General features: G+C 43.8%; 9 protein-coding genes across 26 annotated transcripts; 5 read left to right on the top strand and 4 right to left on the bottom strand.

The window, feature by feature from the left end:
* Positions 1-13,579: 13,579 nt before the first annotated feature.
* On the top strand, positions 13,580-15,872 carry LOC110528817 (transmembrane protease serine 3-like). The gene is made up of 4 exons (XM_036983042.1): positions 13,580-13,740; positions 14,854-14,949; positions 15,066-15,208; positions 15,514-15,872. The coding sequence occupies exons 1-4, from the start codon at positions 13,584-13,586 to the stop codon at positions 15,742-15,744; spliced, it is 627 nt and encodes a 208-aa protein (XP_036838937.1). The 5' UTR covers positions 13,580-13,583; the 3' UTR covers positions 15,745-15,872.
* An 890-nt stretch (positions 15,873-16,762) lies between these two features.
* On the bottom strand, positions 16,763-25,692 carry LOC110527557 (homeobox protein PKNOX1). 4 transcript variants are annotated; one of them, XM_021608923.2, is made up of 11 exons: positions 25,615-25,692; positions 24,559-24,678; positions 22,595-22,737; positions 22,205-22,376; positions 21,513-21,686; positions 21,176-21,323; positions 20,780-20,877; positions 20,519-20,653; positions 17,858-17,934; positions 17,571-17,743; positions 16,763-17,265 (listed from the first exon to the last, which is right to left on the bottom strand). In XM_021608923.2, the coding sequence occupies exons 2-11, from the start codon at positions 24,607-24,609 to the stop codon at positions 17,090-17,092; spliced, it is 1,347 nt and encodes a 448-aa protein (XP_021464598.2). In that variant the 5' UTR covers positions 24,610-24,678; positions 25,615-25,692; the 3' UTR covers positions 16,763-17,089. The 4 variants fall into 4 exon arrangements, with proteins under 4 accessions (XP_021464598.2, XP_021464599.2, XP_021464597.2 ...); XM_021608924.2 differs by having other exon boundaries at positions 16,881-17,265; positions 21,206-21,323; XM_021608922.2 differs by lacking the exon at positions 25,615-25,692 and adding an exon at positions 25,400-25,581 and having other exon boundaries at positions 16,881-17,265.
* A 10,930-nt stretch (positions 25,693-36,622) lies between these two features.
* On the bottom strand, positions 36,623-98,870 carry itsn1 (intersectin 1 (SH3 domain protein)). Of its 7 annotated transcripts, none has more exons than XM_021608908.2 (41): positions 98,703-98,870; positions 82,165-82,360; positions 78,432-78,499; positions 77,763-77,858; positions 76,994-77,057; positions 76,522-76,688; positions 73,732-73,893; positions 73,471-73,546; positions 70,395-70,507; positions 70,235-70,298; positions 69,739-69,876; positions 69,277-69,389; positions 68,590-68,852; positions 68,080-68,229; positions 67,827-67,967; positions 64,984-65,071; positions 64,208-64,347; positions 62,409-62,495; positions 59,449-59,570; positions 59,096-59,298; positions 58,561-58,682; positions 56,862-56,876; positions 55,517-55,845; positions 55,186-55,360; positions 54,562-54,767; positions 49,081-49,163; positions 48,402-48,568; positions 47,895-48,062; positions 47,447-47,570; positions 46,430-46,624; positions 42,683-42,804; positions 42,348-42,454; positions 41,895-42,078; positions 41,384-41,482; positions 40,676-40,843; positions 40,219-40,431; positions 39,644-39,765; positions 39,463-39,545; positions 38,814-38,897; positions 37,124-37,297; positions 36,623-36,965 (listed from the first exon to the last, which is right to left on the bottom strand). In XM_021608908.2, the coding sequence occupies exons 3-41, from the start codon at positions 78,457-78,459 to the stop codon at positions 36,817-36,819; spliced, it is 5,304 nt and encodes a 1,767-aa protein (XP_021464583.2). In that variant the 5' UTR covers positions 78,460-78,499; positions 82,165-82,360; positions 98,703-98,870; the 3' UTR covers positions 36,623-36,816. The 7 variants fall into 7 exon arrangements, with proteins under 7 accessions (XP_021464583.2, XP_021464577.2, XP_021464582.2 ...); XM_021608902.2 differs by having other exon boundaries at positions 47,372-47,570; positions 98,703-98,869; XM_021608907.2 differs by lacking the exon at positions 62,409-62,495 and adding an exon at positions 60,832-60,894 and having other exon boundaries at positions 47,372-47,570; positions 98,703-98,868.
* Positions 98,871-99,070: 200 nt separating this feature from the next.
* cryzl1 (crystallin, zeta (quinone reductase)-like 1) lies at positions 99,071-104,070 on the top strand. 2 transcript variants are annotated; one of them, XM_021608914.2, is made up of 13 exons: positions 99,071-99,294; positions 99,383-99,441; positions 99,568-99,645; positions 99,921-99,993; positions 100,109-100,153; positions 100,349-100,417; positions 100,573-100,706; positions 100,878-100,989; positions 101,475-101,573; positions 101,819-101,931; positions 102,285-102,390; positions 102,575-102,620; positions 103,232-104,070. In XM_021608914.2, the coding sequence occupies exons 1-13, from the start codon at positions 99,207-99,209 to the stop codon at positions 103,329-103,331; spliced, it is 1,122 nt and encodes a 373-aa protein (XP_021464589.2). In that variant the 5' UTR covers positions 99,071-99,206; the 3' UTR covers positions 103,332-104,070. The 2 variants fall into 2 exon arrangements, with proteins under 2 accessions (XP_021464589.2, XP_021464591.2); XM_021608916.2 differs by having other exon boundaries at positions 99,071-99,441.
* A 98-nt stretch (positions 104,071-104,168) lies between these two features.
* On the bottom strand, positions 104,169-113,441 carry setd4 (SET domain containing 4). The gene is made up of 10 exons (XM_021608912.2): positions 112,751-113,441; positions 112,569-112,664; positions 112,415-112,452; positions 112,246-112,334; positions 111,446-111,875; positions 108,628-108,802; positions 108,268-108,352; positions 108,088-108,168; positions 106,700-106,823; positions 104,169-106,006 (listed from the first exon to the last, which is right to left on the bottom strand). Exons 1-10 carry the CDS (start codon positions 112,914-112,916, stop codon positions 105,824-105,826), a joined length of 1,467 nt encoding a protein of 488 aa, XP_021464587.2. The 5' UTR covers positions 112,917-113,441; the 3' UTR covers positions 104,169-105,823.
* A 2-nt stretch (positions 113,442-113,443) lies between these two features.
* Positions 113,444-115,598, top strand: cbr1 (carbonyl reductase 1). Its single transcript, XM_021608917.2, has 4 exons — positions 113,444-113,587; positions 113,955-114,236; positions 114,344-114,451; positions 114,761-115,598. The coding sequence occupies exons 2-4, from the start codon at positions 113,957-113,959 to the stop codon at positions 115,195-115,197; spliced, it is 825 nt and encodes a 274-aa protein (XP_021464592.2). The 5' UTR covers positions 113,444-113,587; positions 113,955-113,956; the 3' UTR covers positions 115,198-115,598.
* A 10,308-nt stretch (positions 115,599-125,906) lies between these two features.
* Positions 125,907-127,846, top strand: LOC110527556. Its single transcript, XM_021608919.2, has 3 exons — positions 125,907-126,235; positions 126,592-126,678; positions 127,150-127,846. Exons 1-3 carry the CDS (start codon positions 126,038-126,040, stop codon positions 127,234-127,236), a joined length of 372 nt encoding a protein of 123 aa, XP_021464594.1. The 5' UTR covers positions 125,907-126,037; the 3' UTR covers positions 127,237-127,846.
* Positions 127,847-145,458: 17,612 nt separating this feature from the next.
* LOC110527549 (B-cell CLL/lymphoma 9 protein) lies at positions 145,459-251,617 on the top strand. Of its 6 annotated transcripts, none has more exons than XM_036983035.1 (11): positions 145,460-145,735; positions 210,225-210,430; positions 225,608-225,683; positions 237,010-237,380; positions 239,224-239,537; positions 241,818-241,928; positions 242,619-242,781; positions 245,485-245,584; positions 245,928-248,199; positions 248,485-248,733; positions 249,776-251,616. In XM_036983035.1, exons 4-11 carry the CDS (start codon positions 237,082-237,084, stop codon positions 250,906-250,908), a joined length of 4,641 nt encoding a protein of 1,546 aa, XP_036838930.1. In that variant the 5' UTR covers positions 145,460-145,735; positions 210,225-210,430; positions 225,608-225,683; positions 237,010-237,081; the 3' UTR covers positions 250,909-251,616. The 6 variants fall into 6 exon arrangements, with proteins under 6 accessions (XP_036838935.1, XP_036838930.1, XP_036838929.1 ...); XM_036983034.1 differs by having other exon boundaries at positions 225,605-225,683; XM_036983037.1 differs by lacking the exon at positions 145,460-145,735 and adding an exon at positions 205,964-206,344.
* A 1,835-nt stretch (positions 251,618-253,452) lies between these two features.
* On the bottom strand, positions 253,453-263,661 carry gja5b (gap junction protein, alpha 5b). 3 transcript variants are annotated; one of them, XM_021608899.2, is made up of 3 exons: positions 258,708-258,976; positions 257,756-257,837; positions 253,453-257,280 (listed from the first exon to the last, which is right to left on the bottom strand). In XM_021608899.2, the coding sequence occupies exon 3, from the start codon at positions 257,247-257,249 to the stop codon at positions 256,035-256,037; it is 1,215 nt and encodes a 404-aa protein (XP_021464574.2). In that variant the 5' UTR covers positions 257,250-257,280; positions 257,756-257,837; positions 258,708-258,976; the 3' UTR covers positions 253,453-256,034. The 3 variants fall into 3 exon arrangements, with proteins under 3 accessions (XP_021464574.2, XP_021464572.2, XP_021464573.2); XM_021608897.2 differs by lacking the exons at positions 257,756-257,837; positions 258,708-258,976 and adding an exon at positions 262,857-263,661; XM_021608898.2 differs by lacking the exon at positions 257,756-257,837 and having other exon boundaries at positions 258,708-258,973.
* Between the last annotated feature and the right edge of the window lie 4,495 nt (positions 263,662-268,156).

Here is a 268,156-nt window from a genome sequence, read left to right as displayed (position 1 = left end):
TATGTTACACATTATGGTCAGTGCTATCTGGGATGCTTGGGACGTTCCTACACCATAGCCGCGAGAAGAAGTTGTGCTGAGGGTGCTGCTGCACCCCCTGAAACATCGGAATTCAAAAGAATCATATGAATATGAATACAAATATTTTATAATGTAGTGCACTGGGCCTTTACTAGTCCTGTAAAGTTATACGCAAAGACCCAAAACATGCCCACATCAAATTAAAATATTTTTCTTGATCAAATAAGATGGAAAACAACCACTTTTTGTGCAGTATTAATTTACCATACTTACAAACCACTTAATGTAAATCTACATTACTGTATTGTACATAGGCTGGTCATCTAGATTTGTACCTGTAGACTTTGAATCGCCATAAAGAAAAGCAATGCACAATACAGTAACTGAGTACATTGAAATATCAAGTGGTTTATGACCTGGCTCATTTGGTAGAGCATGGTGCTTACAATGCTAGGGTTGTGGATTCGATTCCCAAGGGGGACCAGAAAGAAAATGCATGCACTCACTGCTGTAAGTTTGTCTGGATAAAAGCATCTCGTAAAAGAAATGAATAGACCATTTCAGTTTTCACATAGAAATAAGTGTCACGGTCGTGATTAAAGACTTGCCCAAGGCGCAGCGTGCATAGAGTTCCACATGTTTATGAACCATGAAACTTCAACAACACGAAACGAACAGTGAAAGTCATGGTGCACAATAACACTCACACAACCCAGGTGGGAACAATGGAGAACTTAAGTATGATCCCCAATTAGAGACAACGATAATCCGCTGCCTCTAATTGGGAACCATACCAAGCACACCAACATAGAAATAGGAAAACTAGAACACCCCCCCTAGTCACACCCTGACCTACAACACCATAGAGAACCAAGGGTGACACTAAGTTGAATTTGCAAGAAACTGGAAAATGTACATCAAGCAAGTATTATCAGATGAACTGTTTTGTACAGATAATTATGAGACTCAAGTTACAAATTCTGGTAAACACTCAGATACAAATACATTTAGTAAAATAAAAATCAAAAAAGTAGTGCACGGGGTCTTTACTAGTCCTGTGTTAGCTGACAGATATAGACTTCTGTAGTGCGGGCCAATTGTTTTTGCAGCACGCCCACCTCCAAACTACTTACTGCAGCTATGCCCTACCCTAAACCCTAATCCTAACCTTAACCAGAACCAGAACCCTTACCATAACCATTGTCCATTTAAACTTCAATGGGCGAGGGACGTCCCAAGAATTCTGCATAGTACAGATCTATACTTGATTGGCCAATTACATGGAAAGGCTTTTTGTGATGTCAGCCTACAAATACACAACACAATATATTACACGCAGCATGGAAAACTGGAAAGTTAGTACACAAGTGACACATTTAGGCTACATTTTCACATGTTCAAAGTCTCTGCGGCCTACTGTTTGACCGTGTACTGGGCCTGCATCATCCTATGTCCCACTGTTCAGCAGCCCGATGGCTGATGGAATGAAACTTGCCACCTTCCTGTTCTTGCTGAACAGTGGGACCCTCTTGGAGGGCAGCAGCTCAAAACATTGGGATTGTGCGTGGGGTCCTCTATGATGTGTGCTTGGCCTTGTCCCTTGTCGGTTTATCATAGAGGCCCTGACACCCCCTCCACTGCAGCCAGCAGAGCTTGGACCCCAGGTTATCTTTGTCGCGTTGTGAACATCCTCTATCAGAAATAGTAGGGGAGATGGGGAATGGTGCTAATGAATGGGCTCTCTGAATGGTCACGCCTACATAATGATGTGAACATAGACTAGAGGGATTCAATGGAAGATGTATGGATATGAATGTACAGTAGGATATTGAGAATGTGATACTGACTGGGAACAGGACAGTATAACCCCATCACTGGGAGGTAATGGGACCTGTAGCAGCCTTCAGATAATTACCCATACATACACACACGTAATAGAGGCCACTGAATCAAGCCAAGCCAGACTCGACTGATGCACTCTTTTCACAGTGTGATAGGATTTCATGTAGGCTAGTCTAGAGACTGTCTGGCTAGAAAGTGATGATACTAAAAAAGAACAAATATTTCACAGTATTTCTTCTCAACTAGACTAGAAATAGTGGATCATTATCGAGCAGCAAATTATTCAGAGCACTAACCCAATGTACAGAGAGGAAGGTCAATAAGTTGACCAAGTCAAGGCGAGGGTTCTTTCTAAATTTGTCACTCGCCATTCCTCGGATCTAACTCCTCGCCGCCTCCTCGACCATATTGGAGGACAAGGTCCAAGGTCTCGCGAACATTTTCCAATTTGTTTTGAGAAGGAGCCAAGGTGAGAAGATGTGAACAGGTGTCACGCTGCTTGCTTAGCCGTACCTCTTTTTAAATTTCAAGCTAAGGAGCGAGCTTCACAAATCCCCATCTGCTACACACTCACCCCCCCAAACGGACACCACAGCGACCCCAACTATTGCGCTAACCAATCACCATTATAACAGACGTCATTATAATGGATGCATCTAAGCCGGATGGATGTGGTTATTTGAGGTATTAATTCTGACTGTGCGTGCTGTTCGGTTCTGACTGCTGAGTCATACAGTCTTTATCTGCACAGTCGTGACTGAGAGCTGAGAGCTGAGAGGAGGAGGAAGAGGAGGGGATTAAAAGGGGAGCCTAACTTTGGCTTCGTGATATTACTGTACCCAAAGCTGTGAAATTGAATCAACGCTACCAAACTACCCAACACTTCAGCTACGATTTAGCTTTTACCTAGCTTTTAGTCAGCTGTCTTCATGGGCGATTGGGTTACTCTGTATGAGCATGGTTCCCATAGTTTAACTGTAGCCTGGCTGTGTCACAGGCTATGTGGACAATTCTACGTCCAGGTCTCTTTCTCAATCCATCTTTCCTCGATTCCTCGCAGCCTCTCTCCTCATCTCCTTCTTCAAAATTCATTGGAGGAAGGGATCGTGGACCTTCTCCATCAATGCAGTTGAGAAGGAAGCTTGGAGATAGGATGCGAATAATCACATTGGAAAGACACATTTAGATACTGTATATCCCATCGAGAACCCCTTTAGCTGTAGGGTTAAACAAAGAACAAAGTTCTGACATCTGCTGGTAAGATATTTCCACAACATCCTAGTCCTCATTTATGAATGCCCTCTCCTTATTCCTACACATGTTTGGGTGAGTCGTTGAAAGAGGAAGACCGTTCACATACACATGGCCAGAGGCGACCCATCATTCAGGGCAGATGGGGCAGAATAGGTTATTTTGGCATTAAAACGTGTCACATATCAGTTTGAAAACAACATTTTAAAACATGTATTGAGTTGATAAAGCCGTACACAAACATGGTCTCTTTTTTGCTTGTTTGAGTTAGGCAGCTCCAAAATGCATTTGTTTCAGCCTAGCTCAGTGCTTTCTGTGATTAATTGGCTCATTCATCTCCCTCCTCTCCCCTGTAACTATTCCCCAAGTCGTTGCTGTAAATGAGAATGTGTTCTCAGTCAACTTACCTGGTAAAATAAGGGTAAAATAAATAAATAAAATAAAATAAAATGGAGAGGTAGCCAGTGGAAAATACAGAGCGTACGGGTTGGTAATGTTCTCTAGTTGCACTGTGATTGGCTCAGTGTTCTGACACTCATGGGGACACTACGTCACCGCAAAATCTACAGCGAGAGCAAGAAAGTTCAAGCCCCCTTGGGTGCTGCCATAGATTTACATTTGAAGTGCCCATCCAAGAAGGCTTAAGGTCATTGGCCACAGATAAAAATGATTTCAAATCACGTTATATCTACCGTAGCTTTGATTGGACTGACCATGTCAACATCATACTTTCAAAATCTTAGTTAGCAAGCTAGACATGCAGTCATCATCAGGAATTACATCGACAATCGACTGGCAAATCCTTTTCAATCCTTGTCATATGAAGAGAAATTATACTGTAGATAAAATGACCATTGGATATAAATGTTACACAACAAGTTGGAAATCGCAAATTCAACAATGAGTGGTTTGGAAGGAATCAGTGACTAACTGCGAGCGTTGCAAAGCAATCACTATTTTGCTTCCCCTGCTATTCAGTGGAGAGGGTATGTGGTCCAAGTCTGGGTTTAAGGGCTTAAAACATCTGTCTGAAAGGGTCTGTTTTCCAAGCTGAAAATGATAAACATTCATGTAACACCATGGGCCAGAGAAGGTTGAATACATTGGCCATGTTGTCAATCCAGCATGCCTCATTCAAAACAATTAGAAACTCGGAACTGGGAAATCTCAGACTTCAGTGAGTTCAAGACATCTGGGAACTCTGAACAAAAAAAAACAAGCTCCGACTGGGAAAATAGGTTTTGAACGGTCATCCAACTCGTGAACTCGGGCCTCTTTCTAGAGCTCCGACCTGAAGATCACTGATGCCATGATTCGACCAGTTGTCTTGAAAGCACCATAAATCCAGAGAATGACAGACTTTGATGACAAAGTTTCATGGCAAAATTTGCACACAAGAAGGACTGCCGTGCCTTCCTGTTTCAGTGAGCACAGCACAATGGTGAGTCCAAAAATGTATTGTATGCTGCTTCATAAATTATGTAATATGCCAGGAGATACAGTGCATTCGGAAAGAATTGAGACCCCTTGACTTATTCCACATCCCCACAGCATGATGCTGCCACCACCGTGCTTCACCGTAGGGATGGTGCCAGGTTTCCTCCAGAAGTGACGCTTGGCAAATCAGGCTAAAATAATTCAATCTTGGTTTCATCAGACAAAATAATCTTGTTTCTCATGGTCTGAGAGTCCTTTAAGTGCCTTTCGGCAAACTCCAAGCGGGCTTGTCATGTGCCTTTTACTGAGGAGTCGCGGCAGAGGTGGTTGTCCTTCTGGAAGGTTCTCCCATCTCCACAGAAGAACTCTGGAGTTCTGTCATAGTGACCATCGGGTTCTTGGTCACCTCCCTAAAATGTCCAAAAACCCGTTTTCACTTTGTCATTATGGGATATTGTGTGTAGATGAATGATAATATACAGTAGGGCAAAAAAAGTATTTAGTCAGCCACCAATTGTGCAAGTTCTCCCACTTAAAAAGATGAGAGAGGCCTGAAATTTTCATCATAGGTACACTTCAACTATGACAGACTAAATGAGAAGAAAAAAAATCCAGAAAATCACATTGTAGGATTTTTAATGAATTCATTTGCAAATTATGGTGGAAAATAAGTATTTGGTCACCTACAAACAAGCAAGATTTCTGGCTCTCACAGACCTGTAACTTCTTCTTTAAGTGGCTCCTCTGTCCTCCACTCGTTACCTGAATTAATGGCACCTGTTTGAACTTGTTATCAGTATAAAAGACACCTGCCCACAACCTCAAACAGTCACACTCCAAACTCCACTATGGCCAAGACCAAAGAGCTGTCAAAGGACACCAGAAACAAAATTGTAGACCTGCACTAGGCTGGGAAGACTGAATCTGCAATAGGTAAGCAGCTTGGTTTGAAGAAATCAACTGTGGAAGCAATTTTTAGGAAATGGAAGACATACAAGACCACTGATAATCTCCCTCGATCTGGGGCTCCACGCAAGATCTCACCCCGTGGGGTCAAAATGATCACAAGAACGGTGAGCAAAAATCCCAGAACCACACCTAGTGAACCTAGTGGACCTAGTGAATGACCTGCAGAGAGCTGGGATCAAAGTAACAAAGTAACACACTACGCCGCCAGGGACTCAAATCCTGCAGTGCCAGACGTGTCCCCCTGCTTAAGCCAGTACATGTCCAGGCCCATCTGAAGTTTGTTAGAGAGCATTTGGATGATCCAGAAGAAGATTGGGAGAATGTCATATGGTCAGATGAAACCAAAACAGAACTTTTTGGTAAAAACTCAACTCGTCGTGTTTGGAAGACAAAGAATGCTGAGTTGCATCCAAAGAACACCATACCTACTGTGAAGCATGGGGGTGGAAACATCATGCTTTGGGGCTGTTTTTCTGCAAAGGGAGCAGGACGACTGATCCGTGTAAAGGACAGAATGAATGGGGCCATGTATCGTGAGATTTTGAGTGAAAACCTCCTTCCATCAGCAAGGGCATTGAAGATGAAACGTGGCTGGGTCTTTCAGTATGACAATGATCCCAAACACACTGCCCGGGGAACGAAGGAGTGGCTTCGTAAGAACATTTCAAGGTCCTGGAGTGGCCTAGCCAGTCTCCAGATCTTAACCCCATAGACAATCTTTGGAGGGAGTTGAAAGTCCGTGTTGCCCAGCAACAGACCCAAAACATCACTGCTCTAGAGGAGATCTGCATGGAGGAATGGGCCAAAATACCAGCAACAGTGTGTGAAAACCTTGTGAAGACTTACAGAAAACGTTTGACCTCTGTCATTGCCAATAAAGGGTATATAAAAAGGAATTGAGATAAACTTTTGTTATTGACCAAATAATTATTTTCCACCATAATTTGCAAATAAATTCATTAAAAATCCTACAGTGTGATTTTCTGGATTTCTTTTCTCATTTTGTCTGTCATAGTTGAAGTGTACCTATGATGAAAATTACAGGCCTCTCTCATATTTTTAAGTGGGAGAACTTGCACAATTGGTGGCTGACTAAATACTTTTTTTGCCCCACTGTATATATATTTTTAATCCATTTTAGAATAAGGCTGTAATGTAACAAAATGTGAAAAAAGTAAAGGGGTCTGAATACTTTCTGAATGCACTGTATGCATACTGTATCTAAGAAAGTAATAATAAGTGTATGTTGTTTAGTATGCTGTTAGTAGCCCATGTGCCTCACCCTAATAATTTGGGACTTCCCCCTCATAACTTAACCTACTGTTCTGACTTGGTGGTGCACATGTAGCCTATAGCCTGTTTTATAGAAATGTCCTCATCAAATATTGTAAGAGCTTTCATTGTCTGCTTAAATGCCCCCTTTATTTATCATACGATTCTGACTTGGTGTACAGGGAGAATACTGTAAGAACGGCCCACTCCATGGTGCTGAAAAGAAAGCTCTGCTGTTGGGACAGCTTTATGTAGGCCCTAACAGTTTGGGGGCACCGTTTATCACCAGTATAGTGCAATTAATGTATTGTTTAGTGTTGTGTAGTGGCTTTGCTGGCATGTTGTTTTTTTTGTTGCGCCAGCAAGATTTATTTTCTAAAATCGCCACCGCACATGACCATACACCCACACATGTAAAGACACCGAAGCACCACCCAAGGAAACAAGACACAGGAAGCAGGGGAAAAGGGTCAAACGCTAAAGGGTTCTCCAATAATGGAACTCATCGTCCCTCCACTCCTTGGTGACACAGTACTGCTATTGGTGGCGTTAGATCACTAGAGGTTCTGCTCACTATACAATTACTAACATATAGTATTTTATTTTAGTCATACACTTAGACTCAGATAAGTACGCATCGAAGATCTTGCCTGTTGACAATAGAGAAACCTTCCTCCTATACAGTATGCACCAATGATCAGTCACGCACTGCACAATTCAAATGACTGAGCGTTCCCCAGATGCATGGCCTCCTTACATCCATCTCTATTAGCCTGTACACCTGACTGACCACATCATATGGAACAGCCAGTAAGTAGGCTTATGACCTTTCACCTTACAACCACAGACCCACCATGCCCTCCCTAATTCCCCCAACACCTGTAGCAGCAATGTGACCTGAGTGTCTTCCCAGAATACTCCACTGTAACCTTACCCGCGAGGTCGAGGAGCTTTCAGACGTTACTTGATCCCCCCCTTTATGTGGCACGGCACACTGGTGTTGCACCTGCTCAGGTGTCCCATTCTCTCCATCAGGGTGTGGCCAGAGGAGGGAGGGAGAGAGGGAGAGAGAGAGAGAGGGAGGTAGAGAGAGAGAAGTAGAGAGAGAGAGAGAGAGAGGTAGAGAGAGAGAGGTAGAGAGAGAGAGCGAGAGAGAGAGAGAGAGAGAGAGAGAGCGAGAGAGAGAGAGTCTGGTCTGTCTCCCATCGCTCCAACCAGCCTCCAGTGGTGGTCATCTTACTACCATGGGGCCAAGATTATTAGCTGGGTGAGGAGATATGGCCATGCCTGATAGTGACAAGACTGCTGCTGATGGTTTAGCCGAAGAGAGGGAGGTGTGTAGCCAGACTGACCTCCCGAGGTCTGCGTGTTTTAACGTCAATGCTTTTCAGATGAACGAACAACTGACCATGAAGACTCATCCTCATCTCTTTTTCTATCTCGTTCTCATTTTCCCTTTTTCTCTCCCCCTCCCTCTCTCACGCCATCCATCTTCTCTCTCGCACGCCTTCCCTCTATTTCTCTCTGTCTCTCTATTTGTCTCTCTCTCTTTCTCTCTCGTACACACTCCATACAGGTGTCTGGGGCAGAGGGAATGGACCCGTTCCGTATTGAGGTTGAGTCTGTGAGTCACGAGGACCTGCCAACCGTGGAGATCCCCACCACCTTCAATGTCAGCCCCCTCAGTGGCCAGACCAGCTGCTCCTTCTCTCAGGACCTCCAGGACCCCCATGTACCCACCGCTCCGCTCCAGGAGCCCCCTGCCCCCACCCCAAAGAGCCAGGGCCAGCTCATCCCAACCAGCTACCTCCCTTCCATGCGCTTCATCAAGGTCCGGCCCTTCATGCACGGTATGGAAGCCTCAGAGGACACAATGACTCTCCATCCAAGAGTTTTTCGTGGTCTGGACACAGAGTCAGGAAAACCCCCTTGCTCTGTCTATGAGTGCCTCACATGTTGTAATTGGGCTAACCATGGCTCTTAATGGTTTGTGGCCTTACTAGTGCCAGTGTTGCCCTGTCCCCCATTGTTTAGATTTTCTCTCATGGTTCATTTCTGCTGGTTCAGATGACGGCTTGGTGGAGACTAAGACCCTATGCAGCCAGCTCCTGGCACACTGGCTGCTGCTGGTGATTGTTGCGTGTGGTCTACTGGCCCTGAGTCTAGCCCTAGGCATTGGGCTTGGAGGTAAGGGAACACAGTTTGTGGCCTTGTTATTACAAGTCATTATCAAGCATATCATTACAGATAATCAGAAAGTCTGTCTCTAGCAGTAATGTTGAACCACGTGTCGTTGGATTGAAACCAAGGACACATTTGCACTTGACACTATGTGGCTGCATTATAAAGTGTTATCTATCTGTTACAACAGGCAATGTTGTGTGTTAGGATAGAGTGTCAAGTACTAGGATTAGGGTATACAGCGTCTGAGTGGCTCATAGTGTTATTGTAATAGTATCGTTGTTCTGTACTGTTTTATTGTGATTGTAAGAGGAGTCGTGTGTCATATGTGTAACAGGAGACAGGAATGCAGTAAGTTACTCTTGAGGCCTGAATGACACGACAAGTTGTGTGTGTAATCAGGGGGGGTCAACATGTCATTACTTATCATTGTGACGTGCTATTTACATAGAATCATAGAATTTTACTACGACTTCCTTCCAATTCCACCACTGTGTGTAACAATGTGTGTATGTAACAATATGTGTGTGTGTCTGTGTGTACATGCGTGTGTCCTCCTTGTTTCCAAAGTGGGAGTCAGCTGCACGGGGAAGTTCAGCTGTAGCACATCCACTTTGTGTTTTGCCAGATCTGCGCAGTGTGATGGAGTCAGCGACTGCGCAGATGGGGAGGACGAACTGCAATGTGGTGAGATGCACACTTTTCTCCCACAAGCATGCACGACTAAAAACGCCCCCCACCCCCACCCCTGTAACCCTGATAAAGGGCTTGAAATTCCCTCGCACCATTCATCCACATTATTCACTGTGTAACCTCGTCCCCAGGCTAGGTCAGATAGGCCAGACTTTTCACAGAGTAACCTGTACACACACTAATGTCTGTCTGTCTGTCTGTCTGTCTGTCTGTCTGTCTGTCTGTCTGTCTGTCTGTCTGTCTGTCACTTATAGTGCGTCTGAGTGGGAGGAGCTCTGTGCTGCAGATCAACAGTAGGGGTGTATGGGGGACTGTGTGCTCCACCAACTGGGATCACAAACTGGGTTATTCTGCCTGCAAACAGCTGGGATACTCCAGGTACCCGGTTGGGAATTAAATGGAATTGAATTAGTTCTCTGTGACAGGGGTAAAAAGATAAGTGAAGGGTCAGAGGTTCACTGGGACTGGCATGGTGGATGACTAGGGTGAGGGTGAGTGGAGCAATGTCAAGAGACGCACAGAGAATACAGATCATTCCACCATAGAAACCATTCTCCCACAGGGCCTGAGGAGATAGACTATTACATCGACATGACTCTGCAGTTTGTGATAAAACGCTCTCCCTCCTCGTTGTAATACACCCACATTTACCCAGCTTCCAGAGGGAGGGCTTTCTAATGGGTTTCTGTACCCAAAGGTCCCATTAACTGCATTGCTAATCCCATTAAAATCAGCCTGGCATTAAATGAAGTGAAAAATCACCAGCCCAAACAACCAGCGCTCTAAGTAGGTCAAGATTGTCAGTTATACCATTGGCAGTGTTACAACGGATCTGGCCACGTTCCCATTTTGGGGATCATTTTGGTAATGAAGCCCTTTATCTACTTCCCCAGACTCAGATGAACATGTGGATACAATTTTTAAGTCTCTGCGTGCAGTTTGAAGGAAGTTGCTAATTAGCACTAGCGCAATTGCTAACTATCATTAGCATAATGACTGAAAGTCTATGGGTATCTGATAGCATAGTAGATACCCATAGACTTCCAGTCATTGTGCTAACGCCAGTTAGCATTGGCTCACAAAACTACCTCTAACTTCCTTTAAACTGGACACAGAGGCATAAAAACGGTATCCACAAGTTCATCTGATTCACGGGAAGTAGATAAAGACTAAAGATGGAGTGCCAAAATCCCAAAGTATCCCTTTAAGACCTTCCTAGTTAATGTTAGGAGTATGTTTGGATGAATAATTAACTGCTTTTATAAAATACAAATACAGTTGACTCAGCCTGTCACGTTCGTTATAGCGATGAGACCAAGGCGCAGCATGATTTGCATACATCTTCTTTAATGAAGAAAGAACACTGAACGAACTATACAAAAACAACGTGACGCTATATAAGATAAGTGCAGACACAGGCAATTAACACGTAGACAATAACCCAAGAAATACCCAATGAATATGGCTGCCTAAATATGGTTCCCAATCAGAGACAACGATAAACAGCTGCCTCTAATTGAGAACCAATCTAGGCAACCCCTAGAGAGGCACAAAAACGCATATATCACCCATGTCACACCACTGACCTAACCAAAATAATAAAGAAAACAAAGAATACTAAGGTCAGAGCGTGACACAGGCACATGAAATCAAAGACACACATTCAAAATAACTGTGGATGAAACACAATACAGTCAACAGACTTATTTCCGTTGTGGTCCAAGTATATTAGGATCCTGTGACCACTTTTATAAATGTATTGTAAATGAATGGGTAGTGCTGTCAATGGATCTAGTCACAGAACGTCAGCATAATAGCATCCCAAACCCACCCACTGCCTTATAAGCGGCAAATGAAGATTCACACTATTTGCCCCAATAAACTGTAAATGTCCGTGTGGTTCCTTCTTGTTCGCTCAGCTACATCAGTTCCAGATCCCTGCCTCTCTCCTCTGTCGAGTCGGCCTTCCAGGCTAACCTGGTATCAGTCAACCTGAGTCATCCAGATCGCCAGCAGACTGTCAAGATCCATAACACCACCTTCCTCAGGTGAACCATTTGGCCATCCATTTCTGACAGAAAATACAACTGTGCTCGCTACCAGTCTGCCAGTCTTTCTGTTGAAGTTCTAATGTACAGCTGCCGCCGCAAGTTCTTCCTCTTCTGGCGTATGCCCTTACAACCAAGCATCTTTTCACAAGCACTATTTGCGTTAAGTACACAAATTCTTGATTGTGCCATCAAGCGGTATGCCACCGCAAGGACTACATACTATGCTGATGTGAGGCTGTCAACAGGGCTGTGATGGTTGAATGTCTCCCCGTTCCTGTTATCGGAACTGAAGCCTACAGTGGCTTGCGAAAGTATTCACTCCTCTTGTCATTTTTCATATTTTGTTGCCTTACACACTGGAATTAAAATATATATTTTTGGGGGGGTTTGTATCATTTGATTTACACAACATGTCTACCACTTTGAAGATGCAAATATATTTTCTTGTGAAACAAACAAGAAATAAGACAAAAAAACTGAAAACTCAAGCGTGCATAACTATTCACCCCCCCAAAGTCAATACCTTGTAGAACCACCTTTTGCAGCAATTACAGCTGCAAGTCTCTTGGGGTATGTCTCTATAAGCTTGGCACATCTAGCCACTGGGATTTCTGCCCATTCTTCAAGGCAAAACTGCTCCAGCTCCTTCAAGTTGGATGTGTTCCGCTGGTGTACATCAATCTTTAAGTCATACCACAGATTCTCAATTGGATTGAGGTCTGGGCTTTGACGAGGCCATTCCAAGACATTTACATGTTTACCCTTAAACCACTCAAGGGTTGCTTTAGCAGTATGCTTAGGGTCATTGTCCTGCTGGAAGGTGAACCTCCGTCCCAGTCTCAAATCTCTGGAAGACTGAAACAGGTTTCCCTCAAGAATTTCCGTGTATTTGGAAAAACGGCGGGGGGTGAACAATTTTGCAAGGCACTGTAACTGTCTGGAGGTACCCCCAATGTGGCGCATGATACAGTATTTGTCAATGCTTCACATTTGTCATGTGAAGCATTTCCCTCAGAAACGCATGTTGCTCGGCGGCAGTAACTAAAGCATGTTTCGTAAGCGCGTGTTGATTGTTTATGTTGCTCTGCTCTGCTTCATATGTCTAGTTGTGATCTCATGTTTCACTTCAGTCCATGTCATGTTTCTCAATTACATAAGGGCTTGACTGGGTTTGTACATGGTACACATCAAACTTTCCCATTGGTGTTATACAGAGAAGAACCTAATTTGAACCAGTTTACTGTATAATTTCATTTTCTGAAGTTATTTCCAGCATGTTATATACAATTGGTTCTCTGCTCAGGTCCACAGACTGTCTGTGTGTATGTTGGCAGTAAGTATAACCCTTCATTCTCTGTTTTTCCAGTAAGACCCAGTGCAGCTCTGAGAGTGTGATCGTACTCAAGTGCCTAGGTGAGTGAAAGGGTGACAGTGGAGTTAGGAAGTGTGTGTGTATGCGTTGTGAGTGCATACCAGCAACATTATCATATCAATGGTTTTCCCCTGGCTGCCCCCTGCAGATTGTGGCTCCAGGCCCATGTTCAGGTCTCGTATTGTGGGAGGGAACGTCTCCAAACCAGGCCAGTTTCCCTGGCAGGCCAGCCTGCACTATCAGAACCGACACCTCTGTGGGGGCTCCATCATCACACCACGCTGGATAGTGACAGCAGCACACTGTGTCTACGGGTGAGTCTCTCTCACAAACACAGGTGCACATGCGCACACACACACACACGCATGCAAGTACGTACACACACAAACATTTGTCCTGTACTGACCTTACATGAACACAGCATAACTTTTAAAAGTGATATGATGTTTCATTGGTTGACTGTCCATCCCTTCTCAAGGTTTGCAACAAACACCATGCTGTGGGCGGTGCAAGTGGGATTGACAGATCAGCCGATCAATGGGGTGCTGTCTCGCTCTTTGGAGAAGATTGTCTACCATGCCCGCTACCAACCAAAGGGCTTAAACTATGACATCGCTCTATTGAAGCTAACAGAGCCTCTGACCTTTAATGGTACCACGGTCTACAATGAGCCCAAAAAGTATTGGGACAGTGACATTTTGTTGTTGTTTTGGCTCTGTACTCCAGCACTTTGGATTTTAAATGACACAATGATTATGAGGTTAAAGTGCAGGCTGTCGGGTTTAATTTGAGGGCATTTTCATCCATATCGGGCGAACCGTTAAAAAATGACAGCACTGTACATAATCTCCCCATTTTAAGGGACCAAAAGTATTGGGACAAATTAACTCATATGTGTATTAAAGTAGTAAAAAGTTAAGTGTTTGGTTCCATATTCATAGCACGCAATGACTACATCACACGTGTGACTCTACACGTGTTGGATTCATTTACTGTTTGTATTTGTTTGTGTTTCAGATTATTTTGTGTCCAATAGAAATGAATGGTAAATAATGTATTGTGTCATTTGTCGGGGCGGCAGGGTAGCCTAGTGGTTAGAGTGTTGGACTAGTAACCGGAAGGTTGCAAGTTCAAACCCCCGAGCTGACAAGGTACAAATCTGTCGTGCCCCTGAACAGGCAGTTAACCCACTGTTCCTGGGCCGTCATTGAAAATAAGAATTTGTTCTTAACTGACTTGCCTGGTTAAATAAAGGTAAAATACAAAAATAAACACTTATATGTTAATGTGGACGCTACCAGGATAATGATGAGTGAAAAAGTCACAAATATCATTTTTTTCTAAACGGTTCAGCCGATATGGACGAAAATACCCTCATATTTAAACTGTCAGTCTGCACTTTAACCTCGTAGTCATTGTACCAAGGCAAAACAACCAAAAAATGTGTCCCAATTCTTCCTGTCTGTCTTGTCCTACTGAGTGATAGTGATATAGGGCTCTATTCAATCTTCAATCTGTATCGCAGGAAGCATTAGAGATTGCGTGATAGAAATGTAAAGGTCATTTCTGATTATCATACAGTATGCAAGGTTTACCGTGAACACAGTCCTCCGCCAATGTAGGAACATTGCCTTTACATTTAAATGGGGCTTTAGTGCTGAACTTCCGCCATACGGATTGAATAGAGCCCTTAGAGTAACTGCTCTTATTCACCTCAAATCTGAAGGAGCACATCAGGTTCATTGGCTAAGTCTTTTCCTCCAGGTCTGGTTGAGCCTATCTGCCTACCGAACTATGGGGAGAGATTTGAGGAGGGGAAGATGTGCTGGATCTCTGGGTGGGGTGCCACAGTGGATGGAGGTGATGGGCTCAAATTCAACACCTGACTAGATGCGCAAGCATGCACCACATGCAAGGAACATACTGTGATACACCTTTCCTGCCCTTCCTCTCTGTGTGTGTGTGTGTCTTTCCAGGGGAGACCAGTGTGTCCATGCACTCTGCCCAGGTCCCTGTGCTCTCCAGCAGGGACTGCAGTGGACCGGGAGTGTACCAGGGTGCCATCTCCCCTTGGATGGTCTGTGCAGGCTACCTAGAGGGGGGCAAAGACTCTTGCCAGGTATCTTTCAGAAGTGGTTCATTTTTCTAAAGGACAAAGTGCAGACAAAAAGCACACAGCGAAGACAAACGGTTAAAAGCAGGGGGTGGCCACTGTGTGTTTTGCCATCACGAAACGGTGGCGATTCAGCAAGTAGAATCGCCAGGAAATTAACAGAAAATGTCAACCAATTTCCTGTTCAAAGGCACAAGAACGGTCACCCGCTGCTTTTAACCGTTCCTTAGCACAGTGTGTTTTGTGTTATAACGCTCACCTATTTGGAGTCAAATGCACTGCTGCTAATCCTGGTGTGTTTGGCTCATCAGGGGGATAGCGGAGGCCCTCTGGCCTGTGAGGAGTCATCAGTGTGGAAGCTGGCGGGGGCCACTAGCTGGGGCTATGGCTGTGCTGGGAGGAACAATCCTGCCATGTACACTCTCATCTCACACGCTCTGACCTGGATCCACCAGCAGATGGAGGTGAATTCTACTGTTGGTACTGTATACTGGTGCACTGAGGAACTCTGCTGGTGGCAGACAGTACTGCAATACTGTTAAGGCTGCTATGCAAAGGAGAGAGATACATGGTTTAAATGGACAGTCCACCCCAAAATCAAAGTCAGATGTTTTCAGACGTCAAAATGAATTTAGGCCTGGATTTACTAATAGTTTCACCAGTTGCAGAATGAACCGTTCATTTAAGAGTGAAGCAGTCTTGAAGTTTGAGACAGCCAGTGAAATCAATGGAAAACCTTTTGGTAGTTTATTCTTTAGGATTAGTCAGTTAAATCTGTTAGTCTATTTAACATCAAAATGACACACACTCATTCTGTGATATCTTTCCCCAGAAAGAAGAGGCACTGAGTCCTTGATCCCCAAAGGATACAGTGGCTCACATATTTTGAGGACTTTACTCAGAGACACTAATTATTTGTTCTTAAGCACCACAATGAATGGACGCCATCTGAGGCTGAGCAATAGCTCTATTTTAAAGTCAGAGAAACAAGATGGAGGGGAATGGTGGACAATAAATGGAGGACTGGGGAGATGAACTAGGGCCAGGATTCAAAGTTGACAGTAAAAGGTCAATTCCGATTGAGCCGGCATCTGCAGCGTTTACTTTGAATGCGATCTCCACGATTGTGGTAACGTCGCCTGTAAGTGGGGCATAGCCAAAAAGGGTGATCAGATTGAATCCTGGCCTAAGCTTGGTCTCATATTAGAAGGTCGGCATCTCCACCGTGAGCCCCTTCCATCCCTACACACAAACCGTGTATGTAGACAATAGTTGTAACATGTATAGTAAGTACACTGTTATATAGCAGATGTGTTTGTAGAGAAATATGGTACAGAGAACACAAGTAAAAACCTGTATAATTTTTAAATGCCATAAAGATATGTATTTATTTTTACAAAAAAAAGCTTTTTTTCCAATGATTCATTTTTGATGTTGCACTAATAAGGGTGTGAATTTCTTATCAATACATCCTCCAACACATCCTAGTTTACCGTGTCGATATCCTCCCCTGAAATACTGCGTCTACACTCCGAAATAAAAAAACAAAGTTGAGGAGAATCTTTCTTGAACATTTTATTATTAGAGAAATCCAACAGACCTTGAAAAGCAGGTCAGCCATATTGGACATTCAATGTTCATACATAAATATTCTTTAAAAAACAAACTAAACAAAATAAAAACACTAAGCAAAAAAGCCAAATGAAAAAAATTAAACAGCCTTCATTCCAAACATTTTACATATAAAAATAGCATTTTTTTTCTGTTTCTAGAAGGGCCTTAAAGGCCTAGTGTGGGTTGTCTTGGACACTGTGATGAGTGTTGAGTATTATAGTCAAACATAGGCATGCATGAGGGTGTGACGTCACATCCCGCAGTAGTGGTATGTCACTCCAATCCGGCCATGTCACCCCCCTCCTCCTCCTCTTCCTCCTCCTCCTCGCTCTCGCCCTCCTCCTCCTCGCTGTGTCCTCCCATCATCACCTGCTGCATGGCCAGTGTTGCACCATCTGAGGTCAGCGTCTGCAGCTCGTCTACACTCATGCCCATCGTCACCATGGTCACTGAGGAAAAAGATCAAGCTTCAGCCACACCCACTAACCAGTACGGAATTGGACAGCGTATAGTCAGAGTTGACCGGGGTTATCGTGGTAATAGAGATGGCTGGTATGTTAAGGGCAAGATCAAGTCATATCAAGGTGTGAAAACCACAGCATGGCATTCCTCCCAGCCTGTAGTAAGGACTGGGGATTGTCTGGAACTCTGATATGTTCCTACTGTGATTTCTCACTTGCGGTTTAATAAAACACAACAGGAGCATATCAGAGTTGCAGACTTTTCATATTATTCATTTTTTCTGGGCATTTACCGTCATCGTCCATGGCCACCTCTTGCCCTACACCGGCCGAGGCAACGTTGTTGGCCATGGGCCAGAAACGCTGGGTGGGCCGGCTCTGGGGAGTCCTCTTCCTGCTCTTGGGCGTGTCTGAAGCACTGCTGTCCATCATGGGCTGGAGGATACGCCTCCTAGCATTAATGAACCTGGAGAGGGAGAGACGGACAGGGGCTAAGCCAATCATCCGAGGCCACATTTCTACGCTTGGGTATAAGGTGTGTGTGTGTGTGTGTGTGTGTGTGTGTGAAAGATTGCCTCACCAGTTGTTGACCTGCAGCAGGGTCAGGTTGGTCTGTATGGCGAGCTGTTTCTTCTCGTCCTCTGTGGGATAGGGATGCTGAGAGAGAAAGAAAGAGAGAGAAGGGTAAAGAACAAACAATCATTTACAGCAATTGAGTTCTATTAGCTCCCTATTAAGCCGAGTAGGTACTGGGAGAGACTGTGGATGGATGAAATAAGACTAAAGGTCAATTTGTATTGGAACGGCACAGGATGTTGATTAAGTAAAGTCGCTTCTATGTGAATTAAGAGTTTGGAGCAGCCTGGCCACTAGTTGGATACCTTTTTCCCCAATGTCTCTTGTTACTTGATCTACTATCATGAAACGTTTGTGGGCGCCACAGGGACCATTAATAACACCAGTATAAATTGCTAGTGGGCCATGTGGGGAAAGATTATGAGGTACTGGGAGGTTGGGCTTTCGCCCCAACCAGGATGTACAGTGCCTTGCGAAAGTATTCGGCCCCCTTGAACTTTGCGACCTTTTGCCACATTTCAGGCTTCAAACATAAAGATATAAAACTGTATTTTTTTGTGAAGAATCAACAACAAGTGGGACACAATCATGAAGTGGAACGACATTTATTGGATATTTCAAACTTTTTTAACAAATCAAAAACTGAAAAATTGGGCATGCAAAATTATTCAGCCCCTTTACTTTCAGTGCAGCAAACTCTCTCCAGAAGTTCAGTGAGGATCTCTGAATGATCCAATGTTGACCTAAATGACTAATGATGATAAATACAATCCACCTGTGTGTAATCAAGTCTCCGTATAAATGCACCTGCACTGTGATAGTCTCAGAGGTCCGTTAAAAGCGCAGAGAGCATCATGAAGAACAAGGAACACACCAGGCAGGTCCGAGATACTGTTGTGAAGAAGTTTAAAGCCGGATTTGGATACAAAAAGATTTCCCAAGCTTTAAACATCCCAAGGAGCACTGTGCAAGCGATAATATTGAAATGGAAGGAGTATCAGACCACTGCAAATCTACCAAGACCTGGCTGTCCCTCTAAACTTTCAGCTCATACAACGAGAAGACTGATCAGAGATGCAGCCAAGAGGCCCATGATCACTCTGGATGAACTGCAGAGATCTACAGCTGAGGTGGGAGACTCTGTCCATAGGACAACAATCAGTCGTATATTGCACAAATCTGGCCTTTATGGAAGAGTGGCAAGAAGAAAGCCATTTCTTAAAGATATCCATAAAAAGTGTTGTTTAAAGTTTGCCACAAGCCACCTGGGAGACACACCAAACATGTGGAAGAAGGTGCTCTGGTCAGATGAAACCAAAATTGAACTTTTTGGCAACAATGCAAAACGTTATGTTTGGCGTAAAAGCAACACAGCTCATCACCCTGAACACACCATCCCCACTGTCAAACATGGTGGTGGCAGCATCATGGTTTGGGCCTGCTTTTCTTCAGCAGGGACAGGGAAGATGGTTAAAATTGATGGGAAGGTGGATGGAGACAAATACAGGACCATTCTGGAAGAAAACCTGATGGAGTCTGCAAAAGACCTGAGACTGGGACGGAGATTTGTCTTCCAACAAGACAATGATCCAAAACATAAAGCAAAATCTACAATGGAATGGTTCAAAAATAAACATATCCAGGTGTTAGAATGGCCAAGTCAAAGTCCAGACATGAATCCAATCGAGAATCTGTGGAAAGAACTGAAAACTGCTGTTCACAAATGCTCTCCATCCAACCTCACTGAGCTTGAGCTGTTTTGCAAGGAGGAATGGGAAAAAATGTATGTCTCTCGATGTGCAAAACTGATAGAGACATACCCCAAGCGACTTACAGCTGTAATCACAGCAAAAGGTGGCGCTACAAAGTATTAACTTAAGGGGGCTGAATAATTTTGCACGCCCAATTTTTCAGTTTTTGATTTGTTAAAAAAGTTTGAAATATCCAATAAATGTCGTTCCACTTCATGATTGTGTCCCACTTGTTGTTGATTCTTCACAAAAAAATACAGTTTTATATCTTTATGTTTGAAGCCTGAAATGTGGCAAAAGGTCGCAAAGTTCAAGGGGGCCGAATACTTTCGCAAGGCACTGTATTTAGATTCAACTTTAGGATGTACAAAGGCCTGAGGGCCAGGATTGGCCGCTCGGGAGCAAGCAGAGAGGAACAAGCTGTAGTGAAGACGCGTCATCTCAAAGTGTCTTTGTGAGGGCTAGGATGTTCTAACATCTGGCTGCTAGTTAACTGTCTTTTACACACTCGAGCAGACACACAACAAAACACACACCGACACCCACACTTGCACGAACACACACAGGGAACAAATGGTCTCTGTTAGCTAACAGTCTGGTTAGGTCCACCATTGGGCCTGTGGGCTGTCTACTGATTAACCTCTGATTAGCATTTAGCCAGCAGACCATGGGCCAGTCATATGAGGGCCTAACACATCCGTCTCTGTCAACGCAAACGCTCCGAGCCATCATGGGACGGGCCATCATGGGACGAGCCATCGTGACGGGGGCCAAATGCATGCACGTGCACACTCACATGCACGCAAGCATGCTCAGACACCCTTGGAATAACCTAGCAGAGCTTTACTCTGGGTTACAATACATTCAGTTATTCTAATCTTAGGAACGGTTGAGAAGAGGTGTTTTTCACTCACCCCTATGTGTTGGAAGAGCCAGGTGCGCATGATGTTGGTGGCTGATTTGGGCAGGACCCCCCTCTTGTTGCTCTTGGATGAGCTGTCCTCCTGGGTGAAGAAACTGCTTAGGTCCTGATTGAGCTGCAACTGGAGCTGTACACACACACACACACACACACACACACACACACACACACACACACACACACAGTCAATTCACAGAACCGGCTGTAGTTTGTGTGACCGTGTGTCTGTCTGTGTGTGTGGTGTATTCCTCACCTGTGTGTTGTTGATGCGTATTGTCTGGGGTGAGATAGCTTGTCCCACCACCTGTCCCTGAGGAGTGACTACTGTGATGGGCTGGTACACTGTACCACCTGCTCATACACACAAATAAAAGTTAGGGCATTTTTGGTAACACCTTGATCCAAGGACCCTCAGCACCTCACCATAATCAACTTTGAAATCAACTCTGAAAAAAAAAAAAAGAGGCAACATTCACAGATTCAAGAAAACTGACTAAAACAGGGAGGGACTATCTGAACCTGCTAAGAAAATATTGCTTTCGTTATCCGTTGAAAAAAGTTTTGCTACGGTGTGCCATAATTAATATGACCCAGTATTGCTAGTAGTTGTCTTAACAGGGACACAGTAAGGCCGGAGAGGAGAGGGTACCTGTAGAGGTGGTATGCCACGGAGACATACCTGCTAACACTTGGCCAGCAGAATTGACTGTTGTCAGGGTAACGTTGCCTTGCTGCAGGGCCGAGGCTGACATCACAATGCCTTGAGGGCTGAGGGTTCCTGTGAGTGGGCTGGAGGTCTGGGGGAGGGGGGAAACACACAGAATTAGCCTTACTGCATTCACATTCATGTGTTCATCTTGTATAATTGTACTATTATGCGCTTATCATTTAATCCCAATACAATAGCCAAAGTTCCCTCTGGGAAAGATACAAATAATCTATGAAGGGGAAATGTGTGTGTATAACCTGTGTGTGAGTGTGTGTACCTGTATCTGGACAGGGGAACAGGGGCTGTCAGTTTCTCCTCCACTCAGCAGGGTCTCACTGTTCATCTTGGTGCGCAGGCAGGCGATGTAGCGGCTACAGAAGTCCTTACACAAGTCGCTCACTTTCTCCAGCTCCAGGAGGTGGATACGCAGCACCTGGATGGCCTTCACCATCTGGGGTCAGAGGTCAAAGGTCAGGTGAGGTCATTAGCGGTCCATGGGTAGGTATGCTGCCAACCCATAACTCTAACCCTGACCGTAGCCAAGGGTTAAGCTTAACCCTTACCAATTAGGTCATTCAACATAAGTTCGCTGGTCAGTCATGTCTCTTCAGTTCTTTCCAATAAAGACATGGGTCACAACATTTATTTCAGTCTTTAATATAAAACATTTACCATCACACATACACTCTTTCAATTGCTCGATGTAAAGAGGCAATTCAAGAGTGGTTTGTTGAGGGGCACAACAGCCGTGGAACTTCGTTATATTATCTTATAACGTCAAAGACAGACGTGTAATAGCTAGGTCATGTTCATTAGGTACCAAAAGGAAGAAAACATACAAACAGGAAAGGACCAACTGGGCATATCCAATAAGAAACAACTATTTTTTTCTCCAGTTGCACAACATTTTCAAATGTTTTCAGTTGCATGCCCAAATGAACAAGACCCTGGTAGTGCAGAGTTCCTCACCAGGTTGTCCACGTCTGGGTCGTCACAGAAGAAGCCCTTGCCCTCTTTCTTCTGGCTGCGGACAAAGTTCTCAATGTCCACGTTGAAGCTGGCAGAGCTGACGCAGTCCGAGCTCTGAGTCGACTGCTCACACTTCTCAAAGAGCAGGGCCAGCAGAGGGAACAGGGGGTGCCTGCGATGCACAGGCGAGTGCAAAGGATTAACGCCACAGTCGGGCGCAGTTAATGAAAGTGCACAAACACACAGTCATGCACCGACGCTCGCAACATCCACACAAGCTCACAGTCATAAACAGGACAAGGGAAGGATAATGAAGGAGGAGGGGGGAAAAACAGAGGGAAACAGCTCTGATGAGGAGGATGGAGTGGAGGAGTACCATGACTCGCCTACCTGTAGATGGCCTGCTTGTCTGTGTCCATGGGCATCTGGGGCTGCATGGCAGAGGGGCTGCCTGCTCCCCCCTCGCTTCCCTCGGTCAGACTCTGCTCCGGATCCCCCTCCACATCTGCTCCCACGCGCATCTGCACCAAGACCTTTACCCAGGGAAGAGACAAGTATGGTAAAGAGAGTGGGAAACAAGGCAGATAAAATAGAAGGAGAGTGGAGGAGAAGGGATGGGATAGGAGTGAAATCCAGTAAAGTTAGTCAGTGGTTGGTAGATGACTCCCACTCAGGGTGGTAATGGGGTGAGTACACACACCCCAGGGAGAGGAGAGAGATATTGGTCTGATTCTTTCCACTCATAACACTGTCTCAATTCAGCGGCTTACAGACACCGCCTTAGCCATTTATCTACTCACATTGAACCCCGATGAATACACTGTCTGTAACTTCTACACACAGTTATAAATTACTCATGATCCATTCTAGTCCTTCCCTGTTTCAACGTTTTTTTCCATTTGGTTTCTAGTGAACACGACCCTGTCCTACACTGCCTCAGGTCAGGCTCATTCCAACTGTTTCTAATTCTTCACTGGATCTGACATTCATTGGTTTTTAAAGTGGTCCTCTGTAGCACAGTTGGTAGAGCACAGTGCGTGCAATGCCAGGATAGTGGGTTTGATTAATGGGACCACCCATACGGGAAAAATGTATGCACTCATGACTGCAAGTAATTTTATACTGAACAAAAATATAAAAACGTGCAACAATTTAAAGATTTTACTGAGTTACAGTTCATTTAAGGAAATCAGTCGATTGAAATAAATTCCTTGGGCCCTAATCTATGGATTTCGCATGGCTGGGACTACAGATATTCATCGGTTGGTCACAGATACCTTTAAAAAAAAAAAGTAGCGGAGTGGATCAGAAAACCAGTCTATCTTTCATCAGCTGTCCAGTTGTCTGGTCTCAGACGATCCAGCAGGTGAATAAGTCAGATGTGGAGGTCCTGGGCTGGCGTGCTAACCCGTGGTCTGCGGTTGTGAGGCCGTTTGGACTAACTGCCAAAACAACGTTGGTAGAGAAATGAACATTCAATTCTCTGGCAACAGCTCTGGTGGACATTCCTGCAGTCAACATGCCAATTGCACACTCCCTCAAAACTTGAGGCATCCGTGGCAACGTGTTGTGTAACAAGACTGCACATTTTAGTGGCCTTTTACTGTCCCCAGCACAAGGTGCACCTGTGCAATGATCATGCTGTTTAAAGCCACACTTGTCAGGTGGAAGGATTATCTTGGCAAAAGAGAAATGCTCACTAACAGGGATGTAAACAAATTAGTACACTCAATGAGAGAAATAAGCTTTTTGTGCGTATGGAAAATATCTGGGATCTTTTATTTCATGAAACCAACACTTTACATGTGGCGTTTATATTTTTGTTCTGTATAGATAAAAGCATATACTAAATGTCATATATTATATTAAAATGACATGTATGATGATGAATATTGCCTCTCTCCTACTTGCACACCGTAGATGTGTGGCTGTTACAGTATTTGAAAAACATTCCCCCACTCACGGTCTCTGGATATTGATGGTCCTTGCCCTTGTGATTGCCATGTGATGGCGCAACAATGACTTTGATTGAAAGGCAAATGTGTTAAAATACACATTTATGTGAGTGCTAGAAGATGTGTGGTTAGACTCAGCCCCCGCGATCTCTGCCATGTTTGCTGGGAGGCCATGGAGTCCACAAAGGATTGATAGACTTTTAACGTGTGTAATATTAACTTTCACAGCAGCTCATTGAAATTGGGAATTCAGGAAAGGAACACTTCATCAGACAGTTATTCATTTACTAGTGAATTTGTGGTTAAGTTTGGGGTTAATAACATCACACAGCTCATTCATTGGAATATGGCCACCCATTTTGTAAAATGTTCAAACTTCACTCGTCTTCAATCTCTTACCTGATCTACCTCCGGGTACTCATCTAGAGATGCCGACTGGGCTTCCATCATGGTCGCTGCCAATGATGCCAATACACAGGCATTCCAGTCCAAGACCTAAGACCTGTGTGGCTACCAGTCCTACAGACAAATGCATCAAACATGGGGTTTAGATAAGGTTTTCGTTGTTGTCATAGATTAGATATAACCATTGCATGATACATACATAGCCAATGAAGAACGTAGAGTCAGGGTACTATGCCAACACAGGGCCTTTCATTCTGGGGTAGGATGATTCATCTTTTTTGGAGTGTGGTAAATGCTTGGTCACTGTATGCGTGTATCAGAATGGAATTCAGACAGTGCAGTTATCAATTCACGCGCGTGCAGGGTGGGAGGTATGTTGTACAGTCAGTAGCCCTAACTTCCGGGCACACATTTTGATTAAATAAAGCATTTTTTTTAACGCAGTAGTTGTGCATCTACAGTTCGTAATGTTCACCAAGCATCATCCTAAACTGGGACACTAGGCCCACGAATCTCTCCTTAGCAAGCCGTATCCATTGGCAAAAATAAATAAGGGGAAAAAAATCAAATGTGTTTCCATAACAAACAAAAAAGTGCATACAATTTCGTGTTAATTTGATTACCAGTGTATCATACCCTCGCTGTCTAAAGATCGTATAGCGGCTCAGGCTACATGTAGCAGATAATATTGGTGCTTTCAAATGTTGAACAAATAAAACTGTCAACAGCACACATCCCATCTACATTGCGGTCATCACTAGGTATCTCTCATAATAACATTCGAATATCCAATAGTCTGTAGATGAGTGAACACACGCTTGGCCTTCTCATTCACCATTTCCAATGCGCCTTTTCCAAACAAGCGGACATCTTTTTTTTCTCTCGCCACAACAGCTTGCCTTTATGTGTGATCAGTCTTTTTGGCTCACTGTCCATTCTGCAAAGTGCACATTGGCTCATTCCATGGCGAGCCACTGCATTCAAGCATGTTGCGTCGATTGTTAGATTGATGGGCGACGAAAAAAAAGAGGAATTTGAGTGACAGCTTACCTTAGTGCCAATCTTCGTCACAGTGACAAGGGGCTGCTGCAATCCGGGCCCGCAGTTTTCGTGTGTCGTCACTACGTATAGGCTCGCAGACTATTTTCACTCATTAATATTCAACATGTGGGAGGAGAAGCAATTCCGAACATGCCTTGTCCCGCCCCTAGAGGCCGATACCCTTCCCCTTATGCTTAAATTATGATTACAAATTATTATTAGGAATTAAAAATACATTTCTATTACATAAAATGTATACACACTTAAAAGTGTATGTAATGGAATAGGCCTACAAATGACAAAAACATGAATCATTGAAAAATTATCCCTAATAATTGACGACATGAGTTTTATATTTCTGATGCAATGACAACTTTTTAAACAAAGACGTGAAGGAGACTACCCATACTAAAACATTTTTGTTAATTAAAGATGGTTATTGGTCAAATTTAATTAAAAGACAAAAGACAGAGTGAAGATAATTTTGCAGACCAATCATCTAACTTGGGCCTGAAAAGAGAAAGAAAAGCAACACTGTACACTGTGAAATCTATGCTCCTAAATTAAGATGTAGATTATGGATATAAAGTGCATCACAGATGATCAAAGGATAGTAGAACGTATGCTGACCTGACCTGACTTTTTAAATGTCATACAACCAAATCTTACCAAAATTAACAAAGGACGGATACTTATGAACACACAATTGACTCACCAGGGAACTAAAAATCGGGGAACTCAGTGAGGTCACCACCACTATACAACCGCTGTCGTTTGGGCATCTCCTCAGACAGTGCTTTCTCATACTTACCCACCAAGCCCCCAGAGGCTCTGATATCAAATAAAATGTTATTTGTCACATGCGCCGAATACAACAGGTGTTACAGTGAAATGCTTACTTACAAGCCCTCAACCAACAATGCAGTTTTAAGAAAATAACAACAACAAAAAAGTAAGAGATAAGAATAACAAATAATTAAAGAGCAGAAGTAAATAACAATAGTGGGGCTATATACAGGGGGTACCGATACAGAGTCAATGTGAGGGGCACCGGTTAGTCGAGGTAATATAGGTAATATGTACATGAAGGTAGAGTTATTGAAGTGACTATGCAAAGATAATAACAGAAAGTAGCATCAATGTTCCGGAGGGGGGGGGGCTAGGCAATGCAAATAGTCTGGGTAGCCATTTGATTAGTTGTTCAGGAGTCTTATTGTTCGGCAGGTAGAAGCTATTTAGGAGCCTCTTGGAGCTAGACTTGGCGCTCCGGTACCGCTTGCTGTGCGATAGCAGAGAGGACATCTATGACTAGGGTGGCTGGAGTCTTGGCAATTTTTAGGGCCTTCCTCTGACACCGCCTGGTATAGAGGTGCTGGATGGCAGGAAGCTTGACCCCAGTAATGTACTGGGCCGTACGTACTATCTTGTGTAGTGCCTTGTGCTCAGAGGCCATAACAGGCAGTGTTGCAACCCGTCACGATGTTCTCGATGGTGCAGCTGTAAAACCTGTTGAGGATCTGAGGACCCATACCAAATCATTTCAGTCTCCTGAGGGGGAATAGGTTTTGTCATGCCCTCTTCGCGACTGTCTTGGTGTGCTTGGACCAGGTTCGTTTTTTGGTGATGAGGACAAAAAAATAAAAAAAAGTGTTAAGTAAAAAATTGAAAATAAAAGTATCAAATAATTCAGTAGCAGCAGTAAAATAACAAGCAAGGCTATATACAGGGGGTACCAGTACAGAATCAATGTGCGGGGACACATGTTTGGACCATGATAGTTTGTTGGTGATGTGGACGCCAAGGAACTTGAAGCTCTCAACCTGCTCCACTACAGCCCCGTCAATGAGAATGAGCACTTGCTCGGTCCTCCTTTTCCTGTAGTCCACAATCATCCCCTTTGTCTTGATCACGTTGAGGGAGAGGTTGTTGTCCTGGCACCACATGGTCAGGTCTTAGACCTCCTCCCTATAGGCTGTCTCATCGTTTTTGGTGATCAGGCCTACCACTGTTGTGTCATCAGCAAACCTAATGAGGGTGTTGGAGTCGTGCCTGGCCGTGGAGTCATGAGTGAACATGGAGTACAGGAGGGGACTGAGCACGCACCCCTGAGGGGCCCCTGTGTTGAGGATCAGCGTGGTGGATGTGTTGATACCTACCCTTACCACCTGGGGGCGGCACGTCAGGAAGTCCAGGATCCAGTTGCAGAGGGAGGTGTTTAGTCCCAGGGTCCTTAGCTCAGTGATGAGCTTTGAGGGCACTCTGGTTTTGAACGCTGAGCTGTAGTCAATGAATAGCATTCTCACGTAGGTGTTCCTTTTGTCCAGCTGGGAGTGCAATAGAGATGGCATCATCTATGGATCTGTTTGGGCGGTATGCAAATTGTAGTGGGTCTAGGGTTTCTGGGATAATGGTGTTGATGTGAGCCATGACCAGCCTTTCATAGCATTTCATGGCTACAGACGTGAGTGCTACAGGTCGGTAGTCATTTAGGCAGGTTACCTTAGTGTTCTTGGGCACAGGGACTATGGTGGTCTGCTTGAAACATGTTGGTATTACAGACTCAGACAGGGAGATGTTGAAAATGTCAGTGGAGACACTTTTTTTCCTGGATTTTTTCTTTCCTGGATCAGCTTTAATATTGCGGATAAATTGTTGCTTCCATCAATGTAATTGTCTGCATAATTTCCAATCCCCCATATATTTTTGATAAATATACAGTGCCTTGCGAAAGTATTCGGCCCCCTTGAACTTTGCGACCTTTTGCCACATTTCAGGCTTCAAACATAAAGATATAAAACTGTATTTTTTTGTGAAGAATCAACAACAAGTGGGACACAATCATGAAGTGGAATGACATTTATTGGATATTTCAAACTTTTTTAACAATCAAAACCTGAAAAATTGGGCGTGCAAAATTATTCAGCCCCTTTACTTTCAGTGCAGCAAACACTCTCCAGAAGTTCAGTGAGAATCTCTGAATGATCCAATGTTGACCTAAATGACTAATGAGGATAAATACAATCCACCTGTGTGTAATCAAGTCTCCGTATAAATGCACCTGCACTGTGATAGTCTCAGAGGTCCGTTAAAAGCGCAGAGAGCATCATGAAGAACAAGGAACACACCAGGCAGTTCCGAGATACTGTTGTGAAGAAGTTTAAAGCCGGATTTGGATACAAAAATATTTCCCAAGCTTTAAACATCCCAAGGAGCACTGTGCAAGCGATAATATTGAAATGGAAGGAGTATCAGACCACTGCAAATCTACCAAGACCTGGCCGTCCCTCTAAACTTTCAGCTCATAGAAGGAGAAGACTGATCAGAGATGCAGCCAAGAGGCCCATGATCACTCTGGATGAACTGCAGAGATCTACAGCTGAGGTGGGAGACTCTGTCCATAGGACAACAATCAGTCGTATATTGCACAAATCTGGCCTTTATGGAAGAGTGGCAAGAAGAAAGCCATTTCTTAAAGATATCCATAAAAAGTGTTGGTTAAAGTTTGCCACAAGCCACCTGGGAGACACACCAAACATGTGGAAGAAGGTGCTCTGGTCAGATGAAACCAAAATTGAACTTTTTGGCAACAATGCAAGACGTTATGTTTGGCGTAAAAGCAACACAGCTCATCACCCTGAACACACCATCCCCACTGTCAAACATGGTGGTGGCAGCATCATGGTTTGGGCCTGCTTTTCTTCAGCAGGGACAGGGAAGATGGTTAAAACTGATGGGAAGATGGATGGAGCCAAATACAGGACCATTCTGGAAGAAAACCTGATGGAGTCTGCCAAAGACCTGAGACTGGGACGGAGATTTGTCTTCCAACAAGACAATGATCCAAAACATAAAGCAAAATCTACAATGGAATGGTTCAAAAATAAACATATCCAGGTGTTAGAATGGCCAAGTCAAAGTCCAGACCTGAATCCAATCGAGAATCTGTGGAAAGAACTGAAAACTGCTGTTCACAAATGCTCTCCATCCAACCTCACTGAGCTCGAGCTGTTTTGCAAGGAGGAATGGGAAAAAATGTCAGTCTCTCGATGTGCAAAACTGATAGAGACATACCCCAAGCGACTTACAGCTGTAATCGCAGCAAAAGGTGGTGCTACAAAGTATTAACTTAAGGGGGCTGAATAATTTTGCATGCCCAATTTTTCAGTTTTTGATTTGTTAAAAAAGTTTGAAATATCCAATAAATGTCGTTCCACTTCATGATTGTGTCCCACTTGTTGTTGATTCTTCACAAAAAAATACAGTTTTATATCTTTATGTTTGAAGCCTGAAATGTGGCAAAAGGTCGCAAAGTTCAAGGGGGCCGAATACTTTCGCAAGGCACTATATATAGTGAAGACACTTGCCAGTTGGTCAGCGCATGCTCGCAGTACTCATCCTGGTAACCTGTTTGAAGGTCTTACTCACATCGGCTGCAGAGAGCGTGATCACACAGTCGTCCGGAACAGCTGATGCTCACATGCATGTTTCAGTGTTACTTGCCTCGAAGCGAGCATAGAAGTTATTTAGCTCATCTGGTAGGCTCGTGTCACTGGGCAGCTCTCGGCTGTGCTTCCCTTTGTAGTCTGTAATAGTTTGCAAACACTGCCACATCCGACGAGCGTCGGAGCCGGAGTAGTAACATTTGATCTTAGTCCTGTACTGATGCTTTGCCTGTTTGATGGTTCGTCCGAGGGCATAGCAGGATTTCTTATAAGCTTCCGGGTTAGAGTCCCGCTCCTTGAAGCAGCAGCTCTACCCTTTAGCTCAGTGCGAATGTTGCCATATTCCAGTGTGTGCTAGAAAAGCAGTCCTGTAGTTTAGCATCTGCTTTGTCTGACCACTTTTTTTTATAGACCGAGTCACTGGTGCTTCCTGCTTTCATTTGTGCTTGTAAGCTGGAATCAGGAGGATAGAATTATTGTCAGATTTGCCAAATGGAGGGTGAGGGAGAGCTTTGTACACGTCTCTGTGTGTTGAGTAAAGGTGGTCTATACATTTTTTTCCTCTGGTTGCTCATTTAACATGCTGATGGAAATTAGGTAAAACTGATTTAAGTTTCCCTGCATTAAAGTCTCCGGCCACTAGGAGCGCCGTCTCTGGATGAGCGTTTTCCTGTTTGCTTATGGCCGTATACAGCTTATTGAGGGCGGTTTTAGTGCCAGCATCGGTCTGTGGTGGTATGTAGACAGCTACGTTGAAAACTCTCTCGGTAGATAGTGTGGTCTACAGCTTATCATGAGATACTCTACCTCAGGTTAGCAAAACCTCAAGACTTCCTTAGATATCATGCACCAGCTGTTGTTCACATATATGCATAGGCCCCCGCCCCTTGTCTTACCAGAGGTTACTGTTCTGTCCTGCCGATGGAGTGTATAACCCGCCAGCTGTATGTTCTTAATGTCGTTGTTCAGCCACGACTTGGTGAAACATAAGATATTACAGTTTTTAATGTCCCGTTGGTAGGATATACGTGCTTTCAGCTCGTCCCATTTATTTCCCAGCGATTGAACATTAGCTAGCAATACGGATCGCCAGGGCAGATTAGCCACTCGTCGCCTGATCTTTTCCCACTAAATCTCAGTTTCCTTCTCCAGCGAATCATGGGGATCTGGGCCTGGTCGGGTGTCTGTAGTAGTATATCCCTCCCGTTCCGACTCATTCAAGAAGAACTCTTCGTCCAGTTTGAGGTGAGTAATCGTAGTTCTGATGTCCAGAAGCTCTTTTCGGTCATAAGAGACGGTAGCATCAACATTATGTACTAAACAAGTTACGAACAAACACGAAAAAACAAACAAAATAGCATGGTTGGTTAAGAGCCGACAAGACGGCAGCCCTACGCTCCGGCGCCATCGTTCCAAGGCTGGATAAATCAGGGAGTGTTGGGGTTGGAAGATGGAAAGAAGTGATGAAAACATGGTGAGACATGAGGAATCAGAGACAGTGTAGAAAATGTACACCCCCTTTCAAAATTGTCACCTTTTGTTGCCTTATAGCCTGGAATTAAAACGGCTGGGAATAGTTTATTATTCCATTGATCTATACATCCTACCCCACAACTTCCAAGTGAAACAAATATTCAGATTTGTATTTACTTATATCAACAAGAACAAAGAAGGAAATAGCTAGGTTGGATAAGTGTCCACCCCCTTGTACTAGCAATCCTAAATTAGCTCAGGTTGTAACCAATCACCTTCAAAATCACACACCACGTTAATTGGCCTCCATCCGTTTTATTGTAGTGATTAACATGATTTCAGGACTCATTCAGCAGTTCATGTGGGTTCCCTCTGCTGGGCAGTGAATTGCAAAGCAAACACTCAAGCATGAGCATGAAGGAGCTTTCAAAAGAACTCTGGGACAAAGCAGTGGAAAGGCGCAGATCAGGGGATGGGTATAAACATATTTCAAAGGCCTTTAATATCCCCTGGCGCACGGTCAAGACGATTATTAAGAGGTGGAAGTTGTATGGCAGCACTAAGACCTTGCTTAGATCAGTTTCTATTAAGGTATCTTTACTTTTACTCAAGTATGACAATTGGGTACTTTCCCCCCCAATGGCCGTCCCGCCAAACTGGATAACAGAGGAAGTAGGAGACTGATCAGAGAGGCTACCAAGAGTCCATTAGCAACTTGAAAGAGCTACACACTTTTATAGCCAAGCCTGGTCAAAGTGTGCATGTGACAACTACAGTGCATTTGGAAAGTATTCAGACCCCTTGACTTTTTCCCCATTATGTTATGTTACAGCCTTATTCTAAAATTGATTAAATACATGTAAATACATCCTCATCAATCTACACACAATACCCCATAATGACAAACCGAAAACAGGTTTTTAGAAATGTTTGCAAATGTTTTAAATATAACAAAATAAATACCTTACCTTATATAAGCATTCAGACCCTTTGCTAAAATTGAGCTCAGGTGCATCCTGTTTCCATTATCATCATTGAGATGTTTATACAAATTGTTTGGAGTCCACATGTGGTAAATTCAATTGATTGGACATGATATAAGGTCCCACAGTTGATACAGGTCCCACAGGGCACGTCAGAGCAAGAATCAAGCCATGAGGTTGAAGGAATTGTCCATAGAGCTCTGAGACAGGGTTGTGTCGAGGCACAGATCTGGGGATACCAAAAATGTCTGCAGCATTGAAGGTCCCCAAGAACAGAGTGGCCTCCATCATTCTTGAATAGAAGAAGTTTGGAACCACCAAGACTCTTCCTAGAGCTGGCCGCCCAGCCAAACTGAGCAATCGGGAGAGAAGGGCCTTGGTCAGGGAGGTGACCAAGAACCCGATGGTCACTCTGACAGAGCTCCAGAGTTCTTCTGTGGAGATGGGAGAACCTTCCAGAAGGACAACCATCTCTGCAGCACTTCACCAATCAGGCCTTTATAGTAGAGTGTCCAGACGGAAGCCACTCCTCAGTAAAAGGTATATGACAGCACTCTTGGAGTTTGCCAAAAGGCACCTAAAGACTCTCAGACCATGGGAAACAAAATTCTCTGGTCTAAGGAAACCTAAACTGAACTCTTTGGCCTGAATGCCAAGCGTCACATCTGGAGGAAACCTGGCACCAACCCTATGGTGAAGCATGGTGGTGTCAGCATCATGCCGTGGAGAGGTTTTTCAGCGGCAGGGACTTGGAGACTAGTCAGGATCGAGGGAAAAATGAATGGAGGACCTGCTCCAGAGCGCTCAGGAACTCAGACTGGGGTGAAGGTTCACCTTCCAACCCTAAGCCCACAGTCAAGACAACACAGGAGTGGCTTCGGGACAAGTCTCTGAATGTCCTCGAGTGGCCCAGCCAGAGCACGGACTTGAACCCGATTGGAGATCTTTGGAGAGACCTGAAAATAGCTGTGCAGCGATGCTCCCCATCCAACCTGACAGAGCTTTAAAGGATCTGCAGAGAAGAATGGGAGAAACTCCCCAAATACAGGCATGCCACGCTTGCAGCGTCATACCCAAAACGACTCTAGGCTGTAATCGCTGCCAAAGATGGTTCAACTAATTACTGAGTAAAGGGTCTGAATACTTATGCAAATGTGATATTATTATTATACATTTGAAAAATAAATGTGCATATTTGATTTGATATTTGTTTTCATTACTACCTTGAATGAGCAATCACAGAATGCCATCTAAATGGAAACAAATGTGAAAACAAATTTAGTTCCACCCTATTACCTCAAAGGAAATGACCAAAATGTCACACATCAAGACATTCTCAGTTTCAATGTGACGTATATGCAAGTTCGACACAAAAACAATACATATTGCTATTTCAACGTCAAACTCCGCCAAATCCAGCGAAGTTCTGTTGCCCCAAACATTCGTTGCATAACAAAATTGCGCCCTGCTGAAACACCAGCCCCTTCAAATCATCACGGTCACTGCTTTAACCTGAATGACACGTTCAATGTACAAACCTTTCAGGCACTGACTGAAGTGAACGCTATCTATGAGACCCATTTAATGGAAAAGTAATATATGGCGGTAAACTCCAAAACATTTAAGTATATTTTGTATAAAATAAGTACTTACAAGGTTTGTAAATTAAGGCTAAAAACCAAACATACATCAAACTCCTTGGTCCAATCAAATTTTATTTTCAACATTTAAGACAATACACTTCTCATACCTTGATAACAATACATTGTCATCAACATTATTCTACGGTAGTTGTTGTAATATATTACTTATACTCCTTTCAAATATTTCAACATATTCACATACTGTACTTTATCAGTTAAGACTTTGCTCATTAAAAAGAAGAGAGAGCATCACTGGTTTTAGAGTGAACATTAAAAGAGCACTACTGTGGGGTAACCGGGGAAAGGAGTGGAGGTACAGGTCGCACGCTATAGGGAAATGACTAGTCATAATCTAAGTCCTCCAACTTGAACAGAGACCCAGCACAAACCCAAAAGCACTCGAGAATAGTACGTTAATGTTACTCACTCCCTCCTAGACATACACATAAGGAACACAGGCTCTGCAAACGCTGTTCTCCTTGACCACTCTCACTAACACGGCAGTGGAATTTCACTAGTATTTGTACATTATCTACACGGACACATAGCTGGTAACAACAACAACATACATTAAACTAACATTAGACAAACTATGCTAACATTGTCAGACTTAGACTGAAGTCAGTCGTCTCTGCTGCCTTCGGATATCCTTGTACATCTCCTTTCGAACGCGGAACCCAAGATAATGGGAGGGTCGTCATAAAGAACAAAATAACAGATAAGACCATATGAAAGATTCAAATTGTCTCATACCTCGGAGTAGATTGCATATGGCAGCAACCTGGAGGCTGATATTTCCCTTTTGTTCGAATGGTCTTTCTTAACGTCAATAAATATGTAATACAGGGTTGTTCAACTGAACACAGTGCCACACAAAACTCTAAAAAAATCATTCCTGTTCTCTTGCAAAGGAAATATATTCATTTGAGACCCACATTGAATGAACCTGAAATGCCCCCTCTTCACAAACAGTTACAGCATTGGCCGAATATGTCCATCACAACAAAGCCTGACCTCAGCCTCCAAAACAAAACACCTCCAAAATGGCTTTCCAACACATAAATATAGCACTCTATATTAAATGGTGCTTTTTTGCCGTACGAAAAAATGTAATTAAAAACAACTAAAATATACATACAAAACGTGTAGATATGAATGCGTTGAAAATAACAGAATTTTTCGGAACAAGGACAAAAACATTCCTGACATCACCGTATGATTCTTCTAACCATCAAAAAACGAATGATTTGTAGTACACTGGTACTCCATCATCTTGGCCTACGCTGCAAATGTAACTAGAAATCGGCACTCATTTACACATCATTTAGAAAACAGGAAATCTGCTCTTCAATTTCCCTCAAACCGTACAACAATATATTTTGGGCTAAGCCAATTTGATAGCGTGTACTTTCGTACAGTACTTCTGTAATGTTTCAAACACACCCAAACATTTCGTCTGGCCTTTCATTTGAATTTCCAATCTGAAACACAACGCTCAATATGTGGATCATATAAAGGTACAGTGTAAAGATTACTGATAGCTTCATTTTCATTCTCAGCATACTGTAGTATACTAACATAACAGCTCTTTAATTCCCTAACACATTTTTCCCAAAGTGTCTCACCAAACCTTTGAAGGTATATCACAAAGTATAGCTCTCCTACTCACATTCACTTATGTACTGTACCTGCTTTTGTACCCTGGTCTCAAACAGACGTACACAGAAACTAATAAATAACTCGAAACCTGGGTCATGTTTGAATGAAAGAAATACAAGGGAAGATGTTCCAGCTAAAACAACCAGGGGTATTATTAGATGGGCTTCAGACAAGCTTTTGAAATTGTCTGACCTGCAATGACATAATAGCCGTATGTTTATAAACATGAACACAGTGTCAAAGGTTATATGGGAGGTTGCCTTATGTTGTCACGGGGATGGCACAACAACAGTGTGGTCACCTGGGTGGTGTTCATTTGGCCACACAACAGAAGGCGTTTTAAAACGTTTTGTAACGTGAAAAGAAAATGAACGCTTATTATTGGACAAGGGAGTCTCGCCCGGTTTGTCCGTTTTCTTCCGCTTGTTGACTAATGAACACGCCCCAGGTGTTAATGCCACAGGGTGGGCTCTTTAAGACATACAGTGCATAAGCAATGATCATATGTGTTGTTCAAACATTTCTCCACAGTATATCATGTCTCAAAGGTTCATTGCGTTATAAGACGGCCTTTGAGATTTTAAATTAGCTGTGGAATGCTTCATAATTTTGTTCAACCAAATAATAGTGGAATCATGATATCATATATACACCATAATGATACAAATCATAAAGAGAAAAAAAACCACACCATAATTAAAACCCTTCTGCAGACATTCATTCGCACGCACGCACGCACGCACGCACACACACACACACACACACACACACACACACACACACACACACACACACACACACACACACACACACACACACACACACACACACACACACACACACACACACACACACACAGGAGTGTGGGGCTGGGCCGTTGGGGATTGTCACTAGAGCTTGGTGAGTCTTCGGGCAGGGATAACGGGGTTTGGGGGGGGGTGTACAGTATATGGGTGTTAGGCTAGGCTGGGTTAGGCTGAGCTGAGCAGGGCTGGGATGAACTGGGATGGGCTAGGGCTCCTCGAAGAGCTGCAGGTCCAGTCGTACGACAATCTCTCCTGTGGGCACCTCGTGGAGCAGCAGCCTCTTGGTGATGGGCCCTTTGGAGCCCTGGTCCTTCTTAATGTCCGCCAGACGGATCTCTGTCCTGCCTAGGAAATCTACAGACAGACAGGACAGACAAGTAATGAGGGTTCAATACAAGGTTGTCACACCATATATTGTGATAGAATATATCGCATGACAGCACACTGAATCAAAAAGGCCTGGTCAATAAAAAGCTGTTTGTGTGTGTGTGTGTGTGTGCCCGCAGCCTCACCGTCAGGAGAGAATTGATCTCTCTCAAACACGGTGACACACAGCACGTCCTGCTCCAGGTCCTTGATGAAGAACTGACAGTTGGAGTTCCACTTGGGGTTGAGCGTGTCCTGCAGGGTCTTGGTGATGTGGCACTGGGAACCCATCGTCACCTCGCAGTATGGGTTACTCTTACCTGAGAAGAGATCACACCTTAGGGTTGGGAAATTCCACTCACTTTCCCCAAATCCACTGGTTTGAAAGAAATTCCAAGTTGGAGGATTCCCTCCTGATTCCTAAACCCTCAAACTGGGATTTCTGGAAAAAACTTTGTCAAGTTACCAGAATTTTACAACCCAATAACAGATTGGCACAGTTGTATAGACGTTTAGAATAGACCAATATGGGTATTCCTACTCAAAATAGTATTTTAACTTCTCTAGGGTAGGGGGCAGCATTCTGAATTTTGGATGAAAAGCATGCCCAAATTAAAAGGCCTGCTACTCGGGCCCAGAAGATATGATATGCATAAAACTGATAGATTTGGATAGAAAACACTCTAAAGTTTCCAAAAGTGTTAAAATAGTGTCTGAGTATAACAGAACTGATTTGGCAGGTGAATACCTGAGAAAAACCCATTCAGGAAGTAGTTTTATTTTTTTGTGTGTAGTTTTCTATTCAATGCCATTGCAGTATCCATTGACTTAGGACTCAATTTGCAGTTCCTATGCCTTCCACTAGATGTCAACAGTCTTTAGAAATTGTTTCAGGTTTGTATTCTGAAAAATTAGGGAGTAAGAGCAGTCTGAATGAAAAAATTAGGGAGTAAGAGCAGTCTGAATGAGTTCGTTTTTTCGTGCGTGCGACCGAGAGAGTGCCTTTCTTGTTTACCTTTTATATTGACAACGTTATTGTCCGGTTGAAATATTATCAATTATTTAGGCTAAAAACAACCTGAAGATTGAATATAAACATCGTTTCACATGTTTCTATGAACTTTACGGATACAATTTAGATTTTTTTGTCTGCCTATTTTGACTGCGTTTGAGCCTGTGGATTACTGAAGAAAATGCGAACAAAACTGAGGTTTTTGGATATAAAGAGACTATCGAACAAAATGAACATTTATTGAGTAAATGAATGCCTTCTGAGTGCAACCATATGAAGATCATCAAAGGTAAGGGATTCATTTTATCTCTATTTCTGACTTGTGTAACTCTTCTGCTTGGCTGGTTACTGTTTGTAATGATTTGTCTGCTGGGCTATGTTCTCAAAAAATCGAAAGATATGCTTTCGTCGTAAAGCATTTTTAAAATCTGACACGTGGTTGGATTCACAAGAAGTTCATCTTTAAACCTATGTAAAATATGTTTTGTTTTCTGAATTTTTATAATGAGTATTTCTGTATTTGAATTTGGCGCTCTGCAATCTCACTGGATGTTGGCCTAGAGAGATTAGATCTTACACATACTTGTGCTCGATTAAGCTGGCTTGGTGAAATGGAACCAATGGAATAGTCCCGAAAGGGCAAACACCACCCATCTGGCACTGCAGGCAGGCTCAAAATACTATTTGAACCCCTGCATGTACTGTTAACACTATCATTCTTCTCCTGTGTACTGAACAGCAGTCGACACATGTATTAAAAGGTGGTGTGTGTTGAGATCAACCTCCGGTCTGAGTGTGGCAGTGGGTCATCTCTAGGGACTTACCGTGGGAGCGGCAGGGCTTCAGCTCGATGCCCTCCACAATGTTTACCATCAGCCGGCCGATGCCCGTGGCCCTCTGTGAGCGAACTGCATCGAGACAGACACAAACGTAATGGTCAGACCTAAACGTAATGGTCTGAGACAAACACGCGGCAGAGTCAGAGGAGACAAAGCCAGCATGAAAACACTCAGTGGTCATGAGATATAGTTTGGTAACACTTTACATGAAGTTGGTCTTATACCTGTGTACTAACACTGTACATACATTAAAAACCAAAATCGTTGTTAGCTCGTTCTTTGCATCTTAGTGAAATTAAGCCGTTTTTGTTAAAAGTGGAATAAGTAGTCACTATTCCTCAAGTATAACACAGAAATCGCTCAACTCCACAATTCCCACACTTCTATGTAGCAACATTTTCATAAAATGTTACTAGCATAAATACAAGGTTACAAAGATAAGGGGGTAACTTCAAGTAATAATACAAAGTACTTATATAGGGCTTTTATGAAACCCAAAGATGCTTAAAAAAAAGACACTCATAAAGTGTTACCAACAGTGCTTTTGAGACCATGGTCTGGAAGGGTAGGTGACAAAGCTGTCCCTCCCAGACACAGTGGACCTACAGAGGAGCAGAGAGACAGACTGTTATACCCAGGTAAGCCTTCTCCCTCTTCTTCTTCTCTGTCTCGATGAAGAGCTCCGAAGCTGCCTTGATCTTCTGCACCCAAGCAGTCCTGCATGAGTCATCATAACAAGGTCAAAAGAACACCTTGGCAATGTGTGTGTGTGTGTGTGTGTGTCTGTGACTGCATGCATTCGTCTGTGTGCGTACCTCTCGTTGATGCTCTCTGCCCGGATGGTGTAGACCCTGTCGATGTGGGAGATGTGGAAGATGGGCTCATCTCCCGAGGGATCTGTTGGCAGCTTCACCAACACCTCGTTCAGGAAGATGGGCTGTGGCGGGGGTTAAAGATCACAACAAGGTCAGAGGTCACAAGTTCAGAACTATTGGGGTGCATCGCAATAATATCTCGTCACGTTCCTGAAGTGCGCACTCGTTTACTACATCCCATAAATCTAAAAGCACGGGATTGGTGCAGGTTTGGGCTCGAGGGGATTTCCACAATATTTCTTATACAGGTAATTTCCTTTCGAATCAGTGAAGAGAAGTGAACAAATCTACAGGAAGGAGAGATAATTGGGATGTAGCCCTGGTCTTGAACATGCCACTAAAACAGCCATACTACTGTACTTGGGGATTTGTACGGCAAATCAGACACCCATGACCCACTCAAAACCTCATACGATTCAAATTTGGGTCACGACCCACAAGTTGAGAATTGCTGCCCTATAGGGTGCCATTTGGGGCGCGGACAATGTGTAGGTTGGGGAGAGGAGAGTACTTACGGTCTTGTACATGCGGTACTGCAGGTGGGACTTGGCACTGAACACCTTGTCGCAGCCCGAGAAGCCCAGGGGCTTGATGATCTGAGTAAGCAGGAGGAAGTCGTTGAATAGGAAGCCGTACAGCTCCTTGTTGCTCTTGGCCTTGTAGAGTTTGCCGCTGTGCAGGAACTTGCGCGGACCCAGGCAGTTGGTCACCGAGTTGAACACGAGTTGCTAAAAAGAAAGTTGTTAAAAGAAAAAAGGCCAGGTGATTGAGTTGGGAGTTGAGTCTGTGTTCACGGTGTGGAAATGTGTCAATTGTGTGTGTATTTTTGTGGAATCAAGTACATGTTCCTGTGTTTTTCATTGTGTTTTATTTGACCTTTATTTAACCAGGCGAGTCAATTAAGATTTTTTTCCTTATTTTATTAATAATGATTTGTGTGTGTGTTTGTGTGTCTGTCTCTGTGTGTATTACCTCAGACAGCCCCTCACACTGGACGTGGGCCTGGATCCACTCCAGCCGGTCAGAGTTCTCCTTCTCCCTGACACCCTCGTTGACCTGGGAGCACAGCTCCTCAGCCTTCTCCAGAGCCTGCTTCAGATGGCTATGGTCCGGGTGAGCCTCCGGAGTATTCTCTAGGATCTGAGCCGTATCACACATAGTTAGTCAATTCCAGTGTGTGTGTATCAGTTTTATGTTTTATGTAAATGTTTTATTTACATTTACATTTTCATTTTCTCATTTACAGCAACAACCTGGGGAATAGTTACATGGGAGAGGAGGGGAATGAATGAGCCAATTGTAAGTTGGGGATGATTAGGTGACCGTGATGGTATGAGGGACAGCTTGGGAATTTAGGACACTGGGGTTAACACCCCTACTCTTATGATAAGTGACATGGGATCTTTAGTGACCACAGAGAGTCAGGACACCCGTTTAATGTCCCATCCGAAAGACAGCACCCTACACAGGGCAGTGGGATATTTTTTTTTTTAGACCAGAGGAAAGAGTGCCTCCTACTGGCCCTCCAACATCACTTCCAGCAGCATCTGGTCTCCAATCTAGGGACCGACCAGGACCAACCCTGCTTAGCTTCAGAGGCTGTGGTCAGGCTTTTCAAATCACATACACTTTATTCAGATGGTGGGAAGAGTGGGTGTGAGAAAACATGTGTGCACATACATTTTTGATGATGAGCGGGTAGCGCGTCACCCTTTGCATGGGTTTGAGGAGGAAGCTGGAGAGGGGCATTCCCTTACAACCTGGGTCCATGGCCAGTCTCTGTAGGGGAGGGGAAATATTATCAGTATCAGATATCAGCGTAGAACCTAATAACACTCACATGTGAATATATATACACAGGAATCACGTTGGATCAGTCCCAACCTAGTGCTGTGGCTCGGCTACCCTCAAATAAGAAAGTACACTGACGCTAGTATATCACAGTCTAGTCTTGCGGTGTCAGACATCAGGCGAAGAAACCAAGAACGGCTGGAGTCGAGGCTATTCACAGTCAACCGAACAAGAGGCATGAACAAACCGAATGTGCACGAGACACTAGGGGCCAATAAAATATTGATACAAATTAGTCAAACATAGAGCTCTGGTCAAAAGTTGTGCACTATATAGGGAATATGGTGGCATTTCAGTTGGTGACGCAGGCAACGCGTTCTTTACGACCTTTCTCCATTACCTTGACAAAGTCCTTGAACTCGGGCACCTCGTCGGTCTTCTGCTGGATGAGCGTGGCCCCGTTGAGCTGGCAGCTGCAGAAGCGGATGTAGGGCTGCATGTGGGGCAGCTGGGCCGTCAGGATGTCTCCAATCATCTTCACCGGCATCCGCTCGCCCGACATCTTCTTCCTAACCCTCAGAGCCCTAGTGACGGGGGACCGGAGGAAGGGGGCAGAAGAGAATGGGACGATTGGTGAGTCTGGCTATAGTTCTGAAGCTGTACAGTGTTTGTTTACAAGAATCAATGGCAAAATATTATTACTTTGGAAGTGTACAAATGGAAGTGTACCAATCCCAGATTGCCCCTTTAAGCCACGAGTCATAAAGACCCACAGGAAATCAGCTGCTATCCACCATATAGCTAGTTAAACTATAGTTATGACAACAGGACCAGAGGTGGCTAGGGAGCGTACTTGAGCAGCTTGATGTTACACATGATGAGCTCCTTCCAGTTGACGAAGATCATGGCCACCTCTTTCTCAGTCAGCAGCTCCGACTCCAGCAGAGGCTTCTGAAAGACCTGGCGAGGAAACGTTGACGCAATGTTAACACAAACATTCCGGAAACGTATTGAATCCCAGAGCTGACAAGGTACAAATCAATCATTCTGCCCCTGAACAAGGCAGTTAACCCACTGTTCCCCGATAGGCCGTCATTGTAAATAAGAAGTTGTTCATAACTGACTTGCCTTGTTAAACAAAGGAAAAAAAAAAAAAGTACAAATAAATAAATATATAAATATGGCTACCTCAGTGACGAGCTGCAGGTCATTGACATAGTTCTCCTCGGTGACGATGAGCTCGTGCGTGTAGCCCTGTCTCTTTCTCTCAACGGGGGTCAGCATGTCCAGCAGGTGCAGGTCCGCGCACCCTGTGGAACAGGACAACAGCTTCGATCAGCTCCCCACCAACAGCTCAAATACCAACAGTCAATCAGAAACACAATCTCAATGACCCATCTCTCAAACAAACTTCCACAGAAAGCCAATTGGCTGGCCCTTTGGACTTTCTGTCTTCAGAGTTCTAGGCATGTAGACTGAAATAAACAATATACACCACAAAATACTTCCCCGGAAAAGTATTTCAAAAATGTATTTACAAGGTGTCGGGTTAAAGGATCTTCCCCTCAAAAGCCAGCCAAACATCATACATAAAAATAAAAAGTTGAAAGTATAATTATTTAGACCCTTGTAATTGAAATTTTTCCAGTTATCTATAAAAGGAATTAAAAAGAAATGGTGGTAGGTCTCTTGCTCAAGTAAACAAACCTTTTGATTTTTAAAATCAGTAAATACATTAAAAAAAAACACAAGTCCACCGTTGCCATTGAGCTTTTTAATCATTACACACGTCATTTTCTATATTAAAGACGGCATGACACTTTTTAAAAATTAAAGCCGACTTGTTTGTGTACATTTTTCAATTTGTACATTCATTTCTGATCAAATGCTTCAGGAACCAAGGTGTAACGATTACATTTTGGATTTGGTTGTTGATTCCATAACATACCAGAAGCAATTCAGTTTATAGTCAGAGTATTGTATATACCGTAATAGTTAGAATTTTTGTTGTGCTTCTCAAACCCGAGTCAGCAACGGAGTACAAACCCCCTTGAAACTGATGAGTCTCAAAAAGACACATTGGGAAAGTCCAACAAACCAATCATAAAGCAGCAAACACCAATACTGTCACATAGTGGAACCAATAGGAACCAAACGGTTATATATATTTTTAAAAAGGCGACATACAGGAATTCCATCTTTGTGTTTTAGAAGAACAATGAAATGACAATACTGTTGTGACAAAAGCAAACAAGATTGATATGGTACCAGTACAATACTACTGTATGTATATATTGCTTTGAATGGATGATGCCATGCTTTTTCCTTTTGTTTGAGGAGAATAATAATAATAATAATAATAGGTTAAGGCCATAGCTATATAGCCCTAGAACATGGCATTCCACTCTGTTACAAGGACTCAAAAAAAAAATACCATAGTCTTAGTTCTGTCTTAGTTTTCATATGTAAACACTGTTAAAAAGCTATTATCAGGAGGCTATTCATTTCATATTTAGTATGTTCATATTCAGCTGAATCACAGTTCTTTTCAATAGGATTTTCTTGACAAAATAACTGCGGAAAAGGTCAAACTAAATGGACGTGTTGCTTCTGAGTTTTACGAATTTACAACTGCGTAAACCGGTAAAAAATAACTTCAGGAGGGAAGGGGGAAAAATACAATACAACATAACCATATATATTTAAAACACTATGCATTATAATTGCATTCATTTATAAAAAATAGACTGTCATGGTATAGTGCCTGGGGATTTAGAGTTGTCCAACTTGTGTAGAAATTACACTTCAATAGACATAAATCTAGGAGAAAACACATAAACCAACTCATGAATACAAAACACCCCATATACTCTGAATAATACATAGTTCTGAGGAGACAAGAATTGACTTGCTGAGGATATAACATCCTTGGTGTGTGCCATTGAAATCACACAATTACAAGCCTGTGCATACTGTGTGTGTACCATCCCCACTCCACTTGTGGCGGCTGTGCATTATTTGGTTTGCGACGATCATAACCCCGTTTCACAAAACGCCACAGCACAAAGTAAACACCCCAGCACCTCCAAACAACAAGACTCGTCCAAAGAACGTTTAGTATGAACATAAAAAAACACAGCTAGATGCGAGTGGATGAATTGACAGGTTCGGTCCCGCCCATAGGTTTGACAGACAGCTTCTCTGTCCACTGTATGAGCTGGCTTTGGGGCAGGGGTGGTCTGGATGTAAGCTACAGTAAATGTAATAAGCTCTCCCTCCATCCTATAACGTGACCCATGTGTGTTTCGGTGACCTTTGAACCCCTAGACTAGTCCATTAGACAGGGTGCTCATGATGAACCAATCCCGGGCCCAGTCGGACAACCAACCCACCACCCATTCCCATATAACCCTTCGTGTTTGTGCAGATCTGTAAGACGTAAGCAATGTGGTTACAACCGATCCCGTTTCCTTCAGATCTGCAAACTGAAGGGGGAAGGGGCTTGGGGTTGTCTTTCGGGCCAGGCCCCGGTTGTTTGGGGGGCCTGTCTGATGCTGTGTGTCATGAATAGTGGGTCTTTCTGTGGAGCTGTGGGTCGGATGGGGGAGGGGTTAGTAAGGGAGGGGAGGGAAAAGTTTAACGTCAAAAGGAAGCCATTTGACTCATTAGTAATTTATTTTTTAAATAAATAGACCAAATCCGTGGTGCGCTGATAAAAAAAAGCAGAATGATAAAAGCAGAATGTCTAAATCTACCCAAAAAAAATCTGAGTTCACAGAAAGCCACAAAAGGACCCACTATCCAGTCTCCCATTCATATGATCACTTCCAAGTAGTTATTTTTTTTCAATTTCCTAAAAAAAACATTGAAATGTTTCGATTAATAATAAATGTTTAATTTGGTTAAGTATATTGTTTAAAAGAATAAACGGTGTAGGATAAGGAAGCTGCTTGGCAATTTTGGCGAATGCGTCTAACAGTTCGAATATGCGGCCTGCTCTCTGCAGCTTGACTCTTCTAGCCCACAAGGCCAGGTGGTAATCATGTGGCAGTCACATGATCGGGGTGGCTGCATCTCCCATCATCCCGCGGGGGCAGTGTTTAGGGGATAGTGGGTCTCTTTGAGGACTTTCAATGCTGAGTGGGAATGGGCAACATATGAGTCCTAGAAAGAGGAGGAGAACACAGCACATAAGCAAAAAACGCAAACCAAAAAAGGAAACAAACCAACAACAAAAGAAAGAAAAATATGCAAATACACGAGCGTGCAGAACTAAATGGACGTCGGTGGCGGACGAGTTCACGAGACGACACACAGCGTGCAGCATAACAGATGAGGTGGAGTCTAACCATGGTACAGTATATGCATGAGGGATGTGGGGGAGGAGGGGGCGTCTACAGGACATTGAGGGAGATGTTAGTGAGGAGGGACTGTACATACAGACACACACCTCTATTCAACTGAGGATGGTACATGATCTGAAACGTCTTCAAAGAGGGGGCCCATAGGTATCAGTATGATCAGTTGACTATAGATTGTACCCTTGTCAAACACTGTCCCTTTTGATTAGATTCCAGAGGTTTCCAGGGGTTTTAGTTGAAATGAATTAGGTTTCGAAGAGAGTGAGAGGATAGAAGAAAGATCACGTCTATACAAAGCAGGAGTCCACATCAGTGTGTGTGTGTGTGTGTAAGAGAGAGGAAGGAATGTAATCACAGTACTCGTTTTCACCCGTGTTGGTGTGTGAGTGTGTGGAAGAGAGAGGAAGGAATGTAGTCACAGTACTCGTTATGACCCGTGCTGGGTTGTGAGTATGTATGTGACTGTGTGTGTGTGTGTGTATATGTGACTGTGTGTGTGAGAAAGGGTTCAGTATGTACTCAAACTGCTGGGTGTGACAGAGAGGTAGACTTTAGTAGTAGTGTGTGCACTCACATTGTTGGCTGGGGTCTGTGTCGGTGGTCAGTTTGACGTAGTTGGAGGGGAAGAGGCCCACGGAACCGTTCAACTCGCCTTTCCACCAATCAGGGTCTTCCCTGCTCAGCACATTGATGATCTGGCCCTTCCCAAAGGGCAGCTCGTCATCATTCTGCGCCATGTAGTCGTACATGCCAATCACCTGACACACTGCTGGAGACACACATACAGATACAAGTGAAGGGTTAGTCATACAACACAAGAGAAAAGGGACAAAAGGCGGTGTGATACTTTGTGGGTATTTTGTTACCGACTGATCTAATAATTATTCGATATTAATGAAGCAAAAAAGGCGATTTGTAGATCAAATCAGTCGGCAATGTCGACCAAACCCCCCCCAAAAAAACTCTTGTTTAGGATCTGAGAGGATTGGAATGGGTATTATATAGGCCACTATGGAGACAATTCTACGTATAGCTTATCAGAGGGCAAGGTAGAGCTGCTACCAAATGAATTATACCTATCCAATCCCCTCAGATCCACACAGGAGACTAGGGGTGTAGGGGGCTAGGGGTTTACTCACTGCACAACACAGTCCTCTGTTACTAATAATATGACAGAATGTTCTTGTAAAGAATGTTATTATAACGCAAAATAGTGTCATTGTCAAGAATGTTATAATAACATGAAAGAATGTTCTTGTAAAGAATGTTATTATAACACAAAATAATGTAATTATCAAGAATGTTATTATAACATGACAGAATGTTCTTGCAAATAATGTTATTATAACACAAAATAATGTAATTATCAAGAATGTTATTTTAACATGAAAGAATGTTCTTGTAAAGAACGTTACTATAACTTGAACATTTTTTATTTTGACAGGAAAGAATGTTATTATCAAGGACGCTACTATAACATGAAAGTACACAGAGAATGTCTGCACCGTGTTAGTACCCGTCATATGTTGAGTCAAGGAGGGGCCCCAAGGCCCTGGCGGGCCCCCGTCAGATCCCTGCTCCTGGCCCCTACCTGCACTGGGCATTGGCAGCTTGGGGGGTGTGGGTTCTGTGGGCGTGGTCTTACTGGTGCTGGGGCTCAGGAGCTTCACGTAGTTGGCCGGGAACCAGCCAATCTGCCGCTTCTTTCCCCGGGCCTGGACCAATGAGAGGACTTGTGAGTATGAGAGAGGCCACAGGGGCAGAGCAAGAATTTTAACAGTTAGAAACAGTCCCTTTTACTTGTTTTTAAAGTAAATGTGTGGATGACAATGAATCTACATTACTGTATTGTAATTTCTACATCACTGTCTATGTATAAATTACCATATCACCTTGTATATTAGTACTATATATTAAGACAGTTATTGGCACATCTAAGTCCACGTATTAATACAACTTAGTATTTAAACATCTACTACGATATTTCAAGAAAGTGTTGTTGGTTTGTGGTGAGTAGTGTTGAGAGATGGTCCTCCAACCTGCAGCTCCCCTTCCCACCAGCCCCCCGGGTTCTTCTTCCTGATGAGGATGAGCTGGCCGGGCGCCAGGGTGAGCTGCTCGGCCCCCGTTGCCGTGTACGGGGCGATGACCTGGGCTATCTCGGGCTTCTTCCCCAGGCTTCCAGTCTTCCCTGCGGGTCCCAGTCCCTAGAGGGAAGACCGAGAGCTCTGGTTTTACTGGGAGTTAAACAAGGCACACAGTTCCGTGAAACGTTAGCCAACGCTGGCCAACTAACATACTCCATTTGTTTTATGTTCACCGTGAACGTTCGCTAATGTTAGGAGAGCGCTTTGGAATATATAAAGTATATTTTTCTATGTATACTGTTGTTTTAGCTGTCTGAAACCTAAAAAAGAAAACTCAAATATTTGTATTCATTTTTTAAAGGAGAGCACTTTGGTTTTACTGGGAGAGCTGATCAGACAAACAGGACTGCATCGCAGAGCTTATGAATCGCCACGCAAAGGCTGTTTTCTAGAAGTTACCTCAGAGTCCTTGGGTTTGACGTAGTTGGAAGGGAATACCCCCGTCTTGCCTGAGACCACGCCCGTCCACCAGTCGCCCTCCTTCTTGGTGACCACGATGACGTCGCCCTGCTGGAAGGTCAGGTCGCCCTGCTCATTGCTCTCGTAGGTGTACATGGCTATGTATTCTGGGAAAACACAACATCTGAGCAACAGGGTCTGTTTATATACTTTTTTTAGTTGTGTTTTACACAGGATTTAATCTAAAATGGGTAGAGTAACAGGAACATACTGTGTTCCATGATAAACTCTGGTGTAATTGTTCTGTTTTATATTGTATATATGGTGTGGAACATAGCCTGAGAGAAAGTGTAATTTAAAGCCTAGATCCGATGATAGGTGAAACGGTGCCATTGGTTGCCCCAGGCGTATTTGTTATTGTTTTGTTGAGCTTATCCAAAAGGACATGAGCGTCCAGCGTCACGGTAAAAAACTAATCGTAGAACATACTCTGCTGTTCAATCGCACATGCAATGAAATACAATGATGTCAGAGAAAAAAAACAACAGCGTTCATTGTTTGAAGTCATTTATTTGTATTTGTAATATTGCACACGGACGTGGCAGTTTCACCTCAAGGGATTCCAAGCGTATGCTGAGCTGTGTGTGTGTGTGCGCGTGTGTCTAGGGCCATCACCCACCTTCTCCTGGGTCCATGGACTTGGTAGGGGACGGGGTGGGTCTCTTCATGATCGGGGGGCTGTCGGACGAGCCAGACTCAATGCTGCACCAGAGAGAGGGCAAACAATCACTCAGACAGCCAAGCCAGTGGATAATATAACAATACATTCTAAAAGGGGGAGGGACTAAAGCCGTACACAGAGAACTTGGCCATTGAGGTTTCAATAAAAAAACATAATGATGTCACGTCATTCCATGGCAGCCATGTTGCTCCCTCATAGACAATATCAAGCAATAGTAGTTGGGATTTACTCTAAAGTTGGCTGAAGTCTGTAGTCCAGGGCTGCCCAAACCTCTTCCTGGAGATCTACCGTCTTGTAGTCCAACCCGAATTGAACATACCTGATTCTACTTATTAGTTGCTCAACAAGACCTTAACTAGCGGAATCAGGTATGCTAGTTTAGGGTTGGACTGAAAACCTAGATGTCCAGGAAGATGGTTGAGCAGCCCTACTGCAATCTATCCTGCTGACCAGGTCACCCACGCAAAATAGGTTTTTAACCTCAAGCGTCTTTCCTGGTTGAAAAGGCCGGACAAAGTTGAATTACTGTTTAACGGATGCCCCGCCTGAATTTTCTCCACACCACAATAAAATCTAAATCAGATGTGTTATATTTTGGCCAATATATGTTTATAATGAACTGTCCGCTCTCCCTTGAGGCTTTCCCAAGTTGATGCCCAACAGACCAAACAGTTCTCAGATCACACGCTCAGATCATGTTCAAGCCTCGGATTGGACAGTGAAACACACACGCTCGCACCTGCAGGCGACGTGCAGATGTTTCATTTCTCTCTCATACAGTCATGGCTGAAGCCAGCACAAATTCCTACTAATTTATGTGTCCAGGTTAAACGTGGGACGTCCCTCACTATAAACAAACAGTCGGTTAAATTCATGGTTATTGCATCATTTTCAGATCTATTAGAAGCGAGTAATAGACGAAACAACAACGTTATTTTACCAATTGACTGGCCAGAAATCAGGGCATTCATCAGAAAATACGCAGCGCAAGCGGATCGTATTTTGGACAACCAAATTGAAGTCAAAATGATTGATGAAATCGAAGTGTGTCAGCTGTATGGTGATTTGCGATTCATAACTTACATTTTACTGGTACTACCAGTAGTAGTAGGCTAATCGATAACACCATGACGGAATGCGTTTGAAGTGATGATGCGCCGCCGAGAACAGGTAGCGTGTCCAGCAAAGTACATTGCCAGTGGCACGGACACACTTTGTGCAGATCCGCAGGTGTGGGCTTTTCGTGGCAGCCAGACGAGACAATAGAAGGAGGATGTGGTGAACAAGGTTACTGGGCTTGAATTTAGTCACGCTTGATCTACAGTTGAAGTCAGAAGTTTACATACGCTTAGGTTGGAGTCATTAAAACTCATTTATAAACCACTCCACAAATTTCTTGTCAACAAACTATAGTTTTGGCAAGTCGGTTAGGACATCTACTTCCTGCATGACACAAGTAGTTTTTCCAACAATTGTTTACAGACAGATTATTTCACTTATAATTCACTGTATCACAATTCCAGTGGGTCAGAAGTTTACATACAGTTGACTGTGCCTTTAAACAGCTTGGAAAATTCCAGAAAATTACGTCATGGCTTTAGAAGCTTCTGATAGGCTAATCGACATCATTTGAGTCAATTGGAGGTGTACCTGTGGATGTATTTCAAGGCCTACCTTCAAACTCAGTGCCTCTTTGCATTGACATCATGGAGAAGAAAAAAAAGAAGAAACCAGCCAAGACCTCCGAAAACAAATTGTAGACCTCCACAAGTCTGGTTCATCCTTGGGAGCAATTGCCAAACAGCTGAAGGTACCACGTTCATCTGTACAAACAACAGTACGCAAGTATAAACACCATGGGACCACGCAGCCATCATACCTCTCAGGAAGGAGACGCGTTCTGTCTCCTAGAGATGAACGTACTTTGGTGCGAAAAGTGCAAATCAATCCCAGAACAAGAGCAAAGGACCTTGTGAAGATGCTGAAGGAAACAGGTACAAAATAATCTATATCCACAGTAAAATGAGTCCGATATCGACATAACCTGAAAGGCCGCTCAGCAAGGAAGAAGCCACTGCTCCAAAACCACCATAAAAAGCCAGACTACGGTTTGCAACTGCACATGGGGACAAAGATCATACTTTTTGGAGAAATGTCCTCTGGTCTGATGAAACAAAAATATAACTGTTTGGCCATAATGACCATTGTTATGTTTGGAGGAAAAAGGGGGAGGCTTGCAAGCCGAAGAACACAATCCCAACTGTGAAGCACGGGGGTGGCAGCATCATGTTGTGGGGGTGCTTTGCTGCAGGAGGGACTGATGCACTTCACAAAATAGATGGCATCATGAGGAAGGAAAACAATGTGGATATATTGACGCAACATCTCAAGACATCAATCAGGAAGTTAAAGCTTGGTCGCAAATGGGTCTTCCAAATGGACAATGACCCCAAGCATACTTCCAAAGTTGTGGCAAAATTGCTTAAAGACAACGTATTGGAGTGGCCATCACAAAGCCCTGACCTCAATCCTATAGAAAATGTATGGGCAGAACTGAAAAAGCGTGTGCGAGCAAGTAGGCCTACAAACCTGACTCAGTTACACCTGCTCTGTCAGGAGGAATGGGCCAAAATTCACCCAACTTACTGTGGGAAGCTTGCGGAAGGCTACCCGAAAAGTGGGAAGCTTGCGGAAGGCTACCCGAAAAGTTTGACCAAAGTTAAACAATTTAAAGGCAATGCTACAAAATACTAATTGAGTGTATGTAAACTTCTGACCCACTGGGAATGTGATGAAAGAAATAAAAGCTGAAATAAATCATTCTCTCTACTATTATTCTGACATTTCATATTCTTAAAATAAAGAGGTGATCCTAACTGACCTAAGACAGGGCATTTTTACCAAGAATAAATGTCAGGAATTGTGAAAAACTGAGTTTAAAATGTATTTGGCTAAGGTGTATGTAAACTTCCAACTTCAACTGTATATAGATTGATGCTTCCAATTGTGCAAGTTATAAACAAAAATATTTTGTTGACGATAGGCTATACTGTCTGGATTTATGTTTTGTGCTTCTTTTTTCCAATGCTACGTTAAATTTGGCCGACCTAACTTGATTGACCCTCTTTCTACAAGGCCTAGTCTATGATAGCAAAAATATTCATACAAATATGATTAGACCTAACGCCTAGGCTATAGAGATGCATTCAGGTAATGAACTCATTATTATGCATCAATATTTTAATTTGATTACAATTATTTATTGTCAATCATTCTTTAATTTTTTAGGCAAAACAATTAAGTATTCAATCCCTCCCTATCCCAGTCTGCTGTCCCCACATGCTTCAAGATGGCCACCATTATTCCTGTACCCAAGAAGTCAAAGGTAACTGAACCAAATGGACTATCGCCCTGTAGCACTCACCTGCTTTGAGAGACTAGTCAAGGATCATATCACCTCTACCTTACCTGCCACCCTAGACCCACTTCAATTTGCTTACTGCCCCAATAGATCCACAGATGATGCAATCGCCATCACTCTGCCCTATCCCATCTGGACAACAGGAATACCTATGTATGAATGCTGTTTATTGACTATAGCTCATCATTCAACACAATAGTACCCTCCAAGCTCATCATTAAGCTTGAGGACCTGGGTCTGAACCCTGCCCTGTGCAACTGGGTCTGAACCCCACCCTGTGCAACTGGGTCCTGGACTGCCTGACGGGCTGCCCCCAGGTGGTGAAGGTAGGAAACATCACCTCCACTCCGCTGATCCTCAACACTGGGGCCCCACAAGGTTGCGTGCTCAGCCCCCTCCTGTACTCCCTGTTCACCCATGACTGCGTGGCCATGCACTCCTCCAACTCAATCATCAAGTTTGCAGACAACACAATAGTTGTAGGCTCTGGGAGTGTGGTGCCTGGAAAACAACCTCTCACTCAACGTCAACAAAACAAAGGAGATGATCGTGCACCCCCCTATCTACATCGACGGGAGGTGGAAAGCTTCAAGCTCCTTGGTGTACACATCACTGACAAACTGAAATGGACCACCCACACAAATAGTGGTGAAGGCAGCGCAACAACACCTCTTCAACCTCAGGAAGCTAAAGAAATTTGGCTTGTCACCTAAAACCCTCACAATTTTTTACAGATGCACAATTTAAAGCATCCTGTTGGGGCTGTATCACCGCCTGGTATGGCAACTGTGATAATGCATTAGGCAGACTGCACCACCCTCTTGAAAGCCTTGCGGTGGTGCAGTCTGCCCAATGCATTACCGGGGGCAAACTACCCGCACTCCAGGACACCTACAGCACCCGATGTCACAGGAAGGCCAAAAAGATCATCAAGGACATCAACCACTCGAGCCACTGTCTGTTCACCCCGCTACCATCCAGAAGGTGAGGTCAGTACAGGTGCATGAAAGCTGGGACCGAGAGACTGAAAAACAGCTTCTATCTCAAGGCCATCAGACTGTTAAACAGACATCGCTAACACATTAGAGGCTGCTGCCTATTGGCATAGACTAGGAATCACTGGCCACTTTAAGGAATGTAACACTAGTCACTTTAATAATGTTTACATATCTGGCATTACTCATCTCATATGTATATACTGTTATTCTATACTATTTGACTGTATCTTAGTCCGTTCCGCTCTGACATCGCTCGTCCATATGTATATAGACTTAATTAATTCCTACTTAGATGTGTGTGTATTGGGTATATGTTGAGTAATTTGTTAGATATTACTTGTTAGATATTTCTGCACTGTCGGAGCTAGAAGCACAAGCATTTCACTACACCAGCAATAACATCTGCTAATCACGTATGTGACCAATAACATTTGATTTAAGTAGATTAATGAACTGATAATACATGACTTTCTCTCAATACTGCATTCTATTATAGAATAGATAGAATACTGCATTCTATTATTCATCAAAATAATGTTCATTAATGTTAACTTGTGAATTAACAACAATAATCTGAAAATCAGTCTGAAATGGAATATTTCTCCTATTGTTCATGTCCATATAATGTGGTAAAGTACTGTTTGTTATTCCTTATACACTGAATGTTTTGTTTTTTTTGCTCGCTCGCCTCACTTTTCTGGGGGAAAATCCGTTAAACAGTGAATCAATTTTGTCTGCCCTAAGGGTTGAATAAAAATACATTACTATAACTATATGTGATTTTCTGGGTTTTTGTATTAGATTCCGTCTCTCACAGTTGAAGTGTACCTATGATTAAAAATGACAGACCTCTACATGCTTTGTAAGTAGGAAAACCTGCAAAATCGGTAGTGTATCAAATACTTGTTCTCCCCACTGTATATAAATAATCGTTTTGATTAATAATAATACTCCAATAATGAGTATGGGGAGGGACAGTTTCATCCTCATTCTCCTCACCTCATGGACTTGCGTACGGGGCCAGAGATGAGCTTGACGTAGGACTTGGGGAACCAGCCCCGCTGGCCCTGCACCTCGCCGAACCACCACATGTCCTGCTGCTCCAGCACTGTGATCACGTGGCTCTTATTGAAGTTGAGGTGGTTGTCCTTCTTGGCCCGCCACGGGTACAGCGCCTGGGCCTGCAAGCCCTCCACCTTCTCCCCCTGAGAGATGGAGGAAGAGAGAGGGGGGTGAAACAGAGAGCGAGAGAAAGGAATGGGGAGTGGGAGAGGAAGAGTGGGAGAGAAGGAAGGGAAGTACTACAGAACCTCTATGTGCTGTTTCTAAGTCCTGCTCTTCATTCATCTGGCAGTACAACCGCACTGCTTCAGGTAGAGTCAATATCATTCTCCTGCTAGGCCTAGGTGATGTGCTCCTGTGCTCCTCAGAGTCATCTAAACTGAGTGTTACAATCAAATGTATTATTATTACTATTATTTGACTGATGTGTGTACTTTGTATTTAATTTAATTTTTGCATGTTGCAGGGCTCATTTGTAAAAGAGACCTCGGTCTCAATGTGACTCCCTCTTTTGAAATAAAAGGGTAAAAAAATATATATACATTTTAAAAACGACTGTACCTGTCCCAGGACGGGAGACGGAGAGGAGCCAGTGAGGGTGGCGGGTGTGAAGGCAGAGCGCTGGCGCAGCTGGCCCCCGGGCCCGGCACTGGGCACAGAGAGAGATGGCTGGGTGGGCCAAGCGTCCCAGCTCTCCCCAGTCTCAGTCTTCTCTACAGAGCTGGTGGACGGCCATCTGAGCAGAGAGAGGCACACAGAGTTTACCAACTCAAACTCTGACTTCTCTTCAATTAATAACCTGGTGTAGGTAAGACTATGACTGAAAAACACTTGTATTGCATTTTAATGTATTGAGTGCTGTGTGAGAGGAAGGGTTGGAGCTGTCACTCACGTGGTGCTGAAATCTGCCCAGTTACTAGATGCAGAGGAGGAGGAAGAGGCGGGACCAGGACCAGGGCAGGGCCCGGGGGCAGGGGGAGCTGTTGCCGGGGGAGGGGTTGCCATTGGCTGGCTGGGTGGCGTGGGTGTGGTGGAGACGGCGGTGGGTGTGAGCCGTGAGGCCAGTTTGGGCGCAGCGCCCGTGGTGGCAGCACTGGCCCGCAGGCTCATGGGAACCTCGGTTTCTGGGATCTTCTCTGCGTAGTTGGCAGGGAACCAGCCCGTCTTCCCCTTCAGCTCGCCGCCCAGCCAGCCTGGCTCACCTGTCTGGGACTCGTCCACCTGGGGGGCGAAGGTCAAAGATCAGCTCACCATCATAGCACTACAGAGCCAAAGAAGACTATAGAAATGACTCAAATGAATAGAACGGATATTCTCATTTAAGTCATGCTGGGATGAGTGGACCGGGTGGGCCAGGTGGGCCATATTGAGTGTACCTTCTAGTAATTATATTTCTATAACAAGAACAACCCACAACCCCAGTCCTCAGGGATCACACTATCCATTGGACCTTTTACTTTAACCAGCTACAGGCTCATAGCTGACAGCAGGGTTAGGATCAATTCTATTTCAAATTAGGAACATGTACTGAAAAGCTTTGCTGAAAAGCAATGGGGAAATTCCTGAATTGACTGAGTTGAAATTGAATGGACCCCAACTCTGACTGACAGAAAAGGCGAGTAGTCTGGACCAAGATAGTGATGAGCCAACACAGGATTAGATTGATAAATTGTGGGGAAACAAATTAAATTAAGAATAATTACAATAAATCCTGTGGACTGGGGTTGCCCAGCCATGTGTGGTTATTCCTTATTTAAAACATACAACAGTGGTTGGACCACTTTTGGAATGGATGTTTGCGATTCACAAGACAAGTTGCATATCACCGCTTCCTTTCCAAGCATACAGATGGTCATGAAGAGAAGCTGAGAGAATAAGAATGACAGTGGATGGCTTTGGGACTGCTTTGTTGAAAGAGTAGTTGGTGAAATGGGATCAAATGTGTCTGTATGATCGTCTCATTCTCTGCAGCTTACAAAATGCTTTTTCCAGTAACCAACGTAGAGGCACGCTTGTATAGATGTATAATCATATGCCCTTTGGGAACAAGTGTGTATCCTCCGAGTATACTGACCATATAACGGATATACAACCACAAACATGCAACCCAACGGTTAAATTCTTTAAGCGCTTATGAAGAGATGACAGCAGTTGAGATGGACACATGAGATGGACCAATGAAAGCAGGTGTTGGGATCACAAGTGAGCAGCTGATTAGACAGTGGACCTGAACTTACCCACTCCCCTTTCACCTTCAGGTAGAGTGAGCAAAGTCGGGAGAGAGTCAGGAGGCAAAAGTTAATACTCACATGCACGCATGCAGGCAGACACACACTCAACTAAGGGTCGGCATGGCCGATTAATTGGGGCCGATATCGAGTTCATATAACAAATCGGTAATTTGCCTTTTTGGAGGCCGATTACGGCCTATTACATTGCAATCCATGAGGAAACTGCGCGGCAGGCTGACCACCTGTTACGCGAGTGCAGCATCAATAGGATCTTGGGGCTGCAAGGAGCCAAGGTAAGTTGCTAGCTTGCATTAAACATGTCTTATAAAAAAACAAATCAATCTTCACATAATCACTAGTTAACTACACATGGTTGATGCATATAATCAATGCGGTGCCTGTTAATTTATCATTGAATCACAGCCTAATTCAACTTCGCCAAACGAGTGATGATTTAACAAAAGCGCATTCGCGAAAAAAACACATTCTTTTGTACCTAACCATAAACATCAATGCCTTTCTTAAAATCAATACACAAGTATATTTTTTTAAACCTACATATTTAGTTAAAATAAATGCATGTTAGCAGGCAATATTAACTAGGGAAATTGTGTCACTTTTCTTGCGGTCAGTGCAAGCAGAGTCAGGGTATATGCAGCAGTTTGGGCCACCTGGCTCGTTGCGAACTATGTTTCTTTCTTCCTAACAAAGACCGTAATTCATTTGCCAGAATTTTACATAATTATGACATAACATTGAAGGTTGTACAATGTAACAGCAATATTTAGACTTCGGGTTACCACCTGTTCGACAAAATACGGAATGGTTCCGTATTTCACTGAAAGAATAAACGTTTTGTTTTCGAAAAGATTGTTTCCGGATTTGACCATATTAATGACCAATGGCTCGTATTTCTGTGTGTTTATTATAATTAAGTCTATGATTTGATATTCGATAGAGCAGTCCGACTGTGCGGTGGTAGGCAGCAGCAGGCTCGTAAGCATTCATTCAAACAGCACTTTACTGTGTTTGCGAGCAGCTCTTAGGAATGCTTGAGGCACAGCACTGTTTATGACTTCAAGCCTATCAACTCCTGAGCCTAGGCTGGCAATACTAAAGTGCCTATAAGAACATCCAATAGTCAAAGGTATATGAAATACAAATGGTAGAGAGAGAAATAGTCGATGCGTCATAATTCCTATAATAACTACAACCTAAAACTTCTTAACTGGGAATATTGAAGACTCCTGTTAAAAGGAACCACCAGCTTTCATATGTTGTCATGTTCTGAGCAAGGAACTTAAACGTTAGCTTTTTTTACATGGCACATATTGCACTTTTACTTTCTTCTCCAACACTTTGTTTTTGCGTTATTTAAACCAAATTGAACATGTTTCATTATTTATTTGAGACTAAATTGATTTTATTTATGTATTATATTAAGTTAAAATAAAAAGGGTTCATTGTTCATTCAGTATTGTTGTAATTGTCATTATTACAAATATATTTAAAATTGTTCGATTAATCGGTATCTGCTTGTTTTGATCCTCCCATAATAGTAATCGCCGTTGAAAAATCATAATCGGTTGACCTCTACACTCAACCACACACTTCCTGGTTCATATAGACTAATCACTTTACATAAACCTCCATAACATACACACAAATGGTGCTTGGCAGGAGTGATTGACAGCTTGCCTCTCACCATGACAATGTCTCCGGGGGTGATGGTGATCTCATCGTGACTGCGGGCATCAAAGGGGTACAGCGCCCGGTAGAAGACCACCTTGACCTTGTCCTGGTTGAACCCAGTCACCGGGATCTTGTCTGCAGGGAGGAGACGAGGAAGGGAGTTAGGAACACAGGACAGGGTCACATCTTTCTCTCTCACCCACAGAACCAGGCACATCCAAACGTTCTTAGAACGTCTACAGTAGGACCTCTGAGATTTGAAAATGTTTGGAATGGATGTCATTCGGGAACACTGAAATACTCGAGACTACTTAAAAACGGCATTAAAACTTCACAGAACATTTGAATTGTGTGAATTGAATCTACATGCATTTCCTAATAATTTATTCAGATACCTACAGCACACATTTTGGTTGTCTGATTTAATTGTCCCAGTTCGACATTGCCCCTGGTCAGTCCAGAAATCGAAGGATTTGTAAATCTGAGGTTCTACTGTATGCACGCTCTTTCAAGGCTTCTCTGTTATACATTTTATTTTTGACACGTACCGCCCGTGGGCCAAGGGCTCTGGTTCACGAGTTTCCCTGGTTCAGGCTGCTGCATGAAGAGCTGGTTGAGTTTGTCCTGCATGTCCTTCTTAGTGCGCCCCTCCTCCTCACTCACGCGCTTCATCCAGGGCTGGGCGGGTGGGGTGGGGGCCTCCACCGTGCCCTCATCTCGCCACGCCAGGCCCTCGTCAGTGGCAGACAACCTGGGGAGAGGAAAGGGGGTGTTAAGAGGTAACCTCTAAAATGACTGGATCACAGTGATGGGGCTGCATCCGCGTAACCCATACAGAATGAGCGGACATAGGAGCAGCTCGCTCACACATATGGTGTCCTGTGCGCAAACACACACACACCTTCCGTCTGTGAGCTCGGCGGACTTGGCCCTCTCCTGGGCGATGGCGTGGATGTTGATTTCTCCCTCCAGGTGATCCTTCTGCTTTTGCCTCTGCTGCTTGCTGTGGATCTCTCGGAGCTCCTGCAAGGCAGCGTGGGATAGAGGAGGACCGGTGAGGGGAAAGTGTGGGCGGGGTCGCCGGGACTCAACACAACACTCACATCACAGTGAGGCGTCAGCCATTTTGTGCCCTGTAAGCGCCATTATGATCCCAGCCGGGCTCAGTTACCAGATGTAAAGTCTGTGTTTAGTCTACTGCTTCCTTCCATTTAATCTCATCTCGGTGTTTTCTCCAATTAATGCTGGGCTACTTCTACTACTGAAATGTAGGTGTCAGTTGGATTTTTGGGGCGGACACACTTGCACAAAACATGGCCGCCACCACAGTGCGTTCATGGGAGTTGGACAGCTCTCGGAGTCTGGCGAGTGCTGCACATGAACCACTGAGGGAGGGTTAAACAAGCCCTGGGTTACTACGGCAACACTGACACCACTGGAACTGGAAGATTGCAGTGTTTCAGCGCTCCGGGGTGAAGTTTCCCTTAGGTACAGATCTAGGATCAGCTTCATCTCCCCCAATCCTAACCTTAACCTAGTAGGGGAAAATGCAAAACTGATCTATGATCAGCATCTAGGGGCAAATTCTCTCTGCTGTGGTTGAGCGCCAAATGGAAACACTACTGGTTAAAGCCAAGTGGTACCAACCAATCACAGAGAACATTCATGGCTCTGGGAGAAATCTGAGCCAAACTATGATTCTCAAAAGCACACAGCCTGATATGGAGATCAGTCAAAAGAGTTGAATGGGAAATTCACAAGGATCATAGGTAGGTGTAATTCAAACCCATCGTCTCTAAAGGGTTAAGAAAGTCTTAATATACAGTCTGAGCAGGGAATTCATTTCTGAGGACTAGATTTTCCTGAATGAATTACTATCAAGATCATTAATCAGTATTAGATGCAACACCATGCAACCAAAGGCTTCACCCCCATATGTTAAGTTGGCGTGTCATCAACACATGGGGCTGGAGAGAGTGAGGTACGTTCAGGAAAGCAATATTTGTTTAGTACTTGGTTAAAATGGTGAGAGATGCACGACTGACTGAGCAACTGTGAAGATTTCTTTAAATAGTCTCACAGTAACAAATTGAGGATCATTTTCATATCGCCTCAATCTACTGATAAATGACATTACCCTGTTCACTACCTTGTTCTATATTTCTTTACTGTACCAAGTCTTCAATTAGCCTATGTCTGTATGGATTTGGTCTCCCAAAATAGTAGGCCCTACACCACAGTTCACTATTAAATAAATACATCACTAAGACTAGTGGTCACTCACCCAGTAGAAGGACTGTACAGCCGCAAAGCGTCGGTCGAGTGTGCTGTTTTTAATCTTGTCCTCCTGCCATGTAATTAAACAAAGGCATTTCATTTCTTTCCAATAAGACAGAGTGCCTTACGAGTCTTTTGAGAAGTGTTTTTGTGCTTTCTACAGATGTTTACTAACGCAACAAGCGTATGTCTTAAAAGTTTTTTGGGGATACCAAATAGGTAAATATTGTCCTCTCACCGTAACCAAAACTACAAAGCCTGACAACTTAAAGCTCAAGTGGTCAAGGAGCTCAAAAAATATAAAATTGTCATTGATTCAATTTAATAAAGTGAAATAGACAAACAACCAGGTTCACGCACATGGTGGCTAACAACATTGACCGGAGCTGTGTCCCAGTATACACTTGCATACTACCTAGAGTGACCCAATTGACTCTAGTCTTGGCAACGCATACTAAATAGTATGCTAGTGTTTTTATTGGGCCCTAGTCTAGAGGGTTGAGGAGGCAATGAGAGAGATATGCTCCAGCACCACCCAGAGGACAGATAAAGGAGGGAAGCGGCGGCTGGCATTTATTAACTCGCTGCAGGGCTACCGAGGCTAAAGCTAAAGACGCTCAAGCGGAAGGACAGCATGGCTTGCTTTGACCAGCACTTCAAAGGAAGCAGAGGAGTGGTAAGGGGGTTGGGGTGGGGGAGCGCGGGGGGGAGGGCGTGGAGGAAGAGGAGGAGGAAGGGGAGGCAGTAGGGACACCTGCAGGTAGACGTCTATACGCTGCAAACAGGCCAGGAGGGCCGAGAGACAGTCCAGCAGCATCTGGTCCACCGAGCCCCCCTCGGACTGAAAAGAGACACACAGGGACCCCAGGGTCAAGGGTCAGATAGAACAGCAGCAGTGCCACCGAAGTCAACAACAAGGTCGTGTTCATTAGGCACCAAAAAGAAAGAAACAGACTGAAAAGGGGAGGGACTACCTGCCCAATAAGGAAAGCACATTTTTGTTTTCCATTGCGTTGTCCTTAATGAACACGACCCAGGTAAACATCCAGATTAGACTCAACCCCTAGCCCTGACCTGGCGCCTTGAGTTAGGTGGCCCAACAGCCCCACGTGGCTGTGTCCGACGTCAAACAATAGCAACCCACATACAGCTTAACCATTTTTGATTCCCCAGATTGAGCCCACAGGATGTTGTGGGGAAGAGGGCCACGCTGCTCGGAAACAGCACAGCCTACCACAGGTACAGACACAGGGTGAGCCTAACATACCCATTACATTACTGAGCCCAGCTGAGCAGAACCATACTGCACTAGGCCTGGTTACACATCCACCATAGTTGCTGGAACAGTGTTTTGAAAGGGCAATGTGAAATTGAGCCAGCCCAGTACAGTTCCGGTTGGCCCTGTATTGTGACATGGGTCTAACTTTCTTAGTTAGTTAGTAAGGCAGCTTCCTTCTTTATCATAGGGTTTCAAATCTGCTTAGTAACAGCACACTGAGTTATTCTGATTGGTTATTATTCTCCAGAGGGGTGCACTATTCTAGAGTGTCCTGCGGTGGGCAGCAGTGCTGGTGAGTGGACTACCTGTCGCCCCCTCTGCTCCTCCAGCAGCAGCTCCAGACGGAGGCCCTCTATCCGGGCAGTGTGGCCCTGATAGAACACAGCCAGAGACTGGAAGGCCAGGCGAGGGCAGAGGTCAGAGGGCATGGGGAAAAGGTCAGCCAAGCCACACAGACCAGACGGGGGTTTCAGGGTGGATGGCGGGCGGGGCGACAGAGTGAGCAACAGTCAGATACAGTGAGAGAACAGTGTAAAACCCCACGTTTTCCCCTAGGTACAGACCTAGGATCAGCTCCCCTTCCCCAAATCCAAAACTGACCCAAGATCAGAGTCTACAGGCAATTTAACCCTACTCCACTACGCTGGGGCCCTGATGTGGTATGTGGAGCAATTAACACAGTTTTGGCTGAAAAGAAAGGACTGAAATCACATTGAAATTAAAAAAGGGGGATCATCAGACACACAAATCATCAAGCCCTCTGACAGTTTTGGCTCCCCAACACACACACACAAAAGAGATGCAAAGGTATCATTAGGCAGAAAGAAAGTTCTGGAAGTCAGTGTTTTAAAATGGTCCACTATCAACTGTTAAACTGAGCACATGGGGCAAATCCTAACTTCCATTTTATAAGTCAGATTTTCATTTGGTCTCTTATTGAAATCAATGCACGGTGAAAATTTGACTTATGTGGTAGTTAGGATTCGCCCCTATGAGAAGAACTGTTGTTGGTCACTTCTTGTCTGTGCTCTGTGGGATAGGTCTATCCACTGGGAACAGGAGACAGGGCACTCTAACCCTGTTTCTGGAGAGCTACCATCCTGTAGGTTAACTCCAACCCTAATCTAGAGCACCAGATTCTAATAAGTAGCTGGTTGATAAGCTGAATCAGGCTAGTCACAACTGGGGTTGGAGTGAAAACCTACAGGAGGATAGCTCTCCAGGAACAGGGTTGGAGAGACCAGGGCCGGGGTTCCCGATAGCGATGGAACTTAAAGCTTCCATAATGTTTTAACGAGGCATCGTTCCTATAAAACGGCTTTAGATTGTCACATGCTTTCCCCAAAACACCACGTACAGAGAATGTCCATAAGCGCGTCGTTGGAGCATACTGATCGAGATGAAAGAAAGTCAGCGCTGCTCTCGGATCAAGGTTTCTGCTTTCAAATCTTATTTTAGCATTAGAATTATTCCCCAATACTGACAACAGATCTGCACCTAGAGAGATATCATCCCCTATGTGGCTGCAAATATTGAGGATGTTTATTCTAATGCCAACCCTATCATAATGCACTAAATCACAGATTTGGTACGTCATTGCGCACATGTCACACAGCATGAAATAAATTGAGACAAAAATTATAGACATTAGCATTGCAAAATAGAACTCCTTGATTGAACATGAAATTGATTTGAATAGCTTATGATTGAAATATAGGCAATACGCCTAAGTAGCCTATACTTATCTTCTTTTAATGCAGTCATCTCGGTGTTCATTCAATGCATTTTTATCCTTCGTTTGTTTGTAACGATTGACAAACCGTTGACAACTTTCTATTTTGTAGTCAACTTCCTTCTGAAGTTAGCTGTGGTCACGGAGTGACAAAGTGACGCAGAAGGGTACAAAAAGCATCTAATGATGCACTATGCTGTTCTATGAGTGGTCTGGGGCAGTCGGTAAATAACAAGCGTTTTCAAGTGAAACTTGAATGCCAATGGTTTTGAGAAACAACCTCCTATGAAGGTTCTAACGATGAACTTAGCCTTGAAAACCGGGGCCCTGGTCTGTAACCTAGTAAGATGAGTGGTTAGTGAGTAGTACTACCTTGAGCTGGGTGTTGAAGGCATCTATCTCCAGCAGCTTGGAGCGGGTCTCTCTCTCCACGGTGTCAAGCTGTTCTCTCAGCTGCTGCCGACTAGACTCCTTGACCTCCAACGCCTTCTGCAGCGACGACAGGGAGTCTCCTGGACAAGGACGGGGTTGTATTTATTAGTGCCCAGCGTAGCAATTTTATTTTGCAGCAGAAAACTAAAACAAGCATTTCTTATTGGACAAGTTCGGCTAGCCCCTCCCCGTTTGGCCCGTTCATTTTGAGCCTAGTGAATATGACCCAGAGAGCAAGCGCCGTATCGGTTATTATAAACCGGGTGGTTCGAGCCCTGAATGCTGATTGGCTGAAAGCCGTGATATATCAGACCGTTCTAATTCCGTTGGTAACCAGTTTATAATAGCAATAAGGCACCTAGGGGGTTTGTGGTCGATGGCCTATACACACACACACCACGGCTAATGGCTGTATCCATGCACTCCGCACTGCGTTGTGCATAAGGACTTATATTGGCCATATACCACACCTCCTCTGGTCTTATTGCTTAAGTATAGTAGGGCAGTCAGTATTTCCCTTAGTTTTGTTTGCAAGTGGGTTACAAAGGCCCCTCAGGCAACAGTTTGTCAATTAAAACTAATAGGCCAGATTATTTGATGCGGCGCTAGGTGGGGGGCACTTCCACACCTATATTATAAAGTGCACTACTTTTGACCAGGGATCTGGGAGACGGTCTCTGTAGAAAGATGTGCGGAGCTGAGGAAGCAGTACTTACTGTGCAGGCTGTTCTGTTGAACCTGTTTGAGTTGTTCGTTTAGACACTGTTTGTCAGGGATCAGCCTGCCGAGCCACTGCTGAGAGTCCTTGGGGAGACAAACAAAGCACTTAATTAAAATCTCAGTGCAGTTATCACAAAAAGTACTATTTTGTGGGTTATAGTCCATAGGCTATAAAGGCCTGGGAAAGTTGTGTAATTCAAATAAAGGCAGAGAGGAAGAGGCAAACTTCAGGCTACTTTGGTGAATTTGCAAGGTAAGACATTGCGAGATGCAGATTACAAAAACATACGAGCCTGCCCCACCTCTCCATCTCTCCATCTCTCTCGCTCTCCCTCATGCTGGCCTGCCTGCCTGCTCTGTCTCTTTGCTAATGATCAGATCAAACTTTATTTGTCACATCCCTAATCTGTAGAGGGTTTGGGTGGAGGATATGCACCATAATGTCTCTCCAGAGATGCTCAATCGGGTTCAAGTCCAGGCTCTGGCTGGGCCACTCAAGGACATTCAGAGACTTGTCCCGAAGCCACTCCTTCATTGTCTTGGCTGTGTGCTTAGGGTTGTTGTGCTGTTGGAAGGTGAACCTTCACCCCAGTCTGAGGTCCAGAGCGCTCTGGAGCAGGTATTCATCACAGATCTCTTTGTAGTTTGCTCCGTTCATCTTTGCCTCGATCCTGAATAGTCTCCCAGTCCCTGCTGCTGAAAAACATCTCCACAGCATGGTGCTGCCACCACCATGCTTCACCCTAGGGATGGTGCCAGGTTTCCTCCAGACATGACGCTTAGCATTCAGGCCAAAGAGTAATTTTGGTTTCATTAGGCCAGAGAATCTTGTTTCTCGTGGTCTGAGAGTCTTTAGGTGCCTTTCGGCAGACTCCGAGCAGGTTGTCATGTGCCTTTTACTGAGGAATAGCTTACCCAGATCTGCGCCTCGACACAATCATGCCTCGGAGCTTTACGGACAATTCCTTCGACCTCATGGCTTGGTTTTTGCTCTGACATGCACTGTCAACTGTGGGACCTTATATAGATAGGTGTGTGCCTTTCCAAATCATGTCCAATCAATTGAATTTACCACAGGTGAACTCCAATCAAGTTGTAGAAACATCAAGGATGATCAATTGAAACAGGATGCACCTGAGCTCAATTTCGAGTCTCATGAGAAAGGGTCTGAATACTTATGCAAATAAGGTATTTCTGTTTTTGATTTTTTTAATAAGATTTGCTAACATTTCTAAAGACCTGTTTTCACTTTGTCATTATGGGGTATTGTGGGTAGATTGCTGAGATTTATTTATTTATTTAATCAATTTTAGAATACGGCTGTAACGTAACAAAATGTGGATAAAGTCAAGGCACCAGTCAAAAGTTTGGACACCCCTACTCATTCAAGGGTTTTTCTTTATTTTTACTATTTTCTACAGCGTAAAATAATAGTGAAGACATCAAAACTATGAAATAACATAAATGGAATCATGTACTAACCAAAAAAAGTGTTAAAGAAATCAAAATATATTTTAGATTCTTCAAAGTAGCCATCCTATACCGTTACAGCTTTGCACACTTACTGGGACAGTGAATCATTTCATCTTCTTTTGGCTCTAGAATAATGTATGGTGTCATTTTGGAGTCCCTTTTATTGTAAATAAGAACAGAATATGTTTCTAAACACTTCTACATGAATGTGGATGCTACCATACACTACGGATAGTCCTGAATGAACCGTGAATAATGATGAGTGAAAAAGTTAGACGCCTAAATATCATACCCCCCCAAAATGCTAAACTCCCCTGTTATTGTAATGGTGAGAGGTTAGCATGTCTCCTGTTATTGTAATGGTGAGGGTTAGCATGTCTTGGGGGTATGATATAAAATGCTAACCTCCCCTGTTATTGTAATGGTGAGGGTTAGCATGTCTTGGGGGTATGATATAAAGTGCTAACCTCCCCTGTTATTGTAATGGGGAGAGGTTAGCATGTCTTGGGGGTATGATATAAAGTGCTAACCTCCCCTGTTATTGTAATGGTGAGGGTTAGCATGTCTTGGGGGTATGATATAAAGTGCTAACCTTCCCTGTTATTGTAATGGTGAGAGGTTAGCATGTCTTGGGGGTTATGATATAAAATACTAACCTCCCCTGTTATTGTAATGGTGAGAGGTTAGCATGTCTTGGGGGTTATGATATAAAATACTAACCTCCCCTGTTATTGTAATGGTGAGAGGTTAGCATGTCTTGGGGGTTATGATATAAAATACTAACCTCCCCTGTTATTGTAATGGTGAGAGGTTAGCATGTCTTGGGGGTATGACATAAAATGCTAACCTCCCCTGTTATTGTAATGGTGAGAGGTTAGCATGTCTTGGGGGTATGATATTAGTGCGTCTGTAACTTTCTCACTTATCATTATTCACGATTATCTGTAATCATGGTAGCATCCACATGAATGTATAAGTGTTTAGAAACATATTCTGTTCTTATTTACAATAAAAGTGACTAAATGTACACAACATTATTCACAATTCATTTTTATTGGGCACAAAATAATCTGAAACGCAACCAAAACAAACAGAAAATGCATGGAACAAATATGAAGTCACAAGCTTGATGTAGTCATTGCGTGCTATGAATATGGGACCAATTACTTAACCTTTGACTACTTTAATATACATACAAGTGAATGTGTCCCCAAAATTAAAGCTGACAGTCTGCACTTTAACCTCATAGTCATTGTTTGATTTCAAATCCAAACCTTTGGAGTATAGAGCCAAAAGAAGAAACAATGCTTCACTGTCCCAATAATTATGGAGGGGACTGTATGTGTTACACAAGGTGTGTACGTACCTGCAGCTGCTGTTGGAGGTGGGTGATCTCAGCGATGCGGACCTCGCGGGTCTTGTTGGTGCTCTCGATCTCATGCCGCTGGGCAGACAGGCGGAAGCGGATGTCCTGCAGCTTGCCCTCCAGCTGGCTCTTCTTGTCGTTCTGGGGAGGGAGGGTGAAACTAATTATCCTACCTTATTGTCTTTTCTTCCAAAGAACAAAGTAAAGACAGTTATGATGATGTGTGTGTGTGTGTGTGTGTCTCTGTCTTTACCAGTGCCTCCAGCTCTAACTCCAGGGTCTTCTTGCGGGCTTTGAGCAGGACAATGTTCTCCTGCTCTCGGTTCCTCTGGGTCAGCAGCTCCTGCCGGCGGTTCCTCTCCCACTCCAACTGACGCTGACGCTCCAGCTCCCGCTTTGCCGCCTAGCCAGAGGAAACACAGAGGGAATGGTATACTGTATACGCAGAAATAGTGCAGAGCCAGCCGTGGTCGAGTGGTAACACTTCCAGGTCTGCGCACATATTCAACTTCCTGCCGGAGACCTGGGTTCAACCCGCGTTTCCACCTTTTTCTCTACACCCGTCTCCCCTTGTCATTAAAGCAACACAATAAGGAGAATGAATTTACAAATTTTAAAAAGACAACGTAATAGAATTGTTACTATACACACACTGCATTGGTTCCTGTGTTCTTCACTTTCCCCTTACATCACCTCTCCAGCCCACTCTCTTGATCTATCCTCGCTGTCCTCCTTACTCCCCCTTTCCACCTCCTCTCCTCACCTCTCTCCTCTCAATCTCCTTGCGTCTTTCCTCCTCCCGCTGCCTCTCCATCTCCCTCTGCCTCTCCAGCTGCTTCTCCAGCTCCTGCTGCCGCCGCCGCTCCTGCTCGAGCCGCTCGCGCTCCTTCCTCTCCTGCTCCTCGCGCTCCAGCGCCGCCAGACGCTCCTGCTCCTTGCGCTGCAGCTCAAGCAGGGCCTGTCGACGCTTCTCCAGCTCCAGGTTGCCCCGCTCAAAGTTCTCCCGCTTCCTGTCCTCGAAAGTCACTTTGGGGAGAGAGAAAGAGAGAGATAGGAGGGGTCAGAGCGAGAGAGAGAGAAAGAGAAATGGGGAACATATTTTGCCCTGTTGCCAAATTTTCAGGGGCATTTCTTGGAAAACTGGGGCCATTTTTATATACCGGTTTATATTTAAAAAGGAGCGTTTTGGTGTGTGTTTAAAGGGATTGGTACATACATTTTTGGACTTTAAAATTGATGATACATAGCCATAGATTCGAGAAGAACATAGCTCCCAAGCATTTTGGTTTAGTTCAACTGACGCACCGCACCCAAAACGTGAGCTCGTTTTGCTCCATTGTTCATTAACAACGTAATTGTAAAGAAACACTGCATAGCTTCAGATCTATCACTTCGAGCCCATGGACAGTCAGTCACCCATAGCTCGGTCTATGAATTTAAGAGTGGTTACGTTTCTCCAGCTTCTGTTTCTCGCTCTCCTGCTCCTCTTCGGCCTCCTCTTGGACCCGCTGGTCAGTGGAGTGCAGGCTGGTGACAGACACCCCGCTACCACTACGTACCCTCCTGGAGACGGACATCAGACCACAGTCAGAGCAGCTCACTAACCTACAGCACCTCATATAGGGCATGGGTGAGCAGGACCAGGGGTTTTTCCTGACCGCGTGACTTGACCAGGAAAAACTCCTAATGGAATCAATATAGACTGATTGATAGTTAAAACAATAGGAGCCAGTGTTTTTCCGGGTCAGGTCACGGGGTTAAGGAAAAATTCCCTGGCCGTGGTGAAGGGCAATAAGATCAATAAAGCATCTTTAGACAAGACTCTCTAAGGTAAGTGCCGGTATCAATGCTCTGCAGACAGAGGTAGAGTTAAGGGGCATTGCCAGACAGTAGAGGGGGCAGTGGATTGTACCTAAAGGTGGGGGGGATGAAGTCTGGGGGCAGGATAGGGGGCAGGGGCAGGCCGGACATGGCCATGTCAATCAGGTGCATGGCCAGGATGAACTCCTCGGCCGTCAGCTTGCCGTCCTGGTCGATGTCCGACAGGTTCCTATAGAGAAACAGGGAGAGGGGGAGAGAGAGAGAAAGACGTGTCGTGTTACCACCAGCCATGCACTTCCTGTCCTGTGACTAGCAGAGTGGACGAAGGTAAAAACAAGTGCCGTTTAGGGGCACCCTGACGGCACTGATCCGAGACTAGTTTTGCGTTTCACCCTCCTAAACAGCAACTGGTATGATTCGTTTTGCCATCTGATGGTTAAGCTGATCCTAGATCTGTGTCTAAAAGTAACTTCTACCCAGAGTCAGCAGAGAGAAGCAGTAGTCAGAGAACAAAGAGCAGCAATGTGTGAACATATAGGAATTAGTGGCCAAGTGTCTTAAGTATTGGCCCTGCTCCCATCGCTTACCATATAGATGCCAGCGAGGTCTGGGGCAAGCTGGACTGCATCAGGATGGTTCTTGCTTGGGGTCCTGAAAGACGAGGATAAAAACATTCGCTTTTTTGAGAAACCGCTGATGTGGACTGGACAAACCAGCAGTGTGTATTGTTGACAGACAAGGTCTTACCGGTGAGGTGGCCGCTCATCATCTTGTCGTGGCTGTTGAAGAGCTGCCGGTACTTTAGCCGGGACGAGCTGGGAACAGCCCAGTCAGTGGGAGGCTGGGGGGGCACAGGGGCGCTAAGATGGAGAGGGGGGGAGACAATATCTTATTAACCTGTTAGAGCTCTAGGGGCGCTATTTCATTTTTGGATAAAAAACGTTCCCGTTTTAAGCGCGATATTTTGTCACGAAAAGATGCTCGACTATGCATATTGACAGTTTGGAAAGAAAACACTCTGAAGTTTCAGAATCTGCAAAGATTTTGTCTGTAAGTGCCCCAGAACTCATTCTACAGGCAAAACCAAGATGATGCATCACCCAGGAATTAGCAGAATTTCTGAAGCTCTGTTTTCCATTCTCTCCTTATATGGCTGTGATTGCGCAACGAATGAGCCTACACTTTCTGTCGTTCGCCCAAGGTCTTAGCAGCATTGTGACGTATTTGTAGGCATATCATTGGAAGATTGACCATAAGAGACTACATTTTCCAAGTGTCCGCCTGGTGTCCTGCGTCGAATTCGGTGCGCAATTGCCAGCTGCTTCTACTTTACCATTTGATTCAGGGGAGAAAGCATGTGTCCAAGAACGATGTATCAATGAAGAGATATGTGAAAAACACCTTGATGATTGATTCTAAACAACGTTTGCCATGTTTTCAGTCGATATTATGGAGTTAATTTGGAAAAAAGTTCGCGTTTTGAGGACTGAATTTTGGGATTTTTTTTGGTAGCCAAATGTGATGTATAAAACGGAGCTATTTCTAATACACAAGGAATCTTTTTGGAAAAACTGAGCATCTGCTATCTAACTGAGAGTATCCTCATTGAAAACATCAGAAGTTCTTCAAAGGTAAATGATTTTATTTGAAGGCTTTTATGTTTTTGTTAATGTTGCGTGCTGGATGCTAACGCTAATGCTAACGCGAAATGCTAACGCGAAATGCTAACGCGAAATGCTAACGCTAAATGCTAACGCTAGCTAGCTACTTTTACACAAATGATTGTTTTCCTATGGTTGAGAAGCATATTTTGAAAATCTGAGATGACAGTGTTGTTTACAAAAGGCTAAGCTTGAGAGATGGCATATTTATTTCATTTCATTTGCGATTTTCATAAATAGTTAACGTTGTGTTATGCTAATGAGCTTGCTGATAGATTTACACAATCCTGGATACAGGGGTTTTTTCATAGCTAAACGTGACGCAGAAAACGGAGCGATTTGTCCTAAACAAATAATCTTTCAGGAAAAACTGAACATTTGCTATCTGAGAGTCTCCTCATTGAAAACATCTGAAGTTCTTCAAAGGTAAATGATTTTATTTGAATGCTTTTCTGTTTTTTTGTGTAAATGTTGCCAGCTGAATGCTAATGCTAAATGCTACGTTAGCCATCAATACTGTTACACAAATGCTTGTTTTGCAATGGTTGAGAAGCATATTTTGAAAATCTGAGATGACAGTGTTGTTAACAAAAGGCTAAGCTTGAGAGCTAGCATATTTATTTCATTTCATTTGCGATTTTCATGAATAGTTAACGTTGCGTTATGGTAATGAGCTTGAGTCTGTATTCACGATCCCGGATCCGGGATGGGGAGATCAGAAAGGTTAAATGCGTATTTTTAAACAGACTTTTTGATGATGCCTCACATCTGCTTGTATCTATTCGTTGTTTTTTTTTATAGTACTGTTGTGTTAAGTTGTGTGTTTTTGCTTTGCTGTCTGTGTCGGAGCCAGTTGGAAATTGCCTTTAAGACGAAGACAAATTTCCATTATAAACCTTTACACTCGTACCGGTATACGGGTTTGGACACTGATAAGCGCCTAAATTGGAACACAGTGGCTGTACAGTAACATGCTATACATGACGCTAGAGCTCAGGCTCTACGCTTCACAGCGCTGTATGGGTTTTGACTCACAGATGTTCTGAACTTACGCCGCACAAGATAAGAAATTGCCCCACATCCCTCCCACTAATCCCTCCCGCAACTTTTGCAAATGTTTTGTTGTCTGAGTGAGGGAAATGCTGGAAATGAAGAAGACTTGATATATTTAGAAAGAAGAGATGTTGAGGATAAGAAATACCGCTTTGACGTCATACAAGCAAGCCAAAACACCTGTGAGTACAAATGTGCACTTCACATTTCCATAACATAAAACTCACGTCATGTAGTGTCAACGTTTATGATCACTATGTTTAATGTACAGTTACAAGATGACATGGTTTTATATCCGGGTTGTTCTGAACAGAATGTCTACTGTACATTATAGTTGAAGCACATTATAGTTGAAGACTGTTCTTTGAGTCATAAAAGTGCATTGAAACAACTTAGGAACTGTGCACACTTTGGAGAGGTGTGTGGCGCCACTTGGAGACACCAGTTAGTCTTCTCACTCAAACCCTTAAATGTGTTGTCTAATGTTGCACCTAGCCCACATTTAACAAGAATATTCTCATCACGTGCCTGAATGTATCCAGAGTATTTTCACATTTAGTTGTCAACAAACGCAGCGAAAAGTACAGTAGATGTAAAATGCACATAAAATCAACAGTGTAACGTTTGGACTGAGTCTCGTTTGTGTCCTCAACTTTGGTCGAATCATTTTCCAATAATCTCCAAAGGGTTCCCTTTCCATTGCTACCATGCTTATGTATATGATTTTCATATTTCTTCTTGAAGAAACATTTCAATTTATCCATATAGACCAACTCCCACAAGTGTAAAGGGTTAACTTCTGGAAAAAAATGTACTTGAAACATTAAGTTATTTTTGTGTAACGTTAGAAAGCAAAGCGGTCTGGACAGAAGAATTGCTCTTCTCCAACTGACAACATGGGACGTCGGCTGTGCATCTCTCTTTAACAGAGGGATCTCATCTAAAAGTGATGTGATGGCATTTTAATGAGCTGTTGTGTGTTCCAAAAAAAAAAAAGGGCTCGGTGTCTAAGCACAAACACAGCTACATTTGTCCCTTTGAGTTTGGGCTCAATGAGCAGGGGCCATTCTTCCAAGTGGGTGCTCTTCCAAGTGGGTGCCGTGACTCACCTAGAAGTCTCAAAAGACTGGCCCTGCATCTTGGCACCGGAGCGGTTGGAAGAAGAGCTTTTGTTGAGTGTGGTGGCTGAGAGACAGAGATGGAGAGAAAGAGACCGAGAGAGATGGGGGTCACAAAAAGAGGTTAAGAAAGGATTAAATCAACAAAGTGAGATGCTCTGAAACGTTGCCAGAGGGCTTCACTGTCATTCACTAGAACTCCGCTTTGAATAATCAGTGGTATGTCTTACGGCGATGCTGATTGGGCCATACCTGGGTGGGAGAAGCCTGTCATTGGCGCTCCGTTGGCCAAGGGGGGTACAGACGGGGGAACCGACGACACCAGAGGGGGGGACATACCCACCCCTGGCATAGGGGGCATGGGTAATGGAGGGACTGCTGGGAGGCCTGGCATTACCCCTAAACCATGCATTCCTGCAGGGTAGAATGAAGTTAGTTATGTCAGACAAACATAAGACCTCCATTCATTTTCTATTGACAAGCCTATTATTATAATTTTTTTGAATTTTACCCCTTTTTCTCCCCAATTTCGAGGTATCCAATTGTTGTAGTAGCTACTATCTTGTCTCATCGCTACAACTCCCGTACGGGCTCGGGAGAGACGAAGGTTGAAAGTCATGCATCCTCCGAAACACAACCCAACCAAGCCGCACTGCTTCTTAACACAGCGCGCATCCAACCCGGAAGCCAGCCGCACCAATGCGTCGGAGGAAACACCGTGCACCTGGCCACCCTGGTTAGCGCACACTGCGCCCAGCCCGGCACAGGAGTCACTGGTGCGCGATGAGACAATGACACCCCTACCGACCAAGCCCTCCCTAACCCGGGTGACGCTAGGCCAATTGTGCGTCGCCCCACGGACCTCCCGGTCGCGGCCGGTTACGACAGAGCCTGGACGCGAACCCAGGGACTCTGATGGCACAGCTGGCGCTGCAGTACAGCGCCCTTAACCACTGCGCCACGCGGGAGGCCAAGCCTATTATTTTAACACTGTTTATTATTATTATTATTTTCCCCACTCACCCAAAGCCGATGAGTCTACAAGTGCTGAGTTCTGACTGATTCACTTGAAAATTAACAACATTAGCCTGGTCATAAACAGGCAGTGCACAGCAAAATGCCCTGGTTGTCAGGGGAAGCAACCAAATATCGACCCAGGGCGTTGCCAGTTCAAGTACCAGAAACAACACGGTTGTGCTTTGAGATAATAGGAAGTTAAAGGTTTTAAATTGCCCCAGTGAAACATCTAGCTACAGTTAAAGTCGGAAGTTTACATACACTTAGGTTGGAGTCATTAAAACTAGTTTTTCAACCACTCCACAAATGTCTCGTTGGCAAGTCGGTTAGGACATCTACTTTGCGCATGACACAAGCAATTTTTCCAACAGATTATTTCACTAATAATTCACTGTATCACAATTCCAGTGGATCAGAAGTTTACATACACTAAGTTGACTGTGCCTTTATTAAACAGCTTGGAAAATTCCAGAAAATTCCGTCATGGATTTAGAAGCATCTGATAGGCTAATTGACATCCTTTGAGTAAATTGCAGGTGTACCTGTGGATGTACTTCAAGGCCTACCATCAAACCTGGTGCCTCTTTGCTTGACATCATTGGAAAATCAAAAGGAGAGCAACTTCCTTGGGAGCAATTTCCAAAAGCCTGAAGGTACCACGTTCATCTGTACAAACAATAGTACGCAAGTATAACCACCATGATGGGACCACGCAGCCGTCATACCGCTCAGGAAGGAGATGCGTACTGTCTCCTAGAGATGAACGTACTTTGGTGCGAAAAGTGCAAATCAATCCCAGAACAACAGCAAAGGACCTTGTGAAGATGCTGGAGGAAACGGGTACAAAAGTATCTATATCCACAGTAAAACAAGTCCTGTATCGACATAACCTGAAAGGACGCTCAGCAAAGGAAGAAGCCACTGCTCCAAAACTGCCATTAAAAAGCCAGACTACGATTTGCAACTGCACTGTTTGGCCATGATGACCATTGTTATGTTTGGAGGACACCATCCCAACCGTGAAGCATGGGGGTGGCAGCTTCATGTTGTGGGGGTGCTTTGCTGCAGGAGGGACTGGTGCACTTCACAAAATTGATGGCACCATGAGGAGGGAAAATTATGTGGATATATTGAAGCAACATCTCAAGACATCAGTCAGGAAGTTAAAGCTTGGTTGCAAATGGGTCTTCCAAATGGACAATGACCCCAAGCATACTTCCAAAGTTGTGGCAAAATGGCTTAAGGACAACAAAATCAATGTATTGGAGTGGCCTTCACAAAGCCCTGACCTCAATCCTATAGAAAATTTGTGAGCAAACCTGAAAAAGTGTGTGCGAGCAAGGAGGCCTACAAACCTGACTCCGTTAAACCAGCTCTGTCAGGACGAATGGGCCAACATTCACTCTACTTCTTGTGGGAAGATTGTGGAAGGCTACCCGAAACGTTTGACCCAAGTTAAACAATTTAAAGGCAATGCTACAAAATACGAATTGAGTGTATGTAAACTTCTGACCCACTGGGAATGTGATGAAAGAAATAAAAGCTGAAATAAATCATTCTCTCTACTATTATTCTGACATTTCACATTCTTAAAATAAACTGGTGATGCTAACTGACCTAAAATGGAGAATTTTTACTAGGATTAAATGTCAGGAATTGTGAAAAACTGGGTTTAAATGTATTTGGCTAAGGTGTATGTAAACTTCAACTGTATGAACATAGATGGTGCAGATGATATGGCAGAGTTGGCTTTGAGCACTCTAAAGTCCATTTAGTTAATGGTGGCCATGGGGACAGTAACATGGGTGTATCTCATAGCCTAGTGGCACACACTCCTAGTCTCTTGTACATCACCTGCATTGATCTGAAAGAACAAGTGGACAGGTCAAAGCAAAAATGTACTTTTTTGTTTGTTGCATCCACCACACTGCTTTTACCTATCCTGCTGTACAGATCAGTGCAGATGGAGAAAAGGAAGCCCCTTAAGACTATTGAGAAGCACCCTGCCCCTGTCTAATCCCTTACCAAAGGGTGCGGTGGGTGGCGGGGGCAGGGTGAGGGGCGGCTGCTTCATGGAGGGGGGCAGAGAGGGGGGCAGGGGGTGACCCTGCAGCTTGAGCTTGATCAGCTTCATGGCGATGGAGAACTCGTGCATGTCCATCTTCCCATCATTGTTCATATCGGCCAGGGCCCTGAGAGAGGGAGCGAGAGCAAGAGAGGGAGAAAGTAAAGATTTGATTACATTATACTGATTATTATCATTGTTGTTCACAATATGTCCGTGCGGATGTCATGTCAATAAAGCAATTGAAGAGCGAGGGAGGGGTGAGAGAAAGATAAAAGGAGAGAAAGAAGGAATGAGTGAAACTGGAGTGGAAGACAGAGGGAGGAGAACGACAAAAACCGGAGAAGGGCAAAGAGAGAGAGACAACAGTGGTTGACATTAGCAGCAGATTGAGTTAAGAATTGGAGAGATGGGGTGAGAGGAGACACTCACCATATCTGTGCCAGGATGGGAGGGGGCAGGCCTGACTGCAGGAAGAAATTCCTGGCCTGGTCACCTACGGACAACGAGAAGGGAAAATTACATTATAATACTGTCGAATCTGTTGTACACCATTATGAATATATCTATTCAAACGCAGAGAGAAAAGGCCAGTTGGTTCCTCTTTCAAGGGGAATCATAGGGCAAATGATTTCAATTTGAACACAATCAGCAATTTTGAGACTTGTTGCTGAAGTAGCAGAGTGAAACAAGCACTAACACTTCTCGAAAATTGTGTGAGGAGGTTCTGCAAGGTTATGTTGAACATCAAAACACCCAAGGCAATGATATCAGATGATAATATGAGCGAGTGTGAGTGACTGAAATGTCCTTTCTGAAAGTGAGAAAAGTGGAGAATGACATGGCTTGGCTACGGTGTGGGCTGTAGGGAATGAAACAATTCAAGGCCTGCCCTAGACTCAGTCCACCAGGCTTCATTCAATCAGATTTATTTATAAAGTCCTTTTTACATCAGCCGATGTCAAAGTGCTGTACAGAAACCCATCCTAAAACCCCAAACAGCGAGCAATGCAGATATAGAAGCACTAACCCTTCACATTTGACCTGGTACTCTGTGTGTAATATAAGAGAAAGCCCTTAAGAAGTGACCTTCTGCTATCTTCAAGCAACTTCTGCCTGACATGATGTACTGCAAAGACTGTCCTCCACCGCTCTTTCCCTTCGTTTGTCCATCCCCTCCCCTGCTGTGAGTAAAGCTGACCTGTGATGTAGCCAGCTGGTGAGGGGGCCAGGCTGACAAACTGCTGGTCATGTTTGGCTCGCTCGTCCAAAGAGATCACCCAGGCGTCCAGACCTCCTGAGAGAAAGAAAGATCAGTTGAAGCTTTCGCCTGGCCTGTGTGTGTGTGTGTGTGTGTGTGTGTGTGTGAGAGGGGGGTTAAGTCCACCATACACCATGGCTGTATCCTAAATGCTACCCCATTCCCTATATAGTGCGCTATGTAGGGCAGGGGTATACTCTACGAGGTACGGCTCCTGCTGCTTTTCTGTTCTAACCTGATAACCAATTGCACCCACCTGGTGTCTGTCTAAATCAGTCCCTGATTAAAGGGGAACAGTGCTAAAATGCAGTGGAACTGGCTTTGAGGTTCAGAGTTGATGTTGAGGAATGTAGGGGAAAGGGTGGCATTAGGGATGCAGCCATTGCGGTCCAGCAGGCAGGCTTCCACCACCTGGGAGTAATAACTTGATAGTGGCCCTTCCTTCGTGCTGAAGTTACAGTATAACTCTCAATAACCCATGTGTAGAGGGAGATCAGGACACACACACCTGCACGCAGGCACGCAGCTGCGCGCACAGACATTTCTCTGACACACATGCACGCTTGTGACTCACACAGACGGTTGTCAATCTGGTTGGGTGGCACTCACCTCCGAAGGGCGTGGGAAACTGAGCCATTGTTCAGTGGGTCAGTCAACTGCAGCCTCGCTGCAAACACCTGAAAGACAGGAAGGTCCGGAACAGTCAACAGGTCCACAACTGTGTCTATATCCTCTCCTCCATCTCCCAAAGCAGCTTCATGTTCTATGCCTTTTTTTCTATTCCTTTCCTCAGAGGGAGGGCAGGCCAGGCAGCAAGTTGTTAACAGACAAGGTTAACATTTTGCAATAGAGACTTTTTTGTTAATAGGTTGATAGGCCTAAATGCATCACTTGTCTGTAAAGTACAGCGAGTCGGTCAGTGGTGTTGCACTGACAGATAAATGGTTGTCGTGGGGTGCATCCCAAAAGGCACCCTATTCCCTTTATAGTGCATTGCTTACTGGTCAAAGGTGGTGCATTATAAATGGAATAAGGTGCCATTTGAGACAACCATTATGTATGGGTGGATTGTCATCTGGTTAACAACACTGAATTCGAGGTTAGCAACACTGAACCCTGCATGAGCGCACCAGCTGTTCTGGACGAATATGTGATCACGCTCTCTGTAGCCGACGCGAGTAAGACTTTAAACAGGTAAACATTCACAAGGCCGCAGTGACAGACTGATTACCAGGATGCATACTCAGAGCATTTTCAACCTCTACCTGACCCAGTCTGTAATGTTTCAAGCAGACCCAAGAACGCAAGGGTAACCTGTCTAAATGACTAGCACCCCTTAGCAGTCACATCTGTAGCCAATAAATTATTGGAAAGGCTGGTCATGGCTCACAACACCATCAACCCAGACACCGTGGACCAACTAATTTGCATACCACCCAACAGCTCTACAGATGACACAATTGCTATTGCATTCCACACTGCCATTTCCCATCTGGACAAAAGGAACACCTACATGAGAATGCTGTTCATTGTCTACAGCTCCGCGTTCAACAACAAGCTCATCACGAAGCTATGGACTCTGGGATTAAGCACCTCCCTCTGAACTGGACCCTGGACACCCCCCCAACACCATAATTAAGTTTGCTGACGACAGGGTGGTAGGCCAGATCACCGACGACGATGATCACCGACGACGATGGCAGCCGAGCTGTTAAGAGCGAAAAGGTGAAAAATCTGTCGATGTGCCCTTTATTTTATTTTACCTTTATTTAACTAGGCAAGTCAGTTAAGAACAAATTCTTATTTACAATGACGGCCTAGGAACAGTGGGTTAACTGCATGTTCAGGGGCAGAACGACAGATTTGTCAGCTCGGGGATTTGAACTTGCAACCTTCCGGTTACTAGTCCAATGCTCTAACCACTAGGCTACCCTGCCGCCCCTTGAGCAAGGCTCTGGATAAGAGTGTCTGCTAAATAACTCAAATTAAGGTGTAGACCTTACCGTGAAATGCTTACTTACAAGCCCTTAACCCCCAATACAGTTCAAAATATTTAGAAAAACAAAAGTTTAAAATAAATAAAAAAATAACAATAACGAGGCTATACACAGGGGGTACCGGTACCGAGTCAATGTGCGGGGGTACAGGTTAGTCGAGGTAATTTGTAAAGTGACTATGCATAGACAATAAACAGCAAGTAGCAGCAGTGTAAAAACAAAGGTGGGGTGGGTGTCAATGTAAATAGTCCGGGTGGCCATTTGATTAATTGTTCAGCAGTCTTATTGCTTGGGGGTAGAAGCTGTTAAGGAGCTTTTTGGTTCAAGTCTGGAACCAATAGGACCCTGAACAGCTTCTACCCCCGAGCCATAATACTGCTTAAATAGTTAAAACAGTTAACCAATAGTTACCCTGAATATCTGCATTGACCCTTTTTGCAGTAACTCTTTTGACTCATCACAAGTGCTGCTGTTACTGTTAATTATTTATCCTGTTGCCTAGTCACTTTATCCCTATATCTACATATATACCTAATTTACCTTGTACCCATGCACATTGGCTCGGTACTGGTACCCTGTCAATATAGCAAAGTTATCATTACTTGTGTTATTATTTTTCTGTTTCTATTATTTAAAAAAAAAAAAAAAATCTCACTACATTGTTGGGAAGCTTTCACTGTTAGTGTACACCTGTTGTTAACGAAGCACGTGACAAATAACACTTTATTTGATTTTGATTAGGCAGAACTCTGGCCTTAAAATGGCCTGGCTACATCCTGGGGTGGCTGTCACAAGAGGGGAAGAAGGGGGACAGAAGGGCCCTCTTCATGTTTTTATAAAGTGGATGAATGAGATTTTATTTATTTAACTAGGCAAGTCAGTTAAGAACTAATTCTTATTTACAATGACGGCCTAACGACGCTGAACCAATTGTGCGCCGCCCTCTGGGACTTCCAATCATGTCCGGTTGTGATACAGCCTGGAATCGAACCAGGGTATGTAGTGCCTTAGATACAAAGATGGGGGGAAGATAGCGGGAGAGGGAACGGAAGAGAGGCAATGTTACCTCCCAGCTGTGTAAACGTCATGGTGAGAAAGGACAGCCATAGCCGGAGTATCAGTAAAACAAAGACATGGGGGAAGGGAGCAGCACACACAGACACAAACACCCCCCTCCCAAGGTATTTTAATCAGAGCCAGACCACTCCTCCCGTACAGCCCTCACAGTGGGAGCCCCAAGCAGGCTAAAACATTTCAATGACAAGGAGACACAGGCACTGTATTCTTCTCTCTGTTCATAAAAAAATAAGTAATTTCCCATGACATGTACATACTAGGCAGTCTGTTTGGTAAAAAAAAAGAAAAGAAAAGAAGCTTGTTCGTGTGCGTTAATTATGGGAGTAGTGACTGTTCCCGGAGCATTGAGAGGTTCTGTTTCGTAAGAGCAAAGCCAGGCCAGCAGTGCACCGACGCTGCTGCCAGCTTCGCTCTCTGTCCTCCAGGCAGAAAGAGCAGAGAAAAGGCAGAGCAGATTACCATGCTGTTCCACAGTGACTCATCATCCTACACTTCATTCACATCGCCCTCGAGAGGCACACAAGAGCCTCGTCACACATTCTGAGCTAGCCTCACACTTACTGACTCACAGACACGCACGCCTCGCACATACCAAGCAAATGAGGGCGGGGCAAGGCTGTTTTGTCCCTCTGACCTAGTTTCTCCCTCAAACTTTTCTGATTGTCTTTGGTGGTGATGAGTGTTTCCCTGTGACCCAGGGTCTTGAACAGGACAGTTCAGAGAGAGAAACATAGGCTAGGCTGCAAGGTGGATTTATCTACATAATCTGGTCACTTGGCAAGCTCCTGTTGTGGTGGAACGCCCCTTATAAGACAGACAGGCTAGAAGCCTAGGGCTGGGGCTAGTGCACCACCGCACATGATGTCATAGCAGAGGTATGCAGTCTGAGGGAGGGCATAGCCCAATGCAGGGTCAGAAGTGACAGAGAGCAAACAGACTGACAGACACACCTGGCACACAGGTGAAGGGGAGAATTGTTCTTAAATCAACCGGATTTGAAGCCTATTCCACAGAAGACAAGGCCAGGCCAAAATAATGTATTTTTGAAGGACATCACATGGAGTTGGATTTGGTATTTCATTTAACAGATTAAATACAATTACATAAAAAGGAGGCTTACGATTTTGGAAGGCCAATCACTACATACACTCATGTTACATATACCCCTGTTCCACCCTTCAAGGGCAGATATTAATGCAGTAACACTAACTAGTGTTAGCACATACAGCCGGGAAGAACTATTGGATATCAGAGTGACGTCAACTTACCAACACTACGACCAGGAATACAACTTTCCCGAAGCGGATCCTTTGTCCGAACCACCCAGGGCATCTGAACTGATTCCAGAGGATGACCCAAAACAAGGTCGCTGCAGAAGAGGTAGACGGAGCGGCCTTCAGGTCAGACTTCGGAGGTGCGCACACCACCCACCGCTTCCGAGTTTATTACTCGCTAACGTCCAGTCTAGACAACAAGGTAGACGAAATTAGGGCAAGGGTTTCCAGAGAGACTTTAGGGATTGTAACATACTCTGTTTCACGGAAACATAGAACACCCGGGATATGTCGGTGCAGCCACCGGGATCCTTTGTGCGTCGTGCCTACAGAAATTGACATCTCTCCAGGAAGAAGAAGGGCGGGAGTGTGTTTCATGATGAACGACTCATGGTGTAATTGTAACAACATACAGGAACTCAAGTCTTTTTGTTCACCTGACCTAGAATTCCTCACAATTAAATGCAGACCGTATTATCTCCCCAGATAATTCTCGTCGGTTATTGTCACAGCCGTGTATATCCTCCCTCAAAGAACTTCATTGGACTTTATGCAAACTGGAAGCCATATTTCCTGAGGTTGCATTTATTGTAGATGGGGATTTTAACAAAGTAAATTTGAGAACAAGGCTACCTAAATTGTATCAGCATATTTATTGTAGTACTTGCCCTGGCAGAACTCTGGATCACTGCAACTCTAACTTCCGTGATGCAAACAAGCCCCCCCCCTGCCCTCCCTTTGGCAAATCTGACCACGAATCCATTTTGCTCCTCCTTTCCTAAAGGCAGAAACTCAAACAGGATGTACCCGTGACAAGGTCTATTTACCGCTGGTCTGACCAATCGGAATCCACACTTCAAGATTGTTTTGATCACCCGGACATGTTCCGGGTAGCCTCAGAGAATAATATTGATTTATGCACTGATTCGGTGAGTGAGTCTATAAGTAAGTGCATAGGAGATGTTGTACCTACTGTGACTATTAATTCCTACCCTAACCAGAAACTGTGGATAGATGGCGGCATTCGCGCAAAACTGAGAGCGAACCACCGCATTTAACCATGGAAAGTTGACTGGGAATATGGCCGAATACAAACAGTGTAGTTATTCCCGCAGCAAGGTAATAAAACAAAGGAAATGTAAGTATAGAGACAAACTGAAGTTGCAATTCAAGGGCTCAGACACGAGATGTACGTGGCAGGGTCTACAGACAATTACAGACTACAAAAGAAAAACCAGCCACGTCACGGACACCGACATCGACCCCACCTGGACAAGAGGAATACCTATATGTTCATTGACTACAGGTCAGCATTCAACACCATAGTACCCTCCAAGCTCATCAATAAGCTTGAGGCCCTGGGTCTCAAACTCGCCCTGTGCAATTGGGTCCTGGACTTCCTGATGGGCCGCCCCCAGGTGGTGAAGGTAGGAAACAACATCTCCACTTCACTGATCCTCAACACTGGGGCCCCACAAAGGTGCATGCTCAGCCCCCTCCTGTACTTCCTGTTCACCCATGACTACATGATCATGCATACCTCCAACTCAATCATCAAGTTTGCAGGTGACACAACAGTAGTAGGCTTGATTACCAACAAAGACGAGACAGCCTATAGGGAGGAGGTGAGGGCCCTGGGAGTGTGGTGCCAGGAAACACCTCTCACTCAACATCAACAAAACAAAGGAGATGATTGTGGACTTCAGGAAACAGCAAATTACCTTCAAAAGTCACATAATTAGTTAAATAAAGTCCACCTGTGTGCAATCGAAGTGTCACATGATCTGTCATATGATCTCAGTATATATATATATATATATATATATATATATATATATATATATACACACACACACACACACACTGCTCAAAAAAATAAAGGGAACACTTAAACAACACAATGTAACTCCAAGTCAATCACACTTCTGTGAAATCAAACTGTCCACTTAGGAAGCAACACTGATTGACAATAAATTTCACATGCTTTTGTGCAAATGGAATAGACAACAGGTGGAAATTATAGGCAATTAGCAAGACACCCCCAATAAAGGAGTGGTTCTGCAGGTGGTGACCACAGACCACTTCTCAGTTCCTATGCTTCCTTGCTGATGTTTTGGTCACTTTTGAATGCTGGCGGTGCTTTCACTCTAGTGGTAGCATGAGACGGAGTCTACAACCCACACAAGTGGCTCAGGTAGTGCAGCTCATCCAGGATGGCACATCAATGCGAGCTGTGGCAAGAAGGTTTGCTGTGTCTGTCAGCGTAGTGTCCAGAGCATGGAGGCGCTACCAGGAGACAGGCCAGTACATCAGGAGACGTGGAGGAGGCCGTAGGAGGCAACAACCCAGCAGCAGGACCGCTACCTCCGCCTTTGTGCAAGGAGGAGCAGGAGGAGCACTGCCAGAGCCCTGCAAAATGACCTCCAGCAGGCCACAAATGTGCATGTGTCTGCTCAAACGGTCAGAAACAGACTCCATGAGGGTGGTATGAGGGCCCGACGTCCACAGGTGGAGGTTGAGTTTACAGCCCAACACCGTGCAGGACGTTTGGCATTTGCCAGAGAACACCAAGATTGGAAAATTCACCACTGGCGCCCTGTGCTCTTCACAGATGAAAGCAGGTTCACACTGAGCACGTGTGACAGACGTGACAGAGTCTGGAGACGCTGTGGAAAACGTTTTGCTGCCTGCAACATCCTCCAGCATGACCGGTTTGGCGGTGGGTCAGTCATGGTGTGGGGTGGCATTTCTTTGGGGGGCCGCACAGCCCTCCATGTGCTCGCCAGAGGTAGCCTGACTGCCATTAGGTACCGATGTGAGATCCTCAGATCTCCTTGTGAGACCATATGCTGGTGCGGTTGGCCCTGGGTTCCTCCTAATACAAGACAATGCTAGACTTCATGTGGCTGGAGTGTCAGCAGTTCCTGCAAGAGGAAGGCATTGATGCTATGGACTGGCCCGCCCGTTCCCCAGACCTGAATCCAATTGAACACATCTGGGACATCATGTCTCGCTCCATCCAACGCCACATTGCACCACAGACTGTCCAGGAGTTGGCGGATGCTTTAATCCAGGTCTGGGAGGAGATCCCTCAGGAGACCATCCACCACCTCATCAGGAGCATGCCCAGGCGTTGTAGGGAGGTCATACAGGCACATGGAGGCCACCACAACAAACCTGCCAAGAGAGGGCCACCTATCAAAACTCAGGGAACAGGCAAGGTGGGCATTAATCAGAGGCAACAAAGAGACCAAAGATAACCACGAAAGAGCTGCAAAGCTCCACAGCAGAGATTGGAATATCTGTCCATAGGACAACTTTAAGCCGTACACTCCACAGAGCTGGGCTTTACGAAAGAGTGGCCAGAAAAAAGCCATTGTTTAAAGAAAAAAATAAGCAAACACATCTGGTGTTCATCAAAAGGCATGTGGGAGACCCCCCCCCCCCCCCCCAAAAAAAAAAAAAAAAAAAATTGAAGAAGGTACTCTGGACAGATGAAACTAAAATGTTGCTTTTCCTCAATTTTCCTCTCATCACCCCGAGAACACCATCCAGTGAAGCAGGGTGGGAAAAGCATCATACTGTGGGGATGTTTTTAATCGGCATGGAATGTGAATACAGGGAAATTCTTGAGGAAAACTTGTTTCAGTCTTCCATAGATTTGAGACTGGAACGGAGGTTCACCTTCCAGCAGGACAATGACCCTTAGCCTACTGCTAAAGCAAAACTCGAGTGGTTTAAGGGTAAACATGTAAATGTCTTGGAATGGCCTAGTCAAAGCCCAGGCCTCAATCCAATTGAGAATCTGATGTATGACATAAAGATTGCTGTACACCAGGGGAACCCATCCAACTTGATGGAGCTGGAGCAGTTTTGCCTTGAAGGATGGGCAGAAATCCCAGTGGCTAGATGTGTCAAGCTTATAGAGACATACCCCAAGAGACTTGCAGCTGTAATTCCTGCAAAAGGTGGCTCTAAAAAGTATTGACTTTGGGGGAGGGGAATAGTTAGGCACACTGAAGTTCAGGTTTGTATTATTTCACAATAAAAAAACATTTAGCATCTTCAAAGTGGTAGGCATGTTGTGTAAATCAAATGATACAACCCCCCTAAAAAATATATCTATTTTAATTCCAGGTTGTAAGGCATCAAAATATGAAAAATGCCAAGTGGGGTAAATACTTTCGCAAGCCACTGTACATACTGTATTTTATACCATCTATTGCATCTTGCCTATGCCGCTCCGTCATTGTTCATGAATATATTTATATGTATATATTATTCCTTGACGTAGATTTGTGTGTATTAGGTAGCTGTTGTCGAATTGTTAGATTACCTGTTAGACATTGCGGCACTGTCGGAATTAGAAGCACAAGCATTTCGCTACACTCACAATAACATCTGCTAATCATGTGTATGTGACCAATAAAATGTGATTTGATGGAAGAAGTGGTGAGTCATTACTTTGGTCATGACTGAGTCCTACTTCTCCTCAGAGTCTAAGGCTCAGACACCAACTTCCCCTCTCCTCTCCAGTGTTCTCCTCGCTCAGTAGTTTTATGGCCTGCAGTATAAAACTTCTCTCCCTCAGCCCCACTGTGGGACTCGAAGTGTCCCGCTATTTCATGCACCACTTCCCTCTTTTTAAGAGGCCCAACACAGGAAGCGGGTATTGTTTGGCCCTGTATACTGCAGTGTAGTGTTGTCACGATACCCACATTTTACAAACGGTACGATACCAGGCCTAGTATCGCGATACCACGGTGGGGAAAATAATTCTGTCGCCAAGCATCCTGTTTGCCTTGTCCTGGAAGCACACTTGTTCACGTTTTCTAACCGTTCTCCAAAAATCTGTCACTGAAATGTGAACACATTTAATTTCACTTCACTGTTCAGTGTCCAATGGAATTCTGCATAGAATGGCTGATTTGCACATATTTGCAAAGGCCTTCCTGTGATTTGGCTGGAGGAATGGGAGGAAGGAATATACGTGCATAATGATCTGCATTATCATTGTGCCAATAAAGGGAAAAACACTGCATGAAACACTTTTTAGTTAACACACAAACTCTCCCTCCCTTCCTCACTCCCTTACACACACACCTCTCCCACAAACACCAAACAATTTATTAAGGAGCACCAGAAAGAAATAGTATTTAAAAAAAATATATAGTTTAGGCTTACATTAGGCCTATATGAATGCTACCATTGAAGCACATCTCATGAGTAGCAGACACTTTTCCTTTCTTGCTGTACCAATCAAATTTGCATAAACCTACGGTCAAGTTACCAGCTTGTTAGCGATCAAGGTAACATGACTGAACAACCAATAATTAGTGACTCGGGATTAGTTTCAAATGGCCCGCTTGTGAAATTATAAAAAGTGTGTGAATCACAATACGGAAAAAAAGGTTTCGGTAATATGGGTCCATTTTTTTGGGACCATTTAGGCTACAGACACGGCATTTTCTTTACTGTAAAAATGCAAGCTTGCCTGTCACAAAGCAGGTGCTCCATTTTCCGTCTCTGCCACTCAGAGGCTACATGACAGAACTTGCAAAGTCTACTCAGACTGGTCTGTGCTCTTGGTTATAACAGATGAAATTATACAACTTATCAACACTGCTCGCTTTGCGCACTGCTCCAATTTAACAAAATGTACAATTCTAATAACAGAAGACTCATCAGGATCTGCATCTCTGCTCGACATCACGGCTAAATTCGATTAAAAAAAAATAATAAAAAAATGACAGCGGGGCGGAGAAAAGCAGGTGATTGAGGGTTGGTAGGGGACACTGCTGGCTGATTACAGCTGACACGTGATAATAGCAGGAAAGTGAAGTGGATATTACTGGACCTGTGCACACAAAAGACTAGTGGCTTTAAACTTAGCTGAATTTATGAACTAAACTGACTTTATAAACATTTTAAAAAGACGCTAGCAGGTTCTTTAGATTTATAGAGCTGAAACAGTTGGTGGTATCAAACAGTGCCAAGGCATTCTAAAATGTTGGTATCATGTTTTGGTACTGTGATATTACCGTGCAACACCACGGCAGTGTCACTCACAGCTCAGGGGGCAGGACAGGACAACAGTGCAGAACAACATTCTGCCTGCTCATAGGACAACATGGATTGTCTCAGTTACACTGCCTCTGCACATTTCCACTGCTCAAACTAATATAGAGGCCAAAGGGATAGGGTGAGAACAGTGAGTGTGAAAATAGTGTCCTCTACCCGTCTTGTTTGTAAATTGTCAATGTCTAGCTTTCATTTAGATTATTTTTTGCGAGCTGGACACAGTCAAGAAACTGTATGAATGTAGACCCACTATCATTTCAACACAGTTTTTATTGGGTCGAGTCATTTTGTGTTGTTCTTGCTGCAGTTTGACGCGACTGTGTTAGCCGTAGTTGGCTAGCTAGCAAGCAAGGGATAAGAGTGTTGCCAGCCAACATGGAAACGGAACATTTAGAACAAACGACTGGGTTGTGTCCATAGATATAGAACAGAAATACTTCATGATTATGTCTGGCAACATAACTGATGGCTTGGCTAGAAACAGGTGTGTTGGGACTAGGCCTATATTTTCATTGATGGATGAAATAGTAGCATATGAACACATTTATCAAAAATAACGTTTTTATTTCATTTGTAACCCATTGTAGAAAAGCCATTGTACACTGAAGGTTGTGCAAAACTACCTTTTTAGCACGGCTGTGCTGCAGTCATAGGTACGAGGTGGAGCAGAGCACTGTAGATCAGCACATCCCTGCTAAAAAACTAGTTTTGCACAACCTTGTGTGTACAATTGCTTTATTCAATGTATTTTTTTACCCATCTACCAATAGGTCCCCTTTGTGAGTTATTGGAAAACCTCCTTGGTCTTTGTGGAACTTACAGATAATTGTATGTGTGGGGTACAGAAATGAGGTAAACAGTATTATTGCAGAGTGAGTCCATGCAACTTATGAAACTTGTTGAGCGAAGTTTTACTTGTGAACTTATTTAGGATTGCCATAACTAAAAGGGGTTGAATACTTATTGACTTGAGACATTTCAGCTTTTCATTTTTAATTAATTTGTACAAATCTCAATAAACATCATTCCACTGACATTGTGTGTAGGCCAGTGACCCAAAAATTTGGTAGCACAACAAAATGTGGAAAAAGTCAGGGGGTGTGAATACTTCCTGAAGGCACTGTATGTATGGATAAATGATTAGTAACTAATGCTTTAGGGTGACATGGGGCCAAGGCCCTCTCATTGAGCCCGCCATAGCAGATGTGTGTCCACTAAGCCCTGAGTACACTAAGTCAGGCTTATGGTTGTTTTCTCTGTGTCTGAGCTGACCATGTTAACTCCAGGGGAGGTTGAATATATCCCTGACACACAATAACCAACCAGACAAAGCAATAATAAATCCTGGGCATTACTCTTTGGGCTAATTCTTCCATCGTCATTAAGTGGATGAGGGAATTACGATGATGAACAAAATGTGTGTGGAACTGGAAGTCGATGTGTTTATGTTCTCTCTCAGTCTTAATTGAGGCATGGGGTGATGGGACAGTGTGAGGGGTAATAATAGCCCCCCCACTTCACCCTCACTAGCAACGCCTAGACACCCACTCCGGTGTGAAAGTCCTGTGCCACTACCGTTATGACATTCCTGTATTGTTGACGCCCAAAGCAGTGACACACTGGAGGACAAAAGTGGCTATGACAAGTTGAGGGACTGTCATCATAGTAGGGCTAGGGCCTAAAAATGGTCAAAGACTCCAGCCACCCAAGGCAGAGACTGCTCTATCTGCTACCGCACGGCAAGCGGTACAAGAGCACCAAGCCTTGGAACAAAGCTTCTACCCCGAAAGACAAAAGTTAATCAAATGGCTAACTGGACTATTTGCAGTGGCAACCTTATTTTATTCTCATCTATTATAGGTTTTTGCACTGACTCTCTTGCACAGGATCCATGTACACTCACTGGACTGACCACATTCCCACATATACTACACTGGACACAAATACGCATATTGACTCCACACACATACAGTGGCAAGAAAAAGTATGTGAACCCGTTAGAAAAACCTGGATTTCTGCATAAATTTGTCATAAAATTTGATCTGATCTTCATCTAGGTCGGAACAATATACAAACACAGTCTGCTTAAACTAATAACGCACAAACAATTATACATTTTCATGTCTTTATTGAACATGCAGTGTAAACATTCACAGTGCAGGGTGGAAAAAGTATGTGAACCCTTGGATTTAATAACTGGTTGACCATCCTTTGGCAGCAATAACCTCAACCAAATGTTTTCTGTAATTGCGGATCAGACCTGCACAATGGTCAGGAGGAATTTTGGACCATTCATCTTTACCAAACTGTTTCAGTTCAGCAATATTCTTGGGATGTCTGGTGTGAACTGCTCTCTTGACAAATGGGGTTGAGGTCAGGACTGACTGGGCCATTCCAGAAGGGGTATTTTCTTCTGTTGACTTCTTTGTTTTAGGTCGTTGTCCTATTTTATCACTCAACTTCTGTTGAGCTTCAAGTGGCGGACAGCTAGCCTTACATTCTCCTGCAAAATGTCTTGATAAACTTGGGAATTAATTTTGCCGCCAATGATAAGCTGTCCAGGCCCTGAGGCAGCAAAGCAGCCCAAACCATGATGCTCCCTCTATCATACTTTACAGCTGGGATGGTTTTGATGTTGGGGTGCTGTCTATTTTTCTCTCCACACATAGTATTGTGTGTTCCTTCCAAACAACTCAACTGTAGTTTCATCTGTCCATATAGTATTTTGCCAGTAGGCTGTGGAACATCAATGTACACTTTTGCAAACTTCAGACGTGCAGAAATGTTTTTTTTGGACAGCAGTGGCTTCTTCCGTGGTGTCTTCCCATGAGCACCATTCTTGTTTTACCTATCGTAGATTCGTCAACAGAGATGTTAGCATGTTCCAGAGATTTCTGTAAGTCTTTAGCTGAGACTCTAGGATTCTTCTTAACCTCACTGAGCATTCTGCACTGTGCTCTTGCAGTCATCTTTGCAGGACGGCCACTCCTAGGGAGAGTAGCAACAGTGCTGAACTTTCTCCATTTATAGATAATTTGTCTTACAAGGCTTTTAGAGATACTTTTGTAAACATTTCCAGCTTTATGCAAGTCAACAATTCTTAAACGTAGGTCTTCTGAGATCTCTTTAGTTCGAGGCATGATTCACATCAGGCAATGCTTCTTGTGAATAGCAAACTCAAATTTTGTGGGTGTTTTTTTTTAATCGGGCAAGGCAGCTCAAACCAACATCTCCAATCTTGTCTCATTGATTGGACTCCAGGTCAGCTGACTCCTGACACCAATTAGCTTTGGAGAAGTCATTAGCCTACGGGTTCACATACTTTTTCCAACCTACACTATGCATTTTTAAATTATGTATTCAATATAGACAAGAAAAATACAATAATTTGTGCGTTATTAATTTAAGCACACTATGTCTATTGTTGTGACTTAGATGAAGATCAGATCAAATTTGATGACCGGAGCACCAAGGTTCACATACTTTTTCTTGCCATTCGTTGCTGCTACTCACTGTTTATTATCTATGCATGGTCACTTTACCTCTACCTACATGTACATATTACGTCAATTACCCCGTACCCCTGCACATTGACTCGGTACCAGTACCCCTTTTATATAGCCTCGTGATTATTATTTGAACTGTTTTACAATTTTTCCTTTAGTTTATTTAGGACATGTTTCAAACTTTTTCTTTACTCTGCATTGTTGGTTAAGGGCTCGTAAGTAAGCATTTCACTCTAAGGTCTACACTTGTTGTATTCGGTGCATGTGACAAAATCTGATTTTATATGGCCTAAATATTAGGGACGAGACCCTACCAGTAACGCGATCCTCATTAGTATCATGGCAAGGAAACAAAACAAACTGGATTTACGTTATTTAGAAAAACAGCCCTAATGTTGGAAGGAAACCTTATGTTGTCATTCAGAGTCACGTTTAGTTGTTTTCCAAGCTACAGCACACAATATTTTACATACAGCAGGTTTTTAAATGACCAAATAGGTGGCCTGCTTCGTGTTTTCAGTTTTACCATGGAAAAAACATTGCGAGTCACAACCCTACTAGTTAAGGTGAACAGCATCAGGTGGGGCTGACTAACGGCACAGGAGTATTTTTTCTGGATCAAAAAGGGCCTTAGGTGGTGGGCGTGGCAGGGGACGTGGCAATGCCAAATCGTAGTGATGAAGAGAGTTTAAAACACCTTTTATTGAACTGCTACAGAACTAAAGAAATATGGTAAATGATGTATGCATAAATTGCAAGACAGTCTCGCTGTGTTTTTGATACTCACATGGATGACAATACTAAAGATATATGGTGGACAATATTATGCATTGGGAACAATAAGATTTGGAAGACAAAATGTATTATGACTTTTTGTCCACTTAAACATTATTGTTTTAAATGAATCAAACGGGGGAAAAAATATATATTTGAACGCTGGACTGCAAAAAAATAGTTGACCTACAAAAACTTTCATGGACACTATTAAATATGTAAATCATGTAGCCTAATAATGAACCCATTTATTGATGTGAAAACACATTTGTAATCATATCTATTATTTATAAAATAAGAAAAAAATACATTCATAAAGATTATTTTACACTCAAAAAAGGTTATGAGCGCTGTCAGCACGGTTGAAATTGAGAAAACAATAGAGGCCCCCCCATCTTTTCTTTAGTAATTTTAGCATTTAGGACAATTTCTTGCAGTTCAATTAATTTTTCCATGGAGCCAGGATACAATTTTGCAGTTTTAACATACATTTCCTGCAATTCTACACATTTAGCCATGGACCTGAGAGAAAATTTTGCAGTTTTTAAAGATAATTTCCTGCAATTGTATGCATTATGCCATGGCTAATGCTGCGTTCTTGTGCTCAAACTTAACCGGGACCCCCTACTCCTCTTTCTATTCTGGTTAGAACCAGTTTGCACTGTTCTGTGAAGGGAGTAGAACACAGCATTGTACGCAATCTTCAGTTTCTTGGCAATTTCTCACATGGAATAGCCTTCATTTCTCAGGACAAGAATAGACTGACGAGTTTCAGAAGAAAGTTATTTGTTTCTGGCCATTTTGAGCCTGTAATCGAACCCACAAATGTTGATGCTCCAGACACTCAACTAGTGTCTGATTTTTCCTGCACTCAATTTTTTTTTTACAGACTTAAATGTCCAAGGGTTACATCAGAAGAATCCCTGCACAGGTGGGGTGGTTATTTAAGTAATCAAGTGACTTATATAGGTGTCCTTGAGCTGCTCAGTAGATTACTAATAGTGGCAAAAAAAAGCATTGTGAGAAAAAGCAATCAAAACTAGAGATCGACCGATTATGATTTGTTCAACGCCGATACCGATTATTGGAGGACAAAAAAAACTATACCTATTTTAAAATCGGCCGATTTTTCTTTCTTTCTAATAATGACAATAACAATACTGAATGAACACTTATTTTTACTTAATATAATACATCAACAATATCAATTTAGCCTCAAATAAATAATGAAACATGTTCAAATTGGTTTAAATAATGCAAAAACAAAGTGTTGGAGAAGAAAGTAAAAGTGCAATGTGTGCCATGTAAAAAAGCTAACGTTTAAGTTCCTTGCTCAGAACATGAGAACATATGAAAGCTGGTGATTCCTTTTAACATGAGTCTTCAATATTCCCAGGTAAAAGTTTTAGGTTGTAGTTATTATAGGAATTATAGGACTATTTCTCTCTGTACGATTTGTATTTCATATACTTTGACTATTGGATGTTCTTATTAAGCACTTTAGTATTGCCAGTGTAACAGTACAGCTTCCGTCCCGATAAACTAGTAGTATCATCAAACCATGTGTAGTTAACTAGTGATTATGTTAAGATTGATTGTAAGGTAAGTTTAATGCTAGCTAGCAACTTACCTTGGCTTCTTGCAGCCCTCGTGTAACAGGTAGTCTGCCTGCCATGCAGGCTCCTCGTGGAGTGCAATGTAAGGCTTGGAGTTTGCCAAAAGGCACCGAAAGGACTCTCAGACCATGAGAAACAAGATTCTCTGGTCTGATGAAAATAAGATGTGGCGCTTGGCATTCAGGCCAAAGCATTCAGTCTGGAGGAAACCTGGCACCATCCCTACGGTGAAGAATGGTGGTGGTAGCATCATGCTGTGGAGAGGTTTTTCAGTGGCAGGGACTGGGAGACAAGTCAGGCTCAAGGGAAAGATGAATGGAGCAAAGTACAGAGAGATCCTTGATGAAAACCTGCTCCAGTGTGTTCAGGACCACAGACTGGGGGCAAAGGTTCATCTTCCAACAGGACAATGACCCTAAGCACAAGGCCAAGACAATGAAGGAGTGGCTTTGGGACAAGTCTCTGAATGACCTTGAGTGGCCCAGCCAGAGCCCGGACTTGAACCCCATCAAACATCTCTGGAGAGACCTGAAAATAGCTGTGCAGCAACACTCGCCAGCCAACACTGACAGAGCTTGAAAGGATCTGCAGAAAATAATGGGAAAAACTCCCAAAATACAAGTGTTCCAAGCTTGTAGCGTCATACTCAAGGAGAGTAGAGGCTGTAATTGCTGCTAAAGGTGCTTCAACAAAGTACTGAGTAAATGGTCTGAATACTTATGTAAATGTGATGTTTCAGTAAAAATAATATACATAAATTAGCAAACATTTCTAAAAAAACGTTTTCTTGCTTCGTCAGTATGAGGTATTGTGTGTAGATTGATGGGGGGGGGCGATTTAATACATTTTAGAATAAGGCTGTAACGTAACAAAGTGTGGAAAAAGTCAAGGGGCCTGAATACTTAATGCACTGTACAACCAAATTGAGAACTGTGCAGCACACACAGTTATTTCCACCATCCCCAAGAGAGGTCCAAACTGCATGCAGATAGTATTTGAGGGAATCCTACTCCAAAACTGCAGCACCAACATCAAAACTATCGCTCATCAAACTAACATGACCTTGGATATAAGGGAGCTGCTGTTTTAAAAAAACAGACGACTATAGAACTTGTCAATCTCGGGCCCACAGATCCTGCAGTGAATGCTGTGCAACCGGTTGGTAGTCTGGTGACCAAAGGGCAGCACTGGTCCACTGGTCAATAATCAAAAGGTTGAGGTGGGGAACGGGGCACTGGGGTAGCGACAGCGTCTGTGGTGCACGCCAAGACAAGGGCATTGCCTGCATCTTTGAAACATATCTGGCATTAACCTACATCATGTTGCATTGGCAGTATAATTGTGCTGAAAATGGACTACAGTTGACTGTGTGGACTGCTGGTGGGTAGATTTAATGTGACACTTTTCTGTTGAGGACCTGAAATACCATGCTCCAGCCAATGTCAAGGCAAGGTTGCCCTGTAGCTGGGCGATAGGAGCGCTGCAGTATCAGCAACAGTGAAGCCAAAGCTCTTTCACATACATGCATGCATGTGTGTGCGCACGCGCACACACACACACACACACACACACACACACCTGTTACCTATCAGTCAGCCCATAAGCCCCGATGCGGATCAACATCGTCAAAGGTTAATGTAAAATCTCAGAAAAGATTAGGAGGTTTGGTGGGCCGTTTTCCCTGCACTAGTTGGCATCGGAGGCAATTCAATTAACTTGATAAGTCTGGAATTCTCTATGCAATAAGCACACCAGGTTCAGCCCTTAGAGGAAAATTCCCAGATCCTACATCAGCACAGCCCCAGTTCAAAAGCCAAGTCAATACTATATGCATTGAAAACCTACCTACCTTCAACAAGATTGCATTTCCTATCAGACAGCGCAATTTTCTGTATTTTCTTGCCCTGACTATGGTAGGGCTGGGTGATACGGCCAAATGATCATATCATGTCATTTTCTTTTGATATGACAGTATTTTGTGTTTTTGAAATTTGCTTTGAGTAGTATGTGAACCTAGGGTGGCAACACATACATTCGAAGTGATTTCAATGGGTTTCTCCATTCTGATTGTTTAATACTGTTCAATTAAACCAAAAATAATTTCCTTCATTTTAATCAATTCCTGCACTCATTTGAGATAATTTCCACACTGCCACTTAGGGCTGCACAATATGGGGGAAAAAAAATCTAGACCTTATTTTTAACCAAATGTTGCAATTGCAATTTGACTTGTGCTTAACATCAAAACACTAGGGTGAACATTTGGAATCATGGAAATAGAATGTTTATTCAAATTTTATATTTAGAATATAACAGTGGAGGCTGCTGAGGGGAGGATGACTCATAATAATGGCTGCAATGGAGTAAATGGAATGGTAATAAACGTGTTTGATATGACAACGAATGAAAATGTCAGGGAGGAGTTATTGTGAGAGGGTAGGAACCAAAGTGTTGGTCAGAGTTTTATAGGAGACCATATAATCTTTGGCTACATTAAATGTTTATTCATGTTGACAACATATTCATGCTTTGCCTATTCCTCTTTGATGCAAAAAAGACTTGCACAAACAACACGCTGATTTAGGCCTACACCATCACTGGTATCAGGCTGTATAGCTAGCTACGTTTTCTTTGACTCAGTACATTTAATAGCTAGCTAGCGATTAGCATTAGAGGCTAACACAATTTAGCTAAAACATGCCAAGGAAAAACAAACTAGTTGTTTGCAGATGTAAGAAAGTAAAAACCCATAATGGTCCATGCATCAATACTGGTATATACCGCCCAGCCCTACTCTATGATATTGAATAAAGCTGATGAAGAAAAATACAAAGCCTCATTTGAGAGGGAGATGCAAGTCCAGCAAAGCAGAGTTCCAACCAGCCTTTGCTGTTAAGATGTGGTAAAAACAAAGCAGAAAACCAAATAACTGAATTAGCACACTAACACTAATCATTGGCACCAGAGCAGTATAGTGGGTCTCCTACAAGTCAAACAAAACTCAGCAGGCTATAACACTGGAAAGCAAAACTACAGTGGCAAAAGGATTCTATGCTGTGACCAAAATCATATTACAAAATCAAAGCATGTCACTTCCTTCATGCCCCTCAAATAGAGATAATTTGGGGTAGGGTATCACTGCCAACAACAAAGTTCAATGCACATTGATAATTTATATGATCTTTCTTGACAGCTAAGCTGGCATGGCTTCTAGACAGCATCAGACAGTGGGGCTAGGTTTAGATTGGCCAACAGGGTGTGTGAGGCAATGCCAAACATTGCTGTTAAAAATCATGCCCTTTCTTTCTTACTCTGCCGGTCTCTCTCTGATAAATACACACGCAAATGCACGCGTAGTGGCATGGCGAGATGTCAGACAGAAATATCCTAGATTAGACATGTTTGTGAGGGATATTCATTTCATTAGCTAAACAAAAGAAACAACATAATCCAAACTGTGCAAGACTAATGATGTCAGGGCAAGGGCACAGCACAGTTCTTGTTAGATATGGCCAGGTCTAGAGCCTTCTTTTCTATTGCGAATACAAAGCTATGGCCATGTCAATCCTATTGAAGCTAAGCATAATATTTAAATTCTTAAGAGCCCACAGCACAAAATAAAGCATACCTAGCTAGCAAGCTAACTGGCAGCTAACTGTCAATGCAGCTTCGTTAGCTAGCTAGTCAGTCTGCTAGCCGGTTGGCTTATTTGATTGATTGTTAGTTAGTCTGAGTAGTCAGGCTGTAATACATAATTAATTGGTATATGCAGCCGGACACGTGTGAAAAATCTTGTAAAATGTTCCTTACAAACCAGAATGTTGCAAAAAATGACATTGAAACTTATTCTACCGGTTGTCTGTGCAGTTTGTCCTTCAGCTGCTTGAAATGTGAGGTTAATATCCACAGGAAAGAATAGTTTATTATTTACCCAACTTTTTAGCAGTAGGTAGGTATGCTTGGGTCAATATCTATTGACGAGAGAACCGAATATCAAATATATAACTACCTTTCCCTCAGTGACGAACCCAACCATATAATATATGTAGCTACCAACTTGCGCTCTAAACAGTCGGGTACACAATACTTTCCTGTGGATATTTTGTCTCGTATTAAGAGCAGCTGAAGGGAAGGACAAACCACACAGGCAACCGGTAGAATAAGTTCAAATATACAACATTCTGTTTTGTAAGGAACATTTACACGATTTTGCACACAACTGTTTCAGCCCGTATATAACTTACCAATTAATTGTGCATTACAGTCTGATTAATCCGACTGGTTGCTAACTAACGTTAACATCACATTCAACACAAATTAACTTGGTTGGCTAACTAGTTAGCAGGGTAAGGAACCTTGGAAACATCATACACTAAAATTCATACAATGGCATCTGACTGGTTAGCTAGCTAATAACACGAAATGGGTTGATAATCACTGCACTTTCCTACCGACCGTCTGGTCTGCCCCCTACCAGCTAACGTTACTGTTACCAGTTAGCGCTAGCCAGAAATTCTTCCAAATTTGTACTGATTGAATAACATATTTTTCTTACCTCATCATTCGTTTTCCATTCTTAAATAATTGATAAGCTAAGGTACTGTATGTACTTATAAGATAAAATCGAATGGTCGATTTAGCGATATATTTTCCCTTTAATTCCAAATTCCCTTCCACCATGGGCCCGCCGTAAGGCTAAGCAAATTGGAAAATGGGGTACTACCGCGAGATGTTGAGTTTTCTGACTATCGGCAGTATCGAGCCAATCAGCGAACGATATAATATGATCGACGTAAAATTGTACTAATCACAAATAGCAAAAATGTGATGGAAGTGCCCTATTGGACTATAATCGTTGATTGACAATGAATTTTGTGAACGCGATAAATCAAAAGACCAATGGGCAGCTTAAGCCAATCTCGCGGTATCAACATTTTTGGGCGTACAGAGGAACTAAAGGAAAACATACAAATATTTGTTGATGCATGTAGTTAGCTAACTTTCTGCCCATTTTCTTTTAACCGAAGACCGTTAACTAATATAATATGTCCAAAATGACATGTATTTGTTTTGTAAGATATCTGCATACTCATTGACATGGTTTAACAATAATTTTGGCAGCACAAGTTTCTACTTTCATTGCACAGGTAAACAAACAGCATTGCTAGCTAACGTTAGTTGCTCTTATTGCGCGTGAATTTCACCTGCATGCTGACCGTTTTTCCACCATGAAAGGGCTTTACTGTAAACTGGGTGAAACCGCTGCAGATGCGAAATTTGTCGTCCGGGAGACGGTGAGTGCCCAGCATAATAATGTAGCTGTCACTTTAGTCTAGCATGCCAAAAGTTTTCGCAGGAGGGCTCATAACGCTAGTTTGCTGTCTGACAAACTCACTGATTGTCTTTTCAATATGTCACAGAATGTACCCAGTGCCCTTGGTAGCAACCAGGTCAAAGTGCAAGTGAAGGCATGTGCCCTTAGTCCACTGGATATAAAAGTAAGTGTAAATGTGTGTTATACTCATTGTGTTGTCAATGTTGACTATATAGACCTAGCAATAGCCCTACTGTCTCCGTCATAATGGACAAGATTTACTGTTGTCTCTCTCAATATGCTGCTGAAAATAAGTATCAGCCCCTGTGTTTTTTAAATATTGTTTTTAGACCAAAGTATGTGTGTTGCTATAGGATAGGCCTGCCTTATATGACCACACAGCATGTATGGCTGTATGGGCTATTTGTCACATTTCCTTACCCTCTCTCCTCTGGTTAGCTCCACGAGGATCTAAAGTTCCAAAGGGACCTGGTGCCAGTAGGGAGGGAGATTGTTGGGATCGTCCTCCAAGGTAAACAGAATATCCACTAATTTACCTTGTTTATCACTTTGATGTTAATTACACAATGTGCTATATTTTTGGAGCAAACCTTTAATCTTTTGCAATGTTTTTGTCCTGTTTTCAGTTGGGCCTAAGGTGACCTTTTTCCAACCTGATGATGAAGTTGTAGGTAAATGTTACAGGTGGGATCTGAACCTGCTACATAAGGATAAATCATAGAGCTTCAAAAAACGTATTTTGATGATTTTTACATTGTCAACGGCCATGTTCCCGATAACCTATTGAAAGACCCTTTTTATATTTTTGGGGATATGACCATTGTGTATTTATCTAGACTTTGCTTTTCCCTTCTTCCACATAACAGGAATTCTGCCCTTGGATACAGCAATGTCTGGTTTGTGCGATGCCGTTGTCATCAACGAGCATCATCTTGGTATGTTGCACACATCCAAAAGTTACGCAAGAGTACATCTATAGCATCTATTACTATTTGTTGGTACAAATTAACAAAGTAATAAAGGGATTTGTTGGTACAAATTAAGTAATTGTTTCTTCTGCAATAATGAGTGACTTGTGTTTGCTCACCAGTGCAGAAGCCAGAGAAGTTGAGCTGGGTGGAGGCGGCAGGGGCCATTCGGGATGGACTGCGGGCCTATACAGCCCTCCATACCCTAGCCCGTATGGCATCCGGGCACACTCTGCTGGTGCTGGACGGAGCCAGTGTAGGTATTTCCCCATAGTGGCCCCTCATCTGAGCATTCAATGGCACGGTATAAATCCATAGTTGGACATCACAAGAAGATGTCAGCAAAGAATCTTAATAGTAGCACACCATTTCTCTTTAAGAGAACAAGACTACTAACTGCTATTTTGGCTGTGTTTATACCTTTCAGCCCTTTGGAGTTCTGGCCATCCAGCTGGCCCACTACCATGGAGTTAAAGTACTGGCGTCAGCCCTGTCCTCCGAAGACCAGAAGTTCCTGGAGCAGCTTCGGCCCAGCGTCGGTGAGAACAGAGAGGGGGGCGTGTGTGTGTGTGTGTGAGTAGAGTAGCAGTGTCACAGTAGAGAAGGTGTTGGAAGTTGAGGATTGTAAATGAATGCAGCCTGGTAATAACGAATGCGAAGAGACAGCGTTATTATCTGTTACCTAAACCACTCTCATCATGAAAAATACAGTAGTAAAGTTCTGACAGCAACACATAGGGCCCGGTTTCTCAGACACAGGTTAAGCATAGTCCCGGACTGAAAAGGGTGCTAGATGGAAATTCACTGGGAAACTGGCCCGTAGTATTTAATCCTAGTCTATGCTCTCTGTTTCCTCTAAATTTTCCACTCAAATCACGCATTCTAGGAGTGCGAGAGTCTCTTGTAGGTAGGTCTTGTGTGTGTGTCCTCTTGGAGGGAAATGGAGTACCAAAAATGCTTATTTATTGTTGGTACACTGTTTGGTGTGTAGCCTTCAAAAGGGTTTCCCCTGTCCTGTGTCTAGCCAGGGTGATAGGTGTGTGGGATGCCAAGGTAGACCTGGTGGATTCTTGTTTGGAAGAGACGGGCGGTCTAGGGGTGGACATTGTCATGGACTCCGGAGGTAAGAAGCCAATGTAGGGCCGTAGGTTGTTGTTATCCATTATGCTCGCTAGATTTATCTAACATGAATCGTAGTGCTGTGAGTGTGTGCTTCTGTGATTTTGTATCTTAACAAAACAGTAAACGTTTGTAACAGGAATAGAAGGAAAATGGATTCACTGTTGAGCCCTGATGTTTTTATACCATTGACACAGGCTTAAGGTGTGTGTGTGTGTATGTGTGTGTGTGTGTGTGTGGTCTCTCCAGTGAGATTGCATGAGGAGGAGCCAGAGGCCAGGTGTCTTCTGCCCTACAAGCATGACATCATCACCCTGCTTGGGGTTGGAGGTCACTGGGTTACAACTGAGCAAAACCTGCAGGTAGATGGCAGTCAAGTGTTCTATCCATCCATGTTGGATTAGAGTAGCCATTTGGCAGTTCATTTCCACTAGTCATCATATAAAATTTATTCATCACTACTTGTCACACTCATACATACCATGGGTGATCGAAATATTGTTTGTTTGTTACAGCTTATTAATGTGTGGTTTCTGAGAAGTTAAACATACTGCAAAAAAACAGACCATGCTGCCAATGTTATGTTGGGAGTAGTGACGAGATCTGGGTTAGATGGTGTTTCCTGTAATAATGTGTATTTATGTCTTCCCATTGACGTTGTACACAACGTCTTTGTTTGGGGTTTATCTTAGCTTGTCTCGCTTCTCTTTCTCAGCTGGACCCTCCAGATAGCCGCAGCCTCTTCCTGAAGGCCGCCTCCCTATCTTTCCTCAACGAGGAAGTGTGGGGGGCATCCAGTGCCCGCCAGGGGAGGTACCTCCGTATCCTTTAGCTTACCCCAGCCCCTCTGGGTCAGCCTCTGGAGGGGGCAGGAATTTTAAAATCTCCTAACTATAATTCATTGAGATGAAAGACATATTGAAATGAAAATCTGATATAAGGGGTTGAGCATGGATAATAGAATTGCTAATATGTTACATGTTAACCTTACATGCTCCTTTTCAGACATCATGAAGGATATAGTGGAGAAGCTTTCCACTGGAACCTTAAGGTACAGAACTGCAATAATGAGTGTGTATGTGCAGTGCAAGTGTGAATAAGCTAGGGCCTCCCAAGTGGCACAGTGGTCTAAGGTACTGCATCGCAGAGCTAGAGGTGTCACTACAGACCCTGGTTCGATCCCAGGCTGTGTAGCAGCCGGCCGCGACCGGGAGACCCATGAGGCGATGCACAATTGGCCCAGCGTCGTCCGGGTTGGGGGAGGGTTTGGCTGGCCGGGATGTCCTTGTCCCGTCGTGCTCTATCGACTCCTTGTGGCGGGCCGGGCGCGTGCACGCTGACTTCGGTCGCCAGCCGTACGGTGTTTCCTCCAACACGTTGATGCGACTGGCTTCCAGTTTAAGCGAGCAGTGTGTCAAGAAGCAGTGCGGCTTGTCAGGGTCGTGTGTCGGAGGACACATGGCTCTCGACCTTCGTCCGTATGGGAGTTGCAGCAATGGGACAAGACTGTACCTACCAATTGGATATCACGAGAGGGGTGAAAAGTAAAAAAATATATATGTTTGAATAAGCATGGTTATACTGCACATTTGTTCTTGGTATGTTGATGAGTTTGTGTTTATCCTGGTGGACAGTGCTCACTTTGCCCTCTGTCTTATGCAGGCCCCAGCTAGAGGACCCGGTGCCTTTGTATGATGCCACCGTTTCTATGGAGATGGTGCAAAAGAAACAAGTCCGGAAGAGGTTGGTTATTCAACTCTGAGGCGGACAGACACTCTGGTCCAGCATTCCCCTTGTCAAAGGCAGGCTCCCAAATTCTGCCTCTCATATTTCCTATGTATTTGTGGCCAGCGGTGGTGGAAAAAGTACCCAATTGTCATACTTGAGTAATAGTATAGATGCCGTTAATAGAAAGTGAAAGTCACCCAGTAAAATACTACTTGAGTAAAAGTCTAAAAGTATTTGGTTTTAAATGTACTTCATTATCAAAAGTAAATGTAATTGCTAAAATATACTTAAGTATCAAAAGTAAATTCCTTATATTACATTTTAAGTTTTTAAAATGTAGATAGCCAGGGACACACTCCAGCACTCAGACATTATTTTCAAAAGCTGCATGTGTTTAGTGAGTCCGCCAGACCATAGGGAGTAGAGATGACCACGTGTTCTCTTTAAGTGCGTGAATTTCACAATTTTCCTGTCCTGCTAAGTGTTCAAAATGTAGCAAGTACTTTTGGTTGGCAGGGAAAATGTATGGAGTAAAAAGTACAATATTTTCTATAGGTATGTAGTGAAGTAAAAGTTACCCAAAAAACAACTTAAGTAGTACTTTATACCGCTGGTTGCCAGTCATTCCAGTACAATGTAAATATGTGCTAAGAGTCCGTTTCTGAGCTGATCAAAACCTATCAAATGAGATGGATATCTAATAATGTAATTATATTCAACACATTGAGGGTTGTCTTGTTATTAAAAACCTGAGGTTAACCCTCAAGCATGAAGCATTGTAATTCTTTACAGCCTCCAACAGAGCAATACATCAGTGGCGTTTAGTATGACACACCGTAGCAAATCATTTCGCAACAGAAAACAAAACATCTGTAGAACCTACAAGTTTTATTCCGTTTGGTGCCTTACTGAACATGACCCAGCTTGAAATCTACATGAACTACAACTGCTTTTTGTGTGTCATTTGTGACCAGAGAAATTCTTGCTAAATTATTTAATCTAAAGGTGGGGAAACAACAATGTCCTGTTTCTGGAGGCTTTGTGGGATTGGAGAGATACCATTGTCCATCTGTACCGCTCTCTGAGGGCATATCAGAAGTGTTGAGAGACGGGTCACTTCCAAATAGTTTGTCCTTCCAGTCAACGCTCTGTTGTCAAGTGACCCTCACTGTGATTGGCCAGAGTTAACAGGGCTGCATTCAGTACATAACGTAATAGAAAGTTCAATTGAACAGAACGACCAATTGAAAAAAAACATGGCAGGGTTTGGTTGTGGGTTCAAAATGCACAGCTGTCCTTTTAAATACGTCACTCATTGCTTTAACCCACACCCTGGCAAACCCACCGACTGGCGCAAACGTATTTCAAAGTCTGTTCAAGAACATACAAGACATTTTGGGAAAATGTGTCATTCAATACAAAACTTTCTGCAATGTAGCAAATGTTAACGTACCCCTGATGTCTGAGGTCGTTGACCTATCACTAGACTGGTTTCCATTGACCCAGGTTTATTCAACAAAATCATTGCGGCGTGTAATGGAAACGGCAGATATGAGCCATTTTCTAAAGATGACCAAAAAATTAATTTCTAACTTTCTTTTCGACAAATTGACATGAACTGTTTTTTGAACAAGATTGCTGAATACTTTTAGGGTACGTGATCCACTCTACATTTAATATTAAATGCCCACTGCTTACAAAATAACAATTTTCCATCTATAAAAATAGCACAAGGATTGTCCCGACTTAATACTTCACCTTGCTTTTCTGGTTGGCTGAATGCAAGTTTCACCTTCCAATTATTTCAGTGCAAGTTTCAACATGGCACAGACTAGCCTAGGCAGCCAATATTGCCTGCCCAAAGGCGCTAGATCCGAGGCTATACGTTGGCACATGAGAATTATTAGAATATGGCAAATATTGGTCAATTGTTGCCAGGGGCACAACTTTCACTGCGGACATGTCCCCCCCCCCTCACACACATTCTGAAATTGCATTTTTATAATTGGAATGTGATACAGAACGAGGCACTGGTGTGCTTTAGGACCATGCCGATGCCTCTGAGCGGTCAGGTAGGCTGTTTATCCAACTAGATTTAAAAAACAACATTTAATGTCCCCAACACTTCTAAAACCCAAGTTGTGCCCCTGATTATTGCATTCTATCCATGCTGGCTTTTGTGGACTACCTGAGACAAACAGATAGGTGGGAGGGCATACAGGCTGCTATTATTTTTGTTGTAAATTGTTTTTTAGGTGAGATGTCATTATATCCAGCTGCTTTTAATCTACAAAATAGTTCAATGGAAATGCACCCTAGTAGGCAATTGTCGCATCTATTTTCTATGCAAACATTAAAAAATGTTGCCCCAAAAAATAAATCACTGGACAAGTTAATGGAAACATAACTAGTGACAGTGCCCTTTTTGCTGGGACACTTCATTGCACTGATAATGAAACAGACATGGTTGTCTCCTCATAGAAGCATAGCCAGTGATCGATAAATGAAGTGACCGGTTCTGGAACGTCATACTGTTGTGCATGCTGCTCTAAGTTGTGCATGCTGTCTGCTTGGCAACAATTGTTTCTGAAGACCCTGCAGCATTTCCTGGTTAAGACCCAAAATTCCTTGCTCCTCTCGACGTAGACATTCCACAACAGCTAGCTGCTCCTTGAGAGACACGTCTGCCCTCTCTGTTAGTTGGGATATCTGGAAAAAGAGGATAAAGCCTCAACACAATTTCAAAACAAACTCTTTGTCAGATCCTAGAATCAGCACATCAGCAAAATCCTAAATAAGTTTGCTCCACTCTACGTCTGTAGGTGCAAGTATCTGTTAAAGTGGCCAATGGAGAATAACTGAAACCAATTAAACTTGAATGTTATGGATATAGCCATGGGTATCAAGTGCAACTCACAACTACGGTACCTTGTCTTCATGATTTTCTTCGCTATTCTGCTTTACTCTTTGTGCTTTTCTGTATCTGTTCTCCGCATTTCTTTCCTGCTCTCGATTGGTCTGTATTCATTTTTGTCCTCTGCTCATGAATTCTGTTTTTGTCTCCGACTTTCCTATATCCCACCTCTGTCGGTCTTCTTCATGAGTTTTTGTCCTTCTCTAATCTTCATCCTTCCTCAAGAGGCTTCAAGTGATCAGTACTATACATACTGCCTTTTTGTTAAGGGTGACAGAGTTTACAACTATTCTTTCTATTATATATTGACCTCCAAAGTTCTTGGTAATCCTGTCACCTGAGGACCATTTTTCCTGCCATTAGACCGACATCTCTTGGCTTAAGTCACACCCCCATACTTTTTCATGACACGTTTTGAGCGTCTATGGGTTTGCTTTTGGCTTTTTCTATTTTGGATTTAAATTTCAGGTCTCTTTTTCCTACGGTACCTTGTTCAGAGCTCTAGTGTTGTCAACCATCAGGTAGTGACAAAGCCTAAGGGCTGCATCGACACTCCACTCCTCTCTGTCCTGGCTCACCCCCGCCCCCAAGAGGACACTCTTCCAGAAAGGGCTGAAAGACACATTCACACACTTCAAAATCATTCCAAATTTAAGCAATCTTGATCTGCGATTGGTACACACATTTCCGGACTTTTATATTTAAATAAACTACATGGCCAAATTAGTGGATTCGACCATTTCAGCCACACCCGTTGGTGACAAGTGTATACAGTTTAGCACACAGCCATGCAATCACCATAGACAAACATTGGCAGTAGAATGGCCCATACTGAAGAGATCAATGACTTTCAACATGGTACTGTCATAGGATGCCACCTTTCCAACAAGTCAGTTTGTCAAATGTCTGCCTTGTTAGAGCTGCCCCAGTAACTAAATGCTGTTATTGTGACGCTCACTGCCATTGGATTCTGGACAGTGGAAACAAGTTGTCTGAAGTGATGAATCACACATCACCATCTGGCAGTTCGGTAGACGAATCTGGGTTTGGGAGATGCCAGGAGAATGCTACCTGCCTGAATGCATAGTGCCAACTGGGGCTGTTTTTCATGGTTTCATAGGCCCAATAGTTACAGTAAAGGGAAAGCTTAAAATCTTAACAATGACCTTCTAGACTATTCTGTGCTTTCAACTTTGTGTCAACAGTTTTTGGAGAAGGTCCTTTACTGTTTCAGCATGACAAAGCGAGGTCCATACAGAAATGGTTTGTCGAGATCGTTGTGGAAGGACTTGACTGGCCTGCACAGAGCCCTGACCTCAACCCCATCGAACACCTTTGGGCTGATTAAGAACACTAACTGCGAGCCAGGCCTAATCGCCCAACATCAGTGCCCGACCTCACTAATGCGCACAGCTGAATGGAAGCCAGTCCCCGCAGCAATGTTCCAACATTGAATGGAAAGCCTTCCCAGAAGAGTAGAAGCTGTTTATAGCAGCAAAGGGAGGGACCAACTCCATATTAATGCCCATGATTTTGGAATGAGATGTTCGACGAGCATGTGTCCACATGCTGTGTATAGCCATTGATTCTTTATAAATGCCTCATGAGCTTAATTCAATGGTTGTACCCCATCAGAACTAAATATAAGCTTGTTTTCTTACTCCACTGTTTGTAAACAATGTAATTGTAAAACACTATAGCCTCAACATGGTTTTAATATCATGGATGGTCAGTTCTTGGATCCTATTTGTTAGATTTCTTTACCTAAGCAGTGGTGGGGGCGTGACCGCTTTGTTATTATTTGAACTGCAGATTACCCCTTTAAGAATGTTTTGCAGCTGCTGTTGTGTTAAAACTGAAAGATTATATTTCTTACTATTGTTCTGTCTTAAGTGACAGCAGCCTGAGGGCGGTCATCAGTCTCCAGGACGGCCCATCCAAACTAAGAGTCAAGTTTCTGTTTTAGAGAGAGAGAGAGAGCGCATGTGAACTCATGGTACTGTAAAACTGGTATCTGTACGAGACAGCAGTAAGTTGTAATGCTGATAACACTTACGCTAAAAAGTCATTTTTCTTCAGGAAGAGTAGCTTCTGTGCCAGCTGATTTATGTCTGTTATACAGACGCACTGTTGAAGGATAACTGGAAAACACACAAATAACCCCCCAAAAAAACAAGTCAATTGGCTCTATTGCTTGGAAATTGGGATAGGGACAGTGTAATAAATGCATACTAAATATTACAGCAAACATAAGGCCAAACTAACTTGAGGTGCGAGCTCTGACTTTTGCATACATCATGCATTGATGTCAATGGAGTGCAGAACTCAAGTTAGGATTGAGACCATGAACATATAATCGTTGCTGAAAAGAACGGGTCAGTGTACCGTTTTATCCCACTAAGCTAGCCCTCCTTACCTTGGTCCACATACACCACACTGTGAGGGTTTCCAGGAGCAACAAACCCATACTCTAACAGGAGACGTTGGTTGTCATGGGGACCGTAGCAGATAAAAGCCTGCTGGAATCTCTTGCAGCCTTGGATGCTACGGATCTCATAGCACCTGCTCACATGGCTGAAGCTCGCCTTGACCTGAGGACATAGTACATTTTGATACTTCACTCTGATACCTTCAATTTGAACTGTCACCAGACAGAGAAGTCATATATATATATATATATATATATATTCAGATATATATATATATATTCAGATATACAGTGCCTTGCGAAAGTATTCGGCCCCCTTGAACTTTGCGACCTTTTGCCACATTTCAGGCTTCAAACATAAAGATATAAAACTGTATTTTTTTGTGAAGAATCAACAACAAGTGGGACACAATCATGAAGTGGAACGACATTTATTGGATATTTCAAACTTTTTTAACAAATCAAAAACGGAAAAATTGGGCGTGCAAAATTATTCAGCCCCTTTACTTTCAGTGCAGCAAACTCTCTCCAGAAGTTCAGTGAGGATCTCTGAATGATCCAATGTTGACCTAAATGACTAATGATGATAAATACAATCCACCTGTGTGTAATTAAGTCTCTGTATAAATGCACCTGCACTGTGATAGTCTCAGAGGTCCGTTAAAAGCGCAGAGAGCATCATGAAGAACAAGGAACACACCAGGCAGGTCCGAGATACTGTTGTGAAGAAGTTTAAAGCCGGATTTGGATACAAAAAGATTTCCCAAGCTTTAAAAATCCCAAGGAGCACTGTGCATGCGATAATATTGAAATGGAAGGAGTATCAGACCACTGCAAATCTACCAAGACCTGGCCGTTCCTCTAAACTTTCAGCTCATACAAGGAGAAGACTGATCAGAGATGCAGCCAAGAGGCCCATGATCACTCTGGATGAACTGCAGAGATCTACAGCTGAGGTGGGAGACTCTGTCCATAGGACAACAATCAGTCGTATATTGCACAAATCTGGCCTTTATGGAAGAGTGGCAAGAAGAAAGCCATTTCTTAAAGATATCCATAAAAAGTGTTGTTTAAAGTTTGCCACGAGCCACCTGGGAGACACACCAAACATGTGGAAGAAGGTGCTCTGGTCAGATGAATCCAAAATTGAACTTTTTGGCAACAATGCAAAACGTTATGTTTGGCGTAAAAGCAACACAGCTGAACACACCATCCCCACTGTCAAACATGGTGGTGGCAGCATCATGGTTTGGGCCTGCTTTTCTTCAGCAGGGACAGGGAAGATGGTTAAAATTGATGGGAAGATGGATGGAGCCAAATACAGGACCATTCTGGAAGAAAACCTGATGGAGTCTGCAAAAGACCTGAGACTGGGACGGAGATTTGTCTTCCAACAAGACAATGATCCAAAACATAAAGCAAAATCTACAATGGAATGGTTCAAAAATAAACATATCCAGGTGGTAGAATGGCCAAGTCAAAGTCCAGACCTGAATCCAATCAAGAATCTGTGGAAAGAACTGAAAACTGCTGTTCACAAATGCTCTCCATCCAAACTCACTGAGCTCGAGCTGTTTTGCAAGGAGGAATGGGAAAAAATTTCAGTCTCTCGATGTGCAAAACTGATAGACATACCCCAAGCGACTTACAGCTGTAATCGCAGCAAAAGGTGGCGCTACAAAGTATTAACTTAAGGGGGCTGAATAATTGTGCACGCCCAATTTTTCAGTTTTTGATTTGTTAAAAAAGTTTGAAATATCCAATAAATGTCGTTCCACTTCATGATTGTGTCCCACTTGTTGTTGATTCTTCACAAAAAAATGACAGTTTTATATCTTTATGTTTGAAGCCTGAAATGTGGCAAAAGGTCGCAAAGTTCAAGGGGGCCGAATACTTTCGCAAGGCACTGTATATCTGTATATATATATATATATTCAGATATATATGGAAGAACTGGGACATTTTCATCTTTCAGCAATTGTGTACATATCCTTGCGACGACATGCATTATCATGCTGAAATATGAGGTGATGGCGGAGGATGAATGGCAAGACAATGGGCCTCAGGATCTCGTAACAGTAGCTCTGTGCATTGAAATTGCCATCAATAAAATGCAATTGTGTTTGTTGTCCCTAGCTTATGCTTGCCCATATCATAACCCCACCGCCACCGAGGGACATTCTGTTTACAACGTTGGCATCAGCAAACTGCTTGCCCACATGACGCCATACACGTGGTTTGCGATTGTGAGGCCGGTTGGACGTACTACCAAATTCTCTAAAACGACGTTAGAGGCTGCTAAATGAACATTCAATTCTCTGACAACAGCTCTGGTGGACATTCCTGCAGTCACCATGCCAATGATACACTCCCTCAAAACTTGAGACATCTTTGGCATTGTGTTGTGTGACAAAACTGCACATTTTAGAGTGGCCTTTTGTCCCCAGCACAAGGTGAACCTGTGTAATGATCATGCTGTTCAATCAGCTTCTTGATATGCCACACCTGTCAGGTGGATGGACTATCTTGGCAAAGGAGAAATGCTCACTAGCAGGGCATGTAAACAAATTTGTACACAAAATTTGAGACCAATAAGCTTTGTGCATTTGGAAAGTTTTGGGGATCTTATTTCAGCTCATGTAACATGGGACCAACACTTTACATGTTGCGTTTATATTTTTTGGAATCTAAACTGAATCTTGTTCCATTTCACTGCTGTTTCACTGAGCAGAATTCAGTTTGGATTCCAGGTTAGTAATGACTAAGTTGTGTGTTCCTACATTGTAGGTGCACTCACTGCTCTCACCTGTATGGCTGGGCAGTGGTTGAGCAGGTCCAGGTAGGGGGCTAAGGCATACACATTTCTCTCCCTGGACATGTAGGGGGTGTGTTGGTGCTCCATGTACACAGTGCGCGTGTTCACACTGCACCATGCCCAGCGCAGTGCATCATACGTGAACACACTCTCCACGGGCTGACTGAAGAGAGGCTGGAGGGAGCTGAAGAAGTCCAACGAAGAGGAGTGCAGCTCCTGAACCATGGCTCTCTGCTCCAGGGCCTTCCCACTCAGACTCCCCGGCAGCAGGTCGATGACCTCATCTGAGAAGTAAGCAGGGCACGTGTATTTTTGGGGCAGGACGTCGATGTAGGGCTTCCATTCTGCACGTTGGCCAAAATGTCTCTCAGAGATGAGGAAAGCACAGAGGGCTAAGAGAGGAGACACAGGCGGTTTCCATCTAGGAGAGGATTTAATTAAACATATCAACAAACTAGAAATATAAATATTTCTTTTTTTTTTAACCAGAGTTTTGTATTTGAACCGGACTTGAACATCAAGTTCTCAGCAGAGAACATTTTAAATGGAACCCGTTAACTCTAAACTCTGCAACGTGATGTAAAAGCTGTTGAGTTCTGTTTAGTTCTGGAGTTAATTATTTTGAAGCAGGGTAGTAGAGAGAAATGCCTATTAACTACAACTTCCGTTTAAGAGCAGTTTTTACATCAAGTTGCAGAGCATTGAGTAAACGGTTTCCACCGCAAAAATGTTTCTACTGTGTGTGACTAATGAATACGCCCCTGGTGTGTGTGATGCTGTTTGTATGTTACCTTTCTATGTATTCACCAATGTAGCTCCTTAGAACAGTAGAGGTAGTTAAAAGGCATTTTTCTGGTAAGGAGATCACCAAATCCTCAGCCTAAAGTCAATCATAACAAGAGTTTGAAGGCGTACTGGAACCAAATTGGTATTTTAAGTAAAGACAGGTATTCTCATAACCTTGATAGGCTGTAAGGTCATCAGTCCACGTCCAGTGTCTGTAAAGAAAAATAAGACAAAGCTGCTGGTCAGAAATGTATGAAGAATAGAAGACAACCCTGTATCCAGAATGTATGGCGATTTGGCATGCATCTTGGCTCTGAAGGATTTCTACCTGAGAAGTGTGCAGGTACTAGAAGCTTGGAGCTGAAGCCTCTCTGTTGCAGCCATCTTCTTAGAGCCACAAACTGTGGTTCATGAGATAGTGTCACTGGAGAGGTAACAAATAGCACAAGGTAAGGCTAAGAAACATGAACCCAATTTGAGAATTGAGGTTGTGACAGTAATGATTTGCACCAGACTGAACAGTTGTTTCTCTGCACTCCCGTTGCCTCTTCTTTCTCGCCCTTCTCCCATGTTGCTTCCTCGTCATGTTGATGGGCTTTGATGGGAAATCAGATCCATAGACATTCGTATTAACTGGCAAACTCCGTGTTCTAATGTTGATAATAATCTCATTCATGCCTCACTGTCATGGTTATGTTGTTTAACTGTAAACATGTAGGTTTGATGTTCGTGGGTAGCTAATGCTGTTGCTAAACCCGTTTTGACATGAGTCATATATAACGTTAGTATATCATATGTCCAAGAAATAAACGACCGGCTAGCTAACCTAACTACTTTTGCGTTTATCCAACTGTTTGACCAAGCAAGCAGCATGTGGTCATGGCTAGAGGAGATGCAGTTTGTCAAATTTAGGTCTAAAGGTGTTTTTTTTTTCTTATTTTTGAGTGCATTTTAGCTAACCGTTTTCCTAACCTTAACCTAATCGTCCTAACCTGCAGCGTAAATTCTAACCTGCTACGAGAAGTCAATTCTGATACAAACTGCATCCCATCTAGTCAAAACCAGTGGGGTCACAAGTATCTCTCAGTGGGCTCTCTCTATCCGTCTATTGAAGTATGTTAAAATACAATTATAATAGCATAGACAGTTATAATTGTGTAAAAAATGATTTTGTAATTCAGCGCATGCTCACCCGGATCTACATTTTAGTTTGTTATTCCGGTTCTGCGCAGTAGGCTGTTATTGTTACGGAAGCCAGGAAGTAGACTGAAGCGTGTCAACCTCAGTGGTTTGAAGCCAGTTCTGTGACAGTACTGTACGACACGTCAAGAGTACCCCCACTCTAAAGTAAGTACATCAAAACTGCTGTACCATCGACTAATTTAACTGCTTCTGTTTTAGAGTAGTCACTTGAATTTAGAACACAACTAACTAACGTTAGCAAATTAGAACATATCGCTAGTTTGAGCAGCAAAGCGCTCTAGAGTTGTCAGTCAGAAAATGGTTCTCTGCCTGGAGTGTATTCATTAGTCGGATTCCGTTGCAAAAATGTTTTCCCATGGAAACCGTGTAGCTACGATAAACGAAACACGTTTTGCAACGCAAACGAGAGTTTCTATTGGACAAATCCAGGTCCTCATAACGTTTTTCAACGGAATCTGGCTAATGAATACACCTCTGGTATAATCTAATTCTCTCGAACTTTGCATTTCAGGTATGCCAAAAGTTGCACTGGTGACTGGTTCCAATAAGGGGATTGGATTTGCAATTGTGCGGTCGCTTTGCAAGCAATTCAATGGTGATGTTTTCCTCAGTGGCCGGGATGCTGGCCGTGGCACAGCGGCTGTGGAGAGCCTGAATTCTGAAGGGCTGAAACCCCTCTTCCAACAGCTTGACATCGACAACCCAGAAAGTGTGCGGGCGGCCCGAGATTTCTTCAATGAGAAATACGGTGGCCTTGATGTGCTCATTAACAATGCTGGGATTGCCTTTAAAAGTATGGAAATAAGTTGATCAATTGTAATAGCTACTATGATTGGCTATAATGATGCTTGCTATATGATGCCCCTTTGATCTGAGAGACGACTGATGTTTATTTTACAGATGCTGATACTACACCCTTTGGAACCCAAGCTGAGGTGACTCTCAAAACAAACTTCTTTGCCACAAGAGACATGTGCAATGAGTTTCTCCCCATCATCAAACCAGGAGGTAATACTGTTAGAACAAGCCAACTGACAGCTGGAACACTGATGCATAGCAATAGATTTTAGAGCCTATCCCCTGGAACAGAGGGACCTTTTATGATCACACATCATTGTGTTTTATCACTTTCAGAACAATGATGTCCTATGACCATACACAATCTCGGACCCTGTGTTTTTCCTGTGCCACAGAACCTCACAACCACATTACCCGCCCTCTCTCATAGTCGTAGGGTTATTTTGCTGTGTCAATTGGCAGTAGATACCGTAACTGTTTATTTTACTAACACAGTTGTTTGTGTCTCTCTGTCCTCAGGGAGGGTGGTGAACGTGTCTAGTGTTATGAGCTCCATCGCCCTGAACCGCTGCAGCCCTGAACTCCAGGCCCGGTTCCGCAGCAATGACATCACAGAGGAGGAGCTGGTGGGGCTGATGGAGAGGTTTGTCCAGGAGGCCCAGGCAGGGGCGCACTCCCAGGGGGGCTGGCCCGACACAGCCTACGGGGTGTCCAAAACAGGCCTCACCGTGCTCTCCAGGATCCACGCCCGCAAGCTGAGGCATGAGAGACCAGCTGACCAGATCCTTCTGAATGCGTGCTGCCCGGGCTGGGTGAGGACCGATATGGCTGGGCCCACCGCCACCAAGTCACCTGACGAGGGCGCCATCACCCCCGTTTACCTGGCCCTGCTTCCTGCGGGGGCTGGGGAGCCGCAGGGACAGTTTGTGATGGACAAGAAGGTCCATCCGTGGTGAGGATTAGGTTATCGAGTAATGTGTGTATTCTGGAGGGGTTTAGAGTCTGGTTCTTATCTGTTGGAATGTGGGTTAAATGCACCGTATACATTGGAAGGGACAACATCACAGGAAAATGCAGGAATGTTGATTTTTGGTAACACAAATGTGTAAACCCAGGTGTGTTTGTTTATCCAATCTCACTCTAATAGTGTTTTTCAGGTCAATGGAATTAACCATGTTTTTAGCACCTACGTATGATATTGTATTCAACATTTTACAAACAACTTATTTTCACACAATCAGGTGGGCTCTGTTTAGCAAAACAATTGTTTAGCATGTTTTGGCATTAATGTGTCACATCAGTTTGCAAACAATGTAATTTCATAATCATTTAGTTAATAAAGCTGCATACAAACTTGGTCTTTTTTTTGCTTTCTTTAGTAAAGGCAGCTCCAAGATGCAGGTGTTTCAGCCTAGCTCAGTGCTTTCTGTGGTGCTAGGGCAGGCAGCGGAAAAAATGGAGCGTAGGGGGTTGGTAATGTTCTCTAGTTGCACCGTGATTGGTTCAGTGTTATAAAAAGTGTTGAAACTGGTGTAAAACAACAAAGTAAAAAGACTCAAAAACAAAACAGGTAGGTCAGGATTTTACAACTCGATGTTAGATGGTTCTGCACCATTAAAGTAGTCTGGGCCAGGATAAACTGTATACCAAGGTTTTTTTTTTTTTGTTGAAACTGGTGTAAAACAACAAAGTAAAAAGACTCAAAAACAAAACAGGTAGGTCAGGATTTTACAACTCGATGTTAGATGGTTCTGCACCATTAAAGTAGTCTGGGCCAGGATAAACTGTATACCAAGGTTTGCTTTAAAAATGGTCACATAATGGCTCGAAGCCCGTAACAAAAGGGACACAACATAAGGAATAACAAAAATATATTTAATAACTGAAGTAACCTATATACAATGGTGTATGTAGCCAGTAGTGTGAGTGTTTACATGCATAGATGTGATAATGACTAGTGTTGAAAGGTGCCCAAGCAACCAATCCAATCAACAATGTGTCTGCATGGAGAAAGCCTCCTCAATGAATGGGAAAGAGGTATTTATCCCAGAATTCACCTGGGCCCAGGTGTGTCCCATTTCGCTGACGACCCTCCCGGCTCCACCCATCGAAAACAAGAGCAAAGAGTGACAGATGGTCATCACAACAACCATTACAACTTCAGCTAACTTTAGCCACCACTAGCTAACAATCAATATACAGTGGGGCAAAAAAGTATTTAGTCAGCCACCAATTGTGCAAGTTCTCCCACTTAAAAAGATGAGAGAGGCCTGTAATTTTCATCATAGGTACACTTCAACTATGACAGACAAAATGGGGGGGGGAAAATCCAGAAAATCACATTGTAGGATTTTTTATGAATTTATTTGCAAATTATGTTGGAAAATAAGTATTTTGTCAATAACAAAAGTTTCTCAATGCTTTGTTATATACCCTTTGGCAATGACAGAGGTCAAACGTTTTCAGTAAGTCTTCACAAGGTTTTCACACACTTGCTGGTATTTTGGCCCATTCCTCCATGCAGCTTTCCTCTAGAGCAGCGACGTTTTGGGGCTGTTGCTGGGCAACACGGACTTTCAACTCCCTTGAGATCTGGAGACTGGCTAGGCCACTCCAGGACCTTGAAATGCTTCTTACGAAGCCACTCCTTCGTTGCCTGGGCGGTGTGTTTGGGATCATTTTCATGCTGAAAGACCCAGCCATGTTTCATCTTCAATGCCCTTGCTGATGGAAGGAGGTTTTCACTCAAAATCTCACGAGACATGGCCCCATTCATTCTTTCCTTTACACGGATCAGTCGTCCTGGTCCCTTTGCAGAAAAACAGCCCCAAAGCATGATGTTTCCACCCCCATGCTTCACAGTAGGAATGGTGTTCTTTGGATGCAACTCAGCATTCTTTGTCCTCCAAACACGACAAGTTGAGTTTTTACCAAAAATTTATATTTTGGTTTCATCTGACCATATGACATTCTCCCAATCTTCTTCTGGGTCATCCAAATGCTCTCTAGCAAACTTCAGACGGGCCTGGACATGTACTGGCTTAAGCAGGTGGACACGTTTGGCACTGCAGGATTTGAGTCCCTGGCGGCGTAGTGTGTTACTGATGGTAGGCTTTGTTACTTTGGTCCCAGCTCTCTGCAGGTCATTCACTAGGTCCCCCCGTGTGGTTCTGGGATTTTTGCTCACCGTTCTTGTGATCATTTTGACCCCACGGGGTGAGATCTTGCATGGAGCCCCAGATCGAGGGAGATTATCAGTGGTCTTGTTTGTCTTCCATTTCCTAATAATTGCTCCCACAGTTGATTTCTTCGAACCAAGCTGCTTACCTATTGCAGATTCAGTCGTCCCATCCTGGTGCAGGTCTACAATTTTGTTTCTGGTGTCCTTTGACAGCTCTTTGGTCTTGGCCATAGTGGAGTTTGGAGTGTGACTGTTTGAGGTTGTGGACAGGTGTCTTTTATACTGATAACAAGTTCAAACAGGTGCCATTAATACAGGTAACGAGTGGAGGACAGAGGAGCCTCTTAAAGAAGAAGTTACAGGTCTATGAGAGCCAGAAATCTTGCTTGTTTGTAGGTGACCAAATACTTATTTTCCACCATAATTTGCAAATAAATTCATTAAAAATCCTACAATGTGATTTTCTGGATTTTTTTCTCTCATTTTGTCTGTCATAGTTGAAGTGTACCTATGATGAAAATTACAGGCCTCATCTTTTTAAGTAGGAGAACTTGCACACTTGGTGGCTGACTAAATACTTTTTTGCCCCACTGTAAGTGAATGGGGCACGTACAGTGTCTTCAGAAACTATTCATACCGCTTGACTTGTTCCACATTTTGTTGTGTTACAGCTTGAATTCTAAATATATTTAATCTTGTATTTTCACACAATACCCCATAATGAAAAACTTTCAACAAATTTATTGAAAATGAAATACAGAAATGTCAAATTTGAGGTTTACATACACTTAGGTTGGAGTCATTAAAACTTGATTTTCAACCACTCCACAAATTTCTTGTTAACAAACTATAGTTTTGGCAAGTCGGTTAAAACATCTACTTTGTGCATGACAGAAGTCATTTTTCCAACAATTGATCAGACAGATTATTTCACTTATAATTCACTGTATCACAATTCAAGTGGGTCAGAAGTTTACATACACTAAGTTGACTGTGCCTTTAAACAGCTTGGAAAATTCCAGAAAATTATATAATGGCTTTAGAAGCTTCTAACAGGCTAATTGACATCATTTGAGTCAATTGGAGGTGTTCCTCTGGTTGTATTTCATGGCCTACCTTCAAACTCAGTGCCTCTTTGCTTGACATCATAGGAATATCAAATATCAAAATATCAGCCAAGACCTCAGAAAATAATTGTAGACCTCCACAAGTCTGGTTCACCCCTGGGAGCAAATTTCCAAACGCCTGAAGGTACCACATTCATCTGTACAAACAATAGTTTGCAAGTATGGGACCACGCAGCCATCATACTGCTCAGGAAGGAGAAATGTTCTGTCTCCTAGAGATGAACGTACTTTAGTGCGAAAAGTGCAAATCAATCCCAGAACAACAGCAAAGGACCTTGTGAAGATGCTGTAGGAAACAGGTACAAACCTATCTATATCCACAGTAAAACTAGTCCTATATCGACATAACCTGAAAGGCCGCTCAGCAAGGAAGAAGCCACTGCTGGTGCACCTCACAAAATATATGGCATCATGAGGGAGGGAAATGATGTGGATATATTGAAGCAACATCTCAAGACATCAGCCAGGAAGTTAAAGCTTGGTCGCAAATGGGTCTTCCAAATGGACAATGACCCCAAGAATACTTCCAAAGTTGTGGCAAAATGGCTTAAGGACAACAAAGTCAAGGTATTGGAGTGGCCATCACAAAGCCCTGACCTCAATCCTATAAAATGTGTGGGCAGAACTGAAAAAGCATTTGCGAGCAAGGAGGCCTACAAACCTGACTCACTTACACCAGCTCTGTCATGAGGAATGCGCCAAAATTCACCCAACTTCTTGTGGGGAGCTTGTGGAAGGCTACCCGAAACGTTTGACCAAAGTTAAACAATTTAAAGCAATGCTACCAAATACTAATTGAGTGTATGTAAACTTCTGACCCACTAGGAATGTGATGAAAGAAAAATAAAAGCTGAAATAAATTATATTTATTATTTATTAACTATTATTCAGACATTTCACATTCTTAAAATAAAGTGGTGATCCTAACTGGCCTAAGACGGGTTGTTTTTTACTAGGATTAAATGTCCGGAATTGTAAAAAACTGAGTTTAAATGTATTTGGCTAAGGTGCATGTAAACTTCCGACTTCAACTGTAAGTATTCACACCCCTTTGCTATGACACTCCAAATTGAGCTCAGATGCATCCAATTTCCTATGATCATCCTTGATATGTGGCCAATTCAATTGTTTGGACATGATTTAGAAAGAAAGACACCTGTCTATATAAGGTCCCACAGTTGATAGTGCATGTCAGGGTGAGAGCAGGAAGACATGGTGCCGGGGGGGAAATGGCGGATGCAGATGTTCTATTTGAATCAGCTGGCATGTATTTAGGTAATATGAGATTCCCTGTGAGAGCCTTCATGCCCAAACGGGGGAGTATTACAGTATAAGCAGGTTGAATCTAAAAGCTGCAATTGTGGTGAACATGGACCCGAATATCTGAAGGAGACAGAGGTGTCAAGAATAAGGGCTGCTATCCAGAGGCGGTGAGAGTGGAAGAAAAGGAGTGAAGTTGAAGAAGTAATGGTAGTAGGAGTAGATGAGACACCAGATGATGTTCCTTGTCAACAGAGGGATCCTGACATGTTGCGTGTGAAGAAGGTGGACTTTGTGGCATTTATTACTTTGGTTATCAACTGCACAGTGGAGCGCAGTGGTCTCCATCATTTGGAAATTGAAATAAATATGGAGCTACCCAGACTCTGCCTAGAGCTGGCCATCTGACCAAGCTGAGCAACCGGGCAAGAAGGACCTTGGTCAGGGAGGTGACCAACAACCCAATGACCACTCTGACAAAACTACAGAGTTCCTTGGCTGAGATGAGAGAACCTGCCAGAAGGACAACCGTTCCAGACAGCATTTCAACAATCTGGGCTTTATGGGAGAGTGGCCAGACAGAAACCACTCCTGAGAAAAAGGCACATGACCTGGAGTTTGCAAAAAGGCACGAGAAAGTCTGAGCATAATACAAAAGATTGTGGTCTGATGATACAAAAATGTAACTCTTTGTCCTGAATGAAAAGAGCTATGTCTGGAGAAAAACTTGGCACAGCTCATCACCCATCTATCACCATCCCTACCATGAAGCACAGTGGTGGTAGCAACGTGATATGGAGATGCTTTTCAGAGTCAGGGACTGAGAGACTAGTAAGGATAGAGGGAACAATGAATGGAGCCAAATAGTGCAATCAACCTTAGACTGGGGAAGATGTATGTTCCAACAGGACCAGCTAACAGCCAAAGCAACGCTGGAATGACTTCAGAACAAGAATGTGAAAGTCCTGGAGTGGCCCAGCCAAAAGTCCAGACAATCTTTGGAAAGACGAAGATTGGGGATCGCAAGTGAACAGCAATCTAACTTAACAGAGTTTGAGAAAATCCCCAAATCCAGATGTGTAATGCTGATAGACATACCCAAGATGACACAAAGCTGTAATCGTCTCCAAAGGTGCGTCTCCAAAGTATTGACTCGGGTGTGAATGCTTATGTAAATTAGATATTGCTGTATTTAATTTGATACATTTGCAAAAATGTCTTAACTTGTTTTCACTGTCATGTGGTTTTGTGTAGATGGGTGAGGGAGGAAAAAAAACAGTAATCCATTTTGAATTCAGGCTCTAACACAAAATGTTGAATAAGTAAATGATACATTATTGGTCATAAAACCATCGTTGCCTTAGTATTTAGGTCTGGTGGTATAGGTTTTAATGGGCTGCTTGTCTTAGGTAAAATATATCGAACAAAAATATAAAAACGCAACATGAAACAATTTCAAAGATTTTGCTGAGTTACAATTCATATGAGGAAATCAGTCAATTGAAATAAATTCATTAGGCCCTAATCTATGGATTTTACATGACTCGGAATACACATAAGCATCTATTGGCCACAGATGCCTTTAAAAAAAATGGGCCTCAGGATCGCATCACGGCATTTCAGTGCATTGAAATTACCATCGATAAAATGCAATTGTTTTCTGTGTCCGTAGCTTATGCCTGCCCATACCATAACCCCACCATGGGGCACTCTGTTCACAATGTTGACATCAGCAAACGGCTCGCCCACACAATGCCATCCACATGGTCTGCGGTTGTACTGCCAAATTCTCTAAAATGACATTGGAGGTGGCTAATGGTAGAGAAATTAACATTATATTCTCTGGCGGACATTCCAGCAGTCATCATGCCAATTGCATGCTCCCTCAACTTGAGACATCTGTGGCATTATGTTATGTGACAAAACTGCACATTTTAGAGTGGCCTTTTATTGTCCCTAGAACAAGGAACACCTGTGTAATGATCATACTGTTTAATCAGCTTCTTGATATGCCACACCTGTCAATTGGATGGATTATTTTGGCAAATGAGAAATGCTCACTAACAGGGATGTAAACAAATTTCCACACTAGATTTGAGAGAAATAGCCTTTTTGTTCATCTGGAAAATGTTGGGGATTTTATTGTTCAGTGTAGTAGTTTTGAGCCTGGAATAAGAGGATAGAATTACAGAAACGCCCAAAGATGATGGCAATGGTAGGTCTATGTTCATTCATATGGTGCTCTGGTCATCTCATCTCGTAATCTCGCAAAAAATGACTCCACCGGTGGAGGCTTCTGAGGGGAGGAAGGCTCATAGTAAATGGATGGACCGGAATTAATGGAATGGTATCAAACACGTGGCTTCCATGTGTTTGATAACATTCCATGTTCTCCATTCCAGCCATTATAATGAGCCGTCCTCCCCTCAGCAGCCTCCGCTGATTATTGTAGTTATGGAAATGTCGACGAATACCTTCAGAAGTAGACAAACATGTACTGGGTTATTGTTTATGGTTTAAAATTGTATAAGATGATTTGGGCATGAAATTGAATAGGCTACAGTGCTCATCATAAGTATTCACCCCTTTGGAATTCTTCACATTTGTTTGTGTTACACAGTGAGATTTGAGATGGATTTGATTTGCCATTTTTTTTGTCAATCTACACAAAACACTCATGTCAAAGCTGAAAAATAAAAATATAAACAATAACATGACTTAATTAACCACTAACAACGCACATAAATTAGCTAGGTATTCACCCACCTGAGTCAATCAGTACATGTTATAAACACCTTTTGGCAGCAATTACAGCTTTGAGTTATTTTGAGTAAGGGCCAGATTCCGACCCGGGTTATGCACTTTTCTCTCTATGCTTATTCTGACATTGATTTTAAGCGTTTTGAGGTGGAGCTCAAATGAATGAAAGTGTGGCGGAGGTGTTTCTACAGATAGACTGTATTCTGACCTTGATTTAACTCCCTAATAATTCCGGTAGAATTAAGACCATCCTCCATGCACTGTCATTGACAATTTGATCATCTCGATTGATAAGAGCTCGGTAAATTAGTAATCAGTTTGGAAAGGGGGATTGTAAATACACATAGCAATTGTTTTAGATGATCCCTGTGAAACCAGACATATTGAAGAAAACTGAAAATCATATAAACATGACATGTATTGCGGCCCCTTGTCCACAGTGAACATGGATATAAATAGCTAGCTGTGCCATTATTCCGAAATCGATTTGTGTGCCATCATAATTTGCTTGGATGAAATTTGTAGACCCAAGCTATAGGCTTCTGTAGGACTGAACCTGTCAATTTGACGTAAGCGCATTAAAATGTTTTAATTATATACCCGGGCTTTTCTCCGTTTTATTTTAAAAGTCGTCGTGAACCGGCTCCACTATCGAGAGCCACCGTCAGTAATACCCAGATACATTTATTTTCGCATCATTCCATTCCGTATCATTCCATTCCGTTTACCTTTCTTTCCTCTGTTACGTCCTTGTAAATGAATTAGTGGATTATAAAAGGCTAACGTTGTGCAATAATTTCGGGCATGTAGCCTATTTGAATCATCATGGAACTCACGTAGCAGGTTAAATCGGGAGCCTGAAGCACGGTTCACGACGATTTGACCATTGTCCATGATCAGTGAGAATTAGGGTAGATTTATAGGATTATTGTTCAACCCCCATTGTACACATTTTTTCCACCTTCCAATATTTCATGGATTTAATTTTAATCTAACAATTTTCCGGATTAATCAAACCACTGTATTTTTGATTGGTGTAATATACAGTATTTCGTGCGTAAAGGATCTCTAAACGGTTCTATTAATGATTCATACATACTTTCCTAACCCTAAAATGTGCCTAAATAGTCTACAAAATCAGAGTATTTTTAACTACCAGTTGGTGCTGAAAATGCATGGATTGGTTTCTTTCATAGAGTACCACAGTATGAGTCATAACACCCATAAAACCTAGCAGTCAAACAGGGAAATGGTTCCATTCGTTTTTCCACCAATCATTTTTCCCATAGGGGATTTTAGAAACTTTTAAATTAAGGACTGTGTTTTGTGCTTACCCTGGTGTGACCTTTTGATAACCATGTACATCTCTATAGACCAAGGTGACTTTTATCAATATATTCACCTGTATTTACCCCCCTCCCTCCCCCAAAATGAAACGTTAATTAGCTGCTAATGTGGCTATCATAAAGAACTACAAATGCCATGATGATCTGTACGAGAAGGCCGAATCAAGGCTTAGTTAAGAATCTCTGGATTAACTATCTAATGTTAGCAAATATAGTAATGAATGAATTGGTTACATTTCTTTAAATGGACAATTCTGTGAACTGTCTTGCGCAAGTTTTAAATTATACCTGTTATACCAATACCTGTTAGCAAAGGTATCAGCTAGAGATGATATGCAGGGATTTGTAGTTTTGCATGATGTCTACTTTGATCCTAATTAGCATTTTTGAATCTGAAAGTAAATAGAGCCGAATATATTGATAAAGGCCACCTTGACCGAGAGAGATTTGCATGGTTGTCAAAACGTCCCCTATGGGAAAAATGAATGGTGGAAAAATTATCGGAACCATTTCCCTGTTTGACCGCTAGGTTTTATGGGTATTATGACACCTCCTCTGTGGGGCTGTATTGGTTCCTATATTCTGAACCCGTTCTAAGAATGTATTCTATTGAGTCTGTCGACAAATTATAATTAAAAGTGCACCGTATTTAAGGGGGTGGCTTCAGATAAATGTACTGAAAACCCTACTGAATGAAAACTCCACAGGAAAATCTGTTGGCCAGAAAGTGGGAGGGTTTTCAGTGGTTGAATGAAATGTAGTCAGAGTGTGCAAAGGTAGCCACACCTGCAGAGCGCAATACATGACTGAACAAGGCAAGTCTGAACACCAAATACAGAGAAGTGCGTAGGAAAGGCATACATTCCTAAGTCGGGATTGGCCCCTAAGAGCTTTGCACACTTGGATTGTGCAATATTTGCCCATTTATTATTTTCACAATTCTTCAAGCTCTGACAGTTTGGTTGTTGATCATTGCTAGACTGCCATTTTCAAGTCTCACCATAGATTTTCAAGCAGAGTTAAGTCAAAACTCTAACTAGGCCACTCAGGAGCATTCACTGTCTTCTTGGTAAGCAATAGCAGATTCTGTCTTGTGTTTAGGTCATTGTCTTGCTGAAAGGTGAATTGGTTTCCCAGTCTCTGGAGAAAAGCAGACTGAACATGTTTTTTCCTCTTGGATTTTGCCTGTGCTTAGCTCCATTCTGTTTCTTTTATCCTGAAAATCTCCACAGTCCCTGTGGTATGGCCATTCCTCCAGACAATGCCATGAATTGTGATTGATCACAAGCTGTGCTCTGGCACCAGCAAGCCACTGACGTTGTCTTCATCACAGTCTTTATCACAGGTCATTCTCTCACCCTCTCTCCCCCTACAGTAAGTAGTAGGCTGAACAAAGTTAGCTTGACTTTTACAAATGTGTCCATATATTGGTCTTTAGTGCCACCTATAGGTTAAAATTGTGGATGGCTACATCAAATCGTTTCTCAATTTCAGTTAATAGCGTATGCCCCCCCCCCCCAGATACTGTAGCTTCAACAACCAGGGTGACATAGGCCAGGGTTTCTGAAACTTGGTCCCGGGGCCCTCTCTGGGTGCACATTTTGATTTTTGCCCTAGCACTACACAGCGGTTTCAAATAGCCAACTCATCATCAAGCTTTGACTATTTGAAATCAGCTGTGTCGTGCTAGGGCAAAAACCAAGACGTGCACCCAGAGAGGGCCCCGGGACCAAGTTTCAGAAACCCTGGCCTATGTCACCCTGGTTGTTGAAGCTACAGTATCTGTTGTATGGTGAACTTGGCCTTCATCAAGGTTCATTTGTGCTTTGATAATTGCCAGTGCCTATCCAGCCACAGACCTCACCATGTGTTACTGCAAGCCATGCCTAACATGAGATATTCAAACCTAACCCACTAAACTGTCCGAGTCCTACACAAGACAGAAGTATCAAAGGCTCACACAAACACAGCTCACTAAACAGATTAAGCTACTGACAAACCAGCGTGGGCGTGCGTGTGAGTTTCTGTGTACATACAGTGTATAATCTGGTGCCGCCCTTCTTGGTGCCAGCCAGAGAGTCTCTCTAAGTCTTGTGAAAACCTGTTACTAACCAGACCGAATATGTTCTACTTCTGGCATTTCCTCTGCCCTTTCTTCCTCCTGTCAGCCATGGCCACTGCGGCACCTCTTGGGCAGGATGTGGACCCAGCTGACCCAGAGGTACAGGCCTGTGTTGCCTTTGGCATCAAGAGCTTCAACTTCCACAGCCAGACTCATCAGCTCCACAACATTACCAAGTTCCACTCTGTCCACAGAGAGGTGAGAGACCCCCTTGTTTGACAGCAGTCTCGCCAGCTCATAATTGATTTTAAGGGATCATACCTTATGGGCAATCTGTTCGTAAAGACTGCAACTCCTAATAAATATTTAGGGAGTGCATTTTCTTCTTTCTAGGTATGGTGATTCGAGAGTTTGTATTTTTACATATGTTTTTTTTTTCCCCTAATTCTGTACATTTTATTTTCATTTCCCAACTAGATAAACACAGCTTTGTTGCATTTGCATTGTACATTGAAGTATGATTTTGCAATTGCTTGTGTTTGCTCTGCGTCCGATGTCTTGTTGAAAGCCCTTTAACGCACAAGTGAAGCTGAACTAAGGTGTGGCTCTCTCAGGAGGTCGGTGCAGGTCAGTACGATATTGATGTGGAGGTGAGAGGTTGCCAGTCCTCCTTCTGTTCTCCAGACAATTCCAACACCCAGGTATGCCTCAACCACATCTTGAACCCGCTCGGTATCTGCAGCATGTATTTTATGGATTTAATTTAGGGGCATGAGAAAGAGAGGGGGGGGGGGGGGGGGGGGGGGGGGGGGGGCTGAACGTCCATTACCAATAGGTATAAAATAAACTATATTTCCTTCTGATAGAGATGGAGGATGTAAATATTTTCCGAATTCATTTCAAGAATGGCTTTGGGAGAGCCTTACATTTCAGACTGGGGTCGGCATGTTTTTTTGAGGCAGTGAAAGTCCTTCGAGAGCTATCAGTATTTAGTCTTTAATCTAATCTCTTGTTAAGGGGGTTGAGTTAGTGCTAATAGCACAGAGGCTGTGCATGTTTGCACTATTTGCCTTGGTAACAGTCCTTATCACAAAGAACTTGGATATGGAAGTTTCTCTGCTATGCTGACTCCCTAATGCCAAAACTCCTTTCCTCTCTCTCTCTCGTTCCAGATTTTCCGTTGTTATTTTGTCATTGTGACTGCTCCTTGGAAGAAGCAGCTGATTCTGATCAAAAGCAGCTGTACTCCAGTGTCTTAGGATGGACAGGAACTACTGTCTATGTGCAACTACACACATATGTGTAAAAACACACTTAGCATGTGTTAATTGAATCGTCAAACTATGTATGCATTGTGTGAGATTGTTGCTTATATCAGACATGCACTATTTGAACGAGAAAGCTAACAGACACTAACAAACACCTTTTTAATCAGAATTTAACCTAACACTAATTATTTTCATGTTAGGAAGAATGTAGTTATTTGTAAGAATAAAATCAATGTGATTACTGGAGTACTGATTAGATTGTTGTGTGGTTTTCTTATAGATGGTCTAATCTACTGTTTAATATGTTGATCGACTCTGGTGCCAGTGAAATTGAATTAGGGGCTCGATTCGATGTGTGGTAAACGCTGCATATGTCTGTTCAATTGGGAATTACCTTTAAAAGGTGACTGCATGTCCTGATTTTGCCTCCTTTTAGATTTGTGTCATTAATTAAAGGATGCTAGCGGCCATGACTGAACTCAAACGTAAATTGGTTTTAGGGTGTGTGTGGGTTTGCAGGTGTTAAAGTTGGTTGAACTTTGTAAAGCCTATCCCTGGGGCTAATTAAGGACCATCAATAAATTATACAATGTAAATGAGACACTATTTTCACGTTGCACACCTTTTTAGTTCTCATTAAATGCTTTCACCTAATCATTCAAGGGGTTTTCTTTAATTCTACATTGTAGAATAATCGTCAAGACAAACTATTAAATAATACATGGAATCATGTAGTAACCAAAAAAGTGTTAAACAAATCAAAATATATTTTAGATTCTTCAAAGTAGCCACCCTTTGCCTTGATGACAGCTTTGCACAAGCTTTGCATTCTCTCAACCAATGCATTTCAATTAACAGGTATGCCTTGTTAAAAGTTCATTTGTGGAATTTCTTTCCTTCTTAATGTGTTTGAGCCAATCAGTTGTGTTGTGACAAGGTAGGGGTGGTATAGAGAAGATAGCCCTATTTGGTAAAAGTCCATATTATGGCAAGAACAGCTCAAATACAGAGTATTTCTTTCAACCAGCTTCAGGAGGAATAGTTTTCCAACAGTCTTGAAGGAGTTCCCACATATGCTGAGCACTTGTTTTCCTTCACTCTGCGGTCAAACTCATTTCACACCATCTCAATTGGGTTGACGTCGGGTGATTGTGGAGGCCAGGTCATTTGATGTAGCACTCCATCACTCTCCTTGGTCAAATAAACCTTACACAGCCTGGAGGTGTGTTTTGGGTCATTGTTCTGTTGAAAAACAAATGATAGTCCCACTAAGTGCAAACCTGATGGGATGGTGTATCGCTGCAGAATGCTGTGGTAGCCATGCTGGTTAAGTGTGCCTTGAATTCTAAATAAATCACTGACAGTGTCACCAGCAAAGAACACCCAAACCATCACACCCCCTACTCTACGGCTTCACGGTGGGAACCACACATGCAGAGATCATCCGTTCACCTACTCTGCGTCTCATAAAAACACGGCGGTTGGAACCAAAAATCTCAAATTTGGACTCATCAGACCAAAGGACAGATTTCCACCGGTTTAATGTCCATTGCTTGTGTTTCTTGACCCAAGCAAGTCTCTTCTTATTATTGGTGTCCTTTAGTAGTGGTTTCTTTGCAGCAATTTGACCATGAAGGCCTGGTTCATGCAGTCTCCTCTGAACAGTTGATGTTGAGATGTGTCTTACTTGAACTCTGTAAAGAATTGATTTGGGCTGCAATCTGAGGTGCATTTAACTCTAGTGAATTTATCCTCTGCAGCTGCAGCAGAGGTAACTCTGGTTCTTCCTTTCCTGTGGTTGTCCTCATGAGAGCCAGTTTCATCATGCAACTGCACTTGAAGACACTTTCAAAGTTCTTGAAATTTTCCAGATTGACTGACCTTCATGTCTTAAAGTAATGATGGACTGTCGTTTCTCTTTGTGTATTTGAGCTGTTCTTGCAATAATATGGACTTGGTCTTTTACCAAATAGGGCAATCTTCTGTATACCACCCCTGCCTTGTCACAACACAACTGATTTGCTCAAACACATTAAGATGGAAAGAAATTCCACAAATTGACTTTTAACAAGGCACACCTGTTAATTGAAATGCATTCCAGGTGACTACCTCATGAGGCTGGTTGAGAGAATACCAAGAGTGTGCAAAAGCTGTCATCAAGGCAAAGGGTGGCTACTTTGAAGAATCTCAATTATAAAACATATTTTGATTTGTTTAACATGCTACTACATGATTCCATGTGAGTTATTTCATTGTTTTTATGTCTCCATTATTATTCTACATTGTAGAAAATAGTAAAATAAAGAAAAACCCTTGAATGAGTAGGAGTGTCCAAACTTTTGACTGGTACTGCATATGTATATGAATTTATGTAATACAATTCATAGTTGGTTTGAGTTGTTAAGTCATTGAAATTTGGAACTATTGCAATTTTAGCATATTGTCCCATGTACATTGTGTAATTTACCGATGGTCCCTAGCTCGCCTCATCAGGATATCCAAAGTCAACCCAAATTTACCACATGCATTTAGATCGGTCTGGTGCAGCTGCACTTCGAATTTATGACTACTTGTGTGTTGCCAGCTGTGGGCATGTGGACCAGATTGAAACAAACCCAACCTTAATTTGCGTTGTGATGCAGTCCAGACGACGAGTCTCACAAAACTCTGTTTTGGACAAGACTGACTTCATGACCAAAATTGTCATATATACACTTAGTAGTCAATTTTGAAATTAGAATAAATATTTCTGACTCATATTGATGCCACATACAGTGCTTTCGGAAAGCATTTGGAGACCCCTTGATTTTTTTCCACATTTTTGTTACGTTACAGCCTTATTCTAAAATTGATTAAATAACTAAAAATTGTCATCAATCTACACACAATACCCCATAATGACACAGTGAAAGCAGGTGTGTAGAAATGTTTGTAAATGTATTAAATATAAAACCAGATACCTTATTTACATAAATATTCAGACCCTTTGCTATGAGACTCAAAATTTAGCTCAGGTGCATCCTGTTTCCATTGATCATCCTTGAGATGTTTCTACAACTTGATTGGAGTCCACTTATGGTAAATTCAATTGATTGGACATTATTTGGAAAGGTACACACTTGTCTATATAAGGTCCCACAGTTGACAATGCAAGTCAGAGCAATGAGGTTGTGGGAATTGTTCGTAGAGCTCCGAGACAGGATTGTGTCAAGGCACAGATCTGGGGAAGGGTTCCAAAAAATGTCTGCAGCATTGAAGGTCCCCAAGAACACAGTGGCCTCCACCATTCTTAAATGAAAGACGTTTGGAATGACCAAGACTCTTCCTAGTGCTAGCCGCCCGGCCAAACTGAGCAATCAGGGGTGAAGGGCCTTGGTCAGGGAGGTGACCAAGAACCCGATGGTCACTCTGACAGAGCTCCAGAGTACCTCTGTGGAGATAGGAGAACCTTCCAGAAGGACAACCATCTCTGCAGCACTCCACCAATCAGGCCTTTGTGGTAAAGTGGCCAGAAGGTAGTCTCTCCTCAGTAAAAGGCACATGACAGCCCGCTTGGAGTTTACCAAAAGGCACCTAAAGGACAAGATTATATGCTCTGATGAAACCAAGATTGAACTCTTTGGCCTGAAGGTCAAGCGTCACATCTTTAGGAAACCTGGCACCTTCCCTTTCAGTGGAAGGAACTAGGAGACTAGTCAGGAATGAGGAAAAGATTAACGGCAAAGTACAGAGAGATCATTGATGAAAACCTTCTTCAGAGCGCTTAGGACCTCAGACTGGGGCGAAGGTTCACATTCCAACAGGACAATGACCCTAAGCACACAGCCAAGACAATGCAGAAGTGGCTTCGGGACAAGTCTCTGAATGTTGAGTGACCCAGCCAGTGCCCGGACTTGAACCCGATCAAACATCCCTGGAGAGACCTGGAAATAGCTGTGCAGCGACGCTCCCCATCCAACCTGACAGAGCTTGAGAGGATCTGCAGAGAAGAATGGGAGAAACTCCCCAAATACTGGTGTGCCAAGCTTGTAGTGCCATACCCAAGCAGTCTTGAGGCTGTAATCGCTGCCAAAGGTGCTTCAAAGTACTGAATAAAGGGTCTGAATACTTAGGTAAGCGTAATATTTAAAAAAAATATACCAAAAATCTAAAAACCTGTTTTTACTTTGTGGTTATGGGGTATTGTGTGTAGATTAATGAGGAAAATAAACTATTTAATACATTATAGAAACATAACAAAATGTGAAAAAAGTCAAAGGGTTTGAATACTTTCCAAATGCACTGTAGGCTGCTTCCTAAATGAGTAGTTGTTTTTTAGTGGCAGTTGCTCTTTAAATTTAAATTGCGTTATATAGTGGATCTTCCACTATGTGGATTCAATCGGCCCGTAAATCTGTGTATTTAGGTGCTAAAGTGTCAAGCTTCCTCACTCCAACCACCATACCGGTCAGTCGGCAAGTTCTTGTTATTTTCACTGACGCCACCTCATCTACCGCGTCTATAATTTTATCAAATCAAATGTATTTATATAGCCCTTCGTACATCAGCTGATATCTCAAAGTGCTGTACAGAAACCCAGCCTAAAACCCCAAACAGCAAGCAATGCAGGTGTAGAAGCACGGTGGCTAGGAAAAACTCCCTAGAAAGGCCAAAACCTAGGAAGAAACCTAGAGAGGAACCAGGCTATGAGGGGTGGCCAGTCCTCTTCTGGCTTTGCCGGGTGGAGATTATAACAGAACATGGCCAAGATGTTCAAATGTTCATAAATGACCAGCATGGTCAAATAATAATAATCACAGTAGTTGTTGAGGGCGCAGCAAGTCAGCACCTCAGGAGTAAATGTCGGTTGGCTTTTCATAGCCGATCATCAAGACTTCAAACGGATCTTCCAGGTATCTCGATCCATCCAAAACTCTCACTCCAACAAATAATGAGTCAGAACTAGGCTTGGATTTACTAGACTCCACGACCACTTGACTTGTTTTGTTTCCTTTGTTTTATTCACCACTGTAATCCATTCCTTCTCACTCCCTTCTCCACTCGACATCAGTTTCAAACAAAACATCCTCCGTCTTCTCAAACCCCGACGGTGCCTTCTTCTTCTGCTTCTTCTTTAAAGTTATATGGCAGACGACACGTATTGGTGTATTGCCGCCACCTACTGTACTGTACGGGGAATTTAAACAAAAACACAATTACATATTCCATTGCGGGAAGAGGGGGGACCTGAGATAATACAAAATAAAAAAATAAAAACCATCCCACTCCTTCAGTCACATTCAAATCACATCCCTACACAGGCTCAGGTGACTGTGAGGATGGAGCGTTCTTCGACAGGATTCCTTGTAATGCCGCTGCAGAAAAGTTCCTGAGTCCCAAAAAACGCTCACCCGCACTCACAATGAGGCCTACTGTCTAAGATTTCCTCTCCGTTTGCGCTGTGCAGATGATAACCAAAGTAATAAACCCTACAACGTCCACCTTCTTCACACACAACATGTCAGGATCCCTCTGTTGACAAGGAACATCATCTGGTGTCTCATCTACTCCTACTACCATTACTTCTTCAACTTCACTCCTTTTCTTCCACTCTCACCGCCTCTGGATAAGGAGACATTCTGGACAGCCCTTTATTCTTGGCACCTCCGTCTCCTTCAGAAATTCGGGTGCATGTTCACCACCACAATTGCAGCGTTTAGGCTCAGCTGGCACATAATACCCCTTCTACGTACACTTGACACATGACCAAATAACTTACGTTTATCACACTGCATGGGTTTGGGCATGAAGGCTCTCACGGGTAATCTCATATAACCCAGATACATGTGAGGAGGGAGAGAGTTTCATCCAAAAAAAATAGAATGGATGGAGTGGGCTTCCTCACTCCATCTACCATGCGGGTCAGTCGTTGTGCACCAACCAGTTGATTCAATTCTTCGCGTATATCCTTTGCATTTACTTCTAGCGCCGCCCCAAAGATAACACCCTTGATAGGCGCCCTGCTTCAAAGATCCACACCCGACACATTCCAACCCGACATCTTCTTGAGGCACAGAGTACGCTCTCTCTGTTCCATAGAAACACCAACAAAAAACAACAACGAAATAAGCCCACTTCTCGTTATTTACTTCTTTACTTCTTTCATTTCCTTCTTGGATTCTCCACTGTAATCCAATTCTTCTCACTCTCATCCCCACCCGACACATCATCCGATTGAGAAATGGGGGGGGGGGGGGGGGGCAGCTAGGCCTTTAGCAGTAGTTGTCAACTTGGGGGATAATGTCATGCTGATGCTTAGGTGTTCGTTGATAAATCGTCAGTACATGAAATATCCACAAGATGGCTTCCTCACCTAAAGCAATTGATAAATCTGTACCTTGCTGTCAAAGGAATTGAACTTCAGCGGCAGAATGACATCTAGTGCACTGTCGAGCACATACAAACTTGTAGATGTATTCCGTCTATGGAGAAAAGTGAAGCAGAGGTTTTGTCAAATGAATGTAACAGGTATTTATGATACTGCCTGTTGCAATTAAATGTCAGTGTGACGAAACAGTCCGTCCCCTGTTCTTAGTTGACACTTTCCAACCCGATACTTTCTTTCTTCCTTTGCGAAGTGTAACTTCAACAAGGAGCGGAGGTTTGTCTTCTGACTGAGTATAAACATGAACATATTTTGTTAGAGGCAGAATGATGGTTTAATTTTAAAATGCTGACCTAACCCCAAGCTGTTTCAGACAAGGAAATCTGTGATTCATATTCTCTCTAGATTTGAAAATACTAGGCTGGGGTAATAAGGACAGTCTCTTGATCTTCTGCTTATGTTCTATGGTTTATGGCAGTACCTGCCCTGCCATTGTAAATGTACGTGAATAATAATACATATAAATGTGTGTATTTGCCTTTTCTAACCATATCCCCTTTGTTTCCAGACTAATTCAAATTGCTGCCCATCCCCTTTAACTGTGCTCAATCAATCCCATGGTCTCTTGACAAATAAAATAGTTTTCCTTGGTTATTCCCATGTACTCAACGGCAATCAGACATCCGCTATCTGTCCATCTCAGCCATGTCGGGGGCCATGTTGGGGGCCATGTTGGGCAGAAGCCAGCAGGGTGTCTAATCAGCTAGCCAGTGGCTGGACAGTGGCTGTGCCTGCTCTTTTATGGGGAGACAACAGGCTCCTGCTCTGCCTCACTGCCAGTTTCTGCTCTATTCCTGTCTCTTCTGCTTACGTTACAGAGTCCCCGAGAGCAGGCGTTGCATAACATCCAGCGTCAGTTCGAAAACCTTGAAATGTTAGACCACTGCATAGCAAACAACTGCACTGACTGGGGAGAGGAACCGTAAAAATAGACTGAAATAGATTCTATTCTTTGAGAGGACCTATACCTGCTGTTGGTGGAGATGGACTTTGTTCTTTAGGGCTGAGAGGGACTATTAGGTGCTAACTGGTCACATCAGAGGTGATGCTTTTCTGAAGTAGTATATGCAGGCATGTTCACAGATCCAGTATATCCTAGATACCGCGTTATCAAGAAAATGTCACATTCTGACATCCCTTTGCAGCGGGGTACAGGTATCCAGGACAAAGGAGAAACTGAGGTGAGGGTAGAAAAATGTGTATCTATGCATCCTCACCAGTCCAAAGAGAAAATAATAGATATACAATGATGGTGGATTGAGGCTCATTTACAAAAATGTCTTATGTACCCTGTTGAGTCTTGCAAGTGCATCACTTATCTTGCCCGTGCATCCCATGCCTCCAGACAGTATATTATCAAATCGCTCTGGAGACAGTCGAATGACATAACCAGCATTTGCTGCCAATCTGCCCTGATTTTTATTCACTAGGGGTCACCGCCCGCCTCTGAACGTAGCACCAATGCATGCGTAGGGTTTCAATTGACGCCCCGGCTGTCTCTGCTGCAGACGGCTGACATGGAGATACAGTGGGGCAGAAAAGTATTTAGTCATCCACCAATTGTGCAAGTTCTCCCACTTAAAAAGATGAGAGAGGCCTGTAATTGTCATCATAGGTACACTTCAACTATGACAGACAAAATGAGAAAAAAAAATCCAGAAAATCAAATTGTAGGATTTTTTATGAATTTATTTGCAAATTATGTTGGAAAATAAGTATTTGGTCAATAACAAAAGTTTATCTCAATACTTTGTTATATACCCTTTGTTGGCAATGACAGAGGTCAAACGTTTTCTGTAAGTCTTCACAAGGTTTTCACACACTGTTGCTGGTATTTTGGCCCATTCCTCCATGCAGATCTCCTCTAGAGCAGTGATGTTTTGGGGCTGTTGCTGGGCAACACGGACTTTCAACTCCATCCAAATATTTTCTATGGGGTTGAGATCTGGAGACTGGCTAGGCCACTCCAGGACCATGAAATGCTTCTTACGAAGCCACTCCTTCGTTGCCCGGGCGGTGTGTTTGGGATCATTGTCATGCTGAAAGACCCAGCCACTTTGGTCCCAGCTCTCTGCAGGTCATTCACTAGGTCCCCCCGTGTGGTTCTGGGATTTTTGCTCACCGTTCTTGTGATCATTTTGACCCCACGGGGTGAGATCTTGCGTGGAGCCCCAGATCGAGGGAGATTATCAGTGGTATTGCATGTCTTCCATTTCCTAATAATTGCTCCCACAGTTGATTTCTTCAAACCAAGCTGCTTACCTATTGCAGATTCAGTCTTCCCAGCCTGGTGCAGGTCTACAATTTTGTTTCTGGTGTCCTTTGACAGCTCTTTGGTCTTGGCCATAGTGGCGTTTGGAGTGTGACTGTTTGAGGTTGTGGACAGGTGTCTTTTACACTGATAACAAGTTCAAACAGGTGCCATTAATACAGGTAACGAGTGGAGGACAGAGGAGCCCCTTAAAGAAGAAGTTACAGGTCTGTGAGAGCCAGAAATCTTGCTTGTTTGTAGGTGACCAAATACTTATTTTCCACCATAATTTGCAAATAAATTCATAAAAAATCCTACAATGTGATTTTCTGGATTTTTTTTCTCATTTTGTCTGTCATAGTTGAAGTGTACCTATGATGAAAATTACAGGCCTCTCTCATCTTTTTAAGTGGGAGAACTTGCACAATTGGTGGCTGACTAAATACTTTTTTGCCCCACTGTATGTAACATGGTCATAAAAAAAAAACATTCATCTCTAGTAAGGTCCTCAATCAGCCTTCTGAATTGTGCTAGAGGCACCAGAGCATCTACTTCAAGAACATTTTGAATTTTTTCCCCTCAAATAAGGTGCAAGAAAACTAAAAGCTCATTTCCCTAACTCCGTAGAGACCAAAGGAATTTCTAGAGTTAACCATCTCTGAGACCGGGTGTGGTAACTCAAATGTCTAAAGTCTAGTAAAGATGTTAGGTACAGTGGGACTTTTTTTGTAAAAGGGCTTTATAAATGAAAACATAGTAATGTATCAACCTGCATGACATCAAAGAGGGCCAACCAACTTTCTGGTAGAGAAAACAGTGATGAGTGCTAAAATTGGCACCTGTAACAAAACTCAGTGCGCTATGATAAACTTAATCTAATGGCTTTAATGAAGTGGCAGCTGCATTCCTATAGATGATGTCACCATAGTCTAGGACCAATGGGAATGTCGACTGAATAATCTGCTTTCTACTACTTAGCGAGAGGCGGGACCTATTTCTATAGAAGAAGCCCATTTTCATTCTCAGCTTCTTTACCTACTCATCAATACACTTTATAAAAGACCGATTTTCATCTATCCAGATGCCCAGATATTTGTAAGCAGGGACACGATCAACATGGACACCATCCAAGGTACATACAGTGCATTCGGAAAGTATTCAGACCCCTTGACTTTTTCCACATTTTGTTACCTTATTCTAAAAATTGATTTTAAAAGTTTTTTCCTTATCAACCTATACACAATACACCATAATGACAAAGCAAAAACAGGTTTTGAGATAAAAAAAAAAACTAAACTAAATAAATAACGTAAATATCACATTTGCATACCTTTACTCAGTACTTTGGCAGCGATTACAGCCTCATGTTTTCTTGGGTACGACGCTACAAGCTTGGCACACCTGTATTTGGGGAGTTTCTCTCATTCCTCTCTGCAGATCCTCTCAAGCTCTGTCAGGTTGGATGGGTGGCGTTGCTGCACGGCTATTTTTAGGTCTCTCCAGAGATGTTCCATCTGTTTCAAGTCCGGGATCTGGCCGGGACACTCAAGGACATTTTGGCAAACTCCAAGAGGGCTGTCATGTGCCTTTCACTGAGGATTGGCTCTACCATAAAGGCCTGATTGGTGGAGTGCTGCAGAGATGGTTGTCCTCCAATTTCTACAGAGGAACTCTGAGCTCTGTTTGTTGAAAATTCTACCCTTAATCAATAATGAGGAGAGGCAAAATTAATCAATCAAGGTACTACTTTTATTAAAATACTTGTTATAACAAGGAGGCTTGTCCCCTTGTTGAAAATTTCCCTCACACCTGTCAGAGTGACCATCAGGTTCTTGGTCACCTCCCTGACCAAGGCCCTTCTCCCCCGATTGCTCAGTTTGGCCAGGCGGCCAGCTCTAGGAAGAGTCTTGGTGGTTCCAAACTTATTCCATTTAAGAATCATGGAGGCCACTGTGTTCTTGGGGGACTTCAATGCTGCAGAAATGTTTTTGTACCCTTCCTCAGATCTGTGCCTCAACACAATCCTGTCTCGGAGCTCTACGGACAATTCCTTCGATCTCATGGCTTGGTTTTTGCACTAACATGTCAACTGTGGGACCTTATATAGACAGGTGTGTGCCTTTCCAAATCATGTCCAATCAATTTAATTTACCACAGGTGAACTCCAATCAAGTTGTAGAAGCATCTCAATGATGATCAATGGAAACAGGATGCACCTGAGCTAAATTTCGAGGGTCTGAATACTTATGAATAAGGTATTTCTGTTTTTTATTTGTAATACATTTGCAAACATTCCTAAAAACATGTTTTCACTTTGTCATTATGGGGTATTGTGTGTCGATTGCTGAGGAAAATGTTTTATTTAATCAATTTTAGAATAAGGCTATAACGTAACAAAATGTGGGATAAAGTCAAAGGGTCTGAATACTTTCCGAAGGGCCTGTATGCTTAAATCATCATAATTAGTTGTATGCGATCTAGAGAACAGCATAAACTTAGTTTTACCTACATTCAATACTAATTTCAGGTCAGTAAAAATATTTCTCTAATACAATGAATACAACCTCAGCCTGGTCAACCGTGGGGGAAATAACACATACAACAGTATCACCGGCATAGAAGTGCAGGTTACAGTTTTTTTTTACAGACGATATTGGTAATGTAAATAGCAAAAAGTACAGGACCCAGAATCGACCCCTGCGGGACACCTTTCGTAATATCCAGGAAACCTAATTTAGCACCATCAGTAGATACACATTGAGTTATATCTGTCAAGGATGATATGACATGCAATGTTAATTATATGACATGTGAGTGTTTTGGTACCGGCAGGGCACCAAACAGAAGAAAACGTACTGATATAGCTAAGGACAACCTGAACTTATCCAATAAGAAACGCTTTAGCAGGTTCCGATGCAAACCGTTAAAAAAAACGTTTAACATTTTGTGCTTAATGAATGTGACCCAGGTCAATAATAAAAGTGTGCCTTCGAGATACTTTGGATATAAAGGTAACGTGATAAAACATGAGAGGTATTCAAATCAAATCAAATGTTATTTGTCACATGCGTCGAATAGAGTGTAGACCTTACAGTGAAATGTTTACTTACAAGCCCTTAACCAACAATACAGTTTAAGAAAAATAAGTGTTAAAAAGTATTTACTAAAATAAACTGATGTAAAAAAATATATATAATAAATAATAATAAATAAAATGGAAAAATACCAAATAATTATAGAGCAACAATAAATTAACAGTAGCGAGGCTATATCCTGGGGGTACCGGTACAGAGTTAATGTGTGGGGGCACAGGTTAGTTGAGGTGGTTGAGGTAATATGTACACGTAGGTATGGAAAAGTGACTATGCATGGATCGTAAACAGAGCGTAGCAGCACTGTAAAAATGGGGGAACAATGCAAATAGTCTGTGTAGCCATTTGATTAGCTGTTCAGGAGTCTTATGCCTTGGGGGTAGAAGCTGTTAAGAAGCCTTCGCAGAGAGAACAGTCTATGGCCTGCCACATTTACGCTTTGCCTGTTTGATGGTTCGTTGGAGGGCATAGCGGGATTTCTTATAATCGTCTGGGTTAGAGTCCTGCTCCTTGAAAGCGGCAGCTCTACCCTTTAGCTCAGTGCGATGTTGCCTGTAATCCATGGCTTCTGGTTGGGGTGTGTACGTACGGTCACTGTGGGGACGACGTCATCGATGCACTTATTGATAAAGCCAGTGACTGATGTGGTTCACTCCTCAATGCCATCGGAAGAATCCTAGAACATATTTCAGTCTGTGCTAGCAAAGCAGTCCTGTAGCTTAGCATCTGCGTCATCTGACCACTTCCGTATTGAGCGAGTCAAGGGTGCTTCCTGCTTTAGTTTTTGCTTGTAAACAGGAATTAGGAAGATAGAGTTATGGTCAGATATGCCAAATGGAGGGCGAGGGAGAGCTTTGTACACTTCTCTGTGTGTGGATTTAATGTGGTCTAGAGTTTTTTTTCCCTCTGGTTGCACATGTAACATGCTGGTAGAAATGAGGTAAAACGGATCTAAGTTTCCCGGCATTAAAGTCCCCGGCCACTAGGAGCGCCACCTCTGGATGTGTTTGCTTATGGCCTTATACAGCTCGTTGAGTGCGGTCTTAGTGCCAGAATCGGTTTGTGGTAGTAAATAGACAGCTACGAAAAATATAGATGAAAACTCTCTTGGTAAATAGTGCGGTCTACAGCTTTTCACGAGATCCTCAGGCGACCAAAACCTTGAGACTTCCTTAGTATTAGATTTCGTACACAAGCTGTTATTTACAAATAGACACAGTCCTACACCCCTTGTCTTGCCGGAGGCAGCCATTCTATCTCACCGATGCACCGAAAACCCAGCCAGCTGTACAGTGCCTTGCGAAAGTATTCGGCCCCCTTGAACTTTGCGACCTTTTGCCACATTTCAGGCTTCAAACATAAAGATATAAAATGGTATTTTTTTGTGAAGAATCAACAACAAGTCGGACACAATCATGAAGTGGAACGACATTTATTGGATATTTCAAACTTTTTTAACAAATCAAAAACTGAAAAATTGGGCGTGCAAAATTATTCAGCCCCCTTAAGTTAATACTTTGTAGCGCCACCTTTTGCTGCGATTACAGCTGTAAGTCGCTTAGGGTATGTCTCTATCAGTTTTGCACATCGAGAGACTGACATTTTTTCCCATTCCTCCTTGCAAAACAGCTCGAGCTCAGTGAGGTTGGATGGAGAGCATTTGTGAACAGCAGTTTTCAGTTCTTTCCACAGATTCTCAATTGGATTCAGGTCTGGACTTTGACTTGGCCATTCTAACACCTGGATATGTTTATTTTTGAACCATTCCATTGTAGATTTTGCTTTATGTTTTGGATCCGTGTCTTGTTGGAAGACAAATCTCCGTCCCAGTCTCAGGTCTTTTGCAGACTCCATCAGGTTTTCTTCCAGAATGGTCCTGTATTTGGCTCCATCCATCTTCCCATCAATTTTAACCATCTTCCCTGTCCCTGCTGAAGAAAAGCAGGCCCAAACCATGATGCTGCCACCACCATGTTTGACAGTGGGGATGGTGTGTTCAGAGTGATGAGCTGTGTTGCTTTTACGCCAAACATAACGTTTTGCATTGTTGCCAAAAAGTTCAATTTTGGTTTCATCTGACCAGAGCACCTTCTTCCACATGTTTGGTGTGTCTCCCAGGTGGCTTGTGGCAAACTTTAAACAACACTTTTTATGGATATCTTTAAGAAATGGCTTTCTTCTTGCCACTCTTCCATAAAGGCCAGATTTGTGCACTATACGACTGATTGTTGTCCTATGGACAGAGTCTCCCACCTCAGCTGTAGATCTCTGCAGTTCATCCAGAGTGATCATGGGCCTCTTGGCTGCATCTCTGATCAGTCTTCTCCGGAAAGTTTAGAGGGACGGCCAGGTCTTGGTAGATTTGCAGTGGTCTGATACTCCTTCCATTTCAATATTATCGCTTGCACAGTGCTCCTTGGGATGTTTAAAGCTTGGGAAATCTTTTTGTATCCAAATCCGGCTTTAAACTTCTTCACAACAGTATCTCGGACCTGCCTGGTGTGTTCCTTGTTCTTCATGATGCTCTGCGCTTTTAACGGACCTCTGAGACTATCACAGTGCAGGTGCATTCATACGGAGACTTGATTACACACAGGTGGATTGTATTTATCATCATTAGTCATTTAGGGCAACATTGGATCATTCAGAGATCCTCACTGAACTTCTGGAGAGAGATTGCTGCACTGAAAGTAAAGGGGCTGAATAATTTTGCACGCCCAGTTTTTCAGTTTTTGATTTGTTAAAAAAGTTTGAAATATCCAATAAATGTCGTTCCACTTCATGATTGTGTCCCACTTGTTGTTGATTCTTCACCAAAAAATACAGTTTTATATCTTTATGTTTGAAGCCTGAAATGTGGCAAAAGGTCGCAAAGTTCAAGGGGGCCGAATACTTTTGCAAGGCACTGTATGTTATCCAAGTCATCGTTCAGCCACGACTCGGGGAAACACAAGATATTACAGTTTTTAATGTCCCGTTGGTAGGATAGTCTTGACCGGAGCTCATCCATACTTATTTCCCTCATTAAAATGCAAGGCAATTTATAACATTTTTGACATGCGTTTTTCTGGAATTTTTTGTTGTTATTCTGTCTCTCACTGTTCAAATAAACATGCCATTAAAATTATAGACTGATCATTTCTTTGTCAGTGGGCAAACTAACAAAATCAGCAGGGGATCAAATACCTTTTTCCCCTCATTGTATATTGTAGCTTTAATTACCTTTAAAAATGCAATATTTTCTCTCAACCTCCTGGCAAAATGTGTAGAATAGCAGGAGATTACCTATAAAACTGCACATGATTTTCTTTGTCCCATGACAAAATGTGTAAACTTGCAGGAAGTTAGCTGTCCCCCTCCTCCCCCAAAATATCTGCAGGCCCACACACCAACAAATGTCTTACTACGCTACTGGGTTATACCAGTTGTGTCTCAAGCTATATGCCGTATAATTTTGATCAATTGTAGGACAAAAATATAACGACAATTTGTTCGAGCTATCTCATGTAACATCAGTTTCCAGCCCTCACCAAAGGGTAAAAACATACATTGAGACAAATCCCAGTCCTACCAGTAGCAGGTACGATTAACACAGGAGTAGTAATGAAACCAAAGGGTAGTCCTACTACTCTGTACAGACCATTAATGTGTCGTCTTTGGTGAAAAACTCCTCCCGCCTCAAACTAATGTGCATTGAATACACATGAGATTCTCTCACGCGCATACAATTACCGCAAGGTCACTGCATAATGTTCTAGTTAACAGTAGCACAGCATTACATCTTTTTTATTCTACACAAAACACTTGAGTCACATACAGTACATGTTTATTGAAGCTAACAAACATTCAGTGTGACAGTGATCTTCCACCCCTTTCTTTATTGACCCTACCCCTCCCCCCTCCCTCATAGAGGTACACAATATTTCCCATTCATTCACACAGGTGTTATAAAACCAGAGTTGATGGTTCACAACATACACATTATAATTGTAGGCTTTTGTGCAGTTCTCAGTTACAGGGAATGAGGAGAGGAGGAAGCAGCAGAGAGGCTTGAGGGAGGAGCACCCCCGCCATACAGCTCACATTGGTTCAACCCAATCTCAGACATTGCAATACCACCAATTCTCAATGGGATCCTGTCCCTTTGCCCCGCCCCCCACCTCCCTCCCCATTTTGGGTCAGTTGCTGGTATATTTAACCCTTTGCTTACCCAGCTACTCATTCAGATTCTGTATTGGAGATGTCTAGCACCAAATACATCACACAGACATTGTCAATACCATTTACTGTTATTTGTTCATAGATGTAGGCATGTTAGTGACAGCATACCGTTTCCCATTCCTCTTCTGGTGTTGAGGTTTTAGTCCTTCAGAAAGGTGATGAAATAGTGACATGAGAAATGAATACACAGTGAATAACGAATAACTAGAAAGAGTACCGAGTCAGAGGTGCAGGGGTACAGGGGTACGAGGTAATTGAGGTAGCTATGTACATACGGGTAGGGGTAAAGTGACTAGGCAAAAAAATGGATAATAGACAGTAGCAGCAGCGTATTTGGTGAGTGAGAAAGTGTGTGAATGTGTATATGTGGCGCCAGTATGCACGTGTGCACATGTTACTGTATGTAGCGTGTGTGTGTGTGTGTCTGTCTGTCTGTGTAAGTGTGTGTTGGGGTGTCAGTGTGAGTATGTGTGAGTGTGCGGGAAGAGTCCAGTGTGTGTGCATAGAGTCAGTGCAAGAGAGTTAGTGCAAAAAAAAGAATCCGTCCAGGTAACCATTTGATCAGCTATCTAACAGTCTTGTTTAGCGGTCATGGCTTGGGAGTAGAAGCTGTTCAGGGTCCTGCTGGTTCCAGACTTGGTGAACTGATACCATTGCTGTGCGGTAGCAGAGAGTACAGTCTATGATTTGGGTGGCTGGAGTCTTTGACAATTTTTCGAGCCTTTGACACTGCCTGGTGTAGAGATCCTGAGTGGCAGGGAGCACGGTCCCAGTGGTGTACCGGGCCGTACTTACCACCCTCTGTAGCGCTTGCGGTCGGGTGCCTTGCCCTTGCCGTACGAAGCGGTGATGCAGCCAGTCCTAACCCTGTGCATCAGCGCAGTGAATTTGTTGTTGCCTACCCTCAACGCCTAGGGGTGGCCCACCAGGAAGTCCAGGATCCAGGGTCCTGAGCTTGGTGATGAGCAACACTATGGTGTTGAACGCTGAGCTGTAGTCAATGAACAGCATTCTCCCGTAGGTATTCCTGTTGTCCATGTGGGTCAGGGCAGTGTGGAGTGCAACAGAGATTGCATCCTCTGTGGATCTGTTGGGGCGGTCCAGGGTGTCTGGGATGACGGTGTTGATGTGAGCCATGACCAGCCTTTCATGGCTATAGATGTGAGTGCTACGGGGCAATAGTCATTTAGACAGGTTACCTTGGCGTTCTTTGGCACAGAGACTATGGTGGTCTGCTTGAAACAAGTTGGTAGCAGCATGAAGCTGCGTGTGACGCAACATGGTCACGGCCAGTGAGGTGATTTGAAAGCTGAGGGTAAAACTGACCACGTACCTGTATGATAAAGATACCATCGTGCAGTTGTCACAATCATAAAACATATAACCACAAAAACAATGGGATTTTGGTGATAAACAGTACGTTTCTCAGGATTTCTTTGTTAACCTGTCTGGCTGCCATCTGTGTCTGTCAACACCAAAATCCCACAGACCCCCACACTCACTTTGTGGGTCAGTTCCTGTGGGTTGAAGCTGACTTTTACTTTTACCTGCTAAGTTTGTTGCTCATGGTTCGTTGTTCCAAAATCAACCCCCCCCCCCCCCCCCCCCCCCCCCCACACACACACACACACACCTCTGTTCTCAGGACAGGCATGAGGACAGATCCTACCCAACCCCCCACCTTTCTCTCTTTCCCTCACTCTCCCTTGCCCTCTTTCTATGTAGGTGCCTCTCCGACTCTCCCTCCGTCTGAATTGACGATGTTTTATCCTACCCTCCCCTCTCGATGTGATTTTTCACCTGTGAAAGCAGGAGCAGTATGATGCCTGTGCAATCCTCTGCTGTGCGTGTGTGTGTGTGTGTGTGTGTGTGTGTGTGTGTGTGTGTGTGTGTGAGCAGGTCAGAGACTGGGAGGCTTACTCGCCGAACGAGAGAGAGGAGGGGCGACCTGAATAGTGGGGGATAAAGAGCAAGTGGCAGAGAGGACAGAGACGGGGGGGGGGGGGGGGGGGGGGGGGGTGTTTGTAAGGGTAGATGTCTGTGAGTGTGTGTGTGTGTGTGTTTGTGTGGGGGCTGTCTTGTTTGCAGCTTGTCAGCAATTGCTTGAGACAAGCTTCCCCTCCACCATGTGTGAAAGCTACTTGGCGTGAATGCCCGGACTGTACCAAGTGGCGGCGAGTCACGAGGGGGGAGCTGCAAGAAAAACAGATCCATGCAGAGACAATAGGCCCCTGAAGTGTCCCCCCCCGAGTTGCTTTGATGTTGCCCTAGTGTCTAGATGCTAGTGGGGACCAGGGGTTGCGAGGAGGAAGAAGTCTTTGTGTGCACTTTTTCACCGTCCAGGACGAAAGAGTGGGGAGTAAGAAGCCCAAAGAGAAGAAAAACACCAAACAAATGAAACCAAAGCGCTCCTCTAGATGTTTTGTGTCCGCGCTAGTGGGGAAGCGAGGGAAGGAGAGAGCGAGTGAGGAGAAGAGAACTGCAGCAGCACAGGCTGATTGGGTGAGTAGTCTCTGTGTGTGTTCCTTCAGCTATGGTTGTTTTCTATTTATTTCCAGGGGTTAGTTGTATTTAGGGGTTAGTGGGGGTGGAGGCTGGAGTTGGGAAGCTACTGGGTGAATTGCATGGTGTTGTTGTACTAGCTGTGTGGTAAAGCGTGCTTAAACAGCAGTGTGTGTGTGTGTGTGAGATTGTCAGTGTGGTTTGGAATGTGGGATTGATTAGTCTGTAAATGGGATAACCCCCCTTATGATAGTCTGACCCTCTGTGTGTGAGACAGAGAGAGTAACGGCAGTGAGTGAGCGTGTTAGGTGGGGAGGGAGAACCGTCTGAGATCTCCCCATTTCCATGTGTGAGACAGAGGTGAGACAATGAGACCGCCCTCTCCGTGTCAGCTTTGTCACTTGTGGTTGTGGCTGAACACAATGTTGGGGGAGTGTGTGGGGGGTAGGGTGGACCTATCTGCCCCTGAGGGTTTTTGGGGGTGGGGGGGCTATATCTGTCGAACCAAGTGAGCATGTGGGTAGCGGGCAGATTTCACACAACCAGCGGTTAGATTAGGAAAAAAAAGTCTGCTGTGATTTTTGGTTCTCCATTCCTTCCTTTCTGTCTCTCTTCCCTTTCCATGTTATGATTGCTTGTCCACAGCTGCATTGTATCTTGAGAATTAGAACTCTCCATCTTATATACGGAGTCTTTGTTAGGCACTGGCAGTGAATGGCAGTTTGGGGGGGTTAATCTTTCTGAGATTGTCTGTCATATTCACTTGGTTAACATTCAACACACGATTCAATGGGTGAACTGTGTACCATGCTTGGGATTCAGATGGAATTAAAACGTATACGAAAGAAAAGCATTAGAATTTTATACACAATGTCTTTGTGGAGGAAATATGTATATATTTTTTGCTTGATTCATTGACTTCAATTCTGATTTGTTTCAAAGAATGGTTCACCATGACTTTAGTTCACCATAACATTAGTTCACCATAACATTAGTTCACCAATGTGATTGTATAGGCATTTGTTTTTGGAATTATTTGGCCATTTCCATTCTCTCCCAATTCAGCAGTATATCTGATCTGAGAGGTACTGCTGTCAGTCTTTGACATGATTGTTTTTCTTCACTCTGGTCCTGAGTTAAGGGAAGTCCTCTCTGTCAAGTGGACATGATAGAATGAAGTATGTTTCTTTCTTTCATTGGATCCCCATTTAGCTTTTGCAGAATCAGCATCTACTTTTCCTGGAGTCCACAAAAAAACACCAAACATTTTTCATCTGTTTTTTCAAGGTAATTTTGCTGTTTCCTCGAGTAATAGGAGATGGAAGGGAGTTCCATGCGATCATGGCTCTGTATAAAACTGTGCGTTATCGTTCATTTGTTTTGGAATTGGGGACTGTGAAGAGACCCCTGGGGATATGCATGGGTATTCTTAGCTGAATGTTATTTGATTATGCAGACAACATGTCATTTTCGTCACAGTATTATTTCTCCTAAACACTAGGAGAAGCAGTTCATCTCTGGTCAACCCTACACATTGATGGGGCTGGAGTGGAGTGGGTAGAGAGATTCAAGTTCCTCGGTGACTTAAAATGGTCCAAAAAGAAACGCGCGTAGTCATGAAGAAGGCGCGACAGCACCTCTTCCCCCTCAGGAGATTGAAAAGGTTTGGCATGGGCCTTCATATCCTCAAAAAGCTGCACCATTGAGAGCATCTTGACTGGCTAAATCACTGCTTGGTATGACAACAGCACCGCCCTCGATCTCATGCCACTACAGAGGATGGTGCGGAAAGTCAAGTAAATCACTGGGAACGAGCTCCGTGCCGTCCAGGACCTCTATATCAGGGGGTGTGAAAAGTAGGCCTGGAAAATTGTTAAAGACTCCAGCCACCCAAGCCATAGACTGTTTTCTCTGTTTCCGCACGGCAAGCGCTACCGGTGCAACAACGTTGACACCAACAGGCACCTGAACAGCTTCTATCCAGAGTCAGTGCTACTGTATAAGAGGCAGAGTTCACTTCCAGTTGATTCAAGCAACGCATTAAAAGGATTTTAATACGTCAAAAAACTGAGAAGAAATGATCTACCTGCGTTAACTGCCGTTTATACTACATCTAACTCACCTAAATAGAAGTAAATGAGCACTGAATGACTGAGCGTGGGCAATCATGAGTGTTTTATTTGTCTAAGCTTGACCTAATAATGCATCAAAGAGTACTTGGCTTTGTTGATAGAGTATATTTGTGCCGCTGTGACACAAGACAGATTTTGTGTGTTCAAGACAAAAAAACGTTTCTAAGCGTATTTCTCTGGACATTTTTTCAGAGTAGGAAAAGCGAATAGGTTGTGAGCATTTTTATTAGGCAAAAAAAGGCAGACTTGGCAACTTATGAATTTGCATATGACCTCGAGAATGCAACTTAAGTCTGTTTCTCTATACAACAGGAAATGGCATGAAACAAAAATGATACTGCTGTAGAATCAGTAAAAAAAAATCATACTGAGTAATTAGGGAAAATAAAAAAATGGTTCTAGGTGTTTAAAACGAGGGAAATTCTATCATTGAAAGGGATAGTTCATGAGTTCTAGAGTTTAAAACGAGGGAAATTCTATCATTGAAAGGGATAGTTCATGAGTTCTAGGGTTTAAAACGAGGGAAATTCTATCATTGAAAGGGATAGTTCATGAGTTCTAGGGTTTAAAACGAGGGAAATTCTATCATTGAAAGGGATAGTTCATGAGTTCTAGGGTTTAAAATGAGGGAAATTCTATCATTGAAAGGGATAGTTCATGAGTTCTAGAGTTTAAAACGAGGGAAATTCTATCATTGAAAGGGATAGTTCATGAGTTCTAGGGTTTAAAACGAGGGAAATTCTATCATTGAAAAGGATAGTTCACTGGGGAGAGTGCAACAGAATAAATGGGTTTATTCTTCACAGTTGTCAAATATCTAATGCATAAATTATGCCTACATTACAGCAACAGTTAATATTCCACTGCAAACATAAAAAAGCATTTAGTTAGATGACAGTTTAGTTAATGCCAGGATGTGAGAATGAACGCTCGCAATAGTTTCATTATGTCCCGGGGTTCCGTAGCAAATTTTTGGTCAGCAGAAATAACTTTAGAATGAGAATGTAGACTGGGGACTTAACTTGAAGACATGGTGATTCTAGGAGGTTCGTTTGGAGGTGTCCATCAGGCTGTGTATTTGGGGGGGATGACGACATTCCAAAGACAGTTGCATTTTTAGAGCGGTCTATGGCAGAGAGATGATTCCCATGAATCATGCAACTGCTGAGATTGTCGCTTCAATCTGGAAACCAGAGTGAATCACATCACAGTTATATTTGAGCATACTACACACCCTCTTTGGCATAATCACCGCACCTTTTTGTGCCCTGATTCGGGTTCATGTATTAAGCTAGCGCTGGCTATTGGAGAAGAGGGTAGTGAGAAAGAGTCTTTGTAAGCCCTGCAGCACAGCCTGGCCTAGGGGACCCATCCCCCATCAACAGGCCCGGTAATCAACATGGATTTCTGCCCAAAGTGGTGACAAATTTACCGGTGCTATAGCTAAGCAATTTCAAGGAAAAACGAGCAGAGGATCCAATAATTGATAGAAGGATCAATGGCCGTGGTTCAGGAGAGAAAGAGAGGAGCTCTGCTGGATGGGCAGACAGCAATCAGACATTTGGCCTCAGCTCCCTACTCTGTCAGGACCGGACTGAGGGGTAGGAGAGAGAGAGAGACAGGTTGATGAACGCAGGGTTAGAAGTATAGGTGGTAGATGAGTGTTTGGATCATTTTTCTTAGTTCACTCCGATGGTCAGATTATCTCCCAGTTTCTCTCTGCTTGATGACTTCCCCATGTGTTCCAGCCAGTCTGTCTGAGATGGCTGCTGAACTCATTCAGCTGCATGGCTCCACAGAGTACAGGGGCTGTCCAGGCAGCCCAAGTTCTCTCTACAAAGACCAGAAGTCCCTGACATCTACCTAAGCCTCTGTCACTGGGGAAAAACTTCCCTCAAGTACTGCTACTGAGAAATGTCTAAGGAGGCTTGAGCCAGAAATCAAACAATTGTAAATGAAGGGAAAAAACACACTGTGCGTTGACTGAGAATGCTGTATTTTAAGGACAGGCGAGGTTTTGTGTCAATCTCAAATGGCGATATCCACGAAAGAATCAGCTTGCATGGTGTGTCGTTTGAAAACACTTAGCACCTCCGATACAGTGTAAACACTCAGAGTGAATCTCCAGCGTGTTTTTCTTTATAAGTTATCTAGGTCTGTGTTGAGGACTGTGTCTACTCTATAGAGTTGCTACCTTCCTCAAGTGTCAAACCGACATTAAGTTGAGTTGGCCTATTTTCAGAGCTCTTCAGCGTGATATCACCGATGCTAGCTAAATAATAGCACACAAGACTTGATTGAACTCCCCAGCTTCACTTCATCTCGATCAAGCACGTTACAGCACACAAAGCATGTGCATGTTCAAGAGGCCCTTCACGCCTGGGTGGGCTCTACAAAAGTACTCTGAGCAGGTGAGAGATGCAGGGGAACACACATTAGCGATAGTGATAGCATTAGCATTAGCGCATAACATTAGCAGTGCTGCTGTCTCAGCTAGGGCTGTGGCGGTCACAAAGTTTCGTTAGCCGGGGATTGTCAAGCAAATAACTGTCGGCCTCACGGTAATTGAGCGTTAATTAACACACACACATTCAGCATCTCCTGGCTTCCACACACAGCCTACAAGCCACTGATGCAGTCCTTTGGAACATCTACATTTTTAAAAGTCTAATAAATCTATGTAATATAGCCCACACCGTCACAATACATCCATTATTTATTTTAGACAGGTCTAAAGAAGCACGATGTGAAAATGTAGACTATTTCAGAAGTACATAATAGCATACTCAGAGTTGTCCTTATGTTAGGCCCTGATCTAGCTATGCCATATGGCTGTGGGCTGCGCTTGTTAATTTAGCAGACAAGATTTGCTTCGATTATTTTATAGGATGAAAAATACACCCGAACAAAGCTGAATAAAATATAATTCATATTTTCTCCAAACGATTTGAGGGAGTGTGCACGTGCGGCTATTCTGTGTTGAGCGGTTATTAACAAAAGAAACAGGTATTCCTATATGCTTAATTTGGAGTTATTGCAGTTTTTTACAATTGCTAACAAGCATTTACCTATACTTTAAGATACTTTTCTAAACTCTTAACACAGCAACACACCTACATCACACAATTAGCCAAATAGTTAATTTTCTGCTCAAAACCACATTTTGTCCATTAAATACCAACTCTACATTTCAAAATGCTAAAAATGTGATGGGCTGCAAACCAGTTTGTGATTGCATGTGAATGGTGGAATGCTACATTGTCCCATGCAATCACACATGTCCTCATGTTTCCTCCCAGCGGTTCGCTTTCTGCTTCTGGCACCAGTTGTTGGTGGAGGTCATCTCAAAACAAAAGAAGGTGCTCAGTGTTGTCGGAACCAATCTGGCATTTCTGCAGGACCAAACCAGCACTCCAGAATGCAGCACACATTGTGATATTTACTCCTCTCTGACCCGGCACATCAACTTTGTCCCTTTTTCCGGATGGCGTTTCTTCCCCCGCCGACGTGTTCTTGCCAGGTTAAACCCTGCCTCGTCTCCATAAATTATTTCAAGTGGGGTCTGATTAGTCTCCAACTCCGTGACTCTCTGAAAGAAATCAAAACACAGTATTTGTAAATGCTTTTCAGTATGTCCTACTGTATGTACTGTAACTCATGTTTACATGTAGAGTAGCATAGTGTAAAACTCACTATAGAACAAGACATAATGGATAGACACCATACCTGGACGTATTGGTGCCGGAGTTCTTTGACCCACTCACTGTTCCTTTCAGAAGGAACTGTTTAAAACTTTCATTCAAACTCTGTGTTTGGTCAGAGTCCGAGCCAATGGTGGTCAGACTGATGCTTTCCAAACTGTGAAACACCAGGTTGTCCTCTACAATTCTGGTCTGAATATCTTTCCGTTTTATTGCATTGTCAGCAATGACCAATCCTACAATGGTCTTGGTTTTCACTGGGGAGCTTTCCTCTTCCCCCTGAGGGAGGAAGACATTAGCGTCCTTTAGAGGAACAAAAATACAACAAATATATTTGCATTGGGACTGGTGCCCTACAGTTTATGTGGGACATAGCAACAGTAATGATAAAATAAGCTCTTGTGAAATGCATTACTTTCCTGTTGGTTCGTTGAAAACTCTGGATAATGGAAGCCACGGTTGACCGTCTGAGATTAGGCTGGACTGTTTCACCAGCCTCTCTCAGTGATAGACCATGGTATTAGGCTGGACTGTTTCACCAGCCTCTCTCAGTGATAGACCCTGGTATTAGGCTGGACTGTTTCACCAGCCTCTCTCAGTGATAGACCATGGTATTAGGCTGGACTGTTTCACCATCCTCTTTCAGTGATAGACCATGGTATTAGGCTGGACTGTTTCACCAGTCTCTCTCAGTGATAGACCATGGTATTAGGCTGGACTGTTTCACCATCCTCTTTCAGTGATAGACCATGGTATTAGGCTGGACTGTTTCACCAGCCTCTCTCAGTGATAGACCATGGTATTAGGCTGGACTGTTTCACCAGTCTCTCTCAGTGATAGACCATGGTATTAGGCTGGACTGTTTCATCATCCTCTTTCAGTGATAGACCATGGTATTAGGCTGGACTGTTTCACCATCCTCTTTCAGTGATAGACCATGGTATTAGGCTGGACTGTTTCACCAGCCTCTCTCAGTGATAGACCCTGGTTTTAGGCTGGACTGTTTCACCAGCCTCTTTCAGTGATAGACCATGGTATTAGGCTGGACTGTTTCACCATCCTCTTTCAGTGATAGACCATGGTATTAGGCTGGACTGTTTCACCAGCCTCTCTCAGTGATAGACCATGGTATTAGGCTGGACTGTTTCACCAGTCTCTCTCAGTGATAGACCATGGTATTAGGCTGGACTGTTTCACCATCCTCTTTCAGTGATAGACCATGGTATTAGGCTGGACTGTTTCACCATCCTCTTTCAGTGATAGACCATGGTATTAGGCTGGACTGTTTCACCAGCCTCTCTCAGTGATAGACCCTGGTTTTAGGCTGGACTGTTTCACCAGCCTCTTTCAGTGATAGACCATGGTATTAGGCTGGACTGTTTCACCAGCCTCTCTCAGTGATAGACCATGGTATTAGGCTGGACTGTTTCACCAGCCTCTCTCAGTGATAGACCCTGGTATTAGGCTGGACTGTTTCACCAGCCTCTCTCAGTGATAGACCATGGTATTAGGCTGGACTGTTTCACCATCCTCTTTCAGTGATAGACCATGGTATTAGGCTGGACTGTTTCACCAGTCTCTCTCAGTGATAGACCATGGTATTAGGCTGGACTGTTTCACCATCCTCTTTCAGTGATAGACCATGGTATTAGGCTGGACTGTTTCACCAGCCTCTCTCAGTGATAGACCATGGTATTAGGCTGGACTGTTTCACCAGTCTCTCTCAGTGATAGACCATGGTATTAGGCTGGACTGTTTCACCATCCTCTTTCAGTGATAGACCATGGTATTAGGCTGGACTGTTTCACCATCCTCTTTCAGTGATAGACCATGGTATTAGGCTGGACTGTTTCACCAGCCTCTCTCAGTGATAGACCCTGGTTTTAGGCTGGACTGTTTCACCAGCCTCTTTCAGTGATAGACCATGGTATTAGGCTGGACTGTTTCACCAGCCTCTCTCAGTGATAGACCATGGTATTAGGCTGGACTGTTTCACCAGCCTCTCAGTGATAGACCATGGTATTAGGCTGGACTGTTTCACCAGCCTCTCAGTGATAGACCATGGTATTAGGCTGGACTGTTTCACCAGCCTCTCAGTGATAGACCATGGTATTAGGCTGGACTGTTTCACCATCCTCTTTCAGTGATAGACCATGGTATTAGGCTGGACTGTTTCACCAGTCTCTCTCAGTGATAGACCATGGTATTAGGCTGGACTGTTTCACCATCCTCTTTCAGTGATAGACCATGGTATTAGGCTGGACTGTTTCACCAGCCTCTCTCAGTGATAGACCATGGTATTAGGCTGGACTGTTTCACCAGTCTCTCTCAGTGATAGACCATGGTATTAGGCTGGACTGTTTCACCATCCTCTTTCAGTGATAGACCATGGTATTAGGCTGGACTGTTTCACCATCCTCTTTCAGTGATAGACCATGGTATTAGGCTGGACTGTTTTACCAGCCTCTCTCAGTGATAGACCCTGGTTTTAGGCTGGACTGTTTCACCATCCTCTTTCAGTGATAGACCATGGTATTAGGCTGGACTGTTTCACCAGCCTCTCTCAGTGATAGACCATGGTATTAGGCTGGACTGTTTCACCAGCCTCTCAGTGATAGACCATGGTATTAGGCTGGACTGTTTCACCAGCCTCTCAGTGATAGACCATGGTATTAGGCTGGACTGTTTCACCAGCCTCTCAGTGATAGACCATGGTATTAGGCTGGACTGTTTCACCAGCCTCTCAGTGATAGACCATGGTATTAGGCTGGACTGTTTCACCAGTCTCTCTCAGTGATAGACCATGGTATTAGGCTGGACTGTTTCACCAGTCTCTCTCAGTGATAGACCATGGTATTAGGCTGGACTGTTTCACCAGTCTCTCTCAGTGATAGTCCATGGTTTATCACAAGGTCTATGATGGTGGCTCTTATTTCATCAGTGGCAACAGCTTTTACTCTCCTTACTCTTACTCTCCTGAACACCACCACACATTCTTACTCCTCTCCCCATACCTCTCCTTCTCCCTTGTCCTGCTCCAACTACTCCTCTATCTGGTCCAGCTACTCCTCTCCCTGGTCTAACTACTCCTCTCCCTGGTCCAACTACTCCTCTGCCTGGTCCAGCTACTCCTCTGCCTGGTCCAGCTACTCCTCTGTCTGGTCCAGCTACTCCTCTCCCTGGTCTAACTACTCCTCTCCCTGGTCCAACTACTCCTCTGCCTGGTCCAGCTACTCCTCTGCCTGGTCCAGCTACTCCCCTCCCTGGTCCAACTATTCCCCTCCCTTTTCTAGACATTATTTTTCCTCTGTCTGCTTCTCTGTGTTGTTCTGTAACCACATTGACCAAAATCAATCCAAAGAGTCCCCTTTTCACTATGTAATGCTTTTATTATAAAGGTGCACTTTATTGGTGAAAATGATCTTCCCCAAACTTGAAACTCACGCGTTGCTTATGTATGCCAGTCAGTGGTGGAACAAGTACCCAATTGTCATACTTGAGTAAAAGTAAAGATACCTTAATAGAAATGACTCAAGTAAAAGTGAAAGTCACTCAGTAAAATACTACTTGAGTTAAAGTCTAAAAGTATTCTCTTTTAAATATACTTAAGTGTCAAACTTAAAAATGATAAAATATACTTAAGTATCAAAAGTAAAAGTACAAATATAAATCATTTCAAAGTCCTTACATTAAGCAAAGCAGACACACATTTTCCAGTTTTTATTTTATTTACAGATAGCTAGGGGAACGATCCAACACTCAGACATAATTTACAAACGAACCATGTGTTTAGTGAGTCTGCCATATAAGAGGCAGTAGGGATGACCACTCACTCTTGATAAGTGAGTAAATAAGAACATTTTCCTGTTCTGCTAAGCATTCAAAATACAACGAATACCTGTGTGTGTCAGGGAAAATGTACGGAGTAAAAAGTACATAATTTTCTTTAGGAATGTAGTGAAGTAAAAGTAAAAGTTGTCAAAAATATAAATAGTAAAGTAGAGTACAGATACCCCAAAAAACTGCTTAAGTAGTACTTCAAAGTATTTTTACTTATGTACTTTACACAACTGATACCAGTTAGGCTCTACACCCGCCATAAAGCGGATTAATGTGCTTAATTTTAAGAAGATCTTTGGCCACTTTAGTTGTGATACAAACCTTATTAAAACATGTAGGGCTATGGGCTGGCTGCATGAGGTGTTTGACTATGATTAGAAAAAGTCACAAAAAAAGGCATTGTTTCTTATGCTGGGCATCATTCACAAGCGATAATATATAATTCACGGGTGATAGGCTAATATTCTTACCCATCAGACTATTTTGATTTAATCTCGTCTTTACATATACTAAATAATATATGTGTGAAATTTGTTTTGATTTAGAATGGACCATTATCATGCACCTGTATAGAAACAGGGCAGTGGGACAAAATGTAATCTTTGCACTTAAATAGTGAATGGAGGACGCTTTTCCCTGTGGTTTATTTTCATGCCAGCCAGGTAGGCTATACTCCTGTTGTAAATATATTAAATGTGCTTAATATTAGGAAAGTTGAGAAATAAATAGTAGGCCTAGCCTATAGAAAGCTGATGGGATCCTCCTCTATTTAGTAGAAGCCATCACTCTGTTTTCTCCCCCAACTGCATAGCCTATAGAAACTTTGCACAACACGAGCTCATGGGCTCTCATGAAGTGTTTGATTAGATTTTCGATACATTTCCATTGGTCAGAGTGATTCGAGGGAAAGTAGAGTGCTGAGTACAAGTCCGTTAGCAAGTTTGTAGGCTACTATTGACCATCAGAGCTTGGAGAAGCCTAATTACCTTCAACGGTCACATGGAATTTGACTGCCTTCATGACTCGTGACCGCCGGTGTGGCGGTAATACGGTCACTGCAACAGCCCTAGTCTCAGTTCTTGTTCGAGATGCATTGATCTGGTGTTTGTTTGTTATCGTCAATGTTCTCTCGTGGCTCTGCTCAATGCCAAGATGCCAGCAGACGAGGGAAATCTAATTTGGGAGAGAGTTCTCTCCACGATGGAACACAGCTGTAGGAAACCTTGCTGTAGTCTCCTGCTCTGTACACATCAGGGACGTGTTCATTAGGCACCAAACAGAAGAAACTAAAACAAAGAGGGACTACCTGGAGTTGGTCCAATTAGAAACAGTAACTTGGTTTTCCTGTTACGTGCCCTAATGAACACAACCCAGATGGGTGATGATCAAGGAGAGAGACAATGACCACCTCTGTGAACGTGTACAGCACATTAGATCACAACTCTGGATTGACCTTGTCTTGCCCATGTAGCACTATAATAGGATAGTATATTCTCTGCAGCTAACTGCTAGAGCCGTAACAAGGCAGGACAGTAAAAGGGTCGTTCTTTCTTAGAAATAGTGCTGTTGTTCAGTGGCTGGAATGTTTCGTGACTTTTCCATGGCTGCACTGATATAGCTGGCACAAATGATGGTGCTACTCCGGCGGTAGGCCTGTAATGCTGATCTATTTGCTGTTAGCGCTCCGTGATATCAGCACAGACCTGCACTTTAGTTCCAATTAATGGACTCAGCATGGGTGAGGAATCAGCTTCACCAGCATATTAGACAAACGTACGCACGCACGCACGCACACACACACACACACACACACACACACACACACACACACACACACACACACACACAACTAGAGGATGCCGATACAAAGCCTTCTACAGTGAAAGGTGGTGATGTCTCTTCCATTTCAGTGCCACTTCTTTCCTAGAACCCCTCTGGTTCGTCACAGTCACATGGAAATAATACCTGCCCCTTTGCTTTGGGATCATTACTGCTCTATTTTCATAATTGACTGTGTCTGCATGTTGGATCTGGTTCCCATTTCCCCAGGATTTATACTGCTCTATTACATTCCTCTCTCTTCAATTCACATGCACAGAGCCACAGGAGAATTTGATATGCTTCGCATTTTGGGAAATCTGAGACTGAGACAGAGAGAGAGAGAGAGAGAGAGAGAGAGAAAAAGGGTCTGAAAAGAAAAATTTTAAAATAATGACACGGGATCAAAATCTAGAATTGCTGTGTGGAGGTCAGGTTCCTGGTTTAGTGCTTTGTGGTGCCTTAGCCTCCTGGTTGGGCAGAGGTTAAACCAGATCATTGGCTGCTGGTCTCTGGTCCATGGTGGTGGCACTGGTGGCGGTGTGGGATAGCAGGCATCAAGAAGGAGGGTGAGTCATCAGGGAGGAGGGCGAGTCATCAGGGAGCCCAGCGCTCACAATATACAAGTAGCAAAAAGGACTGGAGAAAGGGAGGGAGGGAAGGAGGGGGAGAAGGGAGGGGGCTGTGATGAATTCAAATCAGTCTTGCTTGACTGGTGATGTTTATTGGTCCATGGAAGCTTCTGGAAGTATGCTAATGACTCTTATCCTGTGTGTGTGTGTGTGTGTGTGTGTGTGTGTGTGTGTGTGTGTGTGTGTGTGTGCGAGAGAGAGAGGCGATGAGCGACTTTCCCCAACATCTCTCACTGTCTGTCACACATGTACACAAACACACACACCCACAGGGAGACACACAGAGGCACATGTGGAAAAGGGGCAGGAAGGTACTCTGAATCTGGAAGAAAACAACATACTCACCGTGACATGTAGCGAGAGGGAGAGATACGAGGAGAGGGGGAGATTCCTGGACAGCATGTGCTGCTGTAGGTGCATAATGGTAAAAAGAGCATAGCGAGAGAGGATCGGGATAGTCAAAGTGCTGTGATCCTTTCCAATCTGATATGACAACCAATGTTGGAGCTGATTCAGATCGGTTCAGCTGATTAATGGTCCTGTTCATGTCCAGAGTCCACTTCGTTGATTATTTTGGCAAGTGTGAACGACTGGGTTCGAAACCCAGGTCTCCTATGTGCCTCAAAACTGTGAGCCTGCTGAGCTAAACGCTATCAGAACCCTGACAATTGTCCATCTCTTCGCACAGATCTGCTATGACACAGCTTCGTCACGGACAATAATGTAATAATCATTTGATTCACTGGATCCCCATGCCTTCCTCAAGGACAAGGGCTTTTCATTCAGACATAGAGCATGTTATATACACTCCTAAACCACACATCGTCTCCCATGGCAACAGGTGCATTTCTCAGTGCCACAGGTAGTGTGTGTGTCAACATCACAGGTCGAGTCGTTTTGTGCTGCTCCGGCACAGCAAAGGTCACCTCGTAGTCTCCGTGAGGAGCAACTGGAGCCACACGTTCTACCCGTTACTTTGTACTTGCAGGAACAACGTTTAGCATCATTTTTTAAACCTCTCTCACACATTGTAGCCCCTTCACCCTGCTCTCAGCACTTATCTCAACCTCAGCTGCCAATACGATATCTCCTTATACTGTACAGAGTGTACTACTAGCAAGGCAGGGCAATCAAAATCATTCTGATCTTGCCCCCCCCCCCCCCCCCCCCCCCACATTCATGCTGTGAATGATAAGCACTGTGGTATGTTCCATCCTACTCCTATCTCAAGGCTCCTATACGCTCATGCACCCCATACAGGCGTAGACAACTCTCCGACATGGATTTACTGTGTAAGGGGGTGTATTGTGTGTCGTGACTTTGGCTGCGGGGTTGCGTGGAGCAGGTTGGTATTTATTGTTGTGAATCTTGATCTGGAGGCAGTTCTGGTGACTAGCTGGTACAGCCACAATCAAAAAAGTTTTAAAAAATCAGATTTTTAACCTTAACCCTAACCTTAAATTAAAACCAAAAAGCACATTTTTGTTTTCATGAATCTTTACGATATAGCCAAGTTTGACTCTGCAGCTGGCCTATCTCGTGGAAATCGCTCAGTTTTGCCTCCAGGGCAAGGTTCATGACAATCGATATCAACCTGCTTGGGTGGATGACGAGCTGATCTTGTGTCAGCGAGTGTCCCCGTTTGCATGATCATCTCTTGTATTTGCAGTGGGAATGTCGTAAGGAAATGTGGTGTTTGTGTGTGTATATTGTATGCATGTGCTGGGTGTCTGTCTGTTTGTGTATGCGTGCTGTGGTGCAGAGCAGTAATGCTTCTGCTCAGCGTAGCAGATCACACAGCATCTGCGCAGCTGTGCCGGCTCCTCCGAGAGCACGGGGAACGGGCGCAGCTGTGCATCTCTTTCTCTCCTCCTGCTGTCTTTTCTCTTTCTTACTCTCTCTCTCTTCCCATCTCTCTTTCTTTTTTTCTTCCTCTCTCTCTCTATCCCTCTATCTCTCTGCTATCATCCTCCCTCCCTTTTCTCTCTCCTGTCTTTACTCTGCGTCTCTATCTTTCTCCCTCCCCTCTCTCACTCTCTATCTTTCTCCCTCCCCTCTCTCACTCTCTATCTTTCTCCCTCCCTCCCCTCTCTCTTTCTCCCTCCCCTCTCTCACTCTCTATCTTTCTCCCTCCCCTCTCTCACTCTCTATCTTTCTCCCTCCCCTCTCTCACTCTCTATCTTTCTCCCTCCCTCCCCTCTCTCTTTCTCCCTCCCCTCTCTCACTCTCTATCTTTCTCCCTCCCCTCTCTCACTATCTTTCTCCCTCCCCTCTCTCACTCTCTATCTTTCTCCCTCCCCTCTCTCACTCTCTATCTTTCTCCCTCCCCTCTCTATCTTTCTCCCTCCCCTCTCTCACTCTCTATCTTTCTCCCTCCCCTCTCTCACTCTCTATCTTTCTCCCTCCCCTCTCTATCTTTCTCCCTCCCCTCTCTCACTCTCTATCTTTCTCCCTCCCCTCTCTCACTCTCTATCTTTCTCCCTCCCCTCTCTCAATCTTTCTCCTTCCCTTCGCTCACGCTCTCTCACTGTCTGCTATCTTTCTTCTGTGTGTCTCTCTCTCTCTCCCTGCCTCTGACCCTCCTCCCTTCCTTCACCTCCTCTTCTTCTTTCTGGTGAATTCAGACGCCGGCCTGTCTTTCTGTCACTCAATCGTGGTTCCACCAAGGGCTTGTTGGGCTATATCCCCATGGTAGCCCTCATCAAAAAGCAGAGACCGGTACATTAGATGTTGATCCCTCAAACCCACATACTACTGGTCCCATAGATCAGCACAGGCCAGCTCTCACCACACCTCCGTGCAATGCATTGTGGGTGTGACTCCAAAGCCCAAGGGATTTTGGCTCTCGACTCAACGTCCTGTGCTTTACTTGGCCCACGGCTTCGTGGAACCCTGGCCTTTGGAGCTGCTCCTTAGTTAGTATGTGAAAATAAACTTGAACTATTCACTGTTTGGATAAGCCCCGTGTTCCAGCACTTTGTTGTACTTTGAGGAGGAAATGGACTATGAAATGAGAAAGTTCAGATTCAGAACATCCAAAGCACATGGAGAATAGCTATACTGATAATTCAATCTAGCCTAAAGAACAGGGCCAGTTTCCCGTACACAGATTATGTAAATCTAGTTCTCTACTAAAAAGCTATTTCAGTGGGGATTCTCCATGGAACATCATTTTTAACCCAGGACTAGTCTTAATCTAGGTCCAGAGTTAGGAGGCCATTTTACCAGATTTTTTTGCTCTATAAGAAGGTGATTGGGCCAAAGAGAAGATTGCGTTAGTTGTTCAGATCCAGACTCTGGGTGGCCTGCTTTTGTTTTCAGAGCTAGTAACATAACAGTCTATCACTAAGAGGGTTTTTCAAAGGAAGGACAAGAGCTATTCTATTTTCGAAAGACAGGGGCAGTTATGCAGTGTTTATCAAGCTTTTAAGAGGTATTTAGGGCATATAGCCTAGTAGCTGGGGTAAAACTTCTGTCTTTACAGTGAAACAGAATGCGGGCCAAGGTGTGTTGAGAGTATTAGTAGTTCTGAGGATCAGTAATTTAGAGTTGTGTTTATGCTAAATAAGCTCAACCAAACCTATAAGTGGTTTCAATTCTGCCGAAACCTAACGCTGAAAATTCGAGATGATGTGACACACAACTGAAATCCCACTGAAAACCCAGAGAGCCCATTTCGCCAGAAGCCAATATTGTGTTCAATCTGGTGTGATTACCCTTCCCAAAACCCTCCCTGTAGCCCTTACCAGTAATAAGGTTTCATTCCTCTCCCAGCAGGACACATACACACAAACACACAGACACTCCACAAGCTAGCTAGCTAAATAAAGTAAGACAAAATGTTTTTTGAAACCTTTTCAGCACAGGTTGGCTGTACGATCAATAGTGTTTCCACTGTAGGTAAACGACGCTCAGAGCTGCAGCAGTATTGGACTGTCAAAACAGGGCGTCACAGAGGGCTGCTGGGTATGTGCATCTCCTGCTCTCTCTCCCTCTGTCTTCCCCTCTGCTTCTCTCTCTCTCTCCTTCTGTCTCCCTCTGCTCCCCTCTCCTTCTCTCCCTCTGCCTCCCTCCCCCAGCTCGGGCGTTTTTTTTTTTCTAGCTCAAACAATAAGCAGCCACACCAGCCAGGGTAAATTATTTCTGTATGTTAAAGACAACCTTGACATTTTCAACAACAACAAAAAAGGTTCCTTGCACTGTAAAGTGTGGTTGCACGCAAATGCATGTGCTCTTGATTATATGTATTGATGGTGATGACGATCAGCGTTCATTGACATTTTCTGTTGCGAAACGTACAAAACAAAATCTGTTGCGTGCCCTAATGAACACAACCCTGGTGTGAATGGACACTAGCTCCCCTCAAACATTGTTCTCTTTGTGCCCCAATAAGTCGATGACGATAGTGGAGGCAGTACTTGTTTAGCATTGATCTGTACGCTCTGACTGACACAGGAGTGCATGCATGAGCTAATCACGCTAACCGCGCTGTGTTCCCTACAAGCCAAAGCGTCAATGTTGTTTTTCAAACGCAGCCCCAGTCTGGCCAGAGGCTTTCCATGGGCTAAAACCTTGTTGCTTTACTGGAACATTGAGTAAAGAGGACACTTTGCCCCTTTGTAAACAGGTTAGCTGTTAGCTACGTTAGCTTTGTTGTTTTTTTCCACGCCTAATTCATATCCATATCTCTGTGTCCTTTCTTTACAGCTCTATAAAATGTGTCACAACTTGCATCACAGGAAATAACACTTGCACAGTCACAGATCTACTGCTAGCGTGTTAGCTGTATGATGATGAGGCACTTGCAATGCGTCATGCCTCAATCAATGCTTTCATCGTCATAGAGATAAATGGCTGTGTGGACACGGACACGGACGCGGACAGAGACAGGGCCTGCTGTCTATCGCCCAGACGGAGACCCTCTGTGTCGGAGAGTCGCCATGGTGACGGCCAGGGCCCATCCCAGACGGGGTCCATGTTACAGACACAAAAAAAACACCCTCCTCCTCGTCCCCATGCAGCGAGCAGACGTGCCCCTGCTCCATGGCTCTGGGCCCGTTTGTGTGGCCGCTGTGTGGTGGCAGCAGGCAGGCTGAGGGGACTCAACCCAGGACCTGAGTCAGCCTGCCACCCCCTCGGGATATAGGTCAGCTCTGGTGAAGTGGCCCACGGGGAGGGAAGGAGAGGTGAGAGAGCGTGACGTGTCTGGCTGAGAGACTGCACGGGGACTTTCTCTCTCTCTCTCAATTCAATTTAAGGGGCTTTATTGGCATGGAAAATGTGTGTTTACATTGCCAAAGCAAGTGAAATAAACAATAAAAAATGAACAGTAAACATTACACTTCCAAAAGAATAAGAACATTTCAAATGTCATATTATGTCTATATACTGTACAGTGTTGTAAGGATGTGCAAATAATTAAAGTACAAAAGGGAAAATAAATCACCATAAATATAGGTTGCCTTTACAATGGTATTTGTTCTTCACTGGTTGCCCTCTTCTTGTATCAACGGGTCACAAATCTTGCTGCTGTGATGGCACACTGTGGTATTTCACCCAATAGATATGGGAGTTTATCAACATTGGACTTGTTTTTGAATTATTTGTGGGTCTGTGTAATCTGAGGGAAATATATGTCTCTAATATTGTCATACATTTGGCAGGAGGTTACGAAGTGCAGCTCAGTTTCCACCTTATTTTGTGGGCAGTGTGCACATAGCCTGTCTTCTCTTGAGAGCCAGGTCTGCCTACAGCGGCCTTTCTCAGTAGCAAGGCTATTCTCACTGAGTCTGTACATAGTCAAAGATTTCCTTAATTTTGGGTCAGTCACAGTGGTCAGGTATTCTGCTACTGTGTGCTCTCTGTTTAGGGCCAAATAGCATTCTAGTTTGCTCTGTTTTTTTGTTCATTCTTTCCAATGTGTCAAGTAATTATCTATTTGTTTTCTCATGATTTGGTTGGGTCTAATTGTGTTGCTGTCCTGGGGCTTTGTGGGGTTTGTTTGTGTTTGTGTACAGAGCCCCAGGACCAGCTTGCTTAGGGGACTCTTCTCCAGGTTCATTTCTCTGTAGGTGATGGCTTTGTTATGGAATGTTTGGTAATCACTTCCTCTTAGGTGGTTATAAAATTTAATGGCTCTTTTCTGGATTTTGATAATTAGTGGGTATCGGCCTAATGCTGCTCTGCATGCATCATTTGGTGTTTTATGTTATACGGATATTTTGCAGAATTCTGCATGCAGAGTCCAGACCTCACAACCACAAAGGGCAATGGGTTCTATAACTGATTCATTTTTAGCCAGATCCTAATTGGTATGTTGAATTTTATGTTCCCTTTGATGGCATAGAAGGCCCTTCTTGTATTGTCTATCAGATTGATTGTTCACAGCTTTGTGGAAGTTACCTGTGGCGCTGATGTTTAGGCCGAGGTATGTATAGTTTTTTTGTATGCTCTAGGGCAACGGTGTCTAGATGGAATTTGTATTCGTGGTCCTGGCAACTGGACCTTTTTTGGAACACCGTTATTTTTGTCTTACTGAGATTTACTGTCAAGGCCCAGGTCTGACAGAATCTGTGCAGAAGATCTAGATGCTGCTGTATGCCCTTCTTGGTTAGGGACAGAAGCACCAGATCATCAGCCAACACTAGACATTTAACTTCAGATTTTAGAAGGGTGAGGCCGGGTGCTCTCTCCCTCTCTCACTCTCACTCTTACTCTCACTCACTCTCTCTTTCTGTCAGTCTCTCAGGCCAAAAGGCTCAGTGTGATGTTTCTGGGGGGTGGTGTGCGTGTTTCTTTCTGAGTGTGTCTTTTTTTGTGTGTGTGCGTGCATGTGCGAGAGAGATTATAAAGAAAGCAAGGGTGTGTGCATGTTAAATGTTATGTAAAGGTATGTCATGAAAAATATCTGCCTGTCAATGCCTGGGTTTAGCTTATGATAGCAAACCTGGTGGTATGGATGACTCGAATATGCTTCAGCTTCCTGTCCATTCTCACCCCCACCCATTTCTCTCACCCCCACCCATCCCTCTCTCTCTCTCTCTCTCTCTCTCTCTCTCCCTCTCTCTCTCTACATCTTAATTCCTATCGCTGTGATGTACTTCTTATGATCCCCGACAGCCTAGTTAGTATTCTAGGAGAGCCATCAACAGCGAGAGAGCAATGTCACCGTCTCCATAGCCACTCTCCTCTTTACCCACTGAAAACGAGCACACAAATAAAACCTCTGTCTGTCTCCAGATGCTTATCCCTGCAAATGGGTCTGAAATAGCAGGAGAAACAATAGGAGACAGAGAGATAAAGAGAGGGAGCGAGAGCCCTCGACACTGTGTGGACGGCGAAGTGTAATCAAAGAAATGCACAGAGAGACGGAGGGAGATCATCACATCAAATTAGTGGCGAGGGTAATTAAACAGAATTATCTGCAGTCGAGAGCAATATGAACCCAGGAAGTAGTGTTCCCGCCTGCCTATATTTAGAGTTGGCAACAGAGAAAGAGAGGGAGGGGGAGACAGTCATTACTTAATCATATAGCTGTGATTAGGTGGGGCTGGTTAAGTCTCTCCCTCTAGTTGTGTCTGTGCACCAGGACTACGATAGTAAGTCTAGGAAGAGCCCATGGCTATTCCTGACCACAAACAATGTGTGTGTGCATGTGTGTGTGTGTGTTAGATGTGTGGATATCTGTGAAGATAATTGTATTTTGTTTTGTAAGAACGCCTGTGTGTGAGAGTGTGTATTGTGTGTGTCTCTGTGTTGTATACACGGGGCTGATGCTGTGCATGAATATAAATTCACACCAGAGCCAGGAGGAATCTGAAGGAAGATGACACGTGAACCTGTCTCTTGTCGTTCCTATGGCAACGCAGGGAGCGGAGAGGGGTGGGGGTTTACTCAAAGGCTCTGGAATACGGATGACTCCAGAGAGAGAGAGAGAGAGAGAGAGAGAGAGAGAGAGAGAGAGAGAGAGAGAGAGAGAGAGAGAGAGAGAGAGAGAGAGAGAGAGAGAGAGAGAGAGAGAGAGAGAGAGAGAGAGAGAGAGAGAGAGAGAGAGAGAGAGAGAGAGAGAGAGAGAGAGAGAGAGAGAGAGAGAGAGAGAGAGAGAGAGAGAGAGAGAGAGAGAGAGAGAGAGAGAGAGAGAGAGAGAGAGAGAGAGAGAGAGAGAGAGAGAGAGAGAGAGAGAGAGAGAGAGAGAGAGAGAGAGAGAGAGAGAGAGAGAGAGAGAGAGAGAGAGGATTTGATTGACAAGAGCTTTCTTTAATCCGACCCATACGCTATCCTAGCCATGGTATGTAGGCATATTATAATACAAAAGTACCTTATGTGCATGACATTATTTGTAGCTCATTTGTCATTTAAAAACAGTATCTTGGGTTTGGACAACAGTGCGTGGCTTTACCTACTACTCATTAGTAGGTGACATGCTGTGTGTGATTCGAACAAGAACCTGGTGACTGGATGACTGTCAATAGAACTTTTCTTTTTGAGATGAGAGCCATAACAAAAGTGGTAAGGACCACTCACAGAGAAAGGGAGAGAGAGAGAGAGCTTTGATGCATCCAGGGACATGATATAATCAAATTTGCTGAAAAACGGGGAGGGGTTTCTCAGGGGCAGGGGTGGGGTCCGGTCTCACACTGTTCGTGTGAGGAGGGAGGGACGGAGACACATGATTGGTGGTCTGGGGGTGGTGGGTCCTCAAAGGGTGGTGGTAGATTAACCACTCGACACTCGACGGGCTCCTCTGTCTCTCTCCCCAGCCGTGGAAGATTGGGATGTGTTCACTAGGCATCAAACGGGGAAAAAAATGACTGAAACAGGGTGGGACTTCTGTTCACCATTACAAAATGTTTAAAACACTTTGAGTTGCATGCCCTTATGAATACAGCCCTGCTGTGCAGAATATGCCTCAGTCGTTCCAAGAAACAGACAGGAAAATATATCTATTTAGTTCTGTCTGTCTGTCTGTCTGTCTGTCTGTCTGTCTGTCTGTCTGTCTGTCTGTCTGTCTGTCTGTCTGTCTGACAGTCAGTTGACAGCAATCTCACACCTAGAATCACAAGGGTACACCCTGCGGGAGGACTGTGTGTGACAGAGATGTTCACAGCTACTGAACACAGAGGGGGATGCCATGTCAGTCAGGGGGGTACAGAAGTGGAACATGTTACGATTCAGATGTTAAAGCACACAACTGGACACTTTATACTGTCGGCCTACACTGCACATGAACTATGTCTGATGGATTGGTGTTCAGTTTGTGTAGTAACAGTTGCAGACACGTTTGTGATCTAACAAATCAAATTGTATTTGTCACATGCGTCGAATACAACCTTACCGTGAAATGCTTATTTACAAACCCTTTCACCAACAATGGAGTTTGTATAGTTTTACCCATTTTTCTCCCCAATTTCGTGATATCCAATTGGTAGTTACAGTCTTGTCCCATCGCTGCAACTCCCGTACGGACTCGGGAGAGGCGAAGGTCCAGAGCCGTGCGTCCTCTGAAACACGACCCTGCCAAGCCGCACTGCCTCTTGACACACTGCACACTTAACCCAGAAGCCAGCCACACGAATGTGTCGGAGGAAACACCGTGCACCTGGCGACCGAAGTCAGCGTGCAGGTGCCCGGCCCACCAAAGGAGTCGCTGGAGCGCGATGAGACAAGGAAATCCCGGCCGGCTAAACCCTCCCCTAACCCGGACGACGCTGGGCCAATCGTTCGCTGCCTTATGGGTCTCCTGGACACGGGATCGAACCCGGATCTATAGTGACGCCTCAAGCACTGTGATGCAGCACCTTAGTATGATTCATTCTTTGTCCTAATCCATGGCTTCTGGTTGGCGTATGTAAGTACGGGGACGACGTCGTCGATGCACTTATTGATGAAGCCGGTGACTGATGTGTCATACAGAGATGACCAGTTTTGGATGAGGAGTATCTCCATCGCAAGACACACTGGTTGATGCTTATTTATAAAGCCCTCTTAGGCTTCATTCCCCCCTATCTGAGATTATGAGATGTCTACTGCAGCCCTCGTCCTCCACATACAACACCCTTTCTGCCAGTTACATTTTGTTAAATGTCCTCAAAGCACACACATCCCTGGGTGGCTCGTCTTTTCAGTTCGCTGCAGCTAGCGACTGAAACGAGCTCTTCATTCAAAGACTCAATCATGGACACTCTTACTGACAGTTGTGGCTGCTTGCGTGATGTATTGTTGTCTCTACCTTCTTGCCCTTTGCGCCCGATAATGTTTGTACCATGTTTTGTGCTGCTACCGTGTTGTGTTGTCATGTGTTGCTACCATGCTGTGTTGCTGCCTTGCTATGTTGTTGTCTTAGGTCTCTCTTTATGTAGTGTAGTGTTGTCTCTCTTGTCGTGATGTGTGTTTTGTCCTATATTTATATTTTATTTATTGAATTTTTTTTAATCCAAATCAAATCAAATTTATTTGTCACATACACATTGGTTAGCAGATGTTAATGCGAGTGTAGCGAAATGCTTGTGCTTCTAGTTCCGACAGTGCAGTAATAACCAACGAGTAATCTAACCTAACAATACCACAACAACTACCTTATACACACACGTGTAAAGGGATGAAGAATATGTACATAAAAATATATGAATGAGTGATGGTACAGAACGGCATAGGCAAGATGCAGTAGATGGTATAGAGTACAGTACATACATATGAGATGAGTAATTTTGGGTATGTAAACATATAAAAGTGGCATTGTTTAAAGTGGCTAGTGATACATGTATTACATAAAGATGGCAAGATGCAGTAGATGGTATAGAGTACAGTATATACATATGAGATGAGCAATGTAGGGTATGTAAAAATATTAAGTGGCATTATTTAAAGTGGCTAGTGATACATTTTTACATACATTTTTCCATGATTAAAGTGGCTGGAGTTGAGTCAGTATGTTGGCAGCAGCCACTCAATGTTAGTGGTGGCTGTTTAACAGTCTGATGGCCTTGAGATAGAAGCTGTTATTCAGTCTCTCGGTCCCTGCTTTGATGCACCTGTACTGACCTCGCCTTCTGGATGATAGCGGGGTGAACAGGCAGTGGCCCGGGTGGTTGTTGTCCTTGATGATCTTTATGGCCTTCCTGTGACATGGGGTGGTGTAGGTGTCCTGAAGGGCAGGTAGTTTGCCCCCTGTCCCCGTAGGAGGCCTTTTGGTAGGCCGTTATTGTAAATATGAATTTGTTCTTTACTAACTTGCCTAGATAAATAAAGGAAAAAAATATATATAATAAATAAAAAATGCCATCGGATGAATCCCGGAACATATTCATGTTTGTGGTAACAAAACGGTTCTGTAGTTTAGTATCTGCGTCATCTGACCACTTCCATATTGAGCAAGTCACTGGTATTTCCTGCTTTAGTTTTTGATAAAGAAACAAGCTGTGGTTTTGGGTATGCATGTGTGTGTGGGAGGAGGGGACAGGCCATATATTTAGTTCCAGGATACACCTCTTGCTCTCTTGCCCTCTCTTATGTCACACACAATCTCTCGCTAATGCAGTAACATACATCTAAAACACACACACACACACACACGCACACGCATACACGCACACACGCACACACACGCACACGCATACACGCACACACGCACACACACACGAGAGGTAAGCTGTCAAGGCTGTTTAATTTGAGAGTGGCCAGCACCCATAAACACACAGGGATAAATAATTCAGACCAGTCAGTCCATGGGCAGGAAACTGGGCCTGGGGCACACACACACACCAAACATGCAGCGTTGAATATTGCCTCGTTTAAAAAAAAAAGGTTCAACACATTTTGATTGGTTTTCTGAGCTACATCAGGTGTGCAGTGCACCAACATGTCTGTCTCTATGTCTGAGAAACTATTTTTGTCTGTTGCTGCATTGAGATCGTTACAGTTGAAGTCGGTAGTTTACACACACCTTAGCCAAATATATTTAAACTCAGTTTTTCACAATTCCTGACATTTAATCCTAGTAAAAATGCCCTGTCTTAGGTCAGTTAGGATCACCACTTTATTTTAAGAATGTGAAATGTCAGAATAATAGAAGAGAGTTTACATACACTCAATTCATATTTGGTAGCATTGCCTTTAAATTGTTGAACTTGGGCCAAACGTTTTGGGTAGCCTTCCACAAGCTTCCCACAATAATTTGGGTGAATTTTGGCCCATTCCTCCTGACAGAGCTGGTGTAACTGAGTCAGGTTTGTAGTCCTCCTTGCTCGCACACACTTTTTCAGTTCTGCCCTCAAATGTTCTATAGGATTGAGTTCAGGGCTTTGTGATGGCCACTCCAATACCTTGCCTTTGTTGTCCTTAAGCCATTTTACCACAACTTTGGAAGTATGCTTGGGGTTATTGCCAATTTTCCTGACTGATGTCTTGAGATGTTGCTTCAATATATCCACATAATTTTCCTACCTCATGATGCCATCTATTTCATGAAGTGCACCAGTCCCTCCTGCAGCAAAGCAGCCCCACAACATGATGCTGCCACCCCCATGCTTCACGGTTGGGATGGTGTTCTTTGGCTCCAAACAGAACGATGGTCATTATGGCCGAACAGTTCTATTTTTACTTCATCAGACCAGAGGACATTTTTCCAAAAAAGTGTCAGCTTTGTCCCCATGTGCAGTTGCAAACCGTAGTCTGTCTTTTTTATGGCAGTTTTGGAGCAGTGGCTTCTTCCTTGCTGAGCGGCCTTTCAGGTTATGTCGATATAGGACTCGATTTACTGTGGATATAGATACTTTTGTACCTGTTTCCTCCAGCATCTTCACAAGGTCCTTTGCTGTTGTTCTGAGATTGATTTGCACTTTTTGCACCAAAATACGTTCATCTCTAGGAGACAGAACACGTCTCCTTCCTGAGAGGTATGATGGCTGCGTGGTCCCATGGTGTTTATACTTGCGTACTGTTGTTTGTACAGATGAACGTGGTACCTTCAGGCATTTGGAAATTGCTCCCAAGGATGAACCAGACTTGTGGAGGTCTACCATTGTTTTTCTGAGGTCTTGATTGATTTCTTTGGATTTTTCAAGATAGGCCTTGAAATACATCCACAGGTACACCTCCAATTGACTCAGATGATGTCATTTCGCCTCTCAGAAGCTTCTAAAGCCATGAAATCATTTTCTGGAATTTTCCAAGCAGTTTAAAGGCACAGTCAACTTAGTGTATGTTAACCTCTGACCCACTGGAATTGTGATACAGTGAACTTTTAAGTGAAATAATCTGTCTGTAAACAATTGTTGGAAAAATTACTTGTGTCATGCACAAAGTAGATGTCCAAACCGACTTGCCAAAACTATAGTTTGTTAAGAAGAAATTTGTGGAGTGGTTGCAAAATGAGTTTTAATGACTCCAACCTAAGTGTATGTACACTTCCGACTTCAACTGTATGTGGCTGGTGGTGGCATTGTTCACACTCCTTCCTGCATGCCTCCTAGTGTCTGACTCAGTAAATCTTATAGTGCATATCCACTGGCCCTCTGTGTAGTCCCAGCAACACGAGGGGCCACTGGTTACTTGATCCCGTGTGGCAGTAGTGTCCCCAGATCCTCCACAGAGTCAGAGCTCTGCCTGTCTGGGAGGCAGGTGGAGGGGGGCGAGAGAGGGGGAGAGAGAGGCACCAGGGCCAGGAGCTGAGGGATGCAGTCCGGGGAAAGAGGCCACCGGGCAGCAGCTGCAAAGAGAGGCCCAGGGTCATTGGTAGGTTGGCGGGCTACCTTTCTTGGCCCAGCATTGGTGGAGAAATGTGGGATGTGCATATCACCTACACACTCCCTCCAACAGAGGCCAGAGTGAAGCCCTAATTGAAGACTATAAACAAGCAGGAAAACATGCATCTGGAAACAGCGGATGAATGTTTTCCTGCTCAGAGCATGCGCAGATCAGCTGGCAGACTGGGACAACCTCGTTGTCCCAGTCTGTATTCCCCACATCTTAAGATGACTACCATCATTCTCGTCCCCAAGAAGGCGTCATGCCACAATTACTGTAGCACCCACATCTGTAATCATGAAGCACTTTGAAAGGCTGATTATGACACACATCAACGCCATCATCCCAGACATCCTAGACCAACTCCAGTTTGCATACCGACCCAACACTTCCCTCTGCAACTGGATTCTGGACTTCCTGACAGGCCGACCCCAGGTAGTGAGGATAGGCAACATCACCTCCGCCACACTGACCCTCAACACGGTAGCCCCACAGGGGTGTGTGCTTAGTCCCATCCTGTACTCCCTGTTCACCTACGACTGCCTTCCATGCACGACTACAACACCACCATTGAATTTGCTGACGACATGACGGGAGTAGGCCTGATCACTGACGATGATGAGACAGCCTATAGGAATGAGGTCAGTGACCTGGCAGTGTGGTGCTGGGACAACAACCTCTCCCTCAACGTCAGTAGACCAAGAAGCTGATCGTAGACTACAGGAAACGGATGGGCAAGCATTGTAAAGCAAACACCTGCCGGTCTCACGGTAATTCACTGTTAATGAACATAAACACATGTAACCCTTTCACCACAGGCTCAGATAAATGAATACAGTAAGTATGGTGAAAAGGACAGTCTTGGTACATATTAAACCTGGCATGACTTAACTCGCTAGGGAAAAACCAGAGACCCGGGTTCTTACGGACAGAATGTTTATGTAGAAAAACAATGAATAATGAATGATACTCTTGCATACAATCTGCAATACACATGACACAATATCATTTTAAGACAGTTAAATCTAAAACCAGGTGCTAAACTGAAAATGTTTGTTGGCGCCGTCGGTGCTCAAAAACACATTAGACTAACACCACAGTTATTCACGGTTTCGTAGGAAAAAAAACTTGAAACTAACAGTTCCAAGGCCGTTGCCCATTCGTAATCCAATTGTCAGAAAGTGCCCTGCATGCATCCGAAAAACGACGTCCAGCGTCAACGAAGCCATCAAATTCCCTCAGACCAAGACCGTCCTCTTCAGCTCCCGATCCGACAAACCCAAGACAGCTCCCGAAGCGTCCGAAACCCTCGTTGATCCAGCCAAACAGCAAGCGAATAGAGACGACTCTCTAAAGTATTAAACTATAAATCTTATTTTGTTAAGGTGAGTAGAGTGCAGTTAAACCCAATTCGGGGGGGAAAAAAACTATTTTTAGCCCACAAACTGTTTTCCCGTTTCACAAGAGCATCTCTCCTATATATTTTTTCTTACTCTCCACAGCAACGAAACAACGAAAAAACCCGCAAAGCCTTTTTTCTCTCGCTCTTCCCAGTAATAACAGAAAAAACCTGCAAAGCCCTTTGCACACCACCCATAATCCATCTTGATTTTCACCTCAACAGAAACTCTAGCATAGGACCAGCAGCGAAGGCTGTAGTAATACAGAGTTTATGAAAATAAAGCAAATTGGATTAAATGTATACATGGTATACAAAATATACATCCACATATTATTATCACTATTAAACCATAGTTCTAAATACATGTTTTAACAGGGTATTACACACATTTAGGATCTCCTGGCTTCCATGCATAACCTACAAGCCCCTGATGCACAGCTTTTGGAACTTCCACATTTTGACAAAGTCTAATAAATCCATGTAATATAGCCTACATCATCACAGTAAATCCATAACTTATTTTCGATGGCTCTAAAATAACACGATAGGAAGAAAATTGAGTCTATTTCAGAAGAACAGAATAGCATACTCAAGAGTTGTCCTTATGTTAGGCCCTGATCTGGCTACGCCATATGGCTGTGGGCGACGCTAGTTCATTTAGCAGACAAGATTCGATTAGAATTCTGTGACATTATTTTGATTATAGTATGAAGAATACAATTGAACAGAGCTGAATAAAATAGAAAGGATATTTTCTCCAAACGATTTGAGGGAGTGCGCACATGTGGCTATTCTGTGTTGAGCAGTTAACAAAGAAACAAGTACTCCTATATGCTTAATTTAGAGCTATTTCTGTAACTTTAGTTGTGATAGAAACTTTGGGCTATATGTTTTGATTTTTAATACATTTTTAATACATTCTAATTCTGCATGCATGTGACTTAGAATGTTGCATGAAAGGCATGAGCTATGCTTTGTTTTTTTTGCGCTGGCTGTATACACTTGATCAGTCTCTTATTCACAATTTGACAAGCACTTGATAAAGCCTTGAATTTCCTGGCAGTATGCCCTTTGTGTGGCTGTAATGTCCCCTAAAAAAAATCCATGCCTTTTGTGGCCAGTGGCGGTTGTGCCCTTGGGGCTGAATATAATTAGAATTCCCTTCTCCCAGCTGCGTGTGCCGAAGCACCTCTCACTTGCATGGCTCTCTGTCAGGTGATCGGGTCTTTCTGATAGGCCTCAAGTGAAGACAGACACATCGGGGACGCAACCGCGCGCAGCCTTATCCAATTCCGAGGTGCATATTGAAGATATTGGAAGAACTCTCCACATTTACTTTTTGTCAGCCAACAAGATAAGTAGGCTTAACGGGCAGCAAAAACACTAGCCTAGACTAGACTATCAATCTATGATTCTGTGATACCCCATAGTACAAAAGTTGACCTATTCTGTGCGAGATTCTGTAGATCCCAAATTAATTCAACCACTAGCATAAAAATATATATTTAAGCAATGAGGCTGACGTAACTGATCAGAACATTTAGCTTAAAATGTTGATAAACTATTAGGCTATTTCTTCACATTATATGCGCAGCAATGCACACATGGCAGTAAGTTTGAATGTTCCACTAGCAGGAAAACACCATTCTTAAACGTGACCACAAAAGCAATTATGCATGTAATGCTTTCATTATAAAGGTGCATTTTTATAGTGAAAATTATCTTCCCCAAACTTGAAACTTACGCGCTGCATATGTATGCCAGTTAGGCTCTACGCCCCTTGTAAATCGCAGTAATGTGCTTAATTTTAAGAAGATATTTGGCCACTTTAGTTGTGATACAGACCTTATTAAAATATATTATGCCTATGGGCTAGGCTACATGAGGTGTGCGACTATGATTTTGAAAAAGTCGCAAAAAAAAGACATGTTTCTTGCCTTACGCTGGGCATCATTCACAAGTAATAATATATCATTCACAAGGGACAGGCTAATATTGACACCATCAGACAATTCTTGATTTAATCTTGTCTTTACATATACTAAATAATATATATAAGTGAAATTTGTTGTGATTTAAAATGGACCATTATCATGCACCTGTCTCGAAAATTGCGAATGGAGGACGCTTTTCCTGTGGTTCATTTTAATGCCAGCCAGGTAGGATATGCATGTTGTAAAGAGAAGCAATGTGATTAATATTAGGAAAGTTGCAAAATAAATATAGTAGGCCTAGCCTATAGAAAGCTGATGGGATCCTCTTCTATTTAGTAGAGGACATCACTCTGTTTTCTCCCGCAATTGCATAGCCTATAGAAATGTTGCGCAACATGAGCTCATGGACTCTCATGAAGTGTTTGATTAGATTTTCGAATACATTTGCATTGACGTCAGAGTGATTAGAGGGACAATAGAGTGCTGAGTACAAGGCAGTTAACAAGTTTGGTAGGCTATTTTTATTTATATTGGCCTACCCCAGCCAAACCCGGCCAATTGTGCACCGCCCTATGGGACTCCCAACCACGGCCGGTTGTGATGCATCCGCTACTAATGAACATCCGCAGCATCAGAGCTTGGAGAAGCCTAATTACCGTGAAATTTGACCGCCGTCATGACTCTTGACCGCCGGTGTGGCGGTAATACAGTCACCATAACAGCCCACGTCGAGAGGTTCACGTTCCTCGGTGTCCAAATCCCTAAGGACAGCGCCTCTTCCTCCTCAGGAAGTTAAAAAAGGTTTGGCATGGGCCCTTAAATCCACAAAAAAGTTATACATCTACACCATTGAGAGAATCTTGACTGCTTCACTGCTTGACAACAGCACCGCCCTCGATCGCATGGCTCTACAGAGGGTGGTGTGGACAGTCCGGTACATCACTGGGACTAATCTCCCTGCCACCCAGGACCTCTATCAAGGAAATCACAGAAAATCGTTAAGGACTTCAGCCACCCAAGTCATAGACTTTTCTCTCTGCTTTAGCAGAGCAGGCGGTACTGGTGCATCAACTCTGACACCAACAGGCTCCTGAGCAGCTTCGATCCCGAAAGCCATAAGACTGCTAAATAGCTAACAGAATGGGTACACATGGGTACACATGCAGACACATTTATACTGACTCTACACACACGCACACACACTCAAATACAATCATCAGTTACACTGTTGCTACTATCATACACTACATGGCAAAGGTATATACAAAGGTATGTGGACAACCCTTCAAATGAGTTGATTCGGATATTTCAGCCACACCCGTTGCGGATAGGTGTATGAAATCGAGCACAAAGCCATGCAATCTCCATAGACAAAAATTGGCAGCAGAATGGCCTGTACTGGAGAGCTCAGTGACTTTCAACGTGGCACCGTCATAGGATGCCACCTTTCCAACAAGTCAGTTCGTCAAATGTATTCCCTGCTAGAGCTGCCCCGGTCAACTGTAAGTGTTGTTATTGTGAATTTGAAACATCTAGGAGCAACAACGGCTAAATGGCGAAGTGGTACGCCGTACAAGCTCAAAGAACGGGACCGGCAAGTGCTGTAGCGCGAAGCGCGTAAAAATGGTCTACTCTCGGTTGCAACACTCACTACCAGTTCCAAATTGCCCCTGGAAGCAACGTCAACACAATAACTGTTCGTCGGTAGCTTCATGAAATGGTTTCCATGTCCGAGCAGCCGCACACAAGCCTAAGATCACCATGCGCAATGCCAAGTGTTGGCTGGAGTAGTGCTAAGCTCGCCGCCATTGGACTCTGTGGCAGTGGAAGCGCGTTCTCTGGAGTGATGAATCACGCTTCACCATCTGCCAGTCTGACGGACAAATCTGGGTATGGCAGATGCCAGGAGAACGCTACCTGCCCCAATGCATAGTGCCAACTGTAAGGTTTGGTGGAGGAGAAAAATGGTCTGGGGCTGTTTTTACTGGTTCGGGCTAGGCCCCTTCGTTCCAGTAAAGGAATATCCTAAAGCTACAGCATACATTCTAGACAATTTTGTGCTTCCGTCTTTAGGGCAACAGTTTGGGGAAGGCCCTTTCCTGTTTCAGCATGACAACACCCCAGTGCACAAAGCGATCCTGATGCCTAGTTGCCTAGGTGCCTAGTCACATTATCCCTATATATTTATATATCTACCTCTATCACTCCAGTATCTTTGCACATTGTAAATATAGTATTGGAACTGACCCTGTATATAGCTTCTTACTTTCTTGTGTTTTTCTTATTTTGATTTGTTCTGTGTTTTTGTTATACCTTATGCTATTTTTAGTGCTACATTGATGTTGATCACTGCATTGTTGGGTTTAGAGTTTGCAAGAAAGGTATTTAACTGTACCTGTGCACGTGACATTAAAACTTGAAACCACGCCAAGCAGTAATGGCTGTGTATACTGTATACCATATTGATCCTCTGTGTGATATAGATAAACCTACACCCCATGTCTTGGAGCTCATAACATAATGTCCATTGTGGCCAGATGTGGTCATTCTCTAAAAGGACAATCTAGGATTTAAACAACCCCACCACTTTTTTTGGCAAACAGCTGAGGGATGGGGTTGGTGAAATGCAACCATTCTTAAATTCATAGACGGTGATAGGGATGCAAGTTCTGACCATCCAGCCCCGTCCATCAGCTGTTTACCAAAAAAGGTGGTCGCCGCTTTGTTGTTATTTGAATCCCAGATGAACCCTTAATGATGATGAACCCTTGATGAACCCTTGAACCCTTTAAGGAACAGGGGAGGGCAGATTTTTTTGTGTCCTCCTGCCTCGTCGTTGGTTTTTTCAGTGTTCACAGTCCCACAAACGGGATACATCCAGGCCAGACAGAGAGGAATCCCAGGAATTTTATCTGTAGCCGAAAGCATTTTAAAGGAACACTCAATAGATTTTGTTTTATGTACACAAAATGTACTTTCAATTGAGGTGCATGACTGCAGTTTCTTTGCTTAATGTCCCAAGTAGGTATCCTAGTAGTTATGGATGACATCATATTTTCCATTGTGAATGGATCCCAATTCTATTTCAGAAGTTGCTTTGCTGCTTTGATGAACAGGGTCATTTGCTGCTTTGATGAACAGGGTAATTTGCTGCTTTGATGAACAGGGTCATTTGCTGCTTTGATGAACAGGGTCATTTGCTGCTTTGATGAACAGGGTCATTTGCTGCTTTGATGAACAGGGTCGTTTGCTGCTTTGATGAACAGGGTCATTTGCTGCTTTGATGAACAGGGTCATTTGCTGCTTTGATGAACAGGGTCATTTGCTGCTTTGATGAACAGGGTCATTTGCTGTTTTGATGAACAGGGTCATTTGCTGCTTTGATGAACAGGGTCATTTGCTGCTTTGATGAACAGGGTCATTTGCTGTTTTGATGAACAGGGTCATTTGCTGCTTTGATGAACAGGGTCATTTGCTGCTTTGATGAACAGGGTCATTTGCTGTTTTGATGAACAGGGTCATTTGCTGCTTTGATGAACAGAGTCATTTGCTGCTTTGATGAACAGGGTCATTTGCTGCTTTGATAAAGTGGTGTTGATTTGGTTGCTTTTCAGTATGGTACTGAGTAATGAATGAAGAGCTCTGTGTGTGTGTGTGTGTGTGTGTGTGTGTGTGTGTGTGTGTGTTTATGCGTGAGGTTCTACCTCAGATGGCTCTAAAGGGCAGACATTCTTGGTAGAAAATAAATAGTCCACTGTATGTCTGTTCCAGGAAGAGCTTCATTTGTTTTCCACCGATGACTGTTTTTGATCAACCACTTGGGCTGAAATTCAACGCAAGGCATTACAGCGCAGCACACTATACAACTTACAACGCGCCTTTTAAAAGGCATTTTCCCTAATGTTCGCGGATACCACATTTATGGTAAACGCTGCACAGGTCGGCTCAAGTGTAAATGATGCTCTAATGCTCCTTGAATTAAATCCTGGCTTTAGTTTGTCCGAAGGCAGTACAGGTGGAATCGGTTGTTATATGGATGAAATACCCACAGACTCAAAAACATAAAGATTTGATTATTAATGCTCTTTCTAAAGATGCTTGTTTTATAAAAACGGGAACAACTCAACAAGGCATATCTTTGTGTTACTGTGGGAGTGTGTAGAGCTCTTATTGGTGTAAAGTAAGGGTCTGGGAGCAGCTTGCCTGGAGCATAAAGTCACAGAAGGCTGCTAGGCTTCCGATTACAGCTGGGAAACTGAGTAGGATGACAGAAATAGTGCACTGTCTGGAGAGACATCTCAGCCAGCGTACAGAATCAGAACACACACCCACAGCTATCTCTCCCGTCTCTCTCTGTATTCTTATATAGACACACACATTTTATTTAGGGGGTAGATCAGCTTTAATATCGCAGATAGATTGTGGCTTCCATCAATGTAATTGTCTGTATCATTTCCAATCCCACATTTTTTGGGTATATATATAAATGAAAGAATATATCATTTTAAAATATATTTTCCTTTATTATGTTCCCCTAACCCTACCACCCCTCCCCTAATTAGGGTAAACTAATGGACAACAACACTTAAGCTTCTACTTCCAGCGTATACACACTATATACATTTTAAAGTCACAGTGTATTTTTTACAAAGGTTCTCTGTTGTTTGTTTTTAGTCCCATGCTTCAGCTCCACTGTGTCTCTGTACTTGTGACGTGGTTGGACCCAGGTGCAGAGAATGGACCAGACGAGGAATCAATGATTCAGGATAAACGTAAATACTTTACTCGAAAAATGAGAACATAACGATAATGGAAAAACAACAAACACTAGGGCTAGACCACTCACCCTGGGGATGAACACACAGGGAACCGAAATCCAGCTGCTGCAAAGGGAAACAGAAAACACACCTCTCTTAAAGGGAAATCATAATTTGTACTAAGACACACATGAGTGTCATTAACGTCTCCAGGACGGTCTCTGCCACCCTCTGGTGGCAGGTGGAACCATGACAGTATTAACAGTCTTTCAAAAAAGACAGAGAGGGGAACGCATAGAAATGGTGGGAGAGAAGGAGGGAACGTGATGAGGACAGAAAAATATAGAGGGATGGGGGAGGGAGGCAAAGAAGAGAAAGACACTGTACACGTAGAGGGAAAGAGATGGAGGGAGAGACAGAGTGACACGTGATAGAAGAGTCAGAAAGAGAGAAGGAGTGTGTGTGTGTGTGTGTGTGGGGAGGGGGGTACTGATAGCTGAATACCCAAGACCCGAGGTGGTTGGAGTTGCCAACAAAGCAGCGTGGCAGAAATATGATGCCAAGTTTTCGAGCTACCGGTAGTTTCTTTGTGACGATATATAAAGCGATCGGTGCGTTTGAACAACACCACAAATACACCTATTTCACTTTTGCTTGTCAGAAACCGAATGGCCACTGCTGCACATGCTGCCACTGTTTCGAACTGATTCAACTATTTAGAACTAGCAGCTAGCTCAGGAACGAACGAGTGCACCAGGGAGAACGCACCAAGCATGCAGATGCAATAAGTGAAAACACATTATCTAACTGAGGAAAGCTAGCTAACATAATGTCACAAAGCATGATGCGCTAGCCAGTTAATCTTTATTCTGAAATAACTTCATTTGATTTGATTTGATTTTGAAATAACTTCACATTTCAGAGTTAGTCAGATATTAGTTTTGAAAGATTTGAATTTGGCATGGGAGCTAACTATCATGCAGGCCTCCAGCTAGCTATAGCTAGTTAGCTGCTTATCAAAGGTACAGTTGAAGTCGGAGGTTTACATACACCTTAGCCAAATACATTTAAACTCCGTTTTTCATAATTCCTGACATTTAATCCTAGTAAAAATGCCCTGTTTTAGGTCAGTTAGGATCACCACTTAATTTTAAGAATGCGAAATGTCAGAATACTGGAAGAGAGCATGATTTATTTCAGCTTTTACTTCTTTCATCACATCCCCAGTGGGTCAGAAGTTTACATACACTCAATTAGTATTTGGTAGCATTGCATTTAAATGGTTTAACTTGGGTTAAATATTTTGGGCAGCCTTCCACAAGCTTCCCACAATAAGTTGGGTGAATTTTGGCCCATTCGTCCTGACAGAGCTGGTGTAACTGAGTCAGGTTTGTAGGCCTCCTTGCTCGCACACACTTTTCCAGTTCTGCCCACAAATGTTCTATGGGATTGAGGTCAGGGCCTTATGATGGCCACGCCAATAGCTTGACTTTGTTGTCCTTAAGCCATTTTGCCACAACTTTGGAAGTATGCTTGGGGTCATTGTCCATTTGGAAGACCCATTTGTGGCCAAGCTTTAATTTATTGACTGATATCTTGAGATGCTGCTTCAATATATCCACATTATTTTCTATTTTCATGATGCCATTTATTTTGTGAAGTGCACCAGTCCCTCCTGCAGCAAAGCACCCCCACAACATGATGCTGCCACCCCCGTGCTTCACGGTTGGGATGGTGTTCTTCGGCTTGCAAGCCCCCACCTTTTTCCTCCAAACATAACGATGGTCATTATGGCCAAACAGTTCTATTTTTGTTTCATCAGACCAGAAGACATTTCTCCAAAAAGTATGATTTTTGTCCAAATGTGCAGTTGCAAACCATAGTCTGGCTTTTTTATGGCAGTTTTGGAACAGTGGCTTCTTCCTTGCTGAGTGGCCTTTCAGGTTATGTCGATACAGGACTCGTTTTACTGTGGATATAGATACTTTTGTACCTGTTTCCTCCACCATCTTCATATGTTCATTTGCTGTTGTTCTGAGATTGAGTTGCACTTTGCACCAAAGTACGTTCATCTCTAGGAGACAGAACATGTCTCCTTCCTGAGCGGTATGACGGCTGCGTGGTCCCATGGTGTTTATGTTTGTACCTTCAGGCGTTTGGAAATTGCTCCCAAGGATGAACCATGCTTGTGGAGGTCTACCATTGTTTTTCTGAGGTCTTGGCTGATTTATTTTGATTTTCCCATGATGTCAAGCGAAGAGGCACTGAGTTTGAAGGTAGGCCTTCTAAACTATATTTTGTTGACAAGAAATTTGTGGAGTGGTTGAAAAACGAGCGTTAATGACTCCAACCTGACACGGAACCCAAACCGGCTGCACGCGTGCGCCATCGTGCATAAATGTGTTTTGTCCCCCCACACCAAACGCAATCACAAAACGCAGGTTAAAATATCAAAACAAACTCTGAATCAATTACATTAATTTGGGGACAGTTCGAAAAGCATTAAACATTTATAGCAATTTAGCTAGCTAGCTTGCACATGCTAGCCCATTTGTCCTATTTAGCTAGCTTGCTGTTGCTAGCTAATTTTTCCTGGGATATAAACATTGAGTTGTTATTTTACCTGAAAGGCACAAGGTCCTCTACTCCGACAATCAATCCACACATAAAACGATCAACCGAATCGTTTCTATTCATCTCTCCTCCTTCCAGGCTTTTTCATCTTTGAAGTTATATGGTGATTGGCATCTAAACTTTCATAGTATTACCATGACGACCGGCAAAACAGTTTGTCTTTCAATCACCCACGTGGGTATAACCAATGAGGAGATGGCACGTGGGTACCTCCTTCTGTAAACCATTGAAGAGATGGGAGAGGCAGGACTTGCAGCGAGATCTGCGTCAGAAATAGGAATGCCTTCTATTTTAGCCCTTGGCAACGCAGACGCTCGTTCGCGTGCGCGAGCATTGTGGGTGCAATAATTGAATAACGTGGATTTCAAAAATATATTTTGAAATGCTTGCGCACGCGACGTGTCCGTTCTGGACAGCATGTTAGTGTATGTAAACTTCCGACTTCAACTGTATATAACCAAAAAATCTACCAAACTATTTCACAACGTTTCTCATAATTACTGTAGCTGGTTAATTCATTTGATCATGCGTTGTGATACACCTGGATTTATGCTGTTTTTGTACACAAAACGTATATATTTTTTTAAATGTAACCTTTATTTCACGTTGGTATGAAGGATTGGGAGACAGACGCTGGAATGCGTAAAAGTTTTTTTTATTAAACCCAAATTATGGCGTGCCGTGTAAAGGCACAGGGACGAAGACCAAACACTAAACAAACCACAAGGTAGAAACCCAAAAGAAAAGAGCGAGGAGTACCTCGAATAAATAACACACGCTCACAATGATTAACACACGGGACGAGACCCGTAATCACCTGCGCAATCTACAATGGCACGAAAGCCAAAAACCATGCAACAGGTACAGACATAGTAACAATAATCGACAGCCCAATGGAAACCAAAGGGCACACTTATACGAGTACTAATCAGTGGGAATAGGGGACAGGTGTGCGTGATGAAAGTTCCGGAGGGATCCGTGACACTTTATTTAACTAGGCAAGTCAACATATCGCACTCTCACCTAAAGTAGAGCCTGATGAACAACATGGGGGGGGAAACAAGCCCTGCCAGATCCGCCGTGAGACGGTTCTAGCTAGTGTATCCCTCTGTCCTTCGACTCTTGCTGGATGTTGATGTCCAGTTCATCAGGTCCCAGGCTCCCATGACTGCTATGACTATTGATTTTACACGTTGATTATCATTAGCTTTAGCGCCATCTGTACCTGATAGAGCAGATCTGGTCTCACGTGCGGAAGTAAGCCGCCTGGTGCGAGAGACATATTGGCATGGAGACTAGAGCAGACCCAGAAGTTCTGACTTAACACACATTTGAGCACCACAGGACAGTCCATTTATTTTGTGCTGTTATAATGCATGCTAGCGGTTCCCCCTCATAGCAAATACCTGTCAAAAAGGATGTGAAGCTGCTGCTACTGCTGGCAGTCACTGAGGGGCAGAGTAGTAACTACCTGAACAGCTTGTATTGAACTATTTCTTTTTGAAACAGAAAAATGTACACATTTACTACACTTTTATGAGCATGTAAAATATAACCCATGAATTAAACAATATATATTATTGTTTCAATACAAATGGGCGGGCCGCCGCTGTGTGTGTGTGTGTGTGTGTGTGTGTGTGTGTGTGTGTGTGTGCATGCGAGCAAGCATGTGTGCAAAAACTGGTTGAATCAACTTTGTTTCCATGTCATTTCAACTGAAAAATGTAATGTGAATGTAATGTTGAATCAATGTGGAAAACTGATTGGATTTGCAAAAAGTCATCAACCGTAACAGAATTTAGCATTTCTTTTCACCGTTTTTTGTTCCACCCTTTTTGGTTGAATTCACGTTGAATTCATGTTATTTGACAACTCAACCAAACGTAAACCAGAACTAGACGTTGTACTGACGTCTGTGCCCAGTGGGATGTGTGTGTTTTTGCATGTGTGTATGTGTTTGTGCATACTTGCGTGTCCTTGTGTGTGCGAGAGAGAAAGAAAGAGAGAGAGAGAGAGAGTGAGATGTCACCTTGCTCTGGCAGTCTGAGTCTTCAGAGGAAGTGAGGTGGAAGCAGGTAATTAAGGGTAAGACCAGGAACAGCGATGCACAGGGACCTTCGGTCACTGCCATTTATTCATCTGATTACCACCTCTTCCTCTCCTCCTCATGTCCTCCACTCACACAATTACACTCCTGTCTGTCCAACTGCCATTTCCAACCCCACATTGTTTTAACTGAACTGGATATTGGTACCGACATAGTCGTTAGATGCAGAGAGACGATAGCTAGCTAACATACATATGACCAAGTGGACTATCAGCCGTGTGATTTTGTCATCACGCTGAATTATGTATCAATCTCAATGATTAGACAGGTGATAGTGCTGCTGGGAGTGAACATGCATGCATCATATGGTGATGTTTTTGTGTTGGGAGAAAATGGTGTACAATACATGGTGTAGTGATGATGTAAAGAAAAGGCAGATTTGAAGTGTAGTGTTTAGGTGGCCTGTCTCTTGTTGTGGATGAGCTGACTGAATAGATGCACACACATTAATGGGGTGACTGATGAGATGTGGCCACTCTATCAAGCAAGTGTCAATCTGAGGAACAGAATCACAACACAGCATAACACAGCACAGCACAGCACAGCACTGCACAGCACAACACAGCACAACACAGCACTGCACAGCACAGTACAACACAGGGGACAGCAGTGCAATGTATAAGTACATTTAGAAGGAGAGGTACTATTTACAGTTCTCTTGAAGGCATTTCACTTCAATTAGTCGCCGTTGGAATTTATAGCCGAGACTGATGGTATGTAAGAGAAGAGGCTGTTGGCAAGGCAGACGTATTTGGTGTGCTTCTTCTTGCCTGTTTACCATTTCACTCGGCCGGTAATTTCCAGAGGACTGTCTGGCTCAGTGTTCTCTCTCGGTATGGAGGGGAAAATCACATTTAGACTCAAAATCGGAGGGCCACAGATGCTACTACGCCATATAATAGCTTCCCACCAGTTGGTTTTTTCTCTCTCTCTCTCTCTCTCTCTCTCTCTCTCTCTCATATACAGTGCCTTGCGAAAGTATTCGGCCCCCTTGAACTTTCAGGCTTCAAACAAAGATATAAAACTGTATTTTTTTGTGAAGAATCAACAACAAGTGGGACACAATCATGAAGTGGAACGACATTTATTGGATATTTCAAACTTTTTTAACAAATCAAAAACTGAAAAATTGGGCGTGCAAAATGTATAAAGATATAAAACTGTATTTTTTTGTGGAGAATCAACACAATCATGAAGTGGAACGACATTTATTGGATATTTCAAACTTTTTTAACAAATCAAAAACTGAAAAATTGGGCGTGCAAAATGTATAAAGATATAAAACTGTATTTTTTTTGTGAAGAATCAACACAATCATGAAGTGGAACGACATTTATTGGATATTTCAAACTTTTTTAACAAATCAAAAACTGAAAAATTGGGCGTGCAAAATTATTCAGCCCCCTTAAGTTAATACTTTGTAGCGCCACCTTTTGCTGCGATTACAGCTGTAAGTCGCTTGGGGTATGTCTCTATCAGTTTTGCACATTGAGAGACTGACATTTTTTCCCATTCCTCCTTGCAAAACAGCTCGAGCTCAGTGAGGTTGGATGGAGAGCATTTGTGAACAGCAGTTTTCAGTTCTTTCCACAGATTCTCGATTGGATTCAGGTCTGGACTTTGACTTGGCCATTCTAACACCTGGATATGTTTATTTTTGAACCATTCCATTGTAGATTTTGCTTTATGTTTTGGATCATTGTCTTGTTGGAAGACAAATCTCCGTCCCAGTCTCAGGTCTTTTGCAGACTCCATCAGGTTTTCTTCCAGAATGGTCCTGTATTTGGCTCCATCCATCTTCCCATCAATTTTAACCATCTTCCCTGTCCCTGCTGAAGAAAAGCAGGCCCAAACCATGATGCTGCCACCATCATGTTTGACAGTGGTGATGGTGTGTTCAGGATGATGAGCTGTGTTGCTTTTACGCCAAACATAACGTTTTGCATTGTTGCCAAAAAGTTCAATTTTGGTTTCATCTGACCAGAGCACCTTCTTCCACATGTTTGGTGTGTCTCCCAGGTGTCTTGTGGCAAACTTTAAACAACACTTTTTATGGATATCTTTAAGAAATGGCTTTCTTCTTGCCACTCTTCCATAAAGGCCAGATTTGTGCAATATACGACTGATTGTTGTCCTATGGACAGAGTCTCCCACCTCAGCTGTAGATCTCTGCAGTTCATCCAGAGTGATCATGGGCCTCTTGGCTGCATCTCTGATCAGTCTTCTCCTTGTATGAGCTGAAAGTTTAGAGGGACGGCCAGGTCTTGGTAGATTTGCAGTGGTCTGATACTCCTTCCATTTCAATATTATCGCTTGCACAGTGCTCCTTGGGATGTTTAAAGCTTGGGAAATCTTTTTGTATCCAAATCCGGCTTTAAACTTCTTCACAACAGTATCTCGGACCTGCCTGGTGTGTTCCTTGTTCTTCATGATGCTCTCTGCGCTTTTAACGGACCTCTGAGACTATCACAGTGCAGGTGCATTTATACGGAGACTTGATTACACACAGGTGGATTTTATTTATCATCATTAGTCATTTAGGTCAACATTGGATCATTCAGAGATCCTCACTGAACTTCTGGAGAGAGTGCTGCACTGAAAGTAAAGGGGCTGAATAATTTTGCACGCCCAATTTTTCAGTTTTTGTTTGTTAAAAAAGTTTGAAATATCCAATAAATGTTGTTCCACTTCATGATTGTGTCCCACTTGTTGTTGATTCTTCACAAAAAAATACAGTTTTATATCTTTATGTTTGAAGCCTGAAATGTGGCAAAAGGTCGCAAAGTTCAAGGGGGCCGAATACTTCGCAAGGCACTGTATTTCTCTGTTTCTCTCTCTCTATCTCTCTACCTCTCTTCTGTATATATTTCTCTGTTTCTCTCTCTTTCTGTCTCTCTACCTCTATCTCTCTCTCCTCTGTGTATCTGTGTTCCTCTCTTTCTCTCTCTCTCTTTTTCTGTGTCACTGTCTCTCTCTCTCTCCCTTTCTCTGACTCAATTCAAAGGGCTATGTTGTCTCGCTTTATTGGCATGGGAAACATATGTTTACATTGCCAATGCAAGTGAAATAGAATATAAACACAAAATTAAATAAACCATCAAAATAAACAGTAAACGTTACACTCACAAAAGCTCCAAAAGAATAAAGACATTTCAAATGTCATGTTATGTCTATATACTGTACCGTGTTGTAACGATGTGCAAATAGTTCAAGTACAAAAGGGAAAATAAATCCCCATAAAATATGGGTTATATTTACATGGGTGTTTATTCTTCACTGGTTGCCCTTTTCTTGTGGCAGCAGTTCACAAATGTTGCTGCTGTGATGGCACACTGTGGTATTTCGCCCAACAGATATGGGAGTTTATCAAAATTGGATTTGTTTTTGAATTCTTTGTGGGTCTGTGTAATCTGAGGGAAATATATGTCTCTAATATGGTAATTTGTTCATTCTTTCCAATGTGTCAGGTAATTATCTATTTGTTTTCTCATGATTTGGTTGGGTCTAATTACGTTGCTGTCCTGGTGATAGTTGTGCAGATGATGATGTGCAAGTAGAGCTACTGGGGTGCAAAAGAGCAAAAAGATAAATAACAATATGGGGATGAGGTAGTTGGGTGTGTTATTTACAGATGGGCTGTGTATAGGTGCAATGATCTGTAAGCTGCTCTGACAGCTGATGCTTAAATTTAGAGAGGGAGATATAAGTCTCTGGCTTCATTGATTTTTGCATTTCGTTCCAGTCATTGGCAGCAGAGAACTGGATGTAAAGGCGGCCAAAGAGGTGTTGGCTTTGGGGATGACCAGTGAACTATACCTGCTGAAGCGCATGCTACGGGTGGGTGTTGCTATGATGACCCATGAGCCGAAATAAGGGGGGGCTTTACCTAGCAAAGACTTATAGATGACCTGGATCCAGTGAGTTTGGAGACGAATATGTAGCGAGGGCCAGCCAACGAGAGCATACAGGTCGCAGTGGTGGGTAGTATATGGGGCTTTGGTGACAAAACGGATGGCACTGTGATAGACAACATCCAGTTTGCTGAGTAGAGTGTTGTAGGCTATTTTGTAACTGACATCGCCGAAGTCAAGAATCGGTAGGATAGTCAGTTTTACGAGGGTATATTTGGCAGCATGAGTGAAGGAGGCGTTGTTGCGAAATAGGAAGCCGATTCTAGATTTAATTTTGAATTGGAGATGCTTAATGTGAGTCTGGAAGGAGAGCTTAAAGTCTAAACAGACACCTAGGTATTTGTAGTTGTCCACATATTCTAGGTCAGAACTGTCCAGAGTAGTGATGCTAGTCAGGCGGGAGGGTGCGGGCAGCAATCGGTTGAAGATCATGCACTTAGTTTTACTACCATTTAAAAGCAGTTGGAGGCCACAGAAGGAGTGTTGCATGGTGTTAAAGCTCATTGGGAGGTTTGTTAGCACAGTGTCCAAAGAAGGGCCAGACGTATACAGAATGGTGTCGTCTGCATAGTGATGGATCAAGGAAACACCAGCAGCAAGAGCGACATCATTGATATATACAGAGAAAAGATTTCGGCCTGAAAATTGAACCCTGTAGACTTCCAGAGTTCTGGACAACAGGCCCTCCGATTTGACACACTGAACTCTATCTGAGAAGTAGTGGGTTAACCAGGCGAGGTAGTCATTTGAGAAACCAAGGCTATTGAGTCTGCCCATAAAAATTCAGTGATTGACAGAGTCGAAAGCCTTGGCAAGGTCGATGAAGACGGCTGCACAGTACTGTCTTTTATCAATGGCGGTTATGATATCGTTTAGGACCTTGAGAGTGGCTGAGGTGCACCCATGACCAGCTCGGAAACCAGATTGCATAGTGGAGAAGGTACAGTGGGATTCGAAATGGTCGGTGATCTATTTGTTAACTTGGCTTTCGAAGATTTTAGAAAGGCAGGGAAGGATGGATATAGGTCTATAGCAGTTTGGGTCTAGAATGTCTCCCCTTTATGAAAAGGGGGATGACCACGGCAGCTTTCCAATCTCTGGGGATCTCAGACGATACGAAAGAGAGGTTGAACAGGCTAGTAATAGGGGTTACAACAATTTCAGCTGATAATTTTAGAAAGAGAGGGTCCAGATTGTCTGGCCCAGTTGATTTGCAGGGATCCAGATTTTGCAGCTCTTTCAGAACATCAGCAGTCTGGATTTGGGTGAAGGAGAAGAAGGGGGGCTTGGGCAAGTTGCTGCAGGGGGTACAGAGCTGTTGGCCGGGGTAGGGATAGCCAGGTTGAAAGCAATGCCAGCCGTAGAAAAATGCTTATGAAATTATCGATTATCGTAGATTTATCAGTGTTGACAGTGTTTCCTAGCCTCGGTGCAGTGGGCAGCTGGGAGGAGGTGCTCTTATTCTCCATGGACTTGACAGTGTCCCAAAACTTTTTGGAATTAGTGCTACAGGATGCAAATTTGAAAAAGCTAGCCTTAGCTTTCCTAACTGCCTGTGTATATTGGTTCCTGACTTCCCTGAAAAGTTACATATCACGGGGGCTATTCAATGCTAATGCAAAACGCCACATTATGTTTTTGTGTTGGTCAAGGGCAGTCAAGTCTGGGGTGAACCAAGGGCTAGATCTGTTCTTAGTTCAACATTTTTTGAATGGGGCATGCTTATTTAAGATGGTGAGCAAAGCACTTTTAAAGGGCAACCAGGCATCCTCTACTGATGGGATGAGGTCAATATCCCTCCAGGATACCCAGGCCAGATCGATTAAAAAGACCTGCTCGCTGAAGTGTTTTTGGGAGCGTTTGACAGTGATGAGGGTTGGTCGTTTGACTGCAGACAAATTACGGACGCAGGCAATGAGGCAGTGATCTCTGAGATCCTGGTTGAAGACAGCAGAGGTGTAGTTAGAGGGCAAGTTGGTCAGGATGATATCTAAGAGGGTGCTCATGGTTACGGATTTAGGGTTGTACCTGGTAGGTTCCTTGATTGCAGTAGGGTGAGGCCGGGTGCTGCAGACTGTTGGGGTGCCTTCGCCAATTCGTCTTTCTCTGTCTCCCTCTATCTCTCTCTCTTATTCCCACCACTGGGTTTGTAATAAATTGGGGGTCCTGTATGTAGATAGAGGAGACGCTGCCTGCAGACTGTCTCTAGATCCCATGCGGTCTAGCTCCCATGCGGTCTGGCTCCCCCTTCTTTTCTCTGGTGGGAGGGAAAAAGAGGAGGGAGGAGTGGGGTTGGGTATAAAGCCCTGTGGCAGGACAAAGACCTGGTGTGAGACTCCATTAAACTGGACTAAAGGGAACCGTTGAAAGAGGGGCGCCGACCGACGACTGATGCAAATATACGCTCCTCTCTCGCTCCTCTCGTCCACCCTGGCCACTCAGCTCAGCTCTCCTCAGCTCTCATTACTCCCAAATTACCTTCACTGAGAGAGATGGAGAGTGGGAGGGAGGGAGGGAGGGAGATGGGGAGGGGACTAGGAGAAAAAGAGAAATAGATGAGGGGTGTGTATGTGAGAGAGACTTGGTGAGTGAGAGAGAAATGTTTTTAAAAAGTCAGGAGAAAGAGAGAGAAAGGGGTGACCAAGAAAGGACTGCAATAAACAGTGAAAGAGAATGGGAGGGAAAAGGAGCGTTGAATGAGAGATAGAGAGTGAAAAATGACAAAGGGAGTGCAGGAAACCGAGAGAAAGAGAGAGATGTAGGAAAGAGAGACCGGTTAGGCCCCCTCCTCACCACGCAAAGAATGCAGGGAGGCTGGTGGAGGAATGTGAAATGGGTCTCATGGGAGGGGGGGGGGCAGGGTCTGGATGTAAACAGTGCTGCACCCTGTATGTGTGTGTGTGTGTGTGTGTGTGTGTGTGTGTGTGTGTGTGTGCATGGGTGTGTCTCTGAATTCATGCATGCATGCATGCGTGTGTATGCTAGAGCGTGCGAGTGGGTGTGTGTGCATTTGTGTGTGTAGGTGGGGCGTTGTCAGCCACAGTGATCCCTCTCTAATGACAGCTTTAACGAGCTAACTGTCTAAGCTCTCTCCTACAGCTCTCTCCTGCATGCTTAGATTCAGATAGGTGTTTCAGTACACATACTGTCGGTACTGTAAGGATGCTTCATGAAATTCAAGCCCCTCCCCAAGTTGACTCTTGTCTGTCATCCACACCATCTCATCCATTCATTATAAAGAAAGCATTTTGATTGAGGATTTGCCTCAGGATTAGATGTGAATGAAAGCATTTGGTGGGAATAATGAATTTAGTAGTATTTTTAAAAGGATAATATATTTTTGGGCAAAATGGGAATACTTGTCCAAGTTTGTACTTAAACAATCTTAAGAAATAAAGCAGACCTCGTATAATTATTTCAGCTCAGAGAGTGCCAAACCAGAATCAGTGTGAACAGGTAAAGATACTAATGCTGCCTTTCTGAAACAGCTCTCTCTTGAAAAATACATAGTACATCTCAATGAATACATGCACACATACAGAGCGCGTGCACACACACACACACACACACACACAAACAACCTAGATAACCCAATAGCCTTGACAGTGAGCCTTGGGTCAATGGTAATGTGTGTACTTGAGGCGAGGGAGAGAGAGCAGCCATACCTTTGGTTTCTCTCTCTGCCTCCTTGGCCTTCTTACCGTGTCAGTGGTTTATTTTTAGCCTGCTCTCACAGGGCTGCCATGTTATTTTTGGGGGAAAAGAGCAAAACAGTTATTGCAACAGTGTTGGCTCTCCTCCACATGGACAAGTGCTGCTTTCCTAAAAAGATCTGGAATCAGTTTGAGGGAAGGCTGTGGCTGTAGAACCAGAGGTGGCAATTGCCCAACACCAAGATAGAGGCTGACCTGGAAACAGTCAATCAGTTTTGGGTCAATGAGGTTGGCTGGATTGGCTGACTTCCCTTTTAGCACACAGACACGCACGTGCATGCAATTGGCTGCTATTGAAAGGGGAGAATGGGCCTATACCATTCCTAGTAGCTATTTGGTTCAGTGAGGACCTGGAGTCATATTAAGGTATCTAGAAACTTGAGGTCTGTGTGTGTCCGATGGGGTGTGATGGAAGCCTGTGCTTCGTCAATTTGTGGCCACAGGAAGCTTGCAAGACTTGACCTCTGACGCCGCCATCACCACACACACAAATGCACTCACATATCCATACACACCTATGTTAGCCAGCTACACTGCACTGATAAAGCTCTCCCCGCAAAGGAAGACCAAATGAAACCACTGCGCCTGCTCACACCACCCTGCCGGCTGGCTGGCCGGCCCCATAAACAGGGTCAACACAGGACACTCTCACACCAACATACATTTACAAAGGTCAAATGACCTTTGACCTGCAGGAGCTTGGGTCCGTTTCCTGTCTCCCCCCCGCCTTGACTCTGTTTATAGGACATTCACAGAGAAAAAAGAGATCCCACCGGCACAAGATATGGTGCCACCCTACCAGCATGGCTGTAGATGACAACGGTGCTGTGTTAGTTGTTGACATAACTGGGATGTTATAGGACTCAGCTATTGGTGCCAGGTTTGATCAATACAATTCAGGAAGTAAATAGAAATTTAAGCAATTACTTGAAATATTCTCATTTTTTTTGTTACATTTCTCTTGCTGCATTTCTTCAATTAAAACATGGAATTGTTGCTTTCCCCCGGATTACAGTGTCTTCTCTCCTTGCCTGACTGTCGTTGTAACGACTTTCTTCTGTGGACAAAGGATTGCACCAAAGCGCAGCGTGGTTAGAGTTCAACATGTTTAATAAAGACCATAAATGCTACAAAATACCAAAACAACTAATGTGGAAAAACCAAAACAGTCTTATCTGGTGCATAGACGAAAGAAGGGCGAAAGTAGAAAAGAAAAAGACAGAAGACAACCACCCACAAAGTACCCGCAGAATATGGCTGCCTAAATATGGTTCCCAATCAGAGACAACGATAGACAGCTGCTTCTAATTGAGAACCAATCTAGGCAACCATAGACATACAAACTACCTAGAAAGGAAACAGCCATTTAAACATAGACAAGTCAAAACACATACATCACCCATGTCACACCCTGACCTAACCAAAATAACAAGGAAAACAAAGAACACTAAGGTCAGGGTGTGACAGTCGTCAAGTGTGTGGTTGCTGCCGTTTGTTTTCGGGGTTTGAATGAGGAAGATGAGAGGGTAAAATCCTCCCAAGTCAATAGCTTGCCACATTGCCAAGGTTTAGGAGAAAGATATTGATTTTTCAATGATGCCTCAAGACAACAAAGGGGTCCACCAAGTGAAATCTCATTGATATTCACAGCCTCCTCATGGGAGGAGTTCTGGGCTGGATGGGGTTCAGAAAAATGGTGTGAGTGATTCTCTGAGCCACTGGTTCTCCGTTATAGGATACCCTTTTCATACTATTGAGCTGAGCTTAGCTTTAAGGTATATCTACATTGGAGGGACGCAGAATGACTTATGGAGCAGTCTGACCACGCATCAGAGGCCTTTTATTTCCAATTCCCCAGGAGAATCTTGTAGCCCTACCTGCTATCACCTCACCTGTGTGTGTGCCACAAATGACACCGTTATAGATTGATTGATTAAATTGAATGGATAAGTAGTAGGACGTAGGCTGGTTCTCCAGCCGGAGACAATAATATATACATGAAAAATGATCAAGGATTAAACACAGTAATGCCTATTTCCATTGTGGTCCTCTCAGAGAGATGACAGGTGGGAAAGACTGACAGTTTACACTCGATGCAATTAAAAACAACAGAATCACCAGTTAAAAAAAATCAACAATCACGTGTATAAATCACTTGTTGGTCGTGTTACGCTTCCTGCATAGTTTCCCGTTGAGAAAAGAGTATCTCAGAGCCAGCACTGTACGTTTCAGGTCGGCTTCCACCCAAATCGCAGCAGGCGGATCTATACTGAGCCATACTTACTGCATAGCCATACCTCTGGCTATAGAACTGGGCTACAAACTAACACAGAAGATCATTATTTGTTGTGTAGCCTTGCAAATAACAGAATGCTGTTGAAAAACCTAACATTCAGGCTAACCTCATTCCTTAACGTAACATGGCAAACGCTCACCCATCATGTAGATGTATTATATAAAATGGGTTACTGATCCATGGAGCAGAGCAGTGGTCTGCTGGGCAGTTGGTCTGCTGGGCAGTTGGTCTGCTAGGCAGTTGGTCTGCTGGACAGTTGATGGCACCAGTCACTTTGATTTCCACACAGCTGTGGATGTAAAATACTAGTCAGACCCTAAGCTCTGGGCAGGGTTGGCTCAACTCAGTATGCATGCAGTTAAATAAGAAAAGGATCCTATAGAATACAATAGTATTACATACAGTACGGAATAGTATATAGTATTGTATAGTGTATTACGGCATAGCATAGATATCGATTGCAGGTCACAGACGGGCATGTCTGTGACCTTTAACTGCTTGTGTCTCTGATTGAGACCTGTGAATTTGTATTATAAGAGAGACTAAGAATAAACCTGGACATCTTTTGAACCTTTTATTACAGTACACGACAGCTAAATTGAATTTTGACAAAGTTCTATACCTGGCAGGTCGTTCAGTCTTGTGATAATGAAGAGTAATTCACTCACAGTGCTTGCTAGCCAACTGATTTACTTGATTTCCACTCAAACGAGTCTTAACCTTGCACATGACTTCCAGTATTCATAGAGAAGCTTGCTCAATGTCCACGATGTAAGTAATGAAAAAGTGGTCTACATGGGCATCCAGTTTATAAAGGAATTGATAAGGAATTTACAGTTGAAACCTTTGGTTCAAAATGATACCTACGCACACAGATATAGGTGCAGGCACAAAGAGACAGACACACACACACACACACACACACATGGGGACCTAAAATTAATTTCCATTCAAAATCCTTTTTTCCCTAACCCCTAACCCTTACCCAAACCCTAACCAAATCCCTGAACCTAACTCCTAACCCTAATACTATACCTAACCACTAACCCCTTACCCTAAACCTAATTGTAAGCCTAACCCTAAACGTACCTCTAAGCTTAAATAACCTTTGTCCCCATGAGGATTTGGGAAATTATCCCACGAGGGAAAATGTTCCTTATTTTACTATAGTTGTGGGGATTTTAGGATAGAAGAACCTCTCCCCCACAAAGAGGAGCTACTTGTCTGAATTTATGACACCCTGATGCCCTCTATCTGTGTACATAGAGGTGGTCCTCTCACAGCCATACAGCAACCCTCAGTGCCTAGAAGCTGCATGGAACTGCAATGATAGCTCTGTTGCATATTTAAGTGATAATGCCAGAGAAGCCGGTGTTTGGAGGATATATTGGCATGGGTGTTGTTAACTGTGTCAATATATCCTGCAAACACCGGCTTCAAGGACATTATCACTTTTAAACAAATATTCAAATATTGATTTACATATTTTCATATTTTTTTAAACATTTTGATTAATTTATTCATGATATTTCATCCTTCCACAAGATATAGTCCCGACACAAATCTAGGGTTGCTACCCAAGCGGGCTGGTCATTTAACAGTGTAGCCATTATAATAGCAAAGTAGCTGCATTTGCGTTTATTTAAGCTGTTTTCTAGCGAGACTTAGTTGGATACATCCTGGGTCCACTCCCACTTTTCTGTCTTGGTCTTTATTTAAAAACTGAGTTTTATTCCAGAGGTGACTGTCACTCCATAAAGCTCTGCTAGGCTTGCTGCCAATAGTCAGTTTATGATTTCATTTCCTTTTTGATGGTTTTCTGCTTTTTTTTTTAGCTAATGAGGCTTGATTTTGCTTGGCATGGAAAACGTGCTCTCTCATCAGGACACTTGTTCAGAGGAGATAGTCAACAACACAGCTAACACACTCACTTCCAACTGAAGCTGGAAATACTGCAAACTAGCTGCACTTTGTTTCGTTTTTACCTGATTTTTATTGACATTTCTTTGTATATATCCATAAAAATGATGCCAGCTGATTCATGATTTCGACTGGCTGAGAAACGCTGCCTGCCTGTCTTTCTGGTCCCGACTCCCGACACGTTCATTACTGTGGGACAGCTGGATATCGAATTTGAATATTGAAACAATGTTGCAAATGTAGTAGAGACAGACAGCAAGGTTTATACAAAATCTCTGCTATTGAAAACTAAATGTTAGTCTAAAATAAATGTGAGATAATATCTAGATGCTTTTAATAGTGGAGATCAAGTATATAAATTACCTGGCTGGGCTGATGAGACAGTGGATTGCGCAGTCAGATGGAACAGAGTAAATAGGCATTTTTACGTCATAGATTTAGCCGTTGGTAACTTGTGGAATAGACATTGGCTGGAATGCGGTTTTAACCAATCAGCATGAAGGATTAGACCCACCCGTTGTACAACTGTTGACAACATCTCCTCTGTCATTGAAGTGTATTCATACACTCTCTTTGCACTGCCCACACACACACACACACACACACACACACACACACTTGAAGTCGGAAGTTTACATACACCTTAGCCATACATTCAAACTCAGTATTTCACAATTCCTGACATTTAATCATAGTAAAAATTCCCTGTCTTAGGTCAGTTAGATCACTATTTTAAGAATGTGAAATGTCTGAATAATAGTAGAGAGAATTATTTATTTAAGCTTTTATTTCTTTCATCACATTCTCAGTGGGTCAGGAGTTAACATACACTCAATTAGTATTTGGTAGCATTGCCTTTAAATTGTCTAACTTGGGTCAAACGTTTCAGGTAGCCTTTCACAAGCTTCCCACAATAAGTTGGGTGAATTTTGGCACATTCCTCCTGACAGAGCTGGTGTAACTGAGTCAGGTTTGTAGGCCTCTTGCTCGCACACGCTTTTTCAGTTCTGCCCACAAATGTTCTATAGGCTGGAGGTCAAGGCTTTGTGATGGCCACTCCAATACCTTGTGACCAAGCTTTAACTTCCTGACTGATGTCTTGAGATGTTGCATCAATATATCCACATCATTTTCCTTTCTCATGATGTCCTCTACTTTGTGAAGTGCACCAGTCCCTCCTGCAGCAAAGCATCCCCACAACATGATGCTGCCACCCCCGTGCTTCACGGTTGGGATGGTGTTCTTCGGCTTGCAAGCCCCCACCTTTTTCCTCCAAACATAACAATGGTCATTATGGTCAAACAGTTCTATTTGTGTTTCATCAGACCAGAGGACATTTCTCCAAAAAGTATGATCTTTGTCCCAATGTGCAGTTGCAAACCGTAGTCTCACTTTTTTATGGCGGTTTTGGAGCAGTGGCTTCTTCCTTGCTGAGCGGCCTTTCAGGTTATGTTGATATAGGACTTGTTTTACTGTGGATATAGATACTTTTGTACCTGTTTCCTCCAGCATCTTCACAAGGTCCTTTGCTGTTGTTCTGGGATTGATTTGCACTTTTCGCACCAAAATACGTTCATCTCTAGGAGACAGATTGCGTCTCCTTCCTGAGCGGTATGATGGCTGCGTTGTTCCATGGTGTTTATACTTGCGTACTATTGTTTGTACAGATTAACTTGGTACCTTCAGGCGTTTGGAAATTGCTTCCAAGGATGAACCAGACTTGTGGAGGTCTACAATTTTTTTCTGAGGTCTTGGCTGATTTCTTTAGATTTTCCCATGATGTCAAGCAAAGAGGCACTGAGTTTGAAGGTAGGCCTTGAAATACATCTACAGGTACACCTCCAATTGATTCAAATGATGTCAATTAGCCTATCAGAAACTTCTAAAGACATTACATAATGTTCTGGAATTTTCCAAGCTGTTTAAAGGCACAGTCAACTTAGTGTATGTGAACTTCTGACCCACTGGAATTGTGATACAATGAATTATAAGTGAAATAATCTGTCTGTAAACAATTGTTGGAAAAATTACTTGTGTCATGCACAAAGTAGATGTCCTAACCGACTTGCCAAAACCATAGTTTGTTAACAAGAAATTTGTGGAGTGGTTGAAAAATGAGTTTTGATGACTCCAACCTAAGTGTATGTAAACTTCCGATTTCAACTGTATGTTTGCACATGGACACACACAACACACAGAGGTACAGAGGTACACAAAGGTGAGTCACATGGCATTTCATTGCTTACATGACTTGTTTCCTTGGCCAGTATTTACCAAGGACATCTATAGAAGGGGGCGGCAGGTAGCCTAACAGTTAAGAGTGTTGGGCCAATAACCAAATCCCCGAGCCGACTATGTGAAAAATCGATCAATGTGCCTTTGAGCAAGGCACTTAACCCTAATTGCTCCTGTAAGTCTCTCTGGATAAGATCGTCTGCTAAATGACTCTAATGTAAATGTAATAGAATATCCTGAAGCTGTTGGTTTCACAAATGGTCTACAGCAGTAACGACTATGAAAGGCCTTGGATGTTTCCCAAATGGCACCCTAATCCTTATGTCGTGCACTACTTTTGACTACAGCCCTATGGGTCCTGGTCAAAAGTACTGCACTACATAGGGAATAGAGTGTCATCTGGGATGCACACCTTGACTCACCAGTGTTCCTGCAGGAGGAGTGACGAAAGGGCTTTGTAATGGGGGTGACAGCAAAGCACCCAGAGCTAGGGACATTGTAAAACAAGTCCACTGGGGAAAAAAGTGGTGCAAATGAATTAAGGCAAGAGTGCTGGCTCAGCAGAAGTAATTTTCTTTGTTATGAGGTTTGTTCAGAGTCAAAGGATCATATTTCTTTGCAGGGCCTGATATATTCACGGACAAAAAAAACCTCACAGACTAACAAGCTGAGAGATAAACATCGTCTTCAAAGGTTCCTTATTGGGTAGGGAAAAAAAACTGTGCGTTACTCACAAATGAACAGGATTCACTTCAATATGATATCAATATTTAATTAGTTAATTTGCCAGGTTGTTGTTCAACGTATCCACTCTAAACTGAGTGTATGATTTAATTTCTGTATGACAACAATTACATCCCATTTTTATTGCTGTTTTCAGCTCCCTGATTAGCGGTTATTGAATTAATTATAGGGCACTCAATAGAATGGTTTGCTAACAAATTCCTTGTTGATGACTAGCTCATTGGTGTAATTTCACTAGAGAGGTGCATTCATTTAATTGGAGCTTGTTTAGATATCTACCTCCATTGTAGAGGAGGGGAATGAAGAGGAGATGAGAGGGAAGGGGAGCGGGGAGGAGAGGAGAGAACTGGAAAGTGGTGATTAATTGCAAAAGCAATCAAATCTGTATCTGGAAGACTGCTGTTAGATAAGCCTGAATGAATTTGAAATACTTTTTTTTTTCAAGAAATACAAATTATTGTCCACTCTCAAAATGTTGTGAACGGTTGTTTGTGTCTCACTCACTGCCTTTAAAAATCAGTTGTGCACCGCAAGGTCATCTACTTGACTTATAGTAGAACAATAAGTTAACAGTGTCGGCCATAGGGTCACAAATAAATGTGAAAGAAGAAAAAAAGAAAAAAATGAAACTGGTCAGCAAATGCAACCATAATATTGGCGCCATAGTGATGTTCAAGTCATCCCTCACCACTGATGTTTTCTGTTAGGGCTACTATAAGAAATACACCACTTGTATCTTCCTGGTAATGCCCTGGATGGATACACAAGTGGGAGAGCTTATATACTAGTGTAACCGATGTGAAAAGGCTAGCTAGTTAGCGGTGGTGCGCGCTAATAGCGTTTCAATCGTTGACTTCACTCGCTCTGAGAACTTGAAGTAGTTGCTTCCCTTGCTCTGCAAGGGCCGTGGCTTTTGTGGAGCGATGGGTAACGATGCTTTGAGGGTGGCTGTTGTCGATGTGTGCAGAGGGTCCCTGGTTCGAGCCCAGGTAGGGGCGAGGAGAGGGACGGAAGCTATACTGTTACACTAGCACACCAACAAAGGGTGTGACTGGGACATGATCCCCTCCTACGGTAACAGTCAAACGTTTGGACACACCTATTCATTCCAAGTTTTTATTTAGACTATTTTCTACATTGTAGAATAATACAAAAGACATCAAAACTATGAAATAACACATATGGAATCATGTAGTAAACAAAAAAGTGTTCAACAAATCAAATCCAAATATATTTTAGATTCTTCAAAGTAGCCACCCTTTGCCTTGATGACAGCTTTGCACACTCTTGGCATTCTGTCAACCAGCTTCATGAGGTAGTGACCTGGAATGCATTTCAATTAACAGGCGTGCCTTGTTAAAAGTTAATGTGTGGAATTTCTTTCCTTCTTAATGTGTTTGAGCCAATCAGTTGTGTTGTGACAAGGTAGGGGTGGTATACTGAAGATAGCCCTATTTGGTAAAATACCAAGTCCTTATTATGGCAAGAACAGCTCAAATGAGAAAAGAGAAACGACAGTCCATCATTACTTTAAGACATAAAGGTCAGTCAATACGGAAAATTTCAAGAACTTTGAACGTTTCTTCAAGTGCAGTCGCAAAAACCATCAAGTGCTATGATTAAACTGGCTCTCATGAGGACCGCCACAGGAAAGGATGACCCAGAGTTACCTCTGCTGCAGAGGATAAGTTCATTAGAGTAACCAGCCTCAGAAATTGCAGCCCAAATAAATGCTTCACAGAGTTCAAGTAACAGACACATCTCAACATCAACTGTTCAGAGGAGACTGCGTGAATCAGGCCTTAATGGTCGAATTGCTGCAAATAAACCACTACTAAAGGACACCAATAATAATAAGAGACTTGCTTGGGCCAAGAAACACAAGTAATGGACATTAGACAAGTGTAAATCTGTCCTTTGGTCTGATTTGATAGTCCAAATTTGAGATTTTTGGTTCCAACCGCCGTGTCTTTGTGAGATGCAGAGTAGGGGAACGGATGATCTTCGCATGTGTGGATCCCACAGTGAAGCATGGAGGAGCTGTGATTGATTTATTTAGAATTCAAGGCACACTTAACCAGCATGGCTACCACAGCATTCTGCAGTGATACCCCATCCCGTCGGGTTTGCGCTTAGTGAGACTATAATTTGATTTTCCAACAGGACAATGACCCAAAACACACCTCCAGGCTGTGTAAGGGCTATTTCACCAAGGAGTGTGATGGAGTGCTGCATCAGATGACCTGGCCTCCACAATAACCCGACCTCAACCCAAATGAGATGGTTTGAGATGAGTTGGATTGCAGAGAGAAGGAAAAGCAGCCAATAAGTATTCAGCATATGTGGGAACTCCTTTAAAACGGTTGGAAAAGCATTCCAGGTGAAGCTGGTTGAGAGAATGCCAAGACTGTGCAAAGCTATCATCAAGGCAAAGGGTGGCTACTTTGAACAATCAAAATTATAGATCACTACATGATTTCATATGTGTTATTTAATAGTTTTGATGTCTTCACTAGTATTATACAATGTAGAAAATAGTACAAATAAAGAAAAACCCTTGAATGAGTAGGTGTGTCCAAACTTTTGACTGGTACTGTATATAGATCACATAAACACATACCTCTTTATGGATGAGCGGCACCACTAAATCCCTCGGTTTGACTATATTGCACTGTTCTAAGCAGCCACATATGTTGGTCTCTTTATTAACCTATGGCAATGACATACATTCACTTAGAGTGTCAGCTTAGACCTGGAACACCAGATAGGAGGATAGAAATAAAGCCCATGCCTCATTGTGATCAGGATTTGTTTTTGCTTTCCGTGCTACCAGATGTCACCTCTTGCTGGGGTGTTAAACATGAAAAACGTGTGTAACTGATGTTTTTACTCACTGTGTTGCACAAACATTTAACTCTGTGGAGACACAACAGGGCCGTGTTCGTTAGGCATTAATCGGAAGATAACAGACTGAAGCAGGGAGGGATTATCTAGACTTGTTCTAATAAGAAAAATGTTTTGTTTTCCTTTGCAAAACATTTGCCACGGTGTATCCTGCTGAACACAACCCTGTAACACTAGGGATGTCAGGCACCATATTACATATAAAAGTATGCAAACATTGACAACTGTCTCTGTTTTCGCCCATATAGTAAATGGTATATGTCTGAAACATGTCTGTCATGTACTCTCTGGGGGTAGAGGAACAGACATTTTATCAGCAGGGGACGATCTTTCATATCACTCCCAAAGAGGAAAAAGGATTGCCTTTTTTTTTCTCCCCCTTGTTATCTAAGAGGCACACGAATCGACAGAGTAAAACGGTAAAAGCAATTGCCATGGAACTTCTAAGGGAATTGTTTTCCCCAAGAATGGAGTATTCACTTAGAATGTTGTTGTTTTCTCTCTCTCTCTCTCTCTCTCTCTCTCTCTTTGTCTCTCTCTCTTTCTGTCTCACTCTCTGTCTCTCCCTCTGTCTCTCTCTCTTTCTGTCTCACTCTCTGTCTCTCTCTCTGCTCTTTCTGGGATCCCGGGAGTCTGTTGGTTGCGTAGTAGTGGTGCTGTGGGTTCAAGCAGAGGATTAGATGGCAGACAAATGCTTTTAATCCCTTGAGTCTGCCAGCCCCCCCTCCGTTGCACGCTTAGTATGCATCAGAACGAACAACAGACAAAAATCTAGTGCTTCCTCTCCTCCTTCTAACATTCCCTGTCTTTTGTCTCCATTTCGAATCAAGAAACAGCTATGTGCCGATAGGTCTCTGATCATTCTCTGCTATTTCTAACCAATATAAAGAACTATATCTTCTTGTGTAAATAGAATAGATAAACATGTGCCTAGTGTCTGTTCTATTGTGTTGACACAAAGAATCCCTATTGCATGTTTATCACTCTTGCTCAGCTATTTGAAGGAAGAGTGTTTTAAGAGAGGCAAGTGACTGTGAAAAATTGCAATTGGTATCTCTGAGATGACATTTGTGAGTGTGTTGTACCCCACATCTGAGGGGATCCGACTAGTACGGTCAGATGATACTATAGAGTTCAGCCCATAGCATGTCCTCAGTAAGGGACACAGGGAAACCCAAATGTGACAAAAGACGAAAACTGCTATCCTGACGTCTGTACTGGCTGCTAGTACAGCCTGGTCTCATAGACTAGATGTAACATAGTAAATGAAAAACCGGGATAATCAAATTGGTATGGTATGTTTTGTTTGGTATGGCTACATAGGACAGAATGTTACTAAAGGCAAAATCAAAAGTATGAGGGTTGGTCAGGGTAGATTGGTGGGCGTATAACGTGAATGTCTAGCAACCCAAAGGTTGCACGTTCGAATCTTATCATGGATAACTTAAGCATTTTGCAACTACTTAACATGCTAGCTAACCCTTCCCCTAACCCTTTAACCTAACTCCTTATCTTAACACTTAACCCCCAGCCTAGCTAACATTAGCCACCTAGCTACGGTTAGTGTTAACCACCTAGCTAACGTTAGCTACTTCAAATTGGAATTCGTAACATATCATACGTTTTCGCAAATTCATAACATAGCAAGAATTGCAATTCCTAACATATTGTACGAATTGAAATTTGTAACATATAATACAAATTGTAATTTGTAAGATAAGACACGAAATGGAAGATGGACATCCACAAATGAATACATACCATACGAAACGTAACATATTATACTAATTGGAGTGCCCAAGATTTCCATTTACTTTGTTATATCTAGGTTGGCTATTACTGGCATCTTGAGATGCCAGGGGTTTAAGTGATCCATCATATGAATCTGTCCAGGTTGACTGTTCATGTCTCCAGTCTACGACATTTGATAAAGACGGACACAGACAGTTAGACAGACAGATGACGGACATACTTTCACATTCACTTCTTGTCATTTAACAGACTCTTACCTAAACCAATATATAACCTATGGGGAGGGGCAAAGTAGGTGCCAGGTAGACCCATATAAAACAAAACCTGTTCAAAGAAGAACAAGTGGATGAGTGCAAGGGTGGAGGGAATCAAGGGTTGAGGTGGTGGAGTAGCCAGGTGCAGTTTGAAGAGAACACACCTACACCTTTGATGTTCAAACCGTTGAGGACATCTAAAAAGACATCAGGCTATAGGAAAGTGTCTGCTTTTTCATTTACTATCGTCTCCTGTGCAGGCATGCGGGGGACACAGCTCTTTCAACTACAATTGATCTAACAGCTCACATACAGTATGGCACATTGACTTGACCTAGAATCTGATTAAGAATTTAGGTTAAGCTATTATTTCAAAGTGGGGGTAGCAGAGGAAACAAGACAAGAAGTATACTTCATTAGTCCACACGAGGTGGAAATTTGTCTTCTGATTTCATCCAACCCCCCTGATATACACACACACACAAACACACATTAGATTGGAGAGGCTGGAGCAGACATCATTTACAAATGAAGCATGTGTGTTTAGTGAGTCCACCAGATCAGAGGCAGACCAGAGATAAGCGCATGTATAGAGTATCACAGTATGAGTCATAACACCCATAAAACCTAGCCGTCAAACAAGGAAAGGGTTCTAATAGTTTTTCCACCATTCATTTTTCCCATAGGGGATTTTAGAAACTTAAAATAAGGGCTGTGCTTCGCATAGGCTTACCCTTGCGTGATGTTTTGATGACCGTGTAAATCTCTCTAGGACAAGGTGACTTACGTATATATTCACCTGTATTTACCCACCAAAAAAATAAATGCTAATTAGCTGCAAATGTGGCTATCATAAAGAACTACAAATGCCATGATGATCTAAATGAGACTGCCGAATCGAGGCAAAGGTAAACATCTCTGGGTTAACTATCTAATGTTAACTAACTCTAGTAATTAATAAATTGGCAACATTTCTTTAAATGGACAATTCTGTGAACTGTCTTGTGCAAGTTTTACATCGATACAATACCTGTTTGCAAAGGTGTCAGCTAGATGTGACGAGCAGGAGCTTGCAGGGATTTGTAGTTTTGCACAATGTCTACTTTGATCATAATTAGCATTTTTTAATCTAAGAGTAAATAGAGCCGAGCATATTGATTAAAGTCACCTTGTCCGAGAGAGATTTACATGGTTGTTGAAACATCCTTCCTGGGTAAGCCTACACAAACAGCCCTTTTTTTCCTCTAAAATCCCCTATGGGAAAAATGAATGGTGGAAAAATTATTGGAACCATTTCCCTGTTTGACAGCTAGGTTTAATGGGTATTATGACACCTCCACTGTGAGGCTCTATTGGACCATTTTCCTGTCCTTGCTAAGCATTCAACATGTAAGGAGTACTTTTGGTGTCAGGAAAAATGTATTGAGTAAAATATACATCTTTAGCAATGACGTGAAGTAAAAGTTGTAAGAAATAGTTGTAAGTACAGATACACCAAAAACGACTTACACGATTGTGTAAAAATACTTCAAAGTATTTTTTATTTTGTTTTACACTACTGCTATTTACTGTCAGGCCTAATAGGCAAACATTTTAATTTCCCAAAATGCATAGGATATTGTATGGTTATCCTAGTCTTGCAATCGGTTAGTCCATTATCACCTTTACCCTGTCGTTCCTTGTAGGCTATAACGGATTGACTTCGCTCTCACTTCTCTGTGAGTTTGGTCTGTGTTCTAAACTGGCTGGGGTTTTCAGCTTGCTTTGACAAACACCCCTCCCCCCAAGCTTTGGCGAAACAGGAACAACTCCTTTGAGAGAGAGAGAGAGAGAGAGAGAGAGGAAAAAAAAAAAGCTGCACAAGTTTGGAACGTCTTGGAGAAGCCCTTGTTATCGCTTGGAGTATACTAGTCAGGAGCGGAGATTTATTCATGCAAAATCTGGAACTATTCTACTGCTCTGGTTTAATCGTGGAAAAATAACAGTTTAACCTCGTCTTTCGCGTAGGCCTAACCTATTTTTGTGAAAATGGTTTACTTTACTCGAGGATAATTATTGGTGCAAGTCTATTTGTGTATGGAATCATTTGTCCTCAACGAAGAAAGATGGGACTCGTGGAGCTCTGTATACATATGTGATATCGTGTTCAACAATGAAGGATATTGTGTCAGACACAATGGGTAAGGGAGGGTTTCCCTTTGCATCTAACGTTACTCTACCTAACCAAGCTATATATCTTTAAAAAAAATGTTTTATCCCATGCCCTTTCAGCTGTAAACATACTTGGCCTTGCTCCGTTGGGAAGTCAGACCCTTATTCTCTGAAGTTAACGTTACACCTTTAAACATTCTTCAATTTGCTATTTCAATATATCGCTTCAAAGTTGTCCCTGGTGCTAGTTTTGTCCTATTAATTTGTGTAGATGGGTATTTGTCCATTGCAGCACACATGCTGCTGCTTTCTATTTTCGTAATGCATCGATTTGTGGGGGGTTACTTACTTTCCCCACTAATACTAATCAATTCTGACTTTCGGTTTCACCTAGAAAACTTAAATTACTGCACTTATCCAGGTCTACGCGTGCTGAAACCATTACAAGGCAGTAAGCAACACATCCTGCAAATGTTGATCGTGATTCGCCGACTTGGCCTGAAGCTTTTTGTCCCATTCTGTGACCAACCCGACGTTTTCCAGTGGAAGGCTTGAACAGCCGTGGTTGAATACGCTAAATCTATCGTTACCTTTCGTGTTGCAGTGGCTCCTGGTTTTGATCCGCATGTTATTAAAGGCGAGCGTGAAAGGAGATGGTTTGTAACTGTCTGGCCAACAAAAAAACAAAGCTACGAGAGGGTACAGTAATTCTCCCATTCATGGTATCCGACTCAATATGGAATGGGACGTCTGCAACATATTCTGAAATGAATGTAGCCCACACTCTTTTGCATATGTAAACACTGGATTGGAGGTACTGGAAAATGTTGAATCATACGTTTTATATTCATAATAGGTGTTGTGTCAGTTAGTTGGAAACTTGCATTACCACCCCTTTGTAGTTATATAGATGGTATTTATGCTGTGTAACTAGCCCGTTTTGTTTCTTGAGCAAAGACTGTCTGTTTACTTGTTCTACCCATAGAGAATACTGCGTCATGTCCTGTGTCCACCTGGTTGTGGTTCCTGCTTGAATGGTAGGTTAGTTAGATAACCAAAGCCTTGGCCTATTCACTCTGCTCACGACTGTTTGGGCAGATTCAATATTTGCCAAAAGGTTATTTTGGTGGTGTAGACTATTCATATAGAAGATGTGAATGATGCCATGGTCAGAAGAGCTGATGAAGCCGTATAACACTCATTTTGCCAGCATGGAAAATACATTGGCTGCAGTACAGTAGGTTAAAGCTAGAATCCTTAGTTGTTACATCCATTTTTGGACTTATAAATTAATGATATATATACCCATTGATTCTTGAAGAATATAACTTATTTCAAGCCCTCAAGCCCTCCTTTCAAGCCTCATGAGCTTAGTTCAAGTGTTTTACCCCATCAGAACCCAAACTATTTGTTTTATGCCAATGTTTGTGACAATGACCTAAATGTAAACAAACACTGTATAGCCTCAACATGGTTAAAACTATCATTTTGATATCATGGTCAGGGTTTCATTCATATCTCTGTCTGAATTTGATAGTGGTTACATTTCTCCAGGCCAATCTCAAGCTTTTTACCAAAACAGGTGGGGTGGCTGCGTTGCCATTGTTTCAACTATGCATCCAAGGTTTAAGATTATAATTAAGGCCTTAAAGTTTATGCATACCAGGCTAGGGTAACGCTATTTCCAAGTTGTCCTTTTGGATCAATTGGGTATTTCATTCTAGCTGTCCCATAGTTTTACTGTTAGCTGTCCCATAGTTTTACTGCTGTGCAGTGGCTTAAACCTGGGCATCTAACCTAATGTCAAAGCTGACGTGCGTCACAAATGCTGTGGATATGCAGTTAACATGTAGGTTGTCTGCTATCTATTCCCTTTGCACTGTGGGTAGAATCTGCCTTGTGGTTCCATTGCCTTTGTATATGTGATGGTTTTATATATTAGCTTGGTATATGTGGGATGTATCATGTACACATTATACAAGTTTTCTATATATCATTTCCCTTGTGCATCTTAGTTGTTAAATGTGTAATTGCTAAATTGCATGGCCTCTGTTGCCGCCAGAGAAAGAAGAAACACAAGCTAAAATAAAAAGCGAACACACGTTCGATTTGGGACCGACTGTGTCTGCCTCTTCCTATTGTATTCCTATTTGAATTATTCCTCTCTAAGACATTGCCCTGAAACCTCTAAAAAGTCACACTGCTTTTCAACCAGACATTGAATGTATCGATTGTGCCTTTTTTAAAAGCGGCTTGATAAATTCATCAAAAAAAGAAACGTCCTCTCACTGTCAACTGAGTTTATTTTCAGCAAACTTAACATGTGTAAATATTTGTATGAACATAAGATTGAACAACTGAGACAAACTGAACAAGTTCCACAGACATGTGACTAACAGAAATGGAATAATGTGTCCCTGAACAAAGGGGGGTCAAAATCAAAAGTAACAGTTAGTATCTGGTGTGGTCACAAGCTGCAATAAGTACTACAGTGCATCTCCTCCTCATGGACTGCACCAGATTTGCCAGTTCTTGCTGTGAGATGTTACCCCACTCTTCCACCAAGGCACCTGCAAGTTCCTGGACATTTCTGGGGGGAATGGCCCTATCCCTCACCCTCCGATCCAACAGGTCCCAGACGTGCTCAATGGGATTGAGATCTGGCCATGCAAGAACACACAGAACGATCAGTATGGCTGGTGGCATTGTCATGCTGGAGGGTCATGTCAGGATGAGCCTGCAGGAAGGGTACCACATGAGGGAGGAGGATGTCTTCCCTGTAACGCACAGCGTTGATATTGCCTGCAATGACAACAAGCTCAGTCCGATGATGTTGTGACACACCGCCCCAGACCATAAAGGACCCTCCACCTCCAAATCGAACCCGCTCCAGAGAACAGGCCTTGGTGTCACGCTCATTCCATCGACGATAAACGCGAATCCGACCATCACCCCTGGTCAGACAAAACCGCAACTCGTCAGTGAAGAGCACTTTTTGCCAGTCCTGTCTGGTCCAGCAACAGTGGGTTTGTGCCCATAGGCGACATTGTTGCCCGTGTTGTTTGGTGAGGACCTGCCTTATAACAGGCCTACAAGCCCTCAGTCCAGCCTTTCTCAGCCTATTGCGGACAGTCTGAGCACTGATGGAGTGATTGTGCGTTCCTGGTGTAACTCGGGCAGTTGTTACCATCCTGTACCTGTCCCGCAGGTGTGATGTTTGGATGTACTGATCCAAACATTACACGTGGTCTGCCACTGTCCGTCCTGTCTCCCTGTAGCGCTGTCTTAGGCATCTCACAGTACGGACATTGCGAGTTATTGCACTGGCCACATCGTTCATGCAGATGAGCATGGACCCTGGGCATCTTTCTTTTGGTGTTTTTAGTAGAAAGGCCTATTTAGTGTTCTAAGTTCTCATAACTGTGACCTTAATTGCCTACCGTCTGTAAGCTGTTAGTGTCTTAACGACCGTTCCACAGGTACATGTTCATTAATTGTTCATGGTTCATTGAACAAGCATGGGAGACAGTGTTTAAACCCTTTACAATGAAGATCTGTGAAGCTATTTGGATTTTTACGAATTATCTTTGAAAGACAGGGTCCTGAAAAAGGGACGTTTCTGTTTTTGCTGAGTTTATGAATGAGATGTAAACGTGTGTGGTCCTTTGATAATCATGTTCCTCAACCAAAAGTGTATTTAGGTCTTTGGAGATCTGAGGCCTGTTTAGGAGGATGTAATGTCACGGAATGTTCGGAGAGAGAATGTATTGCGTAGAACAGAAATGATTGTCTCTCAGATGGAAAAGGGGATTGTGTCAACTGGATTTGTTCTATTTCCATCTGTGATATTCTGAGCGTTTTAAAGACCCTGAATACACCCCTGATGGTTGTCTTTTTTTCACTCTCCAGGTTTGTGAATGGGCACTGTGATCTTCTGCTGAGAGGGAGTGCCGGGATTTGAGGCTCTGTGACAGTTGTGACTCCGGGCCGACGCTAAGCCAGTCAGCTTGCTTTATCTGCCATACCAAGGTCAAAGGGCACGACAAAGGGAACCCAGGGATAGGCTCTCCTCATGAGGAGTAGCCGGGGTCTCTGAGACCTGGGGTCATTTTAAGGTAAGGAACATCACAAACTCACACACGCGTGTAGCCGCCATGTTACTTTGTCACTGTTTTACAGGCATGTGATATGTGAAAATGTTTTTGTGCTTGTTGGCGAATGTGTCAATTATATTCAAGCATTAGGAATGTTAGGGACAACACGTATTACGGACTACAATATGGTTAATCAAACGTTTTATTATTTTTGTATGACAACGTATTCACAGATATCGACTCTTCCCATGACATCTGACTGCTTAAGATGTGTTTTTCTTTTTGTGCATGGGATCTAAGAGTCTAAACTTAAAGAACTCAAAGAGCAGTAACAGGGGAATCTTGACGTAATAGCTTACTCCACAAATCTCAGATGTGTGTGGGGGGGGGGGGGGCGCATGGGTTCAGGCCCTGGGCAGAGGACAGGGCACCCTGTTTATGGAACGGTATGCTGTGTTGCAGGGCTTATCTCAGGCCCTGCCTACACACACACACCATGTGTGACGCCAGCCTGGGAAGAGCTGAGGGCGGGCACATGCAAATGGCATAAAACAGCCCAGCATACCATCCTGTAATCACATTCCGTGACCTACACACCCACTAATGGCCTCAGATGTAGGAACACAGAGGCTGACAGACAGGAAATGGTGTGTGTGTGCGCGCATATGTATTGGAGACAGTGTGGTGTGAGGCGTGCGCTGTCTCCATAGCTGGGCGGTATACCATATTTTATGGTATTGAAGCAGGGACCGGTTTGGGTTTTTACTTTACCTTCTATACCGGTATTTGAATGTTTTGGTTTGTTAAATGTGATACTCCATGTGTAATGTCAATTTTTAGAGTTTACTTTGCTACTTGAGTCATTTCTCTCCGCGCAACACATACCTAGCCATGCCCCCCTGTCACTCAAGGAGCGCATTTGATGTTCCTCAACCACGAGACACTTGCGTTCAGTCTGCATGGTCAATGCAGCACATGCAACAATGTTGATGATGACAATGCTGTTTTCACTCTGCTTCTTAATATAAATCCACTAGCGTTCTATAATGACACTAAAGGTTTGTGTTTCTTACATCAGCAAACAGCTAGTTTGTCTTTTCTTAGCAAGTTGCCCTAAATCTTGTTAACCGCTAATGCTAATAGCTAGCTAATAAATGTACTGAGTAAGAGCATACGTAGCTAGCTAATACAGCCTGCTAATACCAGTGATGGTGTAGACCTAAATCAGCATGTTGTTTGTGCAAGAGTATCTTCAAAATCAAAGAGGAATATGCAAAGCAGGGATATGTTGGCTACATGATGTAGGTAAGAGAGAACATGCAATATAGCCAAAGCTTATAGGGTCCCCTAGGAAACGCTTATCGACACTTTAGTTCCTACTGTCACAATAACCCCTCCCTGGCATTTTGTCATCTCAAACAACATTGTATTCAAAGTTCCTACTATTATATTCTAACTATAGAATTAAAATAGTCATTCTATTTCCATGATTCCAACAGTTTTTTGCTCTTATTGGAAAGTCAAATTGCAATTGCAACATTTGGTTAAAAATAAGTCCTAGATGATTTGTCCATATCGTGCAACCCTACGTGGCAGTGTGGACATTTTCTCAATTGAGGAGTGGTGTAAAGTACTTAAGTAAAAATACTTTAAAGTACTATGTATGTTGTTTTTTTTTGTATCTGTACTTTACTATTTTTTAAACATTTGGACTACTTTTACTTCACTACATTCCTAAAGAAGGGGGCGGCAGGGTAGCCTAGTGGTTAGAGCGTTGGACTAGTAACCGGAAGGTTGTGAGTTCAAACCCCCGAGCTGACAAGGTACAAATCTGTCTTTCTGCCCCTGAACAGGCAGTTAACCCACTGTTCCCAGGCCGTCATTGAAAATAAGAATTTGTTCTTAACTGACTTGCCTGGTTAAATAAAGGTAAAATAAAAAAATAAAAAATAAAAAGAAAATACTGTACTTTTTACTCCGTGCATTTTCCCTGACACCTAAAAGTACTCGTTACATTTTTAATGCTTAGCAGGACAGGAAAATGGTCCAATTCACACACTTGTCAAGAGAACATCCCTGGTCATCTACTGCCTCTGATGTGGAGGACTCACTAAACACAAATGTTTTGTTTGTAAATTATGTCTGAGTGTGCCCTTGGCTATCCGTAAATACAAACAAACAAAAAACTAGAAAATGGTGCCATCTGGCTTGCATAATGAATGGAATTTTCAATTATTTATACTTTTACTTTTTTGATACTTAAGTATATTTATAACCCAATACTTTTAGACTTTTACTCAAGTAGTATTTTACTGGTCGGCTGCGCGGTTTGGCGAGGGTAGGTAGCAACACATCTGCCACACAACACTGAAGCTCCACAGGGGTGCGTGCTCAGTCCCCTCCTGTAACTCCCTGTTTACCCACGATTGCATGGTAAGGCATGACACCAACACCATCATTAAGTTTGCAGATGACACAAGAGCCTGATCACCGACAACAACAAGACAGCCTATAGGGAGGAGGACAGAGACCTGGCCGGGGGGTGCCAGAATAACAACCTATCCCTCAACGTAACCAAGACTAAGGAGATGATTGTGGACTACAGGAAAAGGAGGACAGAGCACACCCCCATTCTCATCGATGGGGCTGTAGTGGAGCAGGTTGAGAGCTTCCAAGTTCCTTGGTGTCCACATCAACAACAAACTAGAATGATCCAAATACACCAAGACAGTCATGAAGAGGGCACGACAAAGCCTATTCCCCTCATGAAACTAAAAAGATTTGGCATGGGTCCTGAGATCCTCAAAAGGTTCTACAGCTGCAACATCGAGAGCATGGTTGCACTGGTTGCTTCACTGCCTGGTACGGCAATTACTTGGCCTCTGACCGCAAGGCACTACAGAGGGTAGTGCGCACGGCCCAGTACATCACTGGGGCTAAGCTGCCTGCCATCCAGGACCTCTATACCAGGCGGTATCAGAGGAAGGCCCTAAAAATTGTCAAAGACCCCACCCACCCCAGTCATAGACTGTTCTCTCTACTACCGCATGGCAAGCGGTACCGGAGTGCCAAGTCTAGGACAAAAAGGCTTCTCAACAGTTTTTACCCCCAAGCCATAAGACTCCTGAACAGGTAATCAAATGGCTACCCAGACTATTTGCATTGTACCCCCCCAACCCCTCATTTTACGCTGCTGCTACTCTCTGTTTATCATATATGCACAGTCACTTTAACCGTATCTACATGTACATACTACCTCAATCAGCCTGACTAACCGGTGTCTGTATGTAGCCTCGCTACTGTATATAGCCTGTCTTTTTACTGTTTTATTTCTTTACTTACCTATTGTTCACCTAACACCTTTTTTGCACTATTGGTTAGAGCCTGTAAGTAAGAATTTCACTGTAAGGTCTACACTTGTTGTATTCCGTGCACGTGACAAATAAACTTTGATTTGATTTCTTATATTGCAATTGGCAACTTTCATAAATTAGGTGCATCACCGCCACTGACCTCGTTCGTCTTTCAGTCACCCACGTGGGTATAACCAATGAGGAGATGGCACGTGGGTACCTGCTTCTAAAAACCAATGAGATGGGAGTGGCAGGACTTGCAGCACGATCTGCATCATAAATAGAACTGACCTCGAGCGGTGTAGTCAGCCGGTAAGTGATTTCACCGAGTCTGTGTTGCCACCCTAGGATCACTCACTACTCATAAAGCAAATGTAGAACTTGTATTACTGAAAAACTAAAAATACCATCAAATACTGTCCAATTAAAAAATACAAATATTTTTTAAATACGGTGAAATAATATTTCGGCCATATCGCCCAGCCATAGTCTAGTTATGTCCTTTTATTCGGACCAGTTACGTCCAGTTAATCCAGTTGCATGACATACTCCTGGCTCTACATATAGGCTAATGCTTCATTTTGGATTTCACTATTGTTGGTGATGTAAATTAGTGACACTAAAATGCTCACCAAATCCGTACTGGCTAAAATGTTTCTGTTAACATTGTCCTTCCTAACACAGTTCTATCAACTTTGGCTTGACTCAGGTGTGTGTGTAACGGATGTGAAACGGCTAGCTTAGTTAGCGGTGCGTGCTAAATAGCGTTTTAATCGGTGACGTCACTTGCTCTGAGACCTTGAAGTAGTAGTTCCCCTTGCGGCTTTTGTGGAGCGATGGGTAACGATGCTTCGTGGGTGACTGCTGTTGATGTGTGCAGAGGGTCCCTGGTTCGCGCCCGGATATGGGCGAGGGGACGGTCTAAGGTTATACTGTTACATGTGGATTAGGTATTGGAGGGTGTTCTGTTCTGGTTGATTGTGATTGGTGACATTCTGCACATACTGTTGATGGTGTTAGACTTTTGGGAGAGTCTGATGTGAGCAGTCCCTATGTTTTCATAAGAGTAGGCCATGTTGGGTCATGTTCATTAGGGCACTGAACTGGAAATGTTTTCAAACATTTATCAATTGGATAAACCCAGATAGTACAACCCAGTATCAGTCGGTTTTCTACTATTTAAAGCCTAATGAACATGACCATGGTGAAGTGCTGTCTCTCCCTCCACTCATGTGCAGTGTGTGGGTGTTGCTGCCCTTTCCACCAGTGCCCAACTGACCTGGCTGTGACCCAGCTACTCTCCCATAGTGCACTGGGCCATCTGTCACTGCCACAGCTGCCACATACTATGGCTCTAATAAATGGGCCTCCTTTTTAATCTGGCATGGTTGGTTACTATTCCTCAAAACCCCATTGGAGAAATGGAACGTTCTCTTTTTACTTCTTCCTCCTGCATAATGAGAATTCTTATCGCCTATCTCTCTCTGTCATGGTCTCTCTCGCTCTCTCTCCTCTCCCTGTGTAATCAGAAATTGTAGGGTTTCGCAGTGGTTCAGAGTTTGCCGGTACTGTCACATACCTCTAAATGAACTATCACAACCAGGAGGATCCTCGATCCTCGTTTAAATCTCTAGTTTGGGAACATTTTGGCTTCCCGTTAGATTATAACGGAGATGGACAGAGAGTTGTGGATAAAACTTCAACAGTATGTCGCCACTGCTCAACGAGAGTGGCTTATGTAGCTGCCAACACCTCAAACATGTTGACACTTAACATTTATGCCGAAATCACCCCAGTATTCCTACCACCGGAGCAAGATGGAAACAACACAACTTTGTCTCCCGTCTGTATTCGCGCTGCCCTTTGCAGCAGATTCGGACCTGGCCAAAGAAATTACAAGAGCCATAGGTGTTTATAGCTGCGCCCATTCTCAGTGGTTGAGAATAGGGGGGGTTTCAGTACCTCGTGAAAGTGCTCAAGCCACGTTACGAACTTCCCTCTCGCACCCATTTCAGCAACTGGGTAGTACCTGCTCTATATAAGCAAGCCAAAGTTGTGTTGGGCGTGTCGCGCTTACTACAGATGGATGGGGCTACAGAGAGCTACTTAACAGTGACAGCCCATCACATTAACCACAGAGTGGGAGATGAGAAGTACTGTGCTACAGACACGACCCCGTTATGAGTCACACAATTGCACAACTTTTTCTCTCTGTAAGAGAAATGTTATAGCATAGGCCTATACAATGCCCGAGCCATGTTTTTACATATTGACTTCACACGCATATTGCACTTTATTTTAGCGTTGTTTTTGAGTCTTTTCGATGTTAACACTTAAGTAAATAAAAATGGACTGTAGTAACTGCAATATGTAGCGAACCGTTTGTTTGGTGAATTGTTACACCCCTACTTTCTGCGATTGGCTAGTGGTACCCCCAGTGAGGGAATGGCTTTCTGTGATTGGCTAGTGACACCCCCTGAAAATGGAAACACTCTCTCTGATTGGCTGGTGGCCACCGAGTTTAGCTCAGTTCCTTGTAGTGGAATCTTGTCATTTCAGCTCATGATGCGAGTATGAAGGTTGCCAGGTCTCCTGATACCTTATCCCTCCCTGAGTTGAAAAATGTAGGGTGCGCTGATTTGGAACGCTTTACGGGTGGGGGAGGGGTGCGTTTTGGCATCCTCCACTGAAAGAGGAGAACTCTGGGATTTCTCTCCTCCATTCCCCCTTTCTATCCCAAATAATCCCTTCTGCTAACAAGGCACATTTTCCTTTTTCTTTTCACTCTGTAACCATAATATGGCTAGTTAAGCATTGGCAAGACATTGTAACCTTATGCTATATGAATGCACTGGCGAGGCTTTGCCAAGCGCAATGAGTTCTGGAGTGGCACTATATTGCCAATGGCTTCTCCCGATGCCAAGGCCAGGTTGTGTCACGGTGCCAGTGTGCCAAGAAGAGCTGAGGCCTGCCAGGACATTAAATGGGCTGCTTTTTGAACTCTCTCTCACTGGCAAAGGATTCTGCTCCAGTTCCTGCGGCGTGCTTGTTCTAGCTAAACACAGTTTGATATGGGGGGGGGCACAGGCTTTCATCACCCATAGATGAAATGCTCCTAGTGCTAGGATGTTATGATAGGAACACGAGCGTTGTTCAGCGGTATTGTAAGCACAACCTCTCATCACCACTGTGAGTTGTCCGGCTCTGTGTGTCTGTCGCGTCACTCGCGTCACCGGCTGATGGTCTGACACCGTGTCCGCCCATGCGCCAACCATTTGGCTGCGTGTGCCTGTGCCCACGAACCCATTCCAAAAGGGGTGGCAGGGGGAAACAGACTGGCAGAGGAGAATGCCAGGGGCCGTAGATCAGCCTTGTGATAAATGAACAGGGCTTTTTAGACAAAGCTTGGCTTCTCTATGCGGTCCAGAGATTCTCTTTGACCTGTTTAAAAAAATATATATATTTTCCTGCTCTGAAATTACAGAGCTGAACTTCCTGCACTACGAATACTGTAATGACATAACTGAAATTTCCGCAACAACAACTGAAATTCCTGTTCGACGAGCTTATATTTGACCTTGTCACGGCTTATCATTGCAGTTGAAGGGACGGATACAATGATTTCGTTAAATCACTCATAGACCATGGAGAAAGAGCCTGGGTTGTGTAGATTGTGACTCACCAAACTCGGTTCCACTGCTCCAAGTGGTAAATGCCGTACATACTTTTAACCGCTTTGCCGAGAACTTACCTGTTCAAGTAGTTCATGGCTTCATAGGCCTATTGAGTGAACAGTGTTATATGAGAACATGTACATGAGATTCATGCAGAACCATTGACCAGTTTCATGAAGTACCAAGCAGGTGTTTTGCTATTGACTGGTTGGTTGTTTAGCAACAAAACCGAAGTGTGCGCAACTCTGGTGCAAAACAGACGTTTGGCAGAGCTTGTTGAAAACATGTAAATTATTTTAAGTCTCCAATGTTTATTGAAAACGAGCACATTTACACAATGAGCACTTGTCTCTCAAATACGTCGTTACAGTTGTTGGTTAGCTAGTGAATTTGAGCCATATTAGCATTGACATGAAATCAGTCAACACCTCCGAACGACACGTGACCCACATACAGTTGAAGTCGGAAGTTTACACTTAGGTTGGAGTCATTAACTTGTTTTTCAACCACTCCACACATTTCTTGTTAGCAAACTATAGTTTTGGCAAGTCGGTTATGACATCTACTTTGTGCATGACAAGTAATTTTTCCAACAATTGTTTACAGACAGATTATTTCACTGTATCACAATTCCAGTGGGTCAGTAGTTTACATACACTAAGTTGATTGTGCCTTTTAAACAGCTTGGAAAATTCCAGAAAATGATATCATACCTTTTTTAGAAGCTTCTGATTGGCTAATTGACATCATTTGAGTCAATTGGAGGTGTACCTGTGGATGTATTTCAAGGCCTACATTCAAACTCTTGTCTCTTTCCTTGACATCATGGGAAATTCAAAAGAAAAAGATTGTAGACCTCCAAGTCTGGTTCATCCTTGGGAGCAATTTCCAAATGCCTGAAGATACCACGTTCATCTGTACAAATAATAGTACGCAAGTATAAACACTATGGGACCACTCTGCCATCGTACCGCTCAGGAAGGAGACACACTCTGTCTCCTAGAGATGAACGTACTTTGGTGCGAAAAGTGCAAATGAATCCCAGAACAACAGTAAAGGACCATGTGAAGATGCTGGAGGAAACTGGTACAAATGTATCTATATCCACAGTAAAACGAGTCCTATATCGACATACCCTGAAAGGCCGCTCAGCAAGGAAGAAACCACTGCTCCAAAGCTGTCATAAAAAAGCAAGACTACGGTTTGCAACTGCACATGGGGACAAAGATCGTACTTTTTGGAGAAATGTCCTCTGGTCTGATGAAACAAAAATAGAACTGTTTGGCCGTAATGACCATCATTATGTTTGGAGGAAAAAGGGGGATGCTTGCAAGCCGAAGTACACCATCCCAACCGTGAAGCACGGGGGTGGCAGCATCATGTTGTGGGAGTGCTTTGCTGCAGGAGGGACTGGTGCACTTCACAAAATAGATGGCTCCATGAGAAAGGAAAATTATGTGGATATATTGAAGCAACATCTCAAGACATCAGTCAGGAAGTTAAAGCTTGGTCGCAAATGGGTCTTCCAAATGGACAATGACCCCAAGCATACAAGTACTTCCAAAGTTGTGGCAAAATGGCTTAATTAAGGACAACAAAGTCAAGGTATTGGAGTGGCCATCACAAAGCCCTGACCTCCAGCCTATAGAACATTTGTGGGCAGAACTGAAAAAGTGTGTGCGAGCAAGGTGTCCTACAAACCTGACTCAATTACACCCGCTCTGTCAGGACGAATGTGCCAGATTTCACCCAACTTCTTGTGGGAAGGTTGTGGAAGCTGCCAGAAACGTTTGACCCAAGTAAAACAATTTTAAGCAATGCTACCAAATACTAATTGATTGTATGTAAACTTCTGACCCACTGGGAATGTGATGAAAGAAATAAAAGCTGAAATTAATAATTCTCTGTACTATTTTCTGACATTTCACATTCTTAAAATAAAGTGGTGATCCTAACTGACCTAAGACAGGGCATTTTTACTAGGATTAAATGTCAGGAATTGTGAAACGCTTACACCTAAGCCAAATAACTTGAGTTTATGTAAACTTCTGACTTCAACTGTATAATGCCTCTATCACACAGACAGTGTTTTTGCGCAAAACGGTACAAGGTATCATCATCTGGTTATGTGTGCAACAAAAGTTCAACATTCAGCTTCCACTACCATTTCTGTCAAGCCGCCTACGCGTACCGTTTGATGCATTTGTTCAATAAATCCAATGTATGCGCCACACAGAACGTACTACAACTGCCTCTGCAACGCAATGCTGCAAGACAAACGCAGTGTGCCATTGGAAATTAATGTACTGCAGGGAAATGTAGTCATGTAACATAAGAAAAGAAGGGAGCCCACAACTTTAATGTGTTTTTTATTACTACCAAATAACTTACAAGTGCAATTATTTTGTAAATGCTGGTGTTAAATTCAATAAACAAAGTTTAAAAAAAATATTGTTTTAAAGAAATGAATGTACTTCTGGTGTACCAACGTGCCCGCACTGTTGGTGTGATCGAGGCGTCAGTCTGACGAAAAGTGCGCAGACGCAGGGCGAGCTATAAAAGAGGGGCGCAAACTGATCTTCTCCCCGTGTGATCACTAAATAATGGTGTATGTTCTCGTATCGAAATGACGACTGGGCACAGATGGCGTCCTACAAATAGAATATCAGAGTTGAGAGCGTGATAGCAGACGCTTCATCCAATATCAGGTGTGACAGCTGTGAGCAGCCAGCCACATCCCCCAAACCAGCCATTAGCCAATTTAGCCGCTTCTCTCCGTCCGTTCCTTCTGCGCGTGATAGCAAGCTGGGGTGTGCAGACCGTGATGGGTTTTCTGTTACCTTTGTTTAATTATTGGAGTGGCTCAGAGCGCACGTTTTATTTTCGACTGTAAGAACAAACAGACCAGTCTGACTAAACTTCGCTGTCACACAGCCTCTGAAAGCCACTGCCATAGATAGACAGGGATGAAAACTTGTCACTTTAAAGGCGATTTATTTGCCCGTTTTGATCTCAAAATAGGTCATCCACGCGAAGAACGGCAAAAAAAATTGTGGCAAAGGGCTCAGACGCAGAGTTTATCACCCATAGAGCTAAAAAAAAAAGACGCAAACAAATCTCCCTGTGTGGTCACTGCCTTCTCTCTCTAAGTTAATGACAGCACATAATTCATCCCTACGTATTCTATTTGTAAGGACAGAGTTCAGAGCCTGATGTCAGAAATGTCATATCAGAATTAGTACTTCATCCGATATCAGCTGTGACAGCTGTGAGCAGCCAGCTGCATCTCCTAACCAGCCATTCGCCTACTCAGCCACTTTTCTCCGTCCATTCTTTCTGCGTATCTCCATCAGTTTAAAATGTTTATTTAGCTGTGATGGCGAGCTGGGGTGTACAGACAGTGGTGGGGCGTCTGTTACAAATGTTTAAATATTGGAACGGCTCACAGTGCGAGCGTTTCTTTTCATTTCGCCTGTAAGGACAAGCAGGCCGTTTTTATATAATTCAATTAACCATGTTGCGGGCCGATTTGATCTACTCACGGGCTGCAAGTGTTTAGTTTGAGTACAAACAACCTTGTTTAGCCATGTTACCTGGATAGCTAGCTAACAACATGGTACCTTGGCTATGCACACATTTGGATGGCACAGGAAAAACAGAGATGGCTTACCGAAATAAATTATCCATATGCCTAATCAATGTGGTTCTATGATAAATCTTAACAAAATTCCTAAAATTCTTGCCTAACTTTTGGGAGCTCTGTGTGTGTGTGTGTGTGTGTGTGTGGGGGGGGGGGGGGGGGAATAGAATGTGTGTGGGAGAAGGGAGGGAGTAAGTGAGGTGTGTAGACTGTGTAAAGTTGTCTGAAGAGTAGGCTAAAAATGGTTTCATATAGGCCAATATGAAAATGCAGATCATTATGCTTTGATATCCCGTACTACATTCCTCCTGCCCAATCACAGGTAGGCCTTTGGATATGAGCAAATCAGCTATTTTCAGCAGTAGCCTTTTCTATTATACAGTAAAAAGTGTGACGTTAAATTCAATGTGTTGTATTTGTAACAGTACAAATTTAGACCGTCCCCTCGCCCATACCCGGGCGCGAACTAGGGACCTTCTGCACACATCAACAGTCACCCTCGAAGCATCGTTACCCATCGCGCCACAAAAGCCGCGGCCCTTGCAGAGCAAGGGGAACTACTACTTCAAGGTCTCAGAGCAAGTGACGTCACTGATTGAAACGCTATTTAGCGCCCACGCTAACTAAGCTAGCCGCTTCACATCTGTTACACTCACCCCCCTTTTGACCTTCCTCCTTTTTCCGCAGCAACCAGTAATCCGGGTCAACAGCATCAATGTAACAGTACAAATTTAGACCGTCCCCTCGCCCATACCCGGGCGCGAACCAGGGACCTTCTGCACACATCAACAGTCACCCTCGAAGCATCGTTACCCATCGCTCCACAAAAGCCGCGGCCCTTGCAGAGCAAGGGGAACTACTACTTCAAGGTCTCAGAGCAAGTGACGTCACTGATTGAAACGCTATTTAGCGCCCACGCTAACTAAGCTAGCCGTTTCACATCTGTTACATATTGAGTAGAGGTGTGACTATCAAGGAAAGGGTTTTGTGCAAAAACATATAGAAAAAGGGAACATGCGACCTGGGGGGGGGGGGGACTTGGTGTAGTGATACTTGGCCTGGTAGTATGAAGAAGAAAAATTATAAACAATGTATGCACTCACAACTGTAAGTTGCTCTGGATAAGAGTGTCTGCTAAATTAAAATGTCAAATGTATCGTTGGTATTGTGACAACCCCACTCTTAAAATAGACACATTTTGTTGCTGTTTACACAGATTTTCTGCGCACACATTTTTGGTCTCCTTTTTTGGCCCCCACCAGTTTGCGTCAACGGCAAAAACCGATCTGGGACCAGGCTAGATCAGGCCTAAGTCGAGGTCAAAACTATTTGGCCCGTAATACAGAGTAGAGCTGGGACTACTCGTTAGTATCGTGGCAAGGAAACAAAACACATGGTTTTAACTTATTTCGGAAAACAGCCCTAATGTTGAAAACAAACATGTTGTCAACCAGAGTCACATTTGATTTATTTCCCAAGCTATAGCACGCTATTCGATGCTGCGGGTTTTTAAAGGACCAACATTTTTGGATCTGCGTCGTGTTTATGTTTTTGCCATGGACAAAATACACCGATACTGGTATCGTCACAGCCCCATGTCAGAGGGTTATGCACAGGGTCAGGTCTACCACTGGATATGTTGGTAAAATGTTTGTGGGTCTGCTTGTCTGTTGAGGGGTATTTGTAGGGTTTCTGTTGGTAATAGGTTTAGTGGGGATGTGGGCTTTGGTTTGTCAGCAGCTTAATCTGTTTAGTGAGCTGTGTGTTTGTGTCTTTTGAGACTTCTGTCTTGTGTAGGGCTCGGACAGCAATCGGTTTACTGGTTTCGGCTTGAGTATCTCAGTAATGATACGTGTTTGTGTGTGTTGAGTCTGAGAGGGAGGCACATCTGCTGATCATGCTCCTCTCATTATGTATGAGCGATGCAGTGACACCCCTCCTCTCTGCCCCTCCGCTCTGCCGCAGTCAAGCCGTAATGCAACCCCTGTGACTGGGATGCCTGATAGCCGTCTGCATTAATATTTTCTATTTCCCCATCTGCTCATCAATGTTACTATTCTACCGATACGGTCTCGCTCCTGAGATCAAATCCCAATGCCCAATTCACTCTTCATATACACAGTCATTCAGTTTCTCTGGCTCGGGTTGAATACTGTTAGAGTGAATACAGACGAACAGGAACGTCGGGCGCACGCAGCAGATCACCCGCTTGGTGTCGGCGGCCAGTGCTGACTCAACATGCCGGACCGTCAAGTGATGAACAGATAATAACGTCCGATGTTCTGTGGTTGGAGGCGATGGGACGGCCACCCGTTGCCCACTGCCGACATTCGTGTTGATCCGTCTTCCCTCTTCGGATGCTGCCTTTCTTCCTCCGTTCCTCCCCGTAGGTTTCATAGCTTACACCAATCCACTCGTGTCAGATCAGCCATGACTTCAAGGAAGGATGTAATTTACACACCGCCTTCTTCTTTACGTCAAATTATATTTCTTACCTGCACGCTAGGAAACGTTTGGCTGTGGCTTTGGTATAGATTTCTGTGATCGTCTTGCTGGTTTGTGGGCCTTTTGTTAAGTCGGCGCTGTTGGTAGATCGTCTTAGAATTGGCTGCAGATATTGTGACCTATTAACTGTGTGATGAGCTGACCCCGGCAGTGTTGGGGCCAATCAGGATGTCTTAAAACAGAAGCAGGGACAGCAGACCTGGGTCAAATACTTTCATACTTGAGCTGTGCTTAATGAAGTGTGCCTGCCTGGGTGCACTGTTGTTTTCATGTTGGTTTCAAGTTAGTGTCGGCTGCTACTCCTTGGCATCATACTGAACTTCCTGGTGGTGAAGGATTGCTTGTTTGGACACAGATGCACCGCATGCAAACGCAAGCACGCAGATGTGGCTTACACACACACACACACACACACACACACAGCGTGTGCAGATTAGAGGAATTAAGTGAGTGTGCTGGCGCTAGGGCTGACCTGCTCCGGATGATCGTCTTGGGCTGTGCTGATGAGATTTTGGCCCTGGCCCCACAGCCACTGTAAGCAGATTAGCTCACCCGCTGAAAGGTGAACGCTGAACTGCCACGCTACTTTTGTCCACACCAGTGTGTGTGTGGGAGAGAGTGGGGATTACATCATCTGACACTGGCGTCGCTCCATCGTGACTGAACAGGGCATGTTTTACATCTGACATGGGCGTCGCTCCATCATGACTGAACAGCATCATGACCCAACAGCATCATGACTGAACAGGGCATGTTTTACATCTGACATGGGCGTCGCTCCATCATGACTGAACAGAATCATGACTGAACAGAATCATGACTGAACAGCATCATGACTGAACAGGGCATGTTTTACATCTGACATGGGCGTCGCTCCATCATGACTGAACAGAATCATGACTGAACAGCATCATGACTGAACAGGGCATGTTTTACATCTGAAATGGGTGTCGCTCCATCATGACTCAACAGCATCATGACTGAACATAATCATGACTGAACAGCATCATGACTGAACAGGGCATGTTTTACATCTGAAATGGGTGTCGCTCCATCATGACTGAACAGCATCATGACTGAACAGCATCATGACTGAACCGGGCATGTTTTACATCTGACATGGGTGTCGCTCCATCATGACCCAACAGCATCATGACTGAACAGCATCATGACTGAACCGGGCATGTTTTACATCTGACATGGGTGTCGCTCCATCATGACTGAACAGCATCATGACTGAACAGCATCATGACTGAACAGCATCATGACTGAACCGGGCATGTTTTACATCTGACATGGGTGTCGCTCCATCATGACCCAACAGCATCATGACTGAACATAATCATGACTGAACAGCATCATGACTGAACAGGGCATGTTTTACATCTGACATGGGTGTCGCTTCATCATGACCCAACAGCATCATGACTGAACCGGGCATGTTTTACATCTGACATGGGCGTCGCTCCGTCATGACTGAACAGCATCATGACCCAACAGCATCATGACTGAACCGGGCATGTTTTACATCTGACATGGGTGTCGCTTCATCATGACTGAACAGCATCATGTGTTCATTTCAATATGATATGCGTTCATTTCAATATGATATGCGTTCAGTGTTCATTTCAATAGATCTCTTTTTAAATTGCTGCAATGAGCAGGTAGACGAATAGGAAATGTAATTAACAAACCAATTAGAACGTCCGGTGGAGGTGTTCTGAAATTAGGATGAAATGTAATGGTTTAAATGACATTTAATGGTCTTCCCTTTTGATTTTCCTTCATGCTATTCCTAATCAAGTATATTTATACATGTAAATAGTCCTCATTCCTGCTATACTGAACCACTAGCTGTCTACGTGCTGTTATAGACTGCTAAATCGAGTTGCGTTATATCATGAAAAGGGGAGCCGCTCAAGTGCTTGCCCGTAGCTCTGTCTGCTAAGCCTGTGTGTGTGTGCCAGCCATGTTGGACAGTGTGTTGTTGTGATTTGAGAGATGTCCCTCTCTTTGTCTCCAGCAGCGTTGGGGATTTGACGAGCGCCGGCCCATTGCAATGCAGACATGGCCACGGCTATATCGTGACACAGAGGGACATGGTGAGTGCTACACACGCACAGACAAGCCGCTTGACAGCAGGGGGGGGGGGCATTAGCCTGGTGAAGCAAGAGCAGGGGGGGGGGTGGGGCATTAGCCTGGTGAAGCAAGAGCAGGGGGGTGGAGGGGAAGGGAGGGGAGGGCGAGCAGTACAGGTTGAATGAGAAGTAGAGGTAGAGAGTAAGTGGTTGGTAGGGAGGGTACATTCAGTTCTCCTTCGCCTTTGTCCCTGAGGCACAGACACACCAGAGGCAGCACAGTGTACCGCACTCCCTGTAGTTAGCTCTGTGGCTCAGGTGAACATTTTGCTTCGGGCCTCTTTCTGTGACATTGGCTCAAAGGCGCCTGCAGATTACTGGGTATCTAGATTAGAAAGCAAAATAGAGATCTCAGAGTTAAGCGCTTTGACTTGGGCATCCTCTATGAAAGCTATACTCGGAGTTTGAGGATTGTGATTTCTAAACAAGAGCTAGTTGCCTTTCCACAGAACAGCAGTTCCCTGGAATGAGCCCCTGACGTCAACCATAATCAATTTCCTAGAAGAAAACTGGCAACAAAGAACTGTATGTTCAGAAGTTAAGCCTTCCTATTCTCCTCCTTCCTTGAACCAATCTGAGTATTTTTCCCCCCTCCCAGAGTATGTAATACTCACCTGAAGTTAAAAAGGATAGTTGGCTTTAAAATACATTTTAGCTTATTTTCGTCTTACATAGGCTGTCATTTCATCCAAGTCATTGGTTATTTAGCAATGGCAGGAATCCCCTGGCTAGCATTTTTGGAGCATGTTAGCAATGCTAGTGGAAACAGACTGTATTAGTTAGCGGAGAATTATAGCATTAGCTGCTCTTAAAGTCAAATCACCATTTTATTATAATTTTTGGGGATTTGTGAAACATTTTAAAATATGCTAATTTCGATCTAAAAGGATGTTTTAGACTCATGAGTAGCCATAGTCTTCTCTAGCTTTCATGTCTGGCTCATTCTGAATGAAGTGTTTTCAGTCTCATCTTATACCCACCGGTTAATGGCTGCGAGCAACCTTTTACATGCACACACTGAGCCGAGCCAGAGTCCCGTAGGAGTGTGTCGTCCTCCCGAGAGTGTGTCACGTGTCACGCTCCTTGAGCGCAAACTGTGGTTTTAAAGTTCACAGGGAGTGGAGGTGACACCGATGACATTTGTCAAGACTGACGGCAACCGTTAGCCAGTGAAACGGTTTGCTGTGATGCTAGTTTTGTCTTTGGAAGAGGATCACAATGTATGCTACCCTACTTCTGCAAGCAGCCAACCAGTTAATGTCCCTGACCTCTATTGAAATGTGAGCGTGTTTGGAAAGCGATACAGATGTAAATATCAAGGACCAAGGTTTACGCCTAGTGTAGACAGACGGAACGGGAAGGAGGTTGGATGGACCGGCAGGCAGGCAGAAAGCAGACTGACCGATGCTTTGCAGAATGACTTGGCCTTGTCTGTGTTAAGAAGAAGAAGAAGAACCCACCCAGGATTGTCTTGAATCTGATGAAATGCTTAGAAACTTTCTTAGTGTAGCACTCTTCTACACTTTGATCATACATTATTATTGTGCGTGTACATTTGTACATGTGTGTGTATAGGTATGTGTGTGTTTATTCACACGCATGTGAAAAATGCACACGTTTTTGCCAGTTTTGAATCTGGAGATTTTGGCCAGGCTTCGTTTTCATGTGTGTGAGCCTTTGTGCCTGTTGGCAGCCAAGCACATAACCAACAGAGGGAGAGTATAGGCTATGTCCTTACTACAGGAGGGCTGGAGGGAGAGGGAGAGAGTAGCAACTGATCAGTAGTGGCTTTGCTTCAAAATGGAATTGACATAATATGGCTAGTAGATGCTGGTGGGCACAGCCAGGGTGTATGTGGCCTGCGTGTGTACCCTATATGCCTGTGTGCCAGAAAAATGGGTCCTTCAGCAAGTTGAGATCTGTGTTTGTGAAACATCGGAGTGTAATTTGGGATCCATACTTTCCATTTTCCATTCATGCATGCATATTGCATAACCACCACCAGGTTACATGCACTATGAGATTTGTTGGTTGGACTAATTCTATCCAGCACCCCCCTGTTTCAGGATATTTCTGGAGTGCGCAGCACGTCTAGGGGGAGACTTCACACAGTTGCGTGATGTTTATCTGGTGCTCGGTAGGATAAAAAGACATGCTTTGGTGTCTTCGCGGCGGGTTTGTTTCGGAGCCCTCTTCAAGGTCAATTTGAGAGTGCTCATCTCTTCGCTGGGAGTATGGAAATGAGTGCTCTTTGAGAGAGGGCATGTTGCAACGCTTTGCACATCCCTCCAGCAATGCAAAAATAAATGTGAGTCTCTCTTGTTGACTCTCTCTCTCTTTTTCATTGACTCTGTCTCTCCCCCTCTCTCGCTAACACAAACAGTTACACAGAGAAGGCTGTTAGAGTACACCGCAAGCAGTTGCGGTTCATACAGGCATTTTAAGGAGACGCGTTAGCTATTAGCATGGAGCCCCTGTGGCACCACAGCAAAGCAGACTGCCGTAGAGGGTCTGTTCTGTCTTGTCTGTGTGAATGGATCTCTGTTGCGCAGAGCTGGGCTAATAGTTTGTTTAAATTCTTCCAATTAGTTGCTATGATCGCTAGACTGAGACGAACCTGGCTAGTTATCGGTGGGAGAGGATACCGGTTGGGTGAGCGCCTGTCCCTTTCTCCTCATCTCCCTCCCTCGCTCCTCCTCCTCTCTCTCCTCATTCTCCCGCTTTTCCTCTCTCTCTCTTTCCAATCTTCTTTCTCTTCCACTCCTTTTTCTCCCTCGTGTGCCCCTCTCCCTTTTCCCCTTTCCCTATCCTTTTCATACTCTCTCTCTCTCACCATCATCACACAAAGTGTCAGCGATTTTGGCTTGTTTTCTGGTCCATTGCAGAGAGGGGCATTAGCCAAGGCACTGTGACCTGACCCGACCCGGCCTTTTGAAGGCTGCCGCTGCACCACTCTGTAGTCTGGTTGTTATGTCCTCCTGTCCTGGCGCTGGACCAGCGGGCCTGCTAAACTGTGTCATCATCCCCGTTATTTAGTCCACCCAAGATCTCACAGTACAGGCCAAGGGAGGGAGCAGGAAACGCTGGTGCATTCTGGAATTTTAGGTTGGTTCCGTGAGGGAAGTGTGTGTGTGTGTGTGTGGGGGGAGGTCGGTCAATGTTTGAATGAGGCTGGTTGGGGAGGTTGTGGTCCCCCTGCCTCTTTCCCCTGCAGTGCTGGAGGCTGCCTAGTTTCCCTCTGCCCCTGGGGTAAACACAAACACGCAGCATGCATGCCTGCATTCACACATCATATTCAGTCAGACAGCTTCACAGCATGCTACGGTGTAGGTTTACTTCTAGATGATTTCTGGATGTTGAGGTGCCCAAATTGGGCTATTCAGTGTTTAAGGCGTCTTCTACGTTCTAAAGGAAATTCCATTTAGTCTGAAATGAAGGTGTAGGGTCCAGATCATTTGAAAACCCACTGTGTGTGTATCTTTCCCAGTGTTTCTCCCAGTGTGTGTGGGTGGGTGCTTGTCTGTTGAGCGGCACAGCGCACTCAAACACTCCCGAGTTGTTGTGCTGGGAGTCGTTCAGATTCAGATACCAGTGGCGTTGCCACGGCGACCGTGTGGGTGCACGCTCGTTAGTGAAGTGTAATGTCTCTGTCTTTCTCTCCTCGGCGCAGAAGCTCGACTGACTCTATGCCTCTGCCTGTGCTTACCACACTCGAGTGGTGGAATGGAAACAGTGGCCTTATACAGACACGTGTCTCTGTGTCTTTTTTGAATATCATGAACATACTGTGTTTGGTAGGAGAGGGCAGGAGCCTTGCCTAGGGAAACTGGCCTGGGTTGTGTTCATTAGGGACAAAATGGACAAACGCTCCAGTGAAACGGAGAGGTACGATCTGAACTTATCCAATAATATATGCTATGTTTTCCGTTGCATTTAAAAAATAAAAAAAAACCTGTGTGCCCTAATGAACACAACTCTGTTATAGCTCTTGATGGGAGAGGTAGAGCTGTTCAAGGCTTGATACTGGTGAGCTCACCCCTCTCTTTCACATCCTCCCAACTGACTCCTCCTCTCTTTCTGGGTTTTGATGACCTAATTTTTTCCCCACTGCATACCCCGGAGGGCACGGAGGTGTTAGATATAGCAGGACCTCTACAAAACCTGACTCACGCACTCTGATACCGAGCCTGTTACGTCTGCTGAGACGTGCTCCCATTGCTGGGCCGTATTCATTAGTGCACACCATAGCTAAACGTGGCAAGGTTTGTCTTGCAACGAAAATTAGTTTCTTATTGGTTATCTTTTAAGTCCAGGTAGCTGCTCCCCGTTTCGGTCCATTTGCTTCCGATGTCAAGTGAATAGGACCCTGGTTTCCTGAGTCCGATCCCGTCCTCTTGTCACTAGATTATTAGATTTCACATGTAGTTGGCACGTCAAGGTAGGAGGGCTGTTGAAGTAGTTTACTGAGTAGTGTTCATCTTTTAAGCTTTTTAGTCATCTCAGAAGCCAGAACCAAATATTTAATTGACTGGCAGCCAACTTTTTAGGATTGAGAGTTGTGATGTATGATATATCGGAATCGGACGATATTAGCCAAAAATGCCAATATCGGCATCTGCCCGATGTCTAGTTTAATGCTGATGTGCAAAACCGATGTCAAAGCGTATACCTATATAATGTAGGTCCATGACTAGAGGTTGACCGATTTCGGACGATTAAAAAAAAAAAAAAGTATTTTTATTTTTACAAATATATATATATATATATATATATATATATATATATATATATATATATATATATATATATATATATATATATATATATATATATATATATATTTTAATAATGCCAATTACAACAATACTGAATGAACACTTATTTTAACTTAATATAATACATCAATAAAATCCATTTAGCCTCAAATAAATAATGAAACATGTTCAATTTGGTTTAAATAATGCAAAAACAAAGTGTTGGAGAAGAAAGTAAAAGTGCAATATGTGCCATGAATGAAAGCTAACGTTTCAGTTCCTTGCTCAGAACATGAGAACATATGAAAGCTGGTGGTTTCTTTTAACACGAGTCTTCAATATTCCCAGGTTTTAGCTTGTAGTTATTATAGGAATTAAAGGACTATTTATCTCTATTCCATTTGTATTTCATATACCTTTGACTATTGGATGTTCTTATAGGCACTTTAGTATTGCCAGTGTAACAGTATAGCTTCCATCCCTCTCCTCACCGCTACCTGGGCTGGAACCAGGAACACATCGACAACAGCTACCCTCGAAGCAGCGTTACCCATGCAGAGCAAGGGGAACAACCACTCCAAGTCTCAGAGCGAGTGACGTTTGAAACGCTATTAGCGCACATAGCGCTATTATTCTTTCAGTGAAATATGGAACTGTTCCGTATTTTATCTAATGGATGGCGTCCCTACGTCTAAATATTGCTGTTAGATTGCACAACCTTCAATGTTATGTCATAATTACGTAAAATTCTGGCAAATTAGTTCGCAATGAGCCAGGCGGCCCAAACTGTTGCATATACCCTGACTCTGCATGCAATAAACGCGAGAGAAGTGACACAATTTCACCTGGTTAATATTGCCTGCTAACCTGGATTTCTTTTAACTAAATATGCAGGTTTAAAAATATATACATTGGGGCAAAAAAGTATTTAGTCAGCCACCAATTGTGCAAGTTCTCACACTTAAAAAGATGAGAGGCCTGTAATTTTAATCATTTTCATCAACTATGACAGACAAAATGGAGAAAAAAAATCCAGAAAATCACATTGTAGGATTTTTTATGAATTTATTTGCAAATTATGGTGGAAAATAAGTATTTGGTCACCTACAAACAAGCAAGATTTCTGGCTCTCACAGACCTGTAACTTCTTCTTTAAGAGGCTCCTCTGTCCTCCACTCGTTACCTGTATCAGTATAAAAGACACCTGTCCACAACCTCAAACAGTCACACTCCAAACTCCACTATGGCCAAGACCAAAGAGCTGTCAAAGGACAGACCTGCACCAGGCTGGGAAGACTGAATCTGCAATAGGTAAGCAGCTTGGTTTGAAGAAATCAACTGTGGGAGCAATTATTAGGAAATGGAAGACATACAAGACCACTGATAATCTCCCTCGATCTGGGGCTCCACGCAAGATCTCACCCCGTGGGGTCAAAATGATCACAAGAACGGTGAGCAAAAATCCCAGAACCACACGGGGGGACCTAGTGAATGACCTGCAGAGAGCTGGGACCAAAGTAACAAAGCCTACTATCAGTAACACACCAGGGACTCAAATCCTGCAGTGCCAGACGTGTCCCCCTGCTTAAGCCAGTACATGTCCAGGCCCGTCTGAAGTTTGCTAGAGAGCATTTGGATGATCCAGAAGAAGATTGGGAGAATGTCATATGGTCAGATGAAACCAAAATATAACTTTTTGGTAAAAACTCAACTCGCCGTGTTTGGAGGACAAAGAATGCTGAGTTGCATCCAAAGAACACCATACCTACTGTGAAGCATGGGGGTGGAAACGTCATGCTTTGGAGCTGTTTTTCTGCAAAGGGACCAGGATGACTGATCCATGTAAAGGAAAGAATAAATGGGGCCATGTATCGTGAGATTTTGAGTGAAAACCTCCTTCCATCAACAAGGGCTTTGAAGATGAAACGTGTCTGGGTCTTTCAGCATGACAATGATCCCAAACACACCGCCCGGGGAACGAAGGAGTGACTTCGTAAGAAGCATTTCAAGGTCCTGGAGTGGCCTAGCCAGTCTCCAGATCTCAACCCCATAGAAAATCTTTGGAGGGAGTTGAAAGTCCGTGTTGCCCAGCAACAGCCCCAAAACATCACTGCTCTAGAGGAGATCTGCATGGAGGAATGGGCCAAAATACCAGCAACAGTGTGTGAAAACCTTGTGAAGACTTACAGAAAATGTTTGACCTCTGTTTATTGCCAACAAAGGGTATATAACAAAGTATTGAGAAACTTTTGTTATTGACCAAATACTTATTTTCCACCATAATTTGCAAATGAATTCATTAAAAATCCTACAATGTGATTTTCTGTATTTTTTTTCTCATTTTCTCTGTCATAGTCAAAGTGTACCTATGATGAAAATTACAGGCCTCTCTCATCTTTTTAAGTGGGAGAACTTGCACAATTGGTGGCTGACTAAATACTTTTTTGCCCCACTGTACTTTTGTGTATTGATTTTAAGAAAGGCATTGATATTTATGGTTAGGTACACGTTGGAGCAACGACAGTCCTTTTTTGCGAATGCGCACCACATCGATTATATGCAACGCAGGACACGCTAGATAAACTAGAAATATCATCAACCATGTGTAGTTATAACTAGTGATTATGATTGATTGATTATTTTTTATAAGATAAGTTTAATGCTAGCTAGCAACTTACCTTTGCTTCTTACTGCATTCGCGTAACAGGCAGGCTCCTCGTGAGGCAGGTGGTTAGAGCGTTGGACTAGTTAACCGTAAGGTTGCAAGATTGAATCCCTGAGCTGACAAGGTAAAAATCCGTTGTTCTGCCCCTGAACAAGGCAGTTAACCCACCGTTCCTAGGCCGTCATTGAAAATAAGAATGTGTTCTTAAATGACTTGCCTAGTTAAATAAGGTCTATTTAAAAAAAAAAAAAAATTATAATAAAAATAAATCGGCGTCCAAAAATACAGATTTCCAATTGTTATGAAAACTTGAAATCGGCCCTAATTTATCGTCCATTCCGATTAATCGGTCGACCTCTATACGTGACATAATGACGACACGTAACATTTTGCGCTACACGTGCAACACAGCACTCCTAACCTAGCCCACAATGTCTGCTGTGTGGATCTAGCAGTCAACAAGTCTATCAGTCATTTGAAAGAGTAAGAACATTTCAGCGAGACAACTCAAAGGGGAAATCCATTAACGCCAAGATAATGGAATTCATTGCCCTTGACAATCAACCGTTCTCTGTCGTGGGTGATGTTGGCTTTCGCGACTGGTCGAGCAATGGTACACACTACCAAGTGCGCTATTTTTCAGATGTTGCCCTACCGGAGTTACACCGTAATAGCGTCACTGCTACAGTTGAAGTCAGAAGTTTTCATACACCTTAGCCAAATACATTTAAACTCAGTTTACTTCCATTACTGACATTTTAATCCTAGAAAAAATTCCCTGTCTTAGGTCATTTAGGATCACCACTTTATTTTAAGAATGTGAAATGTCATTTATTTCAGCTTTTATTTCTTTCATCACATTCCCAGTGGGTCAGAAGTTTATATACACTCAATTAGTATTTGGTAGCATTGCCTTTAAATTGTTTACTTGGGTCAAACGTTTCGGGTAGCCTTCCACAAGCTTCCCACAATAAGTTAGGTGAATTTTGGCCCATTCCTCTTGACAGAGCTGGTGTAACTGAGTCAGGTTTGTAGGCCACCTTGCTTGTTTTTTTCAGTTCTGCCCACAAATGTTCTATAGGCTGGAGGTCAGGGCTTTGTGATGGCCACTCCAATACCTTGACTTTGTTGTCCTTAAGCCAATTTGCCACAACTTTGGAAGTACTTGTATGCTTGGGGTCATTGTCCATTTGGAAGACCCATTTGCTACCAAGCTTTAACTTCCTGACTGATGTCTTGAGATGTTGCTTCAATATATCCACGTAATGTTTCTTTCTCATGAAAGAACTCAATACTCAATACCCAAGATATTTTTTCCCAATGTCCTCAGACTCTAAAACATCCACGCGGTATTGTTTTCCTCGTGAATAGTGTTCAATACACATAGGTTGTCAATAAATGTGGCTCAATTCAGTTGTTTCAGAGTTCCTCAATAAGAGCTACGACGCTAATGTTCTCTGGGTGTCACTGAGTAGACTGATGCCCCATGTCATTGATCCACAATCCATAGGTAAGGCTGTACAGTGAAATAAGCCCCCAATGCAATTCTAAAGTGTAATCCATTCAGTGTGATTCCAACAGATTTTGGTCAAATTAACAAATTATTGTCTTTTGTTGATTTTTATATAACATTCCAACCTCGTTTAGCATGATCTATTAAATGATGGCATAATTCTACTATTTGTATTCATTTGCATCACTGTCAATGACATAATCTTATTTTGAAGGCTAACTGCAAAGTCTACTGTTGTGGCTAATTCTTATTGTGGCTAGCTTCACATAGATGGATCCAACCACCATTATTCAAATAAGAACCATCTTATAAATTAGGGTTATTTTAGACGATGACACCTAGCTATATAGTTAGCTAGCTATAGCTACTGAAACAGATGTCGTTTTGCTATGTTTTTGGGGAAGAACGTTGTCGGCAACCATGAGCTAGCTAGCTTTTTTTATGACCAGCACAGTAGGTGGGCGAGACCAGTTTACCCGCATCATAGCATACGTATCGATGAATCGTTGTGACACATGAAATACGAGTGATAGTGTAATAACTACGTAAAAAAAAATATGAACGCCTTTATTATGTGATGTGCAGTCATATTCAGGTCCTGATTGTTCAACAAGCTTATTTGACACGTCAAAGCCTCAAACGGTGTATCTCCATAGAAATCCTGGTTGAGAATGAAACGACTGAACAAATGAACAAAGAAACAGCTCGGCAACTAAGTGAAAAATAGGTTTTGATTACGTTTTACTGGTAGTGGGGACATAGGTAAATGGCAACAAAATACCTTTTGGTCAGTGTGGTGTGTGTGTGTGTAGTCTTTATTTAACTAGGCAAGTCGGCTAAGAAAAATTCTTATTTACAATGACGGCCAAACCCGGACGATGCTGGGCCAATTGTGCGCTGCCCTATGGGACTCCCAATCACGGCCGGATGTGATACAGCCTGGATTTGAACCAGAGAGTGTAGTGACGCCTCTTGCACTGAGATGCAGTGCCTTAGACCGCTGCATCAATGTGTGTGTGTGTTAACTGTACTAGAATGGTTAAAAGGCTGCTAAAATGTTAAATATCGGTTATCTGTATAGATTATTTTTTTGGGGGGGGGGCAAGGAAAATATCGGGTATCGGGCAACAATGTCATATCAGTGGATCACTAGTTGAGGGTTAAGAAACTCTTGGTGATCCTTGAACTAATTTTGTGTTTTGATTGTGAGTCTAGTATCTGTCCAGCACTTTGAGATATCAGCTGATGTACGAAGAGCTATATAAAAAAAAATACATTTGATTTGAAATTTGATTGATTTGAATTGTGTTTTGGTGGTTGTGGCCAAGCTGAAGTTACAGCCTTATTTTCATTTGGATGATTCTCTCACTGGTTTCAGGCTCCCACCCTTTAGCCAGAGGTGGCTTATGGAACCACTTGCATCATCAGACTATCTTGGAAGCTTTCCTGAATATTTTATGCTATCTTAACAGTGCAGCTTTATGGAGGAGTTTATCATATCCCTACCTGGGGGTAGTGAGCAATACTTAAAAAAAAAAAAAAGGAAATGTTTTATTCACACTGAGAATACACATTGACACCCACGTGCATACACACACACACGCACACACACACACACCTATGCCTTCATTCACGAACCAGAACTAGCATGCTTACCAATGCACATGGGAGACTAGCTCCTTCTCACATACACAGGCAGTGTCTGTATCCCAAATGACACCCTATTCCCTACACAGTGCACTACTTTTGACCAGAACTCTATGGGCCCTAGTCAAAAGTAGTGCACTATTTGGGGAATAGGCTTCCAGTTGGAATGTAGACCGTAACAAAAGCTGGGATTCTTCATTTCCACGTGCAGGGTTGTGGTTGTTGTTGGGGGTAGGGTGTCTGGGTGTGCATGTTCTCAGAGCACAGGGAACTGTCTCATGATAGTGATTCGGAGAAAAAGGGCCCTGGGGGAGAGGAGGATGACATGCCAAACAAGGTTACACGCATACCACTTAGAATAACGCCATGCATTAGGATTGAATACTAAGTAGCATGTTAGTGTGGCTGTTCAAACAGAGCCTCTGTCTGTTTTCTCAACCCCTGGTCTAAGATACTGTTGTCCTGTCAGTTGGTATGGAGCTGTGCAATGTCAAACCAAGTAAGCGGTCATGATTTGGTTAGTCGTCTATGTCACCGTCTCGTTTTGAGTGACGCAAACCATCTGAGGAGATTTTATAATGCCAGGGGTGCCTGATACAACAGTGGCGTTCCAAAACTTTTGTAAGTCACCAACATGCACACATTGTGAAGTTCCTAAACATTTTCTCCTGTTTTTCTTTTTTCCCTTCCCTCCACCCCTGTCTTTACCAGTGTGCCCAAGGACTGTGAGAGCTCCTTGAGGAGACTCCAGGCACACAACACCTCACACGTACTGACATCCAGATGATGCTGGAGGTGCAAGAGGAAAGAGCAGCAGGAAACTTCAGCCGGAAAGAGCGTGTCAAGAAGGAGCGGGACGAGGCAGGCCCGGACAGTGGCCGAGCCAATAGCAACACTAACCCCTCCTCTAATAACCACAACGCCGCCCTCGCCGGCACAGGCCACAGGAACCCCCGGGCCAAGGCCACACCCTCGGCCAGCCCGCACCAGCACTTGACTCCGCCCTCTGTCTCCCTGGGATCGCCGTCAATGCATTCCAGCAATCCCAAAGTGAGGAACTCCCCATCGGCTAACACGCAGAGGTGAGCTGGGTCCTTGTCTGCTAGTATGTCTCTCCTCTTGGCTCTTTTAAAACAGGGGTACAACTCAACTTTTAAGGACAAATTATCCTCCGCTCCTGGGCCGCTCCTCGGGCCACAGGTTGTACATCCCTGCTTGATAACCTGTCAATCCCGCTGCGCAATGAAAGAGTTTGAATGCCTTCCACGTTGCCTCAAAAGCAAACGGGCGGCGTATCTCAAAAGATTGCTGTATCATCTCAGCGTGGTTCTTGAGATGTGTAGCAGTTCTCCGGGACAGTCACTGCAATAAAGACGACCTAGAATGAACCTTTTGTCCTTCTCTGATTTTAAGACCACCGTGGTAACTGCCGTGCCATCTGACTCTCCGTTCTGTGTTGTAGTTATAGCGTGGTATTTATTGAATCCTGCCGAGCAGTTGGATATAAGTCCTCCGCTTCTAAACCTGCTAAGAGGCCAGGCGAGCTCAGATCTATCAGATCTGGCATCCTGTATGAGGTTACACGATGACCAGACTTGATGAACTACTCTGGCCTGTTAAAGCTTAATCTAGTGCAGCAGGTCCTGGCTATGCGTGAGCCCTGGAACAGTGACCTGAGTGTCTCCACCCTGCAGCTGCCTCTCTGCCAGCCCATCCCGGCCCGGCCTGTGCTGACTCAGGCCCTCTGGGACTAGTATAAAGGCTGCAGCTGCACTGCCAAAGCCCTGCTGGGGCCGTCTCACAGTAGGCACGCCGGCCATATTGGCTCGATGTTTGGCTTCGGATCCATATTGGCTCCGGTTTTGGCCGCCAGGTCATTTTGGCTAGGTTTTTAGGAGAGTGCTAGGGCTTATGTTTCACTGCTAGCTGGAAAGGGAGGCCTGGTAGGGTCCTGTTTGTAGATTGTTGTTACTCCCATTTAGTGCAGTCAACTATTTTCGATCTGTCCCTGGAATTTTAGCCCAATACAGTGGTCATACTGAACCTCGTGCCACCAGCAAAGGATTCCGGCAGTTCTCGAGCTACATTAGTGTGTCGTCAGGCCAGAGATGTAAGAGGAAGGCTGCAAATTCCATGAACTAAGTAGACCAGACCCAGGTGCTATTGCATTGGTGTCTATAGAAGACACATCCAGTTAAGTAGACCGGAACTGACAATTCTTTTTCAATGCCCGAGTGAACTATCTTCATTTATCCACCATCTTTGGTCAGACTACCTGTTCCGTATCTGTTGTGCTTCCTTGTGTTCTACTTCCCGTTTCTCCTCCAACTTCATCGAGCAAACCCCTTTTTCCCCCTGCTTTGTCCATGTGTAACTGGTCTCCATGGCAATGGGGCGAGTTGTGTTCCTGCCTCTAGGTTTTGGCCCAGCACAGGGAGAAATAAGGCTGTGTACTAGTGCCTATTTTTAACAAGGCACCGATTATATATTAACACCCCCCTCCACCTCCCCTGCTGTTCCCAACTCTGTCAACAAAGAATGGGTGAGGACTGGAGGTGGCCGTGTTTACCCTTTTTTTAATCACTCACCGGCGTGCGTCATGCCTCCCCAACCAGGATCTGGGCTGTGTTCATTAGGGCACGCAACAAAATCTTTCAGTCCATTTTCTAACGCATTGGTGCCTAATGAACATGACCCAGCTGCTGGTTTAAGAGTGATGCTCTCTAAGGGCGGGGAGCTGCCTTGAGCCTCCCTCAGCCTGATAACGACTGTGGTTTGATGTAAATAATGGGTGTATTAGTTTCTACTGTTAAGCACATGTGATTAGAGTTGCTTGTTTTTTTCCTTTTTTTGTTTGTTGAGATCAGCAATTGCATATTGTTTGATTTTCACCGACTAACTCTGGTTGTCTTTCCTCTCCATCAGCAGTCCCAAACAGAAGCAGGAGGCCATGGTGCGCTCCCCACCCGTCATGTCTCCCTCCAGCGCCGCCCAGATGGACTCAAAACTGCCCAATCAGGGAAAGCCGGGGGGCGCGGGCAGCCAATCGCAGCCCTCGCCCTGTGACCCCAAAGTTCTAGGCCCTAAGGGGCCCGTAGGGAGCCTGGGACTAAAAAACGGACAAGGCCTGAATGCAGGCAACGGGGCCAAGGGCAAAATGAAGAGGGAAAGAAGCACTTCGGTGGAGTCGTTTGAGCATCGTGACACGGGGACGAGCAACAACGAGGGGGACCAGAAAGGTAAGGCCGAGCCCCTCCCCTTCAACTAGTGATGGAGCCATCGACAGGTTTAAGTCTGTCAACCTAAAAGAATGCTTTTGATATGGAAGACGGGGTAATGATCAACATCTCATGGCACCTACAGTATCACTACTATCATAATAGTCTCATGGGGCCCGATTCAGAGTTCAGATATGCACATGCTACTCTTACTGTCATTTTCTCCAGAATCTCAAGGCAGATTATTGTCCCCGAGTGAAAATGACTCTTCATACCAAATAGTAAGAAAGTCCCGTTGAAAACCAGCATTTTCTTTTCACGTTCAACATCACCTTGTTCTCAACGGTACGCCGGGACTTCAACTGGTCAGAGGGGTGAACTCAGTGTCAAAATACAAGGACTGGGTCAAGGATGTTGAGGTGTGAATTATTAACTCATGATATGGAGTTGTCTGAGTGGGCTTTGTGACAGATATAGAGTTGTGTCCTTATAAGATGGCTCCCAGGCTTATCTGGCATGTCACGATGGCCCCCAGGACCCCACAGGGAATGTCATTAGTCACACTATTCTTGGTAGCTTTCGCCCTAGTAAGAGGGAGCGTGTGTGTGTGTGTGTATATATATATATATATGTGTGTGTGTTCCTCCTCGGGGCTGGCTGTAGTGCTGCATTAAGACATCCACAACCCCGTTTATCTCCTGGTGGAAGAAACTCTGTGAAGGCTGGAGCCTTGGAAGAAACCATCTCACTGTGTTCAAGGGGGTGTCCAGTCATTTTCCCCTTTAGTATTTCTATTTCACTGAGACATCTGGTGGTTACTACTGAGATTGCTGTTACTGAGCGGGATCTGGTTCTACGTCTTTCATGATATGAAATCATATAAATGTGAACAGAATTTTTCTTTTGGCATTGAGCCTACCACAACTAGATATTTTAGAGATGAATGAAAATGACAGTGGGGCAAATGGTAAAAGCATGTGAAAAGACATGGGAATGGGTGTAGTGTATATGAATAAAACACATGCTCTCAGAATACCCCTCCAGACACGTCAGTATGATTGCTTAGTGTTAATGTAGGTAATTGTTGATTTAATTGACATGCTTTAGGTGTGTGCCAGTGGCCATTTGTTTGTGGCATGCGCGTCTGTTGATGTAGCATGTGGATCATTCTGCACAGGGAGCTTCCACTGTAATGCACACACACACACACACACACACACACACACACACACCGCCTCATAAAGTTTTCAGGCTCTTGGCCTCGGGGTCTGCAGTGCACTGCTCACAGCTGCTTGCCTGGAGGTGCCCACGGGTTTGGGTCTGGCGATAGGGACAGAAGGTTCTGCAGTTCTGAAAGTGAGTGGTTTGGTGTGTCGACAGTGCACACTCTTAGTGATGTGTGCACTGACTTCATTTTCAAAGTATACGTACAATGTCAGACCGGGAGCTGTTGTAGGGACGCAGATTAAACCTAGTCCTGGACTAAAAGTACTTAGACTTATTGGAGAGCCTCCATTAAGCACACTGCTTAATCTGGGTCAGGGAAACCGGCCTTTAAAGTTCCAAATGCTATCTTAAATTAGTGACTGTTTGTGCATGTTTGGTTGTCGACATGTAAGACTTTGGGGTAAGAGGTAAGGGTCATATTCGGTTGGCACCGAAAACACTCAAAAATGGAGTGAAATGGGGCTGTACGATCTGAACACTTGTTTTTGTTTTCCGTTGCACAACGTTTTGCCTCATGAACACAACCCAGGCCACCCCCCAGTGTCCCGCTGGGCTCCCTGTGATTGTTGTCTGTTTAAAAGACACCGGGCTAAATAATTTACACTCCCCCCCCCCCCCCCCCCCCCCCCCCCCTAGTCTCTCTCTCTCTTAGAGATCAATCAGGCGCGCCCACTTTACCCCAACATGCCTCACAGGCAGCTCGTCTCCCTCCACCCATTGGCCCGCTGAGAGCATTGATCTGAACTAGTGAATAGTCAACACGTTATTTGGTCGTAATGTGCTTAATGCTGTCACCTAGCCTGGCCCCAGGTCTGTTTGTGCTGTTACAGCCAACTCATATCGTCATTGTCCATAGGATTTAGCAAGGCAGCACAAACGGATCTGGAACCAAGCAATGAATGCTGCATCACATTATTGTAAACCCATCAAACACCAGCTAGGCCCAAATGTGTTGTTCAATTACCTTCACATGTGCATGACAAAATCAGTAAGTTGTAATGAGTACAGCTTTATAGGTGTGCTTGATTGACACTAGCCAGACTTAGCTCCTTCATCTCTCTCTCTCTGGTGTAGAGCTGGGCAGCCGAGCCAAGAGGCTGTGTGTAGCTGAGCGGCGGCAGCCCTACAGTGGAGCGGACTGGTGCTCTGGGGGCGAGAGTGACGAGGAAGACCCAGGGTTCTTTAGTAAGTACTGTAGCTACCTGGTCAACTGGTACCAGATCTGTTTACAGTCTTACCAACTCCTATGGCCACTGCCACAAACAGTCCTCTGGCAGCGTTTACACAGGCAGCCCAATTCAGACCTCTTTTTCACGAATTGATCATCTGGCCAATCGGAACAGCTCTGGAAAAAAATATGATGTGAGGAGATCTGATGTGACTGGTCAAAATACCAATTATTGGAAAAAATGTCAGAGTTGGGCTGCCTGTGTAAACGCAGCCAAACAGATCTGGGACCAGACCAGTGAACTGGGGTTGGGAAGGAACAGAAGCGTGATTTGCTCTGCGTGCTCCCCATGGCCCTCCTACATCAGATTACACAGGCCTAATGATCTGGTGTCAAGCGTCTCAGTGTAGGAGTGCTGATCTAGGAGCAGTGTAGCTTTTTAGATCACAGTGAATAAGACTACATGGACAGCGAGGAACTGATTCTACTCGGAGACGCTAGATACTGTATATATCATCTGAATAGTTTGTATTTATTGCAGTGAACACATTATATCTGATCTCACAGCGCTCCCGGATAATTTTTTTAACGTCTAAGGAACTACATACAGCGATATTTTGAGATGCACAATGGAGACAACCAGACCATCATGGTCTGGTCCATAGTGTTCTCTCATTCTCACCTCTACTTCCTGTTTCTCTCCCCAGACTGCAATTTGATAGAGATGAAGCCTTTGGACTCCAACAACGCGCTCAGCTCGGCCACGTCGACACACAATACCGTTGGAGGGCAGAGCATGGAGCTGGGCGGCAGCGGTCCCAAGCCCGGGTCAAAGGTTGTGTACGTCTTCACCACAGAGATGGCCAACAAGTAAGCTAGCTCTGGCTGTGTGTTTGTATGGTTGATTGGTCATTGTTCATGATCTGTACTTTTAAAGTATACCACACACTGAACTCTCTCTCTGGATTTAACAATGGTGGGAACTCCCTCAGGCCAATGCGTCTTTGACCAATCCGATGCTTTTAAATCTGACAATAAGGGTGCTAGTTCACACTTCTGGAGAAAGGTGGAGACTAGTGAATGGATTCAAAATGAAGTGAAGTCACCTGATGGAAACCTTAGTGTTGGGTGTTGTCCCCTTCCCTCCTGACTCTTCCGAGAGATCTAGCCAGTTCCCTGTCTCTGACCCGTGCACTACCATCTCCTCCTCACACACCCTTTACCCCGCACACTCCCTGGTGTGCCCTGAGGAGCCTAGCCAGCCCCCTGGTCATTGTGTTCTGCCGGTCACTGACAGACTGGCTGTGAATAATGACAGAGGGTCACCTAAACTCCGGGCTGTCCCCTAGTGGGGTGGTCCCATTTGATTGACAAGTTATGATGACAAGCTCTCGCTCCCCCCACCCCCCGCAACTTATCTGCCCTGAGTAGCCCCCCGATCAGTGTGTTCTGCCTGTCTCGACCTCTGTATGCTCGGCTATGAAAAGCCCACTGACATTTACTCCCGAGGTGCTGACCTGTTGCACCCTCTATAGCCACTATTTTTTTGACCCTGCTGGTCATCTATGAACGTTTGAACATCTCGAAGAACAATCTAGCCTTAATTGCTATGTATTATTTTATTCTCCACCTGGCACAGCCAGAAGAGGACTGGCCACCCCTCAGAGCCTGGTTCCTCTCTAGGTTTCTAGAGAGTTCCTTGCCATTCTAGGGAGTTTTTCCTAGTCACTGTGCTTCTACATCTGCGTCGCTTGTTCTTTGGGGCTTTAGGCTGGGTTTCTGTATAAGCACTCTGTGACATCTGCTGATGTAAAAAGGACTTTATAAATGCATTTGATAGATTGATGAGGAGAGATGGACAACAGGAGGCCCTGCCACTCGCCCCTAACCATGGAACGCTCAACTGTTTAGTTCACCTGTGTAGTTCAACTGGCTATTACTGATTTATAGTTGCTTGAACTCCCGCCCAGAACACATTGGCTGTGTTTACACAGGCATTCCAATTCAGATGTTTTGCCCAATCATTGGCAAAAGAGCTGATATGACTCGTCAGAAGACTGATTAGTAGGATTGAATCGTTGAGCTGCAGTGAACGGAGGACTCCTTCCTCATTGGGGTTTTACGGTGGTGTGCATACCAGTATTGGGTGCATTGCCACCACCTTCCGGGCTGGAATGTTATGAGACGGATGGAGGTGTTCTAGGTTCTGCACTCTAGTCTACATGAATGGAAGAAGTAATTGGAGAGAGTAATTGAGGCCGCTGTGGCCTATTCGCAGACGGGTGATTATGGTTTCTGATCGTCTTGAGGGTCCTTCGTGGTTATTGCTTTATTGAAACCAAGTATAGATGCCTTCCCTTTTCATCTTCTGTCCATTACTTTTGCCATTTGTCTGGGATTCTGAGGAGTGGTCCAAGGACTATGCTAAGCAGATGTATTTAAAGGCCCATGATTTCACCATGCAGTAACTTAGTTAACAGAACAATAAGAGCTTTTTCCCTCTCCACTCAGACCACTCCCAGACAGTCTTGGCTAAGTCCTTGCTTGAGAAATTGCCCTTTGCTAAGAAGGAGTTTTTTTTTGTTTCTTTTTGACCGTTTTCTTTTTTCTTTTATTTATATTTTATTTTATTTCACCTTTATTTAACCAGGTAGACCAGTTGAGAACAAGTTCTCATTTACAACTGCGACCTGGCCAAGATAAAGCATAGCAGTGTGAACAGACAACACAGAGTTACACATGGCGTAAACAATAAACAAGTCAATAACACAGAAAAAAAGAGAGTCTAAATACATTGTGTGCAAAAGGCATGAGGAGGTAGGCGAATAATTAAAATTTTGCAGATTAACACTGGAGTGATAAATGATCAGATGGTCATGTATTGGTGTGCAAAAGAGCAGAAAAGTAAATAAATATAAACAGTATGAAGATGGGGTAGGTAAAATTGGGTGGGCTATTTACCGATAGACTATGTACAGCTGCAGCGATCGGTTAGCTGCTCAGATAGCAGATGTTTGAAGTTGGTGAGGGAGATTAAAGTCTCCAACTTCAGCGATTTTTGCAATTTGTTCCAGTCACAGGCAGCAGAGAACTGGAACGAAAGGCGGCCAAATGAGGTGTTGGCTTTAGGGATGATCAGTGAGATACACCTGCTGGAGCGCGTGCTACGGGTGGGTGTTGCCATTGTGACCAGTGAACTGAGATAAGGCGGAGCTTTACCTAGCATGGACTTGTAGATGACCTGGAGCCAGTGGGTCTGGCGACGAATATGTAGCGAGGGCCAGCCGACTAGAGCATACAGGTCGCAGTGGTATAAGGTGCTTTAGTAACAAAACATGAGAACATTCACATTAAGGTACATAATTGTTACCCCGGAAAAAAAATACCTGTTTGCATTGGAACGTGTTTAATGTCTTCAGTGGGTATTGTTCACAATTGTGCTCAATATGACTTTGATGATCGGCTTCAATTATTCATTTATTAACCTGATTTTGAAATGGGCCTCTTCCACCTGTTGCCTGTTTGAAACGCATGCGCACACACCTACTCATGAGTGTGCTCCGCTGTCTGCAGGGCGGCTGATGCGGTCTTCACAGGCCACTCGGACAACATCATTGCCTTCCACATGAACAACAACTCCAACGGCAAGGGCAACAAGCCCCATCTACCTGTGGTAAGTCTAACCCACTTCAATACAAAAACCACGTTTAACGAGCCTATTATTTATCATACCATTTGGGGTATCATCGAAATCGGCCATTTTGCCGTTATCAGACCATTTGCATTGTGGCCCTTGTTGATCTGGTAATATAATGTTATATAATAATGTTAAAACTTTAAGCATGTTTCGGACAATGTTATATTTGTCCAAATCAAAAAAAATGTGTATTTTTTGAAGCTATATTAATTATGCACCCTGGCATGCTTTGGATAAGCCTCTCAATGTGTACGTGTCAGTGAGCGGAGACTTTTGGTAACCCCACCAATCCCTCTCTCGCCCTCACCCTGTGTTGTAGAATAATCAGATAGGACCCCCCCGGGGTGACTCCAAGCAGCTGGGTGGAGCCCCCCAGCAGCAGTCATCTCACCCTTCTGACCAGAACCACCAGCAAGCCTCCAAAGCACCTCCACCAGGCCAACAGCAGCCAGCAGAGGCCCAGCCTCAGGGGACCAAGCCTGGGAGCTTCCTCCAGGACGTGGCCGCGTCTGGGGGCATGGACTCTAAGAGTGGAAGCCCCCAGAACGGCACGCCCCACGACGCTAACAGCAACCCTGGAGGGACGCCCGGCCACCAGACCCCTTCTGGGGCATCCCAACAGGGCTTCCCCTCTCTGGACCTTCCCAATGGCGCTGACGCCAAACTCACGGCCCAGCAGCAGCAGCTGGCACACGAGCTGATGTCCAGCATGGGGGACAACTCTGAGGGCCTGTCCCAGGAGCAGCTGGAGCACCGTGAACGCTCCCTGCAGACGCTACGGGACATCCAGCGCATGCTCTTCCCCGATGACAAGGAGTTATCCCTCAAAGACATGGTAGCCATGGGGCAGGGCAACCCAGGCGGGCCTCCTGGGCCCAACCCCGGCATGATGGAGGGGGGGCCCAAGAAACCTGGGGAGCAGGGCCCCCTCCAGGCCATGATGGCCCAGTCCCAGAGCCTGGGGAAGCCTGGAGGCCCTGTGGGGCCCCGGCCCGATGGCACTCCATTTGGGCCCGGAGGCCTCAGAGACATGTCATTCTCCCCGGACGAGCTGGGGCCTCCGCCTCCTGGACCGCCTATGAATTCTCACGGAGGGCCCGGCGGTGAGCACGGGGATCACACAGGGATGAACCCGGAGCAGATGGCATGGCTGAAGCTGCAGCAGGAGTTCTACGAGGAGAAGAAAAGGAAGCAGGAGCAGATGCAGCACCGGGGACCCATGGGCGACATGATGATGCACCAACAAGGCCCCCGGGGCCCCATGATGCGCGGGCCCCCGCCTCCCTACCAGATCAATTCAGCTGGGGAGATGTGGGGCCCCGAGCACTTCCCAGAGCAGATGAGCATGGGACCCCGGGGCCCCATGCATCCCCACATGCAGAGGATGCCCGGCGGCTTCCCTCCTGGCATGATGAACCCGGGTATGGAGGGCGGCCCCAACCCCAGGGGGCCCCGGCCTGGAATGAATTGGCCCGATGACATGGGACCCAACATGGGCGACGGCAGGGGCTTCCTGCCCGGACAGGGGCCGTTTGTAGGGCCAGGGGGTCGGGTGGAGAGGTTCCCCAACCCACAGGCGATGCAGGAGGCCATGTTCCAGCAGAGCATTGGGGGTGACAAGCAGGGCATGGGGCTGCCACCGGGCATGATCATGGAGATGAACAGGATGATGGGGGGAAACGGCCCCCGAGGGCCAATGGACGGCCCCGGGAACGGCCCTAACGGAGGAGGCATGATGTTTCCCAGAATGCCTGGCGATGTTGGCCCTATGAGCCCATCCTCCAGGATGGAGTTTGTCAAGGGCCTGGGCCGGGACATGGGCCCCGAGTTCAGCATGGGCCCTGGGAACATGAACATGGGGCCCAACCCCCAGATGATGCAGGCTAAGATGAGGGGAGAGCCTCCCATGAACATGAGCCCCGAGGAGATGATGAAGATGAGAGGAGGCTCCATGCCAGAGAACATGGGCCCTCAGAAGATGATGCAGGGGCCTCCCTTCCCTGACCAGGGGCACCACCCAGGGGACTTCAACATGGGCCCCAACCGCCACTTCCCGGGTATGGGGCCTCACGGGCCAGGGAACCCTAGGTGCCCCAGAGTCGAACCCCCCTTCGGCCCTGACCAGCGAGGACCCAACCACGGCGGCAACGGTCGCCTCAGCCACATGCCCCCCAACTCGGGCCCGCCTCCCAACCAGAGGAACATGGGGGGTCGCAAGGGTCCTCAGGACATCCAGGCTAACTCACCCAACATCAACCCCCTCAAGTCCCCTACGCTGAGGCAGGTCCAATCCCCCATGCTGGGCTCGCCCTCTGGGAACCTCAAGTCCCCCCAGACACCCTCCCAGTTGGCTGGCATGCTCCAGGGGCCCTCGGCGGCGGCCGCGGCCGCTGCCTCCATCAAGTCTCCCCCCATGATGGGTTCGGCCGGAGCCTCTCCCGTCCACATGAAGTCACCCTCGCTCCCGGCACCCTCCCCAGGGTGGACATCGTCTCCCAAGCCCCCCATGCAGAGCCCAGGCATCCCCCAGAACAACAAGCAGCCCCCGCTCAGCATGACCTCACCCAACATGATGGGCAACGTGGAGCAAGGTGAGTCCCAGAAGTTTCTCTTCTGTTAGCTTTCCATCAATTCAGTTTAGTAGATTGTGCTTTATGGACTGAATCTTGACTTGAGATCTGTGCTTTTAACTCAGACTCAGGCAATGGGAGATTTGTGTGAAAGCTTGAGTTTAATTAGGATTCAGCCCTACGTGTGCTCTGCATAAGAAGATACAGTGGATATTTATGTATCTGATCTCTCCTCTCTCTCTGTATTCTCTCACTCCCCTTCTCTTCCTCTCCCTCTTCTCTCCATCCTCTCCCTCTCCCCTTCAGGAGGGAATGGTCCCACCACAGCACCCCCTTCCAGTAGTGCTTCCAGTCTTCCGTCTGGCAGCCCCTACGCCCTGCCCCCTGAGCCCACGATATCTCAGAACCCGCTGTCCATCATGATGTCACGCATGTCCAAGTTCGCCATGCCCACTTCCACGCCCCTCTACCACGACGCCATCAAAACGGTGGCGAGCTCGGACGACGACTCGCCACCGGCCCGCTCGCCGAACCTGCCACCCATGAACATGTCTGGTAAGAACTCCAACATGCGGTTGGTTATATTTAGCATACAAAACACACACAGCTGCACCAGAGAGGTAGCTGTTTAGACCAGGCCATTTTCCGTTAACGCATCACAAATCATAAATACCTATACATATCTGTATCCAAATTTGCACCTTTCCAATTTTCTTCTACACATACCCCTGGAGCCTAGAACATTCACTATACGAAGGTGTAAGTGTATGCTTATAATTTCTCATGGGCAGGTGGGACGGTAGCTTCCCACCTGGCCCACATCCGGTGAAATTGCAGGGCAAGAAATTTAAACTACAGTATTATAAATATTTAACTTTCATAGACTCACAAGTGTAATAGATCAAAATAAAGCTTCACTTCTTGTTAATCCAGCCGCTGTGTCAGATTTCAAAAAGGCAAACCATGCGATTATCTGAGGACAGCGCCCCACATACAAACACATGAAAACATATTTCAACCAGGCAGGTGCGACACGAAAGTCAGAAATAGCGATATAAAAAATGGCCTTACCTTTGATCTTCTTCTGTTGGCACTCCAAAAGGTCCCAGTTACATCACAAATGGTCCATAAAAACTGTCATCAGTCAATAATCCACCAAATTTCCCTCCATCAAAATGCACACAAAATAATTCCCAAACATTACTAAGAAACTTTTCCAAACAAGTCAAACAACGTTTGTAATCAAACATTAGGTACCCTAAACGATCAAATTTAAGACGGAGAATTCTTAGTCTTTACCGGAGAAAAAAACAAAGAACGCGCTCTCATCCTTGGTGTTTCGCCTGCCATGTCAGTTCTGTTATACTCACAGATATAATTTTAACAGTTTTAAAAACTTTTGTGTTTTCTATCCAAATCTACCAATTATCCTAGCTTCTGGGCCTGAGTAACAGGCAGTTTGGGCACGCTTTTCATCCGGACGTCAAAATACTGCCCCCTACCCAAGAGAGGTTAAGCATTTAATGTTTTTGCTCTTTGTTTTATGGTTTGAATCTAGTGATCTCACCCTGCCTTGTCTCTCTGCTGCCTCCTATAGGTATGGGAATGAACCACCACCCGGGCCACAACCGCATGATGGCTCCCACGTCACAAGGCCCCATGCCTGCTCTCAGCCCCATGGGCATGAACACCATGGGCTCCCAGCCCCTCTCCCACGGAATGCCTAACCAGATGCCCTCGCCCAACCCGATGGGGGGACCACACCAGGGGCCCATGGGGCCGGGCATGATGGGGCCTCACGGCATGATGATGCCTGGCGGGCAGGACCCAGGGATGGGCAACCCTCAGATGATACCTCAGGGCCGTATGGGCTTCTCCCACCGAGGCCAGGGATTCCCCCCTGGCCACTCTCCTCCTCAGCAGGTCCCCTTCCCCCACAACGGCCCCGGGCCCCAGGGTGGTTTCCCTCACGGCATGGGCTTCCAGGTGGAGGGGGGCCCCATGGGCCGAATGGGCAACATGGGCCCCGGTGGGGATCCGGGTGGCTTGTGTAAACCCAACACCCCTGGAGGAGGCCAGGACTTCAACATGTTCAACAATGATAACGACCTCCACGAGGTCATGCGAACAGGAGCCACCGGAATGCCAGAGTTTGACCTCTCCCGGATTATCCCATCGGAAAAGCCCAGCCAGACTCTGTCCTACTTCCCCCGCGGAGGCGATGGCCCGGGGGTGAAACCTCCTCACCAATCTGGCCCCCAGGGCTTCCCTCCCCATATGCAGGGAATGATGGTGGAGGGGAACCCCAGGATGGGGATGCCCATGCAGGGGATGGGGGGTCCGTCGGGCCCTGGCCACATGGGGGGGCCCCAAGACATGCCAATGGGGAACCCTGGCCACAATCCCATGAGGCAGCCACACCCGGGCCACCCCGGCTTCATTCCCCAGGGCATGATGGGACCCCAGCACCGGATGCTGTCGCCGGGGCAGCAGCCGGGCATGATGGGAGGACCTGGGCAGGGGATGATGCAGGTTAAAGAGAGGGGGGGGCCCATGTACAATCACCCGGGCCCCGTGGGCTCGCCCAACATGATGATGTCACTCCACGGCATGGGTGGCCCCCAGCAGACTATGATGATGCCGCCTCAGATGAGGCCTCGCGGCATGGCAGGGGACATGAGCATGGGCTTCAACCCTGGTCCCGGAAACCCCGGGAACCTCATGTTCTGAGCTGCTACAGCCAAGTAGAAACTAAAGACCTTACTCGGAACCTAGGAGTCTAGAACCTGCGTAAACAAAGGAATACAAATGAGACTTGTGCTCTCTTAGGCGTTTGTTGTGTGGACTGGGGACACATACATTCATTCTGGCACATACTCACACATCCCGAGACACTTTTGGGCTGTTTTAGCAGTCTGTCGGGTGTGGTGGTGCAACTGCAGCGTGTTCCACTGAGGGGAAGGCGGATGTACACCATTTCAGAGGGGACTGATCTTTCTCTGTTTGGGGAAACGCAGAATGTACGGCACGAGTCTCAGCTCCGGTGTTCAACGGGCGGATAGGAAATGGGCCCCTTCATTAAAAACTCGAGGGATGACCCGGGACCAGAGGTCCGTAGTTGTACTGTTGTTATAAGAACAGCTAAACTACAAAATGTAAAGAACAATGAAGCATTAAAAACACAATGAACTGAATGAACAGACAAAAAGGTCACCGTTTTTTTTTGTCTTTTGTTTTTTTTGTTTTTTTTTGGCTGTATGTTTACATCTCATCTCATCACGACCCTCCACAGATTCAATGCTCTTTGTATTTGCGTACTGTAATTGTGTTGTTAAAGGGATTTTACTAGTGACTTCTAGTTTGTTTTCCCATCTTCTTTTGTAAAGGAGGGTGGGGGTGTGGAGAGGGGGGTGGGGGTAGGGTAGCCAAATGCCGCTGCAACTCCCACTCTGAAATGCTGTTTACCATGTAGGGGGGGGGGGGGGGGGGGGGGTCAAAGTATTTTAAAAACTGCATCTTCCTTTGTTACTCTACATGATATGCCAAACGATGACCTCATACAGATGATAGTATTATTAAAAGAAAGCACAAACATGATTTAACTGTAAAGAAAGCGTTTTCTTTTCTCCCGTTTTTTGTATAAAAAAACACTTGGTAGGAGGGGTGATTCTCTGGCATACGCAGTGAGGTGCTGATGAGGCCTGGTTTAGAATTGGATATGGGTTTGGGTGATGTCTGTCACACCTCAAACCCCTCTCAGCCCTGACGGACAAACGGACACGGCAGTAAGCAAAGCCTCTGCTCTCACCCTTCTAGGCTAGGAGTACAGAGAGGAGAGAGAAGAAGAAGCAGCCTTAACCATGTCTGGATTACTTGGAGGGGTGACCATGAAATTTTGCAGAATTTTCTTTTAAAAACAAAAATGTCATGCAAAAAAAACAACAGAAAATGAGGTCATGGGTTGTATCTGTGTCCCTGCCTCTCCTGTGTTAACACATTTGTCATGCGACTCCATTGAATTTGGTACAGGGCTGTGGTGTTGGAAGACAAATAAAATCTATTGTTTGGTATACAAGTGGCCTGTTGTGTCGTATACTGTTTTCCCCCTGGCACACCAGTCAATCACACCTTTTGGAGTCGTCATCGACGTATGATTAATGTCATTTTCCATCAACTATACGGAAAAATCCTTTGTGTCGATTGCAATGGACCTCACAACTGTATGGAGCAATGTGGCCACCTAGTGGAGAAACCCTGGTCAGTGGTGCTTACATCCTGTTCTTAGAGTTCCAGGGCCCAATGCCAACAACTCTCCTGTTGTGGTACTCCACTCCAGTGGTTCTCTAACTTTTTGGGTTACTGTACCCCCAAGCACATTTTGTTCCCTGAAGTACCCCCCCCGTGTCCATTTCACTAGTAAGCCTATGGTCTTTTGAGTCTCTTCGAGTATTCCCTGTGGATAGGCGAAGCACCCCCAGGGTTACCTGGTTGAACTACTGCTCAATAGAGCCTAGTGCATTGTTAAACCCTTTTTGTTTTTGAAGATTGGAACTTTCAGCAATATCCGACAGACTGGTGTTGGCAACTGATTTTACTCCCGTGTTGAAATAATGCTTCAAGTGTATCAGGCCAAAATGATAACTATACAATCGGGGCCCGTATTCCTCAGTGTCGGAGTACTGAGCTAGGATCAGGTCCCCCCTCTTATAACTTAAGGTTAAACTGATCCTAGATCGGCACTGCTACTCTGAGATACGTTGTGAATTCAAGCACAGGTATTGAGACTATTTCCATTGAATGTCCATACATGCACATTGTATGTAAGTTAACGAACCCCCAGGGAATTCTCTTTGGCTCCCATCCAGACCATGCCCTGGGAAACGTTGGGAATAGTTCCCTAGCCTATTCTCAAAACTTATAAACGCTGGGAATCAGTTCTCAAGGTTTCCTCTGGCTCCGAATGTCCACCAAGGCACTATAATTACCCAGCATTCCAGAGAACAGCCTGGTCCTCAGCCTGGCCAAGGGGGCTTTGCCCTCGACTAATTTTAGAGCGGGTAAGTGTGTCCTGCAGCTGTGAAGGCCGGCATTCATGCCTCTGGTTTATACACACAGATTAAATATGGCTATAACGAGGGGTTATAAAAGCATGGAAACTGATACTGAAACTCAACAAATGATTGACCCTGTTGCTCGATAAGAGGCCAGTTAAAGAATATATCTCAGATGAGGTGTGTTCATAGGTTAGAAAATATCAGTCAAATACAGTGCATGGTACATATGGGATGTATATATTGAGTTTGTGCTCGTTTGACATTTTGTCTTAATGCGAAGAGAATCAGTGGTCTTTACCGTACACAGTCAATATACAGTACAATGAACGTTGTCAACAGTGTGCAAAATAGAATCGCTCTACTTGAAACATGAGTAGATAAAACAGCTTGCAAATTCCTATCATGTGTCACGGGTAAATGTGTTTTTAACGGCAGACAATATATACTTTTATACACAAAATTAACATGAAAACATTTGTAAAACTAAAGATACATAGATTTTCACATTGCCTTTTGCTAAAGTGCAAAGTTGACAAAAATGTGATCGCAATGACACCACCCCAATACAATATAATTCACATTAAACGAAGACGTGTTAAATTAGCTAGACATTTTTTTGTTAATTCGTATTTAGATTTAGTTAAACATTTCAAAACGTAAATCTGAGATTTTTTAAAAAGACACACAGATATATATATATATATATATAATCAGTTCTTCTGTTTGCTAATTCTGAAAGGGAATGCCTTTCCAAAAATGAGAATTCCTTTCTGGCTTACTAAAACGGTCATTCCTTGACAATAGACAGGCACTCGTTAGGCAAGATTCGCGGTCAAGGTCTCTGCCCGGTTTTCTGATAGCAATGGAATTTAGGCTTATGAGTGTTTTAATGATGCATCTGTCCTACAACGACCGAAGGAAGATGTAACATGCGTCTGCCAAAACACCACACAGAGAGAACGGTCGCAAAGTGCGTCGTTGGAGCATTGATACTGATAGGCTCTAAAGAAAAAGAGCGCTGGTCTCGGATCAGCTTTCTCCATTCAAATATTTCCTTAACATTATAATTATTTCACAATACTGACAACGGATCAGCTCCCATTGAGGCAGTTTTTATGAATAATGCTTACCCAATGAAAATGCACCAAATCACCGATTTGGCACATCATTGCGCACACATCAGGGAATATGTTGAGACAAATACTGACAGTAGCAAAATCAGGGGTGCAACTTTCACTGTGGACGGGGGACATGTCCCCCACACATTCTGAAGTTGCATTTTTGGAGTGTTTATCTGACTGGATAAACATATATATATATTTATGTCCTCCCCACTTCTAAAACCAAATTTGTGCCCCTGAACAAAATAGAACTCAATTGATTGAACATGAAATGTATTTCAATATGATTGAAATAGGCCTACAGACTACTGTTTATATTTTAATGCAGTCATGTCGGGTTTTCATTTAAAGCATATTTGCATTTGTCGCTTGTTTGTATCAATTGCAAACACATTGGCACCTTTGTATTTCGAGTCGACTTTGTTCTGAAGTTATCGGCGTCACAGAGACATATAAACCATGTGATTCCATGTTTAGCAGAGATTTATGTGTATAAAGTGACGAGGGAGGGCGGAAAAAGCATCCGACGCGCTTCGCTGTTCTAGGAGTTGTCCGAGGCCGTCGTTAGGTTACGAGCGTTTCTCAATTGCAAAGTAGATAACGATGGTTTCGGGAAACAGCTCTGAGATATAATGATGCTCCAACAAATGTTCTAACAATGAATTTAGCCTTAAGATGGTTTTGGGAAACGGGGCACCAGGTCAGTCAGGGTATCTGAACTATGCACTATGAACTAAGTCCTCCCCACACCCTGGGAAGCTTGGGACGTCTGCTTTAACCGATGATGGCTCCACATAAATAAAGCCCTTATCAGAATAGGTTGTAGTTTTGTCTGTCTCTCTTTAACCATACAAAGTACACCATTTTTTTTTTTTAATCCCATGGGTCATTCCTGTAGGTCCTATTGGATCTCTGGTGGGAAGTGATGACAACATCAGGATTCACATGGTGTGTTTGTGTTTGTGTATGCCAACGAAAGTGTCTGCGTGCCTCTGTAAATATAAAGTGTGTGTGTGTGTATGTGTTTGTGTGCATGCATGAGAGAGAGCAAGCTTACACACGCAGAGCGTTCGTCTAAGCGTAAGTTTGTGGGTCATTGACAGGCAGCCGTCCTTCACATATCTCTCTCTCTCTCTCTCTCTCTGAGTGACAGACTGGCTGTCATCTGTCCCACTTAGCTGTCCCCAGCAGCCAGTCAGTGTCACAAAGCTGATAGTGTGGCAGTGACCCACTCATTCTCAGGTCTGGCACAAGGCCCCCCTGTCTCTCAGGGAGAGACTCCGCGACCGCAGTCAGAGTCAATGTCTCTGTCTCAAATGGCACCGTATTCCCCTATATAGTGCACTACTTTTGACCAAAGCTATATGTACCCTGGTTTAAAGTAGTGCGCTACACAGGCAATAGGGAGCCATTTAGGATGCAGTCAGACCGAGGTCTCAGACAGTCACATTAGTGGATTAGTCCTGAGGGCTAAATATGAAGGCACTAACCCCTCTACAGCTGTTTGATTAGTTCGAGTATTCCGTTTCATGACTTGTGATACTTTGTGACTTCGTTGACTTGTGCCATGCAGTGTTCCAATTAGTCCCCCACAACAGATGAGTAATAGTCATCCCAGTCTTGAGTGTGTGTGTGTGTGTTTGAAACGATCCAGGGACAGTGTGTGTGTTGGGAATTGGAGCTATACAGCCAAGTCATCGGGTCGCACACGGCTACTGGAGCCGCTGGTCTTGCTCAGACGCCTCTTGTCCTTCAGGAAACCATTTTGGAAGCCATTTTGGAGCAGCGAAGAGGGCGGGGTGCAGGCATTGGGCGTGTCGGCGTGCCCCTCATAGGTCACGTGCAGGAAGTCTTCCGTTTCAAGGTCATTGTGGACAACACGGTGGCGCTCAGTGGCCATGTTGACTGAGTTCTGCTGGTGGGCCAGCCGGTTGTTGAAAGGGGGGCAGCTAGGATGGGGGTGGGATTGGGAATGCATGGGGTGTGTGTGAGGGGAAGAGCTAACACACTGGCTGAAGTCTGGGGGTGGGGTGCAGGGCATGGATGGACGGGGTGGGCTGTCAGGTTCAGCGGTGATGACCGTAGCGCTTGAAGGCGTGCGTCCTTGTAGCAGCTGTTGCTGCTGCTGTTGCTGCTGTTGTCGTTTCCTCCTCAGAAACCTCTGACACTGCTTAAAGGCCAGGTGGTAGAGCTCCACGGCGCTGAGAAACAACGACACGCCCGACACGGCCAGCATGAACACGATGAACACATTCTTCTCCGTGGGCCGCGAGACGTAACAGTTAACCGGGTGTGGACAGGGCCGGCTGTTGCACACGTACAGGGCATTGAGGAAGACCCCGTAGAGGATGTACTGCACCACGATGAAGACCACCTCCATTAGCGTCCGGATCAGGATGCTCAACACGTAAGTCTGCAGCAGCGCCCCGCGCAGACGCACCCGGCCCATGCCGCTGCCCTCCTTCCCGCACTCTCCCCCCTTCTCTTCCCCGTGCTCCAGATAATGCTTCTCCTCTCCGCCTTCCCCTCCACCTTCCTCCCCGTCACCTCCCCCCTGGTCCTCCTGCTCCTTGCGCCGGCGTTTCTCCTCCATGCGCACCGTGTGCATGGCGTGGCCCATGTAGATGAGCGACGGCGTGGACACGAAGACAATCTGCAGCACCCAGTAGCGGATGTGGGCGATGGGGAAGGCCGTGTCGTAACAAACGTTCTCGCAGCCGGGCTGCTCCGTGTCGCAGGTGAAGTCCTCCTGCTCGTCGCCCCACGACGACTCGGCGGCCGTGCCCAAGACCAGAATACGGAAGATGAAGAGGATGGTGAGCCACACCTTGCCCACAGACGTGGAGTGCTCCTGCACCTCTTCCAAGAAGTTGCCCAGGAGACTCCAGTCGGCCATCACCCGTCACACACCACACTTCTGGAACGGCCTGGGAGAGAGTAGAGCAGTCAGGGAACAGTCACCATCTAGCCTGGTCCCAGATCTGTTTGCGTTGTCATTCCAATGCCAATGGTCACTGGGATGCCATTGAGGGTAGGAGTTGGCAAGACATTACAAACAGATCTGGGACCGCGTTAACTACGATCTACTGCGCTTATAGATAAATGAATGACGTTTCTGCATTGAATGAAAGTGCACTTAATTCACTTGTGTCATGCAGTGTTGACTTGTGTTATTATTTGACTGGTTTCCAAGTTTCTCTCCATTACACCAAAGTATTCTGTGCTGTGTTGAGTTGCTCTGCTCTGTACAGTACCTTACTGTACTGTACCGAGTAATGCTGTACTGTACCGTACTGAGCAATGCTGTGCTGTATTGTACCAGGCGATGTATTTGGGGCTGTGGAGTGGGTATATTAATAGACTTTTCTCCCTGCGTGTCCACAGTGGGCTCAGTAGACTGACCTAGTTCGAGCCAAGTATGTTCCCACAGCCCTGCCTGCCTGGCCCAGCAATCTGGGAAATCGGATGTCAGTTTTAAGGAAGTCTAAAGTCAACAGAAACACAGAAATAAACATGTCACGGGGCTTATCTTTGCATTACTTAGCCTGGGAAAGAGTGAGACATACTGATTTACATTTCCTTTGGCCAGAGATTGGTGGTGCATGTTTCTTGACACATTAAAAACAAACAAGGTATAATAAGGAAGTGGTGACTGGTAAGATGTAAAACATGTATAAAGAGCTAAGAGCGAATAAATCAATGCACTTTGTTTCTGTTGATAGAAATGAATCAGTCTCAGAACTGAGTCAAGACATTTCCAAAGAACCCGTTCCCTCAAAAGCAATTTCCAATAACAGACGTCATATGGTCACATGACAATATACAGTAAAGAACTATATTATTTCTAGTCTAGGAAAGTCTTGGTGGTTGTTTAGGTCTAACTTATGAACACCGGAGCTTTACCATTTCATCACCCCATGAACTCTACTCTCAGCTCTTCTCTCTGCGCATATACATCTGCACTAGAACTAGCAGCGTTACCTGCCCCGGTACCAAAGCCCTGGCCCTTGCAGAGCAAAGGAAACAGCTACTTCTATGTTGAACACTACTAGCACACACAGCTCACTAGCTGGCGATTCCACATCGCCTCCGTGAGCACAGACAGTACAGTAGTGTGTACTCCAGACTCCCCCACTCACACTCAAACAAAGGATAAACTAAGTAGGGTCTATTGAACAACGTTTCATAGTACTTCGTTTCATACAGTAGGCACACAGTGAAAACCTTTATGTAAAAAGACAGCTATGCAAGCTTGATGTTTGACAAACTATGCAGTATGATAATTACCGTTGTACAGACTAAGTGGTTCAAGTTAAGGTTGTGTTCACTCCTAAGAAGTTGTGTTCAGTCTTACCAGCAGAGACATTGAACCTTCCTTCGACTAAAATCCATCTGGCACTGAAGGTTGTATTTACTCCAGACTGTGTAGACCCTCAGTCTTTCTCTCTAGACGAGACGGTGTGTTACTGTAACGTTGTAGCATTTCCCCCCTCTTTCTCCCTCACTTCTCCTGAAGGGCAGGACCAATGGAAAGTATGGAGTTGCAGCATCAGTGCTCTTTAAGCTCAAGTGAGGGTGTTGATTAGACAGTGTGTGTGTGTGTGTGTGTGTGTGTGTGTGTGTGTGTGTGTGTGTGTGTGTGTGTGTGTGTGTGTGTGTGTGTGTGTGTGTGTGTGTGCGTGTGTGTGCATGCGTGCGTGCATGCATATGTGTGTGTGTGTGTCTGAGGAAGAGGGTAAGTGGGGCAATAGGGTTTCCCTTCTTCATCTACAGCGGACCAGTAGCTTGTGTGTGAGGACGATTTAAGCTCTAGTGGCCACATGACAGTGACCTCAGGCAAGTTATGGGAACTATGGCTGAGTGGAAAGTCGTTTTTTTTGTTGTAAGACATAATAGAAATAATACTGGCCCATATTGGTGTATAGAAACGGTTATTCAAACACGGCAAAATAACCTGGAATGGTTTTTTACTGCCGGTGCACATTTTGACAACAGTCATTGAGACCGACTCACTTCCCATAGAAACGCCCCTCCCTTTGCATTTCTGTCTGAGGGGTCTTGGTCGCCATCCTGTCTCCCCCCTAGGCAGTCGAGGAAGCAATGTCAAACAATATGATTTCCTACTGCCACGGCACTTAAAAGGAAATCGCCCGTACTCAAGAAAACCAGTCTCTCTGCGCTTTGAGAAAAAAACTCTTCCATCGTTTTTTCTCACACCCAGCAGGCCAAGCAGTCCTGCTGTCAGTGTTAAAAATAAATACCCCAGACCAGCTCATTATGGTTTTCCTCAGTACTCGTTGGCACTTTGCAGGCCCCGTCTTACTTAGATCAGCACCAGGACAATGTACCTGACTGGGGTCTTGGCAGCTGGGGGTACTTTAGGGAGGAAGAAGGTGCTCCCTCTGCCCTTCCGTCCTGCTCCTGCTGTTGTTAACCTCGGAAAGGAGAACAATGATGCTCGCTTTACAGTGCTTGGTGCTTGTCTGAAGTCCATATAAATAGGAAAACTAGAATGGACAAAGCCCGTCAGTCCACGGCAATTTCACACTCATGGCTACACAGAACATTGACTTAAATGGGAATGTCCCTTGTGGTAATTAAGTTTCTGTGCTGGTGACACTGAGGGCAGCTGTTGAACGGAGAGAGAAGGGGGTAAATACCGGGGGTAAATACCTTGAAAACACTCTGGGACACCTGATAGGAGAGGACAGTGTGGTTCTTTCTGTTCTGTGATAAAAGGAAATCATTTTTTCTACGTTTTGTCTCGTGTCTGTGTTAACCAAATAACGACAGTCCCAAAGCTCCTTGACTCCCTTATCATTCTTGTTCTCGCTCTTATGCTCCTTTCTGTTCCTAGGCAGTCATTGTAAATAAGAATGTGTTCTTAACTTGCCTAGTTAAATAAAGGTTAAATATATATATATATATATATATATATATATATATATATATATATTTAACATTATATATTTTTAATTAAATCATTCGCACACCCATGTCGTCTAGATCTACACAATGTGGCTTGATTCCTGTACGCTCCACACCAAACACTATTTCCACATTCCTGGAGGTCAATGCATACATACAGTATGGTCCCTCTAGGTCAGTCACAGCAAGATAGAGGATTTGGACTCATGTTTTCCTAGCAGACTTGACTCTTAGCTCCCTGACTCATTTGAAATAGGGGAGACAGTCCACTGGGGCCTTTGCCTTCCCACACTGCTCATAAAAAAAAGTTATGATTAACATAATCAATCTTCATACAGACCAGTTAGTCACAAATGAAAAATCTTCCCATCAGGGATAGTTCACATTTGAAAGTAGAAAATGAGATGAAACGTCAAAAAGGTGAACTCTCTCTCCAGCAGGGTTTACTAAAGTTTGGTACCTGAATGATAGCCTTCCGTAGAGGTGCTGTAATTGCAGAGTAAAGCAGCCATGACTTTGTTATGTTATGTTGTGGTACACACACACACACACCATTTACTCCCAGTTATTGCCACCTGGGAGCTACAGACTAAAGGGTTTGGACGTTTGGATCATCTTTAGCCTATCCTTATAGTCTATACGCAAATCCACACTTTACTACACTTTTAGAAGTCTGGCCAATGAGGGTAATGGACTCCTCCTGAATCGTTCAGTCCCTTTTACTTATTTACTTTTAAGAGACTACTTGAGACCATTTGTCACGTTCTGACCTTTATTTCCTTTGTTTTGTCGTTATTTAGTATGGTCAGGGAGTGAGTTGGGGTGGGCAGTCTACGTTTGTTTTTCTATGATTTTGGGATTTCTATGTTTCGGCCTAGTATGGTTCTCAATCAGAGGCAGGTGTCATTAGTTGTCTCTGATTGAGAATCATACTTAGGTAGCCTGGGTTTCACTGTTTGTTTGTGGGTGTTTGTTTCCGTGTCTGTGTGTTTCACCACACGGTACCGTTTCGGTTTTGTCATTTCACGTATTCGTTTATTGTTTTTGTATTTCATAGTGTTCAGGGTTTTTGTTATTAAAAACGATATGGGCACTTACCACGCCGCATATTGGTAATTGCCACTAGTCATTCGAAGCTTAATTATTTATCAAGCGACTTATTTAAGTGTCTAAAGTCAACTGCTCCTACGAAAGGTTAATGAGAAAGGTATATGTCGTGTGTGTAAAGGCGTCAGCACCATCTAACTGTGGATGTCTCAGAGTTGACTTCATGTCCTTTCTTTTCAGCTCCAACACCATCCTTTCATGTCACTCGAAGCCCACTGAATACTGTTGGCCACATTTCGCCTCAAGGTCACAGGACAATGTAATATTAAGATATTACATCAGGATAAGGCTCCACCCATTATTATTAACAATAGTCCAAGCTCTGAGAAAGTATGACTTCCCTGTGTTGACTTTCTCCTGCTCTCTATATTGTTTGGCTTGCCGCTCTTTTCCTTCCTTTATGTCATGTTTGTTTTATTTTCGGGCTCGATTTCACGTCACTTATCTTGCATGTGCTCTCTGGTTTATCATCCGAATCTGCTCGGTGCTGCTAGCATGATCACCAGCAGCACAAACGAGAAGTCTAAGGGACAAGGAGGTTTTTTGTCTTTGGAGGCAACGCCAGAGCAGTTGACTATAAACTGCTTTTATATGTTTAGGCTGCAATCCCTTGGTCTGAAAGAGTCAACTTTAGATCTCAAATTCATCTGGCAGGTCGGGTAATATTTCAGTACTAACAAAACGAGGCTTAATCGTTCAACGTCACAGCAGATGCTGCAGATCTATGCTGGCTTAGAAACTGCTAATGTAAAGTTGTATGCATTGTCCATGGCATGCACAGACACATGCATCCACACATACAGTACATGCACGCACCAGTGGTGTAAAGTACTTAAGTAAAAATACTTTAAAGTACTAATTAAGTACATTTTTTGGGGGTTATCTGTACTTTACTATTTATATTTTTTGACAACTTTTACTTTTACTTCACTACATTCCTAAAGAAAATCATGTATTTTGTGCACTTCACACTCAAAAGCACTTGTTACATTTGGAATGCTTAGCAGGACAGGACAATGGTCCAATTCACACACGTATCAAGAGAACATCCCTGGTCATCCCTTTTTCCTCTGATCTAGCGGACTCACTAAACACAAATACTTCATTTGTAAATTATGTATAAGTGTTTGTGTGTGCCCCTGGCTATATGTATATTTAAAAAACAAGAAAATGGTGCTGTCTGGTTTGCTTAATATAAGGAATAAAAATATTTTGTACTTTTACTTTTGATAATTAAGTATATTTTAGCAATTACATTTACTTTTGATACTTAAGTATATTTAAACTCAATACTTTTAGACTTTTACTCAAGTAGTATTTTACTGAGTGAATTTCACTTTTACTTGAGTAATTTTCTATTAAGGTATCTTTACTTTTACTCAAGTATGACAATTGGGTACTTTTTACTGACTGACTGACTGACTGACTGACTGACACACACACACACACACACACACAGTTACTCTACCTGAGATGCAGCTGCTTAGACCAGGCTGGTTCCTTTTCTGTTAAAAATGAAAATGCAGAAAGGTTTTCTCAGTGCTCAGGTGACAGGGAAGAAAAAGTGAAGGACTCTCAATATTAGGGCTAAGGAATATTGTAGTAGAGCAGTCGTAGTCTCAGTTTCAGTATTAAGGCAAAAAGCTGTCCCTGAGAGGGTGAAATCCAAGTCTTGGTCTCTCTTTCTAGGCTGTGTGTCTCTGTTCAGACAGAAGACTCCTCGTCATGTCTTGTCTTGACACAGAAAGTTGTGTCTGTCAGGGTAAAGCAGAAAACTTAGTCTCTTTCAGTGTCCTGGCTAAAGATGACTGGGTTTGTCCCCCAATGTCGAGTCTCTCTTCTAGAGTCCAAACAGAAAACTGTTTATCTCTCTCCCCTGAGGCAGAAAATTGAGTCTATCACCAGTTGGCTTGATGTGTTGAGGGATCAAATCCACTATTCGTCAATGATCAGCGGAAGAAAACAGAATCTTTCAACTTTAAGAAAACTGAAATGTTTTCATCAACTATAATGACTATTTCCCTCTCTTTCCCTTTTTTCAATCCTTGGCAGAGATCAGGGTAGAGGGACTGGTGATGCAGACTTCGAGGACGGACGGAGTAGATGAGGGCACAGACCTCAGGCTGATGAGCTAGAGCAGCTGTCTGTAATGTAGGAGACTACTAGACAGACCACGGGCAGAAATGCAGCCTTAAGAATGGTGGCAGTGGAAGAAATACCAGACATCACTTGTGGCCTGTCCTTCCTACCATACCCAGCACCCGGCAGCCCTCCAATAGCCTCCTCCCTTCCCCCTCCTCCTCTCCTCCTTTGGCTTCCTCTCTCTCTCAGCCCACAATGCCCTCGGTTTGCCTGCCTGGTAATCTATTCTAGAGAGAGGAATATCTCAGGTCAGGAGGGGAAGTCAGATTGTATTAGAACACAATGGCAATTCTACATTGGCCACTAACTCCCATTTTGTCTCTGCTCCCTAAACCATACATAGACCCACACACACGCACACAGGAGTGCGCGCACACACACACACACACACACACACACACACACACACAAAGAGACTGAGAGAAAGAGAGGGGCACATGCAATCTATTTTCAAGTAACCAAATTACAACTTGATTTTCCATGACTTCCTGGGTTTTACTGATTGCTTTGCAAGGCATGTTTGGAATACCATTACAGCCTTATGGCTATAAGCAAGTACACACTTAGAAAGAAGGTTTCCAAAAGGGTTCTTCAGCTGTCCCCATAGGAGAACCCTTTTTGGTTCCAGGTGGAAGCCTTTTTGGAAAGGGTTTTACATGGAACCCAAAAGGGTTCTCCTATAATGACAGCCAAAGAAACCTTTTGGAACACATTTTTAAATAATCAGAATATAGGCTGCTTCTGGCATTGATATGGACAGCTGCAGTATTCCAACCGTTCAAATTCGACTGATCGCCTACAGCTCTGGCATGATTCAACGACAATTATTCCTTCTACAAAAACAAATGTGCCTTTCACAAAGGACCATGGAGAATTTTCAGGCAAGCACATGGTTGGTCTGAAAATTTCAGGTTCATGGCATCAACTGTCATGTCAGTCATTGTAGACCAATCAGCATGGCCAGAGGAGCTCAATCGTAACCACACAGAGAGCGTGTTTGTCTCCTGTGGGTGCTAGGCCTTTATTTACCCCTTCTTCTCCAACCTCAAATCAGAAAGAACAGCTTTGTGATGTTCAGACTTGTGACAAAACATCTGTCCGAGAGGGTACACATTTAGCCGGTTGTCTTGGTATCATGAGTTTTCCTGCTAGGTGATTGTCTCGTCTGGAGTTAGGTCCTGGCACCAGTGTCCACACAAATCTGGGGGAAGTTACACTACTTTAGACTTTCAATAACAAAGGTGTTGTTTTCCTGCTTAAATGTTGACCATTATGTTAAAGGGAACGTACATTCCAAAATCAAAGTCGGTCCGATGTTTTCAGACATTTCAAAAGTGGTCTTATGTTGAGATAAGTATCTGTCCCAGGCCATCTGTGGAATGGAAAAGATAATCGCCACATAACTTCCAGATTTTAGTATGCACTTATCATTTTCCATTTATTTGGAATTTGAGGCGTATACATGCAGCTGTACCTACACATTCCATGGCATAGGACATAGACTCATCTCTAAACTAGACCACATTTAACGTCTGAAAACATCCAAGTTAGATTTTTGGAGTGAACTGCCCCTTTAATTTGAATGAATAGGCCTATATCAGGAAGCTGTTTACAGCTTCTCAATCTTTACAGGTTTCTAAATCTTTTCATGTCCTAGTTCGGTTGGCCACTCAACACGCTTTGGGTTGGACCAATCACAGCTCTGTCAAGGAGCAGTAGATAATGCAGTGAGTGACCTGTGCCAGCAATAGGGGGATTTTGACCTTTTGGCCCCAGTTGAAGCAAATGGGAAACATCGAGGTTCCTCTTTCTGATGAAGTCGGTTGGCGTCAAAATGTTATGTGATACGCATTAGGTGATAATCATTAGACTACGGTGATAATCCTTTCACTATCTGTCTCTTCCGCTGTTCTCGGTAATTCCCTCCCTCCCTCCCTCTACGGGGGATGGGGTTTGTAACTTTAAGTGGAACGTGTGAGCAGGCCTCTAGCACTTGTCATCAGCACCTCTCTGAATCCCGACACCTCTCATATCGCCTCTCTATATTGCTGGTCATGAGAATGAAGATAAAATGCCTTCCCTTTATTTAGCACTCTCTCACTCCAGCCAGCTTAGTTGAGAGCAATGCCAGGGCAACCACCTGCCTGTGAGCCTGTCAGGAAGAGCCTTGCTTATGTCCCGATGAAAGGGGAAAGGGGAGAGAGAGGACATACTAATGTGGTGAGGATGGGTACACTGACTAGATTCAGCAACCTAATGTAACCGTTCAGAATACTTAAGTACATATTTCATCTAGGGGTGGGTCCAGACCTGGGTTCAAATAGTATTTGTTTTCCGCCCCAGTACATTCGCTGCACTTGACTGAGCTTGCCTAGTGGAATGAAACCAATAAAGTGTGCCAAAAGTGCAAACCCCGCCCAACTGGCACCTCCAAGCTTAATTAAATAATCAAAGTACCTGAAATGGGACAAGTCTGGATGGGATATGATGATTTATATAATGAAAACGAGTTAATATCCAGGTTTACACAATAGATTAAGCCAAAAGACTGAATGTATAGAAAATGAGAGGAGTTGTCCAACTGTCGCTAATCTTTGTCATTGTCAAATTCCAACTCAATCTCTTAAAGGGATGGTTCAACCAAATTCCAAAATGACATTGGTTTACTGTGGCATGAATCCAATGCCAGTCTCTGTCCTGATACAACATGTTTCATGTCCAAATCATACCAAAATGTCTACAATTGATTCTGTAGCTCAATTAAGGGCTGGATTCAATCCGTATCGCGGAAGACCTGTATTAACATTTTAAGGTAATCTTCTGAATGAGACGACATATGCCGCGTTTACTGTGAATGCAGTCTCAGCGAACGCGGGAATATTGGACTAAAATTTAAATCGAGCAATAACGCGGATCTTCTGCTATACGTCTGCGGTACTGTTTGAATCTAGCCTTAGGTTTATGATTTGGACAATGTGAAAAAAATGTCCTAGTCCAATGTGTTGCCATTAAAGCATATGCTAAGTGGAATATATTATTATTATTATGATTATTATATGTAAAGTTTTCACATGATGTCAATATGTGACATGCATTTTAGATGTCTCATTCATAAGTGACATATTTGTTGGAAATTGGGTGCATTGTTCGTTTTGGCATAATTTTTGGGATTTAGTCTAGTCTTAGTCATTTTGTCATTTGAATAATGACTTAGTCTAGTTATTGTCAAAATGACGAAAAACAAAGGGCCGTTTTTGTCAACTAGATGCCCTTTCTGTTTAGTCACATCACATTTATATTGCCTCATTAAACCTATAGGACACATACATCACTGACTTCCATGTGCACAAACATACAGTGCCTTGCGAAAGTATTCGGCCCCCTTGAACTTTGCGACCTTTTGCCACATTTCAGGCTTCAAACATAAAGATATAAAACTGTATTTTTTGGTGAAGAATCAACAACAAGTGGGACACAATCATGAAGTGGAACGACATTTATTGGATATTTCAAACTTTTTTAACAAATCAAAAACTGAAAAATTGGGCGTGCAAAATTATTCAGCCCCTTTACTTTCAGTGCAGCAAACTCTCTCCAGAAGTTCAGTGAGGATCTCTGAATGATCCAATGTTGACCTAAATGACTAATGATGATAAATACAATCCACCTGTGTGTAATCAAGTCTCCGTATAAATGCACCTGCACTGTGATAGTCTCAGAGGTCCGTTAAAAGCGCAGAGAGCATCATGAAGAACAAGGAACACACCAGGCAGGTCCGAGATACTGTTGTGAAGAAGTTTAAAGCCGGATTTGGATACAAAAAGATTTCCCAAGCTTTAAACATCCCAAGGAGCACTGTGCAAGCGATAATATTGAAATGGAAGGAGTATCAGACCACTGCAAATCTACCAAGACCTGGCCGTCCCTCTAAACTTTCAGCTCATACAAGGAGAAGACTGATCAGAGATGCAGCCAAGAGGCCCATGATCACTCTGGATGAACTGCAGAGATCTACAGCTGAGGTGGGAGACTCTGTCCATAGGACAACAATCAGTCGTATATTGCACAAATCTGGCCTTTATGGAAGAGTGGCAAGAAGAAAGCCATTTCTTAAAGATATCCATAAAAAGTGTCGTTTAAAGTTTGCCACAAGCCACCTGGGAGACACACCAAACATGTGGAAGAAGGTGCTCTGGTCAGATGAAACCAAAATTGAACTTTTTGGCAACAATGCAAAACGTTATGTTTGGCGTAAAAGCAACACAGCTGAACACACCATCCCCACTGTCAAACATGGTGGTGGCAGCATCATGGTTTGGGCCTGCTTTTCTTCAGCAGGGACAGGGAAGATGGTTAAAATTGATGGGAAGATGGATGGAGCCAAATACAGGACCATTCTGGAAGAAAACCTGATGGAGTCTGCAAAAGACCTGAGACTGGGACGGAGATTTGTCTTCCAACAAGACAATGATCCAAAACATAAAACAAAATCTACAATGGAATGGTTCAAAAATAAACATATCCAGGTGTTAGAATGGCCAAGTCAAAGTCCAGACCTGAATCCAATCGAGAATCTGTGGAAAGAACTGAAAACTGCTGTTCACAACTGCTCTCCATCCAACCTCA

This window comes from Oncorhynchus mykiss, chromosome 7, assembly GCF_013265735.2.
Source record: "Oncorhynchus mykiss isolate Arlee chromosome 7, USDA_OmykA_1.1, whole genome shotgun sequence".
Classification (NCBI taxonomy): Eukaryota; Metazoa; Chordata; class Actinopteri; order Salmoniformes; family Salmonidae; genus Oncorhynchus; species Oncorhynchus mykiss.
The sequence above is the reverse complement of the archived record's forward strand: the minus strand, read 5'-3'. Positions and strand labels throughout refer to the sequence as shown.

Bases quoted from the DNA above. Each gene is read 5' to 3' on its own strand.
- LOC110528817 (XM_036983042.1), top strand. From the start codon at position 13,584: ATGCTGTGGGCGGTGCAAGTGGGATTGACAGATCAGCCGATCAATGGG. The intron at 13,741-14,853 runs GTACCACGGTCT...CTTTTCCTCCAG, and splicing joins AGAGCCTCTGACCTTTAATG to GTCTGGTTGAGCCTATCTGC. The intron at 15,209-15,513 runs GTATCTTTCAGA...TTGGCTCATCAG, and splicing joins GGGGCAAAGACTCTTGCCAG to GGGGATAGCGGAGGCCCTCT.
- LOC110527557 (XM_021608923.2), bottom strand. From the start codon at position 24,609: ATGATGGAAGCCCAGTCGGCATCTCTAGATGAGTACCCGGAGGTAGAT. The intron at 21,324-21,512 runs GTACACACACTC...CCCCTCCCCCAG, and splicing joins GTTCCCCTGTCCAGATACAG to ACCTCCAGCCCACTCACAGG. The intron at 20,878-21,175 runs GTACCCTCTCCT...GTGTATGAGCAG, and splicing joins GTGGCATACCACCTCTACAG to GTGGTACAGTGTACCAGCCC.
- itsn1 (XM_021608902.2), bottom strand. From the start codon at position 78,459: ATGGCTCAGTTTCCCACGCCCTTCGGAG. The intron at 70,508-73,470 runs GTGAGTCACGGC...TCTCCATCTTAG, and splicing joins CAGTCTTTTGAGACTTCTAG to CGCCCCTGTGCCCCCCCAGC. The intron at 55,361-55,516 runs GTGAGTGACAGC...CTCTCTGCTCAG, and splicing joins TGGGCAGATTTCAGCACCAC to ATGGCCGTCCACCAGCTCTG.
- cryzl1 (XM_021608914.2), top strand. From the start codon at position 99,207: ATGTATTTGTTTTGTAAGATATCTGCATACTCATTGACATGGTTTAAC. The intron at 100,154-100,348 runs GTAAATGTTACA...TCCACATAACAG, and splicing joins ACCTGATGATGAAGTTGTAG to GAATTCTGCCCTTGGATACA. The intron at 100,990-101,474 runs GTGAGAACAGAG...TCCTGTGTCTAG, and splicing joins GCAGCTTCGGCCCAGCGTCG to CCAGGGTGATAGGTGTGTGG.
- setd4 (XM_021608912.2), bottom strand. From the start codon at position 112,916: ATGAATGAGATTATTATCAACATTAGAACACGGAGTTTGCCAGTTAAT. The intron at 108,353-108,627 runs GTAAGGAGGGCT...TGTGTTTTCCAG, and splicing joins TGTGGTGTATGTGGACCAAG to TTATCCTTCAACAGTGCGTC. The intron at 106,007-106,699 runs GTACCGTAGGAA...CTCTTTTTCCAG, and splicing joins ACACTAGAGCTCTGAACAAG to ATATCCCAACTAACAGAGAG.
- cbr1 (XM_021608917.2), top strand. From the start codon at position 113,957: ATGCCAAAAGTTGCACTGGTGACTGGTTCCAATAAGGGGATTGGATTT. The intron at 114,237-114,343 runs GTATGGAAATAA...TTTATTTTACAG, and splicing joins TGCTGGGATTGCCTTTAAAA to ATGCTGATACTACACCCTTT. The intron at 114,452-114,760 runs GTAATACTGTTA...CTCTGTCCTCAG, and splicing joins CCCCATCATCAAACCAGGAG to GGAGGGTGGTGAACGTGTCT.
- LOC110527556 (XM_021608919.2), top strand. From the start codon at position 126,038: ATGTTCTACTTCTGGCATTTCCTCTGCCCTTTCTTCCTCCTGTCAGCC. The intron at 126,236-126,591 runs GTGAGAGACCCC...TGGCTCTCTCAG, and splicing joins TCCACTCTGTCCACAGAGAG to GAGGTCGGTGCAGGTCAGTA. The intron at 126,679-127,149 runs GTATGCCTCAAC...CTCTCGTTCCAG, and splicing joins CAGACAATTCCAACACCCAG to ATTTTCCGTTGTTATTTTGT.
- LOC110527549 (XM_036983039.1), top strand. From the start codon at position 237,082: ATGATGCTGGAGGTGCAAGAGGAAAGAGCAGCAGGAAACTTCAGCCGG. The intron at 242,782-245,484 runs GTAAGCTAGCTC...CGCTGTCTGCAG, and splicing joins ACCACAGAGATGGCCAACAA to GGCGGCTGATGCGGTCTTCA. The intron at 245,585-245,927 runs GTAAGTCTAACC...CCTGTGTTGTAG, and splicing joins ACAAGCCCCATCTACCTGTG to AATAATCAGATAGGACCCCC.
- gja5b (XM_021608897.2), bottom strand. From the start codon at position 257,249: ATGGCCGACTGGAGTCTCCTGGGCAACTTCTTGGAAGAGGTGCAGGAG.